The following is a 270,295-nucleotide window of genomic DNA, read 5'->3' on the forward strand; positions in this document are numbered from 1 at the left end:
AATAATTTATGGTATAGTGTTATAGATTAAAAGGATGCATTTTGGGCCTGCCCTCTCGACGAGGCGAGCTGGGATTACTTTGCATTTGAATGGGAAGATCCTTATACAGGGAGGAGGCAACAATTGAGGTGGACAGTGTTACCCCAGGGGTTCACAGAATCTCCAAATCTGTTTGGACAAGCATTGGAACAAATTTTACAAGATTTCCAAACAGGACCGGGAGTCAATTTGATTCAATATGTAGATGATTTACTCTTAGCAGGGGAACATGAAGAGGATGTAAGAAAAGAAAGTATAAAGCTATTGAACTTTTTGGGGCTTAAGGGATTAAAGGTTTCTAAGACTAAACTTCAGTTTGTAGAAGAGGAGGTAAAATACTTGGGGCACTATTTAAAGAAGGGGGAGAAAAGAATAGACCCTGAAAGAATCCATGCAATTATGTCATTATCTATTCCAAAGAACAAGAGACAAGTTCGTCAAATCTTAGGACTTACTGGGTATTGTAGACAGTGGATTGAGAATTATAGCAGTAAAGCTAGATTTCTTTACCAAAAATTAACACAGAAAGGAATAATGAAATGGAGGCAGGAGGACATGGAGAAACTTCAAAAATTAAAATAAAGTCTGGTCCATGCCCCGGTCTTAAGCCTCCCAAATTTAAGAAGACCTTTTTTCTTGTTTGTGAACATAGAAGAGGGTGTTGCATTTGGGGTACTTACCCAAGATTGGGCAGGGAAAAAGAAGCCCGTTCCTAACTTGTCAAAAATTTTAGATCCTGTGAGTAGGGGCTGGCCAACCTGTTTACAAATAGTGGCCGGATGTGCCTTACTGGTGGAAGAAGCTAGAAAAATTACTTTTAATGGGAATCTTAAAGTAATGTCCCCTCATAATATCCGGGGCGTATTACAGCAAAAAGCAGAAAAATGGATATCAGATGCTAGGCTTTTAAAGTATGAAGGGATTCTGATAGAGGCACCCAATTTGACGTTAGAAACTACTACACTACAGAACCCAGCTGCATTTTTATATGGAAAGCCAGAGCATGAATCTTTAGCCCGTAACTGTATAGCTACAATAAAAAAACAGACTAAGATTAGACCGAATTTAGAGGAAGAAGAGTTGGAAAGCGGTGAAAAACTTTTTGTGGATAGATCCTCCAGGGTAATAGAAGGAAGGAGAAGATCAGGGTATGCAATAGTGCAGGGTCCGAACTTACAGGTGGTAAAATCGGGCACATTAGACAGATCATGGTCTGCCCAAGCATGTGAATTATATGCAACATTAAGAGCCTTAAAACTTCTTGAAGGGAAGGAGGGGACAATATTTACTGACTCTAGATATGGATTCGGAGTAGTCCATACATTTGGAAAGTTATGGGAAGAAAGGGATCTTATTAACTCACAGGGGAAGGATCTGATACACCAAAAACTTATAGCTGAAATATTAAAAGCTCTGAGAGGGCCAAAGAAGTTAGCAGTAGTTCATTTAAAGGGACACCAACAAGAAATAGATTTAAAAAGCAGGGGAAACAACGCTGCGGACCAGGAGGCAAAACGGGTAGCCCTGAAAGAGATGGTCCTAAAAGAAAAAGGGGGGCAAAAAGACGAAGATAGAGTCAATAACAGTGAAAAGACTGATACAATTTTTACGAATGAGGAAAAAGGAAAACTTAGGAGAATGGGGGTTAAAGAGGAATCAGGGAAGTGGATATTATCAGACGGCTGGGAAGTGTTACCAAAGGCAGTAGCTCAAAGGATACTGTATAAATTACATCAGAAAACTCATTGGGGAGCCCAGGGGCTGGTAGATCACTTTGCTGCCAAGTATATGAGCATCGGGCTCCACGATATAGCTAAACATATTACAAAGGGATGTCCTACCTGCTTGCGGGTAAATCGAAGCAACCTCAGAAAATTACCCCATGGGGGAAGGCCTTTAGCAAAACAACCCTTTGCAAATATTCAAGTGGATTTTACCAAATTGCCAAAGGTGGGGAGAATTAAATATCTTTTGGTAATAGTAGACCATCTTACCCATTATGTGGAAGCCTTCCCGACATCGAGAGAAACTGCACAGACAGTAGTAAAAGCTTTACTGGAAGAAATAGTTCCCAGATATGGTGTACCAAAAACAATTGACTCCGATAAGGGGCCACACTTTACCTCGAAGGTAACTCAAGAGATAGCAGTAGCATTGGGAATAAGATGGGAACAGCATACTCCTTGGCACCCTCAAAGTTCAGGCCAAGTAGAAAGAATGAATGGGGAAATAAAGAAACAACTTACTAAATTGGTATTAGAAACAAAGTTATCATGGGTTAAGTGCATTCCCCTGGCCTTGTTAAACATTCGGACTCAACCCCGAGTGGATTTAGGAATTTCCCCATTCGAAATGTTATATGGCATGCCTTATAGTCTGGAAAAGACACAGACAAATCCAAATATTAATGAACAGTATGTTAACAAGTACTTAGTAACCTTAATGAAATTCAAGAAACAGTTGTGGGAAAAAGGAATGTTGGCTCAGAGACCACCTTTAAATCTTGTATTACACCAGGTTCAGCCCGGAGACTGGGTACTGGTCCGAAGTTGGAAGAAAAATCCAATAACACCTAAGTGGGAAGGACCTTACCAAGTGCTGCTTGCAACAGACACAGCGGTGCGCACTGCAGAAAAAGGCTGGACTCATGCAAGTCGAATCAAAGGACCAATAGATCCGTCCAAGTTTACCAACGATCCTGAGTGGGAAGTGAAAGGCACACCTGGGGACTTGAAGCTAACACTGAAAAAGAAGGTACAGCCTTGAGAGACATTTTTTCCCTTTTTCTCCTTTCTCTAGGATATGAGACCTGTATCACATGGATGCTAAATGTTGGGACCCACAATACTTTTCTTTCACAATAGAAAACAGAAAAACTGGAGCACCACTAGAGGGCAGGGAAAGCTTACTGGCTGTTGAAGTTAAAATCAAATGTAATGCTGAAAATTGTTGGAGAAATTGTAACCCATTTGTATGTTTTGTTTGTTTAGTTTGTAAAGAGGAGTGGTGGGCCCATTGCCGCAACGGTTACATCCCTAGGGGGGTGTGTTGCAATTGTTATTTGAGTCAAAGGAAACTCACTTCTCAAGTCCTAGCCACCACAGTGGCTGCTGGTGGGCTTTCGGTGGGATCTGAAGAGTGGTGGAAAATCTTTTCAAAGGGAGTGAACCCTCAATTTTACTGTTATCACTCTAACGAACCTACCCCATTTGTAGCCAAAATTGTAGCTGCCCTGTGTAGACGGTGGGTACCTGAACTCAGCTGTTACACTCCTCTGATTAAAGCCCATAAGTAAAGCAAGTACATGAAACGTATAAAAACCATGGGACAAGCACCCCTCCTGAAAAATACTCCTGCTGCTGAGAAGATGGAACCCTTCATAGCTCGTTGCAACCGAGTTGATGGGTGAGGCAGAGGAGGAAAATATTGTGGAGAGGGTTACCCAGGTGCAAAGAGGAGAACAGAGATCAAAGCCCAGGGCAGGAAAAATAGACACTGGAATAATCAAAAAAATCATTGGCAAATAAGTTGCAGACAATGGGAAAGCTGCTACCTCTAGTTAAAAATAATTTGTTTAATGGTTTTAGAAGGGGTGCATGCGAGTCACGAGCCCTTTAAATGGTCACTTATGAAATGGGAAAGTCAAAGAAAAATTCAAACACAAATTACTTTGGGAAGTCCTAGCTTTAATACAACCCTGGATGACCTGCTTGATAGGAGGGGTTCTAGCCCCTATAGTGTATTCTACATGTGTCCAGCATCCAACCCAGGAAGGTCATACTGTAATTACCCCGGATAATTTTACTGTGGATATTGGGGCTGTGAAACGATTTCCCTGGGATGGCCGATCCAAATCCAAGATAAATACTTAAGAATTGAAAGAGGTCCACACGGATGTAAAAAGCCCTGGACAGATCTGTCGGGGGGGTGATGTATATAGGCACTTGCAAATGGGTCTATCTTAACGTCACGCGGCCCCAGGACCCACGATGGGTAATAGGAAAAATCTGGGGAGTTAGAATATGGAAACCTGGGAAAAACCAGGGAGGATATATTATTATAAAAAAGGAATTTGTACCCCATGATCCTCAACCTGTTAGACCAAATCCTGCAATAATAGACTCAGAAGCCACAATAATAAATCAGGATAACTTAAACAGCATGACCCAAGAAAATTTCATGGAGGCCAACAATAAATCACAGTTAATAGGAACCACAGTCATGACACAATCAAGTAAAGGGGCCCTATGGAAAATTCTACAAGCCACCTTTAGGCTGTTGAATGACACATACCCCAATTTGACTAAGGAATGCTGGTTATGCTACAGTATTAATCCACCCTTTTATGAAGCTTTAGGTTCTGTAGCAAAGTCTGTAAGAGTAAACGGGACCAATCCCTCCTTGTGCCATTAGAAAAGGGGAAAAGAAAACACCCCAGGAGTGTCAATGGCTCAGGTAAAGGGGAAGGGGAGGTGTATAAGCAATATACCTCAAGATAAAGACCACCTCTGCAGGGTAAAAATGGCCGTAACTAATTCCCACAAACCAGCCCAATGGTTAATCCCTGCTGCAAACACCAAGTGGGTTTGTAACACATTAGGAGTAACCCCGTGTATATCAATATCTATTTTCAATGAAACATCCGAATACTGCATTCAGGTCATGGTAATGCCCGGATTGTATAGTACCCAAAAGACTATGTGTATACTCATCAAATCCCTTCAAAACATCACATAAAAAAATGAGAACCATTTACAGCCCTCACAGTTGCTGTATTACTGGGTATAGGAAGTGCTGAAGTGGGGACAGGAGTGGCTTCCTTAGTGAACCAACAGCAAAGATTTAAAAATCTCAGAATGTCAGTAGATGAGGATTTAAGTAGAATAGAGAAGGCAATGGACAGTCTCGTAAAATCAGTAAGATCTCTTTCAGAAGTTGTATTACAGAATAGACGGGGATTAGACCTGCTGTTTTTACAGCAAGGGGGACTGTGTGTGGCTTTGCGGGAGTAGTGTTGCACCTATGCGGAACACACAGGGATAGTAATTGACACTATGGCTGAGCTCCAGAAACAACTGGAGCAACGTAAAAAAGAAAGGGAGGCCCAACAAAGTTGGTATGAATCTTGGTTTAACTATTCTCCCTAGTTAACAACCTTGTTGTCTACCATAGCAGGACCATTAATCTTGCTAATCTTAGCACTCACTCTTGGCCCTTGCATTTTTAACGAAATCATTAGCATAGTAAAGAACAGGTAAAAGCAGCTCACCTCATGTTAATACGAGCAAAATATGAAGCCTTAAATGGGGAAGAAACAGAAGACTATTTAGAATTAAGTAAGAAAGAATTACAAAGGTTTAGCGAACAAAAGTAATAATATAGAAAAAGGGGGGAGTTGTGATGAAAACCTTTTGTTCGCCTGATAGACCTTGAGAGGATTTGCAAGGACTTGGAGGTCAGGATATCATTTTGCTGTTTTGCTTTACTTGCAAGGATGCTGTTAATTATTTTGCTTTGCTTGCCTGAAAAACCTTGAGAGTGAGCCAAGATGTCTCTAATTGTTTTGCTTTGCTTGCCAAGATGCTGATAGTTATTTTCACTTTGCTTGCGTCAATCATCTATCGCCTTAAGTGTTAGTAAGGGTCAGTAAAACAAGGGTGAGGAAGACTACTCACCTTCATCCCTCGACCACCAGAAGGCAGAAGATGACCCCCTAGCAACTGAAGGAGCGTGTGCAAAACTACTAGGAGGGGGGAGGGCATAAAACCCGAGGAGCATGCGTAAAACTGCTAAAAGAGGAACATGGAACCCCAGAAACTGAACAACTTAAAAGAAGCGAGCTGAGAGGGGGGCCGTGGCAGTTTCGGAGCAGAAGCTCCCCTGTTGCCTGGCGCTGTTGATTTTGCTTTTACCTTCTGTAACTGATATATCTTTTTAATTTTGATTCAATCCTTTATGGCCCATTGCATTCATTTATAACACTATCAATCACATTTTCTAAATTAAACCAATTACTGTGTGCCCAGTCTTCCCCCCCTTGGGAGGGTCTGGCATTATACTTAGCTAGTAAAGCGTAAAATGCAGCTTTATCATTTTCAGACATTTTTACGAAGGGACTAAAACCACTCTCAGGGAGACACACTTAAAGTTACACAAAAAGCACAGATGAAACTGTGAATCCCTTCTGTTGGGGGTTGAGTGTTTTTCTATTACTGTGTCAATTGGAAGAATTTTTCCCATTATCATGCCAGTAGAGCTGGCCGGGTTGCACCCAGGGTCTCTGATGAGTCCAGACAAAAGGGGTCGGTGGGAACGGCTCCCGGAGGGGCCTCTGAGGCTTCCGGGAGGGCACTCGGGTTTCCGGCAAGCTCGGAGGAGGACGCCCAGGATCTTCAGCCCACGCGGCCGGAGCACAGGAGAGCCAGACCCTCTGTGATCACCTGCCCTGCATCTGCCCCATTCCAGCCTCCTGCCTCTGCGGACACAGCTGATCACCCGGACACACATGGTCAGCGAGGAGCCGCCGCTCCAGCCCGTTCCCACCGAGACCGGCATGGCCGCTGCCGCCCCACCCCCCTCCCTCCTGCCTCCGTTCCCGTCTGCCCTCGGCAGATCCAGACTGGGACTAAGCACAGAGACAGCGTGCTTGCATCTAAAGGGACTGACACCGAGTTATCTATTCTGTTCTGTGAGCAATTTTAACAACTGCTGTTGTTTTCTGCTTGTACAGTTAGATATATTAGTAAAAGAGCTGTTATTCCCACCCCCTTATCTCTGCCTCAGAGTCCTTGATTCAAACAATTATAATACTTGTGGGGGAGTGGAACCAAAGTCTCTATTCCAAAGGGAAACTTCTGCCCTTACTGGCAGACACCTGTCCTTTCAAACCAGGACACCTTCTCTTCCCTGGTGTGGGTGAAGAGACACACTACTTGGGAGGTACTAACTTAATTACAGAAAACCCCTTGTCTCTTCGCGATCCCAAGTAGTCAAATACAATTATTATACAACAACTATAACCTGTAAGTTTCGATTATGTGTGAGGGGGAAAAACCACTTCAGGGAGGTCAAGACTTAACACCCAGACTTCTGCTGGGGACAATCCCCTCTCTTCCCTGGGTGGCTGAGAGGACCAAACCGCTTGGGAGGTTCTCTTTAGTTGCACAATGGTTGTCTCCTCAACTACACCAAGCAGCAAACAACAAAAAACACAAGTCCCGTCTTTTGCTCAGTTGAGATCCTTTCAAAAAATTCTCCGATAACTGGAATGGAGTTGATTATCCACCTGGGTCTGTGTGCAGATTGCGGGAAGAACCCAATACCACCTCCTTTGCTTTCTAACACTGTTCAGTCCTTACAGCACTGACAGGCTAGGTGCAGCTGAAATGGCACAGGTCTTCTCCTGGTACAAAGTGCACAGAAAACCCCAACTCCTCCAGTATTGGGAATCCAATTGCTGACTACGCCAAATAATGTCATGGTTCGCCAGACACGAGCGGGAGTCGGGACTGGTTCTTTTATGGATCTTAGAGCGCAAAAGACACAGCAGGGCACAAAATCAGTTTACTTCTACAGAAATGCACTTTATTTAGTGCCAACCAAAATGTGATAGTGTGACAGAGAGAGAGAGAGAGAGAGAAAGGGGGGTCGGGATTATAGCTACCAAGACGGGCAGACAAATCCTCGTGGAGCCAGCCAATAGATGTCTGTTGCCGTCTGGGGAGATCTCAGGGGTCTCCTCTGAGAAAGTCACTTTTATAGTCCTTTCCCAAAGCGAGTGGCTTCTGGCCAAAAGGTGGGAAGATTTATGGACTATTGTATGTGGAGCTCGTTACGCTGAGGAACAGGTGGAAACAGGATGCTTCAAGGCACACCAAACCATCTTTGTTGTTATGAACACACGCAGGGTAGCCCATACTGACCAGTCCATTGTTCTTCCATCTGTGGAAGCTTTGTTGAGTAAACGCCCCGTGACTAGTTGTCATGAGAAACCAGTCCTGGTAGGCATCACCTGCAGAACAGTTACTTGGCCTTACTTCCATCCCTGGCCAGCGTAGGCCTCAGGCAAGGGTCATTGGGCAGAAACAGACGAGAGGCTCAGACGGACTCTCACAATAGGGAGCTTTGGTTTCCAGGGTTTCTGGGTCCCTAATCAAGGCTGGTAAACGTAGGGACAATTTGAACTGATTATTACTGTTAATGTGACTTAGCACAGGAGGACTCATCTTTTCAAACTAACAATTCAAGAAATTGGTAGTGAATATAGCTTTACAGAGCTTCTGCTGTGGATACATCCATACAGTGGAACTGCTCTGTCTAGCCAGGACCTGTTTGAGCGTCTGGTGGGCAAGCTCAATCTTGGCCTGTGGGGGAGTGGAGGGTGCCAGTTTTATTTTCCACTCCCCATTGCTGGACAAATTTAGGAACTCCTTGGATGTGTATGCTGGGCCATTATCAGTTTTGATTTCCATAGGGATCCCCAGCACTGAAAATGCTTGCACTAGGTGTTGTTTGGCATGCACAGCCCTTTCTTTTGCATGGGCAGAGGCATAAACTGTGTCAATACTTACATGGACATACTTGAGGCGACAGAAACTGGGAATGTGTGTGATGTCTGTCTGCCACAATTCACAGCTGCCAAAGCCGCAGGGATTAACCCTCATACCCAGCGATGGCAAGGCCTGGAGCTGGCAGCTGGGACAGGTGGCCACAATGGCTCGAGCCTGACTCCGTGTTAGCTGGAACTGATGGATCAGATCCGGTACATTCTGGTGTAACTGTTGGTGGCTCAGTTTTGCCTGTTGGAAGATGTCAGGGAGGCGTCCTTTCTCAGCTGGGGCTGCAAGGGAGTCTGCCACTTGATTCCCTTCTGTGATTTCGCCTGGCAAATCGGTGTGTTGCCTTACATGCATCACATAGAAAGGATGCTCTCTATGTGAAACTAAATAGATTAGTTTTGCAAGCAACCTGAAGAGATTCTCGTTCTCGTTGTCTTTGAGAACTGCCTGCTCCGCTCTGGAAACTACCCCGGCTATTTAAGCTGGGTTGGTTACCAAATTAATTGCCTCCAAGAACTTTTCAAAGGCTCTCACAACTGTGGCTGGGTCTGCCACATGGGGCAATCCCTCCACAAACTCAACATCAGCTTCCCAATGCTGAATCTGGGTATTTCTCCAAGTCATCACCGACTTGTGCGATGTCCCTGATGCATCTGTGAACACTATGAGAGCCTCGAGTGGTCTCCTGCTCCTCTTTTCACAAGGAATGAGGTGGAATTCCTCATTGAACAACTTGTGAGCTGGAGTGTGGACTGATATTTGTCCACTGTAGCTGTCGAGATATTTGGAGGCTGGCATTGTTCTGGAGTAAGTGCTCAAACATCTCTTTGGTCAGCCTTTCAGGAGAGTTCCTTCCCTCCTCAGAATGTTTGACCAGGAGGTGAATTCATGCAAAGTCACAACCAGCCAGCTCACACAGTCTCATCCTTGCCTTCTGAATCAGCTGAGCTATCAGCTCTTGTGACTGAGTGATGGTTTTGGATCTTTGATGGGAGAGGAAGACCCATTCTATGATTAAGAGTGAATCTCTCTGCCCCTCGATCCACTGGAATATCAAACCGTGCAGGTGTGGCAGTTTCCCCAAAACAATGAATTCGAAAGGCAGCTCGGGCTGATAACGGTGAGCTTGCCTCTCTGCCAAAGCTTTTTGTACCTTTTTGATTGCAGGTTTTGCTGCTGAGGTCAGTTCCCTGGAAGAAACTAGCTCTCTCTCCCCCTTCAATAAATTGAAGAGGGGTTCTAAGTCATCATTGGTGAGGCTTAGACAGGGCCTTACCCAGTTCAAAGACCCACACAAGGAATGGAGATATGCTAGGGTTTTGGGATTACAATTGAATTCCAATTTCTGTGGGACGATGGTTTGTGCAGTAATCTCCAAGCCCAGATATTTCCAAGGTGGAATCCTCGGAACTTTGTCTTCCTGCAATTGAAATCCAGCAGAGGTTAAAACTTTAACCACTAGGTCAAGTGTGTGTTGGAGTATCAGGTTATTGGGGGCACAAACAAGCACACTATCCATGTAGTGTAAGATTATAGCCTCCCTTATTTGCGTGCGCACAGGGGACAGCAATGAGGCTACATACCACTGGCAGATGGAAGGACTGAACTTAATGCCTTGCGAAAGTACCTTCCAGTGGTACCGCTTCATTGGGGCCTCTTGATTCATGGAAGGAACTGAGAAGGCAAACCTTGGGGCATCCTCAGGCTGCAGGGGAATTTGGAAAAACAATCTTTGATGTCTAATACTGCCAACTGCCAATCTCAGGGAAGCATCGTTGGGGAAGGCATCCCAGGTTGGGGAGACCCCATGTCCTGAATTACTTTGTTTATTTCTCTGAGGTCATGTAAAATTCTCCACTTGTCCTTCCCTGGTTTCTTTATTAAAACGATCGGGGAGTTCCAAAGGCTTGCTGTCTCTTTAATGTGGTTTTTTGCCAATTGCTCCTCCACTAGCTCTTCGAGTGCCTTAAGCTTTTCCTTTCTCAATGGCAACTGTGCTACCCATTTAAGGGTGTCATCCAACTATGTTAATTTCTGGGTAAGGGGCTCTACAGTGACCATCTCTAAAAATCCCGGGGAGTCTTCGGGATAATCATTCTGCTTCCCCACTTGGACATGGTGTCTCTCCCCCGTAAGGGGCACTTGTAATCTATAAAAAACAGATGAACACTAGCCAACCTTTCATCCGACCCCTTAATTTGCACGATGCTTTTCGATATGTTTGCCAATTTGATCCCTCCTGCACGTTGGATTTTGCCAGCCACGGGTTGCAGTTCCCAATGTGATGGCCACATCCTTTCAGGTATGATCATCAAATCTGCCCCTGTGTCAAGCACCCCTTCCACATGGAGATGGTCTGATCTATGGGTTAGGTTGCATGCCAAAGAGGTTTTTTCCTCACCCACCATTTCTACCCAGTAGGCTTCAGGTGATTTTTAGTCTACTGTGACCTCTGCTAGGGTGGGAATGGACTGGGCCATGATTTGCCCATTGCCCAGGTAGAATGGTGGTTGAGGACAGTGCACTAATAATGAGGCAGGTTATTTTGCCTTTGATGGTCATGGGAGCCACCTCAATCTCTAAGGGTGTGTATGCTGTGTCCCCAACAACAAAATACTCACTGTCTAGTTCCATGTGGTATGTCGTCACATCTAATAAGCTGCTTGAGAGGTCCACTGTAATGATTCTCCAATCAGTAGACCTGAATGAAAACCTTTGGTAGTCTCCAGCCTGAAACGGCTGAAAGGCTGTTAAACCTTTTCAATTGAACACTTGGCATTTAATTTGTCTTGAATACCCACACCCTTATGACATCCTCCCCCTTTGGTTTGAAGAGAGGCTTTTGCCAATGTGGAGCTAGCAGTATTTATATCTTTGCGTGTGATTGTGTTAATAGCGGGTAGGCGCTGTAAACCTAGTGTTTTTGTTTGTTGGACTTCTTCTGTGTGTAGTTATGTTGGCAGTGTCTGGTGAAATGTCCTTGCTTCTTGTACTGGAAGCAGGTGATATGCTGCTGCTGCTCTTGTGGCACCCGTTGCTTCCTTGCTCGTGGTGTTTCAGCTGCTGTGGACTTTGGTTGTGCACGTCTTGGATTCCTCTCTGGTGCACTGAACAGTTCTCCTTCACAGGTGCAGGCTTCTATCATCTGTTCTAGGGTAGGTGCTGGGTAGAGGGGAAGGCTAAGAATAACTCTGTGGCAGGCTTCATTAGCATATTTCTGTGCCATCTCCTTTATCAATTCTGCCTGCATTGCTGGGTCAAGCACTTGCCTTTCAACCTGTGTGTGCAGGTAGTCTACAAACTGTAAAGTTTTCTCAGAGGCATACTGTTTTACATTAATATAGCTACCTGTGGCTTCAACTGTTGGCAATTGGTTAAAAGCCTTTTCTGCTACATTGTAGATTTTATCTAAAATAGATCTAGATAATACTCGGGTTTGTTTTTCAAGGCAATGTCAATTTCCTTCACCACACAGATGATCATGTGTAATATCAATATCATCAGAATCTTTTTAATTGTCTGGGCTTTGATGAAGCTCTGTTTAAAGAACCATTAAGGAACCTTTCCAAATATTCAACCATAAATCATAATCTGAGGGGGTCAGCAAACACCTGAAAAGATCTTTTATATGATTAGGTACCATCTCATTTGAAGTAAAAGTGGCTCTCATCATGCCTTTAAAAATCTCACTGCTTCTGCCAAATTCTCTTTGTACTTTAGAAATTTCCTTTTTATCTTGAGAGGACAAAGGCTGATAACTTCTCTTGCCATTTCTTCTGCCAAGATAAATTATGGGAGCAGCTGATGGTATATTTTCCTCTTCATAGTCCTGACTCCCAGGAAATTTCCCATGTGTTCTATTCCCCGTGGAGCTAGGAGGCATTCCACTCCCCACCTCCTGGGGTCCGGGAAGGGACTGGCTTCCCTCCCCCCCACCCCCACCCCCACCAGATGCTGCAAGGGCCCCACTTTGCTTTCCGCTCATTCAGCATCTCAGAGAGCAGGCCCCGCCTCCCCCACCCTCATTCCTGTGGCAACCCTGGGGGCAGGCCTGTGAAACCAGAGCAGGGGAGGGGGCGTGGTTACAGGGTAATGTCATGTGGGGCAGGCACTTGGAGGAGGGAGGGGGCGAGGCGGTCAAAGACAGGAATGGGTTGTTGGAGGGGAAGGGGATGTGGGTGGGGAAGGGGTAGGGGGCAGGGACAGGAGGGTAAAAGGGATTAAGGGATGAAGAAGCCAACACATCGCTGCTGTCATTTTGAAAACTAACCCCTACCACATGGTTGGTGTTCTGAGGTGAAGGAAAGTCACTTTCATAGCTATCAGAACAGTGTTGTTGAGGTAATACAGGTAATACAGGTGGGATGGAAAACTACAGGGAAGATTCTCTGATAACCTGCACATAACTGTCAGAGCCTGGGTACTGAGAAGGGCTCAGGGGCCCAGAACATATGCCAATACTTTGGGTGTCCTGCTTCTCTAGGGATGGCCCGTGTGTCCCCTCCAGTTCAGGGGCAGAGGGCTTTGGAAGAAGGATAGGGGAATTCGGGTGCCTTTGCTGTGGCTGTCTGTTGTTTTCTGTTTGTAGCAATTGTTTGCAAATTTGCAAAAAAATTGGGAGAAACAGAGAGGCTGTATTATCCCCATTTTCCACTTTTAATGTTAATAAATCTCCTATTTTATCCCAAAATAAAACAGAATTTATATCTTGCAATTCAAAATCTGGAATTTCAAAAGACAGCCAGCAGAAAAAGTGTTCTAATAGTTTCTTTGAGACTGTAATTACTTCAGCACCTAAAATTTCCTTAAGCTGGGAAAATATACTCATTTGTTGAGCAGAAAGCTAAGCGCCCATGTTTTTAAAGCAATTTGACCTTTTATCTACCTCTTCACGCAATAACAACACAAACAAAAGCGGTTGCTTTCTGACCCGACTCTAAAAACTGGGAGAAAGGGGGTGCGGGAGCAATACGGTCAGGATTACGCAATTCCATACCACCGCGCCAGTCCTGGGTTAGCTCTGCCGCCTTCCACCGATTCTGGGAAGCCCCCAGGTGCCGCACGTCACTGGAGACACGAGCCGCACTGGTGTGAGCGGGATAGATGTTGCAACCACCGCCTGCACCAGCAGGGCTGGCCCCGCGAGTACCGCTGCGCAGGGTCTAACTTCCCCACCCCGTTGCCACGCAGCCACTTGTCTGACTTGGAAACACCCTCCCTGCAACTAGGGGATAATTTTGGGGTCCCCACCACCCATGAGGGTCTCTTAACTGTCCCGTGGACTTCAGCTGCCGTGTAGCTGCATGAAAATCCTCGTTCCCGGGCCAATTCGCTTTTGGCACTTGAGCGAGCTCCTGGCCCAATCCTCTGTTCCCGGGGCTGTGCAGAAAGCAGATCCCAAGTGGGAGAGGGAGTTGATCAGTTCAAAAAGCTTAATAAATCCCTAAAATGGGATCCTAGCCACGCATGAGTTCTCTAATTGTTGCAAAAGCCTCACGTTTGAACGACAACTGCAGCTGCGATTTGGACTTCCTCCTGACTAACTCAGTATTGAAAGGAAGCCCAGAGCCCTGCAGGAACGAGATAAAAGAACAAAAGAGGCTCCTTCCCCTAAATGGGTTCCAATGCTTTATTCCAAGATGCTTCCAGGGAGAAAGAGGAAGTGGGAATGCCTGGCTGTGGTGTTTTAAACCCCCCGCCAGGGCCGGAGGGAACTGAGCCATCAGCCAATCAGCTTAGGGCGGAGGGGAAGGGGAAGGACTGAACCACAAGAAAGGGTACAGGGGAGTTTGAGGAGATACCATTCTCAGTGCTACATAAACAACGTAAATGAAATACAACATACATACACAGTCTGCGCAGCATTCTCCCCTTACTTTAGAGAAGGTCAGTACACATACACCCAGCAATAAAGAACAAAACCAGCACAGTTCTGCCTTTTGCACCAAGTGATCTTTTATGAATTTCTGAAGACAGAGTCCTCAAATGAGTTGTAGGGATGCTTTTTACCTAGGAGTGTGCAGTTTGCAGGAAATCTGAAATGCCTCCCTTGCTTTCTAGTTTGGCTCACTCCTTTCAAGGTGGTCAGCTAGGTGTGGCTGAGGCAAGACGTCATTCCTCTGTTACAGACTACACACAACCAGCATCCCTTCTGTCTGTCAGAAATTCTGTCCATGACACCAATTTAATGTCACGATCCACTCAACCCAAGCGGGAGTTGTGATATTTCGTTCGACCCCAGGGTGAAAAAGACAAAAGCAAGAGACTGAAGTTTTACTCAGTAGCAAGCAGCAATGCAGTTTATTGCGTGTAACAATTCAGTTTTGCCATAGAAGAGAGAGAGAGAGAGAGGTAAAGGAAATGAAGTAAAAGGGGAGAGAGAGAGAGAGAAAGGATGAGGATATAGCTACCAACAGAAGGGGCACATCTGCGTGGTCGTCCAACAATAGACGCGTCTTTGGTCCGTCTGGGAGAAAGAGATCTCAGAGTGTCTTTAAGAAAGTAACTTTTTATAGTTCTTTGTCAAAGTGAGTGGTCTCAGGCCAAAAGTTGGAGAGATTTATGGACTATTGTATGCGGAGATCATCGCTCCAAGAAACAGGTGCAGGAACAGGGTGCTATAACCAGTATACTGCTCGAGAACACAGTACCATGGCAAGCACCAGGCACACATACAAACAGTTTCTTGGCAAGCATCCACCTCGGCCAGGCCAGAACTCAGGTCCAGAGCGAGTGGTGGGGTCCTGGGGTCTCAGTCTCTGATGATGGTTGTGAAGCAGATCAGAGAAACTTGGGACCGACCCTTACACAAGTGCAATTTGAAGGGTCTCCTTTTCTCTTCATAGTTGGTCAAACATATCTACTGTCAACCTCTCTGGAGACACTATATCCGCAGAGAGGCCGATCGGCAGATAAATGCATGCAAAATTGGATCCAGCCAGTTCCAGGATCCTTACTCGTGCTTTCCTGACCAGCTCAGTCATCAGCTCTTGTGGCCTTATTATACTCTTGGACTGATGGTGACGGAGGAAAACGTACACTATTATCAACAGAGGGTCCCTCTGGTCCTGGTCCCATTGGAATATTAAATCGTGCAAGTGTGTCAATTTTCCCAAAATGATAAATTTGAATGGCAGGTCTGTTTTACAACAGTGGGATTGTCTCTCTGTCAGAGCTTTCTCTACTTTCTTTAAGGCAAACTTTTCCTCTGGAGTCAGAGTCTTGGGAGAACTTAGCTCCTCTCCCCCTTTCAATAAATTGAAGAGAGGGGCTAGGTCTTCTGTTGTGATACCTAGTCAAGGTCTGATCCAATTTAAAGACCCACACAAGGAGTGGAGGCCCACTAAAGTTTTAGGATCGCTCTCAATAGCCAATTTTTGAGGAACAATGGTCCTTGCATCAATCTGAAGCCCCAGATACTTCCAAGGGGGCAACCTTTGAACTTTTTCCTCCTGTAATTCAAAACCTGCAGTTATCAACACATTGACCACTTGGTCAAGTGCGTGTTGAAGTATATTGTCACTGAAGGCACACACAAGCACATCATCCATATAGTGCAGGATGATGGCTTCCTCCACCTTGGCACACACAGGAGGCAGCAATGAGGTGATGTACTATTGGCAGATGATAGGAGAAGCTTTCATTCCTTGTGGCAGCACTTTCCAATGAAATTACCTCATGGGAGCTTCCTGGTTTTTGGTTGGGACCGAGAATGCAAAATGCGGGGTGTCAGCTGGGTCAAGAGGAATTCTGAAAAAGCAGTCTTTGATATCAAAATCTGCCAGATTCCAATTTTGGGGAAGCATTGCTGGGGAGGGCATCCCTGGTTGAAAGGGTCCCATGTCAACACTGATTTCATTTATTTTCCTGAGATCATGGAGGAGCCGCCACTTGTTCTTCCCCAGCTTTCTAATAACAAAAAATTGGGGAGTTTCAAGGGTTGAATGGTGGCTCAATGTTACCTCGAGCCAACTGCTCCTCCACGAGTTCATTGAGCACCTCCAATTTTTCATTGCTGAGTGGCCACTGAGCTACCCATACTGGTTCATCAGTGGTCCAATTCAGCTTCTGGTAGGACGCTCCACAGTGGCCTCTCTTAAAAATCCCGAGGGGTTTTTGGAATTTCAATGCGGAGACCGGGCATGAGCAGGGATTCCTTCTCAGCTTCTAGGAGGGCCATGTACCTTCGGGCGGTTGTCCCTGTTAGCACCCAACAAAACCTTAATTAGTGAATGGACTCAGAAAAACAAATCAGCTGACAAAATACAAAAGAGAAGTGCTGACAATCTGGATCCAAACTGTAATGCTGATATTTTCCATTGGGCCAAATCAAAAGAATTGCTGTGTCCGTGTTTCTTCTGTGGGTCGCAGCAGCCAAAGCTCTAGGTGAATTAGGCCACCTAGAGTGTTGGTTTGTTAAACAGGCAAACTTAACATCAACCGCCCATCAGTTTCCTTATAGAAGATGAGGAAATTACCAGGCAGGCCACACTCCAAAATCGTGCTGCTATAGATTTTCTTCTGCTACTGCATGGACATGAATGCCAGGAATTTGAAGGACTCTGCTGTATGAATCTGACCTCAAAAGCTCCTAATGTCCACTCTGCCCTCCGAAACATGGACAGATTGATGGGACAAGTAAAGCAAGAATCTGAAGATTGGTTCAATGAACTGTTCAAAGGTTGGGGGTTCTCAGGGTGGTGGACTTCTATAGTTAAAACAATTTTGTTATTCTTTGTTATTATTTTCCTTGTAATAATGGCATTCGGGATCCTACGTCACTTAGTTTTCAAAGCTATTAATGGTATCATTCCTTCTACCTCTGTAGTCAATCGCATAGAAATTCAAAACATAGAACAATCTAATTCTCCCACCAATTACAAATGGTAGGCAAAATCATAATTCCAATCAAAATAAATTTAATATCTTGCCCTCAATTAAACAGAAAACAGTGAGATGTTGTAATCCGATACCAGAGGTATAAGGAATGTCTTACCTGTTCCCCTACTGTCCCCATCCTATTGGCAGAGAGCCAGAAATCCCCTCCCTGACTCTTTCCTAGAAAAAGCCAAGACCTGAGATCCTCTCCCTCTTTTGCCCTGCCACCACCATGCAATAAAGAAAGGCAAGGAGCCACTCTTTTGAACCTCGTGCTTGTCTCACATGCTAAGCCTAGCTCCTTCTTATGGATACATAGGAAGAAGTTACAGTTTGTAGCACTATAGTACAAAGCTATGGTGAAAAGTACTGTATTTTTAACCAACACGATTGTTGAAGAGCAGCATTTATGCATTAGTTTTTTAAACAGAAAAACAGAAATCCAAACCCTATTTTTGTCCCCCAAACAAAACACAATACATGCATTTAAATGACACTTTAGCATAACAAATATTATCTTTATTTTGTTAAACACTGCAAATTAAAAAAATGCATCTAACACCCCTTCCAATATATTGGCCAAAAAAAAGAAAAATATTTTCTGCAGCATGATAAATAAGAAATCCAGCAAGACTTCATCTTAGACCATCTTTTGATAGAAAAACCCCCAACACCACAAAAACAGCAGTCTTATTACCAAGAGTAAGACTGATCTGGTTGAATTGCCTTGCAGTTTTTGACACTACCTTCAACATCAACTTTGCCCAAATGATTCTTCAATTCCTTTTTTTCCTGCAACATAGCTACTGTAAGAAAGCTTGAGTGACAGTTACAGTAAAATCCCTGCAACTAGATAAACAGTGACGCTCAATGGATTACTGATTAAATGGAAATGTTTGTTTTGAATGGCAAATAAGATGGTAAATAAAAGCAAAAACAACAACAAAAAAAGAGGAACTATCAGTGGTTCTTTTCAAACCAAAACACATTGTTTTTAATGATCTCTACGAAACTAGCAAATTGGACAGGGACATACAACCTTAGTTGTTTATGTCCAAAGAGGGACTTCATCAGCAAAAAGTGAACATCTCAAATAACCATTAATTATCTACAACAGGCCATTTTAATTTCCTTACTTGTGACACTCTCCACAACATCCTTAATTTATTGATTTCTTAACTAGAGGTAGGCAATTTGCAGGCCTTGTTAATATACTGTGCATACTTCATTAGATTGCTAATGTAACGCAGGATAATCATGCACAGACCTTCAATACCAGAAGTACATAAATTATTTGGGCATTATTTTTCTTTTCCATATGGGTTAATGTGTCTTTGTTTTCTCCTATTATTTCATTATTTTCTGAAGAATGCATAACAAGGGAAAGGGCCATTAAGTTGAGCAATCTGAAAGTCTTGCATCTCATAACCAAAAGTTCAGTCTTGCAATATCTTCATATGCAGCCGTTTTATCACCTTTTAATGTTTTTGCAAATCATGCAGGCAGTTCTGATTGATAGCCAGCATAAAGCCTCTTCTCCAGGTTCAAACGTTAAAATATGCTTCACAATCATCTGGCAGTATGATTTAAAATTACAGGTTACCGTGAAAATCAAGTCTGAATTATAAAAGTTAACTTCCCTTATGTTGAGATCTCCCCACTCTCCAACCTTTCTTCTGGCTAGCTCTAGGTCAGAGATGGAGGGGGTTCGACATGGACAAAGCAAAAGACCAAAGGAGGCTCCTTTTCCTGGGTAATCCAAGGTTTATTCCTGAACAGAGTCCAGGGAAAAGAGAGACAGAGCATGGAGTTGCAGGTACTTTTCAAATTTCGGGTGAGGGGAGGGGAAACCCAGCTGCAGCCAATGGGGTTGCACCAGCGGGGAGGGGCTAAGGGAGGGCTGAACCAACTTCACAGGACTCCAGGGGAGTACAGAACAAACTATTTTTCTCAGTGCAATATAAACCAAATTAGTGAAATACAACACCCTTATAGCTTCATCATCCTATATATGTAAACAGCTAATTAGTGAAAAAGTAAGTTTACGGTTTTTGCAAAACACAATTACAGCTTTCTTGTACACCTAGAATAGTTTCCCAATGTTTTCCTTCTCTCCCATTCATGACATTCAGTGAAACAATGTAATTTTTCAAAGTTAAAAGGGTTCCTGTCTTATCTTGCCTTCAGCTTCATGTTAGAGGCACATACTTCTAGACACAAGCACTATAATGCATAGTGAAAATCACCAATTAAAACAGCAAGAGCAATGGGATATATTGTAAATGAGAACATCTGCCATTTAAAAATTAAATGTTTTTGCAAACACTGTCACACTGCAATGCTGTGTTACGTGAATCATGTAAGGCTTGCATTAGCATGCTGACTATATTTTTTCAGATTGTTTAAATGATCTAAACATTGTCACTGGTTCAACTCAATTAAAATATACCAGAAGTAGCCCAGTGGCACACACATTTGAATTTTTCAATCCAACTATATCTATAAAGTGTGAATAAATTTTTGGTTTGTTTTTATACAAAAGATTTTTATATTAAAACTTAAACCCCCATACACCCACCCAATATCCCATAATAAAACAAACCCAAACCTTCATTAGACAACATTGTTTTTTTTTTTTTTGCTTTTTCCCCCCCCTACAGTTCTATTTATATCACTAAATCCAAGATGACCAATATATTCACAGGCTGAAAGAAGGGACATTATCACACACTCCAGAGTCAATGGTTAAAACAGAAGATTTGTTATGTTTATAACTAAGATCAGGGTCAATGTTATAATTACATATATAACAAAAACACCTGTTCTGATGATACATTTAGAATGCCCGTGTCACTTTTTATAGCCTTCAACGATGTGCTTTAGCTTTATTAAATAATTTTTTTAACTCCTTAAAATTTTCAATATTAGCAACTTTATTGTTAGATCTAAGGTTTATGTAATTTCCGAATAAATGTTTAACTGATCTGATGGGTTCATTGTATTATATTTTTAGGAAAATAACATATATCCATTAGTACTTATGTTCAGTGATTTGAAACGTCTCTAATTTCCCTTTTCTAAAAAAGGCTTTTAGAAAGGTAAAATTAATTGAAGTTGAATCTTTCAAATGCAAATTGATATTTAAGAGCTTATATTTTAATCCTAGAAATAATGGTATAAATTCTTCTAACAAAAACAGCTTCTACATCTGTATAAAGCCCTGACAAGATTTAAGCATTGTTTTGATTATGAATGTCCTCTGTGTGTCTCCAAATTACTTTTACTCAGGAATGTTCAAATGATTCTATATAACACAATGCTAGTATAATTCTGTACTATGATAAGCTTTTCTGTTGCTTTTTAAATAAAAGAAGCAAATACCTAGTCAGGAATAAACTAAAAAAAATTTACATTCTTCTCTTAAAAAAGTAAATAAAATAACATTAAAATGTGAATCAGCTATAAGATATGTTATACAATTACATAGATACATATCAACACAGCACATTCAATTTGCCAAAAATTAATGAATATAAAGGCAATATGTATGCTGGCATATATATGTATGTACAATGATTATAGCATTCATAATTGCACTATACCTACAATCAGTTTCCAATTCTAAAGTGTTTTACAAGGGAACAAAAACTAGCAACTATTCCTATTAATGTTGTTTTAGAGTAGGGAGTATTAAGGATGAAAAACATTTCATTAGTGTTTATTGTTAATTTTCTTACTCAAGTAATAAGAGATTGTTTTTCCACCTTTCCTTTGCTGTTGAGAGGCAGCAACTTCTGTGCTGAGTGCACCCTATTGCTACTTGACAATGTAAGTAGTTCAATCGTGTCTGACCTCAAAGTTCTTTGTAGCTTGCTAGCAATCATGCACCTGGTCAAAAATACCTTTCAACCCAAGCTGCTCATTGATGAGTACTACATTTTTGTTGCTAAAAAATTTGCATGTTTAAATTTTAAGTGATTTGCATTATGAAATCTTTCTAAAGAACATCAAGAGAGACTATTCTGCATGAAACCTATAAAATGTCTGTGAATAGGTTGAGGCAACCTTTTCAAGAAAGGTTTCTGAATGTGATCATTGATCAATAATTTCATGCCGTACAAAGGTGCTTGATATTAGAGAAAACTTTGTGCTCAATCTCATGACATCTCTGCCATAAGGAGAAAATTAAACTGTCTTCTATACATGTTTACTGAGTAGCATATTCACTCACACTGTTGCTTTTGGCATTAGAAAATGGAACACTTAATAAAAACAGGAACATATGAGTTAAAACTATGGTTATCATTTGGCAGTTGACTGAATCAGGTTAATTCACAATCCATTAGTTTGGCATTTCAGTCACTATCTTATGTTTCAAAAGTATTGGTTTCATAAAAAGCCATAATTGGCAAGATTTTATGCAACAAATTATTTTTCTTTTACTGTGGAAAAACACTTTAAAAAAACTCTAACTTAAGAAAAAATGCACACAACTGAAAAATAAATCCCTATCCCCGTTTCAGGCTGCAGTCACTGGGGAAAAGATAGTGTCCATGACATTTCTACTTGTCATTAGTGAATAAAGAAAAGAGAAAATAATGGCACATGGCAATTAAAAAGAGATTTGATGATATTCTATGAATATCTGAAGCTGGTCTAATTATTTAATTACTGTCTTCTATACATCTTTCTGAACTGTGAAAGTATGTTTAAATTCTAAATCAATACGCAACTATTTCTATTTTGCAATTTCCAATATTCTAGTCTCAGAAGTGAAAACAATGAGAACACTAATTTTAAGAATTAAAAAAATCATACTATCAATACTTTTGATCCTTCAGAGAAAGCACATTCTGCAAAATTTGAATGACTGATTACTTCTCATGATAGTAATTTTCTTGACCAAATCACTCAACAGAAAATATATTATCAAGGAATACAAGTGGCAAAATTGCCATCAAACTTTTAAAATATAGGGGGGAAGGAAGGAGGGAGAGAAAGGGTCAGGGAAAGAGGAAACCAGCTTGATTTTGCTTCAATAGCAAAAACCTGTTATCCTTTGTGAGTGTGTGACTGAGAATTTAGAAACCACTGAGTCACAAGATTTTGCCTAAAAAATAAGAAAATGTACTGTGAATGTACTTAAGCATCTTTTGGTTTTCCTTCATATAGTTTAAATAAAATCATAATATTAACTAAAAAACTCTGTGAACATTTGCAGAGCGCAGGCCAGCAATAAATTAGTATTATGCAACTTGTTTTCACAGATAATCCAGTCCCTCTTGTGTACCTTCAATCACACAAAGGTTGTCTTGGAGGGCCTTGTAGGGACAGTTAGACCAGGTTGTATTCCTTCAGGTTTAACTGTAGAATCGTGTCCTTGACAGCAGCAAAGACAAAGCGTATATTCTCTGTGTCTGTAGCACAAGTGAAGTGGGAGTAGATAATTTTGTCACTGTCTGGATTCAGGTCTACAAACATCTTCAAGATGAACTCTCGTGCTGCTTGTGCATCCCGTTGTGGTCCTGATAATTAAGAAGAAAAAGTCAGTTTCTCCTTAAGTCAATTCAGTATTTGAGCTTATTTTGGAGGGGAACCTCAAGAGTAGAAGAAAGACTCAGTCTGTTATCATTGTATAAGAGAGGAAAAATTTTACTAACAAATACTACCATATACTATTTTTTCCCAGTAGGGTCCATTAAAAAATAAAAATTGAAGGAAATTCCAGAAGTTGATAATAGAAGAGCTGTTCAATTTGTGCTGACTATCCTCTTTCTTCCATTAGGTGTTAAAAATGGAGAGATGAACTTGATGACCCCACAAAATGAACAACAGAAGAATTAGTGTCTTTATACTCATAAATATATTAAAAATTAATAGATATGGCCCATTTTCAGTCTACTATATTTAATTTATATTTAAGTACATTCTTTTAAAATGTAGCACAATCAAGTTACATCTTAAACTGGTCTGACACTGTCCCCAACAGAATTTAATTTACTTTAGTGTAGCGGGTTTGGTTCAATTTCCTCACACGGGGCACCAATTCCAATTTCAAACCACCACATTTAGTGATAGTAAAATATATATGCTTGCTAGCTAAAGGTGTTCAGTTGCAAAACTTAATGTTCTAACAAATCAATTTTCTAAATTATATATACAAATTCTTTTAAATTTAAACATTCGTAATTCTCAGAACATGAAGTCTATGTAACTAAACTGCATATTCTGCTTTGCATAAGGCAGAAGGCAAAATAATGACTTCCACTCTGTAGGAGTGATAATTGATTAATGTTCACAGCCACAAGAGTAGCACAGAAGTAGGAACATTAGCCACAAGTTATTTTTTCCTATACTGTATATACATATACTGTATATACATATACTGTTCCAGTGCAATTTTCATAGGCCACTATTCCACTGTCCTGTTTCTGCAATGTGGATTTCTACAGAACATGTATGTTTGCTGTGCCTCTTCCTCCTATCTCCTCATTATTTCTGGTCTTGTTATATGACAATATAAATACCAATGTTTAGATGTTATATAGTTCTGTCCTTCAATGGTTATGAAATTTGTATTTAGGAAGTTAGTGTGTGCTCACATAACTTTCAATGACTGCACAATAAAAATGACTTTTAATATTTAAATACAAATTTAAGCATTTCTAATTTGGATAAATGCAGAAATTAGGTAACAGCGGAAACACAAAAGATAAAATACTATCTGATATCTATTGGCTGCAAAGCTTTGTGGAAGGAGAACATAATTCTACAATATCTTGTATGCACATGAATATGTATATATATAGACACATAAACAGACAGACATTTTCAGAGATGTAGAGAAGGACATATAAACATAATAATTTCTCTTTACTAGGGCAAAGAGGATTTCAATATTTTTAAAATTTCTAAATACAACAGATTATAACCTTTAGCTTCATCACATTCTATAGAAAGAGCAGCAAAATTAATTTCCTTATTTTTTTTTTTACACTTAAGAAGTTTAAATATTTGTAAAGACTCCAACACTTTCAAAGACAATGATTTCTTCAAAATAAGACATTTATTGTTTTAATCAACTTCCTAGAATTTTTTTAAACAGTTTTACAGTGGGTAGGCACAGGCAGGTTTGTTCCTCTTTAAAAATCTACTCCACTATTGTTGGGGGTTGAGTGTTTTTCTGTTACTGTGTCAATTGAAAGAATTTTTCCCATTATCATGCCAATGGAGCTGGCCGGGTTACACCCAGGGTCCCTGATGAGTCCAGACAAAGGGGTGGGTGGGGACGGCCCCGGAGGGGCCTCTGAGGCTTCCGGGAGGGCACTCGGGTTTCCGGCGAGCTGGGAGGAGGACGCCCGGGATCTTCAGCCGCGTGGCCGAGCACAGGAGAGCCAGACCCTCTGCGACCACCTGCCCTGCATCTGCCCAATTCCAGCCTCCTGCCTCTGCGGACACAGCTGATCACCCAGACACACACGGTGAGCAAGGAGCCGCCGCTGCAGCCCGTTCCTGCCCGGGACCGGCGTGGCCGCTGCTGCCCCTCCCCCCTCCTTCCTGCCTCCGTTTCCCGCTTGCCTTTTTGGCAGATCCGGGCTCTGGACTAAGCACAGAGACAGCGTGCTTGCATCTAAAGGGACTGACACCGAGTTACCTATTTCGTTCTGTTAGCAATTTTAACTGTTATTGTTTTCTGTTTGTATAGTTAGATATATTAGTAAAAGAGCTGTTATTCCCACCCCTCTTATCTCTGCCTCAGAGTCCTTGATTCAAACAATCATAATACTTGGGGGAGGGGAGTGGAACCAAAGTCTCTATTCCAAAGGGAAACTTCTGCCCTTACTGGCAGACACCTGTCCTTTCAAACCAGGACGACTATTTAAAGCCCATAACTAAATTTTGCTTGCCTAGTAACACGTCTGGTTATTATTGAGAGGAATGTTACATTTGTCTTTACAAACAAATTGTAGATCTGTTGGTAGGTAAAGTTAGCACCTAGAGATAAAAGAAACAATGGGAGGGATTACACTGATTGATGAATGGAAAAAGAGATTTGCCTTTACAAACAAACTGTAGGTTTGCTGGTAAATAAAATTGGGTAACAGAAGATGAAAGAAGCAACGGGGAGGGGGAAAACTGAATTCTACAAGAATTAAAAATTAAAAGGGAGGGTTATACATTAGAGGGGAATGTCAGGTGTCAGGCGTTCCGGGAAGTCTGTGCATCTCGAGTACCTCAGCCAATGGGGAAAGAGAGAGGGAAAAGCGGCCGGGAAATTAGGATAAAAAGGGAGGCTGCGTCCTCCAAAAATTCGAGAGATCCCAGGGGAATGCCCCATGGCCTCTCCCTTTATTCGAATAAAGCAAAAAGGACTCCTCTGTCTCCTTTTTGGACATAAACATCTGGTGTTTGTGGATTAATTTCCCTTACATGATAATGCAATTCAATTATTTTCTGACTGGAATTCAAGTACAGAAAACTTTGCCATCGCAGGTATTCAGAAAAAGGGAGTGAACCAATGCTAGATTTACAATGCTACATGGCTACAATCTAAATAATTTTGGAAAATAATTATAATACAAATCAGTAGGTTTCTTGTCCATAGCTCCCTTTTTAGCAGTCCTAAAATGGCTTCTCTATATGATCGTCAAGTCCTGTATAAAAAGCACTACAATTTAGCTTGGCTACATTAACTTGTAATTGTCAGCATTTATTTTCTTTGAAGACTCTGGAGGGGAGTGAGGGGAGTGTGCTCCCACAGATAGATATTTTTTAATTCTTTCCTTCCCAAACATGGACATTTTTTGTCCTTTTCCTCACTCCCAGCACTTCATTCTGGTCTTTGAGTCAGTCTTTTAGCATGATCTGCGAAAGCATATCCTCATGTGATGCTCTGACCCTTAAGCACATCTCAGTCTCTCATCCAGTGTTGTTATGACATACTGTGCAGTACAACTGCTTAGTTTAATCAGTCCAGTTTGCCATCCTGGTTATCATTTTTCATCTCTATGCTACTTTTTTCATTGTACTACTCACATGGGAAAAGTGATCCAGCTGAAAAATACCTAATTCTGATGAGTTCTCCATATGTGTCCATTTTCTAAATCTCCAAACAGGGTGTTAGAACAGCAGAGAGGGACACACAGTGACCTGTGCAAGCCAAAGACTTTGCAACTGTCTTGGTTTTGGCTGGGATATGTAATATATGTTATAAAATAATTCGTGTTGGTTTGCAATTTATGTGAAATAAAACATGCTTGTATAAATATAAAAAAAAATAATTAGAAAATCTTTAGAACATAGGCAGCAGTGGGGGGAAATGGATTGCCTCACGAGAATTGCAAAACTGCAACTATTGACAAAGCAGAGGAACCTAAATTAGTAAGTTAATAGGAATGGCTCCGGCGGAGATTGCTCTTTCGGAGACAGTTGGGGAACACCCAAGTGATGAGTACTTGATAAATACCACCTATCAAGATAACCAGAGTTAGGAAAATACATCTCAATACTGGATTGCAGCAAACTAACAACAGCAGTTCATCCACATTCATCGCTTCCCAGAAATGTTTTTGTCCAGCCCAAGGCAGAGAAAGAAAGCTACATGAATATGCGAAACAAGGAAAAGAAAGAACGACCTCTGCTCCAGGTGAAGAAAAACTGTATAAAACCAAACCCGGCCCGAGAAGACATTCGTGAACATAGGGGGATCCAAAGCCATAGAGTTCGGATCAGTGTGTGTTCACCCAGTGCCGATCCCGGGCTCCGAGCTGTCCTTTTTGATTGTGGCTATCGAGGACCGTATTTTGGTCACGAAATAAAATCGCTTCATTTGATCATTCGTAATTCAGTTTGATCTTTTTATTATTTATAACAGATAGAATTCATTTCCTCCTTAGTAGCTGGTTTTATTGTGTCTGACTGAGAGAGAGTTCATTTTTCCTTAGCAGCCCTCAAGGTGTTTTGTTTTGCATTGGCATCTGGAAGGGTGTTGATAACACACCAGTGTTTTGGCTAGTGCTGAACAACACTGTCCTTCTAACATTCCTTACCCTCATCAAGGGGCTATGCGTGGGAAAGATCCTGGGAGGGGACACAACCAGGCCAGCTGACCCAAATTAACCAAAGGGATATTACATACCATATGATGCCAGCTCAGATAGCAAAGCTAAGGGAGAGAGGAGGAAAGGTGGGCATTCATTATTCTACAATGATTGCCGTCTGGAGCAACTGCTACATGTGCTGAAGCCCTGCTTCCTGAGAAGTGGCTGAACATCACTCACTGATGGGAAGTAGAAATTAACTTTTCCCTTTGCTTAAGTGCATGCAAACGTTCACTTTTCTTTCTTTTTTTTTCCTTCAGTAAACTGCTTTATCTCAACCTACTAGTTGTTTTCCATCTTATTTTCTGTGCCCTGTCCCACTGGGAAGGGGAGTGACAAAGTGGCTTGGTGGGCACCTGGCATCCAGCCAAGGTAAAACTACTACACTGGTACAGTGCTGTGTTTTAGATTCAGTACGAGAATAATGCTGATAACACACTGATGTTTTGGTTGTTGCTGAGCAGTGTTTATCCTGAGTCAAGGCCCTTTTAGTCTCTCATGCTCTGCCAGAAAGGAAGTGCACAAGAAGGTGGGGGGCAGCACAGCTGGGCCAAGTGACCCAAAGTAGCCAAAGGGATATTCCACACCATCAAACATCATGCTCAGTATGCAAACTGGGGAAAGTTAGCCAGAAGCAGCCAATCAATGCTTGGGGATGGGATGAGCATTAGTCAGTGGGTGGTGAGCAATTATATTGCGTGCTAATTGCTTTTATTGTACATCAATTGTTTTTCTTATTTTCATTAATATTATTATTGTTATTGTCATTAGTATTATTACTATATTTTATTTTACTTCAATTATTAAAGTGGTTTTATCTCAAACCATGGGTTCTGCCTTTTTTCTGATTCTTCTCCACAGGCAGAGGGGAGTGGGGCTTCCTGCCATGTTGACTGGCTGCTTAGAAGATGCCTCTGGGGAGCGAGGTGATCTGGAGCGCAGCAAAAAGGAGCGGGCAAACAGGGGCATGGCACAGCAGTTTGTGTGGCAGTTCGTGCAGGCAGGACAAGCAGGCAGGGCTGCAGGTTTTCTTGCTAGTAAGATTTGCTCTGTGTTGTCTACAGCGTTTCTGTTGGCTGGTTGGTGTTAAGAGTTTCTGTTAGTAATGGTTTTTACACAATCAAAAACTGTGGTTAGTACAAGATTATGAAACTAAGTGGAACCCTCAAAAAAGGATGTATGTCTACAGACCCATTCCTGCCTGGAGTGTTTGAGCTTATCAGTGGTTTCAGGGGGTGTTGTGGAGGAAGCCTGCCTGTGGTGTGAACAGATGAACGATCTCCTTTCGCTGGTGGCTGAGCTTAGGGAGGAAGTTGAAAGAATAAGAAGTATCAGGGAAAGCAAAAGGGAAATAAACTGGTGGAGTTCAGCCCTTCCATCTTGGAGGGAGGTCCAACAAGAGTCAGAAGATTCCTATGCCTCCCACTGTCAGGCAATAGAAGAGCACCTGGTGGATGAAGGGGTGTGGAAATGAGTCCCTGCTCAGGAAGGCAATAATAAAAATTCCTCCTGACCCCCACCCCCTAGCCAGGTGCCACTTCAGAATATGTATGAGGGCCTGGATCTGGAGAGTCAAACAGATTATTTGGATGATTTATAAGAAAATTATCTGCCCAGAGAGCCTCCCCTTTATGGTTTATTTGCAAGAGAGATCAACACCTCTTACACCAAAAATAATAAAAGGGTAGTAAGAGTAGGTGACCCCCTTTGGAGGGGAACAGAGGGCCCCATATGTCAACCGGACCCATCTCACAGGGAGGTGTGCTGCCTCCCTGGGGCCCAGGTATGGGATATCACTGAGAGACTCCCCAGACTGATCCAGCCCACTGATTATTACCCACTGCTTATACTCAAGGCTGGCAGTGATGAGACTGAAAAGAGGAGTGTCAGGGCAATTAAAAAGGACTTTAAGGCACTGGGCCAAGTGGTTGATAGGACTGGGACAAAGGTAGTCTTTTCCTCAGTCCCCTTAGTGGCCAAGATAAACGGTGAAAGGTATAGGAGAACTCCAATCATTAACAAGTGGTTCAAGGGTTGGTGTTATCAGCAAAATTTCGGAGTTTTTTATCATGGGGCAACTTTTATGGCATCTGCCCTGCTGGAAGCAGATGGGATCCATCTCTCAGTTAGGGGCAAAAGGATTTTATCTCAAGAACTGGCAGACCTTGTTGAGAGGGCTTTAAACTAGGTTTGAAGGGAGAAGGGGATGCAGCTGGGCTATCTGGAAGCAGGCCCAAGTGTGGTAAGCCTGAATTAGGGGTGAAATCAGTAGCCCAGCTGAAGTGCATGTGCACCAATGCACACAGCATGGGTAATAAACAAGGAGAGCTGGAAGCCATGGTGCAGCAGCAGAGCTATGATGTAGTTGCCAACACAGAAACATGGTGGGATGACACACAGAGCTGGAACACTGCACTGGATGGCTATAAGCTCTTCAGAAGAGACTGGAAAGGGAGAAGAGGTGGAGGGGTGGCCCTTTATATTACAGAGGCTTTTGATGCCATGGATGTTGAAACTAATGACAATGAAGTTGAATGCCTGTGGATAAGAAATAAGGGCAAGGCTAACAAGGCTGACATCCTACTGGGAGTCTGTTATCGTTCACCCAACCAGGGAGAAGAGGTGGAAAACTTATTCTATAAGCAGCTAGATAATGTTGCAGGATCATCAGCCCTTGTTCTTGTAGGCAACTTCAACTTGCCAGACATCTGCTGGGAATTTAACACAGCAGAAAACAGGCAGTCCAGGAAGTTTTTAGAATGTATAGAGAACAACTTTTTTAGCCAGCTGGTGAGTGAGCCCACCAGGGGAGGGGCTATGTTATATCTGTTGTTTGTAAATAGAGATGGGCTGGTGGGAGATGTGGTGATTGGAGGTCGCTTGGGGCACAGTGATCATGAAATTATAGAGTTCTCAATATTGAGTGAAATCAGGAGGAATATGAATAAGGCTTTTACATTGGACTTCCGGAGAGCAGACTTTGGCCTATTTAGGAGACTTATTCAGAGTTCATTGGGAAGCAACCCTTAAAAACAAAGGAGTTCAGGAAAGGTGGGCATGCTTCAAAACACAGATCTTGAGGGCACAGGAACAAACTGTCCCTGTGCACTGAAAGGCAAGTCGATGAGGCAAACATCCAGCCTGGATGGGCAATGAAGTTTTGGAGGAACTTAGGAATAAAAAGAGGATGTATCATCTTTGGAAGGCGGGTCAGGTCTCTCAAGAAGTATTTAAGGGGATTGCTAGGGCATGTAGGAAAAAAATTAGGGAGGCCAAAGCTCTATTTGAACTAAAAAGGGCGACTTCTGTAAAACATAATAAGAAATGTTTTTACAAATATATTAATGGTGAAAGGAAGGGTAAGTCCAGCCTTTGTTCTTTACTGGGTTAGGGAGGGAAATTAGTAAATGCAGAGGAGGAGAAGGCAGAAGTGCTTAATGCCTTTTTTGCCTAAGTCTTTAGTGGGAAGACTGCTTGTCCTCAGGACAACTGTAGATGGTGTCAGGGAGCAGAATGGTCCCCCTGTTATCCAGGAGGAGGCAGTCAGAAAACTGCTGAGCAGCTTAGATGTTCAAAAATCTATGGGACCAGATGGGATCTACTCCAGGGTGATGAGGGAGCTGGCAGATGAGCTTGTGGAGCCACTCTCTATCATTTACCAACAGTCCAGTCTCACTGGTGAGGTTCCAGATGACTGGAAGCTGGCCAATGTGACACCCATTCATAAAAAGGGTAGGAAGGAGGATCCTGGTAATTATAGGCTAGTTAGCCTGATCTCAGTACCTGGTAAGGTTATGGAACAGTTTATATTGAGTGTCATCACGCAGCACTTACAGGATGGCCAGGGTATCAAACCCAGCCAGCATGGGTTTAGGAAGGCTAGGTTGTGTTTGACAACCTGGTCTCTTTTTATGACCAAGTGACCCACCTGGTGGGTGCAGGAAAGGCTGTGGATGTTGTCTATTTGGACTTCACCAAGGCCTTTGACACTGTCTTCCACAGCACACTCCTGGAAAATCTGGCAGTCCACGGCTTGGACAAGATCACTCTTTCCTGGGTTAAGAACCGGCTGAATGGCCGGGCCCAGAGAGTGGTGGTGAACAGTGCTGCATCCAGCTGGTATCCAGTCACCAGTGGTGTCCCTCAGGGGTCTGTGCTGAAGCTTGTTCTGTTCAATATTTTCATTGATGACATGGATGAGGGTATTGAGTCTTTCATTAGTAAATTTGTGGGCGACACTAAGCTGGGAGCGTGTGTCAATCTATTGGAAGGTAAGATGGCTCTGCACAGAGACCTGGAACGGTTGGATGGATGGGCAGAGTCCAATAAAATGAAGTTTAACAAGTGTTAAGTGTAGAATCCTGCATTTTGGCCACAATAACCCCCTGCAGCATTATAGGTTGAGGACGGTGTGGTTGGACAGTGCCCAGGCAGAAAGAGACCTGGAGCTACTGGTCAACAGCCGTGTGAATATGAGCCAGCAGTGTGCCCTGGTGGCCATGAAGGCCAATGGCATCCTGGCCTGTATCAGGAATAGTATGGCCAGCAGGACCATGGAGGTCATTCTTCCCCTGTACTCAGCACTGGTGAGGCCGCACTGAAACACTGATCTTAGAAAATTAAGATTTTAGTTACCTTGCTGAAAATAATTAAAAGTTAGAAGTTAGGAGGGAGTAGTTATCTGAAACTTAAATAATTGATCGCCTGTCATTTTATGTTTGCTCAGCTGCGCTTATAATGGGAAAAGATGAAACTAGTGAGCAGATCCAAAGGAACATAGAAAATGCAACCAGAAACCCATTCTTTGGAAAATTGGATTAACCCCAGAAATCATTTACATTGTCACTGATAGAAAAGGTCAAAAGTTTAGAGTGAGGAAGACTCACCTTACTTCCTCCTTTTAAGACCCCTCCCCATGAAAACGACCCCATTTAATTTAAGAAGTCAATCACACATGCTTAATAGCTATTCAAGCTAATTACCATAGGAAGTGGGGAATGGGAGGGGCTGTTATTATAAATATGTATTTGTTTGAATCCTTTGCTAATAAATAGACTTTGTGATCACCTGTGATTTTGCAGTGCGTATTAGAGGATTACCTCATGCTGCTGCCCAGCGCTGAATAAACATTCACTTTCTAACTTTAAATTGTTAGAGAGTCTTTTGTCCGTCATAGTTGAGTATCGATATTAGACCAATACTCATGTTTTGGTAATTCAGCACCTTGAGTACTATGTCCAGTTCTGGGGCCCTCAATTTAGGAAGGACATTGAGACGCTTGAGCGCATCCAGAGGAGGGCAACAAGGCTGGTGAGGGGCTTGGAACACAAGCCCTATGAGGAACAGCTAAGGGAGCTGGGGTTATTTAGCCTGGAGAAAAGGAGACTCAGGGGTGAGTTTATAATTCTCAACAACTTCCTGAAAGTTGGTTGTAGTCAGGTGAGGGTTGGTGTCTTTCACCAGGCAGCAACTAACAGAACAAGAAGACACAGTCTCAAGCTGCACCAGGGGAGATACAGGTTGGATATTAGGAAAAAGTTTTTCATGGAAAGAGTGATAAAGTACTGGAGTCATCTGCCCAGGAAGGTGGTAAAGTCACCATCCCTGTATGTTTTAAAATAGACTGGATGGGGCACTTGGTGCCATGGTCTAGTTGAGGTGTTAGGGCATGAGTTGTACTTGATGATCTTGAAGGTCTCTTCCAACCGAGTCATTCTGTGAATTCTGTGAGTAAGCAGCTGTGTGATACGAAGTTGCCAGATGGGAGTAATCCACACAGTCATCCACCTCATCATTCCACCAAAAGAAATCAAATTAAACCATAACCTTCTGTAAGTGGTTAAGTCCAGGAAGATCTGCAGAATTAGACCCTTAAAAGACTTTCTGGTCTGGCTTACTGGCTATGGCCCTACTTCTCCATAACCTTTTTTTTTTTGTTTCCCTTACCCATGGTAAAGGAGAAGTGGAAAAGGGTTTGGTTTCTCTGAGTTGACTGATGGAAAATCTGACAACTCTCTATGTTGAAATGACTGGCCTAGTAGATGAGGGGAGAGCAGTTGATAGTCTAGTTGGATGACAGTAACTAGTGGGGTACCCCAGTGGCCAATACTGGAGCCAGTCCTATTTAATATAATCTTTAATTATCTGGATAAGGGAGCAGAGTGTACCCTCAGTGAGTTTGTTGGTGACACAAAACTGGGAGGAATGGCTCCATACAGAGGGACCTTAACAGGCTGGACAAATGGGCTGACAAGAATGTCATGAAATTAAACAAGGACAAGTGCCAAGTCCCACACATAAAGAGTAACAAACCTAGGCACTAATATATACTGGGGGCCACCCAACCAGAAAGCATCTTGGCAGAAAAGGGACCTGAAGGTCCTGGTGGATACTAGGTTGAATGTGAACCACCAGTCTGCCCTTGACACAAAGAAGGCAAATGGTATCCTGGGCTGCATTAGGAGGAATGCTGTCAGCAGGTTGAGGGATGTGATACTTCCCCTCTAATCAGCACTGATGAGACCACACCTGGAGTTGTGTGTCCAGTTCTTAGCTCCTCAGTACAAGAAAACAAGGAGATACTTGAGAAAGTTCATCCAAAGGCCACAAAAAGTATTAAAGGACTGGATGAAAGGCTGAGAAACCTGGGACTGTTTAAGATAGAGAAAAGAAGGCTCAGGAAAAACTCTTATCAATGTGTACAAATACCTGAAGGGAGGGTGCAAAGAAGATGAAGCCAGGCTCTTGTTAATGGTGCCCAGTTACAGAACAAGAAGAAACCCAGGAGTTTCCATTTGAACATCAGAAACCCTTGTTTTACTGTGAGGGTGACTGAGCATTGGGACAGGTTGCCCAAAAAGGCTGTAGAGTGTCCTTCCTTGGAGATATTCCAAAGCCATCTGGACATATACCTGTGAAACAGTCACTAGATGACCTTTTTTGAGAAGGGGGGTTGGATTAGATGATCTTCAGAGCTCCTTTCCATCATCAACTCTTATGTATGAATTTTGTCTGGTTTTTCTGGACAAGTATTTAACACAGGTGTACCTCCACTTGAATGATCATAACAAAAGGGCCCGTATAGCCTTCTCACCTGCAGGATGTCATCTAAGGCACCTGTCACACTTCTAACATGAAAAGACAAGAATATATTCTATTCAACTGTCAGATCTGTTCTGTTTAGTACTAATAAACTAAACTTACACTGATTCATAAATAACTATATCCTGATCCTGCAGGCTGTTCACTGTGAATATATCCTTTCTTCTCAAACAGGAAAAACATGAAACTTTTTCCTTCTATCACTAACTAGTTTTGAAAATGGGAGATTTAATCTTTTTTTTTTGTAGCTTTTGAATCTGCTTTTCACTCACTGGTGTGACAAAAGAGATGTTATTATATGAATTTGATTTTTATCTCTGTTACCAAAGCTTGCACTCAGTTACCTTTGAATACCTAGGTTTTCACCTCAGGAGAACTTTCTCAAAGTTTCTTCTTTGGAAACAGCTGTTTGTTCCACGTAATGTTTTCTGGGACAAGCACATTAAATTTCATATAAGTAACATCAAATTAACATAATGGAAACAAAGAAGAAATAGTACAATAAATGGGTTGGAGAAGTGATACTGGTTTATCTGAGAGCCACAGAGAATTTATGACACTTGTCTTCAAATTTCCAGCCTTAAAAAAACCCCACATCAATAGAGTATGTGAGATGCTGAGTAGAATGAAAAATGTATTTTTATATCATTTTAGCTTTATACTTCAGTTCAAATCCTCACTCCAATGTATGAACAAGAACAGAATAAGATCCATTGCTAATATGATGTTACTCATCTAGAATCAATAATTTCACATGAAAGGTACTGCCATCTTGTCCACTATTAATGGAGGTATAAAATGAAATCCTAGCAATCTAGAAAGTTCCACAAGATTTCAGTGAATTTAAAAATTTGAAGCATAAAAACCTGTTACTTTTAATAATGCTTTCCTTTTCATATAACTTTTTGTAAAAAAACATGACCAGTAAGTCATTCAGCTGCAAACTAAGCATTTAGTGTACTTCTTACAATTTTTAAAGAAGAAAATGGATTTAATGAAGAATGGGTGATTACCTTTGTCCTAAGAACCTCCAAATATGGGCAACGCTATTACATTTGGTCATTAGTGCAATTTAAATGGGGCATGAGCTCTGGTGGCAATATACTTACCATCATACTCTGGGAAATAATCAACTAAATGGGAGTACATAATTTTCTCCTCTAAAAGATCTTTTTTATTTAAGAACAGAATGACTGAAGAATTCTGGAACCATGGATATGTGATGATTGTCCTAAAGAGTGCTTTGCTTTCTTCCATTCGATTCTGGAATTTAAAAAAACAAAAGAAATACATTTATGCAGCTGTGAAAATATTTCTTTTAAAATAAATCAGTGCAATTCCATTTTAGTTGATAAACGTATCCTTTTCACGTTTTCCATATTCTTAGCAAAATATAAGATTTAACTGATTAATTTACAATTTACAGGTACGTGGTCTATTAAATATGCAGGCAGTTTCCTTTTGCAAACTCAATGACTCAAGCATGATTATTCTTTAGAACACAGGTCATGGACACAATACCTGTAACAGGTAGTTGTAAATACTGATTATGCACCGTTATGATCAGCCAACAAATTCATAGGTACTGAAATGCATGTGGTTCAAGGCAGAGATAAATGTAGAACAAGACATAATAACCAAATTTCAAGAACTTTATTTATTTTATATGAGTTTCTTGAACTTTAAATGCAAGTAATCCTTAATTTTTTTAAAGAGATTAGCATCAAAATAGTTCCAAGTAAATTTCGAAATTACTCATTGATAACCTGAGAATATTTGCCCAAATCAAAGGCTTATGATATAAAATGTTACAAATGGTAAATTTGTTTCTAACATCGAGTTAGCCTTTACTTAAGCCTTGTTTAATTGCTCCTGCAAAGCATTTTGCATGATAGTGGAAATTTAAATAAGTGAAGCATACAGTGTTCCTGACACTGTAAAATTCTGTGTGGTTCAATACAATTCTGCAGAACCGTTAGGCTGACACGATGGAGTTAATACAATGTCAGAACAAATTGAGTTCAGAACCAGGAATTAACTCTGCTTCTTTATTATTTGAAAATTCGAATGCAGGCCTGCTTAGCTACTATGGAAGCTTTTTTTAGGAGATGCCTCTTGAATACAAGTTTCACCACCAAACAGGCTGTTATGACCAGATTAGTAAGAGATGCGTCTGCCCAAATTAGTGTGTAAACAAGGCCATATGCCAAATTCCATAGTACAGATTTTATTTAACAGTAAATGTGAGGTAGAGAGATAGAAAGAAATAAGAAGAAGGAGGGGAGAGAGAGTGAGAAAGAAATTAAGCAAAGATACCACCACCATGTGGATTCCTGCAGCATTCTTCACCCTGGTCTTAGGTGGTGGGAGTCGGAGAGTCATTCTACTGGAGGTAGCACCTTTATACAGTCCAAGTTCCATGTATCCAAGGGGTGGTTGCAGATGTTCCCACAACTTGGACTGGCATGGGTGTAACAGTGGTTTCTTTTCCCACAGTCTCCACAGTGGAATTTTGTCCAGTGTGCTAATTCCAAACCTTCACTTCTTGTTTAGGCCTGGAATTTGCCCCTTCCTTTTTGCCATCCGTGCTTATCTCAAGTTCCTGTCGTGGTGGCTTATCTTACAGGAATAGTGTTTTGAGACATGCAATTGCATTCTTTAAATCCTCACACAGGCTTCTAGAGAACAAATTCAAACTGAATCTTGCAGATTCTGATGCTGCTGAGCCATAGAATCATAGAATTGTTTAAGTTGGAAAAGGCCTAAAAGATTATTGAGTCCAACCATTAACCTAACACTACCAAGTCCACCACTAAACCATGTCCCTAAGTGCCACATCTGCACATCTTTTAAATACCCTCAAGGGATGGTGACTCAACCACTTTCCTGGGCAACCTGTTTGAATGCTTGATAACCCTTTCTGTGAAAATTTCCTAATATCCAACCTGAACCTCCCCTGGTGCAACTTGTGGCCATTTCTGCTTCTTCTGTCAATTGTTACATAGGACAAGAGATGGATACTGTTACAACCTCCTTTCAAACACTTGTACAGAGCAATAAGTTCTCCCCTGAGCCTTCTATTCTCCAGACTAAAAACACTCATTACGCTCAGGTACTCCTCATAGGACTTATGTTCCAGATGCTTCACCAGCTTGGTTACTCTTCTTTGGATGTGCTCCAGCAACTCAATGTCTTACTTGTAGTGAGGGGCCCAAAACTGAACTCAGGATTTGAGTTGTGGCTGCACCAGTGCTCAGTACCTCAGTACAAAGGGATGAACATTTTCCTAGTCCTGCTGGCCAGATTATTTCTGATGCAAGCCAAGATTCCATTGGCCTTCTTGACCACCTGGGCACACACTGGCTCATGTTCAGCTGGCTGTCAACCAATATCCCCCATATCCTTTTCTGTCGGGCAGCTTTCCAGCCATTCTTCCTCAAGCCTATAGCATTGCATTGGGTTATGACCCAAGTGCAAAACCCGGCACTTGGCCTTGTTGAACCTCATACAGTTGGCCTCAGCCCATTGATCTAGCCTGTCCAGATGTCTCTGCAGAGCCTTCCTACTGTCCAGCAGATCAACACTTCTGCCCAAACTTGGTGTCATCTGCGAACTTACTGAAGGTGCACTCAATTCCATTGTCCAGATCATTGATAAAGATCTTAAGCAAGATTGTCCCCAATGCAGAGCCCTGAGGAACACTGCTAGTGACCATCTGCCAATTTAATTTAACTCCATTCACCACAAGTCTTTGGACCCATCCAGCCAGACAGGTTTTTACCCAGCAAAGAGTATACCTGTCCACCCAGTTTCTCATAGTGATATGGGAAATGGTGTAAAAGGCTTTGCTAAAGTCCAGGTCAACAACATCCACAGTGGGTCACCTTGTCATAGAAGGAGATCAAGTTAGTTAAACAGAACCTGCCACCAGTAGACTTGGGTGGATCTTAACCCAACATCCCATGTCTACCCAAACCCTGTGGCTCCTGCTAAGGCTATGGAGTTTTCTGTTACATTTTGCTTTCCACCCCGGGGTGTGCCTGCCTCTGTTGTTCCAGCTGCCACTCCGAGGTTCTTACTACAGCTTATTTCACCATCCAGAGAGGCACTTGGACCAGCTGCCCCAGGAGGTTTGTAAAGGAAGCCCCTTCTAGCTCTCTCCCGCCAGCTTGACCGCCATTGCTGATGTGGAGCGAGGCAGTTGAGCTTGCACTACAATGCTCCCTGAAGCCACAGGAGAATCATCACACATGCCCTTCCCACCAGGATCTACAGCACCCCTGCTGACTGTGACCATAACTAGACCAACGGGGAAAGTGCTTGACAGCTGAGAGAAGGCTGTTGTGTTTCTGTTTTTGTTTGCTGTTGCTGATGTTGTTAATGTTTTTTTGCCTTATTATATATATACATTCTAGTAAAGAACTGTTATTCCTTTTCCCATATCTTTGCCTGAAAGGCCCTTATTTTCAAAGTTATAATAATTTGGAGGGAAGGGGGTCATCACATTTTCCATTCCAAGGGAGGTTCCTGCCTTCCTTCGCAGACACCTGTCTTTCAAGCCAAGACATGTAATCAGTTGCATTGAATTCAGTGGTGCAAGAATTTCATTCAAAAAGGAGAAAAACTGAAATATCAACAAAGCTGAGCATAAAACATAAGCTCTTAGGTCAATTGTTAAAACAAAGTTTCGAAGCTTCCTTTTATAAGTTTCTAATATACAGACTGAATAATCATATCATAGTTAAAACTTGAGGGGAGTCAGAGAAGGGGAAAAGCTGAAGGAGTACATGTCCTAAATTCACACAGGTTTTTTTAAATCAGTTTTGTTTTCTGTGGTTTTGTTTCAGTTTTTTACTGTCACAAACTACACTCACACCATGGAAAATAGTATCTCTAACTATTAAGGTTTGAGAAAATAAAATACCTAACATACTCTAAAGACAGGAGCATACTTGCATCTTCTTCTGGTGTCTTAGCAGTAATAAATCCTGTAGGATTTAGCTCTTCCATTCTGTCCCTGTAATTGCTACCTTCAGGTGGGTGGTCTTTCCAAAACTGAGCCCCTCCTTCAGAAGTATATAAAAATATTTATCAGGCTTTTTCCCTTTCCAGTTGTTATAAGGAAGGTAGACAGGATTTTGTTAAAAAAACATTAAACTCTAAGTACTTTTTAAAAACAGTCCCAAAAGATATCACTGTAAACCTGAATTAAAAATGTTTTATTATGAAAAACTATTAGCCTGTTGCTTCTATTGAATCGCTCATGTGAATAAAACCTCTTGATTTTGTAGTTTGATAGAAAAAGAAAGTGGAGGCATAACAAAAGAAGCAAAGAGATGAAATATTATAGCTTAAATACTGATAGAATACTAATAGAAAGTAATGGACTTTTAATGAAAATTAGAAAATATTTACATATTTACAATGAGGAACAAGTGCAGTAAATTTATTTTGGGGTAGCTGATAAATATTCAATTTAAGCCTACTGGATAAATATTAGGAGAATTAATTTACTGCTATGAATGTCTTATTCCTGGGCAACCTGCTTTATCTGGCCTTGATTAAACAGGGAGGTTGGACTAGATAATTTCAAGATGCCCCTTCCCACTTCAAACATTCTGTGATTCAGCAAAGTACTTAAGTCTAATTCTAACTCTAAATATGTATGTATTTCTGCAAAACTGATCCTTTGCTTACCATTACACATAAGAGAGAAATTGTGTTGTAAAATGACCTGTTAGGAATTGAGTAGAAAAATTTTATCATATGCGCATCTGTTGCTGAATAGTTCTTCCCAAGAGGAAACCTCCTACATTCTTTGCACTAAGATACTCGGACACTTACATTTGGAGAATTTTCCCTTTATTTCACCATAAATTGCTCATTTATATGGATCCACTTCTTGAGCTTGTCGAGGTCCCACTGGATAACATCTCATCCCTCATCACTCAGCTTGGTGCCATCTTCAAACTTGCTAAGGGTGCGCTCCATCCCTTTGTCTATGTCATTAGTGAAGATATTAAATAGCATTGGTCCCAATACAGCCCCTGAGGGACACAGTTGTGACTGGTCTATATCTGGATATTGGGTTAGTAGATGGTGTCAGGGAGCAGAATGGTCCCCTTGTTATCCAGGAGGAGGCAGTCAGAGAACTGCTGAGCCACTTGGATATTCATAAAACTATGGGACCAGATGAGATCCATCCCAGGGTGATGAGGTGTCCTGGTTTGGAGGACAGGTGTCTGTTAATAAATGCAGAAGCCTCTCTTTAAAATGGAGAATGTAAACCCCCTCCCTCAGGGGATTTAAGGGTTAAATAGAATGAAGAGTAAAACATATGTTGTGAATTACTTAAGGAATGCACATAGGAGACCCCTGATGTATAGATCCTGCTGGGCTTGCAAAAATGAAGGGGGTCCCTCTTCGTAAAAGTGCAGAGTCTGCAAAATATCACAACCAAGAGACTACAGCGCATGTGTAGAAAGACAAGGTGAGAAGTTCAACAGTGAGGAAGACTGCTGTTCTTCATCATTTCCAGCTCACCGACTCATCTAGAGACCAACGACCCAATAAACTACGCAGCCGCAATGAATATGCAGCTGATTTCCATACTGAGCGGGGAGCAGGCGGGGCAGATAATCAATATGTATAGGCGATTTAGAATATGCATGAACTTCCTAGATAAATAGAAGAGTAGAGATCATGTAAGGTACGCAGGATTTGGGAAGATGCTCTCCCCCTGCGTCCACCGCTGAATAAAATACGTACCTACTCCACAACTTTATAGGTTGTGAAATATATTTCCGTGCTTCATTTTGGCACCTCAGATGGGACCTTGCTGTCTGTCTGCAGGATCGGGCTGAGGGCGGATGGCTCCACGGCGCGCCCCGGGATTTCTTGGAGGAGACCCCGACCCCGGCTTGCTTACTGCAGCGACAGCAAGGACCACTGGCAGGCGGATGAAACGGTACGTATTAAATCTGGGGGGTTTGTAAGTACGCGCGACTGAAGGGCTGTTGATAAATCGCAGGAGACGTCCTGCGTACAATGAAGTCTCTGGGTAGGTAGGGCTTGCAAGCAGCAAGCCGGTGGGGTTACTGGCAGAGGGATACGAGCAACGGAGGGGCCTCTCCATTCCCTTGGCCTCCGCTGGTCGAGAAGGGAGGAGGGGGGCCGGTGAAGGAATTCGCTATCTGATAGAGCAGCCATAGAGTGACCCTAGAACGCGGGTCGAGTGGATTCCTGCTCCCGTGTTATCGGAGCTAAGGTGGTGCGTGCGTTGGAGTCCGGACATTGTGAGCAAGGTGAGTGTGTGAGTGAGTGAGATGTGCCCAGGAGGGGAGTAAGTGTGGGGCATTTGCTTCAGAAAGGCAGAATTGTTGTGTAGTGTGTGGTGTGATGCGAGCGGGACCGTGGCTGTGCTGAAAACATAATGATTGTAAATAAAAAGTATGAATAATAAATGTGCTGTGTTTGTACAAGAGCGGGTGTGCTGCGTTGGTGCATTGTGTGCTTTCTTTGTGTACTGAGAAGGGTGAAAAGGGGTCCCATTTCCAATGGTTTGGGCATGATCCTTGGGAATTTGTGAACTTAATAGACAGCCACATAGAGAGAGGAAACAAATAGGCTGATCTAGCAGTTGCTATTGTGTGTGGGAAGGAGATTAAAAAAAAAAAAAAATTCTAAAGTTCAGTAAGGAAAAGTTTAGGTGTAAGATAAGCAGGGGACGAAAAGAGAAGATAATGGGATCTACACAGAGCACAGAAGTCCCAAAAGCCAGCCCATTGGGTTGTGTTATAACACATTGGAAAGAATTTGCAGGAACTGGTGGCACTGAAAATAAATCCACCCTAATTAAATATTGCAGCCATTGGTGGCCACTTTATAGAATAGACCACAGGGCAAGGTGGCCACCCACTGGGACTTTAGATTACGATACCCTGCTGCAACTAATGTTTTTAAGAAGAGAGGGCAAATGGAGTGAGGTCTCCTACTCTGACGTTTTTCTCTCTCTGAAACCACTCTGAATGGCAGAGAGACTGTGGGATTAAGGCACCCTCTGACCCTCTAGTTTTGGCCCTTGAGAAGGAAAGGAAAGCAAATAAAGGGAAACTTGAAAGGCGTTGTTCAGCATGTGATATTGGTGAGAGGTGTGCCAGAGTAGACAAAATGCACAATTTGGATATGCAGGAACAGGGTTTGAGTGACCTATTCAAATCTCCTCCTTGAACTCAGAGACAGAAAGATGATGCTTCAGAAGGAATACTTACTCCAGCTCATTCTCCTCCTAGAAGGCCTGTGTCTTCTAGGACGAGAAATAAGGTGTTTCAAGCCCCTTTGAGAGAGGCTGTGGGACCGGAAAGAGAGAGAGTCCTAGTAAAAATACCCTTTTCCACTATTGATTTAGAAGCATGGGAAAAAGTAGCTAAAAACTACCGTAGTGACCCAATAACTACAGCAAAGCATTTTCGGTATATTATCAAGCAGCACAATCCAGATTGGTCCGATATACAATTATTGCTGGAAGCATTAACTGAAACAGAAAAACAATTAATCCAGAAAACAGCAGGAGATCTAGCAGAGGATTATTATAAGGCCCAGCAATTGGACATAAAGGACTATTTTCCCCTCCAGAATCCACAGTGGGATCCAAACAGGACAGCAGAAATGCAGAAGTTAGAAAGCTACCAAGAATGGATAGCAAAAGGGATGGAACGAGCAATACCTAAAACTATAAATTGGTCAGCATTATATGCTGTTAAACAGGGTCCCTCTGAAACACCATCTGAATTTTTGGATCGATTAAGGGATGCAATGCCTCGCAATACATCCCTAGACCCTGGAGCAGAAGTGGGAATTCAACAACTAGTGAGCTTATTTTTGAGTCAATCTACGGGGGATATTAGGTGTAAGCTTCAAAAAATAAAAGGGCCTGAGGGAAGAAATTTAGAGAATTTACTAGATGAGGCGTGGAGAGTATTTAGCAATAGAGAAGAGGGATATAAGCAGAATGTGAGGAATTTGGTGGCAGTAGTGAGAGAAGAGAGAGGAGGACAAAGTCGTGGGCAGGGTCGAGGAGGGGGACAGGGGGGCCCACCTCGATTGGGTAAAGATCAGTGTGCATTTTGTAAAGAGTTTGGGCACTGGCAGAATGAATGCCCTAAAACGGAGGAGGGACAAGGGAAAAGACATGATCGCACATGTAAAAGGAAACTGAAGAGGACCGGGAGATCTACCCCCAGCAGATCCCCTGGTTATAAAAATGGAGCTGGGGGAGGAGGGAAAGGGGGTAGAGTTTTTAATTGATACAGGAGCGGCATATTCAGTATTGAACAAGGCCTTAGTGCCTGTGGGAAAAGATTATGTTACAGTACAAGGAGTCACTGGCCAGTCTGAAAAGGCTTATTTTTGTAAACCTCTAAAATATAAATTTGGGAAACAATGGGGCACTTATAAGTTTTTATACATGCCAAATTCCCCAAAGGCGCTCCTGGGAAGAGACTTATTGGAACAATTACAAGCGATCATTGTATTTAAGGGTGGGGAGATTACTTTGGAGGTAAACGACCAACAATATATAGAAGTGTTGAGCTTAATATTGACAATCACTGAAATTGAGGAAGAAATTAGAGAAGAAATAATTAGTCAGGTGTTTCCCGGAGTATGGGCTTCTAATGTGCCAGGGAGAGCGAAAAACACACCTCCTATAATAATTAAACTCAAAGAAGGGAAACGACCAGTCAGGATCAAGCAGTATCCTTTGAGAAAAGAGGACAGAGAAGGAATTAGGCCAGTGATTGAGAACTTCCTAAACTAGGATTACTAAAAGAATGCCAATCTGAGTTTAATACTCCTATTTTACCTGTTCGGAAACCTGATGGGTCATACCGGGTGGTGCAAGACTTGAGGGCTGTTAATAAAATAACTGAAGATCTTTATCCAGTAGTGGCAAACCCATATACTTTATTAACATGCTTAACACCAGAGTTTACTTGGTTTACTGTTTTAGACCTGAAAGATGCCTTCTTTTGCCTCCCTCTCCATGAAGCCAGTCAGAAAATTTTTGCAATTGAATGGGAAAATCCTAAAACTGGACGGAGAACTCAACTCACATGGAAAGTACTCCCCCAAGGGTTTAAAAATTCTCCTACTTTGTTTGGAGAGCAGCTTGCCAAGGACTTAGAGGCCTGGGAGGCCCCCTCAGAAGAAGGAAAGCTGCTGCAGTACGTAGACAATCTTCTAATAGCCACTAAGATGGAAGAAGCATGTGTGGCCTGGACGGTCTCTTAAACTTTTTGGAACTTCAGGGGTATAGAGTATCAAAGAAAAAGGCTCAGGTGGTGAAGCAGAAGGTTATCTACCTGGGGTACGAAGTTAGTGCTGGACAACGAACCCTAGGGCAAGATCGTAAAGAAACAATATGCCAAACTCCACAACCCCAGACAATAAAGGAACTGCGAACCTTTTTAGGGATGACAGGATGGTGTAGGTTGTGGATTTACAACTATGGGTTGCTTGTTAAACCTCTGTACACGCTCATGGCAGATGGCAGCAGAGATCTCAAGTGGACTAAAGAGGCCACTCAAGCCTTTCGTCGATTAAAGGATGCTCTTATGTCAGCCCCAGCCCTAGGACTTCCTGATGTAAGTAAACCATTCTTTTTGTTCTCCCATGAGAAACAAGGGATTGCCCTGGGAATACTAGCACAGAACCTAGGGCCATACCGAAGGGCAGTTGCTTACTTCTCTAAGCAGCTGGATGCAACAGCCAAAGGATGGCCAGGGTGCCTGAGATAGGTAGCAGCAGTTGTGAGGAATATTCAAGAGGCACGCAAATTCTCCCTGGGCCAGAAAATGACTGTATTAGTATCTCACACAGTATCTGCAGTATTAGAGGTAAAAGGGGGGCACTGGCTTTCCCCACAAAGGTTCTTGAAATACCAAGCTATTATGGTGGAACAAGATGATGTGGAAATTGTGGTGACTAATATTGTCAACCCAGCTTCTTTTCTCAGTGGAAATCAAGGAGAACCAGTACACAACAATTGTCTGGAGACTATCGAAGCCACCTACTCCAGCCGACCAGACTTTAAGGACACCCCTTTTGACGACGCAGAAACCTGGTTTACTGATGGGAGTAACTATGTCATCAGTGGGAAGCGGTATGCTGGGTATGCAGTTACCACCAGTAAAAAGGTACTGGAATCTGGATCTTTTCCAATAGATACCTCTGCACAGAAGGCTGAGATAATTGCCCTAATTTGTGCCTTGGAAATGGCAAAAGGGAAGAAAATAAATATATATACAGACTCAAGATATGCATTTGGGGTTGTGCATGCACATGGAGCTATCTGGAAAGAGAGAGGACTGTTAAATTCACAAGGAAAAAACATAAAGCATGCACAAGAAATAATGCGATTATTGGAAGCAGTCCAGATGCCTGAGAAGGTAGCAATTATGCACATTAGAGCACACCAGAAGGTGAGTTCAGAATTGGAAGAAGGAAATGAGCTGGCGGACAGAGAGGCAAAAGAGGCAGCAAAGGGGGAGATAACAATTGAGGGAATCTTGATTTCAGACGGACAGATATCCCTTGAAGGTAAGCCAATATACGATAAAAAAGATAAGGAATTAATTGAGGATCAGAAAAGAACATATAATGAGGAAGGATGGGCTGTCACTACAGAAGGGAGACTGGTTATCCCCTCCCACATACTATGGTCCCTAGTTAAAAAGGAACATCAGAAAACACACTGGGGAGCAGACGCTCTATATACCCATCTAATTGAAAAGATTACTGCCAGAAATTTATATACTATTGTTACCCAGGTTACTCGGCAGTGTGACCTTTGCCTCCAGACTAATCCTAAGAATACCCCTAAACCAAAACTTGGTCAAATTGGAAGAGGCCAGGGGCCTGGGCAGCAGTGGAAAATTGATTTTTCAGAACTTCCAAGAAAAGGGGGTTATAGATATTTACTGGTGATGACAGATACCTTTTCAGGGTGGCCAGAAGCTTTCCCAACTAGAACTGCCAAAGCCCGGGAGGTAACTAGAGTGCCGTTACAAGAAATAATACCACGCTTTGGAGTTCCAGCCACTATATCCTCCGATAGAGGACCACACTTTATTTCAGAAATAGTGCAGCAAATTAGTCGTCACTTGGGCATAAATTGGGAACTTCACACCCCATATCATTCTCAGTCAAGTGGCCAAGTAGAGAAAATGAATCATTTAATTAAACAGCAAATTGTGAGGTTAGGACAAGAAGTTTATTTGCCCTGGCCCCAATCACTCCCATTGGCATTGATGAGAATTCGAACTAAGCCAAGGACTAAAGAAAAGTTAAGTCCCTTTGAAATGCTTTACGGGAGGCCATATGGAGTGCAAAGGGGAACTTCTACCCAAGTTGGAGAGGAGACACTGGCCACCTATATGGTGGCTTTGAGCAAACAGCTCAGAAAAATTGAAAAACGTGTCTGGAACTCGGGGCAGAGGTCTGGAGGGACCAGTGCATAATATACAGCCTGGAGATTATGTATATGTTCAGTCTTTTACAGAAAAAACCCTCGAATCACAGTGGGAAGGACCATTCCAGGTGCTACTTACCACCTTCACTGCAATTAAGATCAAGGAACAGAGTGCTTGGATCCACCATTCTCGGGTGAAGAAAGCTCCAGAAGCCCCTTGGAGAGTAATATCTGGTGATAACGGACTAAAGCTCAAGTTTACACGAACAAAATGAGCATATTACAGTTAGGGGTGTTCGGTGATTCACAACGTAGAAATTTAATTATTTTGTTTGTAGGTATAACTATATTCCAAGAATTGGAAAATACCTTTAGCCAGGGCAATGTTGAATGGCCTTGGTCCCAGGCTTTTGTTCAGTACACCGGATATATGGGGAAGGTACAAAATTTGAACTTGTCACCTGTAGTCATGCATGGAAACCAGGTATATGAAAAGCAAGAATGGCAGAAACAAAAGTTGTAATCACTTCAGGGGACTATAGGAGAGACCATCAGAATAGGATGTCGAATGATTAATGGAACTACCCATGAGAAACCAACTCAAATCAGAGTCTCATCTCCCCCTGCAAACAGACATGATGAGATTTGTAACTGACACAGTGAGCCACAGTGTTGGTATAATTTTACATTAGATCAGACTGTTGAGGTGGTATGCCTTTGGGCTCATAAAGATCTTGGGCTCACATTTAAATTTAAAATAAATGCCATAACTGAACCTGTTCAGATTCAGACTCAGAGTATGCCACTTGAACTTAAACTTATGATTTATGAGGTAGGCCCATATATAGTGAAAAATACAGGTCAACAGCAATTATTATTCGATCCAGAATGGTTTCTCAAGCGTGTTGAATTGCTAATACAAACCAATATTTCAGAGATTCAACCAGCCTGTTCCTCCTTCCTAAAACCATCCCTAGAGGGGTGGGCAACATGGTTACAGAAGCAACTACACCTCAGGGATAGGATGCGAAGAGATTTAACGGGAATGTTGGGAACAGGATTAGGAATTTTAAATGGAATTGACTCTGAAATACTAGTAAATAAGCTAGCAACTGCAACAAATGATTCGACAAAACTGAGCCAACCCCTACAATCATCTTTATTGGCATTAGGAAATAGTCAGTGGCAGGTTTCAAAGGTGTTACCGAACTGGGAAAAGGCTGAGGACCAGGACCATAAATTAATAATAGACGCACTTAGCACTGTCCAAGATAATGTGTCTTTAGCTCTCAGTTGTATACAAGCGCAGTTATGGATCCAATCCACAGGTGCCTTGGCTATAAGAGAAGGGAGTGAAGGCACTTTTTCGATTGAGATCCGAAAAGTTGTTTGGGACAATGCTAATGATTTTGAAAGAAAATTTCAATCCTGGTGGACTCTAGTGAATTTCACCTATGATCCTGTTGCTAATATGGCCACTACCTTTGTGCTTACCATACGTAATGCCACAGTTTATGCTATTCACCCCATCATTGCATTGGGACTCAACCATGAGGGGAAGGTGTTGTACCCCTCAGAGCATAGGGCGTGGGCCCGGACAGTAAATGGGAAATGGCAAACTGTGAATGTAGAATCCTGTGTTACTCGAGAACAACAAGGGTTTATCTGTGAAAGCAATACAATTGATGCTCAAGACGTATGCCTTGACACCGAGCAGGGTGTATGCCACTTTGAAATTCATCCAGATGCTGATCAAAAGACTATGCTTATATATATTGGTCGAGGATGTGCATGTTTAAGAACCACTTGTGTTTTTGTAAACATAGACAATGAGAATGCAACCTTGCCTGTTAAGAATAACTCTAACTTCTGTATTTGTAATTTCGTTAGAAGTGTGGGATGTGATTTTTCATATTCGTCACCAGTTACATCCCACCAGCTGATAAGGTCTAACTACACGACATACCACGAACTGTCACCTACGCCCATTGGAATGAACCTCACATTGGTAAAGCAACTGGTAAAACATCAAGACTTAGCAAAAATTTTGGAAGAAATCAAAGAGAGTGGGCAAAATACTTTAGTCACTGTTCATCATGATGTCCAAGAAATAAATAGAGTCTTACAAAGGGTTAAGCAGGATACAAGCCACAATTGGTGGGATGCCTTTTTTGGGTGGTCCCCAACTGCAACTGGAATCTTGAATACATTATGTCATCCAGTAATTGTGTTATTGGTATTCGTTAGTCTAAGCTTACTGCTGTCTTTTGTACTACTTATTTGGAATTGGAAGATGCTACAACGGATGGCAATACTAACTTCATTGTCCAGAGTACATGGTAAGGCATTAAGACATACATATCATAAGAATGGAGAAAAAGAAATCTTGTATTAAGTAAAAGAATTTACTAATTTTCTAGAAAAGGGGGGACTGAAACAGGGGATTTAAGGGTTAAATAGAATGAAGAGTAAAACATATGGTGCCAAGGAATGCACATAGGAGACCCCTGATGTATAGATTCTGCTGGGCTTGCAAAAATGAAGGGGGTCCCTCTTCGTAAAAGTGCAGAGTCTGCAAAATATCACAACCAAGAAACTACAGCGCATGTGTAGAAAGACAAGGTGAGAAGTTCAACAGTGAGGAAGACTGCTGTTCTTCATCATTTCCAGCCCACCGACTCATCTAGAGACCACCGACCCAATAAACTACGCAGCCGCAATGAATATGCAGCTGATTTCCATATGGAGCGGGGAAACAGGCGAGGCAGATAATCAATATGTATAGGCGATTTAGAATATGCATGAACTTCCTAGATAAATAGCAGGGTAGAGATCATGTAAGGTACGCAGGCTTTGGGAAGATGCTCTGCCCCTGCGTCCAGCGCTGAATAAAATACGTACCTACTCCACAACTTTATAGGTTGTGAAATATATTTCCATGCTTCACCTCCAAATTATTATAATTTTGAGTTTAAGGGGCTCTCAGGCAAAGATATGGGAAATAGGAATAACAGTTCTTTACTAGTAAAATTAAAATAGAAATACAGTATTACAAAGAGCAAACCCAAACTATTGACAGTCAGAATATGACCTGACACCCTGTCAGACAGGGTGATGGTAGCAGTCCAATTAAATGGTGGCTGCAGTCGTCCTGGAGTGACAGATGTGGTTCAGTTGAAGCAGTGGTCCTGTAGAAGGGTGCAGTTTTCCTCCGAAGGTCCAGTGATGCTGTAGAAAAGGTCCAGTTTTCCTCTGGAATCCAGTGGAAAAAGGCTGCTTTGGTTTTCAAAATCTCAATTTTTATATAGGTAGGAAAGGCTTGGCTCCTCCTCCTGGCTGGAGCATCTCCCAATGGGTTGTAATTTTATCAGTCATACAGTGGGACTTAATTGCCCATTAGTAGACGATATCTTCCTGGAGGAAGGACAGGTTGCAAAAAAGATAAAGATGACTGCCCCACCTGGTTTTAACAGATGGCCCATTAGCAGATAATATCTCCCATGGAGATAAGGATCACTGTCCACCTGGTTTCAATAGATGGTGATAGAATACATACTTTTGGTCACATCCTGTATTGCAACCTAAGACATGAGGGAGCTGGCAGATGAGCTTGCAAAGCCACTCTCCATCATTTACCAACAGTCCAGTCTCACTGGTGAGGTTCCAGATGACTGGAAGCTGGCCAGTGTGACACCCATTCATAAAAAGGGTGAGAAGGAGGATCCTGGTAACTATAGGCCAATAAGCCTGATCTCATTACCTGGTAAGGTTATGGAACAGTTTATTCTGTCATCATGCATCACTTACATGATGGCCAGGGCAGCAGACACAGCCAGCATGGGTTAAGGAGGGGTAGGTCATGCTTGACTAACCTGGTCTCCTTTTATGACCAGGGGACCCATGTGGTGGGTGCAGGAAAGGCTGTGGATTTGTTTTAATTGGACTTCGCCAAGGCCTTTGACACTATCTTCCACAGCACACTCCTGGAAAATCTGGCAGTCCACGGCTTGGACAAGATCACTCTTTCCTGGGTTAAGAACCGGCTGAATGGCCGGGCCCAGAGAGTGGTGGTGAACAGTGCTGCATCCAGCTGGTATCCAGTCACCAGTGGTGTCCCTCAGGGGTCTGTGCTGAAGCTTGTTCTGTTCAATATTTTCATTGATGACATGGATGAGGGTATTGAGTCTTTCATTAGTAAATTTGTGGGCGACACTAAGCTGGGAGCGTGTGTCAATCTATTGGAAGGTAAGATGGCTCTGCACAGAGACCTGGAACGGTTGGATGGATGGGCAGAGTCCAATAAGATGAAGTTTAACAAGTGTTAAGTGTAGAATCCTGCATTTTGGCCACAATAACCCCCTGCAGCATTATAGGTTGAGGACTGTGTGGTTGGACAGTGCCCAGGCAGAAAGAGACCTGGGGCTACTGGTCGTCAGCCGTTTGAATATGAGCCAACAATGTGCCCTGGTGACCAAGAAGGCCAATGGCATCCTGGCCTGTATCAGGAATAGTATGGCCAGCAGGACCATGGAGGTCATTCTTCCCCTGTACTCAGCACTGGTGACACTGCACCTTGAATACTATGTCCAGTTCTGGGCTCCTCAGTTTAGGAAGGACGTTGATACTCTTGAGTACGTCCAGAGGAGGGAAACAAAGCTGCTGAGGGGCTTGGAACACAAGCCGTCTGAGGAACAACTGAAGGAGTTGGGGTTGTTTAGCCTGGAGAAAAGGAGACTCAGGGATGACCTTATCACTCTCTACAACTTCCTGAAAGGTGGTTGTAGTCAGGTGGAGGTTGTTCTCTTTCACCAAACAGCTACTGACAGAATGAGAGGGTACAGTCTTAAGCTGAGCCAAGGGAAATATAGGTTGGATACTAGCAAAAAATTTTTTACGGAAAGAGTTATCGAGTACTGGAGTCATCTGCCTGGGAAGGTGGTAGAGTCACCATCCCTGGATGTGTTCAAAAAAAGATTGGATATGGCACTTGGTGCCATAGTTTAGTTGAGGTGTTAGGGCATGGGTTGGACTTGATCATCCTGAAGGTCTCTTCCAGCCTAGTGATTCTATGTGATTCTGTGATTGAGCTATTCAGCACTACCTTCTGGATGCAACCATCTAGCCAATTCGTCATGCACCAAATAATTGAGCCATCAAATCCATGTATCTCCAATTTAGAGAGTAGGATTCTGTGGGGCACTGTGTCAATAGTCTTACAGAACTTCAGATAGATGACATCTGTAGTTATTCCCTTGTCCATTGCTGCAGTAATTTCATCAGAAGGCCACTGAGTTTATCAGACGGGAATTGCCCTTGATGAAGCCATGTTGGCTGTCTCGAATCACCTCCCTGTCCTCCATGTGCCTTAGCATAGCTTCTCAGATGTTCTGTTCCATGATCTTCCGGGGCATGGAACTGAGGCTGACAGGTTGGTAGCCATTGGATCCATGTAGCGCCCCTGTGGTATGTCATAAAAGTGATTTTTCATTTCTAGAAGTGATAAGATCCATAATGAGCCAGGAGCTATTCACTCAACCCCATTACTGGACTATCCTGTATGTACAGACTGATATGTGTACTGGTTCTGGCTGGGATAGAGTTAATTTTCTTCATAGCAGCTCATATGGTGCTGTTTTGGATTTGTGACCAAAACAGGGTTGACAATATAAGGATTTTTAATTATTTCTGAACCTGCTTTTTCAGCATCAAGGCCTGTTCTGCGTCTCATAGTGCCCTTCCAGTAAGTAGGCTGAGGTGGACAAGAATATGTGGGAAGGATGAGGGGAGTAGGATGGAGGACGTTCAGTGTTATGACATTTGTCTTCCCAAGTAATTGTTAACACATGATGGAACCCTGCTTTTCTGGAAATGGCTAAACATCTGCCCATCAATGGGAAGTAGTGAATGAATTCTTTTGTTTTGCTTTGCTTGTGTGCACAGCTTTTGCTTTACCTATTAAACTCTCTATCTCAACCACAACGATCTGGAAAAATCCTCCAGCTATATTGCTGTTTACTGTAGTTGTTTTACTTCTGCTATTGTTGGTTATTCCAAGCAAGCACCTCTTTTGAATATGCTGTGGATACTGTTCTTAAGGACAGTCATAGAATCATAGAATCATTTAGATTGGAAAAGACCTCAAAGATCAAATCCAGTCATTAATCCAGCACTGTCAAGTCCACCACTAAACCATGTCCCTAAGCACCATGCCTACACTTTTTTAAATACTGCCAGGGATGCTGACTCAACTACTTTCCTTGATAGCATGTTCCAATGCTTGGCAATTCCTTTGGTGTATAGTTTTTTCCTAATGTCAAATTGAAATCTCCCCAGTGCAACTTCAGGCCATTTCCTCTTGTTCTATTGCTTGTTATATGGGACAAGAGACTGATACCCACCTCGCTACAACATCCTTCCAGGTAGCTGTAGAGAGCAATAAGTTCTTGTCCGAGCCTCCTTTTGTCCAAACTAAACACCCCCAGCTCCCTCATCAACTCCCTATAAGGTTTGTGTTCCACACCCTTCACTAGCTTCGTTGCCCCTTTTCTGGACACACTCCAGCACCTCAGTGTCTTTCTTGTCATGATGGGCTCGAACCTGCATGCAGTACTCAAGGTGCAGCCTTACCAGTGCCAAATACAGGGAGATGATCACTGCCCTAGTCCTGCTGGCCCCACTATTTCTGATTGTGATGGTTTTGGCTGAGCTAGAGTTAATTTTCTTCCCAGTGGCTGGTATGGGGATATGTTTTGGACTTGTACTAAACACAGGGTTGATAAAATAGAGATGTTTTTGCTATTGCTGAGCAGTGCTTGCACAGAGCCAAGGCCTTTTCTGCTTTTGTACTGCCATGCTGGCAAGGAAGTTGTAGGTGCATGGTAGGTTGGGATGAGACACAGCTGGGACAGGTGACCCAAATTGACTAAATGGATATTCCAGACCATATGACATCATGTTAAGCGGAAGGAAGAAGGAGAAAAGGAGGGATATTTGGGGTGATGGCATTTGTCTTCCCGAGTAACCATTGTGCTCTCCTGGAGATCTCTGAACATCTGCCAGCTCATGGGAAGCAGTTCATTTCTTGTTTTGCTTTACTTGTGTGCATGGCTTTTGCTTTCCCTGTTAAACAGTCTAAATGGTCTTTATCTCAACCCACGAGTTTTCTGGCTTTTACCCTTCTGATTCTCTCCCAGATGCCACTGGTGGGGGAGTGAGCAAGTGGCTGCATGGAGCTTGGTTGCTGGCTAGGGTTAAACCATGAGATTGACACAAGCCAGGATGACATTGGCCTTCTTGGCCACCTGGGTACACTTCTGGCTCATATTCAGCAAACTGTTGACCAACACCCCCAGGTTCTTTTCTGCAAAGCATCTTTCCAGCCACTCTTCCCCAAGATGTCCACCAGAACTTTGCTGATTGGTATCCTAACTTGCTAATTCTCTCAGGCACTGGTGAATGTCAGGGCGGGCATTGATTGTTGGATTTGTACATAGCGTCCTGGTGTGCTGGTTTTCCACAATTTACATTTGGTGAAGAGGGAAGAAGCCACTCATGGAAGTGACTTTTCTGAGAGGAGCTTCTGAGAGCTTCCTCTGTCTGACAAAAACCAATCAGTGATAAGTTTTGAGAAGTGACAACCTGTTAAACCACTGAGAAAGCTGAACACACCTCTGTGAACACACATTTTAAAATGAAAAAAACCCAAGAATCCCTCTTTAGGTTCCAGCTTCTCAGTAGGTAACTAGTCTGGCTGGGCCAGGCCCAGCGCAGCCCATGGGCCTGGAAGGGCTGAGCAGAGAGGGGCCCTGCCTCTGCTGCAGCGCTAGCTGGGCCAGGTTTCCCCCCGAGCACAGCCAGGCAGGCCGGCAGTGTGGCTGAAATGCTGCCACTGCTAAGTTGCACCTGAAATCACCAGGCAGGGGGAGGAGAGGCCATCGGCCACTGGGATCCTGGCTACTTCCCCCTCCATCCAGTGTGGCCAGACCGGCCTGTGGCTCAGCTGGAGTGCTGCTGCTACTGAGTCTCACCAGAAACCGCCAGGCCGCAGGAGCAGCTATGGGCCAGGCCAGGCCCCCTCTGCCATGATCAGCGTGGCAGGGCCCTGGAGGCTGCTGGGCAGGGGGAGGGAAGACCATCAGCCTGTAGCTGGAATTGAATGCAGCGAAAGCCAGAAAACAGCCATGCAACCAGAGCAGCAACCACTGTATCTTACTGGGCCCCTTCTATCCTGGTCCAGCCCCCAGCGTGGCCTGAAATACTCCATACCAACTACTCCAGCTGCTGCCTGGGCAAGATATTAACTCTTTCCCTGCACAGATGAAACCTACAAACATTGATTCTCTCTCTTGAGTGAAAGAAAAGGATAGACATAAAGACACACAGAGAAACATGGAGACATCAAGGTCAGTAAAGAAGAAAGAGTCAGGTCCCAGATGGGATAGGAAGATGAGAAGGTGTCTTAAGCTGAAATTATCTTGTAAGCTATGGTGATGGACTATGATATATTGAATATCCCTGTAAGTCATAGAAGTATGGGGGGGGGGGGGGTGAAACATTCACATTGTAGATACAAGCAAAGGCATCCATGCTGAACAAGCAGATGTTGAAGTAGCTGTGATTTGATGAGAAGCTTGAACAGAAAGAGAGGAGAGTGATGAAGACCCTTTGCCCCCAGGGAAGAAGAAGATCTCTATTCCCAGAGATGAAGATGATTTCAGAGATAGATTGAAGAGAACCTTTGCTTCTGAACAGTTAATCCATAAAAGTGTACCCCATTGGCTGTTGGGGATGAGGAAATAGAAAAACCTTATAAATATGAGTGCTTGGTGAGGGATTTTGAAACCATGGGTGAAATGGAAATGATAGCAGTTTTCGATTGTGGGGCTGAAAGCAACCATGTGAAGGTTTAAGGCCTCTTCCTTTGTTTGGATAATGCTAAATGCCACAAATACTGAGGAGCTAACAGACATCCTGTTCCAAGTATGGCAGGAAAGGTTTAGACATAAGGTTTATAGATAAGAAAGCCATAAACCACGGTAATAGAACAATTCTTATAGGTTGCATGCAAATATTAGGAAATTAGTATTTTGTAGTAGACTGGTTAATGGAAATTAGAATATTCAACATAGAAGAATACTTATTGTATTTTAAATGGGAAATTGCTCTCTTATCCTCTCTTTCATCCTCTTTACTCTCTATGCTCTATTCTCTCTTATCATCTCTTGCTCTCTTATTCTCTCTTACACTATCTCCCTCTCATACTTCTCTCTCCGTTCTGCTCTAAGTTGCACAGGCAGCACTTAGCAGGACCCTGTACACCCATGCCCTAACAATAGACTACAAACTTCAAGACCAGAATATAGACAGCTCCTGAGTCTGTCCTGACAACCGTCCACCCGACACTAACCCCCACAATTGGCCAAAGAGTGAGCCCTCGAAAACAGTTGTAGGGAAAACTGTGAGTTGAGGGGAGAGACTTTTACACTGTGATCAGATTTCCATTCTCCTGGGTGGCTGATTCACTGTGACATTGAAGCCACAAGAGAACTGTTTTCTTGTGGAGAAGTCTCCATAGCATGACGAGAGAGACTCCTCCCTGAGTGAACTGGAGAAAGACCATTTTTAGAGATGGTAAACTGACTGATTTGTTTCTGTACATTGTCAGTGTGAAAGAAAAGAGGATGTAGGGGGGAGGAGAAGTGTTCTGAAGGTTTTATTCTGATTCTTATTCTTTCTTTTAGTTTCTGCTAATAACGTTTTTCTTTATAACTTAAAGTTTGAGCCTGCTTTGACATCTTCCTAACCCTATCTCACAGCAAGAAATGAGTAAATAATTCTAGTGGGTGCACAGGCAATTTGGCCAGCATTAAATCCACCACAATCTGTGAACCAAGGTTTTCCTGTGATAGGAATGCTGGTATTGGTGGAATTGTGGGGCTGTGCACCTACAATTTTTATTAGATATTACTCTGTTTAGGCTAGTCTCTCAAACACTGACTACCGACTGCCACTTTGGTAAATCATGAATAAGAATTTTATGCCCTCCAAAACTTTATGGGCTATCATCTGTCCCATGATAAATTATGCAGCAACGTCCATCCTACACCATGCAAATCTACCATGCCAATATTGAAAATTGCCTGAAAGACACTGCTTGCTGCTGTGACCTTATCAAAATAGGTGCCCCTGGCCTATACTGACTGTGCAGCAGCTATGCCATGAAAATTCTCCCATGGAGAGAGAGCAAGTCTGTGCACCAAGACTTATAGTTTGTGGGAGTCCAGAGAATTCCTCTGGCTTCCCTGGAAGGTTTACAACCCCCCTGGCGGGGTCCCCAAAGACCCTCAAATGAGACCCAGGTGTCTCAGAGGCTGGATTTAGCTCCTTGGAACAATTTACCAACATTGAGAGAAGAAATGCAAGCTGCAAAAATAAGTAAAGTGTAAATTAGACTGTTAGAATGTAGAATTAGCAGATTTCTAGAATGTTTGTGATAAGGGACATGTGGCCAAGATGGAGAATTTGGGATGTGGATACCTCTTCCTCCTTCTTCTCCGTGTCATCCATGCTGGGTGACATGCTGGCACTTTTAGATTGGATGGGGACAGAGCTGGACCATGTTACAAGATTGTATTGTATTGGGAGTAATTTGTAAATACCTAGTACGTAATTTAGACTATATAAGTCCTGCCTCTACCAGGCAGATTCTGCCATGGACGTCTGGCGAGCAGACCACTGACCACTGGACAAAGCATTCCTGAGATAAGAAATAATAAACAACCATGAAAACCTCTAAGAACAGCCTCCTGCAGTCTCTCATCGGTGGGCATCGGAAAGAGCTGGGGTCCAGAACACCTGCATGTCCTGCAGAGGTGATCTCAGGTCTAAGGAGACACCTTGGACAGAGACAATAGTGCCTGTAATGCATGTTGAAGTAAGCCTCTTTAGGACCCATGTCCATAATTATCCTGATGCCCTGCGACATTGATGTGGTTTTAACTCTTTAGTAGAATAAGGATGCATATTTCACCAGTTTCCCTGGTCCCTCCTTCCTTGTCTAGGGGTCTCTGAGCTGGAGAAAGCAATCATCAATCTCTCTGCTACTCTGGAAAATACAGAAAATATAACAATTGATGCCATCCAAGCACTGCAGCAAGAAGTTGCTCAAGTACCACAGACTACTGTTCAAAACCACTAGCTTCAGAGTACTTGACACCTACACAAGATGGCATTTGCACATTAGTAAATACTACCTGCTGTGTCTTTGTCAGCCAAGATCTGTGCATTGAGACTGACCTTAAGAAAATCCAGGAACAACTAAAGCCCTTGCACCAGGCAGCAACTGAAGATATTGATTGGGGAATTGGCAAATTGTGGTCATGGCTTACCTCTTAGCTCCCAAATCTCTGGGCATCTGTCAAAATATTTTTGGCTGTACTTTTTGTAATTATCTACTTTATTATCATTATTTATGTTTTGTTTCATATCAGTGGATGAGGTTGTGGACTGTGTTGCAAAACATTTCCAGTCATGTCAAGCCACTCTCTGACTGGGGTTGGGGCCACTAGATATACACAAAAGCTGGTTGTAGTCGCTTTCACAGCCTCTCTTACAGCAATTGGGAAAATGCAGTAGCCATTGTGGCAGGACATCCCCCCTCTACCACAAAAAAGCTTATCTACTCTGTCCATCAGCTGGTGCATAGATCCAGACATTGCCCTCCCTCAGATGAATTACTGAGGGAGGTGAGATCCCCAGTTGATAATAAACATCCCTTGCCTTGAAAGAGAGATGTAGACATAAGCCAGGAATCCTTGACTTAAATGCACTACTTTTATAACTATAAAATCTACACAAACTTTCATGGAGGCAGAAGTCTACTACACACTCCCTGGAAATGTGTAGGACTTCTTCCCGAAACTTGAACGCATCTTCTTGGTTACCTTTCCAGAAACTGAGAGGAAAGGATCCTATGTGTGCCCCATCAGAAACTGGATGGTAAGATAGATTGAATCCAAATCTATACTATACTATAGTATACTATACGTAATAATACATACCTCACTCGTGCACTGTATTGTTTATTTACTAGTAGTGTTTATTTTGTTTATCCTGTGTAGTAAGCAATCTGTTAAAGTCTTATGTCTGTTAAATTTGTCTTTTAAATAAATAATTAATTTTGTAATAGACCTAATCAGCCATGATTAAGAACTCACTAGCAAGAGTGATCTGGGGTGCAGGCCACCCCAAACAGAGCTATGCCAGAAATCGGAGTCAAAGGCAGGATTTGTTTAAGCTCTCCTTTCCATTCATAACAGTAATCATCTCCCAGATGCCTACACAACTGATACTTGATAGAGGTGATTCTACAGTACCTGTCTCATGATACACCACCTTTCAACCTCTGACTGCAAAACACACCCTGCAGGTGTTGGAACACCAACCTCACCTACATTATTATATAACTAACAACCCATCGAAATAACACCCTTGCCTATAACTCCATGTCAAGTGATGATTTGAGAGAATTACAGGGTGGAAGTGACATCTTGCCTTCTGACACCCTGTCCCTTAAACAATATTGGTATCTTAGTCAGTCTGCCAACACTCCACCCCTGACCTACATTGTCACAACTCTTTTCCACATTTAAAAGACATTTGCATGATTGGCTGTTTCTGCCAGATGACCCAGATGCCAAATGTCCCTGGCAGTCCACCAGAGCAATGGCATTGTTTATGATCCTGTACTCACTATTGGTGATTGGGTGAGTTGCTATATGGGGGAATTGTTGTTCATCCTTCTTCCTTCCTGAATAAAGCTTTGTTTTAGAATGCATTGTCAGACTCCACTACTGTTTGGACGACAACATCAAATATATGTCTTACAAAACAAAATAAAAGCATTCTGATACCTGCCAAGTTAAAAAATTGCAAAAATAAATGAGAAGATATATTCAGTATATAAGCAACTGATTTTTTTTCTTTGTAACAGATGTACTTTTTAAGATGTTTGATGATATAAAGACTGCAATGAGATTATTTTATGGGAAAAATATAAATTTAGAAGCTTTCAGAACTCCTAGTCTTTTTTTGAAAAATTAATATTGAAAAGTTGAGAATACAATCATGACTGCCCCAGGACAACTGTTTTACCTTGGTATGTCAATCATTCTCTTTAATGATTAAATCAACATATACATATATAGTCATGAAGAACATTAAAATATTTTCTTTTTTTCAACTAAATTTTGTAAATGAATGCTAAACATTTGCATAGAACAGTGCTGGTTTGTAACTCATGTAAGTTTGATGAATAATGGGAATGGCCTTTATGAAAGAAAAAGTCCAATTATTAAATTTCCCCACTAGTCTTTAAAACTGCGTGCAAAACACTGGATACTCCTGCACTTTTCCTACTTAGTTCATGTATCACCACCCATGAGTTTCTTACTTCTGTTATTCTTTGAAATAACAACACAAGTAGGAAATATAAGCCAATATAAATCCTATACTTTAAGTCAATGGAATGAAGTTTACTACTTTAGGGTCTGTTCTAGCAAAAAACCTATGAATTTTGTTTTAATTCAAATTGTATTTTTATGGTTCTGCTACACAACATCAACCATGCCAATAGTTAAAATAAGAACATTTCTCTACAGTCAGCTATTCCACCTTTAACACAAAATAGATGGGGTTTCACTGACCTTCCATGGAAGAGATCAGTTTGTGTCATATTATTTGAGGATTAGCATCTTAATCCATGTAGAACTTCTCATTTCATTCCATGCAGTTGCATACAACTGGTAGACAATTGGAAAACCACCAGGACTGGACAAGCCAGCCTGCTTTGAAAATGTCTTAAAAGGACTAGCAATCTGTTTTGCTGTTTAGCATGAAGTATCCAATCTATCATTACATTTTACTGGTCCAAAAAATTTAATATCCAAATAAACATGTAAAAACACACACACACACCAAAGCTCTCTACCAACTTGTGTTTTACTCAGTTTGCAAATAAAATTTAAAATTAATTTTAGGGAAAGTATTTTTTCTTAAAAACTGCTGATTTATGCTAATGCTTGCTTACCTCATTGTCGGACTCCACAAGCACTTGATCATATTCACTAAGAGCTACTAGGAACATGATAGATGTGACATTTTCAAAGCAATGTATCCATTTTCTTCTTTCCGATCGTTGGCCTCCTACATCCACCATTCTGCAAAATTAACAATGATTGCATCAACTCCACAAATACCTTTGCACATAAACATACAAACACATGAAACACTGAATTCAAGAATTTAGTTGAAAAAAATTTGGTTCTTCTTGAAACTGTTACGATTCATATTAAAGACTAATGGAATGTGTTGTAAATAAATAAGTTATCATATTTGCTTTTTAGTTTGATGTGTTTTCTGAATGGATCTCAAAGCCCTCAAACTTCTGTTATTCAAAACAGTTATGATTCTGAGTCATGATTTTAGAATGTATGCTCTGTATATTCAGCAGAAACACTTCCACAGAATTAGGTTGATGGCCTGCCATTTACCCAAGAAATTGACAGTCAAAATTCCAAACTTGCCAAGGCTGTCTAATTTTAAGAGTATAAATAGAATATAATCTGTATTTACTGAAGTTGTTAATAACCAAAATAAAACTTGAATTTGCTGGCAGAGTGTGCATCAAATTTATTATGGATCTCAATGTAACTAGACAGGTGTCTAACTTGTACTTGTAACTGCATAGTTATTCTTTAGCAGTTGTATTTGCCCTCAGAATGAGCTGAGGGGAAAATTATTTGTAGGAATGGCATTAAATTTGCAAAATATCACTTCTCTATAAAAATCAAGTATAGAAGTGGTACCTTTCAATTTTGTAATTATTTATAATAGAACATTTGTACTAATTTTATTGAAAAATTACTTCCAGTTTTTCTATCAATCATAACTACCTTCAGAAAAAGACAAATCTGTCTCTCATCCTCTTGACACCTTTAACAACATCTACTAATCATATATGAACAAAAAACATGAAAATAAAATTAACACCAAGCTCAAATTTAAAAACATTGAATAATTTGTACATTTAACCAATATCATATACATGGTATTACTAATATAAAAGGAAACAAAAGAAATAAAGCAAATGGGTGCTAAACTATTTTCTACCTGAAAATGACGCTTTGTAAGTCAAATGGATATTCAATGATCCCTGTTGTTGGGACTCGAACTCTAAGCACATCTTGCTGAGTTGGCAGATAGGCCGAATCTGCTATGCGGTCCAAGTCGTTAAGGTAACTATAGATGGGAAGAAAGAACAGGAATGCAAGACAGTGAGACCATAATCCCACTGAGGAAAAGAGAAAGGTAGTCTTTGGAAAACAAATTAGGTGTGGGATAGGAAGAAGTACAACAGAAAAAAAAGCAATAATGACATAAAAGAGGAAAGGTAATGAAAAGGAGTGCTCCAATCTCTCTCTCTTTTTTATTATAATTAGTGTTATAATTATTATTATTAATGTTGTTATTATTATATTTTACTTTGTTTCAATTATTAAACTGTTCTTATCTGAACCCATGGGTTTTATTTTTTTCCTGTTGATTCTCCTCCACTATATCACTGGGAGAGGGGGAAAGAAGGGGAGTGAGCGAGTTGCTGCATCGTACTTAGTTGCTGGCAGTAGATATAACTTCTGATTATTTTATCAACTTAGAGGGAATTAAACATATTTCTGACAATCAGTCTGAAAGCTTTGTCTGCATCAGCAATACAGAATTTCATTCAAAACTCTAAAATCTATAAAATCGCCTTATCTCTTTAAAGCTCGTTTCCTGTGATCCAAAATAATATAATTATTTTTTTAAAAAAATCATCAGTGGGTAAGCGTGTGTATCATAAGTATTGCCATCAGGATATTTCTGCTCTACTGCACCCACTGCTTTTTACCACATCTGAATATTTTAGAATATAGCAGAAATTAATTGTTTCTCGTTAGTCATGTACAATCTTTCCCAAAATGCCAGTAGAACAAATTCACAGACATGCTCAATACCATTACAATGACTTTTGTATTAACTGTGTAAGAATATACTTTTATTTTTCTAGAACTGCATATACATTTTCCATTAGGAGGAATGGGGTAATTTTTTTTAAGTAACTTATTGGGTTGACAGACTACTTCAAAATGCTGAGCAGGAATATGGAAAGTATAAATGAATAAAAGTGAATATTTACATCAAAAAGAAAAGATGACTGGAATACTATTATAGCCTAAATACCCACTACCAGCACACACACAATTTTCAAATATTATCATAGCTGTTACAGTAATACAGAACATTTAGAATTTTATTTTTTTTAGAAAAATGTGGAATAGTTCCAGTTAGAAGAGACCTACAATGATCATGTAGTCCAACTGCCTTCTGACCACTTCACTGCTCACCAAAACTGAAAGCATATTATTAAGGATATTGTCCCAATGCCTCTTAAACACTGACAGGCTTGGAGCATCAGCCACCTCTCTAGGAAACCTCTTCCAGTGTTTTACCACCCTCTCAGTAAATAAATGTTTCCTTATCTGAACCTCCCCTGATGCAGCTTTGAACCATTTCTACACATCCTGTCAGTGGATTCCAGAGAGAAGAGCCCAGCATCTCCCTCTCCATATCTCCTCCTCAGGAAGCTGCAGAGAGCCATGAGGTCACCCCTCAGCCTCCTTTTCTCCAAACTAGACAAACCCAGAGTCCTCAGCTGGTCCTCACAGGATATGCCTTCCAGCCCTTTCACCAGCTTGGTGGTCCTTCTCTGGATACATTCAAAGACCTTCACATTGTTTTTAAATTGTGGGCCCCAGAACTGCACACAGCACTCAAATTGAGGCCCCGCCTTTGATAACCCTTTGATTAAGGGTTTATGATATTTTATAAGTCTTTATTATTGCAGTGAATTATATTCAAGGCTTCATACCAAAAGAGTTGGATCAATGAGTTGAGTGGAAGAACTGGTGATGTAAATGTTTTTCTCTGAGTTCATTAGGAGAGTGTGAATATCTCTGAGTTAGCCAGTCCAGCATGGGAGGAGCATATACATGGCTAAGCTCAATATAGAGTATAAGAACTGAACAATTAGCAGAAGAACTTTGAGGTGAGCAACAGGCTTGAATTTGTTTCAATCTACATATTCCCTCCTGACACCTGAGGATGCCTAGCATCCTGACAGTGAGCATATAATAGAGAACAGTAATGACAATTACACTGGTATTGTCTCTGGCACAAGCAGCAACTTTAAATAAAACATCAAAACATAAAACACCTTTTCCAAAAGTCACAGTTCATGCTTAAATCTTGCTCTTGTGCAATGTCTCCATGATCTATTACTGTGAAAATTATTTGAAATAGCAAAGAAACACTATGGAAATTGCTCAAATTAAGACAGCTTGTTTGACTAATACAGACTGGGGTGTGGGAAGTCTGTAACCTCCAGCAGGGAAGCAGGATGGAGTTACCTCTTCCACTAGTTTATTTGCAACCAGAAGAGGACTTGTGAAGACATTTAATTTTAAAAATATATAACAAAATGATAGGGCTACATGAAATCTCTTGAGAATCTCTGAATTCAGACTACTCTGGATGAAGAGTAAAAGTGAACACTATCAGAAAATTAAATTTTTGTTTTTTGCATAATTATTTATTAAAGACACTGTTCACCATGGCTTTTAAAGTACTCATCTACTGCAGTTCTAATTAAACTACTGATAAATACAGTACTCATGTGAGAAAATGTACTGTCTTGTTATAAGACAATTTAAAGGAGAACACTAAAATTAGTTATTTCAGTTTGTTTTAATCAAACCCTTTACACCAATAAGGAGAAGTGAAATATAAATAGATATAAGTGGAAAAAATAACAGTTTACTAGCAAACAAAACTGCAACAGGCAAAAAACCACAGTAAATAATCACTAGATACAAAATTGCTAAATCTCACAAATCCCAGAGAACAGAGACACCCAAAATGGTGGAAATTCCCTTTCCAAAATGGCTTCTGACATTGGCAACCACACGTAATGAGACAAAGGGAAAATGGCATCTGACCCTTCCCCCAAGATGGCAGCCTTCACAGGTGACTGCATGGTCTGGGACACCTAAGGGAAGGATGGCAGAAAACCCTCCTGGGAAGGTAGGAGCTTGCAGAGCAGTTCTTGTGGCAGATGAAGACTTGCCAGCATGTGTGGAGTAAGCACCACCTCCTGTTGCTTCCTTCTGCCACCAGCTGGACTCCACTCGTGTTGGTGCTGCTGTCCTCCGCACTTCAGGTGCATTGGGAAAATAAGTGGTCTGTTGGCACCAATGTAGGGTGACCTGGCCCCAGGGACTGTGACTCGCTTTGCAAAGTTCACTCCAAAACAGTTTTTGATTGCAAAATGCAGTTTTTCTGAGTGGCTACTTTTGCAATCCCAGAAAATAAAAGCCCAAAAAAGCCCCCTGAAAAGTGGAGCCTTCACCTTCAGCAAACGCTGCCAGGAGAGAGAGACATCTCTGCTTCCAGGCTTCAACCTAAAGAAGGACCATGGCAAAGTTTCCCCTCCCCCACCTCTCTGGTTCTGTTTTCTGGCTGCAGGGTCTTAAAGAGACAGTAGCAATTTTTGGGCACAGATAGATATGGAATACAATAGCATGTTAGGTTACCTCTGACATACACATAAAAATTTAATCACATAACAGGCATGCATAAAGGATTTCAGGATACGGGTCTAACTAAAAAGAGAAAACACCCAAATAAATCACAAGTCCGTAGAAGCTTTACAACATGCATGCATGCACAAATTCTGAAATCAGATTTTGTGACACAAATGCTAGTTTGGTATACACAAAAAGTTGTTACACACATGCACTCTTTCAAACAAACAAGGAAATTGCCATAAACATGGACTTTCTCAAAAAGTGTTGCCAACAATTGGATAAATCAGATGTTTTATTGGTTTATTAACTTCAAAATTTGAAATTATATTAAAGATACAGAACTTGGAAACATCCTGGCCATTGTCTTAAGGTGGAGTCCAAAACCAGATGATCACTATTATTACTTCAGAGCCAGTTATACAGTTGGCAGCGACTGTACAAACAATTTAGGGGAGAAGTAAATGGCACTAGGATTTTATTTTTACCACCTGGTAAGAATGGAGTAATTCTGGACGAGGTTTAGGCCATGGTGGACATGTCTGTACAAATCTGGGCCTTGCATGCTCCAGCCAAACACTATATTTAGTTGCTATGTTTTGCTGTCTAGTTATTTCTGCATAATTTTCTGTTCGTGCACACACTTTGTTCACACGTTAGTTGTTTTTGTGTATTTCTTAGTTTAGAGCAGTGTTTATAACAGGTGCACAGCATGAGAAAATTTTAGGAGTTTTTCGATAACTTGTTGAAACCCCCCCAAGGCAGCTGGAACATAAACTATGCTAAATCGGGAGAGAGGAAGTTGAAAACACAGAATACCAAGATTAGAAGATTCAAGACAACAGGAGGCGGCAAAGATCCTGAAGACCACCAATTACGGCCATTCAGGGGTTTGAATGGGTGGAACAATATCCTAAAATTACCAATTGTAAACTGTGTCCCCACATGGGTGATGGTTCTACAAATGTATAATTAGGGTGAATTGTAAACAACAAATCAGCTTTTGCAAAATCATATTGATTTGCTGTCCAGAAGTCCAATTTTTTTCTGCATTTGGTGACCCCAAAGTGATATATCGTACACATCATGCACATGAAGCAAACCGTAACTCTTAGTCTCTGAAAGGGGGTCCGTGGAGAGAAGACGCGGAAAGCCCAGCCGCAGGCTGCAGCAGTGGGACCACGGCAATGGGAGTCGGTGTGCGGCTCTGAAGAAAATTGGAAGAATACGGGAGAGAGATAAACTCCAGAGAGCAGCTCGGAAGGAAGCCGGCAGGAGCATGGAGCAGAAAGGCGTTCCCGAGAAAAGCTCCGAGAGGAAAGCGTGTGCTGTGCAGTGAAGAACTACGGTAAAAGGTGAGCGGCTGGGGCTGGAGGGATGGAGAAATTATTATTGAAAGAAAAGCAAGAAAAGCAGACGTTAAATATCCTCCAGCATATCCTCTCTGTGAGAGCAGTCAAGTAGGACCCAGAGGGTTTAAAAAGAATATTTAGATGTGGTCAGGAAAAAGGATTTATTTCGGGTGACCCTGCGGCTGCCTTTCCGGCGTTTGCACGAGAGTGCTTTGCGAAGGAAGAGACAGTTACTCCGTTCTTAACATCAGCAGTCCCTGAGACAGAGTTGCAGGCTCGGCGGTGACAGCGCGGACTCACAGTCTGTATTGGAATCAGAAAAAATAGAAATAGATGCTTCTTTGCCAACATTGGAACCAGAAAAACCTACGGGCTGCCCGGTGGTGTCCCCTGAAGAGTTAACAGCAGCCCTACGAGGGCAAGTTTATCTCCCATGTTTGCTGCCCGATTCACTGGGGCTCAGTCTGAGCAGGCATTCCAATGTAGATCACGAATATTCGCATGCAGAACGGCATCGTGAGAAAGAGAATTAGCAAGACTAAGGACTTTGGTCGGCCAGCAGATCAGAGAGAGAGAGAGAAAGCCCGACAGCTTCTGATCACGGGGGCGAAGAGAAGGAACAGTTATTTGATCGCAAGAGCTGTGGGCTGCAGTGCCAGTCTCACAGGCTGCGGTGCCGGCAGAGATCACCGGGTTCGGTTCTTGAGAGGGAGAGGTCCTGAGGACAGCCTGTTAGGTTCGGCCTGTCCGAGGAATGCGAAGAATGTCGGACCCTGCGTTTCGGTCTGTTAGTTTGGAGTGTGTGCAGCAGAAGAAAGGCGTGCGGGGGCCCGAGGCCGGGTGGAGAGAGCTCTGGACATGGGGGTCGTTACCTCGGACATGATGCTGGGAAAAGGGTCTTTTTCCAGCCCATGCTCGGCAGCGCCAGCATGGGCTTCTCGGTGGCACGGTTCCCCTCCCCTTCACCCCCCCATGCAAAAAGAAAAAAATAAAAAGAGGGGGGGCAGTTAAAAATCGTTAGTGGTTAAAGTGGTTTTTACGGTTTTACTGGAGGAGTTCAAAACTATCTGTGTGCAGGGTAGCACAGTTATAATGGTATTGGTTTTTACTATAATAATTAGAAATTTATATACCAAACAATAGTTACAGGCAGATAATGTTTCTGTCCGTTTGGTTCCGGGAGCTCTTCCTTCACGGGAGGTTTTTTGGAGTCCCGATACGTTCTGTTAAGATTGACTAAGGCTAAGTTGCATTAAGTTAATTCTGTTAGATTTCATTTTTATTAAGTTTCAGTATGACTAAGTTTAAACAATGTTTTGTTCCAGATATGTTTGGTATTAATGCTGATTAACTGAGTTCTCTTAAGTGTGCTTTTGTTTTACTGAAGTGATAATTAACACTATTGATTGCATGGTGTGAATTCACCAATTTTGTAATAGGTAAACTCAGGGGATGTTGATGTTGAATTTATAGCCAGCCTTTTTTATGTGTTTTAACATCTCTTGGTGTAATTATCTACGAGACACGTCATTTTTAGGATTTTTTTTTCTTCTCTGGTTTGATATGCATCTCATTTATTCAGGCTGCCTCTCTGTTGTCTCATGATTTTTAGTATTTTAAGTCTCAAGTAATGATATCTGAGCTTTGTTGAAAGCCTCCTCTAAACTGATGTTCTTGTGGTTTTTGTGAGAGAGAACAAGCCTGAGGAAAAAACTTCAGAGAGAACAAGATGCTGAAGGTGTTTATAGTTTCTATTCTTAAGAGTCTAGGGGTTTTTTTAAAGATATGTCAGAGAATTCTCTTCCAATTAGGGCCTGGGCTGTGGCCATGCCCTGGCTCTACCTGGATGGGAAAGTGCTAACAGACCCAAGTGTCTTCTGCATCAAAATACTCGAGTTACTTTGACTTGGCAATTTGACCCTATCAATATGACAGCTGGACCTATTTTTTGGAGTGAGTTTGGAAATAATTTTCTGGAAGTGATTATCCAATTCTTCACTGATTTGAGGTTTATCAGCTGTTGCAGACACTGGGATGATAGTACAGTGTTTTAGTGCTTGGTAATCATCTAATTTTACATGTGTAATTAATTATATCTGATAGTAAAAATGTGATTGTTTGTTATGTCTGAATTATTCCTGATTGCTGTAAGATTCTGATCTCACTAGATATAAGACTCCTCAATAATGTACAATGACAAAGCCTAATTGATTTATTAACGCTAAGAGAAGAAATGCATGTATTTTTATCATTAGCAGGTTCAAAGTAATCATCCATTCAATTGAGCAGGCATCAATTATCTCCAAGAAAATGCGGCCCAGTCAGAAGACAAATTCTCTAATTACCATGCAGCTTTCGTGACCTGAACAGGAACAAAACTTCCAAAACATAGCCCTGTCTGGAAACTTAAAAAGTAACTTGTTAAGAAAAAGCCTTATGTTATTATCATGGTATTGTGCTCCTAGTAATTTTCTTTAGACATTCCTTGTTTCAGGTTCTTAAGGTGGACCTTGTTATTTGGGAAAGCTAACTATGTTTGCTCCTGGCATGCATGAGATGTTGAATCAGACCCTTTGGAGACCAGGGCACAGCAAGAGAGCTAAAAGAGAAATTGGGGGTTTGGAGCCTGATTATTACAATCGTGTGAAATTCTGGGGTGCTCCAGCACAAATAATAGCATAATTTTCTTCCCCGGGTGTTGCTGCTGCTCAGGCATTGACTACACTTAACAAGCTGGGATGTTGGGTGAATGAACAGCTCAATATTACTTCTATTATTTTGAAACAAATGCTTACTCATGTAGATAGTATTAGACACACCACACTGCAGAATAGAGCTGCTACAAATTTTTTGTTATCAGCGCATGGGCACGGGTGTGAGGATTTTGATGGGAAAAAAGAAAAGAAAAGAAAAGAAAAGAAAAGAAAAGAAAAGAAAAGAAAAGAAAAGAAAAGAAAAAAGAAAAGAAAAGAAAAGAAAAGAAAAGAAAAGAAAAGAAAAGAAAAGAAAAGAAAAGAAAAGAAAAGAAAAGAAAAGAAAAGAAAAGAAAAGAAAAGACGATTTGGCAGGTGCAAGAAAAAGAAGGGGGAATTGTAGTAATTCTGGACGAGGTCTGGGCCATGGTGGACATGTCTGTACAAATCTGGGCCTTGCATGCACCAGCCAAAAACTTTATTTAGTTGCTATGTTTTGCTGTCTAGTTATTTCTTCATATTTTTCTGTTTGTTGACATGCTTCTTTCACACGGTAGTTGCTTTTGTGTGTTTCTTAGTTTAGAGCAGTGTTTATAAAAGGTGTACGGTGTGAGAAAATTTGAGGAGCTTTTTGATAACTTGTTGAAACCCCCCCAAGGCCGCTGGAACATAAACTATGCTAAATCGGGAGAGAAGAAGTTGAAAACATCGAATATCAAGATTAGAAGACCCAAGATAACGGAGAGCGGCAAAGATGCAGACGCCCACCAATTTCTGACTTTTTTGAGGTTTGAATGGGTGAATCAATATCCTAAAATTACCAATTGTAAAGTGCATCCCCACATGGGTGATGGCTCTAGAAATGTATAATTAGAGTGAATTGTAAGCAATAAATCGGCTTTTGCAAAATCATATTGATTTGCTGTCCAGAAGTCTAGTTTTTTTCCCTCATAATAAATATCTTATTTTGATGTGACATATTGTAGTTATGACCTCTCACCCAAATGGTATGTACTCAGCTAAGCATTATACAAAGGAACTAAAGAAAAAAAGAAAAAAAAAAAAAGACATAAAATTACTTTTTAAAGACGCCAGTAACATAGCACTGCGCAAATTTATACTACAGACCAAGTCTAAGAAGCTAATTATATCTATAATTACTTTTTTAAAAATTAATTGGAATGGCTGCTGAGGTAATGTTCTGAGGTTGCTATCACAACAGGCAGAAGGTGCATTACCTAAGTAATGTGTATGTAACATGCTGCTGACTGTAGCTATTTCTTAACATCAGAAAAAACTGCTAAAGCATACTTGTGATCTGCAAACTAACCAATCAGAAATAGAAGAAAAGCTTTTGCCTCCTAGTCAGTGTTGAGAAAGAAGCACTTACTTTTCATGAATTGTATATTCCCTGTGACAAGGGCCAAACTGCAACCAGCCTTGAAAGAAGTTGCCAGGCTATGAAGGTGCTAATAATACCCTTAAAAGACTTTCAAAGGAACTATTTTTCCATATTGCAAAAAGAAAAATAATGTGATAATAGGCGTAGACTACTTAGCTTTGCATTTTACCATATTTTTTTCATTTAGAAATCAGACAAAGAAATTAAAAGTCTCCTAAACTTAATTAAAAATCTGATAAGGATAGAAGAGGACAACATTTTACTCTTACCAAAAAGGGAACAATGTAGACTCGGAGAAGTAGATAAGGCTGACAAAGCAGGAGTCACGCAAATCATGATTACTCAAGAGCTGGGGTCAAGGAATGGCCACCTAGAAATTAGGACACTGGACACTGGAGACCACCAAAGAAGACCCCAAAAGACCATATAAAGACTTCCAATAAGGGGTGCGACAATGTAAAATAAAGTAATACATATAGATCAAGTAAGTGAAGATAGCTAATGATAGCAACCAGTGTGTATGATAAAAACTGTTTACCTGATGCTCAGTGCATTCAATTAGAAGAAGGGTTCTCTGACTACCCAGCGCTGCAATAAAGAATGCCTGCTTTCTAATAATCAAAACTGTGTTAGCAAGTTTCTGTCTGACTGATTTTGGCATCATTTTCTGGCCCCCAGATGGGATACTCTGATCTCCCATGGATGTGAGTGATCTCTGGATCTTCACTCTGGCACTGGGACTTTCCTGGAGAAGACCACAGTTCTTTGGACCAGTCTGGGACACAGATAGGATCACATTCAATAATAAGGCATTCTTTTGGGAATTCTGCTCATATAAGGCATATGGATTTTCCAGCACATTTGGTGGATTTTTTGGTACTCTGAAATTAAGTGTTTGACTTGGTTTTATCATTCGACCGATAATTATTTTAATTGTTTTGTATTTGTATCTGTATTGTAACATTTTGGATCTACTATTTTGAGATGGGTAGCAGACAATAATTTTGAAAAAATTCCCACTTGGTTACATTTTGCGACATTGGAGGAAGATTGGAAGGTCCCCTGGTAGAACAGCTACCAAGGACAATTTGATTAAGTATTGCAATTAACAGTGGTCATTGTACAAACTAAACTCTGGACAAAAATGGCCACAAAATGGAACCTTCAACTATCATACATCGTTACAGTTAGTGTTGTTTTTAAGATGGGAACAGAAATGGGATGAGGTTATGTATGCCAATATGTTTTTCACTTGGTGGAACCATCTGGAATGGTAGAAAGATTGTGGCTTGAATCCAGTCCCCTCAGACCCTTTTAATCTGGCTCGTGAAATAAAGAATCAAGGAAAAGGGTTAAAATGTTGTTCTGTGTGCAGCATAGGAAAAATTTATTCTAAACATCTCCTCAGTACGGAGGATGATTTAGATCTTATGGTCAATCTTAATCACATGTTGAATGGGGAAACAGATAATCAGGCTTCCAAGACTGATATTAAGGGGGAATTGGCAAGTCTAGAAGAGAAGATAGAGAGGATGGAGAGGATGTATCAAGGAGCAGAGGGTTTTAGCCTCATTGAAGGGAGAAACATTGCTAATCACAAAGATGTCATAGTAGCTCCCCTCCATCAGATGGTAGGTGCACACAATCCAATCATGGCAAAAGTGCAGTTTTCAATGACGTAGCTTAAAAATTGGAAGTCGATGGCTGGCACCTACCAAGATGACCCAGACAAAATGGCAAAAGCATTTGAAATTATGATTAAAACTCAGCATCCAGACTGGAAGGATATAGATACTATGTCAAAAATGTTGTTTGACAGTATGGAAAGAGATGTTTGTTAAAACCAGTAGGAGGTTGGTGGAAGAGCAAATTTTGATGGGCAATTTGCCAGGACATTAATTTTTCCACCATGAATGCCAGGTGGGACCCTAATGTGCCCAGATTTAGAGAGAGATAAAAGAGATACCAACAATAGGTACTATATGGAATTAGACATGCCATGCTAAAGGCTATAAATATGCAAAAATTATTCAAAATTAAGCAACTGCAAGGAATCACCTACCAAATTTTTAAATAATTTGAAAGAAATGGCCCAAAACTATATTAATATAAATCCTGAAACAGAGGAGGGAGAAACTCAATTAGCCTCCATATTTATGGGGCAATCCTCATGACCTGGTTTGAAAGACAGGTGTCTGCCAAGGAAGGTGGGAACCTCCTTTGGAATAAAAAATGTGACCCCCTTCCCTCCAAATTATTATAACTTTGAAATTACAATCCTTTCAGGCAACAATATGGGAAAAGGAATAACAGTTTTTACTAGAATATATCTATATATATGACAAGGCAAACAACAGCAACAACAACCAAAACCAGAAACCCAATAACAGCCTTCTCTCAGCTGTCAAGCACTTTCCCCTTTGGTGTAGTTATGGCCACAGCCAGCAAGCATGCTGTTGGCTCCTGGCTGGACAGGCAAGACAGGTGTAATGATTCCCCGTGGCTGCAGGGAGCGCTGTGGTGTGAGATCAGCCACTGGCTTGCCACATGGCCAATGGTGGGTGAGCTGTCAGTAGAGATAGAAAAGGAGCTTTCTTTACAAACTCACAGGGGCAGCCAGTCTTAGTGCCCCTCCAAAAGGCAGAATAGATTGTAGCAGGAACCTCGGAGCAGCAAGCTGGAATGGCAGAGGCAAGCAGACCCCGGGGTGGCACACAAAATGTAGCAGAAACTCCACAGCTATGGCAGGAACCACGGGGGGTCAGACAGACACAGGGTGCTGGGTTTAAGTGTAGCAAAAAGCCCAAAGCAGAGGCAGAGAAACAGCAGGGCTAGGCAGTGTCAGCCAGGCTTCTGCAAGCAGCTGCCACATACAGCTGGGCAACGTGCCCTCTGGGAAGGGGGAGGGGGTTGGTGTCCCCTTCCCAGTGAGGTCAGGTGTTGAAAAGGTCCCAGTTCAACAGCTGCTCTTGCAAGCAGAATCTTACTCACAGTAAAAGTAGAAGCCGTGTAGTATGAGAAGTCTGCAATGGCAGCAAATCCTCTCGGCAGCAACAGTCCAGCACTGTAGGCAATACCAGACCCCCCAAAATAGGCCCCTGGGACCTGGTCCCCTAAAGACAAAGAAAGCCCTCAGAGCATGGCCCCCTTATCAAAACCTCTGTTATCTCTTAGGATTTCTCTTGGTTCGTAAAGTTGTTAAGTGATTGGTTTTTTCTTACTTAGAATTTTAAAGTAATTGGATAGTTTTGTAACTTGTAGTTTTATTGCTTAGAAACTCAATCCTCTGGAAAGCTATAAAAACTGCTTGTTATACTATGTAATCGGATTTTGCATGTGGACCCCTTTAGAGAAATAAACTATCTTTGGAACATCTGCAGCAAGGTTCTGAGTTCTTTCTAGCTGGCTTTCTAACTGTTTTGCATCAAGAACTTTTCGGAGCTATACGGACTTGTAGCAGAAAGGCTAGAAACCCCATCTAGTCTTAACAGTTACACAGCACCAAAAACTGTACCTTTCCACTCTGATCCCAAGACCGAAGGAAAAAGGAGCCAATCCCAGCCTTTCAACCTCCAGCCAAAATTTCGAGGAATCGCTGCCCTTCCCAAAAGAAAGTCTCTCAGCTGTGAGAGTGAAGTCAGCTGCACCCTTCCCCCCTCCTCCTTGGCTACATCTTGTGCCTCTCTTAAGTACCGTTGTTATCGTCTCTTAGGCAACATATAGGAGAAAATTCTCTAAGAGAAAAAGAATAAAAGAAAAAAAGAAAAATCCTAGCCTCCAACACCTCAGATTATATTAGAAGGAAATTACAAAAATTCAGGGACAAGACCAGTATGATTTCAGGAAGCTGTTAGATGTTGCTTGGGGAGTTTATCAGACTAGTGAAAACCAGCAAGAAAGAACTAAACAAAAAGCAGTTGCAGTTATCAAAGCAATTTCCAAAGGACTCGTGCCCCTGAGGAAAAGAAGGAGACAAGGGTGTGGACAACCTACCTCAAAACTCCCCGGGAGACTTGGTATTAATCAATGTGCACATTCTAAGAAAGATGGGCATTGGAAAAGGGATTGTCCGCAGTTGAAACATAAAAGCCCCTGTCTCATAACTATCTCCAATGATGACTGAAGGAGACTGGAGGGTTCCTACCCTGCAGAAACTCTGCTTACAGCTAAGCTGGGGTATGAGGAGGTAGAATTCTTAGTAGATACAGGAGCTACTTACTCTGTGCTAAATCCAGTAAAAGAAAACTTGAGTAATGATTCCATCAGCATTTGTTGATTGTGCTGGTTTTGCACCTATGACATTTGGTGAGTAGGGAAGGAGACACCCATGGAAATAATTTATAAAAAAAAACCAAAAAAAACCCCCAAAAAACGCTGCAGAGAACTTCTTCTATGTCTGACAAAAACCAATCAGTGATTAATTTTTAGAATTGACAACATGTTAAGTCACTGAGAAGGCTGAACATGACTCTGTAAATATTTTTTTAAAAACGAACAAAGCCTGGGAAAGGGATCTTTCCCATCCTGTTTTGATTCAGGTAACAGCTTGGCCCGGACCCTCCACATGGTCAGGCGGGCAGGCCGGGTTGAGCTGAGCTGAGCCAGCTGGGCTCTGATGCAGGGCTTGGAAAAGCCCGACTTCCGGTCGCGGCCCCTGGCATTTCCTAGAAAGGGGGAGGGGAGGCCCGCTTGGCTGCTAAGATCCTAGCCTCCCCCCAGCACAGCCAGGAAGCTCGAGGTGGCTCGGCTGAAATGCTGCTGCTGCTAACATATAGCCAACATAAGCGCTCCCCTGCTGCCACCCTGAGCCAAGTGCCGGGGTCTGTGGGCCCTGGGAGAAGCTCTGGGCGGGCAGGCCTGCTCTGCCGCGGCCCCTGTGGCCTGGCGGGGGCTGAGACAGGCCCGTCTGGAATGCAATGCAGCCAGAGCAAATACCATCGTTTCTGGTTGGACCCTTGTTATACTAGCCCAGCTCCAGTGCAACTGCCAAAAGATTCTCTATTGTAAATAGCTCCGGGCTGCCACCCGGCAAGGATCATGTAACACATTGTGATATAATTCGCGTCAGTTTGCAAATTAATGTGAAATAAATCATGTTTGTATGAATAAAGAAAATAATAAAGAAACTTGAAAACATAAAGCTGCAGAGGGAGGAACAGGGATTGATTCCTTGCAACACTGAAACTTCCAACAAAAGCTGAAGAGCCCAGATTAGCAAATTAATATAGCAAGTTAATAGAAGTAGCCCCGGTGGAGATAGCCCTTTCAGAAACTGTCCAGGAAACACCCAAGCGATGAACACCCGACAAGTATCGATGATTAAGATAACTGGATGCCTGCTTTCCCTAAGCCAAGATCTGCATTCACCAAAATTCATTGTTTCCCAGAAATGCTTTTGTCCAGCCACCCGAAGAGAAAGAAAACTATATGAATATGCAAAACCATGAAAAGAAAGAAGGACCTCTGCTCCAGGCTAGGAAAAACTATAAAAAATGGGACTGACCAAGATGGCATTTGTGAACATTGGGGGATCCGGTGTGATAGAGGTCGGATCAGAGCGTGTTCACCGGGCGCCGACCCCGGGCTTGGTCTTGTCGTTTTCGATTGTGGCTATCAAGGACTGTATTTTGGTTGCGAAATAAATATCGCTCATTTTGATTATATTTAATTCCACTTGATCTCATTATTTATAACAATCTTGGTGACCCCGATGTGATTCTGATTGGCGGGTCGGGGAAAGCCCTTCTCTGCTCAGGAGGCATCCTGCTGAGTTCAGCAACCTGACAGAATCGGGAAAATTCTTGGAACCAAGCAGAATCTCGAACTAAAAGCCAGAGCCACAATCAAAAGGGGGTAAAAACTGTCCCAGAGCTCTTGGATAGCTGCGGCGTAATTTTTTCACTCAAAAAATTCTACGTGCACGAAGAACCCACACAGGAAAAGGAACCGTAATATTGCATGGTTGAGTGAGGAGTGATCGGGCGCGTGTGTGAGACGTGATCTCATCACGAAGCGAGTGTGGACCCCAAGACTGCAGTTCCACTATCCCGCAAGGGATGTGGTCGGTTAAGGGGGAAGCAAATGTAACGTGGTGGAACTCTTGCTCAGGTGAAAAGCTTAAAACTCGTGGAAATTTTGGGGGTCGATCACAAACAAGGATCAAAAGGGAGGGAATGTTCTTTGGTGTTTGGGAACTGGTAAACCTTTTGGATCCAGGAGTAGGTAACTCCAGGAAAGGGAAAGAGAGTTCGCTACCTTTGAAAAGCTCACAGATCGGTTCGCTGTGAGGTTAGTAGACTGGTAAATTAAAAAATAAATCAGACACAAGTACGGTACCGCTCAAATTAAAAAAGAGATCATCAGGAGGATTCCGGTGTAAAAATCACGGTAAGGAAATTTACAAGAAGCAGCGTGTTGTAATTTTTTGAGGGATGGGACAGAGAAAGAGTAAAACTCAGGGAAAAGCCCCGGAGAAGCCCGCAAAGACACAAGGGGGCAAATTTCCTGAAATCCCGAGAAACAGCCCGTTGGGACTGAGAGGAATGTTACATTTGTCTTTACAAATAAGTTGTAGATCTGTTGGTAGGAAAAGTTAGCACCTAGAGATAAAAGAAACAATGGGAGGGATTACACTGATTGATGAATGGAAAAAGAGATTTGCCTTTACAAACAAACTGTAGGTTTTCTGGTAAATGAAATTGGGTAACAGAAGATGAAAGAAGCAAGGGGGGGGGGGGGGGAACTATGAATTCTACAATAATTAAAAATGAAAAGGGAGGGTTATACATTAGAGGGGAATCTCAGGTGTCAGGCGTTCCGGGAAGTCTGTGCCTCTCGAGCACCTCAGCCAATGGGTAAAGAGAGAGGGAAAAGCGGCTGGGAAATTAGGATAAAAAGGGAGGCTGCGTCCTCCAAAAATCTGAGAGATCCCAGGGGAATGCCCAGGGCCTCTCCCTTTATTCGAATAAAGCAAAAAGGACTGCCCTGTCTCCTTTTTGGACATAAACCTCTGGCGTTTGTGGATTAATTTTTCTTACAGGATGGATGTGGATGTTAGAACATTGGGAGAAGTGTCCTGATAGGAGTGGGAGGCCTAAGGAGAAAATGATTCAGTATTGCATAGAGGTGTGGGGACAGAAGGAAATAAGGGAGCATCTAGTTTGGCCCATCTTTGGTACATTTGAGAGATGGGTTTGCCAAGCTTTGCTTGGTCATGTAATTCGTAAGTATCCACCAGATAAAGAGGAAAGAGACTATGCCAAGCTATGGAAATACGCTAGTACAGTGTTATTCCCAATCAAAACTTGCCAAGGTGCTGCAACCTTGGGCAAAGCATGGGAACCATTAGACAGCTTCCCACCCCCGTATCTCAATCCCGTACCTCAACCCATGAAAGCTCAGGTCCGTGGGTCTCCCACATCAATCCACGCAAGCCCAGGCACCCTCGCTGTTTAGGCAGCCTCCAGAAGCCTCGCTCCTACAAGGGCAGACTTCAGCAGCACCCCAATCCCCATCCCCTCCACAACTGGCAGGACAAAAAGAAAATAACCCTCCCACTAGGGAAACTAGTTCTCCTCCAGCTAGTAGAATGCGGCACAAAACAAGGAGGGTGAACAATGATGATAGTGAGGACGAGGGAGATAAGCATAATCTTCTCCCTTTAAGAGAAGTACCAACCACCCCTGGGATCATTCTATTTGCAAACATACCTATTAACACTGGAGATGTAAGAGCTTTTAAGAAAGAAATGGGCAGCTTAATGGATGATCTGTTGGGGGTAGCAGATAGATTAGATGAGTTCCTAGGAACTAGCATATACACATATGATGATATCCATGCCATAGTGAGGTTGCTATTCAACATCGAAGAATGAGAAATGATAAGGCAAGCCACGATTCGGGATTGGGAGTGTAGACACCCCCAGGGAGTATGAGGTGACCAGAGATGGCCCAGCCAGAGACCGTCGTAGGATGCACAGACAGAAGACGGCAGGCATAGAATGATAGAACTAAGGAATATGGTAATACAAGGTGTGCGGGAGGCAGTACTAAAGGGGCAGAACATGAACAAGGCACTTGGGGAATGTCAAAGGAAAGAGGAGACACCCACAGAATGATTGAAGAGGTTGAGGAAAAGTCTCCGAATGTATTTGGGAACGGGCCTTGATTCCCCAGTCAGGGAGGTCCTCTTAAAAAAGCAGTTTGTGGCAAAATCATGGGAAGATATACGGAGAAAACTTGAGAAAATAGAAGGAAGGCAGAAGAGAGGGTTGCAGGACCTGCTTAGGGAAGCGCAGTGGGTTTACATGAGGAGGGAAGAAGAGCAGCAGAAAGCACAAGCCAAAGTGTTGGTGGCAGCTGTGAGGGAAGCACAAAGGCAGGAGCGGGTCCAAGAAAATGGAAAACCAATGCTGAACCACCAACCTCAGAAGAAGCGAATCCCATCCCAGAAGAAACAGACGGACAATCAAAGAGATGCGCCAGAGTGTTTCTATTGTAAGAAAAAGGGCCACTTCAAGAGAGATTGTCAGAAGAGATCTTTCAGGAAGATTAGAGGTGTCAGGGGCTTTTTCATTTAGGGTCCAAAACATCAAGAGAGCCTCTGTGTTGGGGGTTGAGTGTTTTTCTGTTACTGTGTCAATTGAAAGAATTTTTCCCATTATCATGCCAATGGAGCTGGCCGGGCTACACCCAGGGTCTCTGATGAGTCCAGACAAAAGGGGTGGGTGGGAACGGCTCCCGGAGGGGCCTCTGAGGCTTCCGGGAAGGCACTCGTGTTTCCGGGGAGCTCGGAGGAGGACGCCCGGATCTTCAGCCCACGCGGCGGAGCACAGGTGAGCCAGACCCTCTGCGATCACCTGCCCTGCATCTGCCCCGTTCCAGCCTCCTGCCTCTGCGGACACAGCTGATCACCCGGACACACATGGTGAGCGAGGAGCCGCCGCTCCAGCCCGTTCCCACCGAGACCGGCGTGGCCGCTGCCGCCCCACCCCCTCCTGCCTCCGTTCTCGTCTGCCCTCGGCAGCTCCGGGCTGGGACTAAGCACAGAGACAGCGTGCTTGCATCTAAAGGGACTGACACCGAGTTATCTATTCTGTTCTGTTAGCAATTTTAACAACTGTTATTGTTTTCTGTTTGTACAGTTAGATATATTAGTAAAAGAGCTGTTATTCCCACCCCCTTATCTCTGCCTCAGAGTCCTTGATTCAAACAATTATAATACTTGGGGGGGGGGGGGGGGGGGAGTGGAACCAAAGTCTCTATTCCAAAGGGAAACTTCTGCCCTTACTGGCAGACACCTGTCCTTTCAAACCAGGACACCCTGGTAAAGCTGAAAATAGGACCCCAAAAACTAGAATTATTATTTTTGGTGGATTCAGGAGCTGAGCGAAGTACTTTTCAGCAGTTGCCCCCAGGATGTATCAAAAGTAAAGATACTATGGTGGTTATTGGGGCAAAAAGGGAACCCTTCAAGTTTCCGGTAATCAAAAATGTAGAAATTGAATCAGAGACTAGATTTTGTTTAGGGGATATACTATTAGTCAAAGAAGCTGATTACAATTTGCTAGGGAGAGATTTGATGGTGGCTTTGGAAATCAGTTTGATTGTACAGGGATCCCGGCTCCTGGTAAGTTTGTATAATTAACAATAGAGGATGAGAGAAAAATAGATCCTAAGTTCTGGCACACCCAAGGTGAACCTGGGAAACTAGAGATGGAACCGATTCACATTGAAAATGATAGGCCAGGGAATCCCATTAGAATTAAGCAATACCCCATTCCTATGGAAGGAAGGAAATGATTGAAACCTGTAATAGAAGACCTATTGAAAAAGGGAACTTTAGAACCATGTGTAGACATAATACCCCTATTTCGGCAGTACGAAAGACTGATGGTAGCTACAGGTTGGTGCAAGACCTGAGAGCGGTGAACAGGAGGACTAGAACTTTATTTCCCAGTGTTTCAAATCCATATTCTTTATTGAATAATGTTTCTCCTGAAGATACCTGGTAGAGTGTGATAGATCTGAAAGATGCGTTTTGGACTTGTCCCCTAGCTGAGGACAGTAGGGACTACTTTGCCTTTCAATGGGAAGACCCAGATACAAAAAGAAAGCAACAATACAGGTGGACTTCTTTGCTGCAGGGGTTTGTGGACTCACCAAACCTGTTCGGCCAAGCACTTGAACGGTTGCTGAGTTAATTCGTGCCGGTAGAATGAACTAAATTGTTACAATATGTGGACGACTTACTAGTAGCAGGTCCAAGAGAGGAGGATGTGAGAGCAAGGTCCAGAGCATTACTAAATTTTTGGGGGGACAAAGGATTAAAGGTTTCCAAGTCAAAGCTCCAGTTTACTGAACCTGAGGTTAAATATCTAGGACACTGACTAACTAAAGGGAAAAAGAAATTAGATCCTGAAAGAGTAGCAGGGATTATTGCTCTACCCTCCCCACAAACAAAAAGAGAAATAAGGCAGATACTGGGACTTTTGGGATATTGCAGACAGTGGATAGAATGGTATACTGAAAAGGTAAAATTTCTATATGAGAAACTCACCATTGATAGATTAAAATGGGTGGAACAAGATGAAGAGGGATTCAAAAAGATAAAAGAGACACTCATGACAGCTCCAGTATTAAGTCTCCCTGATATAAAAAGGCCATTCAAGTTGTTTCTGGTTGTTAGTAGTCACACTGCCCATGGAGTATTGACCCAAAATTGGGCAGGAGAACCAGTGGGGTATGTCTTGGAACTTTTAGACCCTGTGAGCAGGGGCTGGCCTACTTGCATACATGCAATTGTAGCAGTGGCAAAGAAAATAACGTTTGGAGCCTCATTGGTAGTTTATACCCCTCATAACGTGAGGAGTATATTGCAACAAAAGGCAGACAAATGGCTCACGGATGCGAGACTTTTAAAGTACGAGGCCATACTAATCCACTTGCGTGATTTGGAATTGCGAACAACCACTGCACTAAATCCAGCTCAATTTCTGTTTGGGGAAGCCTCAGAGGGACCTACTAATGAGTGTACTGAGGTGGTGGAATTACACACAAAGATAAGAACGGACTTGGAAGAAGAGGAATTAGAGGGAGGAGAGAAATGGTTTGTGGATAGGTCAGCGAGAGTTACAGAAGGAAAAAGAAAGTCGGGATATGCGATTGTGGATGGCATGACAGGGGAGGTAGTAGAATCAGGACCCCTAAGTGCGAGTTGGTCTGCTCAGGCATGTGTTGTGAGCATTAAAAAGACTAAAAGGAAAAAGAGGAATAATCTTCACGGATTCAAAACATGCATTTGGAGTAGTCCATACCTTTGGGAAGATTTGGGAAGAGAGAGAGTTGATCAATACTCGAGGGCGAGGACTGATTCATGAAGAAATAATAAAACAAATCTTAGACGCTATCAGGGAGCCAGAGGCGATTTCAATTGTACACGTGAAAGGACACCAAGCAGGGATACAGTTTCGGACTTGAAGGAACAATTTAGCAGATAAAGAGGCTAAGAGCGCAGCATTATTGAAGGTAAGTATCCCGGAGGTCAGAGAGGGCGAGACCCAGGGAGATCCCCCATACCCCACCCCAAAAGATATTGAAGGATATGAAAAAATAGGGGGAAGATTAGAAGAAAGTAAGTGGAAACTACCGAATGGGAGACAACTAATATCAAAAGAATATACCAGGAAAATTTTAAAGAGGATACACCAACAGACACACTGGGGGGCCCAGGCACTAGTGGAACAATTTTTGAAATTTTTTGGGTTTAAAGGGATCTTTGAATTGGCCAAGCAGGAGGTACAAGAGTGCCTGGTCTGCCAAAGGGTTAATAAGGCCAGAATACAACAGACAGTTTGGGGAAGCCACCCTATAGCATATTGTCCATTTGAAAGGATCCAAGTAGACTTTACTGAATTACCCAAAGTAGGGAGATATAAATTTTTGTTAGTATTGGTTGATAATCTAACCCATTTGGTACAGGTTTTTCCGAGTTCTAGGGCTACAGCCCAGACAGTATCAAAATTCCTTCTAGAAGAAATTATTCCTGGATACAGAATAATTAATTATATAGATTCAGATCAAGGAACTCACTTCACCTCCAAGATCATTAAACAATTGGCAGAAGCCTTGGAATTTGGTGGGAAGACTATACCATGTGGCACCCCCAAAGCTCAGGACAGGTTGAGCGAATGAATCAAACATTAAAAGCCCAGTTTTCAAAATTATTGATAGAGACAAAAATGTCATGGCAAAATGCCTCCCTTTAGCATTACTAAACATTAGAACCATGCCTCATTCTGAGACAGGATTATCACCTTTTGAGATGCTTTATGGTATGCCTTATGGTCATGGGATGCCAGTAGGACATCCTAAAACAGAGGATGGACAAATACAGCCATACCTGATAGCAATCAATAAAAACCTACAGGAACTGCAGAAACAAGGAATAATAGCACAGAATACTCCTTTGGGGTTCGCCATACATAAAATTCAGCCAGGAGATAAAGTTCTTATAAAAACCTGGAGAGAGGTCCCCCTCTCTCCTCACTGGGAAGATCCTTTTCTTGTCCTTTTAACCACAGACACAGTAGTTCGGACAGCAGAAAAAGGCTGGACACATGCTTCACGGGTGAAGAGAATCAAGCCAAGGGAAGAGACACCTGAGTGGAAAGTTACCTCCCCTCCTGGAGACCTACATCGATCAAGTAAATGACCAACAGGGATCACATAAGGTCTATGATATTGGGGTGTGAATGTTATCCATTTATCCATTTTAAGTGTAAATATTGTCATGAGGTTTGGGTCACACATTGTAAAAGAGGATATAGACCTAAGGATCTATGTACAAAGTGTCTAGAAGAAGAGCAGTCTCTGACTAACCAACTCTTAATACTCACCACTAACTTAAATTTAATTGAATTATACTCTCCGAAGTGGTACCTTTTGTACAAGTACGGGGTAAGGGGAAAACTAGTCTCCAAGGCTGTAATTTTAGGAATCGAGTGCCGAAGGTCAAATAGAATACCCTGTGAGGCAGATGCAGTCAAATTATCAAGGTGGGGCACCTTTAAGAGGTGGCATGCAGCTCGGTCTGGGTATGGACCCCTGGAAGAATACACTTGCTGCGGAGAAGATGGCTTACCTCGCCACTGGTGGCAACCCAGTGGGCACAGGCAAAGGCAGAGGGGTATACCTATGGGGAATCCTGAAGAGCCTGAGTCTAGTCGTGTGCCAAGCAACTAGTATGCACCCCAAGAATTCACCACGCTCTGTGAAACAGAGCCTTGGTGATGAGTGTGAGGAATGCTTGCACGTCATCCCAAAGTAACAAAGGAAAATGAATGCTCTGGTGTACCTTGCCCCAGCTGACTGCACCCATGATGAGGAAAATGGGTATTGCACATTTAACGGCACTTGATATGAGATGTGTAAATTGGATGAGAAAACAATCTGTTATGACCTAAAGGTGAAATTTAAGGATAGGCAGCCAGAAACTCTCATGCACAAAATACAGAAGAGGGACGTGAAACTGGTGCCAATTCCCACATGTGATCAGTGTAAACACACAGTGTGGATAGGGGGAAAAAGGAAATCAGTATTCGTGGCCTACTTTCAAGTAAACCAGTTATGCTATGACCACACTCAATTAAAAATGTGCATTATGGGAGGGAAGTCTTACTGGGTGGGAAAAAATCTAAAATATGAAAATAGATTAGCAGGTAACAATGAGCCGGTTATCACTGACCTCCCTGAGGAAGATGATGACAGAATTTGTTTGCAATTTGATAACACTTTCTGTTTTTCAAGAGATAAAGAGGGCATAGATCCAGAAAGGAAGATGAAACAGGTAGCTCAAGAATTAAAAAGACAAGAATCAGAAATGAAGAAGAGAAGAATAGAACAAGAGAGATTAAAAACCTTAAGTGAGCAGTACAACCAACTAGAAAAGCAATACAACGATTGGGGATTGCTTGCTTCAGACAATAATTTGTTTATTGATCTGATGCAGGAAATTGCCACTGAATTAGGTTTGTCCAATTGTTGGATTTGTGGGGGATTGAAGTCAGCTGAAAAATGGCCCTGAAAAGGTGAGAGTTTAACTCCAGAGCAGCTTCTAAAATGGGATAACACCCAAATCTCAAAAAAATATCCAAAGACTTGAAGGTTGGGTCCTAGATAAAAGAGCAATTGGAACAATTTGTATTAGTCGAGAGGGAAAAGAATACACCGAGATAGTGGGATACACTCCATGTATATCCACTCTGACAGTAAATTCAAACAACAAAAGCAAGGTCTGGCAACCAGAACATCCTGCTGGATATTGGAGTCTCAAAAAGAAAGACAACTGTGAATGGAGTGATAAAATTGGACTTTGTTGGAACAAAGGCTCTGGAACTAATCCTTAACAATCTTTGGGAGAACTGAGTATTTCTTGGGCTGAACCAGGAAATACAGAAATTACATGAAAAGTCCCTGACAGAATATACTGGGTGTGTGGAAAGAAAGCGTATTGTGAGCTACCACAAAAACGGAAAGGGTCATGCACTCTGGGAATGATTCAACCTGTTTTCTTTACCTTGCCCAGATCTGAAAGTGGTCTATTAGGAGTGCCCTTATATAAGACTTTGAAGAGAGAAAAGAGGGAAATAAAAAGGAAACTCCCTAATGTAGGTGGCAGTCAAACTTGGAAGGGAGAAGAATGGCCTGCAGAAAGAATCATAGAATATTATGGTCCTACAACATGGGTCCAGGACGGAAGCAGGGGGTACAGAACTCCCATTTACTTATTAAATAGATTAATCAGGCTGCAGGCAGTAGTGGAGATTGTGTCAAACCATACTTCGGATGTCCTCAAATTATCGGCCAATCATCATTCCCAGATGTGGGCCTTTGTATATCAAAATAGAATAGCCTTAGATTACTTGTTAGCCAAAGAAGGGGGAGTCTGTGGAAAGTTCAATGAATCAGAGTGCTGTATGGAAATTGATGATTATGGAGAAACTATCAGAGGCCTAGCTTCAGAAATAAAAAAAATAGCACATGTTCCGGTCCAAAAATGGAATTCCATCCTCCAGGCATCTTGGTAGGATCAGCTATTCGAAGGGGCCTGGTGGAAAAAGATAGTATTCTTTGCATTATGTTCAGTACATGGAGTTATATTTCTACCTTGTTCAAAACCATGTTTCATCAGGTTAATACACTCAGGAGTACAGGGCATGCAAACAGCGGCTATGCCTATAGATCCAGAACGTGCTCCTGGAATGTCAAGTAATAAGACATCCAAGAAAATGAAATTAAGAGGAGAGCTAAACACCAAGGCATTAGAAGCACTGGCCAGGTTTGAGAAGCAAGTGGAAAGAGAAAGGTTTGTTTATAGGGACTGTCAAGAAAGATCACTAGAAGAGTGGGACAGCACTGAAGAATATGAGGGGGACTAAGAAAAGGAGGAAAGGAACACGAAGTAATGTGTTTATATATTGCAACACTGCAACTGCCAACAAAAGCTGAAGAGCCCAGATTAGCAAGTTAATAGAAGTAGCCCCGGTGGAGATAGCCCTTTCAGAAACTGTCCAGGAAACACCCAAGCGATGAACACCCGACAAGTATCGATGATTAAGATAACTGGATGCCTGCTTCCCCTAAGCCAAGATCTGCATTCACCAAAATTCATTGTTTCCCAGAAATGCTTTTGTCCAGCCACCCGAAGAGAAAGAAAACTATATGAATATGCAAAACCATGAAAAGAAAGAAGGACCTCTGCTCCAGGCTAGGAAAAACTATAAAAAATGGGACTGACCAAGATGGCATTTGTGAACATTGGGGGATTCGGTGCGATAGAGGTCGGATCAGAGAGTGTTCACGGGGCGCCAACCCCGGGCTCGGCCTTGTCGTTTTCGATTGTGGCTATCAAGGACTGTATTTTGGTTGCGAAATAAATATCGCTCATTTTGATTATATTTAATTCAGCTTGATCTTTTTTATTATTTATAATAATCACATGGCCATCTGCAGGCCAGGGCAAGATATTAATTCTTTCACTGCACAGATGAGACTTGCAGACCTTGCCATTCTCTCTCTTGAGTAAAAGAAAAGGACAGAGATTAAGACACACACAGAAAACACCATGGAGACAGTCAGACTAGAAGGAAGAGTTAGGTCTTTGATGTGCAGGGACAAAGAGATGTCTTGGACTTGATGCCTTAAGTTCCGAGTTTCCTGTTCTGCTTGGATATGTTTTTCCGTTGTGCTTTAGGGTGATAAAGACAATAGTCTGATTCCAGCTATGGACTCAAGGACAGTTTCTTCCGACTCCAGGTCCTAAGTATAAACAATGTGAGAAGAGGAGGGCGGGCCAGCCAGGAGAAGAGGAGGATGACACCTTACAATTTGAGACTATTAATTGGATGGTTGACTCCTGTATGCAAATGGACTGAAGTCTATAAAAATGTGAAATCATGTGACCAAGCACTCTTTTACTTCCATCTTGGAGCCACTCAAGCAGGGCAGGGGCCACACTGTGGCACTGGTACTGCCAGGGTGTGACCTTTGAAGGCCTTTCAATAAATACCCATTTTATTTCTCCTAACTCTGTGTGATCTCTGTTTCAGCTCCTAAAGGCAATAGATTGAAATTCTCTTGTAAGCTATGGAGAAGATATAATTGATAAATCAGACTCTTGTTTCCCTGTAACTTATGAAATGCTTATGGGATGGATGAAATGTTCTAACTGTAGACATGAACAAAGGCATTCGTACTGAAGTTAGCGGATGTTGAAGTAGATGTGATCCCATATAAAGTTTGAACAGAGAGAAAACAGAAGAGCGATGTAGACCCTTTTTGCCCCCAAGGAAGAAGAAGAAATACCTCTGTTTTTGTGGACACTGCTGAAGGCCTAGGTAAAATCTGCCAGGCCTTTTTCTCATGTTCTGAGTCTTTTTCTCAGGCCGTGAAACTTTCTCAGCTCCAGCCAGGATTTTTCCCAGGCTAGAGACTTTTTCTCTACTGCAAACACAAGAGAAAGAATCATAACAGAGATAAACACCTGCTAGATCAATAGGAAAGCCAAGAAGAAGAGGTGTCTCTTTCTCTGTCCAATGAATTGTCTGTATTTTGTTTTTCATGAAGTACCTTATTTAAAGCTATGGCTTCCTTCAATAAATTGCTCTTTCTTGCACCAAGTAAGAGAGTGCCTTGTGACTGTTCTTTACACCGCTCCGTAACCCTTCTTATGGCAATATGTTTTCAAAGCTGAAGAGAGCCTTTGCTTCAACTGCTAATCCTTTCTATAAATAGTGCCCCATAAGTTGACATGGCCCATAAATTCAGCTGTGGGAAGGCTGAAAAAATGGGATGGACTTTTACACAATGATTGGATTTCCATTCTCCCAGGCGACTGATTCACTGTGACATTGAAGCCATGAGAGAACCGTTTCTTGTGGAGAAGTCTCCATAAACTGAGCAAGAGAGACTCTTCTCTCTGAGTGAACTGGAGAAAGACTATTTTAGAGATGGTAAACTGATTTGTTTCTGTACTTTGTCAGTGTGAAAGAAAGGAGGGTGAGGGTAGAAGTGTACTGGAAGTTTTATTCTGATTCTCATTATTATTTTTTCTTTCAGTTTCTATTAATAAAGTTTTTCTTTATACCCTTCAAAATTTGAGCCTGCTTTGTTCCTCCTCCTAACCCTATCTTACAACAATAAATTAGCAAATGATTCTAGTAGGTGCACTGGCAATTTGGCCAGCGCTAAAGCCATCACATTGGTGCAACAGGGAATTGTGAAACTCGGCAATTTCTCAAGCCTATTGATTAGGAAAACAATGCATGACTCACCAGTTTTTGTATCTACCAAATTCACCAAAGCCTCTCCTTGGGAAAGATTTATTGGAAAAACTAAATGCTGAAATCAAATTTAAAAATGGCAAAATACAAGTTATTATTCCATAACCTAATTATGTGGAAGCCTTAATTTTTGCACTACCATCTCCAAAATCAGACATGACCATCTGCCAGTATCACTTGAGGATGCAGTGATTCCGATAGTCTGGGCGGGAGAGGTGCCTGGGAGATCCAAAAGAGCAGAGCCTGTAAAAACTAAATTGAAGCCTAAAGTGGAACTGGTAAGGCAAAAGCAAGACCCTTTGAAAAGAGGAAGCCATAAGAGGTTATTACCCTTTGTGGAAAAAAGATATAAAACATGACCTATTGAAGGAATGCAAAGCCAAATTTAATACCCCTATTTTGCCAGTTAAGAAGGCAAATGGAAAGGATTACTGGCTGGTACAGGACCTTAGAGCCATAAATAAGATAGTAGAAGATATACACTTAGTAGTAGCAAATCCTTATACTTTGCTAACAACCTTGAGTGAAAAAATAAAATGATTTACGGTCACATTGGAGCTGGTCTAAAGCTGCAACCTGAAACTCAATCAGCCTGGAGGTGGGCAGGTACCTAGGTGAGAATGATAGGATGGATTTTAACAAATACAGAGAATCTCAGCCAATCCATTGAATCCTAAGTATCATTGGTCAAGGAAATGAATGACTGGAACCGTAACCAATCACATGTGTATACCTGGGAAATCCAAACCCCCTATTTAAGGAGAATGCAGAACAATAAAGACACTTTTGTTAATTGGATCACAGAGAGTTGTGTCATCTGTCTCCGACCACAGTCAATGTCATAGTTTACAGTATTACATTTGAATGATGCCTTTTTCTGAATCCCTTTGAGTACTGAAAGTCAAGAGATTTTTGCTTTGAGTGAGAAAAGGATGCTAGCTCAGCTATCTGTACTTAGATAAGGCTGACAAAGCAGGAGTCACACAAAACAATGGTATTGTGCTTACTCGAGCTGAGGTCAAGAAATGGCCACTTAGAAATTAGGACACTGGACATTGAAGACCACCAAAGAAGACTCCAAAAGACCATATAAGGACTTACAAAACGGGTCCTCCGAATATCCAGAGCTGAAATAACGCCTGCTTTCTAATACTCAAAACTGTGTTAGCAAGTTTCTATCTGATTGATTTCAGTATCAAAAGAATAGCTTTAACTAATAACACTATTCATGAATATGGTTAATATAACCCTATTTACCATAACCTTGTAATTCAAAATTCAGCTTTGAAAGGAATTAGAGAGATTTGTCTCTACAAACAAACTGTGGGTCTGCTGATAAATACAGTCAGATACTGAGAGATTAAAGAAACAAGGGGAAGAACCATAAATTCCATAAGAATTACACTGATTGACATGAGGAAGAGAAAAAAGGGGGGGTATACATTAGAAGAAGGGTTGTATTAAGCCATTTGGGAAGTCTGTACCTCTCAAGTACCTCAGGAAATGGGGAAAGAGAGAGGGAAATGTGGCCAGGAAATTAGGATAAAAAGCAGGCAGCATCTTCTAACAATTTGAGAGACCCCCATGGGGAAATGCCCCATGGCCTATTCCTTTATTCGAATAAAGTTGCAGGACTCCACCATCTCCTTTTTGGACATAAACTGATGCTCTTTGTAGAGAAATTTTCCTGACAGCTTGTCCTGGGGTGACTTTCTGATGTTGAATTGTATCCCCATTCATGTGTTTAGTTCAGAAACAAGTTTTGTACCTTCAAGGCTGGATTTGAGAGTGAATAGGGGGGCAAGAGAAGCGGTGGAATATCTGAGGCTATTGTTTTCAAACACAGAGATAGGAGTTTCATCGCTTCGTCTCCTGGACTGTGTTGCTGTGGTGGACAGCGGGAGAGAGAGCTCTCCTTTGCTTTTAGTTAGTTTTTGACTAACTGAAGCAGAGAAATTCCTCGCAAATTTTTTTTCCTTTTTTTTTTTCCTGGAATTATTTAAACCTGCTCTGGTCTAGGCAGGAGCTTGCACCTGTGGCCCACCAGGGCCTGGCCTGGGCAGCAGCATTTTCCAGTGCCAGAGGGACTGATAATAGACTGAGCGGAGCTACCACCCACACGAGAGAGACTTTCTGAATTTGTCATCTCTTCAGAGCAGCAAGAGGTTTTGTTGTTCAGTATTGTTGTTTTGTGGTTTTTGGGGGGGTTTTTTGTGCTGGGCAGTGCTTTGCCTGTTGAATAAAGAGGTTTTTTTCACTTCTCCCTAAGGAAATTTCTTCCCAAACCGGTTGGGAAAGGGGCCGCTTGGGTTTGCTTCCTGGGGGGTGGGAGGGTGGCTTTTTGGAGGTTTTCTCCCAAATTTGCCCTAAACCAGGACACAATTTTAATTGAAATCCCAAATTATGCCACCTAATGAAGACTGGCCATCAAAAAATAACTGAATTTACTTTCAATAAATGAACTTTTGAAATATTTTCAACATAAACAAACACAGGGGAGTCACTTCAAACAAAAACCCACCTCCATCCATGAATTGCTATTTTTCAGTATCTTTGAGGTCACATTTCTGTTGGAAATAGTCACATGATATATATTAGCATTTTCTTGGGGTGAATTCAGTCAGATGAACTGCCACCCAGTGAGCTTCATCTCTGTGCCCAGGAAGAACATGGAAGAGATTATCCTGGAAGATGTGTCAAAAAACATGGAAGACAGAGATGATTAGAGAGAGATAATATGGTTTCCCAAAGGGCAGTGGGTCCATGTCCAAATGGAGACCTGTAATAAGTGGTTTCCCTCAGGGGTCCATATTGGGACCTTTAGTGTTCAATACCTTTATTAATGACATAGTGGGATTGAGAGCACTCTGAGCAACTTTGCACATGACATCATGTTAAATGGTGTAGTTGATACACTTTAGGGACGGAATACCATCTTGATGGCTAAGGAGAGCCTCCCTCCTTTGCTGGATGCAGAGAATAGCATAGTGTCAGGGGATGGGGAAAAGACAGAGGTACTTAATGCCTTCTTTGCCTCAGTCTTTAATACCAAAACTAGTTGTCCTTAGGATACCCAGCTCCCAGGGCAGTGGAACCAGATGATCTTTACATCTCTTCCAATCCAAAGCATTCTATGATTCTATGAATTTCTAACTCTCAACTCAAATTAGTATATAGTCCAATTAATCAAGAGAAGGCACTAAGGGATGGGCAAAGGTATATATCTATAGCCTTCATCTATTTCTAAGACTCCTTTTCCTTTCCAAGGCCAAGAATAAGATTGTTTCATTTAGGAATACTGCCTAGTACCTCTCCCCAAACTCAGACTATCTGGTGGAGAGAAATACTAAATTAACATTCACTGGCATGTTAATAAATCCCATGCTTAGATGAAATCCTGCTGGAAGTCCTTATAGACACAGGAGAAATTCTTGGGGGATATACTGCCTCTGAAATGCACTGCTTAGGAGAAGGAATGTGACTGGCACCACACTAGAAAGCCTCCAAGAAAAATCTCTACACATAAATTTGTTGAGATAGAGCTGATTATTCACACTAATAACAGGGTTAATCTAAGACTAGTAAAGATGAGTTGTTACAACACAGTCAGCAATTAGACCTTTTCTTAATTTATATAAGGTTAGTGGGAGTACAGGGGAAGAAAGGGAGAAAATCTAAGAAATTAAGTTTACTATTTAACAGAAAGTTTTTTCAGGAGATTATAGGGAGGAGCTAAGTAGGTTAAGCAGCATCAGGGAGTCTAAGGAGATCGACTACTGGAACTGCACCCTACCTTCCCTGGGACAGTCTTGTCTGGAAGACAGGACACATGATATGGAGGATTCTCTATGCTCTTTCCACTTGGCACAATGCAGTGACTTAAGGGATGGGGGTGGTGGCAACAAGTTCCTGCCTGATGCAGCAGGAGCATCTCCTCTGTGACTACCTCACCTTCTCAGGTGTCCTTGTACAATAGGTATGAAGGTCTGCAAGTGGAACCAAACAATGATGAGGATGATGGTCCATCTATGTTGGTGTTGTCAAGGTTAAATCAGCCTATGCACCATATCCAAACCACTTACACAAAAAAAAACCCAAAAAAACAAAAGGCAGGTTATTGTCATAGCAGACTCTCTTTGGTAGGGAATGAAAGGTCATATGCTTTCCTTTGTCCTTCCAGTTGCAGGGAATGATGAGGAAAGAAACAAGAAGAGCCATCTGATCAATACCTGGCTTCATGACTGAGGTCATGAGCAGAATTTTGGGGTTTTAATCACAGGTCAGTCCATATGACTCTAGGCCTGCTGGTGTCAAATGGGATACATCTTTCTCAAAAGGGAAAAAGGATATTTTTGCAAGAGTTAGCAGGGTTCATTGTAAGAGCTTTAAATTAGATTTGAAGAGGTAAAGGGATAAAACCAGGCTTGTTATAGATAAGCCTGAAATCAGCATGACAGTGTTTGAGGGACAGTGTGCTAGCAAGGTCCTTCAGTCTGCTCCATTATTATGTTGAGTACTCTGGAGTACACTTGAAATGTCCCCGTATTAATGTGCACAGAACTTTAGCCATTTCAGTGGAGGTAGGGGATGGAGATCCATGCAGCAGCAAAGACACAAGGGTTGTCAACGTGTTAGAAACCATGGAAGCACCTAAGAACACTGAGGAAAGGCTGTGGATATTGTCTACCTAGATTTTAGTAAACCCTTCAACATCATTGCTCACATCATTGTCTTGGAGAAACTGGCTGCTCATGGCTTGGATGGGTATACTCTTCACTGATTAAAAAACTGGCTGAGAGACTGGACTCAAAGAGTTGTGCTGAATGGAGTTAAACCCAGTTGGAAGTTGGTCACAAGTGGTGTTGCCCAGGGCTCAGTACTGGGACCACCCACGTTAATCATCTTTATCAGTGGTCTGGATGAGGGGATTGGGTGCGCCCTCAGTATGTTTGCAGATGACACCAAATTGGGTAGGAGTGTTGATCTGCTTGAGTGTAGAAAGGCTCTACAAAGGGATCTGGGCAGACTGGACCAATGAGCCAAGGCCAACTGAAGGACATAGAGCACAAGTCTTATGAGAAGCAGCTGAGGGAACAAGGGTTTTTTAGTCTGGAGAAAAGGAGGCTCAGGGGAGATCTTATTGCTTTCTACAACTACCTGTCATACTGACAGTTTAAGGAAAAAAAACCACAAAATAATATGATTAAGTAGCCTTAAGTCATAAGCTTTGGTTAATTCAATTTATAATTCTGTTCTGTGGAACCTGTTTCTTCTGAAATTGGATGGAGCTACCCTTATTGAGATATTGTTGGGGTTTGGTGAGGGAGTTCTGTTAGCTTTCTTTTTGCTAAAAACTGTACTGTCTGATGAGACTACCCAAAACAAGCAGTAATTTTGACCATGTGCTAGGAAACAATAAGCTCTGATAGGCAAGGGGGTCTTAAGGCACTTTTGAAAAATACATATAACTTTATCATCTCCGAATTCCACATAACCAAAATGACAAAGTAGTTGTAGCAGGATTATTTTTCCTACATCAGAGTTGCCAGACTGAGACAAGCATCCTCTTTGGAAACACCCAGTACAGTAAATGGAATCAATTTCCACTATAGTAACACAAGCTGTGAGCAAAGCTAAATGTCAAGTACTGGTTGCATTTTCAAAACCTCTGTGGATGTTTGCATCTCTGAGCCTCTTTACCACTTGCAAAAATTTGAGGCATGTATACCAGTTTCCAGAATTATCTAATCTTAGTCTAAAGTAAAATAAATGTAGCAAAGTTAAGATTAGTAGGTGTAGAAGAAAGATGCACTGTGTTCTTTTTATTCTTATCCCATCCAAATCCTACCTAATTACTTCTCTGAATTTATAATTTCTACATGGCTCAAAACCAAAATTAGGAGGCAACTAAAAAACTGAAGTCATCAAACCAAAGAAAGTTGTCCAAATTTTTCAAAACTTCTTAATGGGAAATGGGGTTAAAAATTATAAAGATATGAAAAGCATATTCAGTACTGCATTAACAAATATCTTGAAAGAAATGCATCCTGTATACTGTTTAATGCAATCTTACCTGCCTTTCTGAATTTTCCTAGTTCAACTGCTTACTCTTCAGTGTTTCTACAGGAAGCACCATTACACAGCAAATTCCATGACTTTGTTCAAATCTTCCTTTAAGATTTAGTATGTCTATTGCATGATAGAATAACCATGTATGCATAACTAAAAAAAAATGCATTAAATACTGACTGGCATAGCAAAAGTGGGGTAGGAACTTGAGGGAGAATAATATTTAATTATCTACAATGTAATAAAACACAGGGAAGAGAAGCTAAACTAATATCCTCAGTGCTTGTATAACAACTAGAAAACCCTTGGTTGGAGGTACACAATACCATAACTCATCTATCTAATGGGGTAGTGAAAGTGAAGCTTCTCAGCAAGGTTATGGCAAGTTCTCCAGTTACATTTTTAAAGTTTCCTATGGTGATGAGTCTTTACAAATTCTGCAAGTTGTAACACAAATGTGAAATGATACTTCTAACAACTGTATCTTCCTGGCAAAACTGTTGCTTCTCTTACCTTTAGACTTTGAAAAAAACATGATATGACCAAACTGTTGACTAGCAACTTGTTTCTATTTGGGTTTAGGTCTGTAGAGTTTATATATAGAAAAATATCTAATCTCACCCAGCTATTATTTCAGGCTATCCACACTGTGGTGTTGGTTTACATGTCTCACACTGTGAATGGTATCTTTGAAGCCATAAATGAAAGTGGTTTAATGGCAAATAAGTGGGTAAGTCATCCAGCAATGTATGTGGGAGGTGAATAATATCTTTTTATAAGTTACACTCTTGACTTTAGTGCAGATACAAGTCTAGAAATTACTTAGAAAACAATATGAACATAGAACCATTGGTACACCCAGTGGTAAGGGGAAAGTATGTAATCCATTTGATGAGCTACCAAGAGGTTCAAATCAACTCCCACCTTTCAGGAAACTTTCTTAGACACTTGTTATGGGTTATGTACTTAGTGAATAATGCATAAGGACAACACTCCTCTCACCCCTTCTGGTAAATGCACATCTATCAGATGTCTTCTTGCAGTGTACTAGCAGTGGATAGAAAACTTCAAAAGTGTTGCTAAGAATGACAAAGCAGCTCAGAAGACGACAGAAAGTGAAAGTATAGAAACTTACAGGATATATTAGAAGCTAGCAACAGAATCTAGAAACAACAGAAACAGAAAATACAGGGAAAGAGATTTAGAAAGACAACATATACTAATGGTGAGGGGTAAAAAAGCAACACTGAACAGATTAAAAATACCGGTATTGTAAAAATGCTGGGGCAAAAAACCTGATAATACTACAGGAGAGATTCATGCAAGGGATAAGGAAGAACAATGAGATTGACACATTTCAAAACATATACAAGAGAGTTGGTGTTGTTGGATGCTGCTGGGAACCAGGGGAAAAGCAGCCTTGAATCCTTGAGTTTCTCAGGCTTTACAAGGACAAGAAATTATAACAATGATTGAACACCTACAGGGTGTGTGAGAGCCATGTTTCTTGTGATGTTTTGCAGAAAGTATGTTTTCAAAGAGGTGTTGCCTTCTTGGACCAATGAGCCTTTTCTATTTTGTTTTTCACGTACTACCCTATATATATGTGTAGTATTTATTTAAACAGAGCTCTCTCTCTTTTTTGCTTCTCCATTGCACAAAGAACTATGTTGCATTATCCTTTTCGCCGCTCTCCTATAGCCTAAAATGCAACAAGTTGGTGGCCAACAAACTATTCTTCCAGTTTTATATATCAAGTCAGATGAAATTACTGAAATCTCACCAAGTCAGTAAGCACTGGATTCTTACTTCCTTTGAAGTGCTTTGCCAATCCCAGTAATAAATTTCATTTTTTTCTGCTTTGTGACACTGGGACTTAAAGCTGGCAAAATTTGTTTAGATGTTTTTCATGGTTTAGGAATGGTACTCCCCAGTTTGGTTCTCCCACAAAGATTCTCCAAAACCCACTGCTGCTTGCTCCTTATCCTCCTTTTCCGCCCCCTCAGGTGGCCAGAAAAGAGAACTGGAGGCACAAAAGGCAAAGATCACGGGTTGAGATAAGAACAATTTACTGGAAACAGAAATGAGACAAGAAAACAAATAGCAACAGCAACAGTATTAACAACAAAAGTGTATGAGAGTGATTCATGTGCATAAATGCTCATTGCAGAGCCTAACCCGATGTGACTGCTACCCCATCCTGACCACCCTCTCTGCCACACTTGTTTAACCAAAAGGAATCCCTTCTCTGAAGAAGGGAGTCCCTTCCCCCACCCCCAGCAATGATGTGAGATGGGATAGAATAACCTCCTGGCCACAACCCCTCCCAGCTACGGCAAAACCTAAACATGTCCTGGCTAAAACAATGCTTCATCCCGAAACATGTATACTATGAATATTTTGATCAAGTAATCAATTAAATCATATTAAAAGGTTAACTATGATTGCAAGTAGAAAATTGTGATGTATTAGGTATAGAAATATCAGAAGTGCTGTTTGGAATGTGCAACCACAGAAATCTTGCCAAGAAGTTACTGGACCCTTATGTTTCAGTCAAGAAGCTATGGAGACTGTCATGCTCACCAGTTATGGTGCTTGGAAACCCACAACCCTTTCCATCTTCATTTTAATATTAAAGATTCCAATCAGTAGACCTTGGTAGAGATGACCAATGATTGTTTTAGAATAAGAATATTGATGAAATTATTAACTATTGGAACCAATCAATGTAAAGGTTAAATTTAAGAACAGGCATGGTATGCATAGCATGTAAAAGAACTTATATAACAATGACTCAGAAGAAAAAGTATATGAAATGGATGGAGTTTGTTTGTTAAGTGTCCCTGGCACCCTGAATAAAGAAGTGCCTGCTTATTCGCATCAAAGGATAAGTTTGGATAAGTTTCTGTCACCCTGTTTGGTGACGTGGACTATATTTTTAAATAATGCTGCTTTGGTTTCTGTTAATTGCTTTTCCTGGACTTACATATGTAAAGAAACTCTATTTGCAAGCATAAATATAAGAGAAGCTCATGTAAAGACTCATATATAGTGCTTCATAATTCTAATGTTATTACTTGTTCTAAAACAATTTTTGCAGAACACCACAAAATGAACTCTAATATTTCATAATTAAAATCTACAAAATCCTTGATAAATTATGTTGCTAATTTGTTGCGTATGCTGAGCTTTAAAAATTACCAATCAACTAGTATATTTCCCTTCTACAAGAAAATGTATGAAAATTATGCTTCTATAGCTCATTAATGAGCTATAGTATTTTAATACTACTCAAAAGATCTACTGTGGTGATGATTTAATTAGAACTAGGTCAAAACTAAGATTCAGTACAATTTGATCTGAAGTGACATCAGATGCCTATTGCCTACTTGGGAGACTTATTAATTTTATTGTATTCTTCTAAGGCAACCATTAAAATATATGCATTTATTTAAATTTTGAAATCAGTACTATATCTATAATGGAATCAAAGTTAGGACAAATATAAGAAATTCAAAGTATAAGAAAAGTTCTGTTTCACCTTCTACTTATGTTTGCTGTTCATTTCAAAATTAAAACAATCAGAATGTATAGTTAGCTTAATTTGTCTCTAAAATGTTCTTTTCTTACATATGTTAAAATTTTTCACTTACATGTAATTTCCTATGATTTTTATCTTGCTTATCATTGAAAAATAAAACACAATATTGTATATTTGGGGACACTGGGAATCCATGCAATACAAGAGAGATTTTACTGTATTTTGAACCACTGTGCACCAAAATATGCATATATAAGTAATAAAAGTGATAGACTGTGAAGGTAACCAACTCTATGGGACAGCATATTGCATGGAACAACCTGTATGTGAGGCTGATAAAGCAGAAGCAGAATGTGGTATGGTAATTACAAAGCATTGGAGCCAATCTCAGACCTAATTTACGCACTAGTAGCTGTCTAGCTGCCTAAACTGTAACAGCAAGATATTTTAAAGTTTGTCTTGACTCAATCATGTATAAAGGGTTATGCTAGATAAGGACCCTCAGGCTACTGTGCAGATAAATCTAACTCCAGAATTTTGTTATGTGTATAGCCATGTTCCATTGACTTTACCTTCATGGTGCCTTTCAGTTTCTTCTGTGTTTTCCTCAGAGAGGATGCTTTTCATGCCAACCTGACATGGAGACTAGAACAATAACATATGATTGATTTCCATAGGTAATTTAAAAGTTCCAGTGGAGACCATGGAAATTTTTGCCACAACTTTAATATCCAAGTATGCTAGCTCTTTTTCTAGTGGGCAATACTAAAAAGTCATCCTTCTCTACCACCATCCTTTTTTTTTTTTTTTTAACCAGATGAAAAATTTTACCAAAGCTCTGTAGTATATTACTCAGAGCAATTGAATTTCTTGGAGATTACATTTAGACAATGCTCAGGGTCCGATGTTAAATTCCATTACTATTTTAAAGTAGGAAAGCAGATGTTCAAGGGCATTGCAATTTTTATGAATTACATAGAGGTTTATATTTGATTGCACTTCCCTAGTAATAAACTTAATGTAAGATTTCAAATTATCATAGGCTTATGTTTTGAGAAACAAACACACACATAATACTAGATACACTACCTTCCTTACAGTAGTCTTTTCATTCACATTATTAACTGCAAGTTTGTGCTGAATATGTATGTACACACAGATACTTGTACACATGCACAAAAAATCTGTACATGCAATTACCCAAAAATATAGTATACAAAGATAAAAAGTAAGAATTAATTTGTTAGAAAGAACAGAAAATAAGATACAGTTGTCTGTAACCACTATATACTTACTATTTTGTTGAATCTGATAATTGATATTCTCGTCGTCTATCATAACATTCCTGGATTCCAGGGTCATTCCATAAACTTCTCAGTGCATCTACATAGGGGTTTTCAAAGGTTGACACCTTCTCTACATCGACTTCTCGAACTAACTGCGCATGAGCCTGATTTGAAACAAAGAAAACAAATTTATTTCATTTTCTATGTTTACAAATAGTCTATATATTCTGAATGTGATTAACAGGAATATCTTTTCAGACTGGCCATCTTACCAATGTGTGGTTATGAATGAATGATGTTAAGGTGTTGTCTTGGTTTAATTTAGGTTTGCCAATTTTAATTTACTCAATTTCTCTTTGAGATAAGATTTAGGAGCAAAAACAACACAGGCCTTAAACTTTAAAGGGTATAAAGAAGAAATTTATTAATAACACAGAGAAAATAAGAAATTTGGAATATGATTTCCAGATCACTCTCTCCTCCCCCTCTCCCCTTCCGTATTTCTTAACAACAACATACAGACACGCTTCAGTCAGTCTTTCACTTAAATAATCGTTTCAGTTCATTCTAGAGAGAGAAGTTTCTTCTTTTTTTGGCCATAGGGTTCTGTTCCAAGAGAAGAATAAAGTTCTCTTGTGTCCACACTTTCACAATTTGCATCCGCCCGGGAAAATCTGCAAATCATGAAACTCCTCTCATCTTCACAGTCTTTCCAGAGTTGTGTTGTGAGTTATGTCAAACTCCTGGGGTATTACTTTTAACGGCAAGCTGTTCAAAAGCAAAAATTCTCTTTCATCTCTTTTTTTCATCAAATGTCTCTGTTCATCTTTCCAGTCTCCAGAACAGAGACCCCCCATTCCCTCAAAGCAAAGGATCCTTTTCTCAAACACTTCAAACCCCCACCACCCATGTATTTTCTCTACAATTTATAGGAATTCTCAGTGTAGTCCAATCCACCCCATAGCTTACAAAAAGGTTGTTTTCAGCCAATCTTTTCACGGCATTTCCTCAATCTCTTCCTTCACTGACTTCAGTATACTTTCTGCTTTGTTCCTCTCATTCAATGGAGATCAGGAGATCTGCAGTCTTATCCGAGCATTGAAAGTGCTAAAATTGCACACAGAAGGTGAAGGGAGCCGGGCCAGGCCATGTTAGAGCCATGCCAGTGTGGGAGAAGCTGCACAAAACTGCAAAGCCCAGCAAGCAAATGCAGGAGAGGCTCGGCTGAAACAGAGCCCAGCTGCATTTCTCCAAGCTGTGTGGGCAACTGGGAGGCTTCACCTCCCCACAGCTGCTTCTGATACGGCGGCAGGGCTCCGGCTGAGCTGTGACCACGCTGGGGGGGGGAAGACGGGGGGAGGACGACGACTAGGATCTTAGCAAAGGTTTCTCTTTCCCCTGGCCACCAGGGCCCCTAGTTGAAACCTGGGTGGGGGGCCTCGGTGTCTCCCCCACCCCTGCCCAGCCAGAGTGCATGGGGAGGGGGGCTGGGCCGGGCTAGTCTTATCTTCTTCTCACAAGCCGGTGTTGGGGGTTGAGTGTTTTTTCTATTACTGTGTCAATTGAAAGAATTTTTCCCATTACCATGCCAATGGAGCTGGCCGGGTTATACCCAGGGTCTATGATGACTCTAGACAAAAGGGGTAGGTGGGAACGGCTCCCGGAGGGGCCTCTGAAGCTTCCGGGAAGGCACTCGTGTTTCCGGCGAGCTCGGAGGAGGACACCCGGATCTTCAGCCCACGCGGCCAGAGCACAGGAGAGCCAGACCCTCTGCGATCACCTGCCCTGCATCTGCCCCGTTCCAGCCTCCTGCCTCTGCGGACACAGCTGATCACCCGGACACACACGGTGAGCGAGAAGCCGCCGCTCCAGCCTGTTCCCACCCGAGACCGGCGTGGCCGCTGCCATCCCCCCCCCCCCCCCCGCCTCCGTTCCCACCTGCCCTCAGCAGCTCCGGACTGTGGACTAAGCACAGAAACAGCGTGCTTGCATCTAAAGGGACTGACGCCGAGTTATCTATTCTGTTCTGTTAGCAATTTTAACAACTGCTGTTGTTTTCTGCTTGTACAGTTAGATATATTAGTAAAAGAGCTGTTATTCCTACCCCCTTATCTCTGCCTCAGAGTCCTTGATTCAAACAATTATAATACTTGGGGGGAGTGGAACCAAAGTCTCTGTTTCAAAGGGAAACTTCTGCCCTTACTGGCAGACACCTGTCCTTTCAAACCAGGACAGCCGGAAATCAAAAGAGGAAGATTTCACTTTACCGATGTTATTCATGGAGGCGAAGTAACCTTTTAATCGGTTTCTGAGGCTGTCAGTTATTAAATCAGCCTTCCGATTGGTCCCAAAAACTCACAGAGGAAGTTCTCATAGAGAAAAAAAACCCTGTGTGTGTGTCTGTGCTCCTCCTCCCTCCTCTTAGGTGACTTCCATGCAAAACCAGCACAGGTGTGTTCAAACTAAGAAAAATAGTATTAGGGATGACATGAGAGAAGGTGAATTAATAAATGTGTATATGGGCCATTATTTCAGAATAAGTTTATCCTTATCCAGTATTATTTAGATGAAATTGATAAAATGTTCGCATGAAAATTTAATTAAGGAAATTTTAAAGAAAGCTTTCATTTTCCAGGTCAAATTTTAGTGCATATAATATGCTTGCTTTTTAAATTATAACCTCTTAAGCAAATTGGCAGAGTTAGACTGATGGGAGCAGAAAGAATGGGAAGGAGGGAGAAAACTTGTCTTTTAAAGAGATTCATTTATATGTACATACACTTAAGAGAGAAAAAGAACAAATGAAAACTTAGCAAACAAAAAAACCCAAGGGATTCCATTCTCGAATTTAGTCTACATTTCAGACAAGACTCATTTTAGTAAGGACACAGACCCCTTTCCATTTTAGATCAGGTAAGTGCATACAATAAGGACTGGGTTTGTTAAAGTAATTTATCCTGCTTACACACATACAACCTGTCACCTCTCTTTTTAGACAGTCCAGGAGAATGCTACTATTCATTACTTAACAAAATTTTATAACTGCAACTATAGTCTACTCATGGGGAAATCAAGAACCCCAATTTCAATCTGAAAAATGTTTGTCTTTGAGATATGGAGAACAAACATATGCTCTCTGTTATAAGAACTCAAGTCTCCAAGTTCTAACAAAGTATATTTTCTTCTGGAACATCATGTTCACCCATCCTAAAACTGGACAGATCATGAAGGGTTTCTATTATCTCATAACAAAATTTTTTAAAAGTGGTATTCCACTAAGCACAAACCAATATTCTTGGGAAACAGGAAGATGTATTTTTTTCCCAAAAGATTTTGCATTTTTTGCTCAAGCTCAGTTATGTATACAATTGGCTTTATAGTCTTCCAAAAGAATTATTTGCTCACTACTTGTGACAAACTGATACAACAATATATTCAGATATTATTTTTATTGTTCTTGAGCTCTGAAAGTATGGCCAGCTGATATCAAAATGCTAACAGAGGTAAAAGACTGACTCAGTATTCAAGAGTTGCTCTTAAGCTTTCATCGGAAATTCATCATAATTGACAGATGCTCAAGTATTATACACGATGAGCATCATAAAAGATAATTACTTTATTCAGTTATTAATTTAGACATATAAATACTAAAAAATAGATCAAGATTTAAAATAGTTTTATTTACCAGGTCTGTTTCTCCTGCCCTAGGACTAATATGACTTTTCACTATGTGGCAAAACCTCTGAAATGAAGTTCAACATATACCAATGACGTGTATCCATCAGAAATCTAATTCAGCCTTTTAAAAGAAACATTCTTTCCTCAAAGAAAAGTGTTTCTGATTCCCTGGGTAGACTTGGATACTCACGACTACTTGTATCCTACTGACATACAGCTCTTCACAACAATGCTGCTTTTCTTAGAAAAAGTGATAAGCCTTCATTCAGATTTCAAGTCTTTATGCTACATCTAGACTATGGTGTCTTGTTCCCCAGAGGTACTATGCTTTGCCGTAGATTACAATTTTTATTTCTCTGAGTATTTGTCAGTTGATATCTTTTACTGGCTTCTAATTTCTGGTCAAAAAGAGAGATTTAAAGCCAGGATCTCATCTATTGGCTTGTTTTCTCATTTGTTCTGATAAAAACGAAAAGTAATTTTACAGAGGCCTAATGAGATACAAAAACATAAATTTAATGCAGAAAAAGATTCAACCATGCATGATGTGTGGTGCTACAACTACTAAATACTGGGTTTAATTTCCTTCCACTAATATAATATCAGTCTTGGAACATTACTTTTGATGCTAGCACTCAAATTGCTTGCATGAAAAATTTGAGGACTCATAATTCATCCAGTTTCCTCAGTATAAACTTTATTTAGTACTTCTTATTCTTCACTGATACTTTTTGCTGTACCCAAAAATAGACATTACTTGAAACAAAACAGTAAAGCTACCACCCCATAAAAAATTGTACCATCTGAGATTTTTTTTTTGGAACACCAACAACTGCTATCAAAGCAGTGAAACAAACAAAAAGGATTCTGTGAGTACCACAAAATTCAAATTGGTAATTAAAATGCAATTATTAGTTAAGATGTAATGTTCTGCAAACAAAACCTAAATGATCTGACTTTACAGTCTGATATACTTGACATTAATAGTCAAAGAACATTTTCCATATCCTTCTGAAGATATAATACATGTAACAATTTGCATATTATTTGCCATAGATGTTATAGAAACATTCATTCAATTACTGTCAGCAAATCACATCAATTTTTAATTTTTAAGAGTTTCTTCCTTGATTTCTGCAGGTATTAAAAACAATCATCCCAGAAAAAGAAAACTGAAATTTCTAGGACTACCATTAGAGGTATTTTCTAACAATGATTTTATGTTTCTGAAACCAAGAAATCAGAGTTTTAGATGATACCAAAATAACGAATCTTCTCCTTCTTCATAATTCCCTTCAGAAAATTGACAATGTTAAAAACTAATTCAGAGCTTGAAGATAATTATAGTTTTATACTGGTCATTCTAGCAATATTATTTTCCCCCTGATTGCATTTAAAAATAAATACATATTTTTAACCTCTAAGGTTCTGTCCTATTTCTGGCCCAGATCAATGGGAGGGGACATGGCCAAGACATTATGTCATTCAGTAACACCTTATGTCATTGCTAGGGGTAGGGGGGAAGGGACTGTCTCTCTTCTGGGGAAAAAGGGTTCCTTCCAGTTGGAAAAATGCGTCTGTGGTCGGGTTGGGTCTGGCTCTGTGGTGAGCATTTTTGTATGCAAACCATTCTCTTTTTGTATAACTTTGTTATTGATATTGTTGCTGTTACTGTCAGTTTTATCTCATTACCATTTACAGTAAACTGTTCTTATTTCACCTTGTAATCTTTGCCTTTTGTGCCTCCAATTCTCCTCTCTGGCCACCAGCGGGGAGAGGGGATGGAAGAGGGGGGAGGAGGAACAAAGAAGCATCAGTGTGGTTTGGGAAGTCTTGTTGGGAAAACTAAATTGTGGAGTACCATTCCTAAACCATGACAGTTTCATAGTGTCAGTTTTCTACCTATTATCTAATTATTTGAAAGCACCGATGTTCCTCACTGACTAAGCAGGACAGAAAATTGATCTGTTCCCATATTCTCTCCCTAGCTGCACCAATCTTTGGTAATCTTACAACAGTGGTGACCCAGTTACAGGGATATGAGGCAGAGTTTAGCATTAGAGGTAACAAAATCATGTATTCTACACTCCTCTACATCATCTTTAGTGGACTGTCTTTTTTAAGGCAGTAGGGGGAAACATAAGGGCTGCCATTCTTTCTCTGGCCTGGAGCTGGGGAGGGGCTGGGGCTGTCCAAACCACACCATCACTGCAGGTCCCCTCTGTCGTTTTCTCCAGCCATGGAGCCCAAGCCTTGAAAAGACAGCTCCTGTCCAGGAGGTTCCCGTGGGAAATGGAGCGGCAGGGATCACCCCAAATCCAGTCGAGCTGCACGCAGCCAGAGCCTGATCGGGACCCAGCCGCATGTTGCCTGCCAGTTTGCTGGTCCCTCCAGAGGGACCCAGCATCTACCATTGCCACTCACTGTCGGGGAGAGAGACACTCGCCGCAAGTCAGGGAAGATCCAGATAGCGACAGCAGCCCCCACCACCACTGCTGTTTCCACGGGGTGGGAGCTTGCCCAGGACTGTGCATCTTGGCAGCAGAGTTCCTGGTTTGAACTAGCTCATCAGATTTTGTTTTGTCCCTGTTTTTCCATTGTTCCAGGGCTGGGGGGAGGAGGTTTGAACCACAAGAGCCTCTCCGGTGTGCTGCCTGTTCTCCCAGGTGCCACGAAGCAGACAGCGTAGGGGCAGCTACCATTTCGGTTTTGCCCTAGGAGTAGGGGAGCAGGTGACGTTTTGAGTTTGCTGGTTTTGTATGTAGACTGTTTTTCTCTGTATTGTTGTGTTGTTTACACATTTTACCTCAGTAAAATTGTGACTCTAATGTTTTTGTTTGTACCTCTCACAGTCCTGTTTTGTTTTCCCCTCCACTGTTGGACAGGGAAAAGGGGCTCAAGCAGCATTAACCTTTTTTCACCACTGAGTTTTTCTTTTTGAAACCATTACAAGTGGCTACAGTCAATGTTAGAATAAACTTAGAAAGAAGGTTTTTTTTAATATATATTCCTTTTGATATTATCTATGTTTTTTTTTTTTTCAAACTAGCTTTGTTGGAAATGATACAAAGTTTAAAATGTTTATATAACTTTATAAAGTAAAAAAAAAGTTTTGTTCTGAAGTTTGCTTACTTCAAAAAATATAAATCACAAATCAAACTAACTTCTCCAATTAGTTTCTCAAGCTGTCAACAACCAAACCAGCCTCCAATTAGTCACACTAATTCACAACCTCTAAGTATGCCCTCCTCCTAGGTACCTTCAATGCAAAACCAGCACAGGGGTTTTGTTCACCTTTGCCCAGGGGGAAAGGAATTGAAGTTTATTTTCAAAGGACTGTTGCACCACTTGAGGCCTGATGAGCTTAACATCTCAGACTGAGAGTAGAACAGAAGATACACAAAAGATAATGACCATCAACTCCAAACATCACCCCTAGCATGGTTGGAGATACCTGGTCTGGGAAAAGATAAGAGAAGGAACAATGAGAACGTAATCAGCATTGAAGGCAAAGGGATCAATAACCACTAGGAAACCAAATACTAACAACCGTGTAACTTGTGTTATAGATTACAATATAATATTGGCTTTCACTTTCATAGGTTAACTTTTTGCATCACAAATATTTTGATATGATACAATTTATACTTACTTTTAACTGCTTTTATATAGTATAATTTGTCAGTTTATGTATGCACTGTATAGTTTATATGAATAGCAGTTCAATAAATATATTGTAGGCCTTAGAAAAATGTTAAAATAGAGACTAAAATACTTCTATGTAACTATCTCAGAGAATGGTTTAAAGCAACTATTTTGTTTCTTACGTCAGCAGACTGGCTGCCCCAAATGATAACAGTGAGGAAACAGAACATGAGCATCCAAGAAAGATTTATTGACCCTTCACTATCAAGGATTGTGAAACAACAGGATAAAACTACAAGAAGGAATAAAATATATTGACCTAATCTACAGAACGTCCTGCAGACCAGTCAGAGGTTTAAACCAAACAAGAGAGTTCCTGGAGCATCAAAAACTCAAAGGAATGTTTGAACAATGTATAAACGCACTAATATGCATGTACCCCCCTGCAATGTAACAGTAAGTAGAGAACTATGCTTTAAGTTGAAAAGATCTTCTTTGGCTGATTGCCAAAGGCATCCCAGCACTAGACATTTATCCCTTTTTATCCCTGTGCTGGTTTGTATTAGTTTATACTTTTGGTAAGGAAGGAAATAAACCAGTTAGGGAAATAATTCCCTCTATAGACCTTGGCAGCTTCCCTTAGTCCTGACAAAAACCAATCAGTGGCTGATTTTTAATATTGGCACATTGTTACACCAATGAAAAAGTTATATGCGCTTTTGTAAACACACATGTAAAGACAAAAAAACCCCAGGAATCTCTTTCTCTTCTGGCCTCAATACAGGTAGCAGCCTGGCCAGGCCCCTCTACAAGGCCAGGATGAGCCAGGCCAGGCAGGCTCTGTCGCAGGGCCAGGCCCCTTCTCAGGAAGCCTGCCAGGTCCCCCTCCGCCCAATGGGGCCAGGCCAGGCTGGCTGCTCAGTTGGAATGCTGCTGCTAAGTTTCACCAAAAACTGCTGGGCAGAGGGAGAAGGAGCCATCAACCCGCAGATGCTGCTACTCTGTTCTACCCTGGCTGCTAACATCCTAGCTCCCCCCCCCAGAGGGTCTACCACAGAATTCTCCACTTGTAAACAGCTCCAGCCATGACCTGGCAGGGATCACAGGACCATCTGCAGGCCTTGGATGAGATATTAACTCTTTCACTGCACAGATGAGACTTGCAGACCTTCCATCCTCTCTCGAGTGAAAGAAAAGGATATAGTGAAGTGAAACACAGAGAAACAACATGGAGACATCAAGGTGAAAGCAGAAGGAAGAGGCAGGTCCCAGATGGGAGGGGATGAGGAGATGCCTTGGGCTGAAATCCCCTTGCAAAGCTATGGAGAAGATATGATTCAGACTCTTTTCCCCTGTAACTCATTGAAAAAGTATGGGATGGTTGAAGCGTTCAAATTCCAGATATGAGCAAAGGCATCTATGCTAAAGCAAGCAGATGTTAAAGTAACTGCAATTTGATAAGCTTGAACAGAGAGAGTGATGAAGACCCTTTGCCCCCAGGGAAAGTAGAATACTTCTGTTCCCAGAGATCAAGATTATCTCAGAAATAAAGAGAACCTTTGCTTCTGAAGAGTCCATCCTTAAAGTGTACCCCATAAGTTGACATGGCCCTCAAAAACAGTTGAGGGAAAAACTGTAAGTCAATAGGAGGGACTTTTACACAGTGATCAAATTTCCATTCTCCTGAGAGGCTGATTTGCTGTGAGATAAAAGCCATGAGAAAACTATTTCTTGTTGAGGTCTCCATAGACTGATGAGAGAGAATCCTGTGCTGGTTTTGCATGGAACTTACCTAGGAGAAGGGCACACACACACACAGATTTTTCTTTATGAGAACTTTTTCTGTGAGTTGCTGGGACCAATTGGAAAACTGATTTAATAATTGACAGCCTGGGAAACCAATTAAAAAGTTACATTGCCTCCATGAATTGCATAAGTAAAAGTGAAAACTTTTTCTTTTGACTTTCAGCTTGTGAGGAGGTAAGGCCAGCCGGTTTGGTTTGGCTCAGCCCAGCCCCCTTCTCTATGTGGGCTGGCTGGGCAGGGGTAGGGGAGCCACCGAGGCTTCCTCCCGTTTTTACCTAGAGGCCCTGATGGCCAGGGGAAAGAAAAATCTTTGCTAAGATTTGAACTTCTCCTCCTTCAGGATGGCTACAGCTCAGCCGGGGCCTTGCTGCTGTCTTAGAAGCAGCTGAGGGGAGGCGAAGCTCCCCAGCTGCCCATGCAGCTTGGTGTTGGAAAGGATGAAATGGTACAACCTTACAAATATCAATATATAGATTCTGTAAACGGGGTTGAAATGAAAGCCACTTTCGAGACACTAAACCTCAGTTACTAAATAAGTAGAAGACAATAGAATGGCTGGCTGAAGGTAATCCCCTCTTGATGAAACAATGATTCCTGCTACAAGCAAGTCCAAAGGTCAAGAGAATATCTTGTTAAAGTCCAAAAGGGTAGTTTTCTAGAGTTTAAAGTATAACACACTATGGTAATACAAGAATCTTCATAGGTTGTATGCAAATGTTATAGAATTTGTATCTTGTATTAGATTGGCTAGTAAGATCTAGAATATTCATAAGAGAAGGAGATTTATTGTATTGTAAACGGGAAATCGCTCTTTTCTCCTTTCCTCTCATTCTTTTCTCTTTCCTTCTTGCTCCCCTTTTTCCCCCTCTCCCTTCTTCCCTTTACTCTCACCCCCTCTTACTCTCTTCTTTTCTCTCGCTCTTTTTCCCCCTCTCCCTTCTTTCTTATCGCCCCTTACCCTCCCTGCTCTCTTGCCCCCCATTCTCTCTCTTTGTCCCCCCATCTTGCTGCTCTGAGCTGCCAGCAGTGGCTTTTAGCAAGATTCGCTATACCCACGCCCTCATAATAAACTGCAACAGTAACAGAGCAGCCTTTTAGGAGCGACTGAGTTTGTCCCGGAAAAACACATCCACCTTGACAGAGAGACCCCCACAGCTTGGAGAAATGCAGCTGGGCTCTGTTTCAGCCAAGCCTCCCTCCCGCATTTGCTTGCTGGGCTTTGCAGTTTTATTTCAGCTTCTCTCACAGGTTCTGCGCGGCCTGAAATTTTGGCATGGCTCTAGCATGGCCTGGCTCAGCTCTTTCACCTTCTGTGTGCAATTTTAACTCTTAATGCTCGAATAAAACTGCAGATCTTTTAACTTCTTTTGAATGAGAGGAATAAAGCAGGAAGTATGCTAAAGTTAGTGAAGTAAGAGCCAAGTCTCCAGATGGAAAAAAATTAAGGAGATGCCATAAAAGTTGGCTGAAAAAAACCTTTTTGTAAGCTATAAGGAGTAAATTTGACTACACAGAAAATTCCTATAAATCGTGGAGAAACACATGGGGGGGGGGGTTTAAAGTGTTTGATAAAATAATCCCTTGCCCCAAGAGAATGGGGGTCTCTGTTCTGGAAAATGAAAAGATGAACAGAGACATTTGATGAGAAAGAGATGAAGAGAACTTTTGCCTTTGAACAGCTTGCCCTTAAAAGTAATACCCCATGAGTTTTCGACATGTCCCAAAAAACACAGCTTTAAAAAGACTGTGAAGATAAGTTCCAAGATTTTGCAGATTTTCCTGGGCGGATGCAAATCGTGAAGGTAAAGACACAAGAGAACTTTATTCTTCTCTTGAAAAGGATCCCTATGGCCAGACAAAAAGAAACTTCTCTCTCTAAAGTAAGCTGAAATGATTATTTAAGTAAAAAATTGTCTGAAGTGTCTCTGTATGATGTTGTTAAGAAATGTGAGAGGTAGAGAAGAGTGATCTGAAAATACTATTTCAAATTTCTTCTTTATACCCTTTTAAGTTTTAAGCCTGCCTTTTGCTCCTAAATCCTATCTCACAAAAAAAAAAAAAAAAGAATATATTAAAATTGGCAAACCTAAATTAAATCAAGACTACTCCTCTCCCTAAGTAAATTGAAAAAAAGACTAGAGATGGTAAACTGCCTGATTTGTTTCTGTATATTGTCAGTGTGAAGAAAAAGAGGGCATGGGGGGAAAAAGTGTTCTGAAGGTTTTATTCCAATTCTTTTTTTTTTTTCCTTTTAGTTTCTGTTAATAAAGTTTTTCTTTGTACCCTTCAAAGTTTGAGCCTTCTTTGCCACCCTCCTAACCCTGTCTCACAGCAAGAAATGAGTAAATAATTCTAATGGGTGCACTGGGAATTTGGCCAACACTAAAACCACCATATAAATTGGTGTGTTGGCCAAGAAATTTCAAATTGGCGAACCAAAACCTCTACACTAAATTGTTTTTTTCTGCCTGGTTTCAAACTGAAACCACCACAATCCCTTATTAAAGTTTTTTTTTCCACAAATTGAAGATCCCACTGAGATAAAATACCTCAAGTATCCATAGCTCCAGGGGATCCTGAGCAGGAGGCACCTGCTGAGTTAAGTGGCTCATCCAGGCTTCTCCTTCTGCGGTGAGGGACTGCAGGTTAACCCTCAGTAGGATAAAAAAGGGATAAAACAAAGGGAAGTAAAGTTCCCTAAGAAACTGTGGCAACTCCTAATTTGTGCATGAAGAACCTAGATGGGTGAGTATATTGTGAAACACAAAAAAAAGGGTGTCACAAAAATCTGGGAGAATGTGTGTGCATATGAGACAGGACAGTCCCCGATTTGCAAAGCAAATTGTGGAGTCCTGATATGCAGTGTTTTCATCTCCCCTCAAGGGGAACAACCAGTGAAGGAATGAAGTGAATGCTAGAGGTTGAGTGAGAGCTCAGATTAGGGGAGGTTTAGCTATTTTTGGGTTAAAACAGGGAATTAAGAAAACAAAGAGAAGAAGAATTGCCTGTAATTTTGACTGCAGAAATCCTAATTCTGGTAGAACTGTGTTCATCCCATGTCTGATTGCCTACGGGAATCTTGGTTATATTGAGGGTTGGAGCGGTTAAAAAGTTGGTGCAGAGTCTGCAAAAAGGCAAGATGCTGAGAACCTGAAATCCCAATATACCCTTGAGGCATGAATTTTTAGGCTGATCTGGGGTGTTAAGCAACTAAACAGAAAACACTGCCTAAGAGATCTGAGAAACTGATTAGGCCTACTTGAAAACACAGCAAAAAGTAAAAACCTTGTAGTAAGGCCTTTGAAGTTCATTTATGTGCTGTTATATGGCTGGGATTCTATAAGTATGTGGGTGGTGAGGGAAAGATTTTAAGTTAGGGAAAATCTTAAAGGGGTTTAAAACTATTTTTGGGAGGCAGGTCATTATGCAATGAATAAGCATCTGCAAAAGATTATTAGTACCTGATTCAACAAGGGTACCTTATTATTATTGTATAAATATGTGTAAGGTGTATGTATATGTCCCTTGTTTAGTGTGACTGGCAAGTATAACTGCTGAACAGATGAGACATACTATCAATACAAAGTGAGTGGTGAGCTTGGATCCGCAGTTCCATTTTTTGGGTGACCGAAATGGCCAGAGAAAGGCAAAGCACTTGTCATTCTAGACTATAGATTTTGTGTTGTTTGTAGGAATGCAATTTTGTGCTTGAGCTATGGACCCAGGTATGAGCCTTGGGTTTTGCGTGAGTGTAAGAACTGCCATAAGTGGTATTGCACAGCTATGCGCAAGAATGCCTGGTGTTGAGAGTGTGGAATAGCAGAATTAAGAACCAGATAACAGGCATTGAATTTCTTAATTTCTGTAAGACACGAGGAAGTAGACAGCCTGAGGATAGGAAAAGCTTGGAGGGAGTCAGAGGCTGAGTCACAACACGCAGAAATAATTAGTGTGTGGAAGACTCTATTTGGTTCCCAGAAGTTGGACTGTATCTGAGGAGAACTGGGAAAATACCTGTGAAGAATGTAGAGTTAGATTTGCAAGGAAGCTAAGAAAGAAGAGAGGAAAAAAAAAGAGCTGTTTGGGAGGTGTTTGGATAAACTGATAAGAATAGGAAACAAAGCAAGCAAGGATAAAGCCCCCAGGGGAAGGGGAAGCATCAATGGATATACCTCCCAATAGCCCCCTGGGGATAAAATTGGCACAGTGGGAACATGACCCCGACACAAAAAACAAAAATAAGATTAAAGTGGTACATGACTGTATGATAGAATAGACTAAAGAGGAGATAAGATAGAACCATTTATTCTGGCCTCTATATGGTTCCTTTGAGAAGGGGATGTGCCAAGCTTTGAATATTTATGTGAATGCCAAAGAAGATTTCAGTCAGGAGGAAAAAGATTACACACTTACTGGGGGGATGGAACCTCTCTGGGGAAAGTGAATGTGTCTAAATTAGAAGAAACAAAAAACTGGGATCCCTTAGATTTTCTGCTCCCTCCATATCCTCCAGCATCTAATGCACCCCCTCCACACCCTGACAGACCTAGCCAGAATACCAGGGGAAGAGTGGTCCAACAAGAAGAATTGAAAAATGAGGACCAAGCAGTATCGCTATATCCCCTCCAGGAAGTACCATTGGGAGGGGCACACGGGGGAATAGGATTTGTTACAGCTCCACTTAATTCCTCCAAAGTAAGGGCACTTGAAAAGGAACTAAAAGGTCTCCTAGAAGATCCAATTAGACTAAGTGAACAAGTGGATCAATTTCTGGGATCTAATGTTTATACCTGGGGTGAAATGCAATCCATATTAACCTTTTGTTTACACTCGAAGAAAGACAAATGATCCAAGCAGCAGGGATGCAGATATGAGAAAGGGAACATGCAAACGGACCCCTTGGGGAACAGAAAATGCTCATACAAAGACCTAACTGGGATCAGAATAACCCCAGGGGGATACACAATATGGAGGTTTATAGAACCTTAATAGTTAGAGGTATTAAAGAGGCTGTGCCATGAACTCAGAATGCTTACAAAGCATTTCCTGAACAAGAAAAGAAAGAAGAAACTCCAACTGAATGCTTGGAGAAGATAAGAAAAAATATGAAAAAATACTCTGGTATCAATCCTGAAATGGTATCAGGACAAGTTTTATTGAAGACAACCTTTGTCACTCATGCTTGGCCAGATATAAGGAAAAATCTAGAAAGATTAGAGGATTGGCAAGACAGGGTTGAATGACCTATTAAAAGAAGCCCAAAAGGTATATGTATGAGGGATAAGGAGAAAGCAAAGGCAAAAGCAAAAGTAATGGCAGCTGCTATTGCCGAAGGAAACCACTGGGCTAAGCAAGGGGAACCAGGAGGAGTTTAAGGGGAACAGAGCTCCCTGGGGAAGAGGTCCTAAAAAGGAAAAAAGTATTTAATATCCGAGGACAAATCTGTCATTGTTGCAAGAAAAATGGACACTTTAAGGCAAAGATGCCCACAGAGAGAAAAGGATCTAAAGGATTTTAGAGAGGTTTGAGAAATAGATGAATAGGGGGGGTCAGGGGCTCTATCTCCTGGGGTGAAAATATCATCAGGAGCCCTTGATAACTTTAAAAGTAGGTCCCCAGGAGGAGGAATTTGAATTTTTGGTGGATAGAGAGGCAGAGAGGACATGTGTTTGTAGAATTACAAAAGGATGCAAGAAAAGCCAAAATACAATTCAAGTAGTAGGGGCAAAAGGGGAAGGATTTAAAGTGCCAGTTATAAAACATGCGATATTTGAAGAAACAAACAAAATAGGAATGAGGGATGTTTTATTTGTACCAGGGGCAGGATGCAATTTGCTGGGGAGATATTTGCAAGTGCAATTAGGTATTGGGATGCTTCCAGAAGGGAATAAAATGGTATCCAAACTCCTCCAGTTAAAAGAGGAGGATGAAAAGCAAATTGAAGAAGTTGTTTGGGCCAAACCAAGAAATAGGGACAAGTTGAACATAACCCCTATAGTAATTAAAATAACCAACAAAGATTGCCCGATTCAAATATGGCAATACCCGCTCTCTTTAGAAGGGAGAAAAAGGTTACAGACAGTAATTTAAGCATTAATTAAGGATGGAACTTTTGAACCCTGCATGTCTCCCCACAGTACTTCTATATTACCAGTAAAAATATCTAATGGGACATACAGGCTTGTCAAAGACCTGAGAGAACTGAACAAAAGAACTATAGATGGATATCCAGTGGCACCCAATCCCGACACACTATTGAGTAAAATTCCTCCATCACAATCAGTGGTTCAGTGTGATAGACCTCAAAGATGCCTTTTGGGCTTGCCCCCTAACAGAAGAGAGCAGAGATAGATTTGCTTTTGAATGGGAAGATCCCTACACAGAAAGCAAGCAACAGCTTAGATGGGCAAAATTACTCCAAGGATTCCCTGAATCCCCTAACTTACTTGGACAAGCCTTAGAAGTACTACAACTTTTCCCTATTGCACCAGAAGTAAAACATCCTATATGTTGATGATTTACTTCTCTCAGGGGAGGATGAGGAAAAAGTCTGAGAATTCACTACATCATTACTAAATTTCTTGGGAAACCAATGGCTTTGGGAATCAAAAGAAAAGCTTCAATTTTTAGAGAATAAAGTAAAATACTTAGGGCATATAATAAGCCAAGGGAGTCAGCAATTAAATCCTGAAATAATTACAGGAATAACCTCACTCCCCCAGCCATAAACAAAAAAGGAAACCAGAAAACTTTTGGGCTTGTTGGGATATTGCAGCATATAGATAGAAAGGTACACCCAGGCTGTTAAATTCCTATATGAAAGATTAGTAAATGATGAAATTACGTGAGGAAAAGAAGATTAACAGATATCTGAAATTTTAAAAGAAAATTTGATTAGTGCCCTTGCTTTAAGTCTCCCCGCTTTAGATACAACTTTTTACCTATTTATAGATGTATAAAATGAGGTAGCCCATGGAGTCCTAGCTCAACAATGGATGGGGGAGGGGGGATCCAAGAAACCTGTGGCTTACCTGTTAAAATTTTTAGACCCTGTTAGTAGGAGCTCACCCACCTGTATTCAGGCAGTAGCTGCCATTGCCTTACTAGTAGAAGAAAGCAGAAAATTAACTTTTGGAGGAAGATTAAAAGCGCACGCCCCACAGACAGTTAGAAACATTTTGAATGAAAAAAACTGAGAAGTAGCTCAATGACTCTCAAGTGTTAAAATATGAAGTAATTCTAATAAAGATGATCTAGAACTAGTTACAGATAAACACCTCAGTCCTGCTCAGTTTCTATACGGAGAATCAGCAGAAGAAAAAGTGCATGACTGCTTAGAAATCATAAACTATCAAACCAAAAAGTGAGATAAGATCTCGCAAACCAACCCCTTTTGGGGGGAGGAAGTGATTATATGTTGATAGGTCCTCAAGAGTAATCTGGGGAAGCGAATGTCAAGATACACTATAGTGAATGAGGAATTAATAGCCATAGAAAAGAAAAAGTTACCTCCTAGCTAGTCAGCCCAAGCCTGTGAGCTATACACTTTAAAATGAACCCTTGAAATATTAGCACTAGAAAGAGAGACCATGTGTACTGATTCTAAGCATGCCTTTGGAGTGCTGCATACTTTTGGGAAAAGTTGGGATGAAAGAGGACTGCTAAATTCAAAAGAGAAAGGACTAATCCATAAAAGTCTTATCTCAGAAGGATTAGAAGTGTTATAGTTGCCAAAGGAAATTGCTGTTGTGCACATTCAGGGACATCAGAAGGGAACACCTTAAAAATACGGGGAAACAACATGCAGACTTACAGGCTAAAAATGCAGCTGAGTCCAGAAAAGAGAACATAATGATGGTCCTCACCCCCATAGAAAAAATTCAGGATACATCAATATTCAGTAAAACAGAAGAAAATAAATTCCTGGAAATAAGAGCAAAAAAAAGGCAATAAAGGGAAGTGGGTGCTATCCAATGGGAGACAGTTATTAAATAAACCACTGGCAAGGAAAATATTAGAAAGCATGCATAGCAAGACTTATAGGGGTACCCAAGGGCTGAGTAATCAGTTCCTGAGAAATTGGGGCTGCATGGGAATTTTTGGAATAGCTAAGCAATTAACTAAAACATGTGCGTGATATGCCAAAAAGTAAACAGAAAAGTCATGAGGGGAGCATGCAAAGGAGGGCAAGATTTACCCTTATGACCCTTTCAGAGTATCCAAGTAGATTTCACTGAACTCCAAGCGCAACAGCAGAAATTTTTGCTAGTAATAGTAGATCATTTAACCCATTGGGTAGAGGCAGTACCAGCAGTTAAAGCTACTGCCAATGTGGTATGCAAAACTTCTAGAACTAATAATTTCCTGGTATAGAATAGTAAATAACATTGACTCACACCAAAGAATCCATTTCACATCAAAAATACTACAGCAAGTAGTCCAAGTTCTAGGTATAGAATGGGAATTACACACTCCATGACATCTTCAAAGTTTGGGGCGAGTTAAAAGAATGAAAAACTCTCAAGAGAACTCTAACTAAACTGATGATTGAAACCCCAATGTCATGGGACAAGTGCCCACCCCTAGCCTTGTTGAGAACCAGAACACAGCCCAGATTGGACTTAGCAGTTTCACTTTATGAAATGATGCTTGGTTTACCGTTTCTGATTCAGCCAAATAGTATTGTCACTTATGAAGGAGGGGAGGACAGTGTCAAGAAATATGTCCTGTCTATAGCACAAACTCTAGAATAACTGTGGGAAAAGGTAAGAATCCCTCAGACTGCTACCTTAAATTTCAAAATTCAGTGTCAGTCCTAGGAACTGGGTAATAGTTAAATCATAGAAAAATCAACCTTTAACCCCACAACGGGAAGGTCCCTTTCAGGTGTTGTTGACCACTGAATTGGCTGTACAAATTGCAGAACAGGGATAGACCCATGTCAGCAAGATAAAAGGACCAGTAGAAGAACCAGACAACTGGAGAACTGTCCCTTAAACAGAAGGACTGAAAATGAGTCTAAAGTGAAACATGCAGATGCAATAGGGAAAGTAAAAGAAAAAATAACCACCCGTCAGTCTTACCTAGAAGGGGGTGTCCTTGTAAGTTTTGTCAGTTTCTTTGCGGATTCCCAAAAATCAGAGGCTTTTCAAGCATCACTACGGAGATATAAGTACAAATAAATACTTACTAGGTGAAGAAGAGACCTACTGATGAGTCAGCAAAAAGAGTGTAACCAGGGAACAGGGGGCAAGACTATGTTGACCACTGTACTCACCCCAAGAAGACCACATACACTAGCTATGGGTAGCAAACCCATAGGCATGGTAGGCAGGAGTATAAGTCATACTGGACCCCTGTAATCCTTTTATGTGTTACTCCTCTGTCATTTTCCAGTTTGGAATCTAGAAAATACATGTCACAAATGCTACCAGTTGCTTTATGTAGGTTCTCTTTTTACTACTCAAACCCTTATTGACCCACACTGTTTTAACTCATCCAAATTAGACATCTGTACACATGCCAAGCAAACATTCTAGGTTGCAGAAAACCTAGGACAGAGTGGTAAACGGCAAGGGAAAGAATTCCCAAAAGGGAAGAAAAAAAAGGGAGAAATGGGTTTGTTTTGAAAGAGCTCTCCAGGGTAGAATTCAAGGAGACTTAGTGAAAGAGCAATTAATATCTCCAAACTCCCTGCAACTGATACAAAATATTCTTGAAGCATCCTTAGGAGACACCTTAATTGACAATGTGTTTATAAAACACCTAAGCCAACTCCAAGTGGGGATTGGTATGAAAAGCTTAAACAACAATTAGAAAATATTATTATTATTCAATTACGTAGAAATCCCAAGACTTAAGAAAAACCTGTTTGTAGATTTAAGGGAGAGAATTAGTAAAACATTGAAAGTTACCTATTGCTGGGTATGTGGGAGAGCCTTGATGACAGAAAAACAGCCCTGGAAATGTAGTAGTCTAGAACTGGTTGAAGTCCTTAAATAGAACAGGACCAGCACAGAAAAAGAAGACAGACCCAAGGGATGGGTCTTGAGTTCTAAGGTGACAGGTGAGGAATGCCTCTGGAGAACTAGAGACTTACTAATAAAATTAGGAAAACCCCCCATAAAAAGTACAAAGTTTCAAATAGAAGTTCTATGTGGTGGATCCCTAAAAAACCTACACAATATTGGGCCCCAGAGAACAAACAAAATTGTAAATACGATAAAGAAATTAAGGAGTTTTTTTGTGCAACAATGCTAAAAGAAATGCCTATTCAGGAATCCCCAAAATACCTATATTCTGGGAAAATATAAATCATTGAAGTAATAATGATTATTGGAGAGTACCCCATGGCCTATTCTGGATATGTGGGAAAAGAGCTTATCCAAAACTCCCCCCAATGGAAAGGAAATTGTACCCTAGGAATTATACAGCAAAGATTTTTCCTCTTACCAAATAACCTAGGGGTACCAGTGTATGATGCCTTAAAAAGAAATAAGACAGCAAATTGAAATTAGAGGACACCAAAGGTGGGGAAAATATGAATAGCCTCCTAAGCAAATAATACAAACATATGGACCTGCCACTTGGGCCAAGGATGGAAGTTGGGGATATCAACTCTCAATTTACATGCTAAACTGTGTTATAAGTCTCCAAGCAGTAGTAGAGATAACTAACAAAACAGCCCAAGCCTTAGAATTAATAGCTGGGCAACAGAGTAGAGCTGCAGTATATCATAATCGATTGGCTTTAGACTATTTGTCAGCAGAATGTCTTAGCATGCAATACAGGATGAGACCAAAAGTGTGTATTCTATCACCATCTGTTCAAACCAGGTGGGGCAGGGATCCTTATCTCTGTGGGACATATTATCTGCTAATGGGCCATCTGTTAAAAACTAGGTGGGGCAGTCATTTTATCTTTTCCACAATCCATCCTTCCTCTGGGAAGATATGGGCTGTTAATTGGCCATTGAGTCCCACTGCATGACTGATAAAGTTACATCATCCCATTAGGAGATGCACCACCCAGGGGGAGGAGCCAAGCCTTTCCTACCTAAATAAAAACTGAGATTTGGAACACCAAAGCAGCCTTCCCCCCCCCCCCCCCCCCACTGGATTCCAGAGGAATACCGGACCTTTCAACATCACTCAACCTTTGGAGGCGTCTTGGTTTAGTTTAGGTTTGCCAATTCTAATACACTCAATTCCTGTTGTGAGATAGGATTGGGAGCAAAAAAGCAAGGCAGGCCTAAAACTTAAAAGGGTATAAAGAAGATCTTTATTAAAAAAACAGAAAAAAATGACATTTGGAATAAGATTTCCAGATCACTTCCACCTCCCTCCCCACTTCCCACGTTTCTTAACAACAATGCACAGAAACACCACAGTCATTCTTTCACTTAAATAATCATTTCAGTTCACTTCAGGGCGAGGAGACTCTTTTTGTCTGGCCATTTTCCATTTTCCCCAAGAGATAGAAAAAAGTTCTTTTATGTCTTTACTTTCACAAATCGCATCTGCCTGGGGAAAAAAAAAAAATCTGCAAATCATGAAAGTCCTCCCATCTTCACAGCCTTCCCAGAGCTGTGTTTCTGGGCCATGTCAAAACTCATGGGGTATTACATTTAAGGGCAAGCTGTTCAAAGGCAAAAGTTCTCTTCATCTATTTTCTCATTAAATGTCCCTGTTCATCTTTTCATTCTCCAGAACAGAGACTCCCTCGGGGCAAAGGATCCTTTTCTCAAACACTTCAACCCTCCCATGTGTTTCTCCACAATTTATAGGAATTTTCAGTGCAGTCCAGTCCACCCCATAGCTTACAAAAAGTTGTTTTCAGCCAATCTTTCCAGGTATGACTTTCTGGAACTTGAGGGCCAGGCACACATCAAAATTGGATGAAGGTCCATCCAGCTTGGAGGGGTTGCTAGGGTGAGTCAGTCTAATCCCTGCATCACAATCTCCTCAGTCAAGAAAAAAAAGGTTAGTTGTCATTGGTGTCTCCCTTCTGAGAAGAACAGAAGGCTAAATACGCTGACCAGACTCAACCCACAGCAAAGTGTGCTGCCTACCTGGGACATGGGTAAGAGACATCACCAAGAAACTCCCCAGCCTGGTACAGCTCTCTGATTATTATATGCTACTAGTTTTTCAGGTGGCAACTAAGAAGTCATAACAAGAAGTCTGAGGACAACCAAGAGGCTCAGGGCTTTGGGAAAACGAGATGAGGGATCTGGAGCACAAGTCATGTGCCCTGTCCTGCCAGTTGCAGGGAAAGATGAGGGTAGAAATAGGAAGCTCATACAGATGTATATCTGGATCCAAGCCTGGTATTGCCAGCAGAATTGTAGGTTTTTTGATTATGGGTCAGTTTACATGACACCAAGCCTGCTGGCAACAGATGGGGGACACCCATCTCAAAGGAGAAAAGATTTTAGCTCAGGAGAGCAGGGCTCATTGAGAGAGCTTTAAGCTAGATTTGTAAGGAGAAAGGATGTGAAATCAGGATCGATGGAGATAAGCCTAGGGGCAACACACTACTATTTGAGGGATGATGTGCTAGTGAGGTCTTTTGGTAGAGGTAGGGGATGGAGATCTACCTGGCAGTGAGGATGCAAGGGTTAATAATGTGCTAGAAACAACAGAACTGCCTGAAAATGGTCATGCAGGAATTAGAGCTTCTCTCCCTGAAAAGGCAGCAAGATTAATAGCCCAGCTGAAGTGCATTAACACCAATGCACACAGCACAGGCAACAAACAGGAGAAACTGGAAGCCATGGCACAGTCAAAACTATGACAGTTTCCATCAGGGAGACATTGTGAAATGAATCACACAACTGGAGTGCTGCAATGGATGGCTAGAAGCTCCTCAGAAGGGATAGGCAAGGAAGGAGAGGTGGCAGAGCTTAATGATAGTGAGGATAGGGTTGAGTTTATGGGTAAAAATCAGTGGGGAAGGACAACAAAGCAGATATCCTGGTTAGTCTGTTACAGACCATCCAACCAGGATGGAGAGATTAATGAAATATTCTATGGGCATCTAGTCTCACAATCACTGGCTCTTATTCTTTTAGGGGACTTCAACTTACCGTAGATCTGCTGGAAATGCAACACAGCAGAGACAAAGCAGTTGAGACAGTTCCTGGAATGTGTAGAAGAGAACTTCCCGATACAGCTGGTGAGTGAGCCAACCAGGGGAGTTGCCCTGCTGGACCTGTTGTTTCCAAAAAGAGGACTGATAGGTGATGTGATAGTCAGGGGCTGTCTTGGGCAAAGCAATCACAAAATTATAGTTTTCAATTCTCAGACAAGTAAGGAGAAAGGTCAGCAGAACTACCACCTTGGACTTGTGGAGGGCACACATTAGCCTGTTTAGGAGACTGGTTGAAAGAGTCCCTTGGAAGGTAGCCCTGAAGGGCAAAGGAATCCATGAAGGTACAGAAGCAGGCCGCCCCCATGTGCCAAAAGACTAGTCAGAAGGCAAAAAGACCAGTCTGGCTGAACAGAGAGCCTTGTCTGGAATTCAGAGGCAAAAAGAGTGTACCACTTTAGGAAGAAGGGGCACACAACTTAGGAGGACTACAAAGAAGTTGTGAGGTCATGCAGGGAGAAAATTAGAAGGGCCAAAGGCTACTGCTGTAACAGACAACAAAAAATTCTTTTACAAATACATCAGCAAAAAGAGAAGGGCTAAAAAGGATCTTTGTCTTTTACTGGATGCAAAGGGAAACATAGTGACATAGGAAGAGGAAAAGGCCAAAGCACTTAATGCCTTTTTTGCTTCAGTCTTTAATAGCAAGACCAGTTGTTCTCAGGGTACTCAGCCCCCTGAGCTGTAAGACAGACAGGAAACATAACAAAGCCCCATAATCCAGGAGGAAATGGTTAGCTATGCTACTTTGATACCCACAAGTCCACAGGGTCAGGTGGGATCCACTCATGGGTAGTAGTCAAGGAGCTGAGAGTTGAGTCTAGCAAGCTGTGGATGCTGGTGAGAGCCAAAAAAGCAGTTTGAGTTTTCCCAAACTACTCAAAGGAAAACAGAAAGGAAAGAATTAATAACAAAGTTTAGCACCTGGTGGTGTGGTCAGGAGGACTACATGAGGAACCTGATGGTTTGGTAAAAGCATGTTTACAAGAAGTGTTGCCTTCCTTGGACCAATGAGCTTAATTCTATACTTGGTTCTGCAAACCAGTCTTTAAAAATGTGCCTACTTCTGAAATAAATTGCTTCTGCTTTCTGAATGAAGCCTCTGTTGCTGTACCTTTTCACCATTCCCTAGTCTTACAGCAACAGCAAGCCCCTTAAAATCATTTACCATCAGTCCTGGCTATAGGGAGGTCCCAATTGACTTGAAGTTAGAAAATGTGACACCCATCTACAAGAAGAATTGGAAGGAGGATCCAGGGAACTACAGGCCTGTCAGTCTGACATCAGTGCTAGGGAAGGTCATGAACCAGACCATCTTGCATATGCAGGACAAGCAGGAGACGAGGCCCAGCCAGCACAGGTTTATGAAAGGCAAGTCCTGCTTGACTAATCTGATCCTCTTCTATGACCAGGTGACCCACTTAGTGGATGAGGGAAAGCCTGTGGATGTTGTCTACCTGCACTTTAGCAAAGCCTTTGAAAATGTCTCCCACATTATTCTCCTGGAGAAACTGGCTTCCCATGGCTTGGATAGGTGTACTCTGATGGGTAAAAAACTGTCAGGATGGCCAAGCACAGACAGTGGTGGTGAATGGAGTTACATCCAACTGGCAACTGGCCACTTGTGGGAATGTTTTTAGAGAAAAAAATGGGCACATAGTGAATGAGCCAGGAAAGGGATATGAACACTTATATGAGCTCAAGCTAGGCCTGTAGCTTTGCCCTTGCAGTCACCTTGAAAGAGAGAAGGAGGACAGTTGGTGCTTAACAAGAAAACAAGTGGCAAGACAAGAAGAGCTGAATGTGATAGGTGAATGCCAAGAAACTCTGATGCCAGTGAAAAATAGATCAGCCCACATTTGCCTCATGCAAGAAGGCTTTTACCAATGATAAGTTGCATGACTGAGTGTAGGGGTAGAGAAACTGTATATTAGGGTTAGAAGCAATTAATAAAGCAGCATTTGCTTGATTCCTATTGAAACATGCAGTGCCCAGTCCTTCATCTCAGTCACTAGTGGTGCTCCCCAGGGCTCAGTATTAGGGCCAGTTTTGTTTAATATCTGTATTAATGATCTGGATGAGAGGATTGAATGCACCCTCAGGAAGCTTGCAGAACACACTAAGTTGGGCAGGAATGTTGATCTGCTGGATAGCAGGAAGGCTCTGCTGAGGCTGGGTAGGTGGCTAAGACCAACAGTATGAGGTTGTCATAATTATGTTGACATGGACATGACTAGCACTATCACCAGCCTCTTATTAATAACTTCTCATGCCTTCTCTCAGTGGACTTGTCTTAAGCAGCTCCACACAGCATTGACGCCTTTCTTCACAGGCAGCTCTACACAGCACTGACTCCTTCTCTCCTCTCTGCAAGTTTCCTTCTTCCTTCTGCATGACCAGCTAAACCCCAGCCTGTCCCCTACCTAGCCACCTGTCTGTCCCTTACACAGCATCTTACCTTATCTGTCCCTTGCCTGACCACATGTCCCTTATCTCCTCACAGCATAGCCAGCAGACTCCAACTGCAACTCAACTTGTGGCTAGCTAGCCCATTCTTTTATAAACACCCATCCTCATTGGGCAGGCAAGGCTGTTTCCACTCCTTTGTAATCATTACAGCTGTAATTCATCGGGAAAGAGGGCCTTCTGCACTATCCTTACAAACTATTCTCCTACAAGGTTCAGGAAGGCCAAGTGCTGCATCCCACACTTGGGTCACAACAACCCCACACAGCGCTACAGGCTTGGGAAAGAGTGGCTGGAAAGTTGCTTGGCAGAAAAGGACACAGGTGTATTGGTTGACAGCATGCTGAACATGAGCCAGCATGTGGCCAAGAAGGCCAATGTCATCCTGGCCTGCATCAAAAACAGTGTGGCCAGCAGGACTAGGGAAGTGATTGTCCCTCAGTATTCAGCACTGGTGAGTGCCCACTTGAAGTACTATGTTCAGTCCTGAGCTACTCACTACCAGATGGATGCTGAGGTGCTGATGATACCTTTTCTCAGTCTTAAAAATTGAGAGCCAGACACAAAGGATAAGGGGTTTTACCTTGGTATTTCAATAAGGATCCCTATTGGTGCACCAGTTCACCAAGGTGGAATGCTCTGCAATGCACACACACAATAGATCACATATACAAATTATAGACCTTACAAATTAGCATATTTGAGAAGGATGCCTCAATAGGAAGACTGGATGAATGGCATGATATTCCCCCATTCAAATTAATTCCCCTCAGATGGGCCAAATCTCTAGTTTACAGGATGTATTCTAGAGAAGACCTTGGCTTCCCAAAATAGTGTAGGGTTTTCCAGCCTCCTACTATGAGGCCTTTAGGATGTTTGGTCTCCTGGCCTAACAAAATACTAGGACTTAAGGAATTACAAATATACATGGTAAGAATACTGAGGATACATAAAAGTTACATAAAAGGTATATAGAAGAAAAGGCCAAAAAATCATCTTGGCATCACTGGAGCATGTCCAAAGAAGGTCAATGAAGCTGGTGAAGGGTCTAGAGCATAAGTCTTATGAGAAGCAGCTGAGGGAGCTGTTTAGTCTGAAGCAAAGGAGGCTCTGGAATGACCTTATCACTCTACAAGTACCTGAAAGGAGGTAGTAGCAAGGCAATGGTCAGTCTTTTCTCCCAGGTAAAAAGTAACAGGACAAGAGGAAGTGGCCTCAAGTGGCATCAGAGGAGGTTTAGATTGGATATTAGGAAAAATTTCTTCACCGAAAGGGTGGTCAGGCATTGGAATAGGCTGCCCAGGGAAGTGGTAGAATCACTATTCCTCAGTGTTGAAAAGGCATATGGGTGTGGCATTTGGGGATATGGTTTAGTGATGAACACAGCAGTGCCAGTTTAATGGTTTGACTTGATTATCTTAGAGGATTTTTCCAACCTTAATGATTCTACAATTCTATGCTTTGTACCACAGTAAGGCCAAGGTACAGAAAATAGGAAGCTTCCTTTTCTGATAAAGCAGCACACACCCCTAAACTTGAAATCTTGGCAGACCAAGAGACACCGGCAGAGCTCCTGACTCCAGAGAGGACACTGCTGAGTGGGACAGAGCACTGCACGATTTTTTGCAAAACAATGCAAGGACAGTATCAAGTATTTTTCAAGTTCTTCTGCAGACTACTTCCATAGATGCATGCTATCTCATAAGCATATATTCATATGATTAAACACCACAAGACTAAAAATAAGTCAAATGGAAAAATTAGAGCAAGTGTTGGTAGGCCATACATTTGCCTTGACCTATATAGACAGTTTGAATCAATTTGCATTATCTTATTTGAATAAAGGCCACATATAAACATTTTACTTCTTGCTTTCTCATGTATGTTCCTTTTATTTTTCACATTATGGAGAATCACAGATGAATTCAAATTTTGCTTTAGAAGTATATAGGCTCTGCTATTTACCTTAAAATCAGCATGAGAATAAGGTTAACCTTACTACCCACATGCATACAGAGCAACAATCAAATAATCAGCACTCCAAAGGCAGGACAACACTATATAGTGATATAACTAGACAGTTTAATTTTTGTAAAATATAATCCCCCAAACTCCTATGATACTTCTAATTATACCCTTCACTTTCTTCTCCCTCCTTTTTAGTTTGCACTAAAAAAACAAATCTAAACAGCCAACAACTACAAAAAAAAAACCCAAAACAAAACAAAAACCAAAACAACTCTCTACACATACTTTCATTAAGTTCAGTACAGGAGAAGGAAAAAGCCATTTAGTGCATAGGACTGCTGAATTGCATAGAAAGAAATTTTAAAATACTCCTGATTATTCATGCCATAATTAATAATTAACTAATGATTTTTCCTCCTTATTTCTAGAGCCTTTTCTTCCATAACTCCTTAAGCACTACAAATTATGCATGCTATAGTATCTGACAATCTTTATATGTAATGTCATGTACACTAGTGCAGCTTTTTTAAAAAAATTGAACCAGAATGAGGTTAAGTCCAATTTTATTGTTGTTTTTCTCAAATAGCACACAGAGCTGAAGGCATGCATTCTCTATGCTTTTAACTTCTACCATCTGAGATGCTGAACTTGATTACAATAGTGAAACACAACCAACTAACAAAATTATTTTAGCACAGATAACTTAGGAGTGTTAATTTTATCCAGTTTTTTCTAAAACTACTTTAACCATAAATACTTAAAGCATTAACCTTCATGATTTTTTTATGTGAATAATCTGGTATTATTTTGAGCAAGTACTTATCAAGTTCATTAAGATGACAACCACTGAAGTCATAATCAACACTGAATCATGAACGCCCTTGGGGAGAAAAAAAAATATGGGCCAAATCAAGTTCAACTTGTATTATAAAGTTTAAAGATTTCTTCAAATATTTGTTCAAATTAGTTTTACAAAAAGGTTTTTAACTGAGGCTTCCACTAGAACCATGCTTGAAGGGACTCATTTCAAGTGGGACTGACTGCAGAGCAAATACATGGCAAGAGCTCTCATTTTTAGTTACAATTTCAGCTACGTATTTCATCTTTATTGTTTTGCCAAGATAAATAGGAGAGTGCTTCACTGTTCTTTCTCTTCTAATCTCAAATAGAGGTACTGGGGGTCCAGGATGAGTACTTTTTAACTGCAAGGAGTAACTCACAACAGGTAATCTTCTTAAAAATCAAAAGGTTCCTACATGAGAAAGAGCTCTAGAGTAAATAATCACTTCCTGTTAAGTGTATGCAATTCACACAGATCAGTCATGGACTGATAATCTAGAATGGTAGTGGGATGCTGATGTAAAAAAAAAATAAAAATAAACAAAACAAAAAAAACCAAACAAAAAAAACTTCAAAAAAACAACCAAGGAAATAAATGCAAAAATAAATAATAAAAGCAAAAATAAATATGTAGAAATTGGGTGACTGAACTGAGTGTTTTTCCTAGCAAGAATTAGCTTACTATGCTTGCCCTGTAGACCCCATCCTATCAGTACATCCAACTGAACTAAAGATCACAATTGTGTGAGTGTACTATCTGTATGGAAGTCACACACACTATATTAATACATACCGTGCATCAACAATGAGAACACAAATAGGGTGGAGGAAAATATTGGTTAGCTGAGTCAGTCCCTTCCTACCTGTGTTAGGCAGATAGTACAATTAAAAAGGGGAATCTTCTTGTTGCAATTATTATCTCAAGACAGACACAACTGGTATCACCACCGGTCATTTATTAGCAAGCTCTACATGGCTCCTTTCCATAGACCTCTCTCAGGGAACTCTGACACTTCCTTTCATAGGCAGCATCACACAGCATTGATTTTTTTTGGCAACTCTGCATAGCACTGTGTCTTTCACTCTGCATAACTGACTAAACCCAAGCTGTCCCTTTCCCAGTCACTTAACCCTGACTGTCCCACGCACAACATCTTCTCAACATATCCAGCCCTTACATGACCACATGTCTCTTACCTCCTCACAACACAGCCATCAGTCCCCTTCTCTTATTCCAGCAGACTCAGCCTCACACTCCAAACCAAACTGCAACAGACTGCTAGCCAACCCACTCCTTTATATCCCCCAAACTGATTGGGTGGACACAGATGTTTCCACTCCTTGGTAATCAGTACAGCTGCAAGTCATTGGGAAAGATCTGCCTCCTGCACTATCCTTTCAGCCTAGCTTCCCACATCATCTCACTACATTCATTGTACTCCTATTGTCAATGTAGTAGGCAAAAATCTATTTCTGGCTAACAGCCATCAATTAAAAGAGCTGGATGATGAAGAAAAGGAGTTTTCTATTTCTAGCAGTTGCATCTTATTTCTATTCAGTTGCAAAATCTATCCTTTTCTTTATTCATATAATTAAAAACGTGATAGTGGAAAGTTAAAAAGGAAGTGCATTAAATAGAGGAGGGAGAAAGGTAGGATGGGGAAAAAAAGGATGATGAAGGAAAGCCTTAACATTTATTTATTACAAATTGACTATGCACATTCCTGCAATTTCCAAAATTAGGACTCATTTATGAAAGCTGAGCCAGATCCTGTAATATGCAGAGCATGTATTTCTGTATTCCTGCATTGTGGAACAAGGCACTGAGCCACAAATACATGATTCCAACATTCACTTCTACAATCATACAGGTTTTGCAGCAACCCCAAACTAGTATGATGGACACTTTAGTACAATAAAGTTATAAAGGGAGGCAACAACTTTGTGAGCACAGAGGTGAAAAGAAAGGGATAAAAGAGACAATTATCATATTCCAATTTATTTGTTTAAAGTTTTGTAGTGCTAAAGTAAAAAAAAAACATTATTGTGAATTTAAATACTTTAGGGTCTAATCCAAGATCTATATATAGGATCTTAGCTGTCAATAAGTACATCAATTTCAATAGCTAGCATATGCTGCACTAAGTAGGCAAAGCAAGTAACATAAATTAAGGAATTATTAAAAGATATTAAGATAGAATTGCCCAAAATTAACAAGCATATTCAACACTTCTGGCAAAATTGACTTTCTTGTGGCCTCATAATGAGTTGCTGAGAGACAGGGATCAAAGATGAGAGGATCCCTACAGCTCACCATGTATTATTTAGACAAAGAGGACTGTCCTGGTTATTATTTCTTTCCTGGGCATACATAGTGGAGGCTCGTTCCAGGGGATCTGACAGAACATCCTCCTTGCTGTAATACCCTGCACCTTGCTTGTGGGAGGTTGAGGCTACCTTCATTTTAGTGCGGCTCCCTCGGTTAGCATTTCCCTCCCTGAGCTGACGCACCCGTGCTGCCAGGACAGAAGTGGGTTTCCCATCCCATTTTCCCATGTCTTCCCCATGGTCTCGCAGGAAAAACCACAGGTCAGCTCGTGAGGTGTACCCTCTCTCCCTAGCTGGGGGACGTGAAGCTCTGACTTGGGGGCCTGTGACTCGTACTGCTGCTACGTTGATCTTCCTCACCTCCTCAATTCTCTCTATCATCTCCTCCCTCATATCCCTCATCCTATCTTCGACCTGTTGGAGGTCCCTGGCCACGGCAGAGACATTAGCCTGCATTGGGCCATTCATCATGCTCTCGAAATTTCTGAGTTTGTTGGCAACAGAACACACTGTCTCTGGACTGTTACCGGCATTAATCATTGCTATGTAGGTGGTATATTGAGATGGACCCAAGGTTGCCAGATTCTATAACATCTGCCCTGTGCACTTGACCTTGTCAGGGTCATTGTCATGCTGTCCATCCTTCCCAAAGAGTACCTCTAATACTGCTGTCTCTCTCAGCTGCTGGATCCCTTCCTCAAGGGTCTGCCAGCGCATCCTACGATGGTGCTCCTGCATTCTCTCTCTGTGTAAAAACTTCTCTCTCACACTCATTAAAAGCCGGTCCCAGAGGGAAAGGAGGCCTTGCTCCCTTACAAATATCTGGTCCACACCTGAATCCTGGGCCAAGGATCCCAAATTCCTGGCCTCAGTTCCATCCAGTTGAACACCTGTTCCCGTAAGGTCCCAGACCCGGAGTAACCAAGTTGTAAAAGGCTCACGGCCCTGCCGAGCAATGTCTTTATGCAGGTTACGGAGACTATCGTATGAGAGGGACTCGGTGACAATCTCAACCTCTGGCTCCCTTGCTGGTTGTGAGGACCCTCCTTGCTGATCCCCATTATCTAAGTGCCTCGTTTTAATCTTAGATTTCCTAGTTCCCACAGGAGCAACTGCTGCTGGCTGTGGCTGCTCCTGTGATCCAGCTGGAACCTGGACAGATACGACATCTATGGGTTCCACTGCAGCACCATCTGACTCTCCCTCTTTAGGGCAGAGGGAGGGTTTCTCACCAGCTGGAGAAAAATACTCCTTCATCATCTGGCTATGCTCTTTCAGCATTTGGCCTATATCCTTCACTAGAGCCCCCACCCACTCTGGATGGCTCATTTCTGCAGTGGGCTGTGGGGCATCATCCCTAGTCCCTGGGGCAGGTATCAGAGTTGTTGTCCAAGCCAATATTCCCTTGTTTCTGAATGCTAAGTAAAACAGGCCAATCAGCAACACCAGCCACTGTATAATAACACTGGCAATTAAAACAGATCTGAAATCCTTGAGAACCAGTGGGGTAGCCTCAAAAAACTTGGTGATGGGTTGGGAAAAAATTTCCCTTGCACTCGTTATCTCACAGTAAGTACCATTACTGAAATAGCCCCAGAAACACGCAGTTAGAGTACGATAGCTCCGGATCCATGCAACCGCTTCCCAGAAAAAATTAAAAACCCATGAATTCCTGACATAATCAATCCACCAAACTAATCGGACAATAGCCACAGCAACCTTGGTGAGGAAGCCCAAATTCAAAAAAGGGCTTACAAATGGGAGGGAGATGGCTGTGACCACATGGAACACAAACCAGATTAAACCAGACAACATATTGCCAGTTAAGAGAGCTGTTATTCCTGTCTTAACTCTCAACTCAGTGCCCTCTGCTCCACGTCTGGACGCCAAAATCTGTCCTGGTTTGAAAGGACAGGTGTCTGCCAGTAAGGGCAGAAGTTTCCCTTTGGAATAGAGACTTTGGTTCCACTCCCCTCCCCCAAGTATTATGATTGTTTGAATCAAGGACTCTGAGGCAGAGATAAGGGGGGTGGGAATAACAGCTCTTTTACTAATATATCTAACTATACCAACAGAAAACAATAACAGTTAAAATTGCTAACAGAATTAAATAGGTAACTCGGTGTCAGTCCCTTTAGATGCAAGCACGCTGTTTCTGTGCTTAGTCCAGAGCCTGGATCTGCCAAAAGGCAGGCGGGAACGGAGGAAGGAAGGAGGGGGGTGGGGCGGCAGCGGCCACGGCGGTCCCGGGCGGGAACGGGCAGGAGCGGCGGCTCCTCGCTCACCGTGTGTGTCTGGGTGATCAGCTGTGTCCGCAGAGGCAGGAGGCTGGAACGGGGCAGATGCAGGGCAGGTGATCGCAGAGGGTCTGGCTCTCCTGTGCTCGGCCGCGTGCCTGAACGATCCCAGGCGTCCTCCTCCCGGCTCGCCGGAAACGCGAGTGCCCTCCCGGAAGCCTCAGAGGCCCCTCCGGGGCCGTCCCCACCCACCCCTTTTGTCTGGACCCATCAGGGACCCTGGGTGTAGCCCGGCCAGCTCCATTGGCATGATAATGGGAAAAATTCTTTCAATTGACACAGGAACAGAAACACACTCAACCCCCAACAAGGACATAGTTCCAATGAGATTTTTTTACCTCATGGTAAAAGCAAGCAATAGGCAGCATGTGCTGGGCATGCTACTGCTGCTTTCCATACATGACTGCACAGTAAATCAAATGTTAGGTTATCCTGGGGCTGCTGCTTATGAGTGTGCAAGTAGGGCATGAAATGCAGAGGCTGAGGCAGTGGATAGTACCACAGTTCACCATTCTGAAACACTAATCTTAGAAAATTAGGATTTTAGTTACCTTGCTGAAAATAATTAAAAGTTAGAAGTTAGGAGGGAGTAGTTATCTGAAACTTAAATAATTTATCGCCTGTCATTTTATGTTTGCTCAGCTGTGCTTACAATGGGAAAAGATGAAACTAGGGAGCAGATACAAAGGAACATGGACAATGCAACCAGAAACCCATTCTTTGAAAAATTGGACTATCCCCAGAAATCATTTGTATTGTCAGTGATAGAAAAGGTCAAGAGTTTAGGGTGAGGAAGACTCACCTTACTTCCTCTTTTTAAGACCCGCTCCCCACAAAAACGACCCCAGACTTAATTTAACAAGTCAATCACACATGCTTAATAGCTATTCAAGCTAATTACCATAGGAAGCGGGGGATGGGAGGGGCTGTTATTATGAATATGTATTTGTTTGAATCCTTTCCTAATAAATAGACTTTGTGGTCACCTGTGATTTTGCAGTGCCTATTAGAGGATTACCTCATGCTGCTGCCCAGCGCTGAATAAACATTCACTTTCTAACTTTAAATTGTTAGAGAGTCTTTTGTCTGTCACAGTTGAGTATCAGTATTAGACCAATACTCATATTTTGGTAAATCATTCAGTGGGAAGGGAAGAAGAGGTCTACATTCAAATCAAGGGAAGCCAGCTGATGTCATCTTTTTTTATTTTCAATATACTCTTTCACACATCCTTCTGGAAAAAATGTCCAGCATAAAGCTGTATAAAAACAACATGCAATGGGTGATCAACTGGCTCATGGATTGGGTACAAAGGGTATATAATAAATAGGGTAACATCAGACTGGTGGCCTGTCACTAGTGGGGTTCCACAGGGCACCATTTTAGGGCCAGTTCTCTTCAACATTGTCATAAATGCCTTGGACACAGGACATAAAGGGATACTAAGCAAGTTTGTAGATGATACAGAACTGGAAGAGTCTGTTGACTCCCTTGAAGGTAGGGATGTCCTGCAGAGACCTTGACAAATTAGAGGGCTGCGCAATCACCAGCTGTATGAAGTTTAACAAGGGCAAGTGCCAGATTCTGCACTGGGGACGGAGCAACCCTGGATATACAGACAGACTGGGGAACAAGAGGCTGGAAAGCAGTGCCATGGAAAGGCACCTGGCAGTCCCGGTTGATGGCAAGTAGGATATGAGTCAACAGTGCCCTGGCAGACAGGAGGACCAACCGTGTCCTGGGGTGCATCAGGCACAGCATCACCAGCCAGTTAAGGGAGGTGATTGTCCCACTCTGCACTGGGGTGGCCTCACCCTTGATACTGTATGCAGTTTTGGTCACCACGATATAAGAAAGATATAAAGCTACTAGAGTGTGTCCAAAGGAGGGCAATGAAGATGGTGAGGGGCTGTGAGTGAAGACCTCATCGCAGTCTACAGCTTCCTTATGAGAGGAAGAGGAAGGGCAGACACTGATTTCTTGTCTGTGATGACCAGTGACAGGACCCAAGGGAAGGGCCTGAAGTTGTCAGGGCATGTTTAGGTTAGATATTAGGAAAAGATTCTTCACACAGAGGGTGGTTGGGCACTGGAACAGGCTCCCCAGGGAAGTGGTCACAGCACCAAGCCTGCCAGAGTTCAAGAAGCATTTGGACAATGCTCTCAGGCACAGGGTGTAATTTTTGGTATGTCCTGCACAGGGCCAGGAGTTGGACTCAGTCATCCTTGTGGAAGAGTTGGACTTGATGATCCTTGTGGGTGCCTTCCAACTCAGTATTCTGTGACTCTGTGAAATAGTCTTTGAATAAAAGCTTTGAATACTTTTCCAGCACTCTTCTTCATTTTAAAGTCTATTATATTAATATTTCAGTCCAATGCATTGGCCTCTAACAGCATTGGGCAGCTGAATAGCAAGATGCATGAAATATAGCACAGACTAACACTCAAAATAGCAAGATTCCAATAAAACAGAAGAAACACTTTGAAGAACACAAGAATTTCTGTTATTCTATAATTGGATATGATGAAAAAATAATTCGAAACAGTGCATAAAAAAATGCTTTCCTCAGTTACTGATTTTCTTTATTAACTATAACAGTGCTGGTACCAGTAACATAATACCAAAGACCTATTCTTGTTACTCGTATTCATCTGCTGATGCACTGAGATATAATTAGGAGATGGTGACAAATATAGATGCCTGAATTTTGGGTGTGATATAGTTCTGGTTAAGCACATTTAATTCAACTTATCAGGTATCTATAAACTCAATTTTCTAAGACAAAATTAATTGATGGTAAAGTATGCATTACATTTTTGCTCTTCATAAGGAAAAGATACTGTTGCTTCTTTACACATAGCTTATAAACGGAATGTTTTATATTTTGCACAATACCATCAAATGTAAAGCCTAAAATTATGATACTGTTTTCTGTTTGGTTCCACAGTCACTTAGCATACTTATTTTAACAAACATTATATTAAAATTCTCTAAAACTCTGAAGCTAATATAACCCCAAACCACCACACACACAACACCCTAACGTGATCAAAGAGATCTAATCACCAAATCCAGAATAGGCAAAACAGGTTGTCATGGCTGAAACCCAGTCAGCAACTAAGCACCACACAGCCACTCACTGTCCCCAGGTGGAATGGGGGAGAGAACTGGAAGACTAAAAATGAGAAAACTCATGAGCAAACATAAAGACAATTTAATAGGGAAAGCAAAAGCTCTTTATGCAGCAAAACAAGGAATTAATTCACCACCTCCAACTGAAAGTCAGGTGTTCAGCCATCTCCAGCAAAGCAGGACTCCATTGCATGCAACAGTTGCTTGGGGAGACAGAATCACAGAATCACTAGGTTGGAAGAGACCTTCAAAATCATCGAGTCCAACCCATGCCCTAACACCTCAACTACACCATGGCACCAAATGCCACATCCAGTCTTTTTTTGAACACATCCAGGGATGGTGACTCCACAACCTCCCTGGGCAGAAAATTCCAGTACTTTACCACACTTTCCATAAAAAAACTTTTTCCTAATATCCAACCTATAATTCCCTTGGCACAGCTTAAGACTGTGTCCTCTCATTATGTCAGTTGCTGCCTGGTGAAAGAGACCAATCCCCACCTGACTACAACCACCTTTCAGGAAGTTGTAGAGAGTGATAAGGTCATCCCTGAGTCACCTTTTCTTCAGGCTTAACAACCCCAGCTCCCTCAGCAGTTCCTCATAAGGCTTGTGTTCCAAGCCCTTCAGCAGCCTTGTTGCCCTCCTCTGGATGTGCTCAAGCATCTCAATGTACTTCCTAAACTGAGGGGCCCAGAACTGGACACAGTACTCAAGGTGAGGCCTCACCACTGCCAAGTATAGGGGAAGAATGACATTCCTCGTCCTGCTGGCCAAACTATTCCTGATACAGGTCAGGATGCCATTGGCCTTCTTGGCCACCCAGACACAATGCTGGTTCATGTTCAGTCATCTATCCACCAGTACCCCCAGGTCCCTTTCTGCCTGGGCACTGTCCAGCCACACAGTTCTCAGCCTGTAAGGTTGCAGGGGGTTATTTTGGACAAAATGCAAGAGTTGGCACTTGGATTTCTTAAACTTCATCTTATTGGACTCTGCCCATCCATGCAGCTCTTCCAGGTCTCTCTGCAGAGCCGTCCAACCTGCCAACAGGTCAACACACGCTCTCAGCTTAGTGTTGTCCACAAATTTACTAATGAAAGACTCAATACCCTCATCCATGTTGTCAATGAAAATATTGAATAGAACTGACCCCAGCACAGACCCCTGGGGTCACCACTAGTGACTGGCCACCAACTGGATGCAGCACTGTTCGACATCACTCTCTGGGCCTGGCCATCCAGCCAGTTCTTAACCCAGGAAAGAATGATCCTTTCCAAGCTGTGAGCTGCCAGGTTTTCCATGAGTATGCTGTGGGACACAGTGTCAAAGGCCTTGCTGAAGTCCAAATAGACAACATCCACAGCCTTTCCCACATCTGGTAATAAAAGGTGATTGGGTTGGTCAGGAATGACCTACCCCTCCTAAACCCAGGCTGGCTGGGTCTGATACCCTGGCCATCCTGTAAGTGCTGCATGATAACACTCAGTATGACTTGTTCCATCACCTTACTGGGGACTGAGGTCAGAATGACTGGCCTATAATTACGAGGATCCTCCTTCTTATCCTTTTTGTGAATGGGCATCACATTGGCCAGCTTCCAGTCATCTGCAACCTCACCTGTGAGCCACGACTGTTGGTAAATGATAGAGAGCGGCTTTACCAGCTCATCTACCAGCTCTCTCATCACCCTGGAATGGATCCCATCTGGTCCCATAGATTTATGAACATCCAAGTGGCTCAGCAGTTCTATGACTGCCTCCTCCTGGATAACAGGGGGACCATTCTGCTCCCTGACACCATTTACCAACCCAGGAGGACAGTTGTCCTGAGGACAAGCAGTCTTCCCACTAAAGACTGAGGCAAAGAAGGCGTTATACACTTCCGCCTTCTCCTCATCTGAAGTTACTGAGTTCCCTCTCACATTCAGTAGAGAACAAAGGTTGGTCTTACCCTTCCTTTTGCTGTTAATGCATTTATGAAAGCATTTTTTGTTATCCTTTACAAAAGTTTCCAAATTAAGTTTGAACTGAGCTTTGGCCTCCCTAATTTTTTTTGCTACATGACCCAGCAGCCTCCTTAAATACTTCCTGAGAGACCTGACCCTCCTTCCAAAGATGATACATCCTCTTTTCATTCCTAAGTTCCTTCAAAAACTTATTGCCCATTCAGGCTGGATATTTGTTTCATCAACTCATCTTTTGGCACACAGGCACAATCTGTCCCTGTGCGCTCAAGATCTCTGTTTTGAAGCACGCCCACCTTTCCTGGACACCTTTGTTTTTAAGGGCTGTCTCCCAAGGAACTCTCTGAAGAAGTCTTCTAAATAGGCCAGTCTGTCCTCCAGAGGTCCAGTGTAGAAGTTTCATTGATGCCCCCTCCTTTTTTCATCAAATATTGAAAGCTCTCTAATTTCTTGACCGCTATGCCTGAAGCGGCCTCCAACCAGCACATCTCCTACCAGTCCTTCTCTGTTTGCAAACAACAGGTCTAACATAGTCCCTCCACTGGTGGGCTCAATGACCAGCTAGGACAAAAAGTTGTCCTCCACACACTCCGTGAACTTCCTTGACTGCCTCTTCTCTGCTGTATTATGTTCCCAGCAGATGTCTGGTAGGTTAAAATCACCTACAAAAACAAGGGTTGGTGATCCTGAAACATTCCATTGCAATTTTGCAATTCCATTCTATATTTGCAATCTTCTTTATTAGTACTAGGTAACAATCATTGGAAACTGACTAAAATATTACCAAAATGGGAAAATATAGAAGAGCAAGATCATGAGATAATAATTAAAGCCCTAGGCACAGCTAGTGCAAACATTTCTCTGGCTCTTGGATGTACTCAAGCACAAATGTGGATGCAGTCATTGGCTGCTGCAGTTATCAGGGGAGGTGAGGAAGGGATATTCCCTGCTGAAATTCGCAAAATCGTTTGAGATAATGCCTCTGAAATGGAGAGTTTCAATCTTGGTGGATTTTGGTAAATTTTACCTATGACCCTGAGACAAATACAGTGACAGCTTTTGTTTTAACTATACATAGTGCGTCTGTGAGCTTAATACATCCAATAGTTGCTCTAGGACTAAATCATGAAGGGACTGTATTGTATCCTTCTGAACATAGAAAGTGGGCATGAGAAGTTGAAGGAAAATGGCAGAACATTCCTCGGCTGCTTATAGAATAAATTGTCCATCTCTTCTTTCTGGTTTGGTGGACAATAACAGAGTCCCAGTAGTATGTCATCCTTGTTGGCCTTCCCCTTAATTCTTACCCATAGGCATTCAACTTCATTGTCATTAGTTTCAATATCCATGGCATCAAAAGCCTCCCTAATATAAAGGGCCACCCCTCCACCTATTCTCCCTTTCCTGTCTCTTCAGAAGAGCTTGTAGCCATCCAGTGCAGAACTCCAGCTATGTGAGTCATCCCACCATGTTTCCATGATGGCAATTACATCATAGCTTTGCTGAGACAAAATGCCATAACTGAGAATCCCCCTCTTCCTTCTTCTTCCCCCAGCTTTATATGCTGAGCATGACCCAATATGGTATGGAATATCCCCCTTTGGTCAGTTTTCCCAGCTGTGTCCCTGTTGGGGGTTGGGATTTGTTCCATTCCTTTTTCTCGCTGTGGAATTTTCCCCATTATTATGCTAAGAAAGTTTGTCAGGCTGCACCCTAGCTCGTGATGTCTCAAAGCGATGGGCAGGGTCTGGTTCACTCATTCGCCTGTGGGGTCCAAGAAAGACATCCAGGGCTGCTCGCTTCCACCCCGCACGCCATCCCAAATCCAGAGCCAGGTTCTCTGCTGTGGGACACTGCACTGCCGCTTTTCCCGCTCCAGCCTGCTACCTCCAAGCACGCAGCCGAGCCCCGCAAGCCATATGGTGAGCGGAGAGTCTCTACTCCATCCCTTCTCCCACCTGGGACGCTGCCGACATCATCCCAGCCCTCCGCAGCTGCGCGAAACTGGCCCTGCCTGCTACCACCACCGGTACTGAGCGCAGGGAGGGAGAGTCTGTGGCCGAAAAGGACTGGAACTGAGTTACTGTTCTGTTTGTTGTTAATTTCCATAGCTGATGTTGTTTCTGTTCGTCTGGTTAGATATATTAGTAAACAGCTGTTATACCTATCCCCTCCCCCCGTCCCCCCCAAATCTTTGCCTGAAAGTCCCAGATTCCAAAATTATAATAATCAGGAGAGAGAGGGTTTACATTTTCCATCTTGGGAGGAGCTCCTGCCTTTTTTTGGCAAGTACCTGTCCTCCAAACTAAGACAGTCCCTTCCCACCTTTTCGTGCATCCCCAGCCTACTGGCTGGTGGGATGGGATGAGAAGCAAAAAAGGCCTTGACACTGTGCAAGTGCTGTTTATCAATAACTAAAACATCTCTGTATTATCAAGTATTTTTCTGCATAAATTCAAAACACAGCCCCATATTAGCTCCTGTGAAGAAAATAAACCCTATCTCATGCAAAACCAGTACAGGTGTTTATTGAAAAAGCTTTAATTTAATACCCTGCTGAGAAATAACTGTCATTCTTAAGGAATAATGACTTAATGAGACTATCTGAACACTGGAGAAACATTACTGAATACACTTATTCAGGTGTTAACCCTGACCTTAAAACTATGTATGACATTTCAACCTTCATCTCAACTATATCACTACTCTTATATTGTCAAATCCTCTCCAAAGCATATTTATATATATTTCCTCTCATTGGGATATCTTTATATGAGAGATCTAATTTTCATTCTTTTCCCAAGGGGAAAGAAATCATACAATCCAGTTCTCATGTAGTTCAACCTAGCATTGCAGGATTGTTGGGGGTTGAGTGTTTTTCCTATTACTGTGTCAATTGAAAGAATTTTTCCCATTATCATGCCAATGGAGCTGGCCAGGTTACAGCCAGGATCTCTGATGACTCTAGACAAAAGGTGTTAATTGCCGTGGCTCCCGGAGGGGCCTCTGAGGCTTCCGGGAGGGGACTCGTGTTTCCAGCGAGCTCGGAGGAGGACACCCGGATCTTCAGCCCACGCGGCTGGAGCACAGGAGAGCCAGACCCTCTGTGATCACCTGCCCTGCATCTGCCCCGTTCCAGCCTCCTGCCTCTGTGGACACAGCTGATCACCCGGACACACACGGTGAGCGAGGAGCCGCCCGCTCCAGCCCGTTCCCACCGAGACTGGCGTGGCTGTTGCCGCCCCCCCCCCCCCCCCCCCCGCCTCCGTTCCCGCCTGCCCTCGGCAGCTCCGGGCTGTGAACTAAGCACAGAAACAGCGTGCTTGCATCTAAAGGGACTGACACCGAGTTATCTATTCTGTTCTGTTAGCAATTTTAACAACTGCTGTTGTTTTCTGCTTGTACAGTTAGATATATTAGTAAAAGAGCTGTTATTCCCACCCCCTTATCTCTGCCTCAGAGTCCTTGATTCAAACAATTATAATACTTGGGGGGAGTGGAACCAAAGTCTCTGATTCAAAGGGAAACTTCTGCCCTTACTGGCAGACACCTGTCCTTTCAAACCAGGACAAGGATGCAAAGAAAACTTACATTAGAATGTGAAATGGACATAATTTGATTTTATGTAGAAAAGGCTTCTATACATGGCATCTGTTTCAGCACACCCAGACGGTTGCACCATCTGCTTGGGATGCATTCATAAAAGGCTGGTTTTTTCTGCTGATCCTAGCTAGGAAATGTCAGAAATTAAAGAAGACCTACTGGATTGCATCAATTAATTGCAGTGAAACTTAGGAAAGCAGTTCTCTTAATAAAGCCAGTCTCAATGAAGAATATTAAAAATATCATTTCTGCAGTTTTATTTATCAGATGGGTAAAACACCACGCACGTTGCTGATTCATATGGTATCCAAGAACAGCACACAGAAAGCTCTGCATAAAGACCACAAAAGATGATAAGCATCCAAGAAGGGACAGACAGGGTTCTTAGAAACTTCTTGAAAGTAATTTAGAAACTACCTAAATGCTTTGTTCTCCCTTGCAGACATCCCACTGTGCAAGAGACTCCTTTGCAATCCCTGAAAAGTCTGTCCATTCACATATTCCTCAGTTTCCTCATGTATATCCTTAAAAACCTTTTTCCACAAGCAAATTTGAAACTGAGAAGTAATTCCAATTTTCTTTTAGAAAAACCTATTTTATACAGTCAGCCACAGTATAAACATATACTAGTCAAATGATCTCCATATCTTTTAGTGATATCTCAGTCCAATACTGTTAGCACCTGCATTACCACAGAACCAGTTGACCTTTTTGCTACAGATAAGGGTTTAAGAAACGCATGCTATTTTTTAAATGGCAGGGAGCTGAAAAAACTTTTTAAAAAAGAGAATATATGTTGAAATTATTTTTCCCCCAAACTGTTACTGTGCATCTAAATTAAATGTTCTGCAAACTACTTTTGAAATTATTAAAACATTTCCTTTCAGACTGACTGCAAGAGAATTTATAAAATTATATTGAGTTTGCACAACAAAGTTTTGGCAGCAGAGGCAGTACAGCGGTGGCTTCTGTGAGAAGCTGCCAGACGCTTCCCCTATGTCAAATAGAGCCAATGCCAGGTGGCTCACATAGACACACTGCTTTCCAAGGCCAGGCTAATCAATAACAGTGGTAGCGACTCTGGGATAACGTATTTCAAAAGTGAAAAAAACCTGCTGCACACAGCAGCCAGAAGAGAGGAGTGAGAATATGTGAGAGGAACAAGTCTGCAGGCCCCAAGGTCAGTGGAGAAGGAGGGGCAGGAGGTGCTCCAGGCACTGGAACTGAGATTCCCCTGTAGCCCATGATGAAGACCATGGTAAGGCAGCTGTGCCCCTGCAGCCCATGGAGGTTCATGGCAGAGCAGAGATCCTCTTGCAGCCTGTGGAGGAGACTCATGCCAGAGTGGGTGAATGCACAAAGGAGGCTGTGACCCTATGGGAGTCCATGCTGGGGCAGGGTCCTGAAAAGGACCTCTGGACCCATGTAGAGAGGAGTGTACGCTACAGCAGTTTGCTGGCAGGACTTGTGACCCTGCTGGGGACCCATGTTGGAGCAGGCTGTGCCCGAAGGACTGTAACCTGTGGAAGGGGCTCATGCTGAAGCAGTTTGTGAAGAACTGCAGCCTGTGGGAAGGACTCATGTTGGAGAAGTTCATGGAAGACTGTCTCCTGTAAGAGGGACCCCATGCTAGAGCAGAAGAATGGGAGGATGAAGAACAGAGAAACGACATGATGAACTGACCACAACCCCAAACCCCCTGTCACTGATCAGGGGAATGAGGTATAGAAAACTGGGAATGAAGTTGAACCTGGGAAGAATGGAGGGTTGGAGGGAAGGTGTTTAAAAATTTGGTTTTATTTCTTATTATCCTTTTGTGACTTGACTAGTAATTAATTAAATTAGTTTCCCAAGCCAAGTCTGTTTTGCCCATGATGGCAATTGGTGAGTGATCTCTGCCTGTCCTTAACTCACAAGCTGTTGGAATTTGTCTGCATCCAACTTGCTACTTCATCCCTAAGAACTGAATTTCACAGGCAGGCCACTGACTTTACTTTGTGTGATGGCAAAATCCACTTTCAGGAGAATCTGGATTATTTTCTTTCCTTTCTCAAAAACTTCCTCTGCTGTGTTCCCTCATACAATTATGTCATCAATGTATTTCAAGTGTTCTGGAGCCTCACCCTTTTCCAGTACAGGCAGGATCAGTCCATGGCAAATGATAGGACTGTGCTTCCACCCCTGAGGCAGTCGATTCCAAGTATATTACGCACCCCTCCAGGTGAAAGCAAACTGTGTCCTGCACTCTGCTGCTAATGGAATGGAGAAAAATACATTAGCAATGTCAGTAGTGGCACTATTTTGCTGCCTTGGAGTCCAGTTCATACTGAAGTTTAAACATGTCTGTCATGCCAACACTCAGTGATAGTGTGACTTGATTCAAGCCATAATAGTCCAGTTAGTCTCCATTTCCCATTAGATTTATGCACAGGCCAAATGGGGCTGTTGAAGAGTGAGTGAGTCTTACTGACAAGCCTCTGGGTCTCCAGTTCATGGATCATTTTATGGATGGGAATCACGTCTTGGTTTGTGCAGTATTGTGGACGATGCACTGCTCTGATGGCAATCGGTACATGATGTTCTTCAACCAATGGGAGTCCTACTGCAGAAAGTTCCTCTGAGAGACCAGACAAGGTGTTCAACTGTCTAATGCCTTTTGTCTCCACAGCAGCTATCCCAAAAGCCCACCTGAGTCCTTTTGGGTCTTTGAAATAACCACTCCAGAGGTAATCTATACCAAGGATGCACAGAGCCTCTGAACCAGTCACAATAGGGTAGATTTTTCCCCTCCTTGCCAGTCAAGCTCACCTCAGCTTCAAACAAAGTCAAATGCCGAAACCCCTCTGTCACCTCAGTAATAGAAACAGGGACTGCCCTGTCGTGGTTTGACACTGGCCAAACACTCACAAAAGTTGTTGGCTTACCTTTTCCTTCTACAGTTGGGTAGAGGAGAGGAAAAAATTAATGAAGGGCTCCTGAGTTGAGATAAGGACTGGAAGAAAAAACACTCTAAGGGCAAAACAGGTTCAAATTAAAAGGTATAAAGTAAATTAACTATTAACAGAGTCAGAGGAGGATAATGAGAAGTAAAATAAGCCTTTAAAACATCCTTTTTCCCCCCAGCCCCTCCCTCCCACTGACAGTGCAGGGAGACAGGGCATGGGGTTTTTGGTCAGTTTGTCATTCAAGATTCTTTTCTGTTCACTCAGGGAGAGAAGTCTTTTTTCTACTATGCCGCGGGGTCCCTCCCACAGGCAGTCTTCCCAAAACTGTTGTGGCATGGGTGCCTTGTCCACGGAGTGCAGTCTTTTAAGGATAGGTTGCTCTAGTTTGGGAGCAAGGTTTCTCTCTATCTCTGGAAGCAGGGGCTCTCTTTTCAGGTCTCCCACTGGATCACAGCTTTCCTTGGCATCCACCTGCTCTAGCATGAGCACTTTTCCCACAGGCTGCAAGTGGATCTCTGCATCCCCCATGGCCTTAATGCATTACAGAGGGACAGTTTGTTTCACCATAGTCCTAACTACAGCTTGCAGAGGAATCTCAGCTCTGAAGCTTGGACCATCTCCTCTCCCTCCTTCTTTTCCACTGACCTTGGTGCTGCCATGTTGTTTTCCCTCACATCTCTTCACTTCCTCCTCTTTTCTGACCAGAAGAAAAACTGCTGCCAGTAGGCACTGTTGGAAGCAATATAACTTTTAATTTTTTTTTTTTTTTTTTTTTTTTGTCTCTCTAGTTAGGCTTAACTTGACTTTGCCTTGGGGAAAGAAATTTTCTCTATTTTTTTAAGAGATATATATCAATATAAGGAGATGGGCTTAACATGCCAACAGACTGGGAGTAGCTCAAAGATACCCAGAAAGATAAAAGGCCATCAATGGAACATCATCTGGTCCAGAAAAGACTGATAAGAAAATTGAAGAATGAAGATCTAATTAACATTGGAGCTGTTTTGCCTGTGCCCCTGTTTTGGCTTGTCTTAGGTTTGCTTTTGCTTGTCTTGGGCTCGCTTTAGTTTGTCTTGGGCTTGCTTTGGCCTGCTCCCGGCTGCCCCTCCCCCTCTCTCCCTTCTCCCTGCTCCAGGGATTTGCACCGACTCCGGAGGACGAGGATCTGGACTTCAGGGGCCACTGCTGGAGGTCGGCTCGGGAGGCTCTGCCGCCCTCCCCGGCGAGGACCGGCTGGGTTCGTCTCATCTGGGTTTGTGTTGGGGAGTGTTTCTTTTGTATTTTTGTTAATAAATAAGTTTTTTCCATTTTCACCTGAAGAACAATTCTTTCTGAGCTCAGTGAAAGAAGGAATTGTGAAAAAGAAAAAGGGGGGGGGGGGGGGGGGGGGGGAGAGCCTTTGGAGCTCTTTTTCCCCAAATTTGTCCTAAACTTGGACATAAACTCTGGACCAATGAACTTTGAAACAGTGCATCTCTGGGTTTTGACTGTATAAAGTTTGGGGGGAAATCCTGCAAAAACGTGTGTCTGGAATATTTTCCCTAGCACATCCTAACCAGATAATAAAGTAATGCCTCAACTCTCTAACTTAAAAATGTTGTTGGAGAGGTTTTTGTTTTTCCTGCAGTTTTGGTGACAGCACCACGGCCAACAAGCTCCACCAATCAAAAGGTTCCTGCAGGATCCCACAATGCTGAGAGGCGGATGATGTCCAGCCATTGCATCAGGGAGCTGCCTGCCACGTCCTCACCACCGGCCACACAGCCACGCCATCACTGCACAGGCAGTGGCAGCCATCGCAGCACTGGTGCTACTCAACACTTCTCTTCACGTGGGATGTCAGGAAGGAGAACCCGCCACTGCTGCCCCTCTGCCCACGGCACAGCCAGCTTAGGGGTTACCAGGCAAGCAAGGCTCACTGTGGGCCACGCCGAGATGGCCCATTGCTGTGCACCGCACCAGGAATGGCCCCTGGCAACAGCGCCTTGCCACCTACTGGAAAAAATTGCATGTGTGCTGTTTAGATTTTCTTCTTAAATATGTTATTACAGAGACATTACCAACATCTCTAATTGGGCCAGCAGCATGTCCATCTTCAGATCCATCAGAGATTGGTTCTGTCAGACATAGTGGGAGTTTCTAGTAGCTTCTCACAGAAGCCACCCCTGTGCCCCGCCCCCCCCCCCCCAAAAAAACAGGCTGTGCCAAATCAACACATGCCCCTACATGTCCTGATAATATTGGAGTACATTGTGTGCCAGTGTCAGCCAAAGCCTTGTATTTTTGTGGTTCTGATGTGCCAGGCCATCGTATTCACACAGTCCAATAGACTCAATTTTCCCTGGCCTCTACCTGGATAGAGGCAGGGCTCCTCTAGTTCTGGCTATTGTTCCGTCCCTGGGCATACACTCTGGAGGTTCCTTGAAGGGGATCTAACCTGTCATCCTGCCTTCTGTTATGTCTAGCAGCTTGGTCACAAGACTCTGGAGATACATTCATTCTGGTAGGACTCCTTTTGTTAGTAGCTTTCTCATTTAGCTTATGCACCTGTGCTGTAAGGATGAAAGTGGGTTTTCCATCCCATCTGCTCCTGTCTTCCCCATTTTCACACAGGAGGAACCATGGGTTGGCTCATGGAGTGTACCTCCTCTCCCTAGTTTGGCAATGTCTGCTTCTGATAACAGGGGCTCTGGTCTGTACTGATGAGACTTGGAGAAGGCCCTCTTTAAGCTCCTTGCTGAGTTTCTGATGAGTCTCTTCAATCTTGTTTTCTAATTTCTGCATAGGCTTGGTCAAGTCTGTTTCCACAACCAGGATTTGGGCTCTTCTTGGGGCATGGACAGTGTCTTCATACGTCTGGAGCCTTCTTGTCATAGAATCACAGAATCACAGAATTGACTAGGTTGGAAAAGACCTTTAAGATCATCAAGTCAAACCTATGACCTACCACCTTATCAACTAAACCATGGCACTGAGTACCATGTCCAGTCTTTTTTTAAACATGTCTAGGGACAGTGATTCCACCACATCCAAGGGCAGCCTATTTCAAAGCCGAACCACTCTTTCTGTGAAGAATTTTTTCCTGACGTCTAACCTAGACTTCGCTTGATGCAGCCTAAGACTCTGTTCTGTCAGTGGTTGCCTGGGAGAAGAGACTGACCGCCACTTGACTACAACCCCCTTTTAGGTAGTTGTAGGAACTGATAAGGTCACCCCTAAGCGTCCTTTTTTTCCCAATCTAAACAACCCCAGCTGCCTCATCCGTTCTTCATAGGGCTTGTGTTTCAGGCCCTTCAGCAGCCTTGTTGCCCTCCTCTGGACACATTCGAGCATGTCAACATCCTTCCTAAACTGAGGGACCCAGAACTGAACACAGTACTCAAGGTGTGGCCTCACCAGTGCTGAGTATAGGGGAAAAGAATGACCTCCCTGCTCCTGCTGGCCACACTATTCCTGATACTGGCCAGGTGCCACTGGCTGCCTTGGTCACCAAGGCACAATGCTGGCTCATGTTCAGTTGGCTGTCGATCAGTACCCCAGGTCCCTTTCTGCCTGGGCACTGTCCAGTCACTCTGTACCCAGACTGTAGTGCTGCAGGGAGTTGTTGTGGCCAAAGTGCAGGACTCGGCACTTGGACTTGTTAAACCTCATATTGTTGGACTCTGCCCATTCATCTAGCCTGTCCAGGTCTCTCTGCAGAGCCCTCCTACCCTCCAGCAGATCAACACACACTCCCAGCTTGGTGTCATCTGCAAATTTGCTGATGGTAGATTCAATCCCCTCATTCAGATCATCAATAAAGATATTAAACAGGACAGGGCACAATACTGATCCCTAGGGGGCACCACTAGTGAATAGCCACCAACTGGATGCATCACTGTTCACCACAACTCTCTGGGCCTGGCCATTCAGCCAGTTCTTAAACCAGGAAAGAGTGATCCTGTCCAAGCTGTGGGCTGCCAGTTTTTCAGGAGTATGATGCGGGAGACAATGTGAAAAGCCTTGCTGAAGTCCAGGTAGACAACATCCATAGCCTTCCCTGCATCCACCAGCGGGTCACCCGGTGATAAAAGAAGATGAGGTTGGTCAGGCATGACCGACCCCTCCTAAACCCATGTTGGTTGGGTCTGATACCCTGGCCATACTGTAGGTGCCATGTGATGGCACTCAAGATAATCTGGTCCATAATCTCGCCAGGCACTGAGATCAGGCTGAAAGGCCTGTAGTTTCCCGGATCTGCTTTCCATCCCTTCTTGTGGATGGGCATCGCATTGGCCAGCTTCCAGTCATCTGGAACCTCCCTGGTTAGTCATGACTAATGATAAATGATGGGGAGTGGCTTCAGAAGATCATCTGACAGCTCCCTCATCATCCTCGGATGGATCCCATCTGGTCCCATGGATTTGTGAGCATCCAAGCGGCTCAGCAGTTCTCTGACTGCCTCCTCCTGGATATCAAGGGGACCATTCTGCTCCCTGACATCATCTACCAGCCCAGGAAGACCGTTTTCCTGAGGACAACCTGTCTTTCTGTTGAAAATTGAGTCAAAGAAAGTGTTAAGTACCTCTTCTTTTCACCTCATCCGCAGTTACTAAATTCCCTCCTGCATACAATAGAGAATGGCGGTTTTCCTTGCCCTTCCTTTTGCTGATAATGTGTTTATAAAATTTTCTTTTATTATACTTCACAGAAGTGTCCAGATTGAGCTCTCACTGGGCTTTTGCCTTTCTATTTTTTTCCTACATGACCTAGCAACTCCCTTAAGCATTTCCTGAGGTACCTGACCCTCATTCTATAGGTGATACACCCTCTTTTTTTTTCTTAGTTCCTTCAAAAGCTCCTTGCCCATCCAGGCAGGACATTTTCCTCATCAGCTAATCTTTCAGCACATAGGGACAATCTGTCCCTGTGCCCTCAAGATCTGTTTTGAAGCTCGCCCACCTTTCCTGGACACCTTTGTTTTCAAGGGCTGCTTCCCAAGGTACTCTCCAAATAAGTCTCTTGTATAGGCCAAAGTCTATCCTCCAGAAGTTCAGCAGGAAGCCGGAGGGACCGCAGCAGCAGGAGTCGGTGTGCGACTCCAAAGAGAACCTGAAGAATACGGGAGAGAGAGAAAACTCCGCAGAGCGGCTCGGAAGGAAGCCGGCAGGAGCACGGGACGGAGAGACATTCCCAAGAAAAGCTCCGAGAGAAAATCCTGCGCAGCGCAGTGAAGAACTAAGGTAAAGGTGAGCGGCTGGGCCTGGAGGGTTGGAGAAATTATTATTGAAACAAAAGTAAGAAATGCAGACAAAGTTAAATATCCTCCAGCATATTCTTTCTGTGAGACCAGTCAAGTACGACCCAGAGGGTTTAAAAAGAATATTTAGATGGAGTCAGGAAAAAAGATTTATTTCGGGTGACCCTGCGGCTGCCATTCAGGCATTTGCACGAGAGTGCTTGGTGAGGGAAGAGACAGTTACTCCGTTCTTACCGTTAGCAGTACCTGAGACAAAGTTGAAGGCTCTGCGGGAGGTCTCGGGCAGTGACAGTGCAGACTCGCAGTCCGTATTGGAATCAGAAAAAATAGAAATAGATGCTTCCTTGTCAACATCGGAACCAGAAAAACCTACGGGCTGTCCCGTGGTGTCCCCTGAAGAGTTAACAGCAGCCCTGAGAGGACAGTTACTAGAGCTCAGTCAGAGCGGGCATTCAAATGTAGATCACGAATATGGAGAGAGAAAATTAGCACAACTAAGAAATTTAGTCAATCAACAGATCAGAGAGAGAAAGCCCGACCGCTTCTGATGGCGGGGGGGGGAGGGGGGGGGGGGGGAAGAGAAAGGACAGCGGTTTCATCGCAAAAACTGCATGTGGCAGTGCCAGTCTCACGGGCTGCGGTGCAGGCAGACATCACCGGGTTCGGTTCTCGAGAGGGAGAGGTCCCGAGAGAAAGTTTGTTAGTCTCGACCTGTGCTGAGGAATGCCAAGAATGTCGGACCCTGCGGTTCAGTCTGTTAGTTTGGAGTGTGTGCAGCAGGAGAAGGGGGAGGGGTCCCAGGGCCGGGTGGAGAGAGCTCTGGACATGGGGGCCGTTGCCCCGGACATGATGCTGGGGATGAGGTCTTTTTCCGGCCCATGCTCGGCGGCGCCGGCGCGGGTCCAGTGTTTCCCAGAAGTGGCGCGGGTCCCCCCCTTGCCGAAACAAAACAAAACAAAAAAAAGAGGGGGGGCAGTTAAAAGTAGTTAGTGGTTAAAGTAAGTTTTTACGGTTTTACTGGAGGAGTTCAAACTGAGTGCACTGCACCACAGTTATAATGGTATTGGTTTTTACTATAATAATTAGAAATTTATATATCAAACAATATTTACACGCAGATAATGTTTCTGTCCGTTTGGTTCCGGGAGCTCTTCCTTCAGGGTGGTTTTTTTGGAGTCCAGATAGGTTCTGTTAAGATTGACTAAAGCTAAGTTCTATTAACTTAATTCTGTTAGATTTCATTTTTATTAAGTTTCAGTATCACTAAGTTTAGACAATGTTTTGTTCCAGTTATATTTAGTATTAATACTGATTAACTGAGTTTTCTTAGGCGTGCTTTTGTTTTACTGAAGTGATAATTAACAATATTGATTGCATGGTGTGAATTTATCAATTTTGTAATAGACAAACTCATGGGATTTTGGTGTTGGATTTGTTGTATTATCCATAAGATATGTCATTTTCAGGATCTTTTCTGTTTCATTTTTAGTTGCGTATGCATTTCTTTTATCCAGGCTGCCTCTGTTCTTTCATGATTTTCAGCATTTTCAGATTTCCAGGTAATGATATTTAAGCTTCATTGAAAGCCTTTTTTAAACTGATGATCTTGTGGTTTTTGTGAAAAAAGGAGAAGCCTGAGAAAAAACTTCAGAGAGAGCAAGATGCTGAAGAAGTTTGGTTGTTTTCTCACCCTGAGGTGTTTCGTTGTAGCTTCGGTTCTTAAGAGTCTTGTTTTGTTTTTTTTTTAAAGATATGTCAGGGAATTCTCTTCCAATTAGGGCCTGGGCTGTGGCCATGCCCTGGCTCTACGTGGATGGGAAACTGCCAACAGACCCAGGTGTCTTCTGCATCAAAATACTCGAGTTACTTTGACTTGGCAATTTGACCCTATCAATATGACAGCTGGACCTATTTTTTGGAGTGAGCTTGGAAATAATTTTCCAGAGGTGATTATCCAATTCTTCACTGATTTGAAGTTTATCAGCTGTTGCAGACACTGGGATGATAGTACAGTGTTTTAGTGCTTGGTAATCATCTAATTTTACATGTGTAATTAATTATGTCTGATAGTAGAAATGGTTTTGATTGCTGTATTTGAATTATTCTTCATTGCTGTAAGATTCTGATCTCACTAGATATGACTCCTCAATTGAATGTATAATGACAAAGCCTAATTGATTTACTAACTTAAACAGAAGGATGTGCATGTGTTTTTATCATTAGCAGGTTCAAAGTAGTCATCTATTCAATTGACCAGGCATCAACTATCTCCAAGAAAATGAGGGCCAATCAGAAGACAAATTCCCTAAGTACCATCCAGCTTTCATGACCTGAACAGGAACAGGACTGCCAAAACACAGCCCTGTCAGAAAACTTAAAAAGTAACTTGTTAAGAAAAAGCCTTATGTTATTATCATGGTATTGTGTTCTAAATAACTTTCTTTAAATATACCTTGTTTCAGGTTCTCAAGGTGGATTCAGTTTAAAGGGGGAGCACTTCCAAGGTGCTCAGTTTGTAGATGGCAGCACTTTCAGGATTTTTACACTAGGGCAGTTTTGACACGAGTAACAGGTATAAAAGTTAATTCTGACAAGACAGGTAGGGAAGCTATAGGCCTGTTTAAAGATCGGGAGCAATTTGCACAGGCTGTTTTGTGGTATTGTAGGCTAGTCCGAAGAATTCAGGAGAAAGAAAGGGAGAAAAGGCTCAAAGGTATTGAGTGTGGGAAAAGGCTCTGGATCCCTGAGAATTGGGAAGTTAGACCTGAGGATTGGAGGTGAACAAGGCGATTGTGGAAATTGAGGAAGCTCAGCAAAACAAAAAAGCACAAGAAGCAAAAAAGCACATAAGCAGAAAAGCACAAGGAGGCAAATAAGGATGAGGAACAGATTTAAATTAGAGATCTGGGCTTCTGGGATTTTTCTTCTGTCCATTTTGACAGTTGGTAGCATCGAGAGTGCAGAACAAACTAACCCACCAGAATGGTATCATCAGAAAATGTGGCTCACTTGGGCTGACGCAGCTGAGGTGGATTCTCTTTGTTTATCTTTAGCCAAGTCAGGAGATCCTTTTCGTACATGTTTAATTGGTGTTACAATTACCAACTTTACTGATTTTGTAGAATGGGTAGGACCTGGAGGAAAGCTATATGTCACAGCAGAAGGATTGGAGACAGAGGATCGTTGGTGCAACATAACTAAGGGTGGTACAAAAGTGGACATATGCAAAAGATTGGGGATTGAGCCAAATGGAGAGGGTTTTCAAGCAGGTATGATAACATGATTGCTAAAGGAGAATAGATTGGAGCCTGAAGAACTAAATTTGATAGGGTCAATTCCTGGAGATTATTGCTTGTTTTTCAATTATTCTTTGAATTGAAATACTAATCTTAGAAAATTAGGATTTTAGTTACCTTGCTGAAAATAATTAAAAGTTAGAAGTTAAAAGGAAGTAGTTATCTGAAACTTAAATAATTGATCGTCTGTCATTTTATGTTTGCTCAGCTGCGCTTACAATGGAAAAAGATGAAACTAGTGAGAAGATCCAAAGGAACATAGACAATGCAACCAGAAACTCATTCTTTGGAAAATTGGACTATCCCCAGAAATCATTTGTATTGTCAGTGATAGAAAAGGTCGAGAGTTTAGGGTGAGGAAGACTCGCCTTACTTCCTCCTTTTAAGACCCCTCCCCATGAAAATGACCCCAGACTTAATTTAACAAGTCAATCACGCATGCTTAATAGCTATTCAAGCTAATTACCATAGGAAGTGGGGAATGGGAAGGGCTGTTATTATGAATATGTATTTGTTTGAATCCTTTGTCAATAAATAAACTGTAAGCACCTATGATTTTGCAGTGTGTATTAGAGGATTACCTCATGCTGCTGCCCAGCGCTGAATAAACATTCAGTTTCTAACTTTAAATTGTTAGAGAGTCTTTTGTCCATCACAGTTGAGTATCGGTATTAGACCAATACTCATATTTTGGTAATTCAGAATTCCAAATTAGTTAACATGAGTAATGTTTTGGTCCCACGTCTCAGAAATAATAGTGTTTTTCTGAATCCTAATTCTCCCTGGTACAGGAATGTAACTAAGTATTGTCACAATTGGATTTACCCTGAGAATGCTGGAGAAAGTGTCGTTGCAAGATTGCTTCCCCCAGGTGTTTTTCTAATTTGTGGAGATAGAGCATGGCCTGCAATTCCAAGTAATCCTTTTGGTGGACCTTGTTATTTGGGAAAGCTAACTATGTTTGCTCCTGGTGTGTATGAGATGTTGAATTAGACCCTTTGGAGAGCACGGCACAGCAAAAGAGTTAGAAGAGAATTTGGGGGTTTGGACCCTGATTGTTACAATAGTTTAGAATTCTGGGGAGCTCCAGCTCAAATAATAGCATCAATTTTATCCCTAGGTGCTGCTGCCGCTAAGGCATTGACTACGCTTAACAAGTTGGGATGTTGGGTGACTGAACAATTGAATATTACTTCCACTGTTTTGAAACAAATGCTCACTTGAGGTAGATAGTATTAGACATGCAAGGTTGCAAAATAGAGCTGCTATAGATTTCTTGTTATCAGCGCATGGGCACAGGTGTGAGGATTTTGATGGGATGTGTTGTATGACTCTTTCTAACCATTCTGAATCCATTTGCAACAAAACTAAACAATTGCAAGATAATATGAGGAAGCTATCCATGGACAATTGCGGTTTGGATGAATGGTTAGAAGGATGGGGAATACCCAGATGGTTGAAAGATATAATCAAAGGCATTTGGATATTTTTGTTAACTATTAGTTCATTGTTTCTTCCAGGAATAAAGTTGATGATTTATTAGATAAGAATAAGACAGAATAAGATATGATAGAATAAGCATAAGATAGAATAAGATGTGATAGAATGAATAAGATAGAAAGAATAAGAATAAGATAGAATAAGAGTAAAAAAGAATAATATAAAAGATAGAATAACAGTAAGATAGGATAATAGATAAGTATTAAGATAAGATAGTATAATAATAAGATTAAGCTAAGATTAGGATAAGATAAGACTAAAATAAGGGTAAGATAAGAGTAAGATAAGTATAAGACAAAGTAGGTAAGATGATAAGATAAGATAAGATAAGATAAGAAAAGAAAAGAAAAAAGAAAAGAAAAGAAAAGAAAAGAAAAGAAAAGAAAAGAAAAGAAAAGAAAAGAAAAGAAAAGAAAAGAAAAGAAAAGAAAAGAAAAGAAAAGAAAAGAAAAGAAAAGAAAAGAAAAGAAAAGAAAAGAAAAGAAAAGAAAAGAAAAGAAAAGAATGAGATAAGTATAAGATAAATATAATAGCAAAGACGACTTGGCTGGTGCAAGGAAAAGAAGGGGGAAATGTTGTAAGGTTGAACGGGGTTTGGACCCCACTGGACATGTCTGTACAAATCTGGGCCTTGTGTGTATGCACCAGACAAAAACTATATTCAGTGGCTATGTTGCTGTTCAGTTATTTCTGCACATTTTGCTGTTAGTTCTGTTTCTTTTACACGCTCGCTGTTTTTGTGTATTTCTCAGTTTAGACCAGTGTTTACAACAGGTGCACAGCATGAGAACATTTCAGGAGTTTTTTGAGAACTTGTTTGAAACCCCGCAAGGCCGCTGGAACATCAACTAAGCTAAATCGGGAGAGAAGAAGTTGAAAACATCGAATACCAAGATTAGGAGATTCAAGATAGCGGGGGCGGCGAAGATTTTGAAGACCGCCAATTACAAACTTTTGGGGGGTTGAAGGGGTGGATTAATATTCTAAAATTACCAATTGTAAAGTGTGTTCCCACGTGGGTGATGTTTCTGGAAATGTATAATTGGGGTGAATTGTAAACAATAAATCAGCTTCGGAAAAATCATATTGGTTTGCTGTTCAGAAGTCCAGTTTCTTCCCCCACAAAACTTAGACTCCACTTCTTCCCACACAAAACTTAGACTCCATTATTTGAGATGAGAATTTATGTAATTTGACTCCATACATGATCCTGATATCTTACTTTTGTGTAATTGTTACAGTAGATTACTTCTATGGGGGTGGGGGGGGGAGGGGTGGAGCTATTAACAAAGTAAACTTGGTCTTGAAGAAAATTTCAGTAAGATTTTGGACTTTGGAATCATTTTCCCATAGCGGCTTTTTAAATGTTTAAACATTTCCTATAGGGAAATAGGCTTAAATAAAGAAACAATGTCAGCAATGGAAACAACTTACAGCAAAATTCTTGGTATACATTAAGACATAATTTTATGTTTTAGTCCCTATAGTTTCTTGTAACCTGTTCTATCTTACATTAAGTATGTTGTTATAAATATTTAAGAAGTTTCATGGGAAATTGTGCATTTGGATTCAAATAAGATTTTCTGCCTGATAACCACTGCTGAGTGTCATCTTCCTGACAGTCTGTAAGAAGAGGCAACTGTCTTCTGGAAATTACACTGAAAGGGAACCATAATGGGTAAAAGTGGTAGTAGTTCTTTAGTACGGTAGTACATTTATTCAGTAAAAGTTCTGTAACAACAGGAGAGGAAAAATAAAAAGCCTTCCTTCAGCAATATTAGACATGAAGAAAGAGAGAAAAGGAGAAACAAGGGACTACATTACCTGGAGCAATGACTTCTAAGCCACTATGGACAACACTGGGAATGTCAGAAGATAAAAAATTAATGTTTTAATTCAGAATTTGAAAGGATTGACAGGAAAATAAATACACAGGTGAGATTTCTAAACAGACATTTTTTAAAATGTTTTTAAAATAGAGATGAGATTTTTAAAAATTGAATTTGAATGTCAGTGTTTGTATGAGCTACTATTGTACATTCACAAAAACTTTGCAGACAGGCAATTTTGAGAATTGCTCACGTCCATTTCTGCAAAAAAAACAGAACAAAAAACCCCCACCTAAGGTTTTTCTGGATTTTATAAACTGCTTCTCCAAAATTCAAGATGCATATAAAAAACTGAAAATTTCTGATTAAAAAAAAAAAAATTGAATCATAGTAACAGTTTACTCAAATGGAAACTAAAAACCTAAGTCAGTCCATAAGCCACTATTTCCTATGTCACATTCCTAAGAGATAACCCTCACCCATTATCTTAAAGCTCAGTAGAGTTCATATTCTGAAACTGACAAGACAAAAAAGTGTGATGAAAAGTGTGAAGTAGGATACAATGCCTTACCATCAGTTTTGAGATATTACAATGTAAACAGTAATGTTTACATTTCTCAATTGACTTTTACTATTCTGATAATAAATATTTCAAAGATCCTAGATTATTATAGGACAATGATTTTCAGACTCTGCCTCTTTAATTATATCACTCACTATGAAGCCAACACAACAATAAAATAACTAACTACCTTAACTTACAACATGCCTCTTCCTACACTGCTATTAAAATAATCCAGCCAATAATGACTTTTTTTTACACCGTACAAAGATCACAACTGTCTACTTAACTGGACTTTTTGAATTTGATGTGTCACTTCACTCTTTTCTTTAAGCTCAGCCATACAAACATCACCTTGAGCTGTAGTTTTCTAAGCTACTGTGCAAGACAAGTACTGTGCTAAAAATATACAGTTACTTGAACTTTGAGATACTCTCTAGAGACCAAATTTTTTTATATGAGATTGAAATTAATAGGAAATGCCCTTCCTGTGTTTTTTAGTTTGCAAGGCTAATGAATTTACCTTCTCAATGGAGAAAAAAAAAGGAGGGAGGTAGACAATTAAGTTTGCATTTTTAATTTCCTTGAATTAAAAAATCCCCAAGTTTATAAAGGAATTGCATCTAGAACCTGGCAACTTTGGCAAGTTGTACTTTAATTCACACCTAGAACTGATAGAAATGCTTGTGAAAGGAGGTGAGTGCAAAGATAAACTCACTTATTTTAAATCAAGGTATTTTTATATAGAGAAATTAACAGCTCTAATTAGAAAGGTCTGGCCACACATATACAGCTATGACACATCTAATTCACTACAACTATACAAAAACAGCCTATATAAATTGGACACTCCATTTGAGAAATACAAAACACTTTGCAGTATAATACAAGAAAATAATTTACTGATTTATGATTAGGACTTTCATATATTACAGCAAAATGACTGTCAGTACTGATTCTGAAAAAAAAAGTGTGCTTCACAATTAACTGTTTTCAAGTCAGCTTGTTAAGAAATTCAGTGCTTTATGTATAGCAAAAATATGGAGCTGAAATACACATGCAAGTTTCCATTTTAATACTAGTTATACCAGTTAAACATTTGATTTTAAATAGAAAATTTCTGAATGGAACAAAAATTGAAAGAAGTCAGGTTAATCAAATATAAACCTTACAAAATGCTTTAAGTACATTTTCTTTCAAAGTTTCAATGATGTCATCACTTTCAAAAGAATTTGCTTATTCAAAGGCCTTGTATCAAAAGTTTTATTTCATAGTATACTCACACACAAACAGATATTCCCACCTATTTTTCCAATATTTTTTTTTTCCCCCACATAATATTAATGGAAAACCTTAAGCAGTACTGGTACAAACCAGAAAAATTATTTAACTGTGCTCTGGCCAGAACATGAGCTGGGAGGAAAGGAAAAAATATTATTAAATCCACAGGCAAACAGCAGCCTGCCCTCTACCCTCTTGCTATGACAAACCCTCCAAATATCTTGAAAAGAACAGCACCTCTGTTGTCAGAGCAGCACAAAGGGCAGAGAACTAGAAGCAGGACTGGAAGAAGCCTTTTTCTTCTAAACTTCAGGTAGAATATAATGTGTGATTTATAATTTTGAGAGACCTTCATTACATTTCCTAAAGATAAAATAGGAAAATTTTCACCTATGGAAATAAACAAAAATCTCACCTTATTATGGTCATACTTGTATGGGATTTTGAGGGTATCCATGGCTCTGATCATGGCCTGCATTGCTGTAAATATATTCTGGTACACCAATTTCGTAAAGCCCCTTTTGTCTTCATCAGAGTAACCTGATCCATGAATGATTCTCATCTGTTTGATGAACGTGCTTTTGCCACTCTCTCCTGTGCCTGCAAGACAAATAAGAATATGCTTCAGCCAATGGACAAAAACATGACTTTTCTGCACAAAGTGGACAGCTTGTTCAGTGCAGGGCAAAACACTGTCAAGTGGTGATGGTGCTTGCAAGGTGCTTGCTTCAATATCATAACAGCAGTAACACAGTAACAACTGAAGCAACATTGAATTAAAACTTTTATTTTGAAGACAAAATAGAAGAAAAAAAAATAGCAATAAGTTAATAACTGAAACAAAATATACTCTCAAAAAAAAATCTAGAATATACCACAGTGTATTTAAAATTATAAGCATAAAATTCAATTCCAAAAGATATAGTTCTCAACTATAGCGAATTACTATTAGATGTTCTATCACAAAATCATAGAGTAAGAACAAAAACTAGCTTGTGTGGCCAAATTTCAGATCATTATGGTAAGCAGCAATATACAACCAATACATAATTTTTTTAGAAAGCCAAATAATATAATAATTACAGTTGGGCAAATTTCAACCTCAGAAATATATAAAATCAGCTTTACGTAAAATTTGGCTTGTATTTGTTAATGGAGAGTCATTACTTCCTTTAAATTTCTTTATGTCTTTGTACTTTACAGAAAGCATAAATAACTAATAAATTAATATTCTGCATGTCTACCAATTTAAAGTTAATATTTGCTTGGAATTTTGCAAAAAATATATCACACAATATTTTTTCCTTTGGCAAAATACAGTCTCTCTGTGATTAGCATAGCTTATCTAAGCAAACAAATTATATTAATACTTTATAAGAAGGAATTTAAATTTAAAACAGTTGCACAGCCGTATGAATGCTGTATGTTCACCTAGCTATTTAGCTCCCTAAGAAATGCAATGCATTTAAAGGCATGCAGTACTTAGCCTTTCAGTCTAGATTTTATTTTGATAATTTTTATAAAGCTTTCAGGCCTCATTTATGATATAATACTTGACTACCAGTACAAAGAAAGCCTTATGCTTTACATGATGTTTTAGGTGTCTCAGAGTAGTGTATTTCACAAGCAGCGCAATGCAAGGTTAAAGCATGATTCTGTGCTTGCACCTCTTAAGTATTTCAGGTAGTACACCTCAAAATCTAACCACAAAGTCTCTACAAGATTTTGTCTTTACTGTGTGTGACTGTTCATTCAACTCCCGCTTAAATTTTTGGCTATCACAGATCATGCTAAGGCATGATGTATGCTAAGAGCAGAGCCATTAGGTTCAAACCAAGCACTAAGTAGGCAGGACAGGTGGCCAGAAAGAGCTAAAGAGCCATTATGTAATCGTTATCAGCTGCAAATTGTTGTTTCCAGGAGCTGTTGTGTTTTGTTTGGCAGTCTCCTCAGAATCTGATAAATTATGGAAATAGTATAGACCAAATCTCCAAGACAGAGAGTATAGAACACCAGCTTACCCAAAAAGCTTTTGAAGTAGATCCAACAACAGTTGGACTGCTGAGGCATTCATGCTTCCTGATATGGTACAGGAGATGCCTGCACCTTAATGGAGGAGGAAGGATGGGCACTCTCACTGTTGGCTAGGCAACTAATTATTTTCTTTTCCTCATAGGTGCGTTACCAGATGATAAATGGTCTATTCCCGGTGATCTAACACAATACTTGTTCTCCAAAACTACTGCCCTATGGAAACTGCACAGTGCCCATTGTGTAAGAAGGAGAACTGGAAGTTCACCAGCCTCAGTGTCCTGCCAACTCATCCAGGTCACCAGAAACATTGCAGTCTACTACAACCACCAGGGACCACCAGAGAGACCCCCAGGCAGAAGAATGCATGCATAAAGGGGAGGGAAAATATGTTAATGATTTTGGGTAAATGATTATCATATATATGTTTAGTGTGGGACAATCAATGAATATGTATGTAAAATACAGTATATAAAGTGAAACTTTCCTGTACCCAGCATGCATGGCTTTGGGAGGAGCTATCACCCTGTGCATCTGGCCAAATAATTACTGCTTCTTAATGCTACATTGCGGTTAAGGGGTTTTTATTTGACCAAATTTTCGGTAACAGTTTTGGTGACCCAGATGGGACAGACTCCTGAATTTCAATGGATCCGAGGAATCACAGAACCTCCAGCTGGCACTGAGGGGTTCTTGGGGAGAACCTTTGATGCCTGGTCCAAAGGAAATCAGAGCAAGACCCCTGGTAAGATAAAGACATTCTTTAAGTTTCTCTGAAGATATAACTGCTAACCTACCTGTAAGATGCAGCAAAAGCTACACAGGGTTTGGTTTAAAGGTACCTAAGGTGAGAAAAGGAGGTTAGAGTCCCTTCTAAGGAGCTCTTAAACAGTAATTTGTTATAATAGGAAACAAAACCTTGGAAGAGGTATCACAGGTCTCACTGCTGGGATGTATCTTGAAATGCTGGAAACAAATTGGGGGTAATCCCCTCATGTGTGAAAAACTTACAATTTTGTTATCAGCGATAGCTACTTTACATGCTGGAAGATCAAAAGAAGTGGCCTAAGGATGGAACCTTACAATATAACACCCTGTTACAATTAATGTTGTTTTGCAGAAGGGAAAATAAATGGAATGAAGTTCCTTATGCTGACTTTTCACCCTAAGAAATCATCCAGAGTGGCAAAAGGAAGGTGGGAGGACCACCCCCCCCCCCCCAAGATCCATTAATTTTAGCACTTGAAAAGGAAAAGAAAGGCGAAGGGTTGAAAAAGTGTTCTGCATGCAGCATAGGGCAGAGGTGCTTAAAGTGTGGAAGAGAGGACGAGGATGATTTAGAGATGATGGTTACTCCGTAGCAAAGAGCAGGTGGGATGAACGATGAATCCACAGGGAACGTGGCTAGATGCATAAGTAGGTCATGAGAGAGTGGACTGGAACAGAGAGAACACTTTAGGGGATTGGAGGATTTTAGCCCGATTGCAGGATGCACTAGAGGGCAGCAAAGAGATGTTGGGGGGGATGGTGGGCATATTCTAATGGCTCCCCTCTGGTAGGTGTTCGGGAATCACGGTCCAGTAAAAGTAAAGACCCCTGTGCTGGTTTGGCACTAAAGACAACCCAAGAAAGTGATTTTTTTTTTTTTTTTTTTTTTTTTGAGAGGAGCAGCTAGGCTTCCTCTATGTCTGACAAAAAACAATCAGTGATTGGTTTTGAGAACTGACAACCTGTTAAACCACTGAAAGAGATGGACACGTCTCTGTGAGATTCACATTTTAAAACGAAGAAACCCCAGGAAAGTTTTCTTTCTCTTCCAGCCACAGTACAGGTAAAACCGGCCTGGGCCCTCTGTGCGGCCCGGCCTGGCCCGGGCAGGGGCGGGCAGGTTCTGACGCAGGGCTCGGGAAGCCCGCCGGGCCCCCCTGATAGAAAGGGTGAGGGGAGGCCGGCGCGGCTGTTAAGATCTTAGTTTCCCCCCCAGGGAGGCCAGGGAGTCTGCGGCTTGGCTGAACATCGAGCCGACATTAAAACCCTGCCCTTCCGCAGGCCCGGGCCGAGCCAGGGGGTCCGTGCCCCCCCCCCCCCACCCCCGCCCAGGACAGCAGCTCCAGGGCAGCCAGGCCCGCCCTCACCGCGCTGGCCGCGCAGCCTGGGGGAGAGAGAGCTGGGCCCTGTTCTGGCAAGGCCCCCCTACCCTTCCCTGCTGGGCAGAGGCAAGACCATCAGCCCGCAGCTGGAATTGAATGTAGCAAACGCCAGAAAACAGCCATGCAGCCAGAAAAAATCCACCACCACTTTCTGGCTGGGCCCTTAGGATCCTAGCCCAAGCCCATCGATCCTAGCCCAAGCCCATCGAGGCCTTGAAAGACTTTTGTAAATAGGTTGCCACCTGAAAGAGATCACATGACCATCTACAGGCCCGGGCAAGGTATTAACACTTTCACTGCCCAGAATGAGACTTGTAGATACTTTGTTCTTTCTCCTGAGTGAAAGAAGAGGACCAAGATGAAGATATGCACAGAAACAGCATGAAAACACCAAGGTCAGACAAAGGGAAGAGTCTGGTCCCAGATGAGGGAAGGAGGAGAGTCATGGACTGAAATTCCACTTTATTTTTAAGCTCTGGAGACTCTTGTCTTCCTATAACACATAGAGATTATGGGGTGAATTAATGTTTTAACTGTAGATATGAGCAGAGGCATTGGTGCTAAAGTAAGGAGATGTTAAAATGGCTATGATCCCATAAGTTTGAACAGAGAGGAGATGAAGATCCCTGTTGCCCCCTGGGGGGGGCAAGACGACGACGAAGATGAAGAAGAAGAAGACCACTGTTTTCAAAGATGAAGAGAGCTTTTGTTTGAACTGTTATAATCGTTAAATTGTGCCACATAAATTGATATGGTTTCAATAATGTTTGTGGGAAAACTGTTAGGTGAGGAAGTGATTTTTTACATAGTAATCAGATTTCCATTCTCCCAGGCGGCTGATCACTGTGACATCAAGGCCACAAGAAAACTGTTTCTTGTGTAGAAATCTCAATAGACTGAACAGAGAAGTCTCCTCTCCCAAGTAAACTGGTAAAAGACTATTTTTTTAAAATGGTAAACTGACTGGTTAGTTTCTCTACATTGTCAGTGTGAAAGAAAAGAAGTTCTGGGGGGAGGATGAGTGTTCTGGAAGTTTTATTCTGAGTTTCATTTTTAAAATTTTTTCCTCATAATTTCTAGTAATAAAAGTTTTCTTTGTAACCTTTAAATTTTTAGCCTGTTTTGCTTTCCTCTTAATCCTATCTCACAGCAGAAAATAAGTAAATAATTCTACTGGGTGCACTGGCGTATTAGCCAATGCTAAATTCCACACAAACTCCATTTTCAGTTGTGGATTTAATGTCATGGAGAAAGGCAGCAGGAGTTTATAGAGAGGATCTGGGTATTTGAAACCATAATTAGGACTCAGGACCCTGACTGGAATGATATACAAGTGATGTCAGATATGTTGTTGGATAGCATAGAAAAAAGGAGGGTCGTGACCATGGCCAGATAGCAGGTGGAGGGGGCACATGCTAATGCAGACTTAGAAAGAACATTAGATCAGAATTTTCCTTCAATAGATCCAAGGTGGGACCCTAATTTACTGCGGCCCTGAGATCATGTAGCAAGATATCAGAGATGAGTATTGTTTGGCGTAAAGCAGGATGTACCGAAAGCCATGAAGTGGTCAAAACTGTATGAGGTAAAGCAGGACAGTACTGAATCCCCCACGGCATTCATGGAACAATTGAAGGTGAATGCCAGAAAATATACTAATCTGGATCCTGAGAAGCCAGAGGAAGCTGTACAGTTAGCAACTATCTTTATAGGAAAGTCTGCCCCAGATACTGGAAAGAAATTCCAGAAACAGGAAAGAGCACAGTCACGTGACTTAGTGTGACAGTCCGTCCGAGCCTCTTGTCTGTTTCTGCCCAACAACCGTCGCCTGAGGCCTGCGCTGGCCAGGGATGGGAGGAACGCCAAGTGACTGTTCTGCAGGTGATGCCTACCAGGACTGGTTTCTCATGACAACTAGTCACTGGGTGTTTACTCAACAAAGCTCCCACAGATGGAAGAACAATGGACTGGTCAGTATGGGCTACCTTGCGTGTGTTCATAACAACAAAGATGGTTTGGTGTGCCTTGAAGCGTCCTGTTTCCACCTGGTCCTCAGCGTAACGAGCTCCACATGATACCGAAATAATGAGGAAAAGGACTAATGTAGATATAGTAGTAGTCATGCTAAGGCTTAGAAAACTGCAGTTTTCAGACAGGCCCTGAGAACCTACCTTGTGAAACAATAGTCAAAAGAATTAGTAGAGCATATAGAACATTTAGGACTGTGAAAACAATAATCAAAGGATTTAGTAGAGCATATAGAACATTTAGAAACTTTCAAGATAAGGCTAAAGTATAATAATAAATAAAGGGTTCTGGTGATGGGCAAACATGCAAGGGGGATTAAGGGGGGTAGCCTATAGTTCTGAGTAGACAAGCATGCAGAATTTATGACTTTTAGAAATAATATCTACAAGATTTATGTAACTGTATTGTCTTGAATAATGTGTACCTCTGTATGTAGACCACTTTGTAAAAGGATATAAAAACCTGACGGAAAAAGGGAACTGTGGGATCCTGACTTTGGACGCTAGTCCGCAGGTTCCCCGGGCCCTGAATAAAGCACCGCATAAACTAACTCTGTTAGTTTGTGTTCTGTTTGGGGCATCGGGCAACACACATACAATAGTCCATAAATCTTCCCACCTTTTGGCCAGAAGCCACTCGCTTTGGGAAAGGACTATAAAAGTGACTTTCTCAGAGGAGACCCCCTGAGATCTCCCCAGACGGTAACAGACATCTATTGGCTGGCTCCACAAGGATTCGTCTGCCTGTCTTGGTAGCTATAATCCCAACTCCCCTTTCTCTCTCTCTCTGTCCCACTATCGCATTTTGGTTGGCACTAAATAAAGTGCATTTCTGTAAAAGTAAACTGGTCTTGTCCCCTGCTGTGTCTTTTGTGCTCTGAGATCCATAAAAGAACCAGTCACGACTCCTGCTCGGGTTGGGCAGATCGTGACATTATTTGGCGTAGTCGGCAATTGGATTCCCAATACTGGAGGAGTTGGGGTTTTCTGTGCACTTTGTACCAGGAGAAGACCTGTGCCATTTCAGCTGCACCTAGCCTGTCAGTGCCGTAAGGACTGAACAGTGTTAGAAAGCAAGGGAGGTGGTATTGGGTTCTTCCCGCAATCTGCACACAGACCCAGGTGAATAATCAACTCCATTCCAGTTATCGGAGAATTTTTTGAAAGGATCTCAACTGAGCAAAAGATGAGACTTGTGTTTTTTGTTGTTTGCTGCTTGGTGTAGTTGAGGAGAAAACCATTGTGCAACTAAAGAGAACCTCCCAAGAGGTTTGGTCCCCTCAGCCACCCAGGGAAGAGAGGGGGTTGTCCCCAGCAGAAGTCTGGGTGTTAAGTCATGACCTCCCTGAAGTGGTTTTTTTCCCCTCGCACATAATCGTAACTCGCAGAATATTGTTATTGCTGTTGTTTAGTTGTTGTATTTGACTACTTGGGATCGCGAAGAGACAAGTGGTTTTTGTAGTTAAGTTAGCACCTCCCAAGTAGTGTGTCTCTTCACCCGCTCCAGGGACAAGAAGGGATTCACAGTTTAAGCTGTCCTTTTTGTGTAACTTTAAGTGTGTCTCCCTGAGAGTGGTTTTAGTCCCTTCGTAAAAATGTCTGAAAAGGATAAAGCTGCATTTTATGCTTTACTAGCTAAGTACAATGCAAGACCCTCCCAAGGGGGGGGAAAACTGGGCACACAGTAATTGGTTTAATTTAGAAAATGTGATTGATTGGATACATTCTTTGCAACATGAAACAAAATTCAAACTGAGCAAGAAAAATAAAACTACACTTTGCTCAGTTCTAGGTGCTTGTCTTTCAGCTGCTGTAGAATCTTGTTTTAAACGAATGAGTGAGGAAAATGCAGTGATAGACTCCTTGAAAAACCTGGTGGAAGCTTTGCAAAAACTATTACAGGACAAAACAAATCAGATAGAAACTCTGCAAAACCAACTAGAGCAAAAAACAAATCAGGTAGAAACTCTACAAAACCAACTAGAGCAGGAAAGAAATCACAACTATTTGCTACAACTATCACATGCCTCACAACATGTAGATACACCTAATGAAACAGAAGAAAAGAAAAAATATCACATAAAGCAGATATACCCACAGGGAGAATTAGTACACTGTTGAGGGTTAAGTGTTTTTCTATTACTGTGTCAATTGAAAGAATTTTTCCCATTATCATGCCAATGGAGCTGGCCGGGTTACACCCAGGGTCTCTGATGAGTCAAGACAAAAGGGGTGGGGGGGAACGGCTCCTGGAGGGGCCTCTGAGGCTTCCGGAAGGGGACTCGTGTTTCCGGAGAGCTCAGAGGAGGACGCCCGGATCTTCAGCCCACGCAGCCGGAGCACAGGAGAGCCAGACCCTCTGTGATCACCTGCCTTGCATCTGCCCCGTTCCAGCCTCCTGCCTCTGCGGACACAGCTGATCACCCGGACACACACGGTGAGCGAGGAGCCGCCGCTCCAGCTCGTTCACACCCGAGACCGGCGTGGCCGCTGCTGTCCCCCCTCCCCGCCTCCATTCCCGCCTGCCTTCAGCAGCTCCGGGCTGTGGACTAAGCACAGAAACAGCGTGCTTGCATCTAAAGGGACTGACACCGAGTTATCTATTCTGTTCTGTTAGCAATTTTAACAACTGCTGTTGTTTTCTGTTGGTATAGTTAGATATATTAGTAAAAGATCTGTTATTCCCACCCCCTTATCTCTACCTCAGAGTCCCTGATTCAAACAATCATAATACTTGGGGGGAATGGAACCAAAGTCTCTATTTCAAAGGGAAACTTCTGCCCTTACTGGCAGACACATGTCCTTTCAATCGAGGACACACACACACAAAATTGTGGGGAAAATTACTGCTCTAAAATGAGACCTCTCATTAAAACGGAATATAGATACGTGAATGACGAGGATTTTGACCCCTACATTAACCTCCAAAGAAATACCACACACTGCTACTGAATTGACCAAATTAAAGAAAGAATATCCACGTCTCCCACAAGAATCTGAGACCAAGTATGTTTTTAGAGTTTCACTCACTGGAGGAGATCAAATTAATTTAAGTGAACAAGAAGCCAGTGGGTACCGGGGGCCTGGAGTTTTCTTAACACCTGGAAATGCTCGTGTTCCATGGTCTCTGACACAGCGTGCAGCCTACTGGGCTGGGGGACTTAGCCCTCTAGAAAGAGGTGATCCTCTAGCCATAACTGGCACCCCATACCAACTCTTAGAAAACATTCAAAAAGCTGCCAGCTTGCAAATTATACATGAAATAAAATTCACTGCTGGCCATAAATCACCTATGCAATTACCTGTAAATGCAAAACAATACCCTCTTCTCTCTGGTGCCAAAGTAGACATCAAATCAGTTATACAGGACTTGCAAAACTCCCCTTTATTGCCAATCCAAAAACCCAAACCTGACACTGTAGCTGTGTACCAATACATAGATGATGTATTGATAGGAGGAGAAGAAAAAGAAGAAGTGAGGGATGTGCAACAGAAAATACTTTCACACCTAGAAAGCCTTGGTTTGAAGATTCCTTCAGGGAAAATTCAAAAAGCTTCTCAGGAAGTCAAGTTTTTGAAGACAGCCACTACTGGGACTGCCCCCCCCTGACAGAGTGGCCCAGAAATCCTCAGTAACAGAAGGAACTGTAAAAAATCTGGCAAAAACAGCAACTGAGAACTTGGGCAACAGCGATGACAAACCTGCCTCAGTAATTAAAGTAGCCTCTGCTTTCTCCCCCAAACAATCTTTGTTCACTAATTCTTTGTTCACTGATGCTTCTGCTGAGCAAATTATTGCTGGAGGATGGGGTGGCTCTTGGCTTGGGGCCCTGATGGTTATTTGGGGTGTTTTCCAGCTTGAAGTGAGGTGTGCCTCTCTTGTTTGCAACTCCACTGACTCTTATGCTGTGCTCAAAGGAGGTACAGAGTGGCTTCCTTCTTGGCAGCAAAATTCTTGGGAAGTTAACAGAATTCCAGTCTGTGTTACATGCTGCATAGTTCCATCATTTTAACCTCCTGTCTCTTTGTGGCAGATTCTGTTGTGCTTACTTTTCACAGAATAACACCATGGAATGTGAAGATTAATTGCTGAATTCCTCATTGAACCTGTATACAGTTATGGCACGGGACCTTAGAGCTGTGTTTTATTTTGTGAAGATTCAAAATCAAAATTGAACTGTTGTACAATTTTTCCAAAAATTATGTGTGGGAAAAACAATACAAAATATAAAGGGAAACTTGATGTCAATGTTGTAACACCTACTACCCAACCACCGGTTATACTGAGCCTGAAAATTTTTGAAATTGGACCTTGGCTAATTCAGAAAACTGGCCAACAGCAAATAATGTTTAATTCGGCATGGTCTTTTAAACAAGTCAAATTGCCAATGCAAAACAATGTCTCAGTAATTCAGCCAGCTTGTTCACCTTTTCTTGGCGTGGACAAACAACCTGGTTGCAAAACCAGGATGATTCTTTCAAGAAACAAACAAGAGACATAACCGGTGTTGTGGGAACAGGATTGGGAATTTCAAATAGCATTGATTCAGAGGTATTAATGAACAAATTGGTTGCTACCACCAAAGACCTGACCAAATTGAAACAACCTCTGCAGTCCTCTTTAACAGCCCTGGGGACACAACAGTGGTTATTATCAAACATTTTACCAAATTGGGAAAAGGCAAATGTAAATGATCACAAATTGATAATTGATGCTCTTGGTACTGCTCAAAACAACATCTCCTTAGCCCTCAGCTGTATCCAGGCACAGCTTTGGATGCAAACAGTTGTTGCCTCAATTATAAGGGAAGGGGAAGAAGGCATCTTCCCTACTGAAATCCGGACAATAATTTGGGACAATGCTAATGATTTTTAAAGGAAGTTTCAGTCCTGGTGGAATTTGGTAGACTTTACCTACAACCCCAGTACAAACACAGCCACAGCCTTTGTGTTGACAATACGCAACGCTTCAGTGCATTTGATATACCCCATCATTGCATTAGGATTGAATCACGATGGAACTATTCTCTATCCTTTCGAGCATAGAGAATGGGCCCGTCAAATTGGTAAAAAATGGCAAACTGTTAATTTGGAATCTTGTGTTGTTTGGGAGCAACAGGGTTTCATTTGTGAAAGCAATGCCATTGTGGCCCAAGACATCTGTTTAGACACAGAGCAAAATATCTGTCATTTTGAAATACACCTTGATGAGACTTTTACAACAGGGCTGGTGTACATAGGTAATGGATGTGTGTGTGTAAGAACTGCTTGCGACTTAGTGTTTGTAGAAAATGTAACAGTGGATCTAAAAAATCATTTAAATTTTTGTGTTTCTAATTTTACCACAATCATGGGCTGTGGCTTTTCCTATACTGCTCCGGTTATGTCTGATCACCTTTTGCAATCCAATTTTACACTGATTCATCAGTTAGTGCCTGCTCCCATCGGGATGAACCTCACTTTAAACAATTGTTGCTTCACCAGGACTTAATTGGGATCTTGGGAAAAATCAAGAAAAATGGACAGAAGACCCTGGTGACAGTTCAACACAATGTGAAAGAAATACATTGGGTTTTAGAAAGGGTAAAAGGGGATGCTGAACTCAGGTGGTGGGATACTCTTTTTGGGTGGTCACCTACTGCTACTGGCATCCTAAACAAATTATGTCATCCCATTGTTGTGCTTTTGATTTTGGTTTTGATCGCTTTTGTCAGTCATTCTATACATTCTGAATTGGAGAATGGTAAAACAGCTGACACAGTTGGCATCAACAATGGAAGCACATAATTTGATCACTAATCCACCTGCTAAAGATACCCCTAAAGTTATTGACACCAGACAAATTACACGAGCAGTAAAAGTCAGGCCTTTAACAGCAAACTGATTAGAATTGTTTGTTGCTTGTTATGATTGGTATGATTAGTTTTAGTAATGTTAACCTTTCAATTGAAAATGGTTTTGGAAAATAATTGTTTTAATCATAAAAACATATTAAAATGGATACTGATTTGTTTTAATTCTAATTGTTTGAATTTCAATTGTTTGGATGTTATTTTATTGATTTCCTTTAATTCTAATTGTTTTAATTTTAATTGTTTGGATGTTATTTTATTGATTTGTTTTAATATTGATTAGTTTGAAAGTTATATATGATTGTGATTTGTTTGGAAAATTGTTTTAATCAATTTTGTTGTGAATATTTTATTATTTTTTTTGTGTTTATTTCCTTCCTTTTCCTTTTCCCTTTTCTTTCCTATCCCCGTTTTTTTGTTTTTCCTGTTCTCGGGATGTGCTACCAAGAGTGGGTCCTGAAGATGCTACAACGTCACGACATCATGCTGATGGAGTTTCTCAGCGACGCTTGTTGGTCACGGGGTGATGTGAGAGCCTGTCCGAGCCTCTCGTCTGTTTCTGCGCAACGACCCTCGCCTGAGGCCTGCGCTGGCCAGGGATGGGAGGAACACGAAGTGACTGTTCTGCAGGTGATGCCTACCAGGACTGGTTTCTCATGACAACTAGTCACAGGGTGTTTACTCAACAAAGCTCCCACAGATGGAATAACAATGGACTGGTCAGTATGGGCTACCCTGCGTGTGTTCATAACAACAAAGACAGTTTGGTGTGCCTTGAAGCATCCTGTTTCCACCTGTTCCTCAGCGTAATGAGCTCCACATACAATAGTCCATAAATCTTCCCACCTTTTGGCCAGAAGCCACTCGCTTTGGGAAAGGACTATAAAAGTGACTTTCTCAGAGGAGACCCCCGAGATCTCCCCAGACGGCAACAGACATCTATTGGCTGGCTCCACAAGGATTCATCTGCCCATCTTGGTAGCTATAATCCCGACCCCCCTTTCTCTCTCTCTCTCTCTCTCTCTGTCCCACTATCGCATTTTGGTTGGCACTAAATAAAGTGCATTTCTGTAAAAGTAAACTGGTCTTGTCCCCTGCTGTGTCTTTTGTGCTTTGAGATCCATGAAAGAACCAGTCACGACTCTCTCACGACTCCCACTCGGGTTGGGCGGACTGTGACACTTAGGAAAGTTGTTAGATTAAGTGTGGAAAGCATATCATGACAGGGATAGGTAAAAAGAACTACAACCAGCTAGAAGGGAAAACAAGAGACATGATAAACTGTGACTCTGAAGGTGGCTAAGGAACCTGTGGAGAGTACTAAGGGACTGTCCAACAGGGGTGGTTGGGTAAAGGGAACAAGGGGAAGGGGAGGTGGGAGGCTCACACCATTTCCCCGACAACAGTTAGGGGAAGACCAGTACGTAGTCTGTGAGGAAAAGGGGTATTGGAAGGGAGAATGCCCACAGGCTAGAAAGCTAGACCCAGTTTTAAAGATTAGACCTTTAGAAGATGAAGATTGAAAGGGACCAGGGGAATTCTATCCCAGCTGATCCCCTAGTTACATTGAGGCTGGGGAAAGAAGTGGAATTTTTGGTGGACACAGGAGCAACTTATTCTGTATTCAATGCATGCAAAAGGAAACTTAGTAGGAATGTGGTTGTTTTGGAGTGATGTTATGATACTGTATCCCTTATCATCTGCTTTATGCCCAAACACAGGTTCTGTAACTTTAAGCTTAAAGGGGGAGGGAGGGGGAGGCCATGGAATTCTTTCACCAGTGTCTGTTCAAAAACACAGGTGTCCTGGTTTGAAAGGACAGGTGTCTGCCAGTAAGGGCAGAAGTTTCCCTTTGGAATAGAGACTTTGGTTCCACTCCCCTCCCCCAAGTATTATGATTGTTTGAATCAAGGACTCTGAGGCAGAGATAAGGGGGTGGGAATAACAGCTCTTTTACTAATATATCTAACTGTACAAGCAGAAAACAATAACAGTTAAAATTGCTAACAGAACGAAATAGATAAATCGGTGTCAGTCCCTTTAGATGCAAGCACGCTGTCTCTGTGCTTAGTCCACAGCCTGGATCTGCCGAGGGCAGATGGAAACGGAGGCAGGAGGGAGGGGGGTGGGGCAGCAGCGGCCACGCCGGTCTCGGTGGGAACGGGCTAGAGCGGCGGCTCCTTGCTCACCGTGTGTGTCCGGGTGATCAGCTGTGTCCGCAGAGGCAGGAGGCTGGAACGGGGCAGATGCAGGGCAGGTGATCACAGAGGGTCTGGCTCTCCTGTGCTCCACCGCATGGACTGACGATCCCGGGCGTCCTCCTCTGAGCTCGCTGGAAACACGAGTCCCCTCCCGGAAGCCTCAGAGGCGCCTCCGGGAGTCATTCCCACTCACCCCTTTTGTCTGGACTCATCAGAGATCCTGGGTGTAGCCCGGCCAGCTCCATTGGCATGATAATGGGAAAAATTCTTTCAATTGACACAATAACAGAAAAACACTCAACCCCCAACAACAGGTAACTCCTTTGGCTTTTCCCCAGCTCTTGGCTCTGTGTATGCAGCAGGAAAAAAAAGGAGTTGTGTCTTTGCTTTTAGCTAGCTTCTTTTTTGTTAGCTGAGGCAAGAAGTTTTTTTCCCCAGGACTGTGGCTTCTTCTTCTGGAATTGTTCAGCTTTGCTCTGGTCTGAAACACTTGAACATCACTGGGAGCTCCATGCAGCAGCCCAGCAGGGGAAAGGCTGCAGGGACACCACATTCCAGCTCCAGAGCTCAGGAGAAGCCTAGCAAGACCCGAAAAATCCACGATCTTTCTCCACAATGAGAAGGTGTATTATCTAACAATATTCATTTTCTTTTCCATGCCTGCATGCACTCTGCTTATTGAATAAACAGGGTTTTCTTGCATTTTCCTCCAATAAATTCATTTTGAACCTGTGGGGGAGGGGCTGTTGAAACCTACCTCTCTTTAGAGGACGTGTTCATTTCAGGACATTTCCTCGTAATTATTTTCAAACTGAGATTGCGGCAAATATAATTGGTGCTACAGGGAAAAGTGAAATTCAATCCTTTTTACAAGCCATGAAATTTAAATTAGGAAATAATTGGATTACTCATTAATTTGTATATATGCCCAAATGCCCAGTCCCCTTGCTGGGGAGAGATTTATTGCAAAAATTGGATGCTGAAATAATTTTTCAGGATGGGGAAATACAAATTTAAATACCAGAATCAAAAGCCATTGGGACAAGGATTTTTATGTTATAGGAGTCAAATGAATTGGAAGAAATCCCATAGGAGGTAGAGAATGCTATGACCCTGTTGGAACCCAGAAACCTGGGAGTTTTGAGCTTTCTGTGCTTTCTAACACTGACCTCGAGGAGAACACTGCTTTTGACTTGAGGCCTTGGAGAAGGCCTCCAACTGTGAGTGATGGAGTTAGAGTCATGGGTGTGATACCGAAATAATGAGAAAAAGGACTAATGTAGATATAGTAGTAGTCATGCTAAGGCTTAGAAAACTGCAGTTTTCAGACAGGCCCTGAGAACCTACCTTGTGAAACAATAGTCAAAAGAATTAGTAGAGCATATAGAACATTTAGAACTGTGAAAACAATAATCAAAGGATTTAGTAGAGCATATAGGACATCTAGAAACTTTCAAGATAAGGCTAAAGTATAATAATAATAAATAAAGGGTTCTGGTGATGGGCAAACATACAAGGGGGATTAAGGGGGGGTAGCCTATAGTTCTAAGTAGACAAGCATGCAGAATTTATAACTTTTAGGAATGATACCTGCAAGATTTATGTATCTGTATTGTTTTGAAGAATGTGTATTTCTGCACGTAGACCACTTTGTAAAAAGGTATAAAAACCTGATGGAAAAAGGGAGCTGTGGGATCCTGACTTTGGACGCTAGTCCGCAGGTTCCCCGGGCCCTGAATAAAGCACCGCATAAACTAACTCTGTTAGTTTGTGTTCTGTTTGGGGCATCGGGCAACAGTTTTCCTGGCGACCCAGATGGGACTCCAGAGGTGGCTGGGGCGGTTCGTGGGCTGATCCACTCCACGCCGGCACCAGGTGATTTCTGGGGAGAACATCAACCCGTGCCCGAACCCGCGCCTGACGGACGACCTGGAGGTAAGCCCGAAGGTGCTTTATTCCTTTTATTGAGGGGAAGGGGGGCCTGCCGATTAAGTCGGAACGGCGATTCCGCACGGGTGTCACAGACGTCTTTAAGGTTGTGGAAAAGCCTAGGCGCTGACCGTCAGACGCGGCAGTGACTGCGCAGGTTCAGCACTTGCCACTCGCGGCGACGAGAAAGGCAAGATTGGTGGATTGGTGGAAAAGGGTGTGAGTGTTGTGTGTGGTGTGCAGTGTGGCAAGGTTTGTGGAAAGGGTGTGAGTGTTGTGTGGTGTATATTGTAAAAAAAAAAAAAAAGAAAAAAAAAGAGGTGAAATGATGTCTTTAAAAACGTTTAGAACTATGGCAAGTTCTGGGATAGAAATCCCGGACGATTCGCCTTTGGGCTGTTTATTACAACATTGGAATGTGGGGAATTTTGGTCAAGAATTAAGTAAAAGGAAATTGATTGATTTCTGTAATCATGTATGGCCTTTATATGAACCCGATGGTATGCAATGGCCTAGGAACGGTACACTGAATCCTGACATTATTACACCTTTGATGCATTTTCTGCAAAGTAATGAAAAATGGGATGAAATACCGTATCTAGATCTCTTTTATTATTTGAAAGATAAACTGGAGTGGCAAAAGGAATGTGGGATCATGGTTTTGAAAACATTAAAGCAGAATTGTGATGGATGTAAGGGTTGGCAGAAAGAGAAGGAATGCTCGGTTAGGTTTTCGGAACCTGAGGAGGATGTTTCTTTGCTGATAGCCCCTAGTGCCCCTCCGGTGGAGGAACGTGGAGGAAGTATGCCAGAGGTAGAAAGGGAGGATCGGGAAGCAAAAATAGAAACCACTGATATACCACGGACCCCCTTATGTGAAAGAACTCGGAGAAGGCGGTGGGAGGTGGAAAGGAAGAAAAAGGAAGAAGGTGCTCATTTAATGGTTCCGCTCCGTGAAGCTGTCGGGCCGCAGGGGGAACGGGTCATAGTGAAAGTTCCCTTCTCTCCGAATGATTTACTAATTTGGAAACAATCAGCGGGGGCGTATCGGGAGGATCCTGAATGAACTGCGCGGGTGGTAAAAATGGTAATTAAGACTCAGAACCCAGATTGGAATGATTTACAAGTTTTGTTAGACACAATAATGGATTCTACTGAAAAGGAAATGGTGTTTAAAGCTATGACAGAGAAAGCACGAGAAATTATTAGGTTGCGGCTTGTGGATGGTACAGTAAATGATTTGGTACCTAGGGAAGATCCGGAGTGGGATCCCAACTCGACGGGCGGTTCTCGGAGACTTAAAGCTTATCAGGATTTGTTAACAGAAGGAATACGGAATGGAATACCAAAAACTTTGAATTGGTCTAAGTTGTATTCGGTCAGGCAGGAAAAGAATGAGTCTCCGTCAACCTTTTTAGAGCGGCTTAAGGAGACAGCTCGTATATACACTAATTTAGAAGTTGAAGGGGAATCGGGAAAATTACAGCTAGCATTAATTTTTATGGGGCAGTCTCAGAAAGATATTAGAAAGAAATTACAAAAATTGGAGGGAGAGGATACTCGGAATTTAGATAAACTGTTGGAAGTTGCGTGGAAGGTATATAATAATAGGGAAAAAGAAACGGCCAGGAAACAGCAGGCTACTATGTTGGCGGTGTTACAGCAAGCGGCCGGAAATAATATGAGAGGGGGGAGTCGTGGACGTGGACGAGGAGGGGGAAGGGGAATAGCAAAGGGGGGAATGCCAATGGGTGCGGGAGGACTTATGGGTCAATTTAATATGGGAAGAGGGAGAATACAGCTAGGGATAGATCAATGTGCTCTATGTAAAAATAGAGGACATTGGAAAAATGAGTGTCCTCTCAACCAAGGAATGGGTTTTGGGGGAGGAATTATAGCCAGCGGGAATGGAAATAAGGGATTGATGAATAATACAGGTGCTTTCCCGGGAAATCCCCAAGGTGTCGCCCAAGCCCTCATGATGGGGAATTACCAAAATCAGAGCTGACTAGACCAGGATTTAAAGGTAATAATGGAAGTAGATGGGGAACCATTAAAATTTAGAGTAGATACGGGGGCATCATATTCAGCTGTTAACACTAAGCTAGGACCTTTGAGTGATTCTACTATCCAAGTGGTGGGGGTTACGGGACAAGTTGAGGAACGAACATTTTTGTGGCCATTAGATATAAAATTTGGGGGGAAAGAATTTGATCATCAATTTTTATATATGCCAAATAGCCCAGAATCGCTATTCGGGAGGGATCTATTGTCAATGTTAGAGGCAAAGATAATATTTGAAAAAGGTAGAGTAAGATTGGAATTTCCTGAGGAGAATATTGCTAAGTTGTTTGTAGTAAAAGAAGTTGAAGCAGCAGAAATACCACAAGAAATAGAACAAGCTGTAGTACCATGGGTATGGGAAACAGGAGTACCTGGAAAATCAAAAGCAGCACAACCGGTTGTAATAGAACTAAAGGAAGGAGCCTCCCCAGTAAGGGTAAGACAATATCCTTTGAAATTGGAAGCACGAATAGGAATAGCACCCATGATTGAACAATTTCTTAGCTTGGGAATTTTACAGGAATGTGAGTCAGAATTCAATACTCCGATATTCCCAGTCAGAAAGCCAAATGGTAAGTATAGATTAGTTCAAGATTTAAGAGCAATTAATAACATCACTAAAGATATACACCCAGTAGTAGCTAATCCATATACATTGTTGACAGCTGTGTCGGAAAGGTTTAAGTGGTTCACAGTGATTGATTTGAAAGATGCATTTTTCTGTATCCCCTTGGCACTTGAAAGTAGGAAATACTTTGCCTTTGAATGGGAGAACCCAGACACGGGACGCAAGAAGCAGCTCACCTGGACGCGTCTACCACAAGGATTCAAAAACTCACCAACTATTTTTGGAAACCAATTGGCTCGAGAGTTAGAAGAATGGAAGACGACTCAGGTAAAAGAATCACCTTTCTTATATGTTCTCCTACAATATGTTGATGACATCTTTATAGCCTCCACAGAAAAGGATGTTTGCCTCAGACTCACTATTGGATTACTTAATATGCTGGGACAAGCTGGATACCGAGTATCGAAAGAAAAAGCTCAGCTGGTAAGAACCCAAGTAATTTACCTAGGCTGCGAAATTTCACAAGGGGTGCGAAAGTTGGGAGTTAATCGAATACAAGCAATTTGCACCATACCCACACCACGAAATCCACAAGAGTTAAGATCCTTTTTGGGCATGGTAGGGTGGTGCCGCTTGTGGATCCCAGAATTTGGACTAAAAGCAAAACCCCTGTATGAGGCAGCCAAAAGCCCTGTGTTTCAGTGGGGACAAACTCAAGAAAAGGCATTCCAGAGTCTGAAACAAGCCTTAAAGGAAGCCCCAGCACTAGGATTGCCAGATCTTACAAAACCTTTTCAACTATACGTAAATGAGAGACAGAGACTGGCAATAGGAGTGCTCACCCAAAAACTGGGCTCATGGAAGCGCCCGGTGGGGTACTTCTCAAAGCAGCTAGACACTGTAAGTGCCGGATGGCCAGGTCGTCTTAGAGCTGTGGCAGCAACAGTGCTTCTAATTCGGGAAGCCAGAAAATTGACTCTGGGAAAAAGGATGGAAGTATTTGTTCCCCACATGGTCATTGTGGTTTTGGAACAAAAGGGGGGGCATTGGCTCTCATCAAGCCGCATGTTACAATACCAGGCACTTCTCCGAGAACAAGATGACATTGAATTAAAAATAACTAATCATCTCAACCCAGCAGAATTTCTTAGGAGCAGCAGCCAGGAAGAAGGAGGCGAATTGACACATGACTGCGTAGAAATCATTGAACAGGTGTATGCCAGCCGGAAGGACCTGAAAGACGAGCCTTTGGAGAATCCGGAATGGGAACTGTTTACAGATGGATCCAGCTTTGTGGAAAACGGAACCAGGTATGCGGGATATGCAGTAGTGACTTTGACACAAATAATAGAAGCTCAAGCTTTAACCCCGGGAACTTCAGCCCAGAAAGCCGAGATACATGCTCTGGTGAGAGCCTTAGAATTGAGTCAAGGGAAAAGAGTAAACATTTGGACTGATTCAAAATACGCCTTTGGAGTAATACATGTACACGGAGCACTATGGAAAGAAAGAGGACTGTTGAATTCTCAAGGATCAGAAATTAAGCACAAAGAACAAATATTAGCACTATTGGAAGCAGTGCATAAACCTCAGGCAGTGGCAGTGATGCATGTAAAAGGACATCAAAAGGAAGAGGGAAAAGCGTTCCAAGGAAACCAGTTGGCTGACAGAGTTGCCAAACAGGTTGCCCGAGAGGTATGGACACAATTAGCTTTATTGCCAGTGCGAATTAACCCTGTAACTTCTTTTCTTGAGCAGAAACCATGGTATACACATGAAGATGAGAAGCTTGCTCAATTTCTCCAGGCCCAGAAGAATGAAAAAGGATGGTATGTCACAGCTGTAGGTCAGGTTGTACTGCCAACAAAAGTAATGAAAACAATTTTAGAAATTGAACATAACAAGTGCCATTGGGGAGCAGACGCATTGGTACAATTTTTAAAACATGAGGTGATTTCCAACCAGATGTTAACAATGGCAAAACGGATTAACGCCACGTGTCCTGTCTGTATTAAAAATAACCCAGTGACACGAAGGCAAATACAACTAGGAAAGTTACAAGTAGGGCCGCAACCAGGAGACTATTGGCAAATAGATTTCTCAGAGCTACCAAAAGCACAAGGGTACCGTTATTTACTGGTGTATGTGTGTACTTTTTCAGGGTGGCCGGAAGCTTTCCCGTGCAGGACTAACCAGGCAAAGGAAGTAATTAAAACCTTACTACGAGAAATCATTCCTAGATTTGGGATCCCATTAGGAATGTCCTCAGATAGGGGACCTCACTTTGTAGCTGGAGTAGTCCAAGAGGTAGCCAGAGTATTAGGGATAGCCTGGGATCTCCATACGCCCTGGAGACCACAATCTAGTGGCCAGGTAGAACGAATGAATCAGACATTAAAAGGGCAGATTAAGAAAATTTGTCAGGAAGCAAAGATACAGTGGCCTCAGGCACTACCTCTAGCCTTGCTAAGAATCAGGATTAAACCCAGAGAAAAGATAGGAGTAAGTCCATACGAAATTTTGTATGGCAAGCCATATCATGCTGCAACTTACAAAGGGGACCCTCACTTAGTAGGAGATCAAGTATTGTTGAGTTACATTTTGTCTTTAAATAAAGTCCTTACAGCGCTGCGGGAAGCATTGCAGTGGAACCGGCCTCTGCCCTTGGAAAATCCTGTCCATGACATCCAGCCAGGAGATCAAGTATATGTAAAGAACTGGAATACAGAACCCTTGAAAGAAGTATGGGGCGGTCCTCACCAAGTGATCATGACTACCTACACGGCAGTGAAAGTCCAAGGGATCGACAACTGGATTCACTACACTCGAATCAAGAAGGTCCCGTCAAGATGGGAAGTACAGCCTCTGTCAGCAACAAAGCTGGTGTTCAGGGCAAGGACTTAGTTCTTTTAACATTAGTCTGTATAATGCAGGTGGGAGAAGCATTTGTTAAAATTACAGTTCCAGAGCCAGATGTAATGGTGCCAGAAGGTGCGGGAATAAATTTAACCTGTCTGTTTTCTGACAACCAGAGAGCTGGATTAAAAGAAGTAAAGGTAGCCTGGAGACAAATCACCACAGACGAAGTATTTACAGAAGGAATCGTGACATTTTGGGATATGGAACAGCAAAGAGGTAACACCACATTGACAATATCTCATATGCAAGCTGATCAGGTAGGACAATTCTCATGCATTGTGTGGATTAGAGAAAACTTTGATTATGGGGACATAAATGTAGGTATTTTAAAGGAAAATAAAACCCGAAGGGGGTACTCGGTGCAGGTAATACCAGTCAGTGCACGAGTAGATATGTGGAATGGATTGAGAGATACAAGCCTGGCACTACAGAGAAACCAGGAACAACAAAATTTAGTAGTAGGGTTAATTCGAGATTTTGGACAAATACAAAACGTATCAAAAATAACGGCATGTTTACCTCTGCCACAAGCTGCAGGGGAACCAATCCCTTGGGGAGTGATTCCAGTAGGAAATTTACCCCTAATAAAAAGAGGTAAGAATGGAAGTTGTGAATTAAAATTACGAAATAAAATCGAAATTGAAGTAATATGGGAAAAGGTTGGAGAAACATTAAGAATATTAACCTATAAGGACTGTCTAATTAGCCATGGGAGGTTAGGACAAATTAGGGATTGGGGAATTCAATTAGCGGCAGGGGGAAAAGTAAAACCTGAAGATGCTAAGTGGGAATGTTTTATACCACATTGGCAAAAGAAAAGAATACCTAAAAATGAAAGCTATTATGAAATGATATGCCAGAACTCATCCCGGCAGGAATCCTCGTGGGACAGTTGGAAAACTGTATGGGGCCCCAGCATATTAGAACATTATAGTTACATTGGACAAGTTAATTGGTGTGTCCAATGGACTGGAAGCAGAAATGCCACTCACACAGAAGTATCTCAAACCAGCACTTCTACAAAAACTTTGAGCGCCACAAAAGAAAATTGGAACTGCACCCAAATTCTCACCTGTGACACTCCAGAGAATCAAATTAGTTTGGCACCGGTCAGAATGCTTATAAAATGGGGTTGTGAGTGTAGAAAACTTAACCATACAATTCCAGGAAGTGCTTTCCCGCAGGACCAGAAGGGTAAAACTTTGAGCTGTAAGGATACAACTATCAGGAGTCCAGGAAATTTAGTATAGATTATAGGACATGGACAATGGACAACACATTTGCCATTAGACGGGCCTGTAACACAAATTACCTTAGGGGTTCCCACATTATGTCCTTTTTGGAAACAGTCTAAATTAACGAAGAAAGAGATGCAGTCACGAGCAAAGAGAGAAACAAATAAAGTAGCAGAAGAACTAGGACAGGGAAATGAAGATGAATGGCATGAACCCTCATCAGGAGTTAAATTTGGGTGGGTATTGGAATCCTTGTTTGCACCAATTTCTACATATAGAAACCGGGAGATGCTGTACAAATTACTAGGACAAACTGAGAGGCTAGCTACAGTTACAAAGAAAGGATTTAAGGATCTAAATTTACAATTGCAGGCAACAACAAGAATGACAATCCAAAATAGAATGGCATTAGATTTGCTTTTATTAAAAGAACATGGAGTGTGTGGATACCTCCAAGGAAAGGTTGATCATTGCTGCAAACATATCCCAAATGTCACAGAAGAAGTAGAAAAGGACATAAGTCAATTGGAACAAATTGAAACAAAAGTGCTTGAAGTCCAGGAGGAAGCTGAACATAACTGGGTAGGAGCACTGTTTAGCTCCCTAGGAATCCAAGTCTCTGGTTGGATATCATCAATTGTACAATATGTAATAATGATTGTATTAATTATTGTAGTATGCCTGATTATGTATAGATGTCTTTTAGGAATGATTGCCAGAGAAGGAACTAATACTCGACGTGTCATGAGAGCACTGACCCGGAAAGAAGTAATCCTGCCAACTCGAAAAGAAGACTCACCGTTCTACATAGAAACCACAACTTGAAGAATTGAGCATCCTTGCAGAAAATCTGAAGAATGCTCAAAAGGGGGGAGTTGATACCGAAATAATGAGAAAAAGGACTAATGTAGATATAGTAGTAGTCATGCTAAGGCTTAGAAAACTGCAGTTTTCGGACAGGCCCTGAGAACCTACCTTGTGAAACAATAGTCAAAAGAATTAGTAGAGCATATAGAACATTTAGAACTGTGAAAACAATAATCAAAGGATTTAGTAGAGCATATAGGACATCTAGAAACTTTCAAGATAAGGCTAAAGTATAATAATAATAAATAAAGGGTTCTGGTGATGGGCAAACATACAAGGGGGATTAGGGGGGGGAGCCTATAGTTCTAAGTAGACAAGCATGCAGAATTTATAACTTTTAGGAATGATACCTGCAAGATTTATGTATCTGTATTGTTTTGAAGAATGTGTATTTCTGCACGTAGACCACTTTGTAAAAAGGTATAAAAACCTGATGGAAAAAGGGAGCTGTGGGATCCTGACTTTGGACGCTAGTCCGCAGGTTCCCCGGGCCCTGAATAAAGCACCGCATAAACTAACTCTGTTAGTTTGTGTTCTGTTTGGGGCATCGGGCAACAGGTGTATAGTTGGAATAGAAGTGTGTGATTTCACATGGTGAAGAGTTTTTTAATTTGATGTTTTTAGCATATAGTAATAAATATGGGATGAGATTGAGGGTTTTGGGTTTTGTCTCTTTCTGTCTTCTTCCTTCTTCTTCATGGTTTCTGGTAGTAGTTTTTGGTTGGATAGTTAGTGCTGTACTGTGGGTCACAGGAGTTTGGCTATTGGGTCAAAAGTATAAATAATATAGGTGTTGGTTCTTTATTGGACTGCTTAGCTTTAAAAGACCTTGTAACTAGCTAGATTCACCTCCATTTTGCTCACTTTTAGCTGGTAGTTAGAAGTGTTGCAGAACTCACTGTACTTTAGATAAGATTTAATAAACAAGAGTCCAAACACGAGAAATTTGTCTCCTTCATGTTTTTAATCCTGACTCTGAGTGAAGACAGAAGAAAATGAAGTCAAGCCACTAATTAGGTGGTGCAGTTAACCCTTTTACAAGTGGTGATCCCACATGAAGAAGAAAAACACCTGTTAAGACTCAGAGTCAGGATGTCCCTAAAGAAAAAGAGATAAAGCACCTGGAAGCTAGAAAAGTCCCCGGGTTGAAAAGGAGCTTGGAGAATCCCTAGACGCTGGTGAAAGGTAAACCAGGAGCCCATGGTGCTAGCCATTTGTGAGAACAGAGAGATTCGAGGAAGAAGCTGACTGCAAGAACATTTGCCCCTCTGCCAGCCTTTCTGCAAGCTGTCTCCCAAAAGCAGAAAGAACACTCAGGTGCAGCACAGATATTTCCAGGTCCCTGGCACCCCTCAGACATAGAGGGCACACCAATGAATCCTCCCCTTGTTCAGACAACCACATAGCATAATGTGATTCCGCAGAAAGCAGAGAGATGATTCCTATGGTAGAAATCCCCGAGATGCAGCCAGCGCAGCTACAAGTGGTGGGGGGAGCAAGCAGAGTGCAGGGAACGTCCCTCTCTCCTCCTGATCCAGCACGAGTTTTTGAGTCCTTGAGGAAGGACTACCCAATGATATTTTTGCAAAGCTTCTTCTTTGTGATGCTTGGGACAGAAAATGCAAATCGAGGAGCGTCTTCTGGATGAAGTGGAATGTGAAAAAGCCAATATTTTAGATCAATAATTACAAGTGGCCACTCTATCAGAATCGAGAGAGATGGAAGTCCAAGCTTCTTCAATGACCTCATTGACTTTCATGAGGTCATAAAGCAATCACCATGAATTGGAAGTTTTCTTATGGATGATGAACACTGGAGAATTCCAGGGAGTATTTGTTGGTTAGATGTGGCCTTTCTGCAATTGTTCTTCCACTAATTTTTTGAGAGCACTCAGTTTTTCCAGGGGCCACTTGTCCACCCAGACAGGATTGCCTGTCTTCCAGGTCAATTTCAGGGTGGTGAGTGCCTCAGTGACCCCCATTAAAAATCCACTGCTATTCTTGTTCCCCAATGTGACAGGACATCTCTTCCCCATACTGTGATTGGCTTCTGTACAATGAAGGGACTGATGATTGCTACCTTTCCTTCTGATCCTGTAACAATGATTGTTTTCACTCTGCAAACAAAATGTGGATCCTCCAATTCCTGTGAGAGATTTCAGAGGTGTGATCAAGTTTCCTTTGGGCCAAAAGATATAGGAAATGACTGACATCTGCACCAGTGTCCAACATGCCTGTGATTCTGATTGTTTTGCTGTTAAGTGTCATAGCAATATATCTGCAGCCAAGAGGTACCAAATCATAATTATTGAAGGTGCCTTTCAATAGTTGCTTGAAGTATGGAGAGCCTAAACCACCCTCTTTCATTGCTTGTCTCAAGTCTTTAATTAAGTCATGTCAGGGGTGCCCATCTGGGATTCACATAACCCTGTTGGTATGGGCAACTGAAATGCCCAGATGATCAAAAGCAGCCAAACCAGTGAGGATTACTCTCAAACCTGAAGCTAAACTAGTAAGGCAAAAACAATATCCTATTAACTGTGAGGCAAGGAAGAGGCTGGAAAAGCTCATAGAATTTTTTTTAAAATATAAGTTATTGAAGGAATGTGAATCAGAATATAACACACCAATATCACCAATTAAAAAGAAAAATGGAGAATATAGGTTAGTACAAGATTTAAGGTCCATTAATAAAATAATACCAGATATTCATACAGTAGTAGCTAATCCATATACACTTTTGACAGCACTAAAAGGGGAATATAAATGGTTTACAGTGGCTGATCTTAAGATGTCTTTCTCTGCATACCCTTGGAGGAAAATAGTCAAGCAATAATTTGCTTTTGAATGGGAAACTCCCACTTCTGGTAGCAAAGTTCAGTTAATCTGGACTGCCCTACCACAGGAATTTAAAAATAGTCCAACAATATTTGGAAATCAACTAGCAAAATAATTAGAACAACAGAAGAAAAATAACACTGAAGGAGCAGTTTTACAGCATGTAGATGACATTCTACTGGCAGTGGAGACCCAAAACCAATGCCTACAAACGGCCATAAGTCTGTTGAACTTCCTGGGATAGAATGGTTACAGAGTAACTAAAAAAAAAGCTCAAATAGGAAAGACAACTGTAAACTATTTGGGCTTCGAGATTACTCGAGGGCAGAGAATTCTTAGCTTTGACAGAAAGGAAGCAATCTGCCAAACTCCAGAATCACAGAACATCCAAGAATTAGGAGGCTTTCTGGGAGTGGTCAGGTGGTGCCCATTGTGGATATTAAACTATAGACTTTTAGTGAAGCCCGTCTATGAAACTCTAAAAGAAACAAAGGAAAGACAGTTGGTGTGGACTCCAAAGTGCCAAACTGCCTTCTGAGAAGAGAAAAAGGCAATAAAGAGAGCACCTACATTAGGGCTTCCTGACTTAACCAAGCCCTTTGAACTGTTTGTACACGAGAGGCAACATTTAGCTGTGGGGGTCCTGATGCAGAAGCTGAGAACCTGGAGAAGACCTGTGGGCTATTTCTCCAAACAGCTGCAAAATGTCAGCAAAGGATGGCCAGGATGCTTTTGAGTTGTTGCTGCAACTGTTCTACTGATACAAGAGACCAGGAAGTTCACTACTGCACAGCACGTAACTGTTTTTGTCCCTCACATGGTGATATCTGCATTAGAGTAAAAGAGGGGTTATTGGCTGTACCCCAGCAGGATGCTCAGCGGGCAAAAGGGTGAATCATTGGACTGATTCTAGGTAGACATTTGGTGTAATTCATGCCCATGGAGCTATATGGAAGGAAAGAGGACTGCTATCAGCTCAAGAATCAGCTATTAAACACAAAGAAGAAAGCTTACAACTTTTAGAGGAAATTCAAAATGCAAAGGAGGTGTCAGTGATGCATTGCAAAGCACATCAACCTGGGCAAACTGTTAAAGTGGGAAACTAATTGGCAGATAAAGCAGCTGGAAGAGTAGCTGAAAAAGGCATCCTAGCATTAGTACCACAAAGACAAATTGACATATCTGAATTTAGGCCTAACTATGACACTGACGATCTGTGCTTAGCAAGCACATTAAAAGCCACTAAGAATCAGGAGAGATGGTAACAGACAGTCAATAGGTTATAGTTTCAACTTCTGTAATAAGGAAAAAAATAGAAAAAAAATTCAAGAGAACCAATTGGGGAAGTGAGTCCATGATATATAGTCTCCAAAGCTCTGTATTCAACATAGCAATGACTGAAACAGAAAAGTCAATCTCAGTGAAATGTCCAATTTGTTTAAAAACAATCCCATATATAGGAAGAGGCCACCTCCTGGAAAAATTTAACAGGAAAATTCACCTGGAGATTACTGGCAAATAGATTTCTCTGAAGTACCCAGACAAAACGGGTATAGGTATCTTTTAATATTGGTAGATGTCCTGGTTTGAAGGACAGGTGTCTGCCAATAAAGGCAGAAGCTTCTCTTTGAAATGGAGAATGTAAACCCCCTCCCTCCAAATTATTATAATTTCGAATTGAAGGGGCTCTCAATCAAAGATATGGGAAATAGGAATAACAGTGCATTACTAGGAAAATTAAAATAAAAATACAATATTACAAAGAAGAATCCCAAAACATTGACAGAATCAGAACACAACCTGACACCCCGTCAGTCAGGGTGTTGGTAGCAGTCCAATTAAATGGTGGCTACAGTCCTCCCACAGTGGCAAATATGGTTCAGTTGAAGCAGGGGTCCTGTAGAAGGGTCCAAATTTCCTCCAAAAGTCCAGAGATGATGTAGAAAGGTCCAGCTTTGCTCTGGAATCTAGTAGAAAGACGGTATCTTGGTGTTAAAAGTCTCAGTTTTCATCTAGATAGGAAAGGCTTGGCTCCTCCCCTTGGCTGGAGCATCTCCCAATGGGATGATGTAATTTTATTAGTCATACAGTGGGACTTAATGGCCCATTATCAGCAGATGATATCTTCTTGGAGGGAGGATGGGTTGTGGAAAAGATAAAGATGATTGCTCCATCTTGTCTTAAAGATGGCCCATTAGCAGATAACAGATGCCAAGGAGATAAGGATCACTGTCCCACCCAGCTTTAACAGATGGTGACAGAATACACATTTCTGGTCAGATGCCGTACTGCAACCCAAGATATTATCCATCCCTTATTCTATTATCATCTGCATAATGAAAACTTACACACAGTTCTCAATTAAGATTAGGTTTCCCTGCAGAACACAATGGGTTTCTCCATCTTTCTGCATTACCCACCAAGTGTAACCAGGTCCTTGAGCAGACAATCCCACGGATGGATTGTCCCTGCCCGAGGTGGGACTAATCCAAACACACTTTCCTAAAATACCTTTCATGTGTACTACAGAGACCTTATCTCCATCCACTGCATGCAAGGGTTCAGATTGGGCAGGACCAGCTCGATTCAAGGACCCTCAGGTGTTGACCATCCAGGTGGCCTTTGCTAAGTCTGTTCCCCAATTCTTGAAGGCTCCCTCACCAAGTGCCTTCAGAGTAGTCTTGAGTAGGCTGTTGCACCGTTCAACTCTCCCAGCAGCTGGTGCATGTTAAGGGACATGATATATCCATTCAATGCCATGTTCTCTGTCCCAGGCGTTGATAAGGTCATTCTTGAAATGGGTCCTGTTGTCTGACTTGATTCTTTCAGGGTGCAATGCCTCCAGAGGACTTGCTTTTCCAGGCCCAAGATGGTTTTCAGAGCATTAGCATGAGGCACAGGGTAGGTCTCCAACCATCCAGTGGTGGCTTCCACCATGGTCAGCACATAGCGTTTGCCCTGGCGGATCTGAGGCAGTGTGATATAGTCAATCTGCCAGGCCTCCCCATATTTATATTTGGACCATCGACCCCCCGACCAGAGGCACTTCACTCGCTTAGCTTGCGTGATGGCAGCACACGTGTCACAGTCATGAATAACCTGAGAAATGCTGTCCATGGTTAGATCCACCCCTCGGTCTCATGCCCACTTATAGGTGGCGCCACTGCCCTGATGACCTGAGGCATTGTGGGCCCATTGTGGCAAGAACAACTCTCCCTTGTGTTGCCAATCTAAGTCCATCTTTGAGACCTCTATCTGTGCATCTTGATCTATGTGCTCATTGTGCCAGTGTTCTTCATTAGCCCGACTCTTGGGAACATGGGCATCCACCTGACTTCCACAAGTAGCTTCTCTAAATGAGTAGCAACGTCTTTCCACTCATCAGCAGCCCAGATTGGTTTTCCCCTATGTTACCAGTTAGCCTTTTTCCACCTTCCCAGCCAATCTCATAGAGCATTGGCTACCATCCATGAACCAGTGTAAAGTTAGAGCTTTGGCCACTTCTCTCTCTCAGCAATGTCCAAGGCCAGCTGATCAGCTTTGAGTTCAGCAAGTTGACTCGATCCACCTTCTCCTTTGGTAGCTTGTGCAACCTGTCGTGTGGGGCTCCATACGGCAGCTTTCCACTTCCAGTTCGTCCCCACGATGCAGTAGGAACTGTTGGTGAAAGGACCGTAGTGTGTTTCCTCTGCTGGAAGTTGATTGTATGGTGGGGCTTCTTCAGCTCAGGTCATTTGTTCCTGCTCCTCTTTGTTATGAGACCAAAATCTTCACCTTCTGGCCAGTTTGTAATTATCTCCAAAATCCCTGGGTGATTCGGGTTGCCAATACTGCCGCGCTGCGTGATGAGGGCAATCCACTTGCTCCATGTGGCATCAGTGGCGTGAGTAGAGGGAACCTTTCCTTTGAACATCCACCCCAGCACAGGCAGTAGGGGTGCCAGGAGAAGCTGTGCTTCTGTGCCAATCACCTCTGAGGCAGCTTGAACTCCCTCATAGGCAGCCAAGATTTCCTTCTCTGTGGGAGCGGAATTGGCTTCAGACCCTTTGTAACTTCTGCTCCAGAATCCCAGAGGTCGGCCTCAGGTCTCACCAGGCACCTTCTGCCAAAGGTTCCAGGACAGACCATGGTTCCCAGCTGCAGAGTAGAGCACATTCTTTACCTCTGGTCCTGTCCTGACTGGGCCAATGGCTACTGCATGGGTGATCTCCTGTTTGATCTGGGCAAGGGCTTGCTGTTGTTCGGGGTGCCAGTGGAAATCGTTCTTCTTGCGAATGACCAGGTAGAGAGGGCTCACAATCTGGCTGTACTCAGGGATATGCATTCTCCAAAAGCCTATGGCACTTAGGAAAGCTTGTGTTTCCTTCTTGCTTTTTGGTGGTGACATTGCAGTGATCTTATTGATGACCTCAGTGGGGATCTGGCGCCGTCCATCCTGCCACTTCACTCCCAGGAACTGGATCTCTCGGGCAGGTCCTTTGACTTTGCTCTTTTTAATGGCAAATCCGGATCCCAGCAAAATCTGGATCATCTTCATTCCTTTCTCAATACCTCCATTGCCGTGTTCCCCCACACAATGATGTCATTAATGTGTTGCAGGTGTTCTGGAGCCTCACCCTTCTCCAGTGCAGCCTGGATCAGTCTGTGGCAGATGGTGGGGCTGTGTTTCCACCCCTGGGGCAGTCGGTTCCACGTGTACTGCACGCCCCTCCAGGTGAAAGTAAACTGAGGCCTGCACTCTGCTGCCAAAGGAATGGAGAAGAATGCATTTGCTATGTCAATGGTGGCATACCACCTTGCTGCCTTGGACTCCAGCTCGTACTGGAGTTCCAGCATGTCCGGCACAGCAGCACTCAGCGTTGGAGTCACTTCATTCAATGCCCGATAGTCCACAGTCAGTCTCCATTCTCCATCAGATTTCTGCACAGGCCAAATAGGACTGTTGAAGGGTGAATGGCTCTTGCTGACCACCCCTTGGCTCTCCAGCTCACAGATCATCTTGTAAATGGGGATCACAGCATCTCGATTTGTCCGGTACTGCTGGCGGTGCACTGTCATGGTGGCAATTGGTACCTGTTGCTCTGTCACCTTCAGGAGTCCCACTGCAGATGGATTTTCTGACAGTCCAGGCAAGGTGTTCAACTGCTTAATGTTCTCTGCTCCTACAGCAGCTATTCCAAAAGCCCACCTGAACCCCTTTGGGTCTTTGTAGTAGCCGTTCCTGAGGAAGTCTATGCCTAGAATGCACGGTGCCCCTGGGCCAGTTACAATTGGATGTTTCTGCCTCCCCTTCACCGTCAGGCTCACCTCAGCTTCCAGCCAAGTCAATTCCTGTGATCTCCCTGTCAGGGCTCCTCTAGCCCTGGTTATTATTTCCTTCCTGGGCATACATAGTAGAGGTTCCTTCAAGTAGGTTTGACAGATTATCTTCCCTTCTGTCATACCCTGCACCCTGGTTATGGGAAGTCAAAGCTACCTTCAGTTTAGTAGAACTCCCTTGGTTAGTGCTTCTCTCCCTGAATTGACGCACCTGTGCTACCAGGACAGAAGTGGGTTTCCCATCCCATTTTCCCATGTCTTCCCCATGGTCTCGCAAAAAGAACCACAGGTCAGCTTGTGGGGTGTACCCTCTCTCCCTAGCTGGGGGGTGTTACGCTCTAAATTTGGCACCTGTGACTCACACTGGTGCTGTATTGATCTTCCTCATCCCTCTCATCTCCTCTTTGAGTTCCTAAATCATGGCAGAGACATGAGCCTACATTGGGCCATTCATCATCCTCTCAAAATTTCTGAGCTTGTTGGCAACAGAACCCACTGTCTCTTGGTTGTTATCAGCATCAATCATTGCAATAAAAGTGGTATATTGAGATGGCCCCAGGGTTGCCAGATTCCACAACATCTGCCCTGTGCACTTGACCTTGTCAGGGTCATTGTCATGCTGCCCATCCCTCCCAAAGAGTACCTCTAATACTGCCACTTGTCTCAGCTGCCGGATCCCTTCCTCAAGGGTCTTCCAACGCATTCTGTCTCTGTGGACAAACCTCTCTCTCGCACTCATTAAAAGCCGTTCCCAGAGAGAAAGGGTGCCTGGCTCCCTTATGAATATCTGGTCTACACTTGAGTCCTGGGTCAAGGGTCCCAAATTCCTGGCCTCAGTACCATCCAGTTTACACCTGTTCCCATAAGGTCTCCCACCCAAATTAACAAGGTTGTAAAAGCCTCACAGCCCCGCTGTGCAATGTCTTTTCACAGGTTACAGAGACTATTGTACGAGATGGACTCGGTGACAATCTCAACCTCTGGGTCCCTTGCTGGTTATGAGGGCCCTCCTTTCTTATCCTTATTATCTAGGTGCCTTGTTTTCATCTTAGATTTTCTAGTTTTCACTGGGGTGGCTACTGCTGTCTGTGACTGCCCCTGCGGTTCAGCTGCAACCTGGACAGATGTAAGGTCTGTGGGTTCCACTGCAGCACCATCAGACTCTCCCTCTTTAGGGCAGGGGGAGGGTTTCTCACCAGCTGGGGAAAGGTACTCCTTCAGCATCTGGCCTATCTCCTTCACTAGAACCCCCATCCACTTTGGATGGTTCCTTTCTGAGGTGGGCTGTGGGGCAGGGTCAGGCTCTGAGGCAGCATCCCTATTTTCTGGGGTAGGTATCAGGGTTTTTATCCAAGCCAATATCCCCTTATCTCTGAATGCTAAATAGAACAGGCCTATCCGTAACACCAGCCACTGTATGATATCATTAACATTCGGAGGAGATTTAAACCCTTAAAAAACTGGTGGGGTAGACTCACAAAACTGGGTGAAGGGTTGGGAGAAAATTTTTATTGGTGCCATTCCCTCACAGTAAAGATGATTGCCCCACTTGGTTTTAAAGATGGCCCATTAGCAGATAATATGTGCCACAGAGATAAGGATCACTGCCCCACCCAGCTTCAACAGATGGTGATGGAATACATGTTTCTGGTCACATCCTGTATTTCAACCCAAGACAGTAGATAACTTTTTTCCAGATGGCCAGAAGCCTTTCCCTGTAGTACCATTAAAGCTAGGGAAGTAGTAAAAAATCTTGCTTAAAGAAATCATACCAAGATTTGGGGTACCACTTGAGATGTCCTCAGACAGAGGCCCACATTTTATAGCAGATGTGGTGCAACAGCTGAGTAAAACTCTAGGTATAAAATGGGACTTACACATACCTTGGCAACCACAATCAAGTGGCAAAGTGGGAAGGATGAATCATACTGAAAGGACAAATTAGCAAAATGTGTCAAGAAACTTCCTTAAAATGGCCACAGGCCCTCCCTCCTGCTCTTTTGCGATTCAGAATTTAGTCAATGTCAAAAACTAAAGTCCCTTTGAATTACTGCACAGACAGCCATATCAGACACGATCCATTCCTGGAGAAAAACATTCAAAGGAAGAAACAGATTTAAATCTATACTTAATTTCTTTAGGAAAATCTCTAGCTGGACTTGGCTGGTTTATAATCCTATCGGGACCAATTGCTTTGGATGCACCTGTTCATCCATACCAATCTGGGGACTCTGTATATGTAAAGACCTGGAATTCTGAATCCTTGAAAGAAAAATAAAAAGGATGCTTTCAATTCCTCCTGGTAGCGTACATGGCATTAAGGTGGAAGGAATAAAACCCTGGGTCCATCACACGCAGGTAAAACCAGCAACCACACATTATACACAGCAGAAACAAGATTAATTAACATCATGGCGTTTTTTTTAAATCTAAATCCTATTTTTTAGGTATATGATATGATTTTCTAGGGGGATATTATTTATTGACCCTAAATGAAGAAGATAAGTAATTGCATATTTATAATGATAATAGAAACTATGCTGTTAATCTCTGGGAAGGGAAATGTCATCTTAAAGCAAGTGCAAGATTTTGGGAGATTACAGAATATAACCTCTATAACAGCTTGTTTGCCAACACCAACCTCTGCAAAAAATCCAGTTCAGTGGGGAGCTTAATTAGTAATTTGACAAAAATTTGAGAACATGTGGGAAGGAAGTAGTTCCCATGCTGTAGGAGTTTAGATTTGCCAATTTTAATATACTTATTTTTTGCTGTGGGATAGAATTAGGAGCAAAAGCAAGGCAGGCTTAAAACTTAAAGGGCGTAAAGAAAAACTTTATTAACAACATAAAGAAATAAAAAATTTAGAATAAAACCTTCAACCAGCCCTCTTCTTTTCTCTCACACCTTCTTTTCCTTTTTAACAACAACATACAGAAACACTTCAGTCAGTTATCAACTTAAAAATCTTTTTCAGTTTATTCTAGGGAGAGGAGTCTTCTCTTGTCAGGCCATAAGGACTTCTCCATAAGAAGAAAAAAACCAGTTCTTTCATGGCTTCACTTTCTACAAACTCCTCCCATCTTCACAGCTTTTCCCAAAAACTGTGTTTATGTACTATGTTAAACTTATGGGGTATTTACTTTTAAGAATGAACTGTTCAAAAGCAAAAGTTCTCCTTATCTCTCTTTCTCTCTGTTCATACTTTATCTCCAGGAACAGAGATCCCCTTTTTTCCTCGGGGCAAAGGATTCTTAACACAGGTGCTTTAACTCAATGATCTATTAAGTTGAACACTCCAACTCCCTATGTCTTTTCCCACGGTTTATAGGAATTTTTAGTGTAGTATAGTCCATTCTTATAGCTTACAAAAAGATTGTTAGCTTAAATTCACAGCATTTCCTCTTTCTGTTTGGAACTTGACTCCTGCTTCACTGACTTTGGTGTATCCTCTCTGGTTTGTTTTTTTCTCACTTAAGGGAGGATTGAAGGTTTACAAGTCTTATATGAGCATTGGAAGGGTTAAAATCTCACATGGAGGATGCAGAGGCTGTGGCCAGGCTATGCTGGAGCTGTGCCACAATTTCAGGACTCTCAGGCTGCACAGGGAGGGGCTGACCCAAGCCAGAAATGGCAGCGGCTGTGCTGGAAAAGGGGGGGGGGGGGGGGGGGGGGGGAAACAGCACTCGCTGCCAATGGCCACCCCTCCTCCCTGCTGGGACATGCCAGCTTCCCAGACAGGGAGGCCGGCACTGCCCCTTACCAGGCCCACCCCCTGTTACCTCCACTCCTGGTGGAAGAGAAAAGGACCGTTCCCAGGGTTTGCTTGCTTTAAAATGTGAATTCACGTAGGCAGACTAAATTTTCCAATTGGTTTCTCAGGCTGTCAACAACTAACCCAACTTAGAATTGGTCCCATCAACTCACAGAGGAAGTTTTTAAGGAGAAAACTTCTATGGATGCTTTCCTCTAGGTGTTAACCAATGCAAAACCAGCACACATGCCAATTGGACAGGGATGGAAGGAGAATATTCCTTACAATGGACATGTAATGATGATACTGTTAAGAATTGCAATATTGCAAAACCAGATCTGGAAATGACCTCAGGGAATATTTATTGGCCGACAGACTGCACTAATACCCTTTGGGGATGTCAAAATACCAGAAATTTGGAACAGCCCTCAAACAGGATGATGGGAATATATCCAGCCAGTTCAATGGTGTCTGGACTGGGAAGGGAATCCAGACCTCCCAGAAGACCCCTTACAGGTTGATATAAAATATTCTGACTTAATAAGGTCAAGGCAAAAGAATCCAAAGAAAAGTGGAAGTGCACTGAAGTATACACTTGTACTGGTAAGAATCCTAAGATACAGTGACTCATGACTGTGGCTCAAGTTTTAAGATTAGGATGTGTTTGTAGAAATTATTCTACCTTTCTTAATGACACCTGGTGTTGGGAAGGATGAAACAGGAAAACCTTACAAATATGATTGCTTAGATTCTAAGAATATAGAAACCATAAGCAAAATTGAAATGAAAGCCACTTTTGAGATACCAAACCTCAGCTACTGAATAACTAGAATACAATAGGATAGCCAGCTAAAAGTAATCCCCTCTTAATAGAACAATGCCTTCTGCTGGAGAGCAGGTCCAAAGGTCAGAGAAGACCCTACTAGGGTCCAAAGAATAGTTTTTAAAGTATAACACACTATGGTAATGTAATGATTCTGACAGGTTGTATGTAAATGCTATAGAATTTGTATCCTGTGTTAGATTGGTTAGTGGAAATTAGAATATTCATCATAGAAGAAGATTTATTGTATTGTAAACGGGAAATCTCTCTCTTACTCTTGTTTTCCCCCTCTCTTGCTCTGGTCTTTCCCCTCTTGCCTCTCTTACTATTACCACCTCTCTCTTGCTCTTCTTGCCCTTACCCTCACTCTCTCTCCGTCCTGCTCTAGGCTGTGGCTGGCAGCCCTTAGCAGGACTTTCTATACCCACGCCCTCACAATAAACTGCAACTGTAACACCAGCTTATACAGAGCACTTGAGTTTGTCCTGGAAAACCGTCCATCCCAATACAAAGACTCCTGCAACCTTGTCTCACCTAACAAATAAGACGACTTTGAGAGATAGAGACTGTCAGCAGAACATGGTAAAATCATTAGGACCCACAGTATGGGTGGGAAGTAATGGAATCTGAACCACACATTTGCCTTTGGGAGAATCAAGCATGCAATGGAAACTGGAAATATTAACATTATGTCCCTTGTGGTAGGAGTCACCATTTGGAGTCCAATGATGGGGAAAAGTTAAACATGATGAGACTTGGAAACACCCCAGTACAGGAACCATAGTGGGATGGATTTTAGAATCCATCTTCACTTCCCAAATATCTACCTTGAGAAATAGACTAACCATACGCAATTTTTGGTAACAGGTTGTAAGAGTCAGTCTGAAGTTTGTCTGATCTGCCTCACAACCATGATCAGAGACTGAGACCCCAGGACCGTACCAATTACTCTGACCTAAGTTCTGGCCTGGCCAAGGTGGATGCTTGCCAAGGACTGTTTGTAGGTATGCTTGGAGCTTGCCATGGTACACTGCTCCTGAGCAGGGTACTGGCTGTAGCATCCTGTTCCACCTGTTTCTTGGAGCAATGATCTCCTCATACAATAGTCCATAAATCTCCCCACCTTTTGGCCAGAGGCCACTCGCTTTGGAAAAGGACTATAAAATGTGACTTTCCTAAAGAGACTTTGAAATCTCTTTCTCCCCAACAGATTGAAGACGTGTCTATCATCAGACGACCATGAGGATGCGTCCCGTCTGTTGGTAGCTATATCCCAATCCTCCCTCTTTCTCCTTTTACTTTGTTCCTTTACCTGTCTCTATCGCAAAACTGAATTGTTACATGCAATAAACTACATTACTGCTTTCTGCTCAACAAAACCTTGAGTCTCTTGCCTTTTGCACCCTGGGGTCGAACAAACCATCAGGACTCCCACTCGGGTTGAGCAGATCATGACACAGGTGCACAATATTAAGAGTTATGGGTTATAAGTTATGAAACCTTATGACTTCAATGGTGAATAAGTGAATTCACATGATAGAGTAGTCTGGGCAAAAGGGGATTGCGCCTGTTTGTTGCATTTCTTATTGAGACTATGATAAAAAGTTTAAACCACAGAGTATGTCATCCTGAAAATTTGACATTAAAAGAGACTGTGACACTGTGGACTTCGTTTTGAAACCATCAGCCCCATCTCCCACATGTATCAATCAAACACAAGTCTTCCATACATACGCATTTCCACAAAATCAAAAATAATGTTATATACAAGCCTATTTATTTATTTATATTTTTTTTTTTGTGGAAACAGAAATGGTTATTGCTGCAATATAGCTTCTCCAGAGTTGAAAGGTTAGACGAAACCTGCTTCCACAATCAGCCTTCACTATGACCCCCAGAATGTGATACGATCAAGAGTAAAGCACCAAATATGCATACCATCTCCGCAGGGCATTAACTGGACAGCAGGATGTAATCTACCAGAGGGGAGAGAATATGGCTTTTTTTCCTCAAGAGTTTATAAAATTACAGACCCAGGCAATGGAAAACTACTGCTTACTACAAAAAAAAAAAGTTTCAGGCTACCCTCAGATCTCAGTTTTTCCCCTTCTTCTAAAACTTGTGCAATAGTGTCATGTTCTTATATATATGAAATGAAATAAGTCCCCTATAACACATTGCTTTAATAATTCTGTCATATTTTTCATTTTTCCTGCAATACATATCATACTTTTAGTACAAGAATGTTCAATATGAACCCATAAAGCACAGAATAGCATATGGTATGCATTTTTGACAGAATTAACTCTTATTAAAAACTTTGCTTTAATTAATACATAAACAAGTCATTTGCACCAAATCTCCCTGACAGGAGAAATGGGTGTTAATGTCTGCATGAACTACTAGATCTGAAAGAACTAATCAGGTTCTGGAAGAATGGATGTGGGAGTCTTCACGAACATCAAGCCACACAAGCTTTTTGCAGAATCCAGTAGCCTGAACTTTGGAACTTTAGGAGAAAATGCTCAAGCTTAATAGACTTATGAATATTAACTTCTCTGTCCAGGGGGTGCTTAAAGCTATTTTTAATGGTCAGACAATGCATGATGGGGGGGGAATACATGTTAAAGGAGGAATATGTAGTAGGCGGTTTGGGAAGTCTGTATCCTCATAGTATCACAGCCAGTGGGGAAAGGAGGAGGGCAACATGCAGTCAAAAGTTTAGGATGAAAGGAGAACACGTTCTCCAAAAACTTGAGAGACCCCATGGGGGTCTGGCCTTGTGGACTCTCCCTGTATTCAAATAAAGTTGATTCTTGCAGGACTCATCTGTCTCCTTTGTGCACACTGGCCTTCCACAACATGATTTTCTACATACCTCTAAATCATTTGAATACAAAGTAACTTCCATTTTTGGTCAATATATTGCTTCTTTAAGAAGAAATCCATATTCCTAAAAAAAAAAAAAAATCTTAAAATACAAATTCAGCCACTGAGATGGTAGGAACATGTTTGTATTATCTACTCTGTTTTAAAATAAAATAAAACTTGAAGCCTGTAATTCTTTACTGGGAGTTTAAGCAGCAATTAAAATCATACATAACTGGAAAGAAAACATGCCAATAAAGCCATCTGCATTATATTAAACAGTACTTCAATTATTTACTCTGAGTCTATAAAAATTACAATATATAGACAAACTAAATTTTTAAAACTCACAAAAATAAAACTGAAGGAGTCTAGATCTTATTCAGCTTTGTGATTCTTTAATTGGGTGTCACTGTACTAAGGCTTTGTCAGCCTAAGGCTGATAATAAGCTATATTTGGAGATCTAAAGATATACTAAGTTTTGCAAAGATTGTGATGCAATGGTGCTGAATTAAAACTATTTTTACTCCTGTCTTCAGATTTTCTAGACGTCTGTAAGGCAACAGAACTGGATCTAATGTCTTTTTTATATAGACACACACATGCAAAAGAAAATACTAGACATACATATACAAAAATGCCATTTCTCTGTGCTTTCTCAAGTCTGTCCCGTCTTAGGTCAATGCTCAATAAACCATCCTGTTTCTTCCCACAGACTGATCTTGTGGTTAAGCCAGCAGCAATAGCAAAGCAAACATTTCCAGCTCTTTTTAACTGCATGGAGCATTGTGTCTGGCACTTCAGTCATAACCCCATGCAAGGTTATAGGCTTGGAAGGAATGGCTGGAAAGCTGCCCAGTGGAAAAGGAACTAGAGGGTGCTAGTTGTCAGCCTTTGAATATGAGCCAGAGTGTGCCCAGGTAGGCAAGAAGGCCAACAGCATCCTGGCTTGTGTCATCAATAGTGTGGGCAGCAGGACTAAGGAAGTTATTGTCCCCTTTTACTCAGCACTGGTGAGGTCACACCTCAACTACTGTGTTCAGATTTGGACCCGTCAATACAAGAAAGACATCAAGATGTTGGAATGTGCCCAAAGAGGAACAACAAAGCTGGGGAAAGGTCTAAGCACAAGTCTTATGAGGAGCAGCTGAGAGAGCTGGGGTTGCTTAGTCTTGAGGAAAGGAGGCTGAGGAGGGACCTTATCGCTCTCTAAAACTAATTGAAATGAAGTTGTAGTGAGGCTGGTGTCAGTCTCTTCTCCCAAGTAGCAATAAGATGAGGGGAAATGGCCTCAAATTGTGACAGGGGAGGTTCAGGTTGGATATTAGGAAAAAATTCTCCACCAAAAGGGTTAACAAGCATTGGAACAAGCTGTCCAAGGCATGTGGTTGAGTCACCATCCCTAAAGGGATTTTAAAGATATGTAGACATGGCACTTAGGGACATGGCTTAGTGGTGGACTTGGCAGCATTAGGGTTACAGTTGGAATTTATAATATAAAGGGGCTTTTTCAACCTAAATGATTCAATGATTCTATGTACAGGGGGAAAGTGTGAAAAGCAATCTTAGTAAAAAGAGAAACAATGGAAAATTTCCATGACAGAATGCACTAAAATGGGATAAAAGAATATGAATTAGAGACCTAACAGAAATTATAGGATTACACATAAATTATTAGGAAGTGAATATGTAATTTTCAGCACAATATACAGGAACTTACAAAATCTTAACCTTAATAGCTTCTGTTAAATTGTTATGATGAAGGGGAAGAAAGCCAATATTTTTATACTGTTAGTCACAAAAAAAGCTCATAGAACAAGTTTTTTAAGTATGAAACCAAATATTTCTGTTAAAAAATCCTCTTTAGGTGAAAATAAACCTGCTTAGTAGTGGCAGCACATGAAAGACATGCATGTCTAGGGATTTGCTCAGATACTTCCCCCACAACTAGAATAACTTGGAAAACAACAAGCAGCATTATTAGCTACAGCAAAACAAGGAAAATTTGGGATTAATGGATCTCAAAGGTTAGCTAAGCAAAGCTACAATGATTACAGCATTATTACAGGTGGAGAGTGGGGTTTAAGACTATTATTACACCACTGAAATCAAACTATTTTAATATATTTTTGACCTTTTAAAATTTAGTGATTGGCACTATGAAAAGATCAAAGCATTGGCTGATAGCACACTTATAGCAGAGTCAGGAAGGTAGTCAAGTTGTTTAAAGGCAGCAGTAGACCCTTATATTACAAATATCATGCACAATTTATTGCATTAATTTTTTTTTTCCTGGCACACATCCTGCAGAAAGGAAACCACCAAATGGTAAAACAAAACATGTTTTGAATCATACAATAATCTATGTTAGAAGGGACCCATGAGGAACATCATGTCCAACTCCTGACTCTACACAGGGCAGCCTAAACATTAACCTAAGAGCACTGTCCAAATGCTTCTTGAACACTAATAGGCTTGGGGCCATGGCCACTTTCCTAGGGAGCTTGTTCCAGTGCTTGGCCACTCTGTCAGTGAAGAACTATTTCCTAATATCTATCTTCCCCTAATGCAGCCATTCCCTCACATGTCCTGTCGCCAGGCACAATAGAGAATAGTTCAGCACCTCCCCTCTGCTGCCCCCTTTGAGGAAGTTGTAGACAGCAATGAGGTCTCACCACAGTTTCCTCTTTTCTAAGATGAGCAAACCTAGGTATCCTCAGCTGCTCCTGATAATTCATGCCCTTGACACCTTTCACCATCTTTGTTATCCTCCTTATATTGTGAAGTCTCGAACTGTACACAGTACTCAAGGTGATGCTGGACCAATCCAGAGTATGGTGGTATAAGTACTTCTTTTGATCAGTTAGCTATTCTGTGCTTAATGCACCCCAGGACATAGTTGGCCCTTTTGGCCACCAAGGCAATTTGTTGAGTCATACTGAGTTTACCATCAACCAGAACTCCTAAAGCCCTGTGGTGGTCTGTATAAATTTCCTGAAATAGTTCCCTGTCAGGACCTGGGCAGCCTCCTTTGGACCTGACAAAGACCAATCGGTGTCTGATTTTTAATATTGACACATTGTTACACCAATGAGAAAGTTTATGCACCTTTGTGAAACACACATGCAAAGACAATAAACCCTAGGAATCATCTTTCGATTTCGGCTGTTCAGAAGGTAACTAGTCTGGCTGGGGCCAGGCCCCCATGCAGACCCCGGGCCTGGCTGGGGAGGCCCTTTGGCTGCTGGGATCCTGGCTGCTTGAACTGTTATAATCCTTAAAGTGTGCCCCTTAAGTTGACATGGTCCTCGATAACAGTTGTGGGACAACTGTAAGTCGAGGAAGAAACTTTTACATAGTGATCAGATTTCCATCTCCCAGGCGGCTGATCACTGTGACATCGAGGCCATGAGAGAACTGTTTCTTGTGGAGAAGTCTCCTCTTCCTACGTTAATTGGTGAAAGACTATTTTTAGAGATGGTAAACTGACTGATTTGTTTCTGTATGCTGTCAGTGTGAAAGAAGTTGTGGGGGAAGAAGTGTTCTGAATGTTTTATTCTGATTCTTATTATTTTTTCTTATAGTTTCTAGTAATAAAGTTTTTCTTTGTACCCCTTAAAGTTTGAGCCTGTTTTGCCTCCCTCCTAACCCTATCTCGCAGCAAGAAATGAATAAATAATTCTAGTAAGTGCATTGGTAATTTAGCCAGCTCTAAACCCTCCACATAATTGGTACATTAGCTGTAAAATCTCAAACTGGTGAACCAAAACCACCACGTACTTGAAAACTGTCAGGGATAGGGCATCCACAACTTCTCTGGGCAACCTGTGTCAGGCCCTCACCATCCTCACAGGGAAGAATTTCTTCCTAATATCTAAATTTTATTTAAGCTCTTTAAAACCATTTGTGTTAATAACAGCAAGGTTGTGGTTTTGTTCCCCTATGGGCTGTTCACATAAGAGTTGGACTCTATGTTCCTTGTGGATCCCTTACAACTCAGAATATTCTGTGAAATCCTGTCGCTACAGGCATTGTCAAAAAGTCTCTCTTTCTTATAAGCCCCCTTTATATATTGAAAAGCTGCATTAAGGTCTTGCCAAAGCCTTCTCCAGGCTGAACAGTCCAACCTCTCTCAGCCTGTCTTCATAGGAGATATGTTCCAGCCCTCTGATAATTTTTAAGGCTCTCTTCTGGACCCACTCCAACAAGACCATGTTTTTCTTGTGCTGGAGACCCCAGAACTTGGTGCAGTACTCCAGGTGGGGTCACATGACAGTGGAGCAGAAGGGGAGAATCACCTCCCTTGACCTGCTGTTTAGTCATGTGAAAGAAAGAGCATTATCATATGGGTTTAGATGGCACAAAACATAAATTCAGATCAAGCTGGTCATTCTAACACGATAGATGAAACACATTTCTCCCATGTAGCTTTTTAAGATCTCATTGTGGTATATAATATAGTCAAAAAAATATATCAGCTTATGTTGGAAACATAAGGCTATTATATATCAAATATTAGTATTCAGATGCTTGTCTGATAGTTTCAATTGTCCACAACACCTATTTGCTCAGTCAGAACTACACCAGAAAGAAGGATGCTTTCAAGGCTCAAACATGCCACTTCTACTAAAATGATAAAATAATTCTTACTTCAAACAAACACAAATAAAAATGTACAAGTCCATGGTCCTGCAATCAAAGCCTTCCAACAACTTGAATCCTCATGGATAACATAAATTTGAAAATAATATACCTTACAGTATTTATTACACACTGTATATCCTTATTGGTTTTCAAAGAGAATACATCTTAGAAGTACCACAAGGATAATACTCTCTTAACAGTGAAATATTGTCTCAATAAATATTTTCCTCTCATATTTAACCCTTTTTCCTTGTACTAGTGTATAGAACTTCTTCACACTCCTCTTTCTTATTAAGAATACCGAACAAGCATAACTACCTAGACATACAACGTTCATCTCACTCCCTTATACTCTCATCCTGGCTACTCTGTTGTCACAGATTTGTCACATTGTCATTACATGGGATTATATAATTAAACTTTGAGCGGGGGAAAGAAGAGGTATATTAGTCATTTGATAAGGAATAAACAAAACCACTCTTCCATAAAATAAAATTAAACCAAGAAAACACACAAACAGAGGAAACTTTACCTAGGAATCATATGGATAATTTTAGCCACAACCTCTAACAGAGGAACAGAAAAGGAGGTAATCAGAGGGAGGTAGGAGGGCAAGGTTAAAGAGTATAAAAAAAAAAAAAAAAAGAAAGCAAATCAAACAGTGAAGTTCTCAGAGGACATCCTTGCTAGCCTTATGCAGTATACATACTATACAGGTATTTTTGTGCTAACTACATGATTACTGAAATGTAACGTAAATTTTTAGATGCTGTATTTGCTCGTGACAATAAATTAAAAATAAAATTTATTCTTGAGGGAAGGGAAGGACAGAAGCTTTTATTGGGCCAATAAGCACATGAGATTAGAAGATACCAGGAACAAATGGGCAGATTTTATCAGTCAAAACATCTGGTCACTTCATTCTGCATTTGTATTTGTAACAGCACAGTGTATTAGCATATTATGTCATTTAAAGCACTGCTTTCCTATGACTGAAAAGAACAGCATAATATTCCATTTCTTCTGCAAAATTATTAGTAGCACAAGAGAGCATCACATTATGTGGACAGCATTCACCTGTAGGGCCCATTCAGCCATACTAGCTTGAATTCATTCTGTCCAACTGCTCAGCTGAGCTAATTCAGTAACTTAAATAAAAATGTTTTCCAGCCTTTTCAGACAAATCAAAACTAATGGTTCTAATACTCCTGTGCTGGTTTTGCACATATGACATTTAGTGAGAAAGGAAGAAGACACGGATTTTTTTTATTTTTATTTTTAAAAAAGCTGCTGAGAGCTTCCTCTATGTTTGACAGAAACCAATCAATGATTAATTTTTAGAATTGACAACCTGTTAAACCACTAAGAAAGTTGAACATGCCTCTGTGAACACGCATTTTAAAAATTAACAGAGCCCGGAAAAGCTCTCTTCCGGCCTGAAGACAGATAACAGCCCCGCCCAGTCCCTCCGCATAGCCGGGCTGGGCGGGGCAGGGCCAGGCGGGCTCTGCTGCGGGGCCGGGTCTCTTCTCAGGAAGCCCTCCAGGCCACCACCCGGTAGGGCTTGCCCTGCTCCGATGTAGCGCCGGCCGAGCCGGGCCCCCTCCCTCCAGCGTGGCCAGACCAGGCCCGCGGCTCAGCTAGAATGCTACTGCTGCTAAGTTTCACCAAAAATCGCCGGGCAGCGGGAGGGAGAGTCATCGATCAGCAAATGCTGCCCTATGTTCTAACCTAGCTGCCAAAATCCTAGCCTCCTCCCCAGCACGGCCACCGAAGAACTTTCCACCATTAACAGCTCCCAGGTGCAACCCGGCAAGGATCACATGACCCTCTGCAAACCTCGAGCAAAATATTAACCTTTTCACTACACAAATGAGATTTGCAGACCTTGCAGATTCTCTCAAGTGAAAGAAAAAGACAGAAATAAAGACATGCACAGAAACAGCTTAGAGAAATTAGTCAGACAAAAAAAAAGTGTTAAGTCCCTGATAGGCGGGGATGAAGACATGCCTTGAAATTCTCCTGTAAACTATAGAGAAGATATGATTGATAAATCAGACTCTCTTGTTTCCCTATAACTCGTAAAATGCCTATGGAGTGATGGAGCGTTCACATTGTAGACACGAACAAAGACATTCATGCTGAAGTAAACAAATGTTAAAGTAGCTGTAATCCCATGAGAAATTTGAACAGAGAGAGGAAAAAAAAGAGTGTGATACCCTTTGCCCCCAGAAAATAAGAGGTAGATAAAGAGAGCTTTTGCTTGAACTGCTATATCCTTAAAGTGTACCCCACAAGTTGACATGGCCCATAAATTCAACTATAAGAAGGATGAAAAAATAAGAATTTCACAATTGCAAATTTCCCAGGCAGCTGCCATTCATAAAAATTAAAGCCACAAGAAAACTATTTCTTACAAAAAAGACTCCATTAACTAAAGAAAAAGACTCCTCTCCCTAAGTAAATTGAAGAAAGACTATTTTAGAGATAGTAAACTTAATATTTTGTTTCTGTATGTTGTCAATATAAAAAAAATAAGAGAGTGTAGGGGGGAGGATAAGTGTTCTAAAAGTTTTATTCTGATTCTTATTATTTTTTCTTTTAGTTTCTGTTAATAAAATTCTTTTTTATACCCTCCAAAGTTTAAGCCTATTTTACCTGTGATATATATATACACCATATTGTAATTCGTGTTTTGTATAAAATAAGTCTGCAAAATAAAAATAAACAAGCCACAGGCAAAGGCATTGATTGCCTTAGAACTAGGTAAATTAACATATCTACAGGACGGACTGCTACTGATAAGCACCTATCTCCTGGGGAAACCTGGAAACTCACAGGGGAGCAGCATTTCCCGAAAATCCCATCACCTCCCCCAGGACTGCATTCCCCGACTCTGGTTCCCGTAAAGATGAAATCAACCACCTAAAAGCAATACACAACAGACACAAAATCTCGTCAAGGAGCAGGAAGGACGTTGTCTTGTGTGGACACCAGAGCTGAATCTGAAAGAAACAAAGGACTGTCTCACTCCAGGCTATGAAAAACAGTATAAAAAGGGGGCCAATCAAGACGGCGGCGTAAACACCAGGGGAACCCAGTGCGATAGAGGCTGGGTAACATGGTGTGTTCACCCAACTCCGAACCCGGGCTCGGTGTTGTTTTTTCAGGTTGTGGCTTTCCAGGGCCGTATTTTCGGTCGCGAAAATAAAATTTGCCAATTTAACCTTTTAATTCAGTTTGATTCGTTTATTACCTATAACATACCTTTCTCCTAATCCTCTCACAACAAAAAATAAATTAATAATTCTAGTAAGTACACTAACAATTTAACCAAAACTAAACCTACCACAACTCCCAACATTATCTTTAAGAAAAGCTGCTGCTTTTCTTTATAACTACCTAGCAGCTTGTTATATGCTTAAAGTACATATTTATTTAGATTTGATTATGAAACCTTGTATATACCCAATCAGCAACTCCTCAAAGTTTTTAAAATTTCTTTTGTAATGTTTTTATAGGATTTATATGCATAAAATATCAACCAGAAATGGCTAGATTAATAACTGCTTCCTATTAAAAAGGCATTAAAAATCATAAGATATCAATCAGAACACAAGGAAAATTATAGATAAGTGGTGTTCTTTGTTGCCATTCAGAAACAGTATCTACTCCCTGATATATTTCCAGTATGAGAAGTCTTACTAAATGCAAGAATTAGAAGTGGTGAGTTACAACTACTCTTTTAATCAAACATCACCTCTATCAAATAAGCTATACCACTGAGGTACAGCTTTATGTACCTTAGGAAAAGCCTAGCTCTCCCAAAGTTTCTTCATAGTTCTGCCTTTTTAAAATGTCATGAATTTTTTTTTGTTTAATAAAAGCCCACAAGGTGATTACTGGCATAAGAGTTATTGACATTATAAATCCTGCTTTACCTCTGCATGAGGAAAAATTCTAAATTCACTACAGTCACTGGCTAAGGTTTTTGTTTTATAATATTTTCAATATTTCTACTTTTCACTAGCTAAGTAAATCCTGACAGGTATATGCCAAGACCACGCTAAATACATTGTAGCCACAATCAGACCTTTAATCCCCAAGATCAGACTAGACATGGTCTGAAGAAAAACAAACAGGATAAAACCCCAGGAACACAGACATCATGAGCTCAACATGCACTTTTTTTTCCCTACAGACTTACTCTCTCCTGTCTACATTACTTGCTAGTGTAGACATAGCCTGTCTCCATTCCTCCACTACAATCACTGGGATAGTGATTTCCTACTTAACTGCTAATCAAGATGACTGATTAGCTAGTGGGTGTGCAACAGACTGAACATGTAAAAAGTGCTAAATAACTCTCTTTTATTACAAATACTATCGAGCTGTTGCCATCCAAAAAGAAAACAGTAAAAGCAAGAATTAATATGTAATATCTTCATTGCTCTACTGTTAAACTTTGTTCCAGTTAATTCAATGTCGATTGTAGCATATTTATTTCACAAAAGGTGAAAAAATTCTGACACACACATAAAGTGCATTTTTAAATTTTATTCAGGATACAGCTTTGTAAAGTAGAAGTTGGTCCTTTATATAGTAAAAGCTTTTCATAGGCCTGAGAAGAATATTTCACACTTACCAATCAGGATTTAAAAGAAAAAAAAATGAACTGAAATCTTTTTGATATCATTGTTACCAAACCAGAAGCAACAAATGCCAGCTAGTATATTGTTAACCTACTCTATTTATTAATTCTTGTTTAATTTGACTAAAGACTGTAAGGAATGTGTGTATATTAATTAACAAAAGCCTTTACATTTCTCCCTGATGATTTTGGTGACATGAGCCTTCAGACTAAAGTCTGTGAGACCAAACAATGCTAATAAGAAGGTATACCTTGGCCAGACCAGATCGCTGGGATGCATTCAAGGAGAAGAAATATTTTTAAAGGCCCGTGACCAAAAAGGATAATTTGAGGAGTGGGATGTTCCCCAAATGATAACCAGCAATCCTCAAGTGACCCTTACTCTAAAGTACATGAGTTCCAATAAATTATTTAAATATGTAAAAGAATTTGTGGCATAAATTTAGCATTTATATATGAATTTCAGGAAATGTAATGAATATGTATTACTTACATAGATATAAAATAGTCTGTTAGCTAGCTGTGATAAGTGTGATAGGAAGAGATATCCCCTGCATGCCCATCATTGAAATAAACTAATGCTACTTTCTAATACTGAAATTAGTGTGTTAGAGATTTTTATTCCTGATTTTCACTGAGTTTCTGGAGACCCAGGTGGGACAACTCTGTTGATGCTTCATGGATTCCAGGATACTGAGGACTCCACTATACACCAAAGATTTTATTTGGGGAGATCCGCTCAGTCCTTGGATCTGCTGAGTCCAAGGCAAGTTCCCCTAGGATTTATTAAGACATTACTGGAGGGGTTATATATAATGAGGCTGCTGGAAAGTCTCACTCGGTTATTAAGGTAAAGGGAATTTGGAAACCAGGTTTTGGGCTTGCTAGCACATTACTATGGGGACATCCAGAGTGCCCACCCTATAGAAGGTTAAAAATATCAAATGGAAAAAAAGGTAAAAAGGAAGGTACCTTATGGGTTACAGTTCCACTGCCTACATACTGAAAGTTGTGCCAGCTATTCTGTAGGTGAGCTTACACAGGTGCCCTGTGTTTCAAGATCTCTGGTATGCAAGTGTTGCACACTCCTCAAGGTAAAAAGGTGGGAGTGGGTGTTGCAACTCCCTCTCAAAGGGAAATTTAATTGTCTTTTATTATATTCTATGATGAGTTCTGGTCTATCATCAAAAGGGAGGCTTCAGAGAATTACCCCCCCGCCCCCCCGAATGTATTTCAAAATACTGTAGAGCGATGGGAGGTGCAATAGGAGGCCATCTCTCCAGGAAAACAGTTAACTGAACATAGTAATAATTGGTGGCTTCTGTACTCTTTGGATGATGAAAAACAGCCAAAGAATAGAACTTTAAGTTACAATACAATGTTACAAATTATGGAATGAGGTGTTGCATGTAGATTTGTTTTTCACACTGCATAATCATCTGGAATGTAAAAAAAAACAACAAAAAAAACAACCCAAAACCAATGCTGCTCAGCTTGTAGTATTAGGAAATGTTGCAAAAATTATGGTTGCACAGAGGAAGAGGAGGTTGATTTACTGGTAGCCCGCGAGAGAGGGGATAGAATAGATGCAGAAGGAGGATGTGGGGGGCATTTGAAGTGATGCCGTTTGTCTTCCCAAGTAACTTACACATGATGGGGCCCTGCTTGCCTAGAGATGGCTGAACACTTTGCCTGCCCATGGGAAGCAGTGAATGAGTTTCTTGTACTGTTCTGATTCTTTCCATAATTCAGCTGATGGAAAAATGAATGAGCAGCTGCTGCTGCTTGCTGGGGTTAAACCAAGCCTTTTGTCAAGATAAGGATCTGTTAGTGCTGTTTAGGTGATAATAAGCAGGCTCCTGTACTTGCCATGGGTCTCACTTCCCTGACCATATATTAGTGTCTAGGGCTTGTTAATGGCCACGTTTTACTTTTGTTGCTTGCTGTACAGTTGATCACCTCACTGTATTGTGCCTGGGAATGTTTTGATAATGATGTCCATGGGCTAGCAGGTGACCAGGGCAGTACTACTGCTTCTGTAATGCTGTACTAGACAGGCTGGAGCTACAGAGTTCTTTTGCAAGTCCCACTGAGGCAAGCAGTCATAACTTATGAGCCAGTACTAATTAAAGATACCATTATCAGTGATGGACCTCAGGGCCTAGAAAGTTATCAGGGAAGATCCAGAGAAAGCTGTGAAGATATTTGAAATCATGGTCTGTCCTGGTTTGAAAGGACAGGTGTCTGCCAGTAAGAGCAGAAGTTTCCCTTTGGAATAGAGACTTTGGTTCCACTCCCCGCCCAAGTATTATAATTGTTTGAATCAAGGACTCTGAAGCAGAGATAAGGGGGTGGGAATAACAGCTCTTTTACTAATATATCTAACTGTACAAGCAGAAAACAATAACAGTTAAAACTGCTAACAGAACGAAATAGATAAATCGGTGTCAGTCCCTTTAGATGCAAGCACGCTGTCTCTGTGCTTACTCCCAGTCCGAATCTGCCGAGGGCAGGTGGGAACGGAGGCAGGAGGGAGGGGGGAGGGGCAGCAGCGGCCACGCCGGTCTCGGTGGGAACGGGCTGGAGCGGCGGCTCCTCGCTCACCGTGTGTGTTCGGGTGATCAGCTGTGTCCGCAGAGGCAGGAGGCTGGAACGGGGCAGATGCAGGGCAGGTGATCGCAGAGGGTCTGGCTCTCCTGTGCTCCAGCCGCGTGGGCTGACGATCCCGGGCGTCCTCCTCCGAGCTCCCCGGAAACACGAGTCCCCTCCCGGAAGCCTCAGAGGCCCCTCCGGGAGCCGTTCCCACCCACCCCTTTTGTCTGGACTCAGAGATCCTGGGTGTAACCCGGCCAGCTCCATTGGCATGATAATGGGAAAAATTCTTTCAATTGACACAGTAATAGAAAAACACTTAACCCCCAAGATGGTCCAAACCCAGGACCCTAAGTGGAATGATGTGCTGGTAGTTAAAAAGAAGGAACACTGGAAGCAAGAATGACTGTGGGGAAAGGGACAAGTAAGAGCTGCTGGACCCTGGACTCCACCTAGGGCTCCTGATCAGGAAGTAAGATGTGCGACAAGGACCAAAGGTGTCATCCCCAACTGAACCTCTGGTTACATTACATTAACACTGGGGAGAGAGAAGATTGATTTCTTAGTAGATACTGGAGTGGTGTATTTGGTTTTAAATATGCATAAAAGAAAATTTAGTCAGGAGTCTGTAGATGATGTTGGTATTGATGCCGTTTTGGGTTTTGCTTTATTTTCTTATATATTCTCAGTCTGCTTTATGCATATATTTGTAACCTATTGTATTAGTGGCTAGTTTCCCAGTAATTTTCCATGCCCTTTCCCTAGGCACTAAGGCAAAACAAATTCCAGAGCTCCTATTCTATTTTGGTTCTCCCTGGCTACCAAGGTTTAGACCAACTCTTTGAGATGCACTTTCATAAACAAAATATAGCTAGTACCAAGGGGGGGGAGGTGCTCTGGAGAAGAGACTTGACCTGGGGGGAATTGCATCATCACTTGTCCTCCTAATTGGTACTTTTTTGTCAGTTATGCTAATTTGCCAAACATAAAACTTAATTCACTCCCATGGGCGTGGGCTTTTGTTGACATTCTTTCAAAACTGCCCCTGGAGCTCAAATAAAGATCCACTTTTATATTACCTCCCATACTAATATTATCTAGAAAGTGTGTGTTGTTTCATTTCTAGGTTGAAAAAGGCATCAGTGTCATGGGGAAGGCCAAAAGCAGACCCTTTTTCCAGCCTCTAAGGTTTAAATTGGGAAAAAGATGGGTAACCCACCAGTTTCCATATATGCTAGAATGTCCTATACCCCTGTTAGGAAGAGATATTTTAAGCAAATTGGATGCTCAGATTACATTTACAGACATGTAAATACAAATGCAGATTCCTAAGAGTAAAGATCTGGAAGCCCAAGTTTTTATACTACAACAATCTGAAAAGAAAAAAGAGGAAATTCCGGAGGAGGTCCAAAATACTGTGACTCCATTGGTATGGGCTACAAGAGCTCCAGTGAAATAAAAAGCAGCTGAACTAGTAAGAATACAATTGAAACCCGATGCCAAACCAGTAAGGTGGAAACAATATCCTTTGAAATCAGAAGCTAGAAAAGGGTTACCAAAGTTGATTGATAACTTCAAGTTACATGGACTATTAAAAGAATGCGAATCTGAATATAACACACCTATTTTACCTGTCAAGAAACCTCACTCAGATAAATACAGGTTAGAAAATCTCAGAGCTATTAATAAAATAGTGGTAGATCAGCATCTGGTAGTAGCAAATCCATACACACTTTTGACTACTACTAAGGAAGGTGATGAATGGTTCACAGTTTTAGATCTTAAAGATGCTTTCTTCTGCATACCTCTAGAAGCTGAAAGTCAGCCATTGTTTGCTTTCAAATGGGAAAGTCCTTCAACTGGCCATAATGCTCAGCTACTCTGTTGACCTGCATTGAAATGACCATAACTTTATTCAACTTTCTGGGACAGGCTGGTTACAGGGTCTTCAAGAAGAAGGCTTAAGTTGCTCAAAAATGTGACTTATTTACGATTCACCATCACATGAGGATGGTGAATCTGTGGAACTGAAAGAAAAAAGGCAATTTGTCAAACCTCAGAACCAAGGTCAGTGGGAAAGTTGAAAACATTTTTTGGGATGGCTAGGTGGTACTGATTATGGATTTCTTATTACAGACTCTTAGTGAGGCCTTCATATGAGACTTTAAAGGATCCTAAGGAAATATTACAATGGACTCCTGAGTGCCAAACCACTCTTAGAGATGTGGAAAGAGTCTTGATGTCAGCCCCAGCATTAGGACTACTAGACTTGACAAAACTTTTTGAGCATTTACACCTCACATTAGGTATATTAGTTCAAAAGTTGCAAATCTGGAAGAGGGCTGTAGGATATTGTTCCAAGCAGTTGAACAATGTAAGGACAGTCTGCCTACCTTTGAGCATTAGCAGTCACAGTTCTTATACAAGAGGCCTGGAATTTGACATTTGGCTAAAAGATGACTGCTTATGCTCCACATATGGGCATTTCAATTTTAGAACAAAAGGGGCCACTGGTTGTCCCTGAGCATGACGCTTAAATATCAGGTTGTGTTGCTGGAGAAGGAATTGAAGACCATCACTGCTCTAAATCCTGCTATGTTTCTTGATCCTTGATCAGATAATTAACTATTGACAAAATTTATTCTAGCAGGGAAGACTTAAAGGATATTCCCTCTGAAAACCCAGACTGGGAACTGTTTACAGGAGGCAGTAGTTTTGCCCAAGAAGGCAAGTAGAAAGCAGAATATGCTGCAGTAACTCACAGTAAAGTAATTGAAGCCAAGCAACTACCTGTCAACACACCTGCACAGAAGGCAGAGATTTACAAAGAGCCCAAGAACTATCAGAAGGTAAGAAAGTTAATATATGGACTGATTCTAAGTATGGTTTTGGAGTAATCTATACACATGGAGCTATATGGAAAGAAAGATTTGTTGTCTGTTCAAGGGTCCCCTGTCAAATATGGAAAAGAAATAAGCTCCCTCTTATGAAGTGTACCATTACCAACAAAGGTGGCTGTAACGCATTGTAAACCCCAACAGTTTGGACAATCCCCAGTTAATACTGGAAATAGTTTGTCAGACAAAACCATTAAAGAGGTTGCAAAGTATTTTGTAATTTCAAAGGAAGGGATGCTTCCCCATATTACTCCTAGGTACTATGATCAAGATCAACAGCTTGCAGAAGCCTTAAAGGCTCATTTAAATGCTGACAGTTGGTGGGCAACCCCAACCCGACAAGTAATAATGAAACAGATACCAGCAAAATAACATAATGAAACTTATTAGGGAGGAGAAGCAATGATGGAGAACTTAAAAACACAGGTGCTTAGCATCAGGATGGTAAGAATTATTAAGAGTATAGTAGGGAAACAATGGATTTGTCTACAAAACAACCCACAAATTCTTAAAAGGCCACCACTAGGAACTATTAAGAAAGGAAATTGTGGGAGACTAATGGCAAATTGATTTTTCCAAGTCACCTTGGCAGGATGGATATAGGTACCTCTCGGTCCCAATAGATACCTTTTCTGGGTGGCCCAAAGCTTTTCCCTGTTGCACTGACAAGGCAAGATAAGTAACCAAATGTTTGTTAAAAGAAATTATACCTAGATTTGGGACATCACCGGATATGTCCTCAGACAGAGGACCTCATTTTGTGGCAGAAATAGTTCAGAATCTCAGTAGAAATCTGGGAATAAAACAGGACCATACACCATGGAGACCACAACCCAGTGGGAAGGTTGAGAGAATGAATCAGAGCATAAAGAGGCAAAGTAGTAAAATTTGTCAGGAAGCATCACTCAAGTGCCCACAGGCTCTTCCCCTGGCATTGATGAGAATTAGAATTCATCCAAGATCTAAGGAGAAGGTAAGCCCATATGAAATCCTCTATGGGAGACCATACCAGTCTGCAATTATACCCAGGGAAAGTTACATAATAAGGAATCACAATTTACAGGAGTATGTAATATCTTTGGGGAAAACACTTTCATCCTTGCATAGGTTTATTGTTTTAGCATCACCAGTGACCTTCGATGTTCAAGCACACCCTCAGTGTCCAGACAATTTAGCATATCTTTAAACCTGGAATGATGAACCTTAAAAGGAAAGGTGAAAAGGACCATTTTAAGTTCTGTTAACCACCCATACAGCAGCCAGGCTTGATGGAATCGGTCCATGAACTCATTACAGAAGACTTAAAGCCACACCAAAGTCTGAATGGAAAGTAGAATCAACTGGATTTCTACAATTAAAGTTTAATAAGATCCCACATAAACTGTACATGAGAGGACTTTGCAAGTTATTGAGAAATAACATGTAAACAAAGATATGTTACAATAGCATTTGTATTTCTATTTTGATATTTCTATTTAAAGCAGTATGAAGTTTTTAACTATCTTGTTAAGTGGACTAAGTTTAGCAATACCATTGAGATCAGGTCTGGGAAAACAATGGGGCTTGAATCTCCACCTGAAATTGATAGAGGAAGCAACAAAGACAGCTAATCTGAGTGATTGCTGGGTGCATTCATATGCCTGAACATTTGGGAAAAGGAATGAACTTAATTGGAGTTCCACTCCCTACTGATATAAAATGGGCAACACTGTGGGTAAGTACCTCATTTAATATGTCAAGAAGAAGATGAGGAGTGGGATGTGGAGGAATCACCTTACCCTAGCACATGTATAAGCAAATGTAATCCCCCAAAAGGACTAGGCAAAGTGGATTGTGTCAATACCACTTTTGTAGGAAACCATATGAATTGCAACATGATTGGTTTTTCTTACAAGCAAATCAGAACCAAATGGCTTTAGATATGTTGGCCTCACAAGGGGGAGTCTGTACCATAACTAACAGTAGTTGCTGTATTTATATTGATAAAACTCAGAAAGTAGTGACTAATTAGGAAACAATTTGGGAGCAATTTAAGGATTTCAGTTGTTGGAAGATATCTTGGTTTCCATACCTATCTCCATGGGTCAAATGGATTATAGTGACTGATAATAGCAATTCTGTGTAGGCATTTACATGAACTATTGCACTAATATTTGCAACCCAAAATATAAAGCTTTTAGAGTCAGACTTGCTGAAAATTTCAACAAGTATGAAAGGGGGAGGAATATTAGGAAAATGCTTAAATGTAACAAATAATGTTTTTTGTGCATTGCTTTAGCTTTAAGAGATAGTGCTTAATCCTGTATTCACCCATATCAGCGATTAATGTATGCAAGTGGATATCAGCTTTGAGACTAAAGACTGTTGGCCTGAGCAATGCTGATAAGAAGGTATATCTTGGCCAGACTACATTGCTGGGATGCATTCAAGAAGACACTGGGTTTTATGAGGCCTGTGACCAAAAAAAGGATAATTTGAGAAATGGGATATTCCCCAAATGACCACCAAAGATCCTCTAATGTATGTAAGTCCTGAGAAGTTATCAAAAGATGTAAAAGAACTCCCAGGACATTTAGCCTGTATGTATGAGTTTCAGGAAATGTAATGAATATGTATCAGTTACATCGGCATAAACTAATCTACTAGCTAGCTGCAGTGATAGGTGGAGATATCCCCTGCATGTCCAGCACCAAAATAAAGTAATGCTGCTTTCTAATCCTGAAATTAGAGTGTTAGAGAGCTTTATTCCTGATTTTTGGTGACAGGCTTGTCCATTGCACCACACGGGATATGGAGTGACACCGCGCAAGGAGTGGCAAGTCCATTGGTGCACACAGAAGGGGGGGGCTGAAGCCTGTTGGTTTTGCACAGCCTGGTTTTTGGTAGTGAGGGGGCTACAGAGGTGGCTTCTCTGAGAGGCTGATAGAAGCTTCCACCATGTCCAGCAGAAGCAATCCCTGATGGCTCTGAAGATAGACATGGTGCTGGCCAAGACTGGGCCAATTAGAGATGTTGGACATGCTTTCTCCAAGGATTTTCTGGATCCGCTACCATTTTTTCCACAAATATTGGGGGTGGATTTAAAGGGTATAAAATCACCATGCAAATAAGGCTTTGTATAGAGTGCAGATGATTTGTTATTAGCAAGTAGTGATGAGAATGCCTTTATATTACACTATACATTTATTTGTTACCCTAGTGAAAAGAGGACACCATGCTTCTCCATACAAACTTCAGCGGGGTCAAAAGAAAGTTAAATATTTAGGCTTTATTTCAGGAAAGCAACAATAGAGTGAGAGGAGTTAAGAAAAGAATCCTGTATTTTTTGCCTAGTTTGGTAGTTTTACTTGTTTTAGTAGCTTGCCTAAAACATTGTAACTTTCATTTTATAATTTAGCTTTACTTACTTAATTTTGCTTAAACTTTGTAACTTTTAACCTATAGTTTGGTTTTACCATATAACTGACATTCATAGCTTTAATTGGTATTAGCTCATATTGGAATACTGATAATATGGGACTGAGATGATGAGCAAACCTTGCCAACTGTGGCTTGATCACAATGACCAAAAACCTTCAGAGCACTAAATAAGTAGAAACCTGCCCAGATGAAAGTCTTAAGTTCTGCCTTGTTGAGGCTAATTGTATGGGTCTTACATTACCAGATAAGAACTGCACAATTCAGCACAAGAGGAATTGACATGTGCATGAGCCTAGAAGTTCAAATAGAAAACATGATGAGGAAGACTCTAGAATCAAATAAAACACCCCATAATCCAAAAAAGGGGATGCACTTCCAAACAATGGACAGTAGGTGACAATCTTGTTCCACAAAAACACAAAGGACTGAAAAATCCAAGAAATATTAAGTTACATACCTATTACATAACAAGGAGGACAGACTGAGCATGGTTTGGGGAAATTTGGAATAGTACAATGAAAAAAAATCTGAGAGAACAGCACTTGAGCCAATGTGCTCATGGAAAGGACACCCCTAGCATGTTTTTGATATTGAGTAAAGGAATGTTTTCCTAACATTTTAGGCTGCCAAGTGATTTTCTTTGACTCAAGAGAATAGATCTGGAAAAATAGGTGGAGCAGGACACTGCATGATGCAGAAATACTGGTAAGATAGTGTGTGACCCAAGCATTGATGCCACAATGGGCACATAGATATGATCTCCCTAATAGCAGATAATGGAAAGATGCAACACCTTGAATCCAGCAAGCCTGGTGCCTCTACCTGATGATGGAAAATATCACCAGTGAGCAAATTATACATACTCCAAGTAAACCACAGACTGATTTAACTGATGCCCCCTCACATAACCCAGATACAGTTCTATTTGCAGATGGCCCATCCTACTACCTACAAGGATGGTGATGGTCTGGGTGTGTTGTAGTGAGTCAGGGACAGGTGACAGAAGCACAACTCCCAGCAAGGATGAGCACACGAGCAGAACTAGTAGGTTTGATGCATGCAGTACATCTGATAAAAGGGAAATTAGTTAACCTCTACATGAATCGGATAGAGTTGCTTATTTTACAGCAAATATAATTGAACAGCTGCATAAGATTTTGAAGACAAAAAAAAACTACATACACTGTACTGCCCATAATCTTCAGGACAAGTAGAAAATATGAATAGGACATTAAAATAAAAAGATAGCAAAAATATACACCTGCATTAATCTGAAATGGCCAGAAGCCTTACATTTGGCTCTTGTATCTTGATAATTTCTACCCATGATAACCTTAATAGCCTTAATCCTCCTACGTTCATCACTTGCAATAAGGAAAATGGTTAAATGCCTTGAAAGGTATTTTCCCTTTTCTTTATGACAGTCTCGTTAGCCTAAATCATTATGTTTGTTACTTGTAACAGTGTTGTATATAAGGGCAGTGGATAAATGCCTTGAAAGTATGTTTCTTTTTTTCAATTAGTATATTAGCAGGAATGTTCAATTTCAACAAAGGAAGGATTGTTGAGGAATACACGTGGTGCAGGTAGCTCGGTCTGCAAGCTGCAGTTCGAGATGCAGATTGAGCTCTGGATGGGACCCGGAGACAAGAAGCGGTGAACTCCCAACCCTTTGCATAAAAAAGGATTATAAAACCGGTGGCACCGGGCACCAGGTGAATGGACACTGAGAAACATAGCAGGAGCCCAAGAATCGGGAGGAACAGATTTCCACATGGATAGACTGACTGTGATGGGATAACAGCCGTGGGGATCCTTTGTTGGGGGTCCTTCCTCGGAGGCACCAGCTCGGGCTGTTTCTGTGTTACTACGCTGTGAATAGATGGCTTTACGGAATGAGACAACCGAGACTCTGCTAAGGGAAACCTAGAGTCTGACTGTGTGAGTGGCATGCATAGAGAGACGAGTGCCCGGGCACCCGTCGGCTTATTGGAGCCGCCCACTTCGGTCCCAGCAGTTAATGTCTTTGGCGTTGGGAATGTGACTGCTAGAGTGACTCCTGAATGGTCAAACTGGGAAGTTTCCTTAACATAGGCTAACAGTGTACTGAAAGAGTAGATTTGCTGATTAACTAGGTTCTTTTCAATACAGCCACACAATGCCACAAGTGGAATAAAGGCATTTTTGTCACCTGCATTTTTGCAAACTGCTGTAAAGTTTATTTTCCCTGCCACTTTTTAATACCTATATTTATTATATTTTGTTTGCTTGATTTTTGTTACTTTTATTTTCTGAACTATTGCAACTATTTCAAACAAAACATTTCCAAGTCTCTGAAATATTTATAAGTAATATTTGCTGGATTATTCTTCCATTTTATTCATGCAAACTAGTTTGCAAAAATCTCTATATTTATATCCTTTGTTGCATCTTCCAAGTAAGTCCTATAAATAGTAACTTTTAAATGGAATTATGACAAGTTTCCCAATGTATTAAAACTTGAAGCTTAGTTCAAGCACTTATGTCAGAGCAACACAAAAATCTTACTACTCAGCAAGCATTTCTAGAGCAACATAAGTTAGTAAAATCTACTGCTTTGGTACCTTTGTCTCTTTTCCATATCAGCCTATAAATTGGATGATAACAGTATAATCGACAACAGCAATATATTCTCTCTACTCCCCCAAACTTGACTATTTAGCATCAGTATGATACTTTTCCCAACAGAAGTTATTATATGAAAATACTGATCCATAGCACTCACTTAAAGGCAAACTGCTGATAATTTAGAAACCAAATAATTTGGCAGGATCCAGACCATAGTAATTAAGTGGTTCAAAGAAACAGAAACATTCATCTGAATATCTGGTGATTTACAACAAACACACTATAAAGCAAATGGAGGAGGGAGCAACCAATAAACTCCAACAAAAACCCCAACACCCAAAACCTAGATCACCCTTAATCAGTGTTTTGATAAATAATAGTGAGTGTGGATTTATTAATTTATCCAAGAACAAAACCTAGTGTCATTTCCAGCATTTTTCTGAACTATAATTTTAAATAGATTACTGGTAGATGAATAAGGCCCATGATATTTGTCATTGGAGAAATACTGTTAGCTTAAGAAACACTCCTAGGTGATATTTCTGTCACAATACATAATTATAATAGTCTGCACTATAAGAAAACCAATCTACCTTGCTTGCTGACAAACTTAAAAGTCTGCCCAAATTCAGAACAAGGTTATTGTGAAACATTAAAAGCTTGAATTTGCAATATCAATTGGGCAGTGAGGTCTTTATTTCAAAAGCACTTGGAGATGAGAATGCTAATTTCCCATGATCATTCTATTCCCTAACATTTTTCAGTACTTGTTTTGCCCATTACTTCTCCCAATTACTATCCTTATCTCAAAATCCTCATGACCTGAGTCACAGCAGCAAAAAGATTGTAGTGGGCCTTGGCAAGTGCCATATCCATCTTGGAGCCACCTAGCACTGGCTCTGCCAGACATGAAGGAAGCTTCCAGCAGCCTCTCCCAGAAGCCACCCCTATAGCCCTCCCATTACCAAAACCTGTCCATGCAAACCCAATACAGTTACTTAAAGGTTTTGTTTTGTGTGCAAAGGGAATTTGCTGACAGTAGACAGTAAGCCTCTGAGCACTGGGCAGAAGAGCAGAGCTTTTTTATCACAATCAAACATTTATCAGGAGGTGTTTATACCTGTGTAGTATGATGCTGACCACACTGTGGTTACTAACACTAGATCAGTTCTTAATGCCTCTTGGCTTACAGTGAACTACTTGAAGCTGCATTCTGCTTCAATCCCGTGTACATTCAGGGCTCAGTTGAAACATAGCCCTAGGCTACCTAATAGAGTCCATAGTCCAAAGTAACAAGATAACCTGCTGTCTACCCCACATAATAGACTATGAGCAGAGGCTGCTATTCCCTAAGAAGTATGCCGGCCTACTACTGCTGGAAGTCCTGAACAGCAGAACTAAGGATTTTACTAACTTTCCTCAAGTAACCAGTCATAGCAGCCCAAAAGTGTCTGCAAATAATCTTTTATAAATCCCTAAGCACACAAGGAACTGATAGGTGAGGGGCAGCATAGTAAGATTGCAGCCACACTAATTAAATGTCTGGGTGAACTAGTAACACAGCTCATACATATCTGCAAGATAATGCTACAGCATGCTCACTATAAACTCACTAGCTTCAAAAATCTCTGTCCACCAAGCAGAATGAGTCAAGGGTTTAAGTGTTCTACTAAACAAGGAAAATCATTTTCAGGAAGTACAAGAGCTCAGACTGCATGTGTCAGTGCTGGAGAGCAAGAGTCAAATCCTATCCATGCCTCAGCTCTATTTATTCACAACAGACAATTATACATAACCTACTGGTCACCACATGACAGCAGAGGCACAACTGACACCAAAGAAGGTCCCAAAAACAAACCCCTTATTACCTTATCAACTCTCAGATCTTCTCTCCATACAGTTTCCACAGACAGCTCCATACAACACCAAACTCTCTTCTCCCTTCCCTTTGCAGGAAACTATACCCACCTAACCCACTCTTTTATAACACCCATCCTCATTGGACATAGCTGTGACCTATTAAGGGGCAAGGCTGTTCCCACTCTTTGGTAATTAGTACAGCTGAAATATATCAGGGGTGAGATTGTCTTCAGCACTATCTCTATTCTCTTACAATCCCTCCTCCCACAACCCCAAGCTTATAGGACAACATACTCCTACAGGTTCCAAATCCTCACCTTGGTAAGATTGTCCTGCCATGTCCAAAAGCTAGACTGTGATCAAAGAGAGAAGGTGTACTCTAAGTGTGGAGGTTTATAAATTTGCTTTAAAAATTTACTTATAGAATGTTAGAAATTAATTGGATAAGTTTAATTGTAACTTACAGCTTAGCATGAGTGGGCTCTGCTCAAAACTTAGCAGAGGTGAACTCTAAAAGAAGTCTGTCAGCCTGAATTGCTAAACGGGAGAAAACAGTGGAAGACTGGATACCTTCAGATAAGGGTTGAGACCCAAGAGGGCCCCCAAGGCCAGCCCAAACTGGAAGAACAGTTAATGGCCTGCCCAGGTGGACAGGAAGAAAGAATCCAATTTAGTGTTGGAAGACCCTAGACCATAAATCACCATTGGACCAAGAGGCACATGTGAGGCATGTGAAGATCAGGTGCACAGACTGTGAGGGTATGAAGGCACAGGATTCTTTGTTTGGGGTCCCTCTCTGGAGCCACCAGCTCAAGCTGAACTAACTCTGCCTCAGAAGCCAGGGTCTGAACTTTTTTTAAACAGATAGTAACCCAGATGGCATCCTAGGTCTCATCTCTGGATCCTCCTGACTCCAAATGTCCATACTTCTGGCAGACAGGTGAGTTCATGTGGACCCTTTGCAGTGGAAGCTTTCTCTCTAGAATGAGTTTAAATTCTGACACAGAGGCAGGTGGGATGCAGGTTCAAATCCAGTGCTCCAAGGAGGCACATTTGAGTCCAGCCTTACTCTATAACAGATGACAAGGAGTTTGTCTGAGAGATTTAAGTCCTCTGAAAAATGGTACCTGTATTTTGGTAAAAAAGAAATTCGGAATTTAAGTCACTGAAATGAGGTGAAAAGGAAATTTGGGGTTAGAGCTCCTGAAGCAAGGTAAAACCGGGGAATATGGCCAGAGTAGAGAAGGGGATGCCCTTGGCTGAAATCCTCCAGAATTTAAGAAAAAAACTAAAGCCTGGAACAACAGAATTGTTGAAAAAGCGTGTTATAGAACTGTATCAAGAGGAATGCCTATTCATCACTACAGAAACAAGGATAAATCCATAGAAAACCTGGCCAGGTTGTGGTACACATTTGATCAAAACCATCTAGCATCTTTAAGAATATCATTAGAAAATCATCATTCTAATCACATGTTATTGGTTTATTTGGGATAATTTGGCTTATGCAAGGAGAAAACCTAAAACAAAATTGGAAAGCAAATGATGATTGCAATCACAGGACTGGTATCTGAAACAGGGGAGGATGTTCCTCCCTACACTGCAGCTGCTGTGGCTGTTTCAGCCACTCTGCTTGCTTTTTCTTCTACCCCCCACCTTTGCAAACTGCAGCTGCTTTATCTCCTGCTTCTGTCACTTTGCTTGCTGTCCCTTCACTTGCTGTCCCTTTGCTCCTGCTCCTACCTCCCTGCTGCTGAAAAATGCAGAGCTGTATTCTATGTCCCTGCACGGGGTGCCAAATCCCGCTGCTATGCAACCTAGGGTTCTGCCAAATAATGCCCCAGTGTTAGCATTTTACAACCATTATCTGTGGTCCTCAGGAGAATTAACAGCTTGTGAAAGTAAAATGCCGAGGCTAAGGGAGGATGCTGTTTAGAGTTGTTTCAAGTTTAAATGTATATATAAAGGCTCATATGCTTTATTTTCAGCTTTTGTGATAAACAAGTAAGAAGAACCTAGCTGAAGACAAAAAAAGATTGGATGTGGCACTCAAGAGTCATGGTTTATTTGAGGTGGTGTTAGGGCATGGGTTGGACTCAAAGGTCTCTTCCAAACTAGTGATTCTGTGAAATCTAGTATGGTGAAAGTGTAAGCATGTAAAAAAATACTGAGTGTAGCCATGTTTGTATATGATGGAAGGGAAGAAAGGCAAAAGGTAGAAGAATGGAAGGTGAAAAGACATGAAAGAACGGGAGGTGAATTTATTTGTGACAGTGTTAGCAAAAAAATTTCAGGATAGAAACAAAGGATTGGAAATAAGAGTGTATGGGGAAAATGTAATAGCTGAGAGCTCACCAGTGTGTCTCTTGGGAAGGGATCTGTTGCAGACTTTGGATATAGAAATAAGGTTGGCACCAGAAGGAATAGGTTAATTGTTATGGGAATCAATGTGATAAAAGAAAAAATGTAAGAAGGTATAACCAGAAATGGTTTTGGAATACCCTCAGAATTGAGAAAAGTCCCAAAGATATTGTGGAGCTGGATGAGCACAGATGTGGAACTACTGAAGTTGGCACAGTCCATGTGGATAAAAACAATGAGGTGTTAGAAGACCCCTGACCACAAATTACCATTGGACCAAGAGGCATGTGCAGGGTGCATGAAGAGCGCATGAAGATCAGGTGCACAGACTGAAGGTATAAAGGCACAGGGATTTCTTTGTTTGGGGTCCCTCTCTGGAGGCACCCAGCTCGACCTGTAATAAACCGACTCCGCATCAGAACCTATGGTCTGAACTTTTCTTAAACAATAAGCATCCCAGATTCTTCCAGTTCAGTCCTGGAGCATTCTATTCCTTCAGGAGAATAAGAGCCACACAACTGTTAAGGACAAACTTGGACCCTTTGCAGAAATTGCAGAAAGCCTTCTAACAGTCCTCTAAAGTCATTGTTTCTCAAGTTGTAACAACACTTTTTTTCATATTTCACAGAAATGCTAAATAGCTGCTGTCAACATTCACCAAGCATTGGTCCTTTCACAAAGATGTTAGTTTATAGTCATATCATGCTCCTGAGGTAGACGAGCCATGAACACAGCATATACAGTACATAAGAGAAGTCTGCAGGCATCCCAAGGGGTAGATGCATTTGGCTGGGATAGCTATTTCATTAATGTGCACTCTATTTGGATGCAAGTCCCTGACAACAGATGAAGGAACTTGCTTAACTATATTTAACACAGACAATGACAGCAAAATTGAACATATGTGAACATGTAATCTATGAATATCCACTGATGATACTTCAGTTTTGCTGATAAACAAATAACTGCAATTCTTCCAAATAATAAATATCTAAACATTCCACATTTATTAGCTTGGCATCAAATTTACATGACAATTTTGTTACATACCAGGAGCAAAAAAAAACCACCAGACGACCTAAAGTTAAATTCCTGGACAGGTAAAGAACATACGATAGCACATCACTGGATGTATATGGAAGATGGAGTTGCAGAGTTTGAATAGTTCTCATTGTTAAAATGAAAAACATTCAGAAAGACAGACTGGCAATAGAGGCCAGAGTATCATTTCACTACTGAAAGAGAAGGATGAGAAGGAAAACAATGGTGTTTTATTTAGCAGGAAAAAAAAAAAAAAAAAAAAGATTAAAATTGAACAAAGCATCAAATTAAGAGAGGAAATTCAACTGTCTACACAAATGCTAGATGTGTAGGTGGTAAACACAAAAACTTGCTAATATACAAATTAAATTTAAACAGGGAGGTATAATTGAAGCAAAGATTTACATGAGTCAAAGTGCTGTGATTAACATTTCTGTGCTTCAAAATTGGCTTCTAGACAGTGATCTTTAAGGTTTTCACTGTAAAATCTAATAGACAGAAAGAATTGACACAAAAGCTAGAACCATGTCAGATGACTAAGTCACAGGTGATTTGACAAATAAATGAGCAGGGATCTTTAAACAGTTTAATGAAAACAAGAGTATGTAATAGTCTCCCAGGGCATCATAACAGATGCTAAAAGTCTCAAGTAAATTACATTGGAATGTCTGAATTTTGGAAATTATGATTTTCTAACACAGAAAAGCACCATACAGAAATACATCTTATCATATGAAGAAAAAGAACTTCTGGCAGAACTGAAGTAAAAAGTAACTTTTAGAGGGTGTTATCATGACTTGATTACATTTGTTATGTGCAAGCAAAAGAAGTCCAAAACTAGTAGTGCAAATGCTTCGTGTTTCATGAGAGATACTTGAACAAAAGCTGACAGAATTAGAAATGAGAACAGCTGCAATTAAATTTAAAATGGGAACAACTTAGAGGCATTTCATTAAATAGCTAGACAACCTCAATTCCACAAAACAAGAAAGCATGAAAAGCAGTAAAAGGAGTTTGGATAAGAGGGTATGTAAAAAGAGAAAGCTGAAATAGGTAAGTCAAAACCTTCAGAAGTATTAAAAATCATTAAGGGGGAGGGAGGGGGGAAGAGAAGTCAAATGAAGAACTAAAGGGTTTCAAAGACTGGGGAAGGGGTTTTTTTTGTTGTTTTCTAAACTTTATATTTTCATGAAAAAAAAACCCAAAACAAAAAAGCCAAAACTTAAAACTGCATTGATCCTCTATTAAATTGATATGGCTCTTCATATTAACACCAAAGATCCACACACAGTTTACAAATATTTCTGTTTGGTTTTAGGGAAACAGATCATATTTAAAGTGACTATGAAAGAGTTTTCACTACAGCAGTTACTGAAGATGTTACAGAGCACTTACTAAAGTTAGAACGTTGTTACTCAGTAAGTCAAGACACCCCTTATGAAAGGGATAACTGACCAAGAAGCCCTTCTGTCTTCTAAATCTTGAAATATCACAAACACCCCCCCCCCAAAACCCGAGGATGGGAATGGGACATGGGAAAGATTGCATACCAAGAGTTAAGCAGTTACAACAGTTCTAATGATTTGTTTTATAAATGCAGCAGTTTTGAGGAACTAGACTTCTGCTAAGCAACTGATTTGGTATCATGCAACAAACAAACAGCAGACATTCATTCTTTAAGCAGAAAGTATTAAATTACATAAGAGAAAGTCCTCAGGCAACTTTGTTTCTAACAAGATCCCAGTAATACCCCCATTCTGATAAGAAACTTAAATATCTTTACCAATGAGATTAAAAAAAAACCAACTTACTACTGACAATACCTGTAGATGACACAAAAGCTGTGAACTGGTAAATTACAAAGAGGATATGACAACGTGAAGTAATTGGAATAACCTGTAAACCAGGAACAGGCAGAAACTGTGCTTCTGAATACAGGTAAATGTAAGGTTAACAATACAGGAATAGAGAAAAGAGGTTGCAAATGGTGAGTGATCCCACCCTGAAAAGCAGTTATTTTGAATAATATTTTAGTTACGGTAGATAGCCATATAAACATTAATAGTTTGATGCCGTAACTAAAAAGGTAATTATTTTCCTTGTACATTTCTCATAGTCTGTTATTCAGAAGTGATGATGCAAAGGAAGAGAAAGATAACTATAAGAAAGATTGAAGGACTCAAAAATTCACCCTACAATTAGCATTAGGAAATCAATTAATTTAGCTTCATGATAGATGCAAAGATTAACAACTATCTTGGTCAGTTTCTAAGTGCTGATGGGTCATGTATCTAATATCAAAGGTCAAAATAGACAAAATATAACAAGTTACTAGAAGCAAATCCTGGACAAATTAAAGGTAAAAACAGGACAATGTTTCACAGGGGAAAGTTATTTTTTATAACATACCAAGAATTGTGCAAGCATGTTGATCTGTAAGTTTTTAGCTCAAGGGTGCATTTTTTGTCTTTGTGCATCAAGATAAGGATAGTTTAATAGGTGAACAAAAAGCTACATGTGTAAGCAAAACAAAAAGAGGCATTAATTCACTGTTTTGACACTTTCTGGGCCTCAGCATGTCCAATTCTGTTTGGGAAGACAAATGCCATTTCTCCCTTTTTTCCTTCTTTCTCAGAGCTTTTATTGCTGAGCACATCCTACCAGCCCCCCCCCCCCCCACCCACCTTATTGACTTGAAATTGGGGATGGGGGAAGGGGAGGGAGGCAGAGTGGGGAAAAAAAGGATAAAATCTTAGTGAAAGCACTGCTCAGCAATAGCCAAAACATTGACAATATCAACACTGGTTTAGTCACAAATACAAAACAGAGTATGATACAGGCTGCTATGAGGAAAATTAACTCCATCCCATCCAGATACAGCATTTAATTTTTATTCCTAGCATTGCCCTGGTCTATGAGATGAAGTGGCATGCATAATGCTAGTAAAGCCAATATTAGTTTAAAAAAAAAAAAGTCCCATATTAGATCCTGTTTCCCAAGCCTGATAAGTTCCTAAAACCACCTGACACCTTTCCCAACTTTCATGCATTTGAGTTTTTCTGGCCTTATAAGTTAGCATTTGCTGCTACAGAAACCTTCTGTCTTTCTGGCTGAAACCCATTTACCCAGAAACATGGATAGAAGTAGTTTCAGGAATTCTTATCCAACGTTTTCTAACATGACCAAGAGAATTAACGTTCAGATTAACAATTTAAGAGTATAAATTGGGAGAGGAGTGGCTAGAGAATAGCCCTGCTGGGGGTGCAAGTCAGCAACAGGCCCAACTGAAGTCAGCAGTGTACCCCAGCAGCCAAGAGGGCAAAACATATCCTATGATGCATCAGAGCACAACTAGCCGGTCAAAGGAGGTGACTTTCTCTTTGTATTTAGCATTGGGATGGCCTCACCTTGAGTATTGCATGCACTTCTTGACCCCACAATTAAAAAAGGATTTGAAGGCGCTTGAAGTGCCCTCAGAGGAGGACAACAAAGCTGGTAAAAGGGCTGGAAGGCATGTCCTGTGAGGAGTGACTGAGGACTCTGGGTTTGTCTGGTTTGGAGAAATGGAGTCTGAGGCATCATGGCTCTCTGAAGCTTCCTGAGGAGGGGAAGTGGAGAGGGAGGTGCTGATCTCTTCTCCCTGGTTAGATAGATGGGCAGAGTCCAACAGCATGAAGTTTAATAAGTCTAAGTGCCGAGTTCTACATTTTGGCCATAAAAATCCCCTACAACGTTACAAGCTGGGGACAGTGTGGTTGGATAGTGTACAGGCGGAAAGGGACCTGGGGGTGCTGGTTGACAACCGGCTGAATATGAGACAGCAATGTGCCTTGGTGGCCAAGAAGGCCAACGGCATCCTGGCCTGCATTAGGAATTATGTGGCCAGCAGGAGCAGGGAGGTCATTCTTCCCCTGTACTTGGCACTGGTGAGATCACATCTTGAGTACTGTGTCCAGTTCTGGGGCCCTCAGTTTAGGAAGGATGTTGAGATGCTTGAACGTGTCCAGAGGAGGGCAACAAGGCTGGTGAAGGGCTTGGAGCCTTATGAGAAACTGCTGAGGGAGCTGGGGTTGTTTAGCCTGGAGGAGGCTTAGAGGTGACCTTATTGTTCTCTACAGCTTCCTGAAGGGAGGTTCTAGACAGGTGGGGGTCAGTCTCTTCCACCGGGCAGCAACTGACAGAACCAGAGGACACAGTCTCAAGCTACGTCAGGGAAGGTATAGGTTGGATGTTAGGAAGAAATTTTTCACCGAAAGAATAATAAAGTACTGGAATGCTCTTCCCAGAGAGGTGGTGGAATCATCATCTCTGGATGTGTTTAAGAAAAGGCTGGACATGGCACTTGGTGCTATAGTCTAGACTCTGAGTTGAGGTGTTAGGACATAGGTTGGACCCGATGATCTTAGAGGTCTCTTCCAACCTCATTATTCTGTGATTCTGTGATTCTGTATCCAGACATGATCACAGAATATGCTGAGTTGGATGAGACCCACAAGGATAACCAAGTCCAACTCCCAGCCCTGCACAAGCCCATCCCCAAGAGTCATACCATGTACCAAAAGTGTTGTCCAAATGCTTCTTGAACTCTGGCAGGCTTGGTGCTGTGACCACTTCCCTGGGGAGCCTGTTCCAGTGCCCAACCACCCTCTGTGTGAAGAATCTTTTCCTAATATCTAACCTAAACATGCCCTGACAACTTCAGGCCCTTCCCTTGGGTCCTGTCACTGGTCATCACAGACAAGAAATCAGTGTCTGCCCTTCCTCTTCCCCTCATAAGGAAGCTGTAGACTGCGATGAGGTCTTCACTCACAGCCCCTCACCATCTTCATTGCCCTCCTTTGGACACACTCTAGTAGCTTTATATCTTTCTTATATCGTGGTGACCAAAACTGCATACAGTATCAAGGGTGAGGCCACCCCAGTGCAGAGTGGGACAATCACCTCCCTTGACTGGTTGGCGATGCTGTGCCTGATGCACCCCAGGACACAGTTGGTCCTCCTGTCTGCCAGGGCACTGCTGACTCATATTCAACTTTCCATTGACCAGAACTCTCTGGTCCCTTTCTGCAGCACTGCTCTCCAGCATCTCATTCCCAAGTCTGTCTGTACATCCAGGGTTGCCTCATCCTCGGTACGGAATCCAGCACTTTCCATTGTTGAACTTCAAACAGTTGGTGATTGCCCAGTCTTCTAATTTGTTGAGGTCTCTCTGCAGGGCCTCCCTGCCTTCAAGGGAGTCAACAGCTCCTCCCAGTTTTGTATCATCTACAAACTTGATTAGTATCCCTTCCAGTCATGCGTCCAAGTCATTTATGAAGATGTTGAAGAGAACTGCCTCTAAGATGGAGCCCTGTGGAACCCCACTACTGATGGGTCAGCAGCTTGATGTTAACCCCATTCACTATAACCCTTTGTGCCTGACCCATGAGCCAGTTGCTCACCCATTGCATGACATGCTTATCCATCTCTGTGCTGGACATTTTGTCCAAAACAATACTATGAGAGGATGTGTGGGAATGGTTCAAAGCTGCACCAGGGGAAGTTTAGACTGGACATTAGGAAGTCTTTCTTTACCCAGAGGATGGTCAAACACCAGAACAGGCTTCCCAGAGACGTGATCGATGCCCCAAGCCTGTCAATGTTAAAGAGGCATTTGGAAAATGCCCTTAATAACATGCTTTAACTTCTGATCCACCCTCAAGTGGTCAGGCATTTGGACTAGATGATCCTTTTAAATCCCTTCAAATTGAACTATTCTATTCTCAAATTTAGCATGAAGGGGAAAAAAAAAGGAAAGAACCCACAGATTAATATTGCTCCTAGAACTTCCCTGGGAAATTTGAAAACTTTTCAAACTGTAGTATCACTTAGACTTATGCCCCTCAGTATCTTATTTCTTTGCACAGTGTTAACACAATACTTAAATCCTGTTGCCCACTTACTTCTCTGATTTTAAGAATACTATTTATATGGCTTCATAGTATTTCCAATATTCAAGTGCTTCCTTAGTTTTTATTTTACTTTGTTGCTCTTGATTCTTGCAAGTTAGACTTTTTAAATAAGTAGAGAAAATAAACAGTTGAATGTTGAAAAAGTCATATAATTTTATTAGCAACAGCTGCATGCAATCTTGTTCAAGTATGAGAGCACGTTTCCTGAGTATTAATCCATTCAGCAGAGCAAGAAACACACATCTACCTTATTATGGTCTCCCTTCCCGGGATTAATTTTGCAGATTGTCGTATTACTTCAAAAGAAATGCTGTCGCTTATTAAATTACCACTGCCTTTACATACCAAACATAATTTGAAGTAGCTAAAAACACAGAAATATTTCTTAACATTACAATATATACCCCAAAGTCCCTTCTCAAGACACTCCTCTGTTTATGATGTTTCCCTCCTGTACAAATTCAATAATGTTTTTTAAAAGGAAGTACAAATTTGGGGTCCCTTGATTTTTTGACATATGAGCAAAACAAAGTCAGAATTCTTTGACTATTGAGGTTCTAAACTAATTTCCATTAACTACAGTAGATCACTTTTAAAGAAGGAGAATCAAAACAAAATAACCCAGAAGAAAATCTTTTATAAGAGCTGAAAATAAAATATTCCTTTATCATGCATTAAAAAAATTGAATATGCTCTTTTCCAATAAATATTAAATCATGATATCGCATAGATATCAAGATGATGATTCATGTTTTCTTCAAAACCAGTTATTTTTATAAATGGATGTATATGCATATATATATAATAGATCAGTGTTTGTTATCCAGAACCAAATTACATAACCTTAAAAACAGCTTCTCCAAACTAAGATATACTTACCAATCTAGTTTCAACATACATCATCAAGATATATATTATTTGCTTGTTTTCTAATCATAAATACATACTGTTGTAATTACCTAAACTTATTTGCAAGTGTTCAGTGCAAGTATAAGTATGGATCAATACAAGATAATAAGAAAAGGTTGCAATGCTCTTTCAAAATAATTACATTTTCTGCTTTAATGAAGAGCAAAGAAAATATTCAATTAGGATATGCTAATCAATACCAGTATTTTTAAATTGTGCACAAAAAATCCTGAAATGTGTAATATCAGTTTATCTACTTATAGAAGTAGATGAGACTGTCTATTTGCATACATATTTCAGATTACAGCAGGGAAGGAAGACTGATTGTTGGCTTGATGGGCCCACTTTCTCTTCAAGGTTTTTGAAGTCTAAGTCTGCTAATTTACAGAGTTCTGTACACAAATCTTTCATTCAGCTACCACAGGTATACAAATAAAACCCTACAACATATATATATCCTATAGGTTTGGAGAAAAAAACAAAGTCTTCCACTTAAGACTAGTTGCAAGTCAAAAATTTTTCTTTGGTAACATACAGATAATGAAAAGATACTCATATTTGACACCTTGATTCACTGATTCATCTCCAATACCTAATATTGCCAAAGCTTATATATATTGCTGATTATTTTCTTAGATACTCCTGAAGATAAAATAATGCATAACACAAGTATATACAGTATACAGGCATATTATGTCCAGTAGTGGAGGTTTATGGCTACAAACTAATATTTAAGCCCAAATAATGCTTTCTGAGACCAGGTAAAACTTCCACTGATGACAGCCAAAATTATATACATAGAAAGTTAGATCACATGCCTCTTGCTACTTAACAATAAATACGTACATACATGCTTAAAATACAAGCACGCAAAATACTGTACATTGGTGCATACTAAGATAAAACACTAAAAACACATTACTTTTTTGTACTATAGCAATATATGTATTTACAACAGCAAACAACAAAAAAATGTTAACAACTTTATGCTCTGGAGAACAATCATAAGGTTTTACAAAATGTTCAGTAGTAATGGAATACAGAAGAATTTCAAAAATACAGGAGATAAAAACCAAATTCAGTGGAAGACTGAATTTGCTCCAAAGTACATTAAACATTGCAACCAACTTGTACTAGCTGAACTATTTTTAGTGCATATGCTAGAGTTCTCACTTTTTAGAATTACAATAGTAAGAAAGACTTTGCTTAATTTTTTACAGTAGATTAGAACAGGACAATGATGTTCAATGCAGTACCTAAAAGTGGTGTTTTAATATTTAATCATGGAGAGAGTTTATTTTTAAACTAATAATTTAAAATAATCTTACCATGCAAAAATTTTCCAGAAATTACTTTCAACATTTTAAACTCTGATCCCATGAAAAGTAAAAACATATCATTAATACACAAGAAAGGTGCACACAGCATTTGTGTCACACGGTAACAGTAACCAACACAGTTAGGAGGGAAATATTTCACTTTGCTAGGACACACTATAATTTCTACAAGTTAAGGAGGGAAAAAAAATCCTCCATTCTGACCCAGAATTTTTTCTTTATATTTGCTACATGTGTGTATTTGTATGTATGTCTAATTTTTAAACAAGAACAAAAAATATGGCATAGAAATGCTCATTTGTTCCTTAAAACATTTTGATTTAATACCTTTTACTTTGCACTTGCAACAAGTCCAAAAAGCACATGGTCAGTTAACACAGCTCAGCTTAAGCTCTGTTCTCACCTTATGACCAAAAGGATATACCTTTCGTCCCATGTTCAAAAGCCTTTAACCTATTTAGGCTTCTAAATCCAACAACATTTTTCAATGTGGGACTGAAAAGTTGACACTTTTTAAAAATGTTTGCCTTATATTTACATAAAATAAAGCACTACTGCTACTTTAAGTTTTGATGGCTAAAGATATATAATGGTCAATTCAAAATATGGATGGTAAACAACTTCAGACATTTACCAGTTTCATTTTCATTTTAATTATTATTTTATAATAATATTAATTATTATTTTCATATTTTCAAATGGTTTTGTCCATCCTAACCATACGAATTACCCAAACAACATAAGCTTAAGAACTGAACAAATTACTAGGATGGAGAAGCAATGAGAGTGACTGAAAGTACTGTCAGATACCTAAAAGAAATACAGTAATTAAAACAATTTTTTAGAAAGTTTGAGTTTTGGTTTGTTTGGGGTTTTTTAATAACTTGAAACTTGAATCTCTATCCTACCCTGTGACTTTGACAGTGATTTACTGCTATACTGCATTTTACAATATTAACTGTTAAACAGCTGCACATGCTCAAACACTTTCAATCAAATATGTGACTGCAGCTGACAAAGTACAACACGAAAAATGTGTACACAAGAACAATTTCTATACAGATTTCTACTCAAATACAGGTATGCTATTAAGTATGAAGCAGAACATTTACCTCAGTTTCATGTACATCATGCTTACATGTTCAGAAGAACAGTTTATGCAGATACTGATATATGAAGAAAACATTCACACAAGTAATCAGTGTGTTTTCTTCAAAGCTAAGTGATGGCTTTTTATCTATTTGCTCTGAAAACACTTTATTTCATTTGATCTAAAAGTAATGCCACAATTAGGCCCTAATCTACCATTACCACACACTTACCAATACCAGTGGGTGGATCTTATAAAACAATACCACATCTGCACTACTGACTGTGGAATCAAATCTCTGAATTCCTTCTCTGTGTGGTATATGTTGGTACCATTCAGTAAGTTTCATGCATTTTTAAAAACTTGGGAGGAACCTCTAGCATTACTGCAAGACCAGGAAATGCAGCAACAATTTTGACCCGAGTAACAAGTCAAAAATCAACTGCCTCTCCTGTAGCAAATGCATATAGTTAAGTAATTATACTTGAACATCCATAAAATTTTAAAAATGCAAGCTATCTGTCCTCTATTTTATCTTGGTTTTGAATCTTGAAATTGCCACAGCACATACTTCCATCAACCCAAAATTAGGCCGAAATGAGACAGAATGTTATTACTGGTAGCATTGTATCTGTCTCCACTACTCCTTTTTCCACATCAGTTAAGGATGCCAATACCTTTCTCCATATACAGGAGACAAACTGTATTATTTAAAGTAGAAAATAACACATTCATAAGCAAGCATTAAAATAAATTAGTTCCTTTCAAATCACCATAATTTAAAGGCAGTTTATTCCCCCAATATAAATAATTACTTTCATGTACCTAACCCAGGACTAGAGTCATTGGCAGAAACACCCCACATCCACTTGGAACATTCCCATTTACCCAAATACTGGTGCAGACATATTTCAAGGCCTGCTAGTCTACAACAGAAGCTGTATTACCACAAGAACTACACAGTGTACTAGAGCACCTCAGATACAGACAAATCTGTTTTAATTCAAAAAGCTTATTTTAACACAAGCCAAATTCTTAACAAACATTGCCTTTGCACATTTGTAGCTCCAAAATAACAACCTGTTTTAATTAAAGATAAATTATACAATAGATTTTATTTCTTGGAACAGTGGATGGATTCCAAAGGTCTTAAAGATCCCACTATCCACCAGTATACTTTAAGGTCACTTTTCACCTTCACGGGTGCATCTTGGTCTTTATGATTTCTTTCTCCTTTCGCTTTAAAAGTCAGTCTACAATCTGGGCATAAGCCCCTTTATCCCATTTTGCATCACTGAATAAAAATCGCAATGAAAAAAATGTAACTGGTGACCCAGCAACCTAAGACTCAGAGAACAATGCACCAGAAATCTGCAAAGCAACTAACTCCCCTGCAAATTCTTTCATTAATCTGCTTCCTTACTATCACTGTCCTATACCCATCATCGCCGATATTCCCCCAACACCCCCTCCGCTGATGAGCCATCCTTTCCCTCTCCATTTTGGAAGGACGGGTTCCCCACCATATCAAACCCACCCACAGGAATCAAGGTTATTTACCCAGCTACAAGCGCCTCGGCGAATCCTGCACACGACCGCGCACACAACGCGGTGGCAGAGGAACGACGAGCGGGTCACTGCCACTATCGCCACGGCCGCCCCGCAGTGAAGGTGGCAGGCGCCTGGGAGAAACCGAACCGACCACGCCATGTAATGCACTAGGGGGCCAGCCAGACAGAGCCCGGGGCGGCGATGTCTGAGCTGCACCCCCAGCGGCGCTTAAGGCGTGTGTGCTGAAGGCGGCCCACACTCACCCAGCAGCAGCAGCTTCAGTTCCCGACGGGCGTCCCGCTTGTCCCGGCGCAGCTGCCGCTCGATCTCGTCGTTGATCCGCCGGGCTTCCTTGGCTTCCTCGCTAAGGCAGCACGCCATCATGGACTCCAAAGTCATTCTTCGTAACTGGTTCAGACACAACCCCCACCCTAAAAACGCGCGCGCACACACACCCCACCAGAGCACCAGCCCGGGGGGACACAGACGCTCTCTGCCCGGAAGTCTCTACCCGGGCACTGTAGGGCAAGTGCAGCGAGCTGCCTCGGTGCCACACACAGATAAGGAAAAAGCGGGCCCCTAGCAGCACAAATCTCTCCGTTCCCTGGCTCAAATATTCGCCGCTTCCAACTCCTCCTCTAAACTATGCAGCAAGCAACATGAAAACATCTACCACTTGCAGCCGTGGCGACAGCAGTGCTTTCTTCGCGAGCCAAGATGCTCAGCACAAACACTCCTCTCCGTCCTTCCCTCACTACTACTTGTGCTTCTGCTACCGCTGCCACCACCCCAGTGTCCCTCGCAAACTATACCCCCGCCGCCCTCCGAAATAACCACTCCCCACGGAAATGCTAATGTCCGTTAATCCCTCCCCTCCTCCTCAATTATGCTTCCCTGTCGCTCCTTCTGTCCTAAAGCGAGAGTTCGGCTCCTCCGAAAGTCGGCAAGGCCGCCGCCACCCAGCAATCTCAGCGTGCGCCTGGCGGGAGAACTTCCTTACGGTGAACCTTTTATCCAGGCACGGTCGCTCGCCCCTCTCGCGAGGAGAACTGCTGCTGAAGAGCTGTCGCGGCTCATTCCTGCCCTGGCAGTAAGGAAGAGGGGGGAACGAGTAAAAAGGGCTCCACCATAGAGGAAGGGAAGTTAGATGTAGACTAGGGCATACACACTGTGAGGCCAGCTCGACGGACTTTTCAATGGCTTGTCTGTGGGCGTGGTGAGGTAGAAATATGGCGGAATGCCTGTGTCGCTGCCTCTTCACTCTTCCCCTGCGCCGCTGCGCAATGGGAATAAGTGTCTGGAGGAGATAGGGACTCCCGGGATGCAGCTCCCGAACATGCGCGTTTTATTTGCTTTTGCTACCTTTGGTTTTAGTCGATAAAAGCAAATTTTTATTTTACCCTTGCATTCTCTTCCTAGAAGAGATGCCTTTGGTTCATAGGGAAAGGAGGGAAATGCAATAATTTATAAGAGGGGAGAAGTATCTTCTCCACCTTCAGATGGCAATTAAAATGAGGGGGATACAAATATACTAGACTCTAGTAACATCTTATTCCAATAATCCTGAAAATACTTGAATACTTCTGTCATATGCAGAAGAAATAAAAGATGTTTACAACAGATAAAAACAGTAGTATACTTCCTTTGTTTGCAAGAACCTATTGTTTTATAATTTCAATGCATCAATATATTATTTTATATCCCGTTGTTGTAACCTTTATTCAACCAAGGCTTTTAGCTACCATCCTTTTTCACAAACCCAGACCAGCTTGTCTTCAATTCCAGTACTAGAAAGCTTGTCTTTAACATAGCCTATAGTAGCTCTCAGAGTGATAGCACACAATTTGATGGACAGACATTAAGTTCTAGTTTTTGTAGATTTGCAAAATATTTCAATATTCCCACAGCTGCCCTACCTTTTCCCACCTCCACATTAAATAAATAGCTGGGAATGTTGAAAAATCGACCAGGAAAGTTATAATAATCTATTAGGTAGTCAGAGGGGTGCATCACTCTCCATCTTTTAGTTTCATATGTCCTCTCCAGCACCTGTTGGTGTCTGTTTTGATCACATGCTCTTTCTTACAACTGTGCAGATATGTTGTCAATATGAATTAAGTAGAGTCCACCATAAGGCATAAGACTAAGAGGAAATTTGAAAATGAAAATGTAATAGTCAATAGAATAATATAGTTCTCAGTTTTAGAGAATGAAAATGTTTTTCATTACTTACAAAATGTGTGATTTTTCTTTAGATCTATATCAGTTTTCTATGTATAATGTATAAAAACATTTAAGAAATTTTAAAATGTTTTATAAGTATGTTAATTCAAGTAAATGAAGATGTGAATTTTATTCTAAACTCTGTAATCCTACTATTAATCAATAATAATACTTCAGTAAAAGCATCTTCTTAATTTACCTGATGTGGATATTAAAATTCATATGTATGTAGGTATATGTATGTATTTATCTATCTTGTGGTCCCAGACTAATGTATTCATATAAAATTTGGTGATAAGAATGTCAGGAAAATTAATCCACAAACACCAGAGGTTTGTGTCCAAAAAGGAGACAGAGGAGCTCTGTAACTTTATTGGAATAAAGGGAAAGGTAATGGAGCATTCCCATGGAGTCTCTTAAAATTTTTAGAGGATGCAGCCTTTTTGGATTTGCAATTATTTGCAGTGACATCATTTTCTGTCTTTTTGTAGCCATTTCTGGATCTGCAGGCATGGCTACTACCTGCATCCCCTTGATCACATGTTGAATAAGTTGCACTAAGCAAGGGTAAAAAGATGAACATTGCTACAGCACATAAGAGGAAAAAACTCATTTGTTTAAACCATAGTCCACCAAGTAACCACAAAAACATGTCCCATTCCCATCTTTTTCACATTTGGACTGGTACAGGAACTAATTTTTTATTCCCTTTGTTTTATGTTTCACTACTTTTCTATTGTCATCTATTTGCAAACAGCAATTTGAGTAATTTAATTTTTCATACAGTCCCCCTTCTTTCTAACTGATTTCCCTGAATTTGTGGTAGCAAAACGAACAACAGTCTAATATATCCTGTATAACATATTCCTGACCAATTTGGAGGTAACTTGCAATAGGCATGTTGGCCACCCATGGCTTGTTGTAAGATTGTCTTGGCCTTCTGCAGATCCAACAGTTGCTAAGGTTAAAGGTTTTTGCTACTTCTTCTCTTAAGACTAAAAAATTATTCTCTCACTTTTGGCTCAAACTTAATTGACAATGTAAAGGTAAGATTATTAAGAAAAACATTCTAATGATATAATCTAATTTCTTAATCTAATTCTCATATTGTGTTCCCCACCACCTGTGACAAGTGAAGGCACAGAAACAAATTGACATAAAGAAAACAGTGGCAGCAAGGATTAGCCCCCTTCACCCGCCCCCCCCCCCCCCCCCCCCCCGCCCCTGCTTCCAATGACTGGAGATCCGAGAGGAGGGATGCCCATACAGACTATTTCAGCAGGCAGTCCGTGGGTGGGCACATGAGGCTTCCCCCGATGTCAACACGCTGGCTACTGCTCTGGTCCACTCCAGCTGAGTGTCAGTCACGGCCTCTCGTCCTTCTCCTCCAGCTGAGATGTCCAAATCCCTGGGGTTTCAGAGATCTTGACCCGAGTGTGATGGGTCCACCCATGTTCAGCTGTCTTCATGGTTGTTTCTGTGGTCAGTAACACTTGGAAAGATCCATGCCACTTTGCTACCAGTGGTGCTTCTTTCTACTCCTTAACTAGGACCCAGTCTCCTGGTTGGATGTTATGAACAGCAAAGTCCAAAGGCAGCGTCTGTGCTAACTGGGGTTCCTGTCAGAGATTTCACAAGACACAGTATTCTGGCCACTTACTACTTTAAGTATACATCTTCACCTCCCTGCTGTAATGATAATTAGCAGGGTAAGAATTCCAAACAATTCAAAGGGGAATAATTTAATATTCCCTCGGGTTTGGCCCTTATTCTTGCCAAAACTAATGGCAAAAGCCGTACCTGTAATAAACGGAGCAGGGCCAAAGCCTTTATTAAATAGCAGCTCTTTTATTGAAAAATTGGGGGGGTCGCCAGGGGCTGACACCTGCTGCTGCTTGCCATGGTGACGCTGGAAGGAGGTTCCCATGCAGTCCTGTCCGAGGGCAGGAATGGGAGTTCCAACCTCACAGGCACGTCCAGAACTCAATTGGGGCTCGTTGGTCCAGGGGTGTCACTCTTCTCAACAGCTCCTTAGTTCATGGCTAGTTAGGACTTTCACTGAAGAGGTGTTTCTTGGGAACTCTGGAAACTTTGCATATGGGGCGGTGTCTTTTGATTGACAGGGGGCAGCAGCAGGCGGCCGGAAGCGAAGTGAGGGACAGGGCAGAAGTAGGAAGTGATTGAACTAGAACTGGGATTGTTTGGGAAAGTACAAACAGAGGGCAAACTTGGGGATACAGAACATGCACATCAAGAACAGTAAGTTGCTTAACATTTTAACAGAGGGGACAACTCTTAAAACTATTTGTAACCCTTAATTTTATGGCTGCTGAACCTTTTTATTTACCTCAATCCTTCCTCTTTTTCTTTGATCGGGTCTTCAACCCGCATCAAGTCACAATTTTTGGCTTCTTGGGAGTATAACTTTTGTAGTTCTAAATATTGGTTTAAGATTTCTTTAGCTGAATTATGTTCAGGGCTTTGGGTTTCTATCATCAAAATTTTGGCTTTTGTTTGATTAGTCATATTCTTTATGCTCGTTTGTATGGTGTAATTTATAATTCTAATTAGACATGGGATTAGGCATGGTAAAAATAAAAAGCTTATGACTGCACTTGCAACTAAAAAAGCTACCTTTTTCCACCATTTAGTTTTTAGGGACCAGAAGTCATCCCACCAGCTAGTGTCCACGAGAGGGGTCCATTGTTGGTTTCCTACGTACGCTACCTTTCGGATTTCTTTAGATATGTTTCGTATCACTTCGCTTTTATCGTCAATTTCTAGGCAGCACTCGGATGTATTAAATTTTCCACAAATTCCTCCTTCATCAGCCAATAAATAATCTACTGCAAGCCAAATTTGATAGACTACTGCTCGGGTTTGAGTTAACTGTTCTGTAATGTGGTCTAATGCGAGGGCTGTTCGATTGGATATTATTTCTAATACTGCTTGGAGTCTGATGATTCGGTTCAGCATATAAATGGGAGTACGGTATCCCCATGACCCATCTTGTGCCCACGTAGCTGGCCCATATACTTGTATGATGCGTTCGGGGGTCCACACTTCTTTCCACTTTTGGGTACTTCCTAGATTAATTATGCTCCTTTTTTTTTTTTTTTTTTTTGCAGTTATCTTTTTTCAAATTATCATACAAGGGAATTCCTAATTTAGAACCCAAATTTTTTGGAAGTAAGAAAAATGCGGGTTTTATAATCCCAATTGTACAGCTCCCAGCCCAATCTCCTGGAAGATTGGTATATGCAGTGTCTCCGCATATCCAGAATACATTGTCAGGTGCTATCCAAAAGGTCTGGTTAGTTTCTGTGGGACATGTCCAATATTTGGATAATTCTTTTAATTCCCAGAAGGGGTTTATTTTCTTTTCAGCACATTCATATAAATTATATCCTTCGTGATAAACACATCCTTTTTCCTTTTTATGCATTGTCCAATACCTGTTTGGCTCTTTAGGTATCCACCTTATAATTGAATTTTTTATATTTAAGTACCTTTTGCATGGCATAGTTCCTACAAATGTTTCATATGGGCTCACAACTCTTTTAATACATTCTTCTCCAATAACTTTATATTTTAAGTTCCATGGTTCTTTTCTTCGCTTTTGCCCAGGTAATGGAGATGTTTGGTTAGTTTGCTTCCATTTTAGAATTTCTAAGGGGCTTAAACTGATTCCTTCCCATGGCCAAATTTCAGACATTTGTGTATTACCGCATACCCAGCAATTTGTTATGTTCAATTCTTTACTAATTCTTTCAACTAAATCTATGAATAAGTTTTTTCCCAAAGGTGCTTCCAATTTATTTTCTTTTTTGGTATTTATCACTAATTGTTTTTCTTTGATTAAATTTATTAATTTTCCTTGATTATTTTCGTGTTCAAAGCAAAGCCAGGCTTCCCCTATAGGACACTCTCCAAGTAACCGCTGCTGAAAGGTGGGAGTATTTTTAGCAATCCAATATGTTTTTCCACTTTCATGACAGGTGGAAATTTGGGAATGATCAAAACAGCTGGGGTTCACATTAGTGTGAATTCTTATTGGGGACTCTTGGGTTTCTCCATCATATAGCGGATGGTAACACTTGTTGCACTTAGCCTCTTCGCTGCTAACTAGATTGTTTGTTAGCAAGACCAGCAACACTCCTCTCAAGAGTCCGGTAAGAACTACTTTCAGTCTCACCCGGGCTTGCCTCTTGGAGGTGGGTATTCTCTTAGGTAAGATCTTACTTTCCCAGAGTTTTTTTAATCCCTTTCATATATTAATTTAGGTGTCCTTGGAGAGTGTTCTGCAGGGAAATTAGTTTTTATGTTTCGGCCAAATTCTAATTTGAGGATTTAGACAGAAAATTGAGTGATACTTAAAATTGGAGAAGGATGTATGATACAAAACTGAATTTTTTAACGACAAGGAGTATAGTGAACTGGTGGGAATTTAACAAACTACAACAATTATGTAACAACAACGTTATAACAACTAGAATTGATATCAACTGCGTTACAGTGACACTTTATCTTTAAAACTGGAACTGTTCAAGTCCTTTAGCTGTCTTTTTCTTTTCGCTTAAAGGTAAGTCGGAGGTCTGTAGATCCTTTTGTAATGGTCCACTTAGGTGCCTTTGGCTGAGATTCTGTGGAGTCTGATTCACCAAAGGGAGGTGGAATTGGTCCTTTAACTTGAGATATGCGAGTCCAACCCCTTTCTTTTGTTCTTACAGCAGTGTGTGTAGTTAGGAGGACCTGGAAGGGGCCTTCGTACCTAGGAGATAGAGATGTGCGACTCAAGGATTTTATGAGAACCCAGTCCCCAGGGTTGATTTGATGAGCATTTGAGTCTAACGGAGAAGTTTGGGGAAGGTATCCTTTTCTCTTTAGTTGCTCTATTGTTCTTCCAATAACTCTTAAATACTCTTGGGTGGCAGCATCTCCTTCTAGATAACTTGCAGAGCTAGAGGGGGTAATTAAAAAGGGAAGCCCAAACATCATTTCATAGGGTGAAACTCCTATATCTGCGCGTGGTCTGGTCCTAATGCGTAATAGGGCAAGAGGTAGACATTTGAGCCAATTCATTTGAGTTTCTTCGATTAATTTTGTTAACACATTTTTTAAAGTTTTATTCATTCTTTCTACCTGGCCGGAGCTTTGAGGATGCCATGGAGTGTGCAACCTCCATTTCATCCCTAGTGCTCCGATGACTCCATGTAATATCTGTGATGTAAAATGGGGGCCTCTATCGGAGTCTATGCAGTTAATTAATCCATATCTGGGGATAATTTGTTCAAGGATTATTTTTATGACTACCTCTGAGGTTTCTTTATAGGTGGGGAAGGCTTCTACCCAATGGGTAAGATGGTCCACAATGACTAATAGATGTTTATATTTTTGCACTGGGGGCATTTCTGTAAAATCAAATTGAACACTTTGGAATGGTCTTAAAGCTAACTCTCTTCCTCCATATTCAATTTTTCGCAAAACTTTTTGATTAGCTTTTTGGCGAATTAGACACCCTTTAATTATTGATTTTGCTAGATTATATATCCCAATGCAAAAATTTTCTCTGAGGAAGTGGTCACATAATCCCTGAACACCCCAGTGTGTCAATTCATGGATTTCTGCTAATAATTTTCTGGCTAGAGCTTTATTTAAAAATTTGCGCCCATCTTTCATTACCCACTCTCCTTGATCTCCTTGATGTATTACTAACTTTTTTATCATTTTTAACTCTTCTTCGCTAAAAGTGGGCTTTGTAATTTCTGATTATTCTGGTGTTTCATTTAATTTAAAGACTTTTATAGGCCCTTCTAAACTTAATGAGACTTCTTTCACTATTTTGTCAGCATACTGATTTCCTCTTTCCTCTAAGGTATTTCCCTTCTGGTGCCCTCTTATGTGCACAACTGCGATTTCTGTTGGTTTGAGCAAGGATTCTAATACTGATTTTATTAAGGTTTTATGTACCAAATCTTTCCCCTTTGAGTTTAAATACCCGTGTTCTGCCCAGATTTTTCCAAATGTGTGGACTATTCCAAATGCATATTTTGAATCAGTGTAAATGGTTCCTGGCCCCCTTTTAATGAGTCTAGCCCTCTTTTTAACGCATAGATTTCGCAACATTGTGCGGACCAATTGGATGGTAGCTTCCTTTTTTCTATTACTTCTAGATCATTTCCTTCTGCCCCTTTTACTACAGCATACCCGGATGCTCTTTTTCCATCTACTACTTTAGATGAACCGTCAGTAAACAGTATCTCTCCATATGGCAGTGGTGTACTCTCTAGATCTTCTCTTACTTTGGTTTGGAAATCTATGAGCTCCAGGCAATTGTGTTCTAGCTCTGGCAAGGGTTCCCCTGAGAAGAATTGAGCTGGATTTATACTTTTAGAGATGGCTAATTCTATATTACTTGTATTCATTAATATGATTTCATATTTTAGTATTCTAGCTTCTGTTAGCCATTGTTGGGCCCCTTGACTGAGGACAGTTTTAATATCATGTGGTGTATATACTTTAAGTTTTCCCTGCAATGTTAGTTTTTGTGCATCTTCTATTAAAATTGCTGCAGCAGCAATTGCCTGGAGACATAGTGGCCATCCTTTTGCTACTGGGTCTAATAATTTAGACAGGTATGCTATTGGCTTTCGACAGCCCCCCCATTCTTGAGTTAATACACCATAAGCTACTCCCCCTTCGGTGTTGGTAAATAGTTCAAATTCTTTTTTAAGATCTGGTAAATTCAGAACTGGGGCTGAAGATAATTTTTCTTTTAATTTCTCTAATTGTTTCTCGTCTTGTGCAGTCCAATTTATAGGTTCAGGGTTTACTAATTTTTCATAAAGAAATTTTACACTTTGAGTATATTTGTCTAACCATAATTTGCAGTACCCAAACAGGCCTAAAAGTTTCCAAATGTCGTGTTTGGTTTTTGAAATTGAAATGGCTAGTATGCCTGAAATTCTTTTGGGGCTTAACTTTTTCTATCCATTTCCAATTATATGACCAAGGTATGTTACTTCTGGTTCAACAAATTGCAATTTGTTTCTGGATACTTTTAAACCCTTTTCTCCCAGGAAGTTAAGGAGTTTGATACTAGTTGTCCTGACTGACTGTTGCTCTTTCCCAGATATTATTAAATTGTCTACATATTGGAGGATTTGTGTCTCATTTTCGGGGGTGAACTGGTCTAATAGTTCTTCTAGAGCCTATCCGAAAAGATTGGGGGACTCCATAAATCCCTGAGGTAGATGGGTCCATCTTAATTGTTGCTTTCTTTTCCCTCCTGGGTACTCCCACTCAAATGCGAACCAGTCACAGCATTCCTCCGCTTGCGGACATGCCCAAAAAGCATCTTTTAAGTCTATGGTGGTGAACCATGCATTTTCCCTGGGAATTTTATTCAACAGAGTATAAGGGTTAGACACTACAGGGTGTCTAATGATGGTCTTTTTATTAATTTCTCTTAGATCTTGGACTAATCTATATTTTCCCTCTGCCTTTTTGACTGTTAAAATTGGGGTGTTATGGGGGGACATGCATGGTTCTAGCACACCTTCTGCTATAAGGTGGTCTATAATTGGAGCTAGTCCTTCTTTACCTTTTTCTGATATTGGGTACTGCTTCACCTTGACTGGGGTAGTCCCTTCTTGCATTTGTACTTTTATTGGCGTGATGTTTAAAAAGCCAGTTTTTCCTTCCTCTGCCCATACTTGAGGATTGATTTCACTCATATCTTGTTCAGTCAATTTCATAATACGTACAACCATTTTCCCATTTTCTGGAATAACTGCTATTCCTAACTTAATTTGCAAATCTCTCCCCAACAAATTCTTTTCCAAATGTGGTAAATAAATCATTTCTGCCACACACTGTTTAAAGTTTCCCTTCAATTCCACTCCTTCAATTATTGGCGCTTTAAAAGGCGTCCCTTCGGCTCCTATTACTTCACATGTTCGATTACTAATACGGACTCCTATTGGAAGATCTTTCAAACTGGACTGATCAGCTCCAGTGTCAACTAGGAATTCAAAACTTAAATTCTGGGGACCAACATTGAGGTTTATCAAGGGCTCATCTAGATGTTTCATTGGGTCCCCTAAGGAATAGAGCCCCTGACACCCCTAATCTTCCCCTTTCAGAATTTTTTCCAAATTTTCTTGTTCCCTTTCTATCGCTTCATCAATTGCAATCTTTTTGCAGAACCTACTGAGGTGACCTATTTCCCCACAGTAATAACACCTGCCCTGAAACTTCCTGGGCTTCTGCCAGGGGTTGGCTTTAGGACCTCCTGCGTCTGGCGCAATCTTAGGTCCTTCTTCTCCTGATTCACATGGCTTCCCTGGCTTATTTTTACTTGCATTTATACATTCTTTGGCCACAGCTACCATCACTCGGGCTTTCGACTTTGCTTTTTCCTCTTCTCTCCTCAAATACACTCTTAGAGCCTCTTTAAGTAGATAATTTATTCCTTTCTCCTGCCAGTCCTCCATCTTTTCTAATTTTCTTCGGATGTCAGGCCAAGATTTGGTGACAAAATGTACTCTCAATACTGCTTGGCCATCCGGACTATCAGGATCTATAGTAGAGTACAGCTGAAAATTTTTCCTTAACCGATTCAACCACGCAGATGTAGTCTCATCTTTCTCTTGTACTGCCCCAAAGGCCAATTTGGTGTTACTTTGGCGAGGAACAGACTCTCTTATTCCCCTAACTATTAGGGCTCGATAGTCAGTCATATTTCGCCTCCCCTCTTCTTGGTTTGGATTCCATCCTGGGTCTGCGAGAGGTAGTTTATGGTCACCTGGTGGTCCTTGCCTGTTTTCCCTCTCCCATATGCGTAGACCGGCTTCCCTGATCATCCTAACTTCTTCTGGGTTAAATAATATATTTATAACCCAATTCATTTCTTTCCAGGTATAAATGCTAGGTCCTAAGAACTGATCTAGTTGTTCTGCAATACCTACAGGATCTTCCACTAAATTCCCAATTTCTCTTTTAAATCCTCTCACTTCTGAGGCCGTTAATGGTGCATCTACAAATCCAAATCCGCCCTCTCTTCCTCCCATAGGGACTTCCCTGAGTGGGAACATCCTTTCTGCCTTTGCTGCCCTTGACCTCGTATTATACTATGGTTCCTCTGTAAACTTACTATCTTTTGCTGGTGTAGGGTCCTGTAGATTACTGGAGGAAGCGCTACTGCTGGATGGAGATAGATTCAGTTCCCAATTGGGGGGAGGTGAAGGAATGTCTACTGGTGGAGGTGCCTGAATCAAGGCAGAAAGAATTGGGGCTTGTGGGGATACCAGGGGTGAAGGCAAGCTGGGAAGTGGAGACATAGGTAAAAGAGACTGGTTTGGAATAGGGGTACTAAGGGAAGGTGGTGACGAAAGAGTTATGCTAGATGGTTGAAGAGGAAAAGAAACTGGAAATGCTTGAGGAGATGTGGGACTTAGAAACGAGGGTTGGGAGTTGTGGCCAGCCAGAGGAGGAAGAGGAGGACCTTGGGCATTGGCGGACGGAGAAGAGAGGTGGGTTTCAATGGAAGTGACAGATGGAGAAGGAAGGTAATTGGGGTGTAGGTGGGCAGAGAAGAGGTAGAAGAAGGATTGACAGATGGAGCAGAAGAAGGAAGGTAATTGGGGTTGTAGGTGGGGAGTTCAAAGGAAGTAGTGGGCGGAGGAGGGAGAGGAAGGGGTTGAAGGAGGTTGACAGACGGAGGAGGAGGAAGTGGGGGATCAAGGGCATTGACAGGCGGGGGAGGAGGGGGAAGGTAATCAAGGGGGTCCCATTTACTTTCATTTTTCTCTTCTTTGTTACCTTGTCCCTTTTTCTCTGCTACTTTACATATCTTTACTGGTTTTTCTTCTGCTATATTTTCTTTCCAACAAGCTGCATATTTTAGTTGTTCCACATTTGATCCTCCATAAGTTCTTAAATACTGATTTAGCGTTGAACACATCCATGGATCTTGGGTACCTAACCACGGCCATGTTTCTGGTAGGTTTAACTTTGGCCATACTTCAACACAATAGTGGATCATTTTTATTTTATCTAACTTTTTAGTAGCTTCCCAAGTATCCCAGTTATTTAACATTATCGCTAAAGGGCTGTCAGGAGGGATGTTCTTTACATTTTTGTTCTCTTTTGCTTTAGTCTTTCGGCTCATGCAAGCTCCCATATTGATTACTAAAACAGTATGCTTGCTTACACACAAGACTGCTACACTCACTCTACACAGTTCACTCACTTACACACACTGGTACAGCCACACTTTGCTTTTACACAAACAGAGAATTTACACACACACTCTACTGGAATAGAATGAGTTAGGTCCTAGCGAGGATCGCAGTCCCCTTCCCTAACAAGGTTAAACTGGGATAGAGCCGGTCTCTAGCCGGGCCCCGGTCGCCCCCTCCCTCTACTCTTCCCAGTTGTCAGTGGGAGTTGGGTAAGGTCCCAGCGGGGCCCGGATACCCCTTCCTAAACCCTCGTCCCTGGGGGCTCGGTCCCAGCGGGGCTCCGGCTGCCCCTTCCTGCACCCCCTCTCTTACACAATGTCGGGTCCTAGCGAGGGTCTCCACCCCTTCCCCAACCAAGTCCTGGGTCCTAGCGAGGGTCTCCCCCCTTCCCCAGCTTTGGGCCTACGCCCCAAGGAGACGCCTCTTCCACACTCTAGGCCTTAGTAGACCTCACTCGCTTCCCCCTTTTCCCGGCCGGCCCCCTCGCCGGAGTCCGGAACCGCGGTACTCAGGAGTCCACACTCGCTTCGGGGTCTGAGCTGCCAGTCCCCGTCTCATTCACACCACACTCGCTCACCTCCCATGCCCGCTGCCGCTCTCCTTACCGGCGCTCCCAGCGTTGTCCGGGTCCCGCGCTGCTCCGGGTCTGGGGTGGCCAGCTGGCCCAGGGGGTCTCTTTGGGGCGGCGCCTTCCCCTCCGATGTCGTCTTCTGGGCGCGGCTCATCCCGGACGAGCCCCCAAATAATTGTAATAAACGGAGCAGGGCCAAAGCCTTTATTAAGTAGCAGCTCTTTTATTGAAGAATTGGGGGGGGGTCGCCAGGGGCCGACACCTGCTGCTGCTTGCCATGGTGACGCTGGAAGGAGGTTCCCATGCAGTCCTGTCCGAGGGCAGGAATGGGAGTTCCAACCTCACAGGCACGTCCAGAACTCAATTGGGGCTCGTTGGTCCAGGGGTGTCACTCTTCTCAACAGCTCCTTAGTTCATGGCTAGTTAGGACTTTCACTGAAGAGGTGTTTCTTGGGAACTCTGGAAACTTTGCATATGGGGCGGTGTCTTTTGATTGACAGGGAGCAGCAGCAGGAGGCCGGAAGTGAAGTGAGGGACAGGGCAGAAGTAGGAAGTGATTGAACTAGAACTGGGATTGTTTGGGAAAGTACAAACAGATGGCCAACTTGGGGATACAGAACATGCACATCAAGAACAGTAAGTTGCTTAACATTTTAACAGAGGGGACAACTCTTAAAACTATTTGTAACCCTTAATTTTATGGCTGCTGAACCTTTTTATTTACCTCAGTACCCATGGCATTTTAGTTTCTGTCACGAGCTTCAAAGGGTGTTTCTTTATTCTTTCATTCATCTTTTCTACTTGACCTGAATTTTTAGTGTGCCAGGGGGTATGAAGGTCTCACTGAATTCTCAAAGCAAATATAATCCCTTGAAGAATCCCCTTGTAAAATTATTTCCCCTGTTCAAGTTCACTGCCTTCACAACTCCATTTTTTAACTGATCAAATAGTTGATGAAGCCTTTAGAAACTCTTCAAGCCACACTGCCAGCCGGCATACCACTACCAGAAGATACCTAAGCCTTCTTGCCCAGGGCATCTCAGCAAAATACACCCTAGAAAGGACATACCTGGAAAGAATGTATAGCCCAAGATCATTTCCCTGCTTTGCCATCTCCTTTATAGTCTGGCTATTAATGTGGGAGCCAAGACAGAGTACTGTAGATTTAATTAGCATAAGCAGTTTGATAACCAAGATGCCTTGGCAAGAACAAACAGAGCAAGAAAATTGGATTAAGACTTGGGACATGGAAGAAGATTGAATCAAGTAGAAATGTTGCAAAATATATAAGTTTTTCTGTTTGATGTTTAATCCAATCAATGTAGTAAAAAATTACTAGCCTTCCTAGAATGGTATATAAACATCTGCAGCTCACAATAAATTCAGATTCTGATCACCAGTCAGTAGTCCCTGTCTGTCTCACAATCGTTGATAATTGATGCTCCTGTGTGAGAAGGACCGGCCTACATGGTGGCAATCAGCGAGCCCCCAGAACTGATCCTGATTGTGAAAAAACCACGTCTGGGCCCACAGTCACCTGTCCTGCTGCGATGTGACATAAGCCGGGGGAACAAAACTATGGGACAGAACATGTCCGAGGAGATGATAATAAAATCATGCTTGCTCTTCTGGGCAAGCACAGCTCCCCCATCCTAAAGATCGACATTAAATCACTTTTATGATGGGTGTCACGCATGTTTCTCAATACCACCTCTTCCTCTATTTTTACCCTCTGCTACTGGGACAAGGTCAGTGTTAAGCTCCATGATCTGGCTACTACAGGACATGAGCAGGCAGTGCGTATGCTCCTGGCCTGGAGGGGGATTTTTGAAACAGTGAAAAAGCAAGAACAGTCTCAGGCTGTATCCTCTGCAGTTCCGCTGGCCTCCTGCCCTGCTCTGACTCCCTGCCTGCTTGAAACTGGCGCCTCTGATACAGTAGAGAAGACAAAGCCATCAACCTCCCCTCTGCCCAGACAAAGGAGGAGAAGGCATTCTGTCTTATGGTCGTTAACAGCCTACACTGCCGACGGGGGCTCTAGCAGTGAGGAGGAGTGTTGTATTTCACTAATGTGGTTTATGTTGCACTGAAGATGGTTTTTCCCTGGACCCCCCTATAGCCTCTCTCATAGTTTAATCCTTTCCCCTCCCCTTTCCCTCAGGCTGGAGCTGATTGACTGAGGTCTGGGTTCCCTCTGCCCCTAACTGAGGGCTTGAAAAAGCCCAGGACACCAGTGCTGCTCTCTCTTTTCCCCCTTGTAACCTTCGATAATAAAGCTCGGAACACTCCAGGGAAGGGAGCCTCTTTTGGTCTTTTATCTCATTCGTGCAGGGCTCTGGGCGTCCTCCTGGTACTGAGCTAGCCAGGAGGAGGTCTAGATAACCACTGCAGCTGGCGTTCAATGTGTGGCGTTAGCAACAGTTTGGGAGCCCACGTATGGCTGCAGTCCCATTTAAGGGATTCATTAAGCCTTTTGAACTGTTCAACTACCTCTCCCACTCGGGAGTTGCTTTCTGCGCAGCCTCGGGGGCTGAGGAATGGGCCGGGAGCTCGCTGCAGCGCCAGAGCAGGTCGGCTTCGGAACGGGAACTTCTTGCACAGCTTCACAGACAGCTGAGGTCCGCGGGAAGGGTAAGATTCCCTCATGTGTGGCAGGGACCCTGAAATAGCCTCTAGTTGTGGGGGAGGTTGGTTCCCCAATTGGAACAGCGACCGCGTGGTGGGGGGGGGGTCTCTAGACCCCGCAGCGCGGCGACGGCGGTGCGCTTGGAGCCGGCTCTGCCGGCACAAGCAGCAATTGCGATAACGGTGCTGCTCTAACCACTGTGGCTCTCTTTCCCGCAGCGATCATGGAACGGGGGGGGGGGGGGGGGGGGGGGGGGGGTAGAGACCAGAGGCGGCGGAAGAGCAGCAGGGCTCCCCCAGGGCCGGAGCAGCTGGCGGGAGGCAGCACACATGGTCCGTGGTTACGCAACCCCGGCGGCGTAGCTCCCGCACCTCCGTTCTCCCGGTTTGGAGTCCGGGTCATAAAAAACCGCTTTTGTTTGTGTTGTTATTGTGCAAAGAGGTAGAAAAACTGTACAGATTGCTTTTAAAACATCAGAATGGGCGCGCAGCTTTCTGCTCAGCAAAAGAGAATATTTTCCCAGCTTAGGGAAATTTTAAGTGCAGGAGATATTATAGTTTCTAATACACGATAAAAACATTTTGTCTGCTTGCTGTCTCTTGAAATTTTTGATTTGGACTTACAAAATATAAATTCGGTTTTATTTTGGGATAAAATAGGAGAATTATTAACATTAAAAGTGGAAAATGGGGATGAAACAGTCCCTCTGTTTTTCCCAATCTTTTTACAAATTTGCAAACAATTGCTTCAGACAGAGAACAACAGACAGCCACATGAAAGTCCCCTGATTTCCCCTCTCTGTCCTCCAAATCCTTCTTCCCCTGAACCGGAGGGGACACGCGGGCCATCCCAGGAGATGCAGAGCACCCAAAGTGCCGGCAGCTGCTCTGGGCCCCCCCGCCCCCCCCCCCCCCCCCCCCCCTCCCCTCCCCCGGTGCCCAGGCTCTGACAATTTTGCGCAGCTTGTCAGAGAATCTTCCCTGTACCCTTCTATCCCACCTGTTTTCCCTCAGGAAAACTCCACTGAAAGCTCTAAAAGTGACTTTCCTTCCTCTCAGAGCACCAGCTCCATGTCAGACCGCGTAGTGGGGGGGTTTCACTATGGCGGCGGCCAGGTGTTGGCTTCTTCATCCCATAATCACTCCTATCCTCGTGTCCCCACCCCAAACCCATTCCCCTCCCACAACCCATTCCTGCATTTGGCCGTCCCACCCCCTCCCTCCCCCAAGTGCCCACCCCACACAACGTCACCCTGTAACACCACCCCCTCCCCTGCTCCAGTTTCACATGCCTTCCCCTAGGGTTGCCATAGGAATGGGGGCTCGGGAGAAAGGGCCTTCTTTCCAAGCTGCCGCAGGAGTGGAGACGAGGGTAGGCCCCCTGCAGCCTCTGGCACCAGTGGGATTGGGGGGGGTAGGGGGTGACCGACCTCACAGCCCCTGCAAGTGAGATAGTATCCCTGGGGTGGGTCGGGGTGAGCAGCCTCTCCCAGTGCCCCAAGGGGGGGAGGGGCGTCGGCACCTTCCCGGACCTCGGGGTGGGGGGGTGGAATGCCTCCGAGCTCCCAGGGGAATGGAACAAAGGGGAAATTTCCTGTAAGTCAGAACCATGAAGAGGAAAATATATCTATAGCTGCTCCTGTCATTTATCTTGGTAGGAGAAATGGCAAGAGAAGTTATCAGCCTTTGTCCTATCAAGATAAAAAAGAAATTTGTAAAGTACAAAGAGAATTGGGTAGAAGCAGTGAAATTTTTAAAGGCATGATGAGTGCAACTTTTACTTCAAATGAGATGGTACCCAATGACATTAAAGATCTTTTCCGATGCCTGTTAGCCCCCTCAGAATATGAGCTTTGGGAATGCATGTGGAAATGATCTCTAAAGATACTTCTACAAGAGCTTCAGCAAAGCTCTGAGGATGCAAAAGATGGTGATGATAATGACATTACACACGAACATTTATTTTGTGAAGGGAATTGGCACTGCTCTGAAAAACAAACTTGAGTGTTATCCAAGTTGGTTTTGGATAAAATCTGCAATGTTGCAGAAAAGACTTTTAACCAATTACCAACGGTTGAAGTCAAGGGTAGTTATGTTAACATGAAGCAGTTTGCCTCAGAGAATTTCTTGCAGTTTGTGGATCATCTTTGGACTCAAGTAGAGAGGCAAGTGCACAACCCAGTGGTACAGACAGAATTGATTAAGAAGATGGCTCAGAGGAATGCTAATGAAACCTGTTACAGAGTTATCCTTAGCCTTCCCCTTGAACCAACACCTATTCTTCCACAGATGATAGAAGCCTGCGCCAGAAAAGCAGAACTCTTTGGTGCACATGACAGGAATCTGGGACTGGAGATGTTGTATTTCACAAATGTGGTTTTTGTTGCACTGAAGATGGTTTTTCCCTGGACCCCCCTATAGCCTCTCTCATAGTTTAATCCTTTTCCCTCCCCTTTCCCTCAGGCTGGAGCTGGTTGGCTGAGGTCTGGGTTCCCTCTGCCCCTAACTGAGGGCTTGAAAAAGCCTGGGCCCCAGTACTGCTCTCTCTTTTCTCTTGAAGCCTTCGATAATAAAGCTCAAAATACTCCAGGGAAGGGGGCCTCTTTTTGGTCTTTTATCTCGTTCGTGCAGGGCTCTAGGCGTCCTCCTGGTACTGAGCTAGCCAGGAGGAGGTCTAGATAACCACTGCAGAGGAGGGGGCCCCCTTCGACCCAGGACCAATAGATCCAGATGCTGAGCTTGACTTATTCCCTCCTGACCCCCATGAAAACTGGGTGCAATTAAAGAAAAAGACTCTGAAGACAGGGGATTTTTATTTCACTACAAAAATAGTCGAGCCAGTCATGTTTCACGGTGCCAGGGGAAATACCCCATGGTGGGAACTCTTGGCTTATTTGGAAATTAAGGAACTACACTGCACGGCTACAGAACATGGGCTGGGATCTTCTTACTTTGCTAATCTTTTACAGTCTACGTTCTCAACTCATGACTCCTCATGGTTTAAAAGGAATGGAGAACTTACTATTAACCCCAACTAAGTATGTAATTTTTGATGCTGTCATAAATTATCTCAATCAAGTTGGTCGATCAATAAGGCTGGTCCCTTAAGTTCTGAGTTTTCTGGGTATGCTTTCCGTTGTGCTTAGGGTGACAAAGACAAAATAGTCTGATTCCAGCTATTGATTCAAGGACAGTTTCTTTAAACTCTAGGCCCTAAGTATAAACAACGTCAAAAGAGGAGGGCGGGCCATCAGGAGAAGAGGAAGATGACACCTTACAATTTGAGACTATTAATTGGATGGTTGACTCCTGTATGTAAATGGACTGAAGTTTATAAAAATGTGAAATCATGTGACCAAGCCCTCTTTTACATCCATCTTGGAGCCACTCAGGCAGGGCAGGGGCCACACTGTGGCATTGGTACTGCCAGGGTGTGGCCTTTGAAGGCCTTTCAATAAATACCCATTTTATTCCCCTTAACTCTGTGTGATCTCTGTTCCAGCTCCTAAAGGCAACAAGGCAATTTATTAGTCCCTTGATAAGGGACAGGGAAGCAGCGCTGGGGACGCAGGGAGTCTGTGCTCCACCAGCACATCCATCCTACCCCTGGTGACTGCCTCTTTTATTGGCAGTTTCTTGTTGGTCCGTGTCATGCCTACTGGGCTGGGGTACAAGTCCGAGCAAGCCCAAACATGTTGACTAGCTCCCAAGCAGCAGTGGCTACAAGCCCCCACCAGGTCTGGACAAGGCTCAAACATGTTGTCAGGTTACACTCCTAGCAAGCAGGTAACAGCAGCAATAAGCCTTTTCATGTTCACACAAGCCCGCCTTTTTCTTATACATAAAATGTGGATACAATTCATGAATATAGTGGCAAAAAAAAAAAAAAAAAAAAAAAAAAAAGACAAAAAAAAAAAAAAGAAAAAAATAGCAATTCACAGCAAAGTGATTTAAACAAATATAATGAAATCATTATATTTTCCTGTGTCTCATGTCCATGCTTTAAGTTCAGTATCTTTGTTTATACTGATTTTCATGGTGTGTTTCCATAATGACACGAATCACTATGTAACATCTCACAATGCCCAGTGGAAAAAGGAGTTAGAAGCTTTGCTTGTGAAATTTGTGGGGCTTGCAAACCAGAGCGGACCGCAGCAAGCTCCAGCCCAGCCACCACAAGCAGCCTTCCCCAGATCATCACTGATCTACAACCTGCCACAGCAAGGAACGCTGGACTGGACCTGGCAACCTCCAGCACAGTCACGTTACTTGATTCATGTGTTCATTTGCTTCCCACAGGAGTTTTCGGACTACCAGAGCAAAGTATGTATAACAGCCCAAATATGCTGGATACAGCCTATATTAGAACAACACCCCACATGCCAATGTACCCTGACATTAAAAGGACAAAAGATATCACTTGTCAGTCGCTTAGACACAGGAGCTGCATTACTCTTATCTCTCAAGCTTAACGGCCCTCACAATAGGCCCTTGCTGAAGTACCCCAGGCACTTTCAGGCACTGGGGGAAGCAGACATAGCTATCAAAGCCACCACTTGATACAGATCAATGGCCCCGAGGGACACCTCACCTCAGTCAAACTGTTTGTATTACCAGTTGCTTGCTTTTTACTCCATAGTTTTAACAAGTTTTTTATTCTGAAAATTTCTGAACAGTTATTTAGTAATTCAAGTGTAATTATTCTTCCTTGCCACGTTTAAGTATTTTGAAGGACCACAAATACAGTAAAGAGTAGCTTACTCTTCAGAATAAACTGAACCCTTAACTTTAACTGTATGCAAGGATCAGTCTTACAGACCTACTAACCTAACCAAGTTACTAGTGTAAAACTCATTGTTTTAGCCTTCAATATTTGTATCTCATTACTTTTATTAGTTCAAACTCAAATCTATCGTACGGGCATTCTTAAAAAAGCTGCAGCAGTTGAATTCCTACAGTAAATTCATGTTGCTACTATCACAATACAGTTGTTTACTTGCATGTTTATCTGCTGTATGACAAATTTTCATTAAGTTTTTGTAATGATAGAGTCAAAATTAATTAAAATTCTGTTAAGGTTAAGTACTGTTAATTTCTGTTGAGGTTAAGTATTAGATTAAGCAAAGTTAAATTTAAGTGTTACTCAATTTAAGTTCTATTATTTTAAGTTCTGTTAAGTGCTATTAAGATAAATTCAGTAATGTTAACTAAGTTCCCTTAGGTGTACTTTTTTATATCTAAGTAATGTTAAGTTTCAGTGAAATTAGTTTAAAGTTCTGTTAAAATATGTTTGTTTAAATTATAAGATGCAGTTATTTTGATATAGAGATGAGTAATGTGAAGTTTGCATGGAGCTAACTTTTTGTTAAAATCTGTTCATTTAAACTACAAGATGCAGTTATTTTATTGTAGAGATAAGACAGAACCAATTAGTTAAGGAATTTAGTGCTTTCTTTTTTACGTTTTTGCTTCAATGTCATATATGCATAAATGTCTAAGAAAATATTAACTCAATTTCTTAAGACAGTTACTACTGATATATTAATAATCCTGATTATGTTGTTAATTATAGTAGGACCCCCAGCTGGTCTGTGGTTTGGAGAGGGTTAATAAACGAGGTTTGTGTTGAGAAATATTCTCTGACCAAAGCTGTTGGCCTGGAGACCAAGAAGAGAAGGAGAAAAAGAAGGTAAGCAAGAAGAAGCCTGCAGCTGTAAAAAGTATTTTAAGAAAAGTCTTGGGAAAAACAGAAGCTTAGATGGGTTTTACACCAATGGACATTATGTTGATCTATTGCGGCCAATGAACAAAGTGTAAACTTTATAGAGTGTATAAAAGAGAGCCAGTTGTAATAAACAGATATTAGCCTTCTGAAGTAATGTGCATTTTGTGTGTCGTGCCTCCCTCTTTAGTGACAGTTAATCTCATTATATGAATTCACTGACTTTTTATAACAGTTCCTCTCATAGGCATTATCCGTAAGATATTGCTTTACTTATTTGCTATTTGTCTATGGTACCATTTACTGTTTATTGAAAGATAAATTAAAAAGCTGGCTGCTTTACAGACTTTAATATATCCTTGTATAGCTATCTAAAAGACGTATCATTTAAAAAAACCTTCCTATATTATTTCTGAGAGGTTTTCAGAATATATTAGGGAGACTCTTCCATTTAAGGCCTGTACCCTGGCCAAGTCCTAGACTTACCTCATCAGGAGGTATGCCAACAACCTAGGTGTTTTCTGCATCAAAATTTTACTCAAGTCATTTGACTTGCTGAATTTGGACCTATAATACCTGGAACCCTTTTTGGATTGAACTCAGAAAATCTTACCCAGCAATGGTTCTCCAAGACCTCACTCTAAAATGAGGCTTGCCAGTTACTGCAGACTCTGGGTGATGGTACAGTATTTAGGGAATTGATAATGCATTTGTTTAAATCACCATTCTATCTTTGGTGTACTACTAATCACATGTATTATCTAATTTATTTTTGCTTGGTGTGAGTTTTTTATTTTGCCAAGTTTTTTTGCTTTTTATGTTGCCTTCATGTTAAATACTGAGACACACGTTAAGAAACAAAAGAAGCGGAATATGGCCCCTCAAGAATGTTTAAATAATGAAATATTTATACTACAAAATTTTAAATGAAATCAGATCAAATTTAATCCCTGGCAGAGTGATACTGCTTTGAAGATTTACATGTGCAGCAGCAATTTCTAAAAGATTCTAAGTAAAGATACCTAATTGAGTGTACAAGGATGAAGCCTAACTGCTTTACTAACCTAGGGAGAAGGTATGCATGTGTTTTATCACCAACAGGTATGAAGTAATTACCTGCTTGTCTGAAGAAACATTGATCACCTTCAAAAGCAATGAGGCCCAGAGAAAAGAAAAATTACTTATTTGCCATCCAGCCCTGACAGTGACCTCTGAAGATTTGTGATTTCACCCTCTGGAGATGCCTGTGAGAAGAAACTCATCAGCACCTGTTTGACCTCTAACAGACTTATGGACTTAGTAGATGACTAAGAAATTTAGTTAAAATAGGCTTCTATGTATTAAGCATTATACTATGTATTGTTATGATTATTCCTTGTATTTTACAGAGTGTGAAAAAATTAATAGAAAAGTCACTTAAGAAAATATTTTTAGTTCAAAGAAACAGGGGAGATGTGAGAACTGTCCTGGGTTGACATTATGGTGCTTGTATCCCCAGTCATGTGTTCTGTTTATGCCTGGTATTATGTTCTATGCTTTCAGGACTGACTCAAAGTGAAGGTTTGTTTTGTCTGGTTATCAGCCGGCTAACCTCCCCCATGGTCTGTGCTTAGGGGAGGCTGGGCTTGCTTTGCTTGCTTGCTTGCTTTGCTTGCTTGCTTGGCTTGCTTGTTTTGCTTTTGCTTATTAGTTAGTTTAGCTAGTCAGTCCAATTTCTTTCCCTGGACTGTTTTTTTTTTTTTCTTTCTTTCTTTCCCTTTCCTGAATACCATCTGAACCTGTTCTGGACCGGGACCTGGAAAACACCAAGGAACAACGGGAGTCTGCATTTTGTGATCTGCAGCAGTCATCCCCAGTGCTGGAGACCGATAACTGGCTGACCACTCGCAGGAGAGACTTTCTGAGTTTGTCATCCTCTCAGAGCGGTGAAAGAGATTTTTTGTCATCTGGGCTGTTCATTTATTTGCCTTGTGTTGGGGAGTGTTTTGTTTGTTAAATAAACAGTTTTTTCCACTTTTCTCTGAGGAAATTCTTCCTGAACCCAGTGGTGGGGGGAGGAGTCATGGGGGTATGTTTTCTGGGGGGTCCTTCTGGAGATTTTCCCCAAATTTGCCCTAAACCAGGACAAATATCCTGGCGCCCAACGTGGGGCCCGAGAAAGTGGAAAAAACTTTGTTCTAATAATATTTTGGTTCCAATTACTTTGTGTTGGTATAGAGCAGTTACTGGCTATGTTGTTTGAACTCATAATGTCTCTTGGGGTGGAGGCCTGCATGTGTTTCTGGTCCCTAGGGTTTTTTGAGGTCTTAATACCTCTGTGGTCCCTAGGTTTATTTTCTTATCCAGAAATAGCTCCAGTATTGTCCCTAATACGTAGTTTCTGTAGTAGAGGGGCACTGACCAGAATATCCATCGGGCTGGGCTTGGTTGTAATGGCTTGCAGGAGGTTTATAAAGATGCTGGAGTCTGTTCCAGGAATGCATGGTTCATGGCTATGGTTGTGTACCCAGTTTGTTAGAGGAGAAGCAGGGGATGAGGCTTTTCAGCCTTTGTTTTTCTTCTTCTCCTCTGAGTTTGTTGCATCCCTATTAGAGAATGTTCAGTTTCCCCTGAATGTTAAAGAGACCATCTTTATGGTGTTTAATCTAGTAAGCTTTCTCTATACAGTCTGCAGTTTCTATAGAATGAGAGCTGAGATTTCTAGAGGGGCTGATGAGACTCCTGACTTAGGAGTAGAGCCAAGTGTGAGGAATCCTGAGTGGTATGGGAAATGGGAGGATATGGGCCAAATCTTAAAGGAATTTTCTGACCCTATAGTCTGGGACTTTCCATGTGAACAAATTCAGAACCCAGCTGAGGTGGCAAAGTACCTGAACGAGAAGTGCCATGATAACTCTAAGGAGAAAAAGATCACTGCAGTGAGCTGGGCCCTGGTGTATGCTTATCGCACCCTACTAGATACTCTAGGGCAGCAGACAGAGGAAAGGGGACAGGGAGATAAATCAGCTGCTATCCCAGTCACTCAGGCTGCAGCCAACACCTCAGGCTCAAGGCCAGCAGCTAAACCAGACAGTAAGCCTCAACCAATGGCTGTTGCTACTAGCACGAGAAGTGGAAAGCACACAGACAAGACCAATCGACCAGTGGATGACGATGATGACGATGATGCAGGAGAAGGATCCTCAACGCCTCCTGAAATAAAACCAGGAGTCAAAGCAACTGGTACAAGATCAGAGGCCAATACTAAGTCCTTTTCCCTAAAGGACCTCCATGGTCTAAGAAAGGATTACACTCGACGACCTGATGAGTCTATAATTAGTTGGTTGGTCCATCTTTGGGATGCTGCAGGCGAGGCTACAATTCTGGACGGCACTGAAGTGAGGCATTTGGGATCCCTGTCACATGATCCTGTCATCGACCAAGAAATGATGAGGGATGCTAAGCCTCACAGCCTCTGGGCACAGGTCCTGGACAGTGTAGCACAAAGATATCTGTGTGCAGACAATCTTTATATGCAGCAGACACAGTGGAAGACTATAGAACAAGGGATCCAACGCCTGAGAGAAATGGCAGTGGCAGACATTATCTTTTCAGATGACATAACAACTAGGAATCTGGACTTGGTACCATGTGCATCTGTGATGTGGCGAAAACTTGCGCGACTTGGGCCACCTGAATACGCTTCTGCTTTAACAATAATGAAGCGGGATGAGAGGGATGAGACTGTGCTCGATATGGCAAAGAAGCTGCGAGCATATGCAGATGCTGTACATGGCCCAACCCATGCCAGAATCGCAGCTGTGGAAACACGTCTGCAGAAATTAGAAAACAAGATAGAGAAGAATCATAAGAGACTCAGGGAGGAGATAAAAGTGGACCTTCTCCAAATCTCGGCTGTACAAATTAGAGGCCCTGGTATCCAATGCACATGTTCCCCCGATGGGAAGAGAAGGTGCATCTCACGAGCTGAGCTGTGGTTCTTCCTGTGTGATTGTGGAGAAAACATGAGGAGATGGGACGGAAAATCCACTTCTGCTCTGGCACAACAGGTGCGTGAATTGAAGGAAGGCAAGTCTCAAAGAGGAAGTTCCACCAAAAAGAGAGCAACTCCAGTTGCCCGTAGCCAAATTGCCAAGTATGATGATGATGATGACATGTCCGATCCCCTTGAAGGGACCTCTAAGATATATGCCCAAGGAAAGAAGGATAAACAGGCTTAGAGAGGCCCTGCCTCTAGCCAGCAAGAGGTGAGGGAAAACCGTGTTTTCTGTACAGTGTGGATTCATTGGCCTGGCACATCGGAAACACAAAAGTATAAAGCTTTAGTTGATACTGGTGCACAATGTACAATAGTCCCATCAAGATATACGGGGACAGAATCTGTCTTTATCACTGGAGTGACAGGTGGATCACAGGATTTTACTTTGGTGGAAGCTGATGTGAGCCTGACTGGAAAGGAATGGAAAAAAACACCCTATTGTGACTGGCCCAGAGGCCCCATGCATTTTGGACACAGATTACCTCCAAAGGGGGTACTTTAAAGACCCAAAAGGACTCAGGTGGGCATTTGGGATAGCAGCTGTGGTGACAGAGGGCATCCAGCAATTGAACACCTTGCCTGGACTGTCCGAGAATCCAACTTCAGTAGGACTTTTGAAGGGAGAAGAGCAAAGGGTACCTATTGCCACTTCAACAGTGCATCGCCGACAATACAGAAAAACTCGAGATGCTGTGATTCCCATCCATAAGATGATTGGAGAGTTGGAGGGCCAAGGGGTGGTCAGCAAAACCCACTAACCCTTTAACAGATCCATCTGGCCTGTGCATAAATCTGAAGGGGAATGGAGATTGACAGTGAACTTACCGTGCATTGAATGAAGTGACTCCACCACTAAGTGCTGCTGTGCCAGACATGCTAAAACTGCAGTATGAGCTGGAGTCCAAGACAGCAAGGTGGTATGCCACTATCGATATCGCCAATGCATTTTTCTCCATTCTTCTGGCAGCAGAGTGCAGGCCTCAGTTTGCCTTTACCTGGAGGGGTGTGCAGTACACCTGCAACCGACTGCCCCAGGGGTGGAAACACAGTCCTACCATCTCCCATGGACTGATCCAGACTACACTAAAAAAGGGTGAGGCTCCAGAACATTTAAAATATATTGATGATATCATTGTGTGGGGGAACATAGCAGCAGAAGTGTTTGAGAAATGAGAGAAAATCATTCGAATCCTCCTGGAAGCCGGCTTCACCATCAAGAAGAGTAAATTTAAGGGACCTGCTCGGGAGATCCAGTTCCTGGGAGTGAAGTGGCAAGATGGATGGTGTCAGATTCCTACTGATGTCATCAATAAAATCGCAGCTATGTCCCCACCAACCAACAAGAAGGAGACACAAGCTTTCTTAGGAGTCATAGGTTTTTGGAGAATGCACATTCCTAAGTACAGCCAGATTGTGAGCCCTCTCAGCCTGGTTACCCGCAAGAAGAACGATTTCCATTGAGGCCCTGTCCTGGTTTGAAAGGACAGGTGTCTGCCAGTAAGGGCAGAAGTTTCCCTTTGAATCAGAGACTTTGGTTCCACTCCCCCCAAGTATTATAATTATTTGAATCAAGGACCCTGAGGCAGAGATAAGGGGGTGGGAATAACAGCTCTTTTACTAATATATCTAACTGTACAAGCAGAAAACAACAGCAGTTGTTAAAATTGCTAACAGAACAGAATAGATAACCCGGTGTCAGTCCCTTTAGATGCAAGCACGCTGTCTCTGTGCTTAGTCCACAGCCCGGAGCTGCCAAGGGCAGGCGGGAACGGAGGCAGAAGGGGCGGCAGCGGCCACATCGGTCTCTGGCGGGAACGGGCTGGAGTGGGCGGATCCTCGCTCACTGTGTGTGTCCGGGTGATCCGCTGTGTCCGCAGAGGCAGGAGGCTGGAACGGGGCAGATGCAGGGCAGGTGATCACAGAGGGTCTGGCTCTCCTGTGCTCCGGCTGCGTGGGCTGAAGATCCGAGCATCCTCCTCAGAGCTCGCCGGAAACATGAGTCCCCTCCCGCAAGCCTCAGAGGCCCCTCCGGGAGCCACGGCAATTGACACCTTTTGTCTGGACTCATCAGAGATCCTGGGTGTAACCCGGCCAGCTCCATTGGCGTGATAATGGGAAAAAATTCTTTCAATTGACACAGTAATAGAAAAACACTCAACCCCCAACATTATCCATCCTGAATTTTTTCCACGCCAAAATGCTACATAATATTGAAATCTTTAAATTATATACATATATGTAATTAAAGGCACAGTATCATAGATAGTTAACCCTAGAACAAGGTCCTCTTGGAGTATGCATCGGGTCTCTCCATCTTTTTGCATCACCCACCAAGTGCAACCTGGTCCTTGAGCGAAAACCACCCCACGAACAGGATTGTCTTTGCTGGAAGCAGAGTTCACCCAGACAGTTTTCCCTAACATGCCTCTCAGGTGTACCACTGGGACCTTATCTCCATCTGGTGCTCCCAAGGGCTCTGATTGGGCAGGGCCTGCTCATTTAGTGGAACCTCGGGTATTCACTAACCATGTGGCCTTTGGTAGATTGATCTCCCAGTTCTTGAAAGTGCCCCACCAAGTGCCTTTAAGGTGGTTTTAAGCAGACCATTGCATTGTTCGACTTTCCCAGCCGCTGGTGCATGGTAGGGAATATGGTACACCCACTCGATGCCATGTTCTTTAGCCCAGGTGTTTATAAGGATATTTTTCAAATGAGTCCCATTGTCTGACTCAATTCTTTCAGGGGTACCATGCCTCAAGAAGACTTGCTTTTCCAGGCCCAGGATGGTGTTCCGAGCAGTGGCATGGGGCACAGGGTAGGTCTCCAACCATTCAATAGTGGCTTCCATCATGGTCAGCAGGTAGCGCTTGCCTTGGCGGGTCTGAGGCAGTGTGATATAGTCAATATGCCAGGCCTCTCCATACTTATATTTGGACCACCGCCCCCCATACCAAAGTGGCTTTACCCGCTTGGCTTGCTTTATGGCAGCGCACGTGTTACAGTCATGAATAACCTGAGAGATGCTGTCCATGGTTAGATCCACCCCTCGGTCTCGTGCCCACTTATAGGTGGCGTCTCTGCCCTGATGGCCTGAGGCATCGTGGACCCATCGAGCCAGGAACAGTTCTCCCTTGTGTTTCCAATCTAAGTGTATCTTTGAGACCTCTATCTGTGCAGCCTGATCTACCTGCTCGTTGTGCCTGTGTTCTTCATTAACCCGACTCTTGGGAACATGGGCATCCACCTGACGGACTTTCACGGGTAGCTTCTCTACCCAAGTGGCAATGTCTTTCCACTGATCAGCAGCCCAGATTGGTTTTCCTCTATGTTTCCAGTCAGCCTTTTTCCACCTTTCCAGCCAACCCCACAGAGCATTGGCTACAATCCACGAATCAGTGTAAAGGTAGAGCTTTGGCCATTTCTCTCTCTCAGCAATGTCCAAGGCCAGCTGAACAGCTTTGAGTTCAGCAAGTTGACTCGATCCACCTTCTCCTTCGGTAGCTTGTGCAACCTGTCGTGTGGGGCTCCATACGGCAGCTTTCCACTTCCGGTTCATCCCAACAATGCTGCAGGAACCGCCAGTGAAAAGGGCATAGTGTGATTCATCTGCTGGCAGCTGGTTGTACAGTGGAGCTTCTTCAGCCCGGGTCACTTGCTTCTGCTCCTCTTCATTAGCGAGACTAAAATCTTCACCTTTTGGCCAGTTTGTAATTATCTCCAAAATCCCTGGGCGATTCGGGTTGCCAATACGGGCGTGCTGCGTAATGAGGGCAATCCACTTGCTCCATGTGGCGTCAGTGGCGTGGTGAGTAGAGGGAACCTTTCCTTTGAACATCCACCCCAGCACTGGCAATCAGGGTGCCAGGAGAAGCTGTGCTTCTGTGCCAATCACCTCTGAGGCAGCTTGAACTCCCTCATAGGCAGCCAAGATTTCCTTCTCTGTGAGAGTGTAATTGGCTTCAGACCCTTTGTAGCTTCTGCTCCAGAATCCCAGGGGTCGGCCTCGGGTCTCGCCAGGCACCTTCTGCCAAAGGCTCCAGGACAGACCATGGTTCCCAGCTGCAGAGTAGAGCACATTCTTTACCTCTGGTCCTGTCCTGACTGGGCCAAGGGCCCCTGCATGAGCGATTTCCTGTTTGATCTGGGCAAAAGCTTGCTGTTGTTCGGAGCTTCAGTGGAAATAGTCCTTCTTGCGAGTGACCAGGTAGAGAGGGCTCACAATCTGGCTATACTCAGGGATATGCATTCTCCAAAAGATAGCACCTAGGAAAGCTTGTGTCTCCTTCTTGCTTGTTGGTGGAGACATTGCAGTGATCTTATTGATGAAATCAGTGGGGATCTGGCGCCGTCCATCCTGCCACTTCACTCTGAGGAAATGGATCTCTCGGGCAGGTCCTTTGACTTTGCTCTTTTTAATGGCGAAACCAGCTCCCAGCAAAATCTGGATGATCTTCTCTCCTTTCTCAAATACCTCCATTGCTGTGTTCCCCCACACAATGATGTCATCGATGTACTGCAAATGTTCTGGAGCCACACCCTTCTCCAGTGCAGCCTGGATCAGTCCGTGGCAGATGGTGGGGCTGTGCTTCCACCCCTGGGGGAGTCAGTTCCAGGTGTACTGCACGCCTCTCCAGGTGAAAGCAAACTGAGGCCTGCACTCTGCTGCCAAAGGAGTGGAGAAGAATGCATTTGCTATGTCAATGGTGGCATACCACCTTGCTGCCTTGGACTCCAGCTTGTACTGGAGTTCCAGCATGTCTGGCACGACAGCGCTCAACGGTGGAGTCACTTCATTCAATGCCCGATAGTCCCCAGTCAGTGTCCATTCTCCATCAGATTTCTGCACAGGCCAGATAGGACTGTTGAAGGGTGAGTGGCTCTTGCTGACCACCCCTTGGCTCTCTAGATCATGGATCATTTTGTGGATGGGGATCACAGCATCTCGATTTGTCCGGTACTGCCGGTGGTGCACTGTCATGGTGGCAATTGGCACCTGTTGCTCTGTCACTTTCAGGAGTCCTACTGCAGAGGGGTTTTCTGACAGTCCAGGCAAGGTGTTCAACTGCTTAATGCTCTCTGTCGCTTCAGTAGCTATTCCAAAAGCCCACCTGAACCCCTTTTAGGTCTTTGTAGTAGCCGTTCCTGAGGAAGTCTATGCCTAGAATGCATGGTGCCCCTGGGCCAGTTACAATTGGATGTTTCTGGCACCCCTTCCCTGTCAGGCTAATCTCAGCTTCCAGCAAAGTGAATTCCTGTGATCCCCCTGTCACCCCAACAATGGAAACAGGTACCTTCCCCACATGTTCTGATGGTATCAGGGTGCATTGTGAACCAGTATCAACTAGCACTTGATGTTTCTGTGGCTTTGATGTGCCAGGCCATCGCACCCACACTATCCAATAGATCCTGTCATCCCATGCCTCTCCCTGGCTAGAGGCAGGGCCCCTCTAGCCCTGGTTATTATTTCTTTCCTGGGCATACATAGTGGAGGTTCCTTCCAGGGGATCTGACAGAACATCCTCCTTGCTGTAATACCCTGCACCTTGCTTGTGGGAGGTTGAGGCTACTTTCATTTTAGTGCGGTTCCCTCGGTTAGCATTTCCCTCCCTGAGCTGATGCACCCGTGCTGCCAGGACAGAAGTGGGTTTCCCATCCCATTTTCCCATGTCTTCCCCATGGTCTCGCAGGAAAAACCACAGGTCAGCTCGTGAGGTGTACCCTCTCTCCCTAGCTGGGGGACGTGAAGCTCTGACTTGGGGGCCTGTGACTCGTACTGGTGCTATGCTGATCTTCCTCACCTCCTCAATTCTCTCCATCATCTCCTCTCTCATATCCCTCATCCTATCTTCGACCTGTTGGAGGTCCCTGGCGACGGCAGAGACATTAGCCTGCATTGGGCCATTCATCATGCTCTCGAAATTTCTGAGTTTGTTGGCAACAGAACACACTGTCTCTGGACTGTTATCAGCATTAATCATTGCTATGTAGGTGGTATATTGAGATGGACCCAAGGTTGACAAATTCCATAACATCTGCCCTGTGCACTTGACCTTGTCAGGGTCATTGTCATGCTGTCCATCCCTCCCAAAGAGTACCTCTAATACTGCTGTTTCTCTCAGCTGCTGGATCCCTTCCTCAAGGGTCTTCCAGCGCATCCTACGGTGGTGCTCCTGCATTCTCTCTGTACAAACTTCTCTCTCACACTCATTAAAAGCCGGTCCCAGAGGGAAAGGAGGCCTTGCTCCCTTACGAATATCTGGTCCACACCTGAATCCTGGGCCAAAAATCCCAAATTCCTGGCCTCAGTTCCTCCTTGTAGAGGAGCAATTAGCAAAAAATCACATAGAAGAAACAACAAGCCCCTGGAATTCTCCAATCTTTGTAATAAAAACACCAAGGAAAGACAAATGGAGATTATTACATGACCTTAGGGAAATAAATAAAGTAATTCGAGACATGGGATCTCCCCAACCTGGGATGCCTTCCCCAACTATGTTACCTAGAGATTGGCAATTGGCAGTACTAGGCATTAAAGATTGTTTTTCCAAATCCCATTACACCCTGAAGATGCTCCCAGGTTTGCATTCTCAGTACCATCATTGAACAAAGAGGCTCCAATGAAGAGATACCACTGGAAAATGCTTCCACAGGGCATGAAGTGCAGTCCTGCTATTTGCCAGTGGTATGTAGCTTCATTGTTGTCTCCTGTGCGTGCACAGAGAAAAGAAGCGATAATACTACATTATATGGATGATGTCCTGGTGCGTGCTCCTGATAACTTCATACTCCAAAACACGCTTGACCTAGTAGTTAAAGTTTTAACCTCTGCTGGATTTCAATTACAGGACGACAAGGTTCAAAGGATGCCCCCTTGGAAGTATCTGGGCCTAGAAATCACTGCCAGAACCATTGTTCCACAGAAATTAGAAATTAATTGTAATCCCAAAACTCTAGCAGATCTCCACTCTTTGTGTGGTTCGTTGAACTGGCTAAGACCTTGGTTAGGCCTCACTACTGAGGACTTACAACCCCTTTTTAATTTATTGAAAGGGGAGAGAGAGCTGGTTTCTCCCAGGGAACTGACACCTGAGGCAAAAGCTGCAATTGAAAAGGTACAGAAAGCTCTGTCTGAGAGGCAGGCTCACCGCTATCAGCCTGAACTGCCTTTCAATTTCATTGTTTTGGGGAAACTGCCACACTTACATGGTTTAATATTTCAGTGGATTGAGGGGCAGAGGGACTCACTCCTAATCATACAATGGGTCTTCCTCTCCCACCAAAGATCCAAAACTATTACACAACCACAGGAGCTTATGGCTCAGTTGATTCAAAAAGCAAGAATGAGGCTGCGTGAACTGTCTGGTTGTGATTTCACATGCGTACACCTGCCAGTTAAACTTTCTGGGGAGGGAAAGAATTCTCCTGAAAGGCTGACAAAAGAGATGTTTGAACATCTGCTACAAAGCAATGCCAGCCTCCAGATATCTCTGAATAGCTACAGTGGACACATATCTGTTCACAGCCCAGCACATAAGTTGTTTAATGAGGAATTCCACCTCATTCCTCGTGAGAAGAGGAGCAGGAGACCGCTCAAGGCACTCACAGTGTTCACAGATGCATCAGGGGCCTCTCATAAGTCGGTGATGACTTGGAGAAATCCCCAGACTCGGCATTTGGAAGCTGATGTTGAGTTTGTGAAGGGGTCACCCCAAATTGCAGAACTGGCTTCAGCTGTGAGAGCCTTTGAGAAGTTCTCAGAGCCTCTTAATCTGGTAACAGATTCAGCTTATGTTGCTGGGGTAGTGTCTAGAGCGGAGCAGGAAGTGCTTAAAGACATCGATAATGAGCAGCTCTTTAGGCTGCTGTCAAAACTAATATATCTGGTTTCACACAGAGAGCATCCCTTCTATGTGATGCATGTGAGGTCACACATGGATTTGCCAGGTGAGATCACAGAAGGGAACCGTATGGCAGGCACTCTTGCAGCTCCAGCTGAAAAGGCACGCCTTCCTGACATCTTCCAACAGGTAAAGCTGAGCCACCAGCAATATCACCAGAATGTACCAGGTTTGGTCCGTCAGTTCCAGCTAACACGGAGTCAGGCTAGAGCCATTGTGGCCACCTGTCCCAGCTGCCAGCTCCAGGCCATGCCATCGCTGGGTACAGGGGTTAACCCTCGGGGCCTTGGCAGCTGTGAGGTGTGGCAAACAGACATCACACACATTCCCAGCTTTGGACACCTCAAATATGTTCATGTGAGTATTGACACATATTCAGGTGCAGTTTAGGCCTCCGCTCACGCAGGGGAAAAGGCAGCACATGCAAAACAACACCTAGTACAAGCCTTCTCAGTTCTGGGAATTCCTAGAGAAATAAAAACAGATAATGGCCCAGCATACATATCCAAGGAGTTCCTGGAATTCACCCAGCAGTGGGGAGTAAATCATAAAACAGGCATCCCATACTCCCCTACAGGCCAAGCTGTGATCGAACGCACACACCAGACACTCAAACAAGTTGTAGCTAGGCAAAGCAGTTCAACTGTGTGGATGTCTCCCCAGCAAAAGCTCTGAAAAGCTCTGTTCACAATCAATTTCTTGAATTGTTCATTTGAAAATATGCGTCCTCCTGTGGTCCATCATTTTAACAGCAGTAAACAGTTTAAATTGTCTCAGCATCCACCAGTGTTGATTAGGGATCCAGAAACATGGGAAACCAAGGGTCCCTATGAGCTAATAACCTGGGGAAGGAGTTATGCATGTGTATCCACTCCCTCAGGCCCTTGGTGGATTCCCCAAAAGTGGGTTAAACCTTTTGTTCCCAAAACTCCAGCTACATCAGAATGGGATGAGAAGCAAGTAACAGTTGCTTCGAAAAGAAGACGCCACAGAGGAAAAGAAAACAAAAATTTCATGAAGGAATACCCTCCAACAGAAAGAGACTTATAACATGTTTTAAAATGTTTTTCTTTTAGAAAAAACCTACCTTCCAGTTAACCCTGTGAAGAACCTCATCCAAGTTGTCTTCTTGTTAACACTGAACAGTTCAGCAGCTGCATGGATTGTCCCTCAGCCATGTCAAGACATCTGGGTGACCCTGGCACAGACACTCAAACAGGAAAACATATGCCTGTCCACTGCATCAGCAACAGACCCTATGTCCACCTGCCTGGTAGGAGTCCCACTAAAAGTTAGTGAGTATTCAGGCTGCTTTGACATACACATACCTAATAAAACACCTGAATTATTCACTATATCACCTAAGCAGTCAGCACACATCAAAGGTAATCGTTTAAAGGAGCTGCTGCCAAAATTGCCCAAAGCAGCCCAGGAACCCCAAGAGTTAGAGCTGCTTGGTTCCTACCCAGCAACATACTGCATTCATTTTAGCAATTATCCAACACTCACTGACACTGAAGGCTTTCATCTCATCCGACAATTTCGTAAAGAATTTATGGCCACCAAGTGGTGTACTAGTATAAGCCATATTCCGGCTAAAGATCCAGTTCACTCAAGTCCCAAAATTCTACCTAAGGGATTGTTTTTAATTTGTGGGGACCGGGCATGGGCTGGGATTCCTTCTAATCTCCTAGGGGGACCATGTACTATAGGGCGCTTGTCCTTGTTAGCACCCAACAAAACCTTAATTAGTGATTGGACACACAAAAGTAAATCAGGTAATAAAATACAAAAGAGAAGTGCTGGAAATCTGGACCCAAATTGTGATGCAGAAATTTTCCATTGGGCTAAATCAAAAAGAATAGCTGTGTCTGTATTCCTTCCATGGGCTGCAGCAGCTAAGGCTCTGGGTGAATTAGGTCACCTGGAGTGTTGGGTTGTTAAACAGGCAAATTTAACCTCAACTGCCATTAGCTCCCTCCTAGAAGATGAAGAAGTAACCAGGCAGGCAACAATCCAAAATCGTGCTGCTATAGATTTCCTCCTATTACTGCATGGACATGAATGCCAGGAATTTGAAGGACTCTGCTGCATGAACCTGACTTCAAAAGATCCTAATGTCCACGCTGCTCTTCGAGATATGAACCACCTGATTGGACAAGTGAAGCAGGAATCAGAAGATTGGTTTAATGAACTGTTCAAGGGCTGGGGGTTTTCTGGGTGGTGGACTTCTATATTCAAAACCATTATGTTGTTCATTATTATTCTTTTCCTTGTAGTAATGGCATTTGGGATCTTACGTCATTTAATTTTTAAGGCCATTAATGGTATCTTTCCTTCTTCCTCAGTAGACAATCATATAGAGATGACAAATATAAAACAATCTAACCCTCCCTCTTATTACAAACGGTGGTCAAAAAAAAAATTCGGATTAGAATTAGTTTAATATCACCCCCTACTTAAAAAAACAAAAAACGGGGAGATGTTGTAATGAGGTAAAGGGAATGATTCAGCATACTTCTGTCCATCTCTTCCGGTTGGTCCCTGGCTCCCTGTCCTTCTTCCTGTCCTGTGACCTTCCCCTGTGACCTTGTAGCCCACCTAGACTTCCTGTATTCTGAACCCAGACCCCCTGTGTCCTTACCCCATTGGCTGCCAGCCACGGCCACTCCCATTACCCTCTCCTGAATACCCCTCTCCCGGAGAGAATCTCCCTCTTTCCTGCCACACCATCGCCATGGAGTAAACCTGAGACCTGAAAGAGCCTCTTTTGTATCCATTCTAATCTATGCAGATACTTTTTCTGATCTTAAGTAATTAGGAAAAAGACACAAAGTATTTTTGCATAGGGTTACAAGGTTGGAATAATGGGTTAAAACAGCCAGGAAAATACTGATCAGGAATAGGTGTTGGATGCAGGAACGGATTATTTGGAGAAAAAGGCATATTGTTAGAAGGTACTACAGGTTTCTCTGTCTGCACTAGAGAAGGGTGATTTTCTAAATTAGTATGCTCAGAAGGCAAGGCTGACAGAGATGGATACAGTGGCATGTTTGTAGCAGGTTGTTCAGAAGTTTCTAAG

At 42.0% G+C, this 270,295-nt stretch overlaps 1 protein-coding gene across 2 annotated transcripts; it reads right to left on the reverse strand.

Annotated features, from left to right (window-relative positions):
* Positions 1 to 20,124: 20,124 nt before the first annotated feature.
* LOC306814087 (guanine nucleotide-binding protein G(q) subunit alpha) lies at positions 20,125 to 235,142 on the reverse strand. Of its 2 annotated transcripts, none has more exons than XM_079329802.1 (7): positions 234,155 to 235,142; positions 157,951 to 158,135; positions 100,013 to 100,167; positions 62,313 to 62,441; positions 61,231 to 61,360; positions 35,785 to 35,938; positions 20,125 to 22,999 (listed from the first exon to the last, which is right to left on the reverse strand). In XM_079329802.1, exons 1-7 carry the CDS (start codon positions 234,288 to 234,290, stop codon positions 22,809 to 22,811), a joined length of 1,080 nt encoding a protein of 359 aa, XP_079185928.1. In that variant the 5' UTR covers positions 234,291 to 235,142; the 3' UTR covers positions 20,125 to 22,808. The 2 variants fall into 2 exon arrangements, with proteins under 2 accessions (XP_079185928.1, XP_079185929.1); XM_079329803.1 differs by lacking the exon at positions 234,155 to 235,142 and adding an exon at positions 233,901 to 234,068 and having other exon boundaries at positions 21,909 to 22,999.
* Between the last annotated feature and the right edge of the window lie 35,153 nt (positions 235,143 to 270,295).

The sequence above is a fragment of the Erithacus rubecula genome, assembly GCF_903797595.1.
Source record: "Erithacus rubecula genome assembly, contig: SUPER_W_unloc_2, whole genome shotgun sequence".
NCBI lineage: Eukaryota > Metazoa > Chordata > Aves > Passeriformes > Muscicapidae > Erithacus > Erithacus rubecula.

Coding starts and splice junctions, on each gene's coding strand:
- LOC306814087 (XM_079329802.1), bottom strand. CDS start 234,290: ATGACTTTGGAGTCCATGATGGCGTGCTGCCTTAGCGAGGAAGCCAAG. Junction 158,136..234,154: donor ACTGAAGCTGCTGCTGCTGG/GTGAGTGTGGGC, acceptor TTTGTCTTGCAG/GCACAGGAGAGAGTGGCAAA. Junction 62,442..100,012: donor TTATCAGATTCAACAAAATA/GTAAGTATATAG, acceptor TCCCATCTATAG/TTACCTTAACGACTTGGACC.